The sequence below is a fragment of the Styela clava genome, chromosome 12, assembly GCF_964204865.1.
Source record: "Styela clava chromosome 12, kaStyClav1.hap1.2, whole genome shotgun sequence".
In the NCBI taxonomy this organism is placed as follows: domain Eukaryota; kingdom Metazoa; phylum Chordata; class Ascidiacea; order Stolidobranchia; family Styelidae; genus Styela; species Styela clava.
This window is the reverse complement of record NC_135261.1, coordinates 6,819,649-7,042,918: the sequence shown is the minus strand read 5'-3', so window position 1 is coordinate 7,042,918 and position 223,270 is coordinate 6,819,649. Positions and strand designations below refer to the sequence as shown.

Genomic DNA, 223,270 nt, shown 5'->3' with positions numbered 1-223,270 from the left:
TTTTTAAATTTGGACTGTAAAGTAGAATCACAATTTTAATCAAGCTTTAACTTTTTCATCGGCTTTATCATATTAACCTCTCTGCAGTCGATCGACGCCTCAAACGAAATGAATTTACATTACAATGACAAACTCTCCGGTAATTTGGCACCAGGCTCAAAATCCTGCTGTGTCTGCTCAAAATACTGGACAAGATCGCAGCGGCCCATGTCCATGCGTGTTTCCTGACCGCCTGCAGGATCGCAACAAGTTCATATCATATATACTTGAATATTGAACGGTTCTTGACTGTTTTCTGGTTTAAACAAATAAATATGCATATCGTTTTATATGGATGGTTATACATGTATTAATCAGGAGAAGCATGCAAAACAGAAAAAGCACGCACGCCGACTTTTAGGTTTTGAATCTTGCGAGATTTGATGGAGCGCATTCGCGATGAGTCGGAGCCGAAAGAGCGAAAAGTTTGATTACTTGGCTCTAAGATGTCGCGATATGACGGCGAAACAGAAATCGCGTAAATAAATTCCAATGCCAAAATGGAATTTTTGTATCGAGAATTTAGAAGAAATCGCGTAATAAACCAACGCAACTTCGTCTTCGGTAAAGCAATTGAGACAGATAAAAAAAAAAAACGAAATTTCTCGCGGACCCGCTAAAAAGCTTCGCGGACCGACACCGGTCAAAAAGACTATCAAGTAGCAAAATTTAACAGAATTTGAAATTTTTTGGTATAAAAATGTAAATCCTGTTTAAGGTGATTATGTGGGAAAAGACTTTTGGGTTTTTACTTGGTTATGGTTAGTGGCGTAGCATCCACCCCCGCACCCCCCGTGGTCGCGGGAGGGCCCACAGCGCAAATTTAGAAATTTAAACCGCAAACCAAAAGCTGCAGTGCAAAACAAGTAATGCACACTTTATGAAGTTGATGTTAGTTCTGCTCGAATCGTCTTGTTACGTAACAATGCCATGGAGTCGTCGATTTTCGGCTTCTTGTGGTCTGATCGCACCGGCAAAATTACGAAGGCTATCAGAATGATGTCGAAAGCTAAACCTCTCAGTGGCGCACAGAAACGCAGAAAAAGGGCAGAAGAGGAAGAATGTATGAAAAAATAAAGTAACCAAGATAAACGGCAAATTTTAGGTTACCATTGCCTTTTTATAACGACGTTGTTTTAGCTTATGTCCGAGAGTTTTTAGGGTAATTTCCACGAAATATTTTTGCGGGGGGGGGGGGGGGGGGCACGAGAGTCTTGCTACGCCACTGGTTATGGCTGCATTGCCTTCATTCTTCTCGGGGTTCGCACTCCACGTGTACAAATCACTGATACGTCCATGCATATAATATTTATCTTATATTCAAGCAGGTGATCCTGTGGCCCCACTAAACCTGATAGACTGAATACCAAATATGATTGGTTTCCAATTGGCGTCCGAACTGCAAACTTTTTTCGTTGACGGAATGTTGCGTCACTGTGCTTATGTAACTAACAGTGTATACTGTAATATAATGGATTGTATTTTTACTCGGATTTATAGGCCAGATTTAATGCCCAACTTTATTTCCAAAAACTCCAGGTATGTGAAATTCTCTATCTCATACCTTATAACTATTTGTATAGACCTGAACTACTAGAGTGTCGCGTCAATCAATATTAACTACTGTAACGTGCGATTCCGCGCTTTAATTCGTTATCGTCTCAGTATAGCTCTCGGCACTTCCGTGGTCATCCTTCGCACAGATCTCAGTTCTTCTTTATTTCGGAGTGAGTGCTCATGAGACTAGACTAGGATTCTTCTTTCACTTTTTTTCTATTATGACTTTATCACTAGCCCAATATCTCTTTTTGATTCGTTGGGCACCAATTGCGTTGGTTACATTGGAGGATATATTTATTGTTCATGCTTATTTCCCTCACTCACTTGGTCTGGTTGGTTACATTGGAGTTATTGTTTATGCCTATTTCCCTCACTCACTTGGTCTGGTTGGTTACATTGGAGGAAACATTTATTGTCCATGCTTATTTTCCTCGTTCACTTAGTCTGGTTGGTTACATTGGAGAAAACATTTATTGTTCATGCTTATTTCCCTCACTCACTTGGTCTGGTTGGTTACATTTATTGTTCATGCTTATTTCCCCACTCACTTGGTCTGGTTGGTTGCATTGGAGGAAACATTTATTGTTCGTGCTTATTTCGCTCACTCACTGGGCCTGTGCGAATTTTCGAATTCATTTTTTCCCTCCTCGTTTACTAACTAACTTTTGTTTGGTAAATTAGGCTACTTCTCTCCTCGCGCTTTGGGACTGGCATTTTTGTCTGTTTTGTGGCTCACCAGTCTTTTCGGCCGTGTCCCTTACTGATTTTTGCACAAGAAGTGGGCCTATAAATTGTTTTAGTATTATGTTGTTGCTATTGAAATTCATTTTCTTGTTGTTCTAAAAAAATCGCTTTTCTGCACAATTACCGGACCAAGTGGTTAGAAAATTGTCGTTGTCGCTAGGAGGATGTTATTACTTTTATCTGTTTCAAAAATTTAGAACCCGCTTTATCCCTCACTCACACTACTAACTTCTTTGATATCTGCTTCTCTTCTCGTGTTTGAGGCTGGTACTTTTTTCGTGCCACTCTCTTCGCCTGAGGCCCACCCGGTGCTTCATGCCTATGGCTTACTGGTTTCAAGGTTTCTTCACTAAACCTTTACTCCCTAACTTCTTTTTTTGTGACCTGCTTCTACACCTGGGCCTGACTTTTCCAACCGTATACGGTCTCCTCGTAGTGGGACTGGTATTTTTTCTGTTTTGCGACCCACTCAGTCTCTTCGCCCAAGCCTGCTGTCGTATCTCCTTGTGTATGGGACTGGCACACTTTAATATGTCTTGCGGGCCAAATGTCCAGCCTGTCTGCCTCTTGGCCTGAGACACTGACTCAATGGTATTCGTGCCTTAGCTTTTTTCAGCTCACTCTAGTTCTTTCATACAGGCCTGAAACATGAGTGGCTGCTTCCGCGTGGGCATGTCTTTTCTAACTGTGCGCAGACTCCTCGTGTTGTGGACTGGCGTTGTTTTCTCTATTTTGCGGCGCACTCAGTCTTCGCCTAAGCCGGGGGTTTTTGCTTTGAGACTTACTCTCTTCGTTTGGGCTTGTCTGCAGCTCACTCTCTCGCCTAGACCTGGCTTTATGCGTTCTTTTAGTGTTGTAGGGGCAAACGACTGGCACTCTGATTCAAGGCGCACTCCTATTTCGCGCGCCCTTCTCGTTTTCAGCGATCTCCCCACTGGCACTTTTTCTTTGTTTTGTGCCGACTCACTCTCTTCGCCTAAGCCTGGCTTTCTGCGGTTTTCAGGTGAGGGGTAATGTGTTACAGGCAGAAATTTTACTTTAGTGAATTAACCCATTAATTTCAATTATTCCGGTCCGAAAATCATGTAGACTTGCTCTAGTTTATTTATTTGTTTGTTTATATTAAGAGCCCCTGACCGAGAGAAAGTATTACGTTCCTGGCAATAATGGTGCAATAGGCCTACTCATACCAGCTGTTTTATTTTCATGCGCTTGTTATTACCATTGTGCCCAACCTGATGTCCAATTCCTTAGTGTCGGAGACAGTGCAATAGGGCCTTGTCACATGAATTTCTTTGTTAGATGCTGCGGTTGCTTTGCGGCAATGAATTGCAATTGTAGGCTTTTTGATTCTGCTAATTTAGGCTTAAGATATTTAGGGAAGTTTATAGTTCAGGATTATTCAGTAATTTAGGTTCTAATTAATTGTATATTTGAGGCTAATTATGGTATTTTCTTGTTTTTGTGTCTTGTAGCTAAATTTTAAGTACTGTTGTTGGGATGAAGACACAAATATATTGTAACCATACAGACTTCACACATCATACGTTACACATACTACTGTACTATAAAATATTCACTGTGTTACACGCCATTACTTGCTGTGGAATCTTTATCTACAGTGTAACTTTTACCTGATTGTGGAATTTTACTGGACTGTGTCTTGTATATACTGTAAATATACTTTCATTACAAGTTCTTTCATACAAGTTGGATGTGTTTATGTGTGCGTTACTACTGTGTCGAGAGTTACCTACGGAAGTAGATTGACAAGACAGCCCAATAAGCAGAAATATGACCTGTAGAACCTCTCTACTCTGAACTGTGTCGAGAGTTAGCTACGGAAGTAGATTGACAAGACAGCCCAATAAGCAGAAATATGACCTCTTAATTAACTATAGAACCTCTTAACTCTACAGAAGGGCAGTTGTTCTATGTTTTGAGGTCGACACGGGCATATTTTTATCTGATTTGAGTCTCGCTTACTCTATTTTTTTTTATCTGAACCTGACTTTCCTCATTGTTCGTTCACCCCGCGAAAGGGGTATTTGCGTATCCATCGACCTAAATATTTTTCTTAGTCAACGTAGACGAATCCTCAAGAGCTCAGATTAGCGAAGGCCAATTTGGTTTATTTTTTTAATGTTATGTTTGCTTTTGAAGTTTGTTTGCCTTCAAGTCAATGTGTCGAACACTGTATTATATTACCATGAATTTAACCGTAGTAGTATATATTTACGATTTAACTGTTTCACATCAAAACTGTATATTGAAGGTCGTGGGCCTCTTCCGATTTTGTAAATATATATATATACTTGGATGTTTTATCTTTTTTTTACACAAACTATTACTCTGTAATTTATCATTGTTCATCTTAAAAGCCATTGTTAATGATACTTTCATTATTTTATTTGTTGTTGAATCTGTGATAATCCGATTGGCTGATTATTTTATCTGTGTATATTTGTGCTCGGCCTGGTCCATTTAATTACAAACATATTATAAATATTTGTGAAAACTAATCTAAGCTCTTGATAATTGTTCAGATTCTATGGACCTGTCCAGACTCAAAAACTTGACGTGACTTATTAACATCACGACTTGCATTAAATTGCTGACATATATATACATTTTATTTCTATTTTATTCATATTTCATCACTGATGCTATCTCTGATTAATTACCTATAGTATATAAGTTATATAGGCTACTGACCCTCACAAATAAAGATCAACCCGACCAATAGTTGTTTAATCTTCTGTTGCTTCAAATATATCACAGTGTTGACATTGTTTGTGATAATAAAATCTCTCTCTCTCTTATTATATTCCAGCGGTTCCCAGACAGCACGCCCCAAAAATTAACAGAATTCTGTTAAATGTCATTGGTTAAACATAACTAATATATGATTGGATATTTTACATATAGGCTATATTGTTTTTATTATAATTTTTATTGTTTTGTATTTTAAATTCTATGTATATAAATCGTTTTACCTTTCTATGTCGTTTTTGTTACGTAGTATATGCCTCTATTGATATGTAGCTCGTACTATCAGTCAGAGGCGAGGAAGAAGAGTTGACCTTTCGCCTTTATTCTTCGGGTCTGCATGTTTACAAACTTTGAAAGTCATAAAGTACACATCAAAGAACACTAAATTGAGTTTCAATAAAAGGCAGCAATTTTCTTTCGTGTAAGTGCACCGTGAACTTTTTCCTGATGGTTTGGCACCGCGCGAACAAAACAGTTTGAGAACCGCTGTTCTAATATGAAGGGTCGTTTTTACTTCTCTTTGTTCTATTTCATTTGCCTTATCAACACGTTTCAAAACGACAATAGTGTTATGTAATCAAACGTGACTTTTGTATTACATCCATTAGTCAACCATCATTAGATATTAATATGCTACTCCGAACTTTAGGCGTGTAAGAATATCAAAAAGTTATAATTTGAGCAAGACTTCGACAATAACCCACCTTCACTCTTTAATGTAAAGTCCTTCTAAAAATGCAGGTCGAAGTGATGGCCGTCGATTTTAAACCGACGGTCATAATGGATTTGGGCCTAAAAATTTAGCCGTATCAACATATCACAGAACAGTAATAAAGCTAAACTAACTTTTTATTACTTTCATATCGTTACGAAATTATGTATTCATGAGTTGTCCCTTGCAGGTTTGTCGTTGCACTACCTATCTAACATTCGGACAGAAGACCTAGGAGCCAAAGATGCAAGAATCCTAAAAACGACAGCAAAAGATCGCAAACAAAGCAACTGAGTCCACGAAATTTATCCTCCGTTTCATGGGCGTCAATAAAGGCAAGAAACATCAGAATGGTAGCAGTTGAGTCGGAGTCACACGAGCGTGGATGACAACAAAAGGATAGGTAACAAGAGGACAGTCGGCGGACATAATGATAATAGTGAACTTCGGTATGAGTGAAAGTCTAACCCAAAGGAAGAGAAACAGAAGATGTAAAAAACCTGACGAGAAATCGGGCAGGAAGTCAATATTTCAGCGAACACTAGGTGAGGGTAAAATGAGGGAAAAAATCACGGTTGACCAGAACGAATATAAAAAATACCAGTGAAAATGTGGGCGTAAGTCTGACTAACGAGTTAGGAAATACCAGAGGAGAAAGGCCGTGCTGAAGGAGAGGAAAATAAAAACTGGGAAGTCTTCGGCTCGGATGAACAATTCAGTAAGGAGAAATAAAACGTCATGCTAGAAAATGTTACCTTCTCGCCGGGCCCTTCACCCGTTAGTTCCAAATCAATAAATTGACTCTTGATGAACTTTAAAATACTAGTTACTCCATCTTTGAGACCAAGTTCCATTTTAAAACTGTCTATAGGAAAAGAGATGAGTAGGCTTTGTATCAGTAAGGGAGCGATGCACATCATACATTTGAAGTCCATATATCTGAAACAAATAACTGGCTAACTATTCCCATTCCCGACATGGTTTGATAACCGGATTAAGCTGTCTTATCGGCTTTCCACTCAACTTGGATAATGAATTTTCAAGCTGAATCATTTGTATTCTTAAGTTCTCCAAATACTTTTTATTGGTAAGAATCCAAAGTTGTTTCGAAAATATATCCAGGAAAATCAAGTCTATCCAATTTATCATGTCTTGGATATGGTTATCTTCTTGATTCAAACCCGGGATCTTCCTCCTGCCATGTCCAAGACGATGTAATATTTGAAGTTTGTGACTGTCCCAACAAGTTTAACGTTTAAGAGCTCCCAGGTAAGCGAACTCATTCTTTTATGATAAGAACTAGATGCCCGCTCAACTTGTTTGGAATTTTCTTGGCGCGTCTCAAGCGGAGTTGACCTCAATCTGTTTTCATTCCCTTCTGTCATGAGAGTTTTTGTGAGGCTCATCGCGAGTAGGTCTGTAGTGATATATTAACCTTTAGGCATAGATGCTCAAAATCTTGCAAAATTCACTGAATGCAAGCTCGTAGACTTTTGGAAACGTGTTTTCAGTGAGACGAACGATGCATGATGACTTTTCCTGTCCCAGACATAACCTGCCTGCGTGTCTCGTCATTGTTTGTATAATACGTATGTTGTCCGCAAGCGTTAGGCACTCTCTCGAAACTGCAATCGTTTTTCTCTTGCAGCGTGGAACGGGTTATTCCATTAGTCAGCTGGTCTGCATTTGGTAATATGACAGTGGAACGGTCGGAATCTATAGTTACGTAAGGATCAAATGGCTAGTTATGTAACGAGCAAAATCCTGTGGCGAGGAAAAACTCAAGCCAGACGATTGTTACGTCGTTCTATCTTTCAAAACACCTCGCGTCGAAATGCTGCGAGAGCCACCGTTGTTGAGCCGAATAAAGATGAGGTATGTTGAATTTGTACACTGATTTTAATCATTGAAAATTAATGTAGCATTACTACAGTATTATGTCATTAATAGATAAGATGTTTCGATGTTTTTTTTTAATAAATAAAGGTAAATATGGTTACAAATTAGAGCGCGAAATATTGTTGTCTGTGGCCGTCGAGCCCGCGTTGGTGTCTGGCGTGAAACCAATGACCAAATTGGCGATGACTGGCATTTCAAAATTATATGTAAATTTCTGATATATAGGTATATAGTTTATGTGGAAAGTTTCTAGTACAGTCAGACAGTAGTAGTAGTAATATAGCATGTATTATTAGTAGATGAATGTGATGTTACCGTATATTGCTATTTCGTAGATTGTCCCTGACTTGCAAGTCACCCGTTCACCCTTCAGCTTCAACGCCCACGTGAATGAGGGAAACTTTAGAAAACTCCGTTTGATTTTATTCTCAGATTTCCACGATACACAGAATATAAATCTTATAACATTTATCCAGACTAGCTTAGAATGGTTTACATCGTCTTCTCCTCCTATCGAAAGATATCGGAGTCGTATTTATAAGTCCATCATAAATCTTATTAAATACTGTAAACGTGAGCTCGTGATTCACGTTATAAACAGAAACTCCTATTATCTCAATAAGGGTAATTATGTACATCGTACGGATGAGAACTTAGATATAATTATTTCAATCAGTGACAAAGGTCTTGAGAATATAGATTTTAATTTGATAATGACTGGGTGGAACATGTTATGTTCTTAAAACTGGTGTAATTTGATTCCTACGAAAGTCTTTGTTCGAATTTTGGGAAAAATTAACTTTGTCATGATGATTTCAACATGAAATGGGGTACATTTGGGGGTTAGTTGCTATAGTAATATTGGAAGCTAACTGAGAATCTTGTCAGAAATCAATAAAAAGTTTGAGGTCTGTTTCTTAACTCATCAAGTCTGCAAGAGTAGTTGCAAGCACCCATTGAGGAAATTGGATGTAAACCTACATCCCAGAGCGGAATTGTAATTAGGGTAACTATTACCTGTTTTTTTTTATTGGAGTTTGACTTTTGAGTTTATTCTAATACTGAAATCAATAAAGAATAAATGGGCATTGGCAATTCACCCAGCAGCATAAATGATTTTCTGAAATTATGTGTTGAAGTAATCGAATAGTATGGAAATACATTTTTTTTTTATACAATTATTTTCACTCTGAACAAGGCCTTGTATAAGCAGTCATGGATACAAATTTGGAATCCTTTAGCGATAGGTATGGTCTAACAAATTTATTACACCCTACTTTGAGGCAAGAGCAAGGGGTTGAATGCCAGCTATTTAACTTGTGCCAACATAGTTATTTCCAACACTCTACAAATTAAGTACTATCTTCCATACTTTGGGTTACTGGCCTATGAGTAACAAATTCTTCATTACAATTTATTCAGACTTTTCAGAGATGTCTTCAGTGGTGTAATTTTTTAAAAATCTTTTTTTTGCAATTTATATGATCGTATTTGCTGTACATGCGAATTTTTAATTCAGAAATATAATCAAAATTCATGCTACAAAATGCACTTGCTAAATTTCAAAGAAAATGATGCTCTTGTAATAATTAAGTAACCGATTGGATGTTTTTTCTTTGTGATAAATTACTAAAATCTTGAAGAAGCATGAACTAATTTGCATTAATTTAGAGATGCTATATCTGATTGGTTATTCTATAACATTTCAACTTAGTTTATTAGGAATTTAAATTGAGAAAAAATTCAAACATTACTTTATGATATTCAGCAAAATTCCCCATTTTCCTGCAAAATGATAAACCATTTTAAATATTCTAAATTGGAAATTTGTCGAAGTGCTTCGACCATTATTCGTAGATCCAATTACCAAATTAGAAACGTGCAAACAGCTGTCTTGGACAAGTTATTTATGTTAAGTTATTGAGTACGCATAATGGAATTATTTCTTCTGTTCTCAGTATGTAATATCTTTCGAGGCAGAGTTTTGTTGTTTTGTTTGCAGTTTATTTATAATGCTATTGCATACTATATGTTTCTGCTCTCAAACCATTTTTCTTAGATCATATTTCGCTCTTTAACATTATCATAATATCATCGGTGTGGTATGTTCCACAATCGGAACTTCGATATTTTCACATCGTGACAGTAAGGTTGCAACCATATATTTTCGTAGAGCTTTCTAATCTGATAGAAGCTGTGATCACCAAACCAATGTTTTTAAACCAATTATTTAAAATGGTCAACTGTTAACAACAGTTTGGTGGCATACTAAATAAGTTATAATTCAAATATAGACTTTAAAATACCACAGGATTTTACCCAACTTTTTTTTCAGACATTTTTCTACACAATATTTTATTCACCATTTTATTCATGGTCATGATTATCACAGATTTATAATTTCAACGAAAGCCAAACAACAAAAAGGAAATTGCCAGATATTGTTCAACCGTTTTCTCATTTTTTGAGTGATAAATTTGGACGAAATCACACTTATCTCCGGATATCACTGACAGAAAAATGTAATCTCAGATGTAAGATTTAACTTTTATTTATGTTATAAATTATAATCCAATTCTATATTTAGATACGCCAATGGCGTCATTTTTAACCTTAACCACAAGCAAGATTATTGTGTTTTTATAAATTTTAAACAATAAGGTGATTTTAATTCATTTTGTTTAGTTCCTAGACAAATTCACTTTGCGCATGACCAAATTTGGATGGAGAGTCTCTGCACTGTAGCATTTTTAGTCGTTAAAACTCGCCAAAAAATGGAAAACGTTTCACAGACTTTGACTTACCCCACATAGCTATTTGAGAGTGTTTGAAATTTCGTTTTATGTTTATGTTGTAACTCTAAATATAATAAATATAATAACAAAAATATGTGGCCGTTGGTAGGTGCCAATTGCCACACATTATATTTTGAGATCTATCCCAGAAAAAATACACAATGTGAGAGTTGCTATTGTTCCCATGGTCGTTCTGCAGAGTTTTAATTCATTTTAATAAGGAAGGGATTTAGAAATACCGTATTTGCTCGTTTTATAGCCCGGGCCCATATTTTTTTCAACCAACTCACTAACCGGGCCCTTATTCAAACCGGCCCTTATTCAAGCACAGTCGCTTGTTATTTTCGATCGTTACAATAATTAATGTATTGTTATTTCCAGTTCTCAAGTATGATTTAAACAAGAATAACGAAAATTTTGACTTTTGCTACGCACCGCAGGTACAAATCCGCAAAAGAAGAATAGTTTTGCGACGCCCTATCAATATTGAAACGACGCCCAGTTTGAGAACCATGGTGTTACGTAATAAATGCTATCTGTTATGTACTTGGGCGCGTGTGTGTTATCTACCGGCTCTTAAAATTCAACAGCGTTGTGACAAAAGCGCTTCTTATTTCCTATTGTTCTCTACCACTGAAAAATCAGCTTTTACATCGGCCAGGTATTCAAGCACCGACCCTTAAATATTTTTATGTTCTGTTCACACGGGCGGCTATTAAAGCAGGCCCTTAATCAAGATCGGGCGGTAAACGAGCATATACAGTAGTACTCATTTCTGATATACGGTAGACATTTTCAATTGTAAAGTTCGATACTGGGGATAGACTAGTGGGATATTGGTATTCAACTGCAGATCCTTTCTGTTTGTTTTACTACATATCACTCTGTTTGATTGAGACTGTATACTTTCAAATATACTTGCACGTAACATATTATATAATATTATACTTACTATTTCGTAGAAAGAAATCATTGTATGTTTGTTTACTTTATTCATTTCCTCCCAGGTACTTATTGCATGCCGGAAGAAGGAGTTGATCTCACCCCAAAAGAGCATTTATTATCTACAGAGGAAGTTATATATCTTGCAAAATTATTCATCAGAAATGGTGTCGATAAAATTAGATTTACTGGAGGAGAACCGTTGGTCAGACCAGATATATGTGAAATTTTATGTAAGTCATTTCTCTCAATAATTAAATCTTTTTGTTCAGGCTTTCTAGGAAATTTTACAATAGATTTGTTCATAAATATTCCTCGTAAAATGCTCACAAATAAAATAATTACCCTTTGTTTCATGCATATGTAATGATGCTTGAATGAGCTGTGACCAGGCTGTCCAAAATGAATTGAATACGTTCAAAATTCATTATATTCGAGAATGCAAATCTTTGAATTTAGTAATAATTTAGAATTCTTATTAAAAAATTAGGCATTTTGAGTCGTTACACAAGTGGATCTAACATTTTTTTTTCTCATGAACCTCATTTTTGTAGAATTGATAACCATTTGGTTGTTTTCTGAATCATATAGACTCAAAATTACGTCATCTGGTATTTACTGGTGCATAATAAAACTGTCCTAATTCTGTACATTCTAGGTTAGCTCACAGTATTTTAGCAGTTGCTTGTGTACTTATTCCATAAGTACTGCAGAATCAGTGCACACCGCGTGACAATATTCTGACCAAATTATATTAAAAAAATTTCTGTCATATACTATAATTATCATCAAATTTGACTTTTATTTTTCAGCGGAATTGAATCGTTTAAGAACTGGAAATGATCCTGCATATCATCATTTTGATACAATGGGTATCACAACAAACGGGATTGTCCTTGCAAAAAAGCTTCCTGCTTTATTAGAAGCTGGTTTAGACAGCGTTAACATAAGTTTGGATACTCTAGTTGCTGAAAAGTTCAGCTTTATTACAAGAAGAAATGGATGGAATCATGTAGTGAAAAGTATTTATAAAGCAGTTGACAGTAATCTGGACTCAGTTAAGGTGCGATAGATAATTTTATATTGTGTTATATCATTTATTTTAAGTGTTGTTTTCACAGTTTGAAATAACACACCTTTACCATGTGTTGGTAAAAAAGCTCATTGTGTCTAAAATCAACTCTCTTCTATTCTCTCGTTAATGACTCATGCATTTATTTCAAATTTATCTATATACCGTAATTAATATCCTTCTGGATGGATGGATCGATTTGTTTTTGGCATGTAGCATAAATCTATAATATTTCTTATCTTAAAAATCATTATAGTCTGAATAATATGGTGAAATATTAAATATTAATACCAGGGTTGGCAAAATCCGAATAATTTAGTATTATATATTCTAAAATAAGCTTCAAGATATGAAATTCGAATATAATACTGAAATGGGTCTGTTTCTGGAGAGAAATTCTTCAAGACAATTGTAAATTCGTAGAAATTAAATTGGGTTTGCAGAATAATTGGTATGAACATTGTTTTAATTAGTATTTTATATTTTATTCTGTTAGGAGTTAACTAATTTTTGTCCATCATAGAAAAATAAATGCTTAAAAATACATTTTCTAATGAAAATATTCTAAATTATTCCTAAAATCAAGATTTTCACCAAATCGAAAATAACCAATTTTGAATGTCTTCGAATATTTGGTTCTATTTTAACATTCCTGCCTAATTAATATCGTTGTACTATTAATGCAGCATGAATCAATTTGACAAAATTTTCATGAATTTTCAATTAATAATCTCCATTGTTGCTGTTATTTACATAATGTAGTATGGTGAATAAATATTCGTATATTATACAGATCCTAGCAATTAAATTTAATTACCTCCAAAATCAATTCGTTTCCAGCCAGTAAATAGGTTTATAAACCCTTATTATAAGATTACTATTCAGCACATTATGTGATTAATATTTTTAACAATGCACTTAAAGAGCTTTTACGTAGGATGAAATCAATAATATGCATTAATCCCAACAAATATGGTCTTTAGCTTTGTTTTGTCTGACACCAATGGAGCAATGTTTTTCTGAGATTATTCTGGGATTACAATTGTCTGCGAAATTACAATTGTCTTGAAGATATTTTTTTGGGGGGAATAGACCTATTTGAGAATATATTCAAAATTATTAGTTTAGAATTTATATTGTATTCGCAATACTGAAGCCGGCATTATTCGGTTTTAGCCATCCGTGGCATTTACTGTTACATAATATTCACAGTTATAGATTTCCACATTGTGGATATGAGATCAAATTTTTCGGGGCCCTCAGAATCTAAAATAAGAGTAAAGTAAAATTTAATAATACAGAAAATATTGAAAAAACCAAACCTTGACACCCCCATTGAGCCATCGCTACCCACTGGGGGCTGGGACCCCCAGTTTGAAAAGTCCTGAGCTGGGGGACTGTTTAAACAATTTATACATGGAACTTGTGAGCCGAATAGAATTGTCAATTTGTTCACACGTTTGTCCCACACAGCTGTCATTATAGGCAGCGACAAACTTTTTGTAATATTATTAAGTTTTTAAGCTTGTCATGACTTATGACATTACTTCAAGAGTCATTTTTTTTATTTTTTCAGATCAATTGTGTTGTCATGCGTGGACTAAACGACGATGAGATATGTGATTTTGTTGCATTAACGCAAAACCTTCCGGTCGATGTCAGATTCATCGAGTATATGCCTTTTGACGGTAATTAAATATTAATAATATTATGCTGTTGCTATTTCATATATGGCCGCAGTAAAACTTGGTAGCTCAGTCCGATTTTTTAGAAATGGACTTTTTTATACCTTCTGTTATTAGTTATCCAGTTATTTGTTTCAGATGCATGGACTTGAGTGTCGTAGTCTAATTTAAATTTTCCCTCATTTCACGGCTCATCATATATTCACTTCCACTCTTAACAAGGTTCTTTTAGAGCAACCACTGATTGGGGAGCATGGGATTCGAACCCGAGATGTTCATTTCTTATGAACTATTTGTGCCATCAATGTCTGACCAAAATATCATTTTGGAATTGGTCTTTTTTATGTTACATCAATATATATGACTGAGATTTTCATGATTCTTTCATTTCTCAACTGTGAACGCTCAGCTCAACCAAGTTATTAGCTGAGTTTTAAATCTACCCAGTAAATGTTAATTAGTTGGAGACTATACTCTGCCATAGATAAGACGCCTTCAAGGCAAAATCTGCTTGTTTTTTTGTTTGTTTTCTATGAATTAAGCATTGAAACCACAATCTTATAGCTTTCACCTGTGAGTAGCATTGCTTCCGAGAATTAGCTTAAACAGATGTTGTCGTTCTGTATTTTGTCACGTACGCTTGAGAGAAAATTTAGCATCAAAACCACAGATTAATGACATAAGAGCCACGGTAGTGGTTTTGTAAAACTGTAAAAATAGAAAACCATTCAAATTGCTAATGAAATGGTTTCTTTATTCGTGTAAATGGTGTTATTGTACAACAGGACTTTCAAATCACTAGGACTATTCAAATCGCTGTTTATTTGCAAGTTAATTGCATTCCCAAAATAGGCACTGACGCTTCAATAATTGAATTGAGAATTACCAATCAGTAGCAAAAAACTTCATCTTTCATTTGTAATATAATCAAATTTAACTAGTCCAGCAATTTTTAATAGATTTGAGGCTCACCTGAAAATGTTTCTATGGCCCAGTAATGGGCCATGGCCCACTGGTTGAGAACAGGGCTAGTGTTAACAGTTAAATTGCTCACAACAAGGCTCTTGAACAAACAATATGAGGGTGATGTAGGAATATATTTTCTGTTATTACGTATCGATTTTAAATGATAAGTATGTTGATAGGTATTTCTCTGTCTGTATGTCTGCTTGTCTGTTAGATGCACGCGATATCTCACGCAAGTGTGATTAAATCTGCTCCAGATTTTGCAAGTGCATTCATCTTATCTCGGACCAGAAGCCTATTGATTTTGGGCGAATTATGTCGTATAATTAGCGAGTTATTAATTAATTAGTGATGGGACACAAGGTGTCACTATGGAGTAAGAGCACTGTTTTGGGGGATCCCCTAACTTTCGATCGATAAGTCTTCGATCTCTGACCGATATTCTCGTTTAAAAAGTCAATGATATTTCTTCTGACCAAGGTTAAAAATACTATTGTATATCACCTTTGTCCAAACTCTAAGAAATCTTACTCTTGGCCGAAAACAAATTGTGCTAGGGTGCTGCTAGATTCTAGAATAACTTACGGTTATTGAAGTTGTCACTTTCACATGCTTTAGTATCCTTGTTTGATATTGACTGGATAATTCGAGCACATGGAAGAGGTTCAAGAGATACCATGGCAGATGTACCCCAACATATATATATACAGGGTGTCCGAAAAATATCACCCGATTTTATAGTAATACCAATAAAAACTTGTCTTTGTTTATTAATTAATAGTTTATATTGTGCTTGTAGTTCTCAATTATCATGCGATAAAATTTATTCAAACTTACAGTTACGATTGTTAATAATTTAACATCGGGCAAAATTTCTAATTGTTATTAGTCCTTTTACTATGAAATTGGGCAAATTCTTATGGACACACTGTATATATATTTTTATATATTCTATATTTTCACTCTGAACATGGCTCTGCACAAGCAGATATTGTTTTTGCACACTTCCTGCCATTTTTATTTAGCCTATTTCATGTTGTGCCAATATATTTCAGGAGAAAAACATACTTAAATATATTGAATTAGAATATCTTATGCTCCATTGTTTTGTATCATGAAATTTTCATCTGATGAAAATCCATTATTTTGTTTTATCCATAAACAGGTAATCGATGGAATCAGAAAAAAATGCTTCCCTACAGTGAAATGCTTTCGCTTATTCATCAAAAATGGCCCGAGTTGGAAAAAATCCAAGATCATGCAAATGATACCTCTAAGGTCGGTGAATATTATACACAAATAACAGTTTCTGATCATTTGTTATCCACTTTATTATATAAATTTAATATATTCTTTTCTAGTTGATATTTTTTAAAATCATAAATATATCACTTTTTTTTAGTAAATTTACCAAAATCCGTGGGAAATTTTTTAGCTGGAATTTTAGTGTAAATTCCTAAATTGAAACCTCTTTTATAGTAATCATTAGAATTATATATTCCAAGTAAACCCCTTGGCAACTATTGTTTTGGACTAAAAAAAAATGACGATTTATCAGTCTGTTTAAAAATGATGTATATCTTATAATGGAACTTTTCCAAAATTTGGAAGAATGCTTATTTCATCAGACCAAAATTGTACCTCCGTCGAAGATGTATTAGATAAAAATATCGCGCTGAATGCAGTTATGGTATCTGATTTGGGTCTCGTATTCAGGACCAGAGACTTATTATTCAATTATATTTAAATTTACCAGTATTTTTAATTTCATTTCAAATTCTACAGCAATGTAATTTTAACTCTTCCTAATGAGATATATTAGTGAGATATATCATTCAGGAACAACGATCATGATAATATGTGAATTCCATTTAATTTATTCTAAAATTTGAAAATAAGTTGGAACAATGATTTTTCGCCATTTTGAATTTTTACATCATTTTATTTTTGCCAACGAATTCCACTAGAGTTTTATAAAATTTAAAAATAATTTAAAACCATGATTTTTTGCGTTTCTGAATTGAATTTACTCTAGAAAAAAAATTTTTGCCAACATGATTTCATAAAAAATTTTAAAATGGAATTAAAATAAAATTTCAGTTTTGTAAATTCTGCGACTTACCTTCTTGAATTACAAAAAGAAATTTCCTAGCTCGTCTGCGACTCATGTTTTTGATCATTTGTTTCAAATTACAGATCAGGATCTGATTTCAGTTGTTTATTCAATGATACTTTCTAGCTCTTATATCAAGTATTCTAAGAATTGAAAATTTTATTATCTCTTTATTCATTCAGGCTTATAAAGTACCGGGTTTCAAAGGACAAATCGGTTTCATAACGTCAATGTCTGATAATTTTTGCGGTACTTGTAACAGACTTCGTATCACTGCTGATGGAAATTTAAAGGTCAGAAAAAATTTATTATGAAAAAATATGAAAAATCAATTATTTTGCACAGTGATTATGAAAATACACATCGATAAATATTGCAAGCACACTTTATTATATGTCATATAGGATTCATTGGATGTCATAGCAGCCACTGATATGTACTGAGCTTCTATTTTTGAAAGAATCTTTCCGCTTCAATATTATTTACCCAAATTATTACACCTTGGGTAAGGTAGTGAGACGTCATTTAGAACCCCAGAGATGTGTAACCTATGGAGCTGCAATGCTTACACAGCCATGTCTTTGTTTGTGTGGCGTCAAATTATCAGGGAAAAAACACACGGCGCACTTACACAAAAAAAATGCTGCTTTCAAATAAATTTTGTGTTTGTCAATGTGTATTTTATGCCTTTTAATAAAGTTTGTAGACGCCTGAGGAATAAAGACATAGCGCACCCTAGCACCATTTGGGGACTGCTGCTTTAACCACTATGGCATAGCGATAGCACACACTATATTAAAAAGTATATCGTATTTGATTGGTATGAGAGAGGTCCTTGTTTAGTGTTTTAATAGTGTTTTATTAATTTTCCTGTCCCAATACGCAAATATAAATGATCATCTATATTCTGATTAAATTTGAAGATGAATTCCAGTTTTGTGATATTGAACTGTTGTGAGACTAATGAAGTTATAAGCTGCGTTGAATCCAATCAATAAGTTTTTTTTTCCTGTATGCCAAGTTCGTCAAGATCTTGAAGACCAAGGTTGACTTTCTAGTATGGAATGCCAGTGGACATATCAATTAGGTTGAGTGGCTGATAGTTTAATTTTCTTATCAGATTTTAGATAACAGTTGATCTGTTATCTGTGATTTCATTCACCCCAACCCCAGTACAAATTTTAAAGTACTCCCGTAGTGTGTGTATCAGGTTAGGGTTAGGCGATAATTTTATTCCAATCTAGAATTACGTTACGAGTTCGGGCACTGTCTGTGTCATACCCCCAGCCCATAGGCTTCCATTCTTTTACACAACTTGATGTAAAACAGGCCAACAAAATTAGTTACCTCCATATTGGTACACATTATTTCTGGAGCGATGTGTTTTCTATGTTCTTCAAATTATTTTTGCAATGGATTGCATTTCAAATTAATTAATTTTAATAATGCCATTTAACTTTAGGTTTGTCTATTTGGAAGCAGTGAAGTATCATTACGAGATACAATTCGTTCTAGTAAAGATGAATCGGAGATTATGAATGTAATTGAATCGGCCGTCAAAAGGAAGAAGAAACAACATGCTGGTAGGCGTTATTTTTTGCTTCGATAAATAGATTTGTATGATAATAATAATGAACTTTCATTTTCATAGCTGGGTAAAACTTTCTGGAATATGTCCGGAATTTTTTCGAAAAATGCTGAATAATTGACAATACTTGATTAATAAATGCTAATTCATCATAACTTCAGATATTTTCATTGTGCAAAAAACATACATTTGAGCAAAAAATAAATATAAAATAAAATCTTCGAAAAACATACACTGTAATGGACCAAGGGTTGCGAAAGATTACCAAGTCAGCAGAAAAATTCCTTCAGAATTTGAACAGGAGGACAACCTTTGAATAAAATTCTTAGTTGCATTTATAATGAAGTGAATTGTATACTTTATAGTTTGCTTATAACAAACAGTCCCATTTATAATCATGTCATTTATGTAGAATAAAGTGGGTCATATACATTTAAACATCTATGGCCTATAATAGCAATATCAGTTGTGGACATTTGTATCATACATGGTATTTATATGGCTGATTTGTACGTCATTCAAATTAAGAATGACTTTGTTAACTTAGCCGACAAGTATTTGTTTGTTTGCTTTCATTTTTCAGCGACGCCCATGATTTTATCATTAATTAATGTCTCGTAAGTCGTAATGTTAGATACCATGGAGCAAAAAGCACTTTCCGAGAAATTTTTTGGCTCAAGTGTTCACGTTTCTTTCACATGTTTTGATTGCCCTCTGGCTCTATAGCATTCCACTTGAGAATTCTCTATCTTGATTTTTCGTCGAAAAATGTATATATATAATATATAACCTTTTTACCATAATAGAAATTGTAATTGCAATACTGTCCTGTTAACGATAATGACACTCAGGTACACATATTGTCGGAATTTTTCGAATACCTACGGTTTTATACCTGTTGAAATGTCTTGCACAGATACGCTTAAAACGAAATGATTCAAAATTACGGTAGTTATATTCAAGATTGTGAATTCCTGATTTCGGGAGCTATTCAAAACAGTTTTTTTCAATAAATTTGTTGTTTTGAGGATTTGGCCTCTCAGGAAAAATAGATTTTATTTAAAATCTGACACTGTATAAACAGAAAATCAATCGAAACAACCTTTATCTGAACAATTCCTCATTTAACAAATTCAGTAAAAAAATTATAAATTCAAAGAGACTTTTTGGACACTCTGTGGATTAAGTTTAGAATTGAACAAAAAATTACAATAAGGATCTTTTATATAGTTACTGCTTCTTTCTGTGTGTCTATGTGCTTGTTTTCCCCAATGATACTGCAGTAAGAATAAAATTTGATATTCTGAATGGCTCAAATATCTTTTGTTGCTTGTTCAAAAAATTTTATTTTGTAACACCACTGACCAAAGTCAGACTCACCAGACAAACAGTTATAACATGTTAAAAATTGATCATTTTTGTGAGCTAGTAATGGCTTGATGGTGTGGCGCATCGTGCTAAGCATTAGGATTAAACTTGCCACCGCACCTTGCTCACCTTGATTGGATTACCACTCTCAGGTTCGAATCTTGAGGGGGATAATTGCGTGCAAGAGGATTGCTGTACCGTAGTGTGGTTGACATAATCATTTGTCGGTTATGACTTGTTTATGCATCTGAAACGAATAACTGTCTAACTAATCTATTACTCGACATGGACCGGTAACCGGACAAGAGGTCGTTTTTCACCATATGATTGATAAACCATCTTATCTACTTTCCTCTCTCCCGGGATAAATATGTAAATCATCTCCTATCTCAATTTGGCATCATTGTTTCAAACTGCTTGTTTGGGGTAGTATGATTAATTGCAGATTTACATACTACCGGTGAGTAAAACTTAATTCAGGCGATCGAACAACTGAACTGGATTTGAGATCGTAACAAACAACTTACAATTGTACGTATTGTTTGTATAATGTTGAATGTATAGAGTAAACACTGCGGGTATAGCTGCAGGTGAATTCTTTATGTCTGACACATAACGCTTGCAAATGTTATTTGATCGAAACGTCCGTGGCTTCAGTTCATTGTGGTTTTATTACGCTTCTATTGTATTTACACGTTTTTATGGCTTCAGTAATCGAGTATTTATTACAACATTCTATAGCTGATAATATTATATGGCGATTCAGCAATTGTTATTATTTGTGGGTTTTGTCATAGATTTGTCTTTTTTAGTATTTTGAAGAAATATTCAGAATAAAAATGTAAAATCTACCAAGCACGAATCATCTTTTTTTTTTATCCCAGATCAAGTGTGGGCTGATGAGGTATTTCTCTGAAATAATGTATATCATTCTTGATGAAATACATTTGCAAATCTGTAATCATAAAGGAATCTAATTGCTGGTGAAATGTATCAATGTCTAAAAAACCTTGTTTTTATATGGAGTTTCCAGTCTTTATTCATTAATGTTTCAAAATTTGAGGCTGATTGAATGCGGTTCAATGTTCGACTTTGTCTAATAATTTTATAAATTCATTAAAAATAGTTAAGACTGAAATGCCCACTAATAAATAAAAATTCTTTAGGAGTAAAGTAATAAAAAAAAGAATAATAACCCAAAACAAATTTCTATTAATTAACATCAAACAAGAAAATCACAAAAATAAATACCGTAACTATATAAATATACTTTGAATCAATTAATGTATATTTTTTTAAAAACGTAGAAAATAAAATTTCCTTAAAAAAATATTCACTCAATGACCAAAACCAAAAAGTTTCAGACGACTTTTTTTATTTTTATCATTAATATCTTCGAATAAAAAATTTTTTTTTATAAAATTGTTTACCACATAATCTCTGCGTCTATTTCTTTTTTATCTTTCACAGCAATAAACAAGTTTGGCTCATATGTACATGCTTTGGGCTCATGTGTTCGACGTGTTTGCCCTCGAGCATTTTATTATCAACTCTGTAAAGTGCATACCGGAAATACCAAAAATGGGCAAATCATGTCTTTTTACTCAAATTATTTTGTATCATTATTTGTGGCCCTCTCCACATTATTAGGTAACAATTGGTTATAACTAAAAAATAGCATTTTGGTATTGTTTTTGTTTTGTCATAAAAATTACTGGAAAATTCTTCTGACACATTGTCCCATCACAATGTCATTGAATTTACTTGTGACAGAGATATCCATGACAGTCAGTGGACAAAAGTGATTTTGGTAGGGTAATTGAATAGTGTCTTGGCCAGTTTAAACTGGTTTAAAAGTCGGTTCTTTGATTTCGGCACCCTTGAATGACTTGAAACTTCCACAAGTTGCTCTCTTTTTTCGAGAATATTTGTTAACAATATCTCAATAGCCCACATAGAAAACTAAATACCATCCTAGCATTATACTTTGAAATGATTTGTAAGTCGCTTTGTAAACGTGAGTTCGAAAATGAGGCTGACGAATTTAAACAAAATTTCAAATCGATATGGGAGACGAAGTACTTGCTTAAGGAAAACAAAGCCTCAATGCTTGATATGTCTGCAAGTTATGTCGATGCTAAATGAATATACCCTAAAGCGGCATGTTATCTGTGTTCGGGAGCGCTTCATTCATGAAAGCACATTCTTCGTTGCGAAGAGTCTGAAATCTAATACAAGGAACGGGTCGGGAGACGAAATATTGGATGTAAGTTAAGGACTACATAATTGTTAATATAAAAACATTGATTAATGATAAATTGTTATCAAATGTCTTGGGACTAATGTGGCTAGCGAACAACACAAAATTTATAGTATGGCCCACGATGCCGACAACCTTAGACCACCCTGCACTAGGCTGTCACGCTCACAAAACATACAAAAACAAAACAGAAGTTGAACACACATTTCGGAGTCCGGGTTGCCAGACCCCAGCGATCAAAAAAATCCAAATCAAGACACAAAAAAAGCCAGAAAAAGCCAACAATTTTACCAAGTACAAAAGCCCCATGATTTGTCAGATTTTAAGCCCTTGGCAACGTGCTGATGATGATGTAGAACCATCAGTTCATCCAGTGAGGCACACAAATAGAAAGTAAAGTTCCTATAGAACTGTAGAAAGTAAAAAAAATATATTAGCGGGCAGCATCATTTTACCATTCAATATATTCAATACAGGGTGCCGCTTCAGTCTGTCAGTATGTAATATACCTACATGTTTCTACTTAAACTTGTGATATACCTTAAAAAATTCTCTCTATATCTGTATATCATACTTTTAAAATTTATAAACCATCAATTTTATTAAAAAATTATCTAACCCCCTGCCGCTCACAGGTGGACCACTGATATCTAATTCAGTAATTTTAGCGTAGTTATTCACATCGTTACTGCAATTGCAGAATTAAACTAAAGCTCACATAAACCATATCAGGCATGATGAAATATAAGTTATACAACTATTTTTTGGAAACGGAACGTAAAACTGACAAATAGCACGCAAAACTATAAAAACGAGGCAATGTTCACAACCCTGCTTGAACATCTGTCTGAGCAGCTGCAGAAACTGCAATTATTTATTATTGGGTATGGTTAAGAGTTAATGTAACAAACAAGGAAATCGATGCTCCAGGAAATCCTAATGTTAAGTAGCTAATAAGTACAGAATAGGCTATTGTTCAGTTGTTACACACTAAATATTGTATTTCATATGATTTTAATAATAGACACTAGAATAGACTTGAAAAAAGCTAAAAAAACGCCAAAAAGCCAAACGGAAATTCTGACGCCAAACGCGTTTGAAAAAAGCCAAAAATGGCAAATTTGGCATTAAAAAAGCCAATATGGCAACCCTGTTTCGGACCTCCAGATATATGGCGCACAACCTGAACATAGTATGTGTACCAGGTTAGGGTTCAGGTCGTGCGCCTTCTTGATGCACATATTTCGGGAGCGCCATCTCCGAATAACACCATTTTTTTTTATAAAATTGTTTACCAGATTCATATTTCTGCGTTTAATTTTTATTTCTTTTTTATCTTTCACAGTGATAAACAAGTACATGCATTTGGCTCATATGTACATGCTTTTGGTTCATGTGTTCGTCGTGTTTGCCCTCGAGCATTTTATTATCAACTCTGTAAAGTGCATACCGGAAGTACCAAAAATGGGAAAATCATTTTTTTCCACTTGAATTATTTCTGTAAGGAAGAGTTCATGGCCGTAGTCAATTTTGTTTTTTCCAACCAGAACAAAATAGTATTTTTTGTAAGTCGCTTATTCACTTCTTTTGCCCTGTGTAATCAGCCACCAGTATCTAACTATATGTTAGAAGCTAGTACTTTTGGAATGACCAAAATATTTCTATTTCTGCATGTTTTACCCAATTAATTTCACCCTCGTTGAGGTGGTGGGTATGGGATTTGAACCCGAGATGTCTAACCTGCGATTCCAACACGGTTATGTCTGAAGTTTTAACCGCTAGGCCGTCACGCTCACAAAAGATAAAAAATTAGAAAACCAAAAATTGAACACACATTTTAGAAATATGCAGCCGCGGGGAACCGAAGCGGTTATCGAGCAACGATACCAAATGTTCTTATTTCTAATTGAAATTTATAAAATGGAGAATTCTGGTATGTAATATTTGAAAGAACTTCGTTGGTAACAGGCTGCGGGTCAAAATTTTTGTTCACCCAAAGTTCGCTTTCAAATCCCTTGGACCTGAATGGACTCCTAACACTACATCTCTGCTTTAGTTAGTTAAGTATATTAAATTATTTTGGTTTTTCTAATTTTTACTCATTTGGAAACAGAGGGACCATCATATTAGGTTAGGTAAATTAATATTTTGATTTGGATAGGATAAGATTTTTCATATTTATCCCAAAAGGAGAGGAAAGTCGATAAGATGGCATTTATTTGTTTCAAGATGCATGGGCTTGATAACGTAGGAAGCTATGTCTGTGAACCAACCTACAATGAGAAATCAAGCAACTCTCTTGCACATACCCTTCCCCCACAGGATTTGAACCTGTGACCCAAGGTAGGATAGTTAAAGATGTTATGGTATGCTTTTCTTAATTAGCGCTTACCATGATGTGCCAAACGCTGAGGTCATGGCAAGCTGAATGTTGATGATCTGAATGTTTATTTTTAAATGCAAATATCAAGTGAGCAATCATTGTTTAGGCTGAATTTAATCTATTTGACTTATTTAGAGTTCATGCGAGTTTGACCGCAAAACTTAGCTTTTATCTGTTGTTGAGAATCTGGTATTGGTGTGAATTTGAATGCTTAAATAGCCTATAATAAATACCATAGCCTGTGGCTCAATACTTCATCCTAGTGGCCCAAACTGTGTGTATCTCAATTTCATTTATTGTAACCCTAATCTGGTACACTACGAGAGTACCATTAAATGTGGGTTTTCTGCCTAACTGGTTGAAAATCCTCAACATTTGGACTATAATTCACATTTAAAAAAAATTTGCCATTTATTTTTCACCTTTTTGTGACACTTAGAAATGACATTCGTAAAGATATTATCTCAATTGGCGATGCATATTTGATTTATTGGGTACATAAATAATTTTTAAAATGCAACTTTTTTGGCTCAAGTGTTTATGTCTATGACTCATATTTTCAACACGTTTACCCTCTGGCTTTTTGTTGTTAACCACAGAAAACTTATGTATGCAAGTTACAAATAATATATATTAAAATGCTATGGAGAATTCTAATACTGTAGAATAATAAATGAAATACGGAACATCGAAAAAATTTAATTTATCGATATCATGAAATTGTAATGCAAATTTTTTGAAGTGACATTTTTGTTTTTCTGTTAGCATTTTATGACTTGTTTGTAGCTAAATCTACTGTTATTTTTCTTTTAATATACTACATTTTGTCTGTGGAATACTAACAGTGCATTATAACAAACTTTTTGCGTTTCGACCTTCGTGACCTTCGAAACCAAAATAAAAATATATAAATTTAATAATTATGAGAATTAAAAAACAATTGACAATACTGTATCTTTAATGATACTGATGTGCTTCATGTTCTTGCACAAAAGATTGGATCTTGGATCTATTTTGGTGATGATGTAGTAGTACTGGTTCCAAATCTTTCAATTTTGATCAATATTTTGGTTTAACATAAGTTAGTGTCGAAAAAGATTTTACTGCGACCCCCATTTTGAGCCCTTTTGTGACCCACCGAGTGTAAACACTAGGGTCAGTTAAATTATCTCGAAATTTTTTGAACTTGTGTTATCAATTTATAACCACACATACGCTTGTGCATCGTCATCAATAAATTTTGTTATTTTTGGAATTCTTTGCTTAGATCGAATCTCATGATAATATATACTTAAGAGTTCACAAAGCTTTTTGTATCGTTTAATGCATTCTTTATTCGAGCTTGGCCCGCTCATTACCATAGAAGTTCATATGTGCGATGCCGGTCCATTGCACAATAAAGCCTAACTTCAAAATTATTTTAAAATCTAGAGCCATATATCTAAACGTCTCTTGTAAAAAGCCTTATTCAGGGCTGACCCGTCTTTAAATGTTTTTGAAGTTTCCGTTTGTTTCTATATGCTTTGATTAGAACATTGATTGTTACGGTTTAACAGGAACATGTGTCTTATTTAGCATACCATCATTTCATGGAGATTATCAAAATTGAACTTGGCGTAAGTGAAAAGGTTTATGACAAACGGCACGTCAATTGTAACTGATATGACTGGATTCTATTCTAATACACTAGTAACTGGTTACTTTAGAATAAGGATATCAAAAAAGTTGCTTTGTTCAATTGAGTAAAATTACTATTAAAAATTTAAATTGAATTTAAAAAAGCGATTTTTACAATTCATATTTTTTTTCTGGGAATTGTACAGTTTTTATAGGAATAGATATTTAAGCATACTAGGATTTTATAGCACAATATATATAAACCAGAATGTCTGAATTGTAAAGTGTAATTGTAAAATAGCAAAATATGCTTACTATATTATTGTCACACATAAAAATGACAATATATCAGTTCATGTTACATAAAAATGCTTTTCAAAAACTTACAAATAAGTTATCCATGACAACTGAAAAATTTGTGTGCTTCTTCTTCTTACTTTCGCTTCCAACCATTTCTAATAAAAAGAATTTGTGTGAGAAGAAGATTAAAATGTGAAATGAGTTTTTTTTATCAGTGAACCATTTTTGGGAAAAAAGTTGAAATATTATGGCTTAAAAGTTACTTTTCTTTCTACATACTCTTAATCAAAAAAAAAAAAGGTGTGTTGAAAAAAAAATTTGTAATATAGTATTGCAATGTGTTCAGGCTTGGTTTGTCATAGGCCCATTTTGGAGATGAAAGTTTGTAAAAATGCAATTTTGATATCCAAGTGGACCTAGTATTTAATCCCAGGTAGCTGATTTGTACATTTTGAGGGAAAAATAGGAAAAATCTGATTATATTTTCAATGGATAATCCCGATTTCTATGTAATGGTTCATGCCAGGTTGCTTTTTGGAATTTATTTATAAAAAGAGACCATATTTGCCTCCATTATGTATTTAGAAAATCTGTCGATTTGATCTACCCTTGATTATACCTCCATTGATTTTATCTCTCTTTACATAAATATCTTTATTGAAGTGGTTCCATGAAAAAACTTTCCTATAATAGAGTTCTGAGAACTTTCCAAGCATTATATCAATTTGAGGCTTGCTAGCAATTATTTTCTCTTTGAATAGATAAGAAATAACGTATTTGGTTGAGTTTTTAAGTTCATGGTTTTCTACATTTACCTGTAGGTGTTTTCGATATCTGAGATTTGAAGTCATGTGGTTCACGGAACTACAGGTTGCGCACTGTTATCTGTACCATCAAGCCTATTGATGACATCTCTGGCTAACTTTTACCATCCCTACATGTACTTGTAACTAGGTAGGAGATGTGGTATGCCATAGGATCTTCCTAGATTAATGTGAATACGTTGTATGGTATAAATAGCTTCGATGTAATAAGATAATTTAAAGTTACAAACTTCACTTTATTTATTGAATCAAAAAAAATTAAAAAAATTGCAACAGTTGGGATTTGTTTAAAATGTCTATATTTAATTAATTAGGTATTTAGAGTCTTTTTGACAGTTATTTGTTTCGTTTCAAAACAGGCAGCATTTAGTCCTCAGCGAATTAAAAAAGTTAAATTTACCCGCACTCAATTTTTCTTTTCGTGAAAATACGCAAATAGTGGTCTATGATCCCTCCACTGCGAAACACAAGATTTTGAAATCTCAACATTAGCTACATAAGGTCACGTACTGAAATGAAACAAGTTTGCTTATTTCTAAGTATTGTGTGGAAGTGAGAATTGCGGAGTTTACCCCAATGAAAGTTAAATTCGCCAAAATGAGGGACGACCAAAACTGAATATTTCACTATTCCGACTACATTCTGGAACAATATTTCCGATTATGAAATTTTGAATACAATATACCAGTGTATTGAGAAATTACGTTCACATAGAAATTACATACCGTAAATCACTATATCTCCATGTTGATCACATGTAAAACGATATAAACTTAAAGGTCATTGGTTTCTCTGTGTTGTTTATTAACAGTTGAGTTATTGTATGTTTTGATCTGCTTGTCTGAGGGCTTATAATTCTCAATTTTTAAATAAAAAAGTTCTATATTCTTCCTAAATTCAAAAATTGACTATATTGAATATAATGAATTTGAAATATATTCAAATATTCGATTTGTTTTGAACAAAACTGACGAAAACTTTGAAACATAAGCTCAATCGTTGGGTTGAGATTTTAGTCAGTTCAACTTTAGTAAATTGTTATAATAAATATTAAACTTTATGGACCGTATTTTACAGACCGGTCAAAATACGTTTTTTTCTCAAAATTTGATCATGTGCCTAATAAGCCAGCTTGCCCATTTATTCTTTATTGCCTACACTTAAAACCAGTATTGCTTCCAAACCCATTGTGTCTTTTAGCTCGATGTGTATGGTCTGTAAAATACTGTAATTCCTTGTAATTTTGCTCAGAGGTGACAATCGTTGAATAACATTCATTTTACTTTCTTCAATATAGGTATGATCAACATCGCTCAATCAAAGAATCGTCCTATGATTTTGATCGGTGGGTGACAGAATACTACGGTAGGGCAAACATGCATTTACTATTTGGATGAATGCAGTTGTATTAATAGTTACTGTATATCCTCGCATATAAGCCAACCGCCCTATAATGGTCAATTTATAAAAATTCGCACATAAGCCCACTCCACAAATCGTAACACGTCATACAACTTTGTTAAATTAGCATAATTTCATTTGAGAGCGATCAGGGTTATGCGAGTATAATCCGACCCTTTAGTTAGGCAACTTTTTTTTGAGTTTGAGTTGAACTCGGCTTATATGCTTGGATATATGATAAACTCAATATAGCGTTTGCTACTATCAGCTTTAACATTGAAATGACTACTGCTTGGGGCGGGTCTGTAGTGTCAGAGTCTCGTTGGTCAGTTAGGGATTCCTTCACCATCAAGTTCATGCTTCCGAAAACAAATAACTAGCTAATCCCATACCCGACATGGAATGGTAACCAGACGAGAGGCTGTTTTTCGCCATATGGTTAAGTCGTCCTATATGTATATCTTATCCTATATTCGATTTAGTAGATTCTCGATTTTAGGAAGAATTTAGAATATTTTAATTTGGAAATGTCTTTTTATTATGCATTCATTATCTCATGATTGACATACTAATTAAAATAAGGTTTATCTCCATTACTCTGCATGGCGAAATTTGATTTCTACGAATTTACAATTGTCTTGAAGAATTTCTCTTGTCGAACAAGCCCAATCCAAAATATATTCAATATTTCAAAAAGAGATTATTTTAGAATGTATTCGGTATACTGAATTATTAGGTTTTGGCCATTAGGTAATGTCGAATATATGGTCATGTTTGAAGAGGAACATAATCGTCTATGTATATTCAATGAGTTGTTCTTTTCAGATTCTTCAAGAAAATTCATCCATATATGTAATAATCAATCTTTCAATCAAATTATATCCACAACAATTGATCAAAAAAACACTGGAGTAAAACACTATCAGAAAAAAATGATTTCTGCGAAGCGGGGATTTTTTATGGCGATGAAACTCCCGAATAATGAGAGACGTGCTAATGTCGCAGGATCGTTGCGCTATATGTCTGGATTATCACATGTTGATAACAAAGGAAAAGCTGAAATGGTGGATGTCAGCAGCAAAGACAAAACGCTTAGAGTCGCTAAAGCCGAGGGACTTGTGATTCTACCTAAAAATGCATTCTCTTTGCTTGAACAAAATCAAATCCAAAAAGGGGACGTTTTAACAACAGCTAAAATCGCTGGAATTATGGCAGCAAAAGATTGTTGCCGTATTATTCCTCTATGTCACAATATCATGCTTACAAAAGTAAACGTCGAACTATCATTGCACAGAGACGATTATTCAGTGAGCATAACTTCAATGGCTAAAGCAATTGGTACAACAGGTGTAGAAATGGAAGCTCTTACAGCAGTGTCAGTTGCCGCTCTCACTGTTTACGATATGTGCAAAAGTGTGTCTCATGATATCACCATAACTGACATAAAATTAGTGGAAAAATACGGTGGAAAATCTGGACATTATCACAGAAAAGAGAAAGAACTAGATGAATGAAATATTACCAGCGAATTATGTTGAATTTTTTACTTTAAGTATTTTGTTTTTGGGGTAACATTTAACACAAGAGGGTGGTTGGATGGTTCCAAAATTTGGGTGTGAAATTATGTGAAGGGTTAATCGGAAAATTCACATGCATTGCTGACAGTAAACCGTGATTTATTTTTCAGAATCATTTCGAAAATTAACTGAGGATAATTTGTACCAGTACCGAAATATTGTGTATTGAAACCCCTATTTATTTATTTCTGCATATCCGTATTTGGCCGTTGTCACAAGGATTCTTGAACGTGATAGTATGACGGTGATAAATATGAATAACAAACAAAACTTTTTTTCACAAATTAATTATTTGCTGATTAATTAAGTTATATCTTATTTTGCCTAAAGAAGGCTAAATTGATCTATGGAAAGGTCACGGATATACTCTCTCTATTTTACACTCCTCATTTATAATTAGTGAGTTTTATTTCTTAATTAACGAACAATTTCTATCTCTTTTCATGGTACATTGTTATTTTACGGTATCTTGATTTTTATATTGTTTATATATATGCTTTCAATGTCCTTGTACCTGTTTAGAAAAAGTGCAATCAGCATGTAACAAATTACTATTGTGTGTGTATATGTTATACAGTTGGATACTTATCGTGAAGTTTAAAAATAGTACATAGGATCTAATAAGCGTTCTGTACGGTATTATGTACTGATTAACCTAAAAATTCAGCCTTCATGCATGACAAAAATTCAACTATATCTGATGCAGCGTTTCCTAAACTTTCTGGTTTTCTCTGTTTTGGTGATTTTTGGAAAAACCCGATGATGGTTGATTAACCACTAATAGAGAAGAATAAAAACATGACAAAAATCTCAGCGCTACAACTTTACACACTTAATTGGATGTCCCATTTCGAAAATTGTTATTAAAACCTATGTCTTTTCTTTTTTGTTCGGAACAAAGATTTATTCAGAGAACCACTTCAGCATATAAATCAGGGGTGTGCAACAGGCAGCCCGTGGGCCACAAACCGGCCCACCAAGGCATTTAGTGTGGCCCTTGTCAACACTCAGATTTTTCCCCTTTGAGCATAAAATCCCAAGGGGACAATTTATGTTTAAAAAAGCACCCACCTGAGTGAAAATACATGTTTGTTTGTTTTCAACTCTTGTTGCTTAGTTAAATTTTTCGCCCTTTTGCATTGTGAGCTTAGCTACATGTCCGAGGTTGGTCATATGGCCCACCAACAAATATGTTGCACATCCCTTATACAAGTCTTTCAATGAAAAAATTGCCTTTAAGAATCAGGATAACTGTATTACAGCTTGATCATGACACTAATCAGAAGTCTCTTATCGAAAATATCTAATTGCATCTGATTTTGTTATGCAGTGGAATAATTTATTGAAAATGGGCTGATTTTGAGTTTTTTAATATTTTATTTGTTGAAAGATAATGATTCTTTGCAATTCTAATTTTGTTGATTTACAAAAAAATATTTGAATGTTTTTAGTTTTGATTTGTTCATTAATAAAAGTATATTTGAAATTTTTTATACATTTCAATCACTCATCTCACTATGTCAATTTGTGCCAAATAATTTATCAACTACACCGACGTATTTGTCCGTATCTAATCAACAGATGGAACTTTTCTTTCAGATTTTTTGAAATTGACAAATTTGATTTTTCGTTAAATACCTAATAGATGCAAGAAATGAGGAAACTAATTATTCTTTTTTGTATCGAGAATATATATTTAAAAACACTTGATTTGGACTTACTAATTTAGTTGCAGTAAAACTTAGGACATTTTTGGTGAATGATATGACATTTTTATGAAGATTTTGGGGTTGGTGCGTATAGATTAACAGGTGTGGATCGTCGTTTTGGCCAATCGTGCTGAGCGTTAGGAATACACTCGCCACCGCACCTCTGGTTACCTTGAGTTTCGCAGGTTCGAATAACGTGGGGGATGATTATGTGCGAGAGAATTTATTGGACTCCTCGCCTCCGTAGTTCACATGACGCTGGTCGATTACGCCTTCTTTAACCTATATTGTAAGTCCTTGCATCCAAAAAACAAAAATAACTGGCCAACGAAATACATGTGTGACGTTACCTGGGAGCCAGACGAGAGGTCGAATATCGCCATATGATGAAGCTGTTCTATTACCTTTTTCTTCCGGGATAAATATGTATCCATTGGTGGTAAGCCAGACTGTCCAACCGCTGTACACCTGAAGTATTCTGACAGGTCTTTAAAATTGCTGATTTAACATCGACATGTTTCTACCGCAGAAACGTTTTAACCATCAGTCGTATATAGTTGACTTATTTTCCACACCCGACATGAACTGGTAACCGGACGAGAGACTGTGGTTCCACATATGATTAAGCTGTCTTATCGGCTCTCCTCTCCCCGGAATAAGTATAAAAATTTCTAACCTAAAAGGGTTAAAAGAACCATTGTTTGAACGGACCTATCTCCGGTAAGGGGCAACCGCATTTAGTTTGAGTCGTCCCCGACTGCAACGACTCGCACGATCTCGTGGGTGCTTTCCATGAGTATATATATATTATATATATACCAATGGAGAACTTACTTGCTGTATTTACGCCAAATTTTGATTTCATCATTATGTATTTGGTGTTGTGTTGTCTCTATTTATATATATATTGTCTTGTCTTATAAACTCCCCTGTATAAAGAGTTTTGTATACTCCACCCTTACCACTTTCACCACACCAACCAACCCATCGCCCCACCCTGCACAACTGTCTATATAAGAGACCATATTATACATATTTAATCTGATGTTTTTTTGTTTTATATTTGTCAGAAGGAGTGCATGCCGCACATTTGTGTTTTAGTCCGGTAGGTCTTGTGCATACATCTCGTCTTAAATAATAATAATTGCCAATTTTATTATTTATCACTGTTACGAGACGAATAAACATACAAACTTTTTAGGTGGTGTGCCAATCAAAAAGATTTATTCGTAATGTGCACCACTTTCGCTAAACAGCACGACGACTGAAAACACAGAAGATTCGCTTACAGATTTAGGTCACCGATCGATCATACGTCACAAAATTAAAAATTGCAAACCTTGTTGGGGTTCTATCGCAGACTACAGGTATTGTAAGGATTTGATACTACTTCATTATCGTCTCACAAACTCTAATAAAAAAGACATGTACGGTGGCAAACGCTGGTGTATTGATATGGCGGTATTGAATTATTGTATTATATAAACAAATGAAGCTTTCAAACACAGAAAAAGAGCGACCGTTTTGGTCACAGAACGGTAACTTCTGAAATCTGTGGCAACGGCTTGTTTTCTCCTTGTGAAGCTGAAATACATATTGAGTTTAATCAGTAAGATATGCCTAAGAAGACATGTAGTAAAGAATAACTCACAGGAGCAAGAATTTGAAAGTAACTAAATGAAATAATTTGCTCATTACGACACTGAACCGCCCAATAGCATCAGAAAATGTGTTCAGTTGTTTAAATGAAATTTTCTTATTTTGAGTTTAAGCTCTGTCTATAGAATTGAATTTTTCAATTGTGTTTTTACCATCACTCGACCACGTCTTACCAGATAAGAGGTGTACTTATAGTCAACTTCAATATTCGTTTTTAAGTTTGAGAGTTACCCTTTCTTACAAGTAACCGAGAAGGTGACTCTATCGGAAAAATTACCTGCTCCGTCTTTTCCTATCATTTCTGTTTCCTTTGGGTTTTTGGTATCAGTGAATGTTGCGGAAGACGAATGAGTTGCAATGGTTTTTGTGATTGCAGTTGTAGCCTTGATCATTTTACGCTTCCCACGAACGAATGTCCTTGAATATAACAGTAAAGAAGTTGAACTTATTAACAGCAATTTTTAGGATAGGATTTACAGGTTTATCCAGGGGGATAGGAAAGCCGATAAGACGGCCTAACCACATGGCGACCACGGCCTCTCGTCCGGTTACCATTCCATGTCGGGTGTGTGTCTGTTCGGAAGCATGGACTTGGTGGTGGAGGAAGCCGTCACCAACCAGCGGTTACGCGAACCACCCTTCGCCACCCAGCAATCCTCTCGCACATAACCATCCCCGCATGGGATTCGAGCCTGCGAACCCACGCAGAGTAATCAGAGGTGCGGTGGCGAGCGTATTCCTAACGCTTATCACGATGAGCCACACACATTATATAATATCTCGAAGCATTGCATTGATAAGTCAATCACATTTTGTAACGGACTACTTACTAATTTCTGCATTAGATATTATATAATAAACAATTTTAAGCTTTTCAAACTCTCCTTAAAAATTCACATACCTTATAAGCTTTTTGGTTCCTCTGGCAAAAATATACAAATAAGGGTTGATGGCAGCGTGCATGTATGCAAATAATGACGTCATAATTCCAAGGTTCTGGCAGATATTACTCTAAATAAGAAATATTTCATCAGAGTACATTGACTACACAGAGTACACAGCTTTTGATAAATTTAGGTAACTGTGATATACCATAACTTAATTAAGGTGACCAAGAATCGTCTTGGCAAGGATTGACAGTTCCATTGAAGAATGTATGGCTTCTTCCTTCCTCTAATTTCAATTATTCAAGTTACCAATTCAGATTTCAGTGTTCTACAATTATATAGTTGAAAAGAAGTATAAAGTTGAGCACGTTACTAATATCATATAATAGAAATTGGTATCAGTGCCGTAGACCGAACATATATCGCACTGAAAAATTATCTTTATAATAATCGTAACAAGTGAATATATTTTATAGATATAATCTGGAGCATGAGTTCTCAAAGTGTTCCATACGAAACCACCGGGATCTATGAGAAAAAACCTAGTGGCCCCGTGAGTTATTCGTTCACTTATTGAAATACTAACTAGGCTACTTTTGTAAATATCGAAAGAAGCAATAACAGCAATAATGAAATTCGACAACGGAAGAGTCGATATGTGGCAACTAGGCGGTTTTGAAATACGACATTATCTATAAGTTCCAATGTCATATTTAAATCACCGCCCTGTTACCACATTTTATCATTTCATCATTATTATTATGTCTGTCACCAAGTGTCAAATTTACAGCGTTAATACAATTTATCTGTGAAATTTAAATTTATTTATAGCTTGTATTAACCCTATTAAGAGAGGTTTAGTATTTTAGTATGTTTTTTGTTTTCATAGATTCATTGTGGGTATCCGTATAATAATATAATAATAATCAACCTATTCACAGGCTTCACATATATCACTAAAAGTTTGAGAACCCCCGATGATGATGATGATGAATAAAATACAACAAGTAAAAACCTTCGAATCGGCGTGAATTCCAACAATTTTCGCGAGATGTGTTGCATGAAATGGCAACCAGCAAATGACAAATGTTATCAATATCAGTCCACACATCACAGTGACGCGTCGTTGCCGATTCGTTCGCCTTTGAACCTCCTGTTTTTCTTGACCCCTGGCATCTTCCGGAAATGAGACGGAGGCTAACGCAAATTCTCTTGGTGGTTGTAAATTTGTATCTACATTTCGGACACGCCGGATAATTGTGACATATACAGCACAAATAACCTGGAAATATTACATAGGATTACCTAAATAAAACTTTTTCATTCCAAAAGATAATATTATATAAACTGTTAATTTTACTCTTATAACTTACCATAAACGGAAGTAGGAACATGACGAAAAAATTGACGTAAAGAAAAATCTTGAGCGGTTCTCCATGGGTGTGGTAATGACATCCAATAGTCAAAACGTCACTTAAATCTGTTGCTTCGTCGTTGTAGGTAAGTTCGTCGAAACTGCTTTCGTTTCCGAGAAGGATTGGTTCATGTCTAATGTAATTTGGTTTGATTCTTTAGTACTATGGTGTAGTTTTGCCAGGGATGTTTATGAACAAAAAGATTTTTAAAAATTCTCATGTTGAAATTCATGACTTCGAAAATATTAACTTGATCCACCGTGCAACAAAATATTAATAATAATATAGAAATACTCTTTATTGATTCAACTGCAAATAGAAAGAAATTTTTCTAGCATAGCATAATTTATGTAAACGAAATATCTGAGAATGCTATTTTCATATGCCATTACGTTTGATCTGGTTGGAAAATAACTTTTTAAACTGGCCTACAGCCTATTACAAACTTACTAGTTTTTTACTATAATAACTACCCAGAATAATCGTATTCCATATTGTAGTCTCCATATTCGGTTATATTATCTTCTTTTATTCCCCATTTTTCGGGGCATTTATTGTCACTTTGACCCTCTTTCGGGGCCCATCGAAGACAATCTTCCAATTTCCCAGGGGTTGTGAAGTTATTCGCTAAGCAAAAATCCTCACCAGTTAATTTATTCGGATCAGGAAAATCGTATCTAAAATGGAAATTGAATTGGCAAAACAGTATGGAAACGCAATAGAAAATCAGCAAATAATTTTCATATAAAGTGCACTTTTGAGCTTTTTTAGCACCACCGTAGGGTGGGTGGTTCACGTAACCGCTGGTCGGTTACGGCTTCCTCTACCATCAAGTCCATGCTCCCGAAAACAAATACCTAACTAATCCCATACCCGACATGAAATGGTAACCGGACGGGAGGCCGTGGATTGCTATATGGCTAAGCCGTCTTGTCGGCTTTCCTCTCTCCCGGGATAAATATGTAAATCTTATCCTTAATTTCATTAAATTATAAACTTTATTTCGATAAAGAAGCAGAGAGAGGTAAGTTTTTAGATTTTTTTAAAAGCCTTTTTTATAGCACGTCAAAAACTCTACAATACATATATTTCTTTCCAACTTAGCCATCGCCCTCCCCCTTCATTGTGACGACAACAAGAGAGATTCATTCTTTCTATATCAATAGAATGAAAATATAGGCTATAACTTACGCGCAAACGCAACTTCCATAACTTCCTGATTTAAATTTTCCACTGTAAAGCATTATCGGAATACAAATAATAATAGAACAGATCCACGTTATGATTGTTATGACATAGGTAGGTATCCAATATCGCCTTTTTGTAACATTTTTAAATCCTTTGCAAACCGAGAAATATCGATCAACACTCAAAATCTAAAAACAAGATCACATTAAAATTACAATTTAGATTTCTAAATGATTGACACTTTCTTAAATATGGCGGATTACTATCAAGCCTCAATGAATCAATAAAACATTTAAGCCACTATTTATGGCACATATTATGGTTTCTTCTTGGTATAGTATTCATTGCAAGCCGCCGTACCCCGCTTCAAAGTCAGTAGGCCTAATTCTTTCCCAAACATACTTCTGATTCGAAATTAAAATAAATTTCGACTGCGGCTCAATATTTAAAATTGAAAAAGGTTTCAGATTTCGCCTTCTGCAACATTTTTTCTTACAATTTCGACTCAACCGTCCTCCGATCTGTTTTTAAAACGATATTAAACCTCAATTTCAAGACATCCAAATTGATAAGTTGAACAAGACGAAATAGGAATACCTTGCATTCAAAATGACCATTTAAGTGATTACCGTTATAAATATGATGGATGCATAATAATTGAGAAAGAGAATTGTTTCTTTTCCTTTGCACAATCCAGTTGAATACAACCATGCTTGGTTAATTTTCTCCGATGCACTCAACGGTATAGTGAGAAGAAATAAAGAATTGGCAATTGCAAGTTGCAGTATGTACCTGGAAATTTACAAATTTTACAAAACAATTGTAAATTTACTTCTAACTCATGCATAATATGCTCTTAAACCTGTTTGAATCTGTTAACAATCACGCACGTACCAGGTTCACAAACATACGTCCGCTTTATTATAACCGGTAAAGGTATTGGTACTATAGGATAAGATTTACATATTTATCCCGTGGGGAGGGAAGCCGATAATAGGAAAGTCCGTGCCGGGTATGGAATTAGTTAGTTATTAGTTTTTGGAAGCAAGAACTTGATGATAGAGGAAGCTGCAACCGATCAGGTGTTACGTGAACCATCCTACAGCGGCGAGGAGTCCAGCAAGGACTTGATGATAGAGGAACCCGCAACCGATCAGGGGTTACGTGAACCATCCCGCAGCGGCGAGGAGCTCAACAATCCTCTTGTCCATAATCATTCCCCACGGGATTCGAACCTGCGACTGTAATCAGAGGTGGTGTCGCAAGCGTGTTTTCTAACGCTTTGCGCAATGCGCCACACCGACGAGCCTATCTTGTTATTCAAATCGATCAATCCATTCGTTTATTACTCCAGACCGCTGCGGTCCATGTAAAGCCTTGCAATTTTTGAGTCCCCCCCCCCCCCCAAAAAAAAATGGTGTTTGAACGCATGTCAATAGGGGGAATTCCACCGACTACGGTAATTTGAAAGAAAGATTCTACCACTATATTTGCGTCATATTTGTCGCGGATTCTGTCATTCCTTGCCCACATAATTCTTTGTTTAATTAAGATCACGTTTCGGAATTTGTTTATGAAAAAAAAAACATTGGCATGCGTATCTATTTGATGTCACATGGCGAAATTACCAATTATCGCGTGATTGTATTCTGTATACGTGAACCAGGTTCTCTAGATCCGCCGTTGGCAAGGTTACGCTTTTATTTTTGCGCTGAGTCATAATGATGGAATTCAACAGCGGTAATATACAACCAGCATGCATTTTATTACGTACACTATTGGACGTTTTGAATAAATAACAAATAAAACAAAGTCAGGTCCAAACTTTATGCCAAAAATAGGATTTTCAATATGGATAAATGAAAACCAAAAGCACTAATAATTGAAGAACAAATATTGTGATAACGATCATTGAGGAGATGCTTATTTTTTAATCTATCTGATGTAAATTAGGACTAAGTACCGATGGTGAAATACATCGTACTTCATCTAAAAATTTCAGGGAAATGGAAAAAACAAACCAGTGTACAATTCTGTCGACGAAATTATATATGCGACAAATTTCCTTAGTAAGCTATCGCGTTGCGGACTTACCAGGACGATCTCGTTTTATGGAAATCTTTCGTCAACAGTAGTATCAAAAAGCTCAAGATGTTTCCAATTAAACCTATTGCACAGATTACTAAGCCAATGATTGCACTGATTAAGTTGGCAGAATTAACTTTTACAGTAGAATCCACATCGTCCTGCTCTACCATTGTGCTTCCATGCAGTTCAGGAATCTCATGGAAAAAGTAAGATATATTTGACATATTTTTGTTTAAATGAGTTGTCATAAAATTCTAAAACTGAAATAGAGAGCAATAGAAATGATAAAAATTAAAAATAAAACAGTACAATCTTTTTTGGTTCAAAACGCGGAATACTTATCCAATTGTCAAAAATACACTTTGTAGCACCTCCAATGTGTAGCTGCTAGGTTGTGGACTGTCCGTTATCTTTCAAGTTCAGTACAACTGTTATTATTTCACTCAGCTTACTCTTTTTAAAATGCTGTACATGCTATAAAGTGTCACCAGGACTCGAAAACGGGATCTCTAACATGCTGTGATCTTACTGTAGCGTCTGAATTGGCGCACTGACTTCTATCAATTATTCTTCATAATCTATTATAGCTATTGGTGGACATTCCATGGATCATTTTTATATATTAATACTTTGACCACGTTTTCATACTGTTCCTCAAGTACCATAGCATGGATGAAGTGTAGCTTTATGTATCGAAATATAAAGTCAAATTGAGGTTAAGATAATAAGCAAAATTGCGTCCTATGATCTCAATTCTCATAGTACTTATTTCAACAATTTGACATAATGTTTAAAAGCAACTTGTGATTATCCTCAATTTTGTCATTATAATCTCCTATGCTGAAGAATTCGACACAAAATTTACCTATCAATGTATCTGTCTTAATAAGCTGCCGGCGGCTGTTTAAAATTTACACAAAACATTCCGTCTTGTGAGCCTACTACTGACTATAAATAATAAAAAAAGCTGTTTGGAACTATGGATTCAATGCTCGTCTTTATTTATAAGAATTATTAATATTACTATTAAACTACAAGCGTAAATTTCACATATATTTTACTGTTTATGTATTGAAAAAATCTAAAATCGTGATGTTGATCACAACTTGCTACTCGTTTATAAGTCAAGTATCTTAACTATAATAGTTTATTTGATGGCCGACAGCGCAGTTTATTCGCGTATCTTCAAGTATGAAACTAGTCAATTTACTGTTTTTTAATAGTAAATATGTGATTGAAGTTGGACGCGTTACAGTAGAAAGTGCGTTAGACGTACAACTTCCTATTTGATTTATGTTTTCTTCCAAAAAATTGATTAAAATTCAAAACTTCTTCTTGCGAATCAGGAATCATAATTTGTCTTAAATTCATGTGAGTATATTCTATAAGTAGATCGATAGCTGGAATAATACAGAGAATAATTGATTTATGAATGGTATGTACGTCAAATTTAGATTACAAACGACTTGAAGGTATAAATAAATGTACTATTTAAATTAGCGCTTGACGTCTGACGTAAGTATATGCGTAAGATAAAAATTTGCGACGTCGCATATAAAAGCTACGCACGCTATTTCAATGTTTGTTATAATCGCATGCGCGCATGTCATAAATAAATTCAGTTTGCGTTTTATTTTGTAATTTTTGTTTCATTTTCTGTTATGCTGAAACATAGATTTTCAATTCAAACTTGCGTTGTCTTTTCGATAATGTTTTTTTGGGCAAGTTTACAAAAACCGACACTGATAAGTATGGAAATAACACTGAAATTTCTACGCTGTTGTTGAAAAGAACACGTTGTTTTCCCGGCGGTTCTGACTTTAGATTAGCAAATTCTTGTACTGGACCTACTCACTTCTGATAAATTCAAAACAAAGCTTCAATCGAATTGGTAGTTAATTGTAACTCTTCTTCTTTACAGCAACTTGTAGACATTAGAAAAGTTGTTGGACTTGAGACAAGCTATATATGGTTATATTGTTAAATTCGTGTCAGACTTTTATTTTATTAAAAATGTAAAAAAAAAGCTGTACTAATTATTCGACAATTTTTTTTTTCAAATGAAAATTATGTTTTGAGGTCATTTCATACAAACAATAGAAATTCATAACAATACAAACAAAACGTAGAAATTCGAAAGAAATTTGAAATGGCCGCTGCTCCTTGTTATTTTTCCATAAATATGTTCATTTATTCAAGTTTGAGAATTCCCATGTGAATATTATATAAATTCTTGATCGAAAATTGGGATCACACTATTCAAAGTTGATTTCTACCAAACACGAATTGAAGATAGATCACAGCTAACATTCCTTGCTAAGATTCATATTTCATATACGGAGAAAAATCGTTGGTAATACCTTTCATACAATACTAGTACATACGGATGTATGAAGCATTTCTGTGGGCAGTGCTTTGGTAATTAAGATTTGCAACAAAAAATCAATGAGTTGGTGCAAGACCTACATAGTAGGTAGTGATAGTAAAATTTAAAAAAAACGAATGTAAAAACAGTAAACCAGCTGTTTTTAATATTAGATCACGTAATAATATTGATAAGAATAATTCTTATCATTGTCATAAAATGTTAGAAAAGTTTATACCAAGTTTAAAAAGAAACAGTGAAAAATTACGACAAAATCGTATTTCTATCCAAAACAAAATTGCATCGTCTGGACATCGTTTTGAAATTTTGGGAACACATATATTAGCAATTCTAATTGCTTTTCAGTCTGCAACTGTCTGTGTTTCAATCGCCCAAGCCTGTTGCCTCAGTCCTGCATTGTTTATTGAACCGTTTCCGTTTGGAGATGCCGTATTGGGTGCGTTGCTATGTAAGGTTTTTGACAGAGACGATGGTGGCCTGTCTTCAACGTTATTGTCAGCATTTTCTTGTCCATGCTTAACACAAAATGTATTTGATTACCGCAATTTACGGACCATTAAAGCATTGTTGATAAATTGCCTAGGTTGTGATTTTGGCCATACATGAGGCGCGTCGGGTTATAAGACGCAACAGGTATTGGGTGTAGGACTGTATGCAATAAAGCACATATTATGATCTACACATTAGGCGCACCGGATTATAAGGCGCACAATCGATTTTCGAAAATAAAGCGTTGAACGTGCGTCTCATGGTCCTTCCAATACGATATATATATAGTTTCTAATTATTCTTCAAATGGCGATGTTTTAATTAGGTTTTTGATTAGCACTACAGAATAATTTATCATTTAATATTACATATTTTTCCCAAGTAATTAAAATGATTGAAATAAAATTTGCGTTTACAAGTGATGATTTCTAAGTCTATAATATGGTGAAACGCTAAGAAACTCTGATCGTAGATTTTGGCACTTCGGGAAAAATGAGAAATTTTGATTTAGCAATATTTTATGTTGAAAATACCGGACTATTTCAGTAGATTATTCAAATCTTAGCACCGAATTAAGCACCATTGTGGGAGCTACGTTGGGACGGGACGTTATTTTTGTCAATTGCAGTCTACTCAGTTTACAACTCCATAAGTGAGATCATGGATATGAGGTTCGTAATTAAATTCACCTATTCAACATTTCCAAGTTTTCGTATTCTTACCTCATTTCCAACACCGACTCGACGGTTTGAGCGTCTTTTCTTGGATGCGATAAAATACCATAATGCCATTCCCATAACAAAAAGTATGACGACTGCAGGCACAACAGTGCATATAACAATTATTTCTGTTGTAGTGAGAGAGCGAATTCCGTCGTCAACCGTAGCTAAGAGAAAATAATAAATGGCGAACGTAAGCAAAAATTTTCATCCAACCTTCGAAACCCTGCATAATACTTTCGGGTATAAATCTTTCCCCATCGATCGATGTTGGGAGATATTGTAAAATTCATAAAACGCGTAAATAATTTCCTATACCAACTCAACAACAAAGAATCAGGGGGGGGGGGGGGGGGGATATATATAAGAGTAGGTATGACTACTTTTTGTTCATAATTTTCACACAAAATTTGTCGCATAATAGAGTGGAATATATATAGTGGAATATAGTGATGAAAAAAATAAAATTAGCAATTATTCTGATAGGGTTAGGACTAATTTTTATTTCAAAACGTGGCGAGGTGCTTTCTCATATTTCAGTTTTTCGCATTAGTCGCGGGGACTTTCTAAAAAAGATCCGTGAGCTTAAAAATATAGAATTGATGATAATTCATCTACTTGTACCGTGATGATGTTTGATGCTGCGCCACCATTCACTTTATCGAAAGAACATTTCATATTTGTTTTCAGCCTTTACCATCCGCCTATTAAATGATGTCGTAATCCCAAAATAGTATTTTGAGTTAAGATAACAATGTGGAAATAAAATAAGCTTTTCAATTACCTTGCGTTGAAACATTTTGCATTGTGCTCTCAGTAGTGATATTTCTATAACTTTCAATGTCAGATTCATATTTCGGTGTTACGTTGAAGTCTGGAAAGTAATCGTATTGGTTATTACAATAGATTAAAAACAAAGATAATGGCAATGAAATTATTGGTGCAGCAAGGGTGTGCAACAGGCGGCACGCGGGCCATAACCCGGCCCGCCAAGCGATTAAGTATGTCCCTTATCAACACTCTAATTTCCCCCCATCAAGCATAAAATCCTAATCCGACAGGTTACAATCTGATACTAACAAACTATGGGAGAACTCAACATTTCAATTGTCCCACTAAAATGTTTAAGAACCCAAATTTTGCATTTTTGGATTTTTTAAATTCGTTGTGTGTAGGAAGAAAAATTTTTTTTTTGTGGCCTAACTGAAGTTGATTATATGGTCCACCGACAAGAAACGTTGCACACCCCTGAGATGGGGTAACATGCCTCCTTCACGAAAGTCTATTGCGGTTGTGCTGGTTTTAGCGCAGCTGCTCAGAGTGTCCAATACTAACTGCAATATATTATACGACTTACCTGAATCGGCGGTTACATTACTGGTCACATTAAAAGTCAATTGTCTCGCAGACGTTGGTGCAATCGTTGACGTAGTAATCTGAGGTTGAAAAAGAACTCGACCACCGGTATCTTCTTCCAATAAGGGTGGACCCTCAAATAACGGGGGCCCGAGTAGGAAAGGAGGAACTCCAGCGGCGTTTTCGTCAGGCGGGATATTGCCATCGAATGGATTTAAAAACTCTACGGCAGGTGACGGTAATTCGTCTACATTTTCACTCCATAAATTGTTTCCAGGCTGTGCTTCTTTGTCCATTGCTCAGTTAGGTGAAGGTAACGTGATATCATACGCTTGTTTAGCAAGAATAATTATTGAAACAGCCTCTTTTATCTGATATATAATATAAGATGCCTGTCTGTATGATCCTAGTACGTCAGTGACAACAAATAGTGACACTCTCTTGAAGCAATGTTTTGATTACAAGGGTGAAAACTTCCTAAATTACTCTAAACATTTCTACCCTGTACGAATATTTCAGTATAACTACCGGTAGTAGGATCCGCCAGGCCTAACACGATAGAGTTGTTTAGCCTACATAGCAATAAATATATTAGCCATTCTATATAAAACTGAACAAAATTATTTCGAGTCACTGAAAATGGCCTTGGTATCTCGTTTCAGACAGCGCGTTTGAAACATGACTTCAAGACGATGAAAACCTAATATATATACACCTTATACTTATAACAACACATGAGTCATTACTTTTGAACTTATCGAAAAGTTTGTTATAACTTGGACTGACTTACCTAAATCTTTCAATAAAAAGCTCTATCCGTTATACAGGTTACGTAAATTTAGGCTAAACTACTGGAATGAAATTATTTTCAGTTTATGCGCCCGCGGCAATATAGTAAGGTTAACAGCGATCGTCTTAAAAATTTGTACCAAAATTGACTTGCAATTATATTGTTGATCCAAGGCCTGCATATCGCGCGATTACTGTCAAATAGGGCTGGGAATGGTTAACCGGTTAATCGAGTTTAGATGGTTAAAGGTTACGATTTATTTTAACCGTTAACTGACATCTCAGGTACAAATCATCTTTATGATGTACAATTCCTTCAAAAATGATTACGTCATCGTAAATTTATCTCCTGTGGCGTTTAATTTAAAAGAATATTACAACTATATTGGTAAGGACCCAATAATTGTGAAAAATAATTGAAGTACCAAGATTGCTCATTATAAAAATTTGACAATGATAAATTCAGAATCAGTTGTTGGTCGAAATATATTGTTCACGATATTATTGTAACATCGTATATTAAATGTCACCCAACAAGTGCGCAGTTGATGCTGTTTTTGGACACGTTTAGTGGCCATAACGATCGTTTCAAAATTTTGTTGTTATTATTATTTTCTGTCGTCATTATCATTAAAAAATCGCTTTTCTCTTCGAATACTGGACCAATTGCTTTGAAATTTTCAGTGGTTAAAGATAAAATTTTTCTTCAGAAGGCTATCATTTTTTTTTGCTATGACGTCATCAAAATTATTGCCATTGCGTGGCGCTACGTGTCCATATATTTGAGCATAGCTCTCTTGTTCTTTATGATATCCTAAAGTTCACATCCGAATTGTTACTTCAAACACTAAAAAGTTGTCACATAAATGACATTTAATATCGGGATCGGGTTTTACGAAAATACTTCCGTATGTCCGAAGCACGCTGCATATCTCTTGCAGCAGAGCATCGTGAAACTATCTCGATTCGTGAATAATTTTAAGCAATTCCGGGATAAGGTCACGCAAAATTGCTTTGTGATCATTAAGACGTAACAAGCTAAAACAAATTATAAATTATCACGTGGACGTCACGCTGCGGTTAACCGATTAACCGGTTACTTTGACCCGGTTAACGACTAAAGTGTTTTCCCTGAAATTCCCAGCCCTACTGGCAAAGTAGCCTACGTATTATCTCGTATTTGACCATCAATATATTCCATATTTAGGATTTTTGATTCTTTTCATGTTCTAGCTAGGATACATAAAAAGATGGGTTTCACGCCTAACTTGTCCCCATCTGATTCAATAACATCATAGTACCGTAAATTGAACTAATTTTACGAAGTTAAGGAATATACTCAAAAACACACTATTCAAAATTGTGCGATTGTGTTGCCTACTAAATACTGTATGTAATATGCATCACAGACTGACATTCTGCTATTAATCGTTTTTTCCGAGGTTACCAACGCAACGTATGAAGTCAAATCTGATTATATGATTTCCCAATGATAAGGTGGTCAATTCAAGTTTATTTTTCCAAACAGTTAAAAACAAGAGAGCTATGCTCAAATATATGGGCACGTAGCACCACCCAATGGCAACAATTTTGATGACGTCATAGCAAAAAAAAAAGTAATAGCCTTCTGGAGAAAAATTTTATCTTTAACCACTGAAAATTTCAAAGCAATTGGTCCAGTATTCGAAGAGAAAAGCGATTTTTTTAAAATGACGGAGACAAATAACAATAACAACATAATATTGAAACGATCGCTATGTCCACTACGTGTGGACGATCATATACAATATTCAAAAAATAAAAATCACACAGTTTTACTGGGAAAGGTAAGCCGCGGGGGACCAAAACTGGGTATCGAGAAGCGACACTTAACGCTTTAATATGGGCTATAGTTAAAAAGAGCAGGAATTTTATCATTCTCGGAGTTCCGTGGCCAGTTGCGTTACATAAGTTGAGAGTTACTTGTTGGACGCGAAATGGACATATGGATCGTTTCGTTAAATTGTTGTTCTTAGTGTTTTTGTTGTTGGAAAAAACATTTTCTCTTCAACTACTGGACCAATTGCTTTGAAATTTTTATTGGTAAAGCTTACTGTTGTCGCGAGAAAGCTATAACTTTGCTTCAAAAATTTCTGTGGGTTCTATGGAATTCGTTTATTACTTTAACCGCGGTGACGTCATCAAAATTATTAATAAACAAATTGCGCACCACGCGGCGGTTCCGCGATCGGATTTCAGCCATCTGGTGGTCAGCAAAGTCAGAAGTTTTCTGAAAAAAAAAACTACCGGCACCGTAAAAAATTAGATGCCATTTAGTTTTAGCTTTCGTGTCCATGTATTTGAGCACTGCTCTCCTGTTTTCAAATTCACGTGAGATGCACGAGAAACAAAACAACATGATCATATTTTGTTTAACATTTGTTAAATTGAAAATGAAGGCACAAAATCCTTCATTTGTTCTCTCGCGACTCCGGTCACGCAAAAAAACATAATTAGTACTGTAAATTATTCATTGTGTCATTTTTTGTTTGAAGTTGTTTTTTGTGATGACAAAATAAACGATTGATTGATTGATTAGTGTTTGGATAGAGTCTTTGGACACAAAATTTAGTTAAATGCGAAAATCATTCATAAAAGGGTCCGGTAAATTGATAACAATCATGAAGTGCAGCAGAAATAGATGTCGTGGCCTTTATGACTATAACTGTAAATTCTGACGAGATATTCGGCCTACATAATGTAGAGTAGCCTACATAATGGGATGATGCAATTTTATCCCGAAAATTAGCAAAATTTTTGGATAAGCAAAGATATTCCAAATTCACTGCGCACCTAGTGTACGATACAAATATGAGAATAAGTAATATTTTAAACATAATGATCAAAAATTACAAACAAAATTATTCAATCTGATATTCGTTTCTAGCTCTTTTAGTGAACAGCTCGGCCGGTGTTGAACTGCAAATACAGGCGACGACTTGTTGTCAGTCTCACGCTCGACTGCCCGTGAACCGTGACGTGGCTACGATTAGTGGTTGTAGACGAATTTTTCAGATAAAAAATAAACCAAAATTTTCCATCTGGTTGGCTCGTCATATCAATGTGCTGGAGTTTTCGTTCTCGAAGTTTTGACGATTTGTGTTTTTAGTTGGCGTTCCTATATTTTTGGATTTGTTTCACTTTTAAATACTTGCTGTGTAAGGGCATGGGTTATATCGAATGTCCAATTGTCAGATTGAATTAAATTGTATGGTAACTATGAAGACGGAATAGAAAGAAATTGAGAATAGTGGCATGTGGACATGACTGTAAACAGATAGGGCCATGTTATTCTAGTTCTAAATAAGTCTATTAACTCCATCAACTCTAGATGCTGAGATGCCTAAACTGCCTACCGCTCAAGCAATTTATTATATTCATTATAAGCTACGTAGTCTAGTCGAATGAACTTTCGAATTTAGGAATAATTTGAGACACTTTTATTTGAAAATTAGTGATTCTGAGTTGTCAGAGAGTCTTTTTAGTAGAGTATAGCACAGTTCTCTTATTCCAAGAATAGCCCCCACATTGTAAGACGTCAATTATAACAGTGAGTGCAAACCCATTTTTACGAGACAATCTGAGTCTTCATATTAGCACAAATTGGCAAACCGGCACTGCTCAATAAACTAAAAGAAAGCGCAATCTAAAACGATACCATTGAATTTTTTGAAAAAATATTTCAATTTACGTAAAAAAAAAATTTTACTCTATTAATCAAAAATTACTTTAGCTCTAGTAAAAAAATGCGATTTCGGTCATGTGACGGTCGTGATTAATTTAGATTATTATTGAGACAAGTATGGCCCGATCAGACTCATCTGCTGTCGTGCCAGACACTCGTTTCAGAGACAAATTGAGTGTTTGTTTTATTTAACAAATGTCGGGACATCTTGGTATTGCAGAACTGTGCCTTGCTGATATTGGGAATCAATTATTAGTAATAAAAATAAGTTTTTTTCTAATTCTATTAATTTTTTAATGTTTGAATGCAGTCTTTTAAATTAACTTCTATTTATTTCGTCACTTGCTGAAACAAATTTATAAAAAGAACAAAAATTGGTGTCTTCTCAGACTCTAAGAACCTTCTGCTGTTGCGATATTCCTGTATTTCGATTTCATAATTTTGAAATTTTTCAATTATGAATGGATACGATGGAAAGATGTATAATGGATCACAACAATACGGATCAGCCAGGTATGTAAATCTTTATTCAACTTAATTTAATTAATTAATCCAAATCTTATTTTAGATAATTATTCAGTTTATTTATTCTATGTTTTTTACTGTTCAGGATGATGCCGCCTGTCTCAGCTGGTGTTCCACCTTACTCTGGTGTGCATGGGCAACCCATGATGAACCCGCCAGGTATTTATTTACGTTCATACTCAACACATCACTTATGTTAGTTTTTTCTGTTCTCAATAAAGTATGAAAAGATATGTATGATTGTTACTTCATTCCCAATAATATTTACGGTAACTTAAGCATGACATTTTATGAAAAGAAATTTGTTATCAATTTAAAGGAATTTTTCATTGAAGTTTTCAAAAAAGAATTGATTTTTCTATAAAGAAAGCCATCTACGCCGATACTTTGTTTCATTTGTTATTAACTTTGTTCGGTAGGTCGCCCAGGACCTGATGGTAATATGATGATGAATTCACAAAATGTATACAATGCAAAAAGTCAGTTTCCCCAGCAACCTCCGATTGAAAATCAAATGCGAAATGTTCAACTAAACGACCATAATGCTCCTATGCCAGTAAGTGTTTCTTGTAACTTGACTATTCATTACTATTTACATATAATGAAGTATTTCTAAGACATGTACCTGACTCGCAGTGCTGTTTTATTGAACACGAAGTGGACCTAAGGATCGTTTTGTCAGTTTGTATTTTTGTTCTTGTTGTTGTGAAAAAATCGCTCCTCCTGTTAATTTCAGTGGTTAAAGATTGTAAAGTTTTTTTTTTTTTGGATCTATAAAATTCGTTTTCTATTATAAAGGCTTCACCCACACTTCTCTGGGGTGTGTGTACTTCTGGTTAAAAAGTTCTGTAATAATTTTCAATTGAATGGACTAATGAAGAAATCCTAATAATATGAAAATCTGTTTAAAATGACCATATATACTGAAATTATCATCTTCATATTTAGACCTCCACTCAGAACAGTCATCATCCACCAAGCTCCTATGGTAATGCTCCACCTATGTCTGGCCCATCTGGAACAACATACAATCATACATCACAGTACCAACCGCAACCTCAATACGGGGCTCCACCTATACAACCAAACAGAAATCCACCGACTTCATACGTTCAAGGCCCTCCATCGGGACCTCATGCACCTAACTACTCTCAGCCCCCAACAATGAATAGAGGACCAGGTCCCGGTATGATCCCACCACCTTCTTCTGGTATGGGTGGTATTGCCCCAAGGATGGGACAACCACCCGTATCAAGTATGGGGCCACCTGGACCTGGAATGGTTCCACCTGGACCTGGAATGGGTCAACCTGGACCTGGAATGGGTCAACCACCAGTATCGAGCATGGGGCCGCCAGGGCCCGGTATGGGTCAACCACCAGTCTCTCGAATGGGGCCCCCTGGCCCAAATATGGGTCAACCTCCAGCACCTGGTATGGGGCACCTGGGACCAGGTATGTTACCTCCAACATCAAATCAAAAAATGGGTCAACCGCTTGGTCCTGGCATGGCTCAGCCACCTGGCATTATGGGTCAACCTCCTGGACCACAAATGGTTCAGCCACCAGGAATGATGGGTGGATCAGGTCCTCAAATGGATGGAAGAATGCAGCCTCCAGGTTCAGGTATATCCTTTGTCAGTTTTCTTTTCAGATTGCCATTTGATCTTTTACCTAATTGTGATTTTATGATTTTATGTGTCTTAGAAATGATTCAAAAGCTGCATTATGATAACTAAAAAATAGGGTTGTTTTTGAAGATTTTAAAGGTTAAGTCTTAAAATTAGAACAGTCATTTTTTTCAAATCAATTCTATTCAAAAGATGTTGATTTTAAGTATACAACTGTTTTTTTGTGTGAAAAATACGTACAAAATGAATCTATTAAGACTATCCAAAATCACCTTTTCATGTTCTAAACTCCGCTGACGTCAATCTTTGCTGAAAATGTTTTATTTTTATTTTGTTCAGGTCAATATGGATCTCAGGCACCTCAGCCCAGAAGGTTGGATCCAGATGCAATGCCAAGTCCTATTCAGGTATGTAACATGTATTGTACATTCTGTCTTGGTAAAACTTGGCTTGAATGATTGATGTTATATCCACAATCAACTGTCATATTTGGTCTTTTATGACTATTGTAAATCTGCAAGACTGAATTCAAAAATAATATCAAATATAGTTGGCTTATATTGGTGTACAAACTGTAAACCCATCGACGAAATATTGCCTCGCAGTGTTCGTTATTTCATCAAGAAAGGCATGATTCGTTCTCTAATAATATTAGTTTACCAGTGCGTCGAATATAACATTACTTTTATATATTCCCACCACAGGTCTTAAGTGCAGATCAAGCAAAATCTACAGAACCTTTCCGCACTGATAACCCAGGATTGGTTCCGCCTCTCGTTACTAGTAAATTCGTCGCTGAAGATTGTGGAAGTGCCAGTCCACGATATATAAGATGTGCTACCTACAATCTTCCTGCTACATCCGACATTGCAAAAACATGCCAGGTAGATATGTCACCAGACTTTCTCTGCTTTCATTTTTTATACTTTTGTAAACATTCTTATACATTGGTGGTTTTCAACCTTTTTGATGGAGCGGAACCTCAGCGAAACATTCCAGAGTGTCAAGGAAGTCCTGTGCAATAGCTTAATTGTCTTGTATTGTCTGAAATATATAAACTATAAATATATATAAAAGCAAACCTAATACTGGATAGCAAAATCTTTTAATGTGTAGCAAGTTTATTAATAGTGGCAAACCATAGTATTTGAATATATTTAAATAATAAACACATCATAATATAGACTCTTGGATTTGATTGTAAATTTGGGGAATCCCTGGGCTGTACTGGCAGAACTCTAGGGTGCAGCAGAACCTCATTTGGAAACCACTATTTTACATACCTAGGGCACTACCACTTCATAACAAGCTTCGGTTATTTGTGCCTCGCTTATTGGAGAGAAACCTTTTTTTGTGATATTGTATGTTATTTTCTACTAGAACTTGACTATGAAATAATAAGTTTCATTTAAATCAAAATTTTCAAAGACTGCGATTTTGAATAAATTAACTTCTGATAACAGGTACCTATGGCACTATCAATTAAAGCAATGGCCAAACTACCACAAGGAGAAGCACCTGCTCTCATTGTTAACCCTGGACCTGAAGGACCAATTCGTTGCAAGAGATGTAAAGCATACATGTGTCCACAATTTAAATTTCATGATGGAGGCAGAAGATTTCAATGTGTCATGTGCAGCGCTGTAACTGATGTATGTGTTACTAATCAGATTTAATGATGTTGATGATAGTTTCCTTAGTGTGATTTATGCAGTTTCAATCGCTAAGCATTACTATTTCCATATAAAAAAAATAATACTGGCATTTTTGACAATGCTGATATATACACACATATAAATTAATTAAATCTTTAGTTTATCATTGTGATACCATCAATTTGATTACTGTATTTTACGGAACATTGAGACTCATTGAAATGATTTTCTTTTCTTAAAAACCGATTGTACGACAAGTCAATGTATTTATTTATACTTTCTCAATAATTATCGATTCATTTTTTCTTTCTCAGACTCCACATCATTTTTTCGATCACGTTGATCATATGAATCAAAGAGTAGATAAATATCAAAGACCTGAACTTTGTCGAGGATCATATGAATTTATCACGACAAAAGATTACTGCAGGGTAAGGTGTACGTATTTATATTGGTTATGAATATGCTTGCCAAGGCACCCGATTACCGTACGTAGGTTCAAATCCTGTGGGCATAATTATGTGGATAAAATTGCTGGGACTCCTCACCGCTGTAGAGTAGTTCACATAATCACTGTTCGGTTTGAGCTTCCTCCACCATCAAACATCTGAAACAAAAGCTAATCCCATCTGGACGCCATATTCGCCTTATGATTAAGCTGTATTATCGCATTTTCTCTAACCCGGGTCAAATATGCAAATCCTAGCCTATATTCTTCGCTCGAACATTTTAACAACTTTTGCAATTTGCTTATTTAAATTAACAATGTATCACTGTTTCAGAATGATGAATTTCCAAATCCTCCTGCCTATATATTTGCTATTGATGTTTCATATAATGCAATTAAATGTGGATTGGTGGAACTTCTATGCAACAGAATAAAAGATCTGCTGGATAATTTACCATGTGATGTAGGAGCAGAAGAGACGAGCATTCGTGTCGCTTTCTTCACTTATAATAACAGTCTTCATTTTTATAATTTGAAGGTAACTTATTAAAAATATTTGGTCTTTCTGTAGCAAAAATTATACTGTTTCTCAGTCGGTGTGAGGTATTTCTTTTTATTAAATTATATATAAATTAAGATTGCTGAATTTATTTACTATCGTTAAAAATATGATATTTTCAGCTTTTTTAGGAACATACATAAAGCAGTAATAATCTGGGTGAATTCGAAAAAAGTTTTGACGAAAAAGTAGATTTACTTATTCCTTTGAAATTGTCTATAACAAAATAATTGTTTTTTCAATAGCTAAAATATACTTTATATGGGAAATCGAGTCTTGAACACAGAAGGGCAATTTAGGGAAATGTGGAAAGAATAAATTTTGGGGTTTTGAACATTTCTCAATTTTCGTTCAAATAGTATACTTCAGTGAATATGGCTTCAAATTTTGAGTAGAAAACCAGCTAAAAATCGACGTTTTCTTTATAATTTTTCAAATCCATTGTTTCAAAATTTCAACATTTGCCCTTTTGTCTTCAAACACTCAAAATGTAATCAACGTATCAACTATTTTAGTTACCTGATATATCTATATATTTTGGTCATTTTTTTTCAGAGCACTCTTGCACAGCCACAAATGCTTGTTGTCTCTGATGTGTCTGATGTATTTGTTCCTCTTCAAGATGGATTCCTTGTCAGTGTGAAAGAATCAAGGTCAGAGTTGATTATTGCTTCAAAAATTAGTTACCGGAAAACGCCTAACCAGGGGTGTGCAACCTATAACACAGGAGGGCCAGATACAAATAACTCGGTGAAACCGTTGGCTGCATCTTTATTTAACATGGCTCTCTAGTTCGATTCAAAAATTAGGGCATTGTAATTGTAACATCATATGCATAGATCAAATATTAGTCTCAGATAATAGGCTTGAAATTACTTGCATGTACCAGATTAATCTAAATTGAAAACTCATTTCGGGGCCGTGCAATGTCTTCTTGTGAGCCGCATTTTGCCCGCGGGCCACATGTTGCACCCCCCTGCCTTAGGAGTTGGGGGTATGATAGCTTTGGCTTTGGTAGCAAATCCTTTTTTTTTAGTTTCATTTTTGAAAATTCTATCTGTCTATTTTCTAATAATTACTTTTTAAACCTGTGCTCAGGAAATGAAATAAAATGATCACTACATATTCAGATATTATGGATGTTTAATTTAAATTATTCTTTGAAAATAAAATTTTTAGAAACTTAAGAAAATTAAAATACTTTTCCCTTAAAATGAACTTTACTAGATTTTGTTTAAATTTTCCCATTTTTTTCACACAGACATGTTATAAACAGTCTACTTGATCAAATACCTGAAATGTTTGCTGACACCAGAGATACAGAAGTTGTCTTAGCACCTGTTATACAAGCTGCTGTGCAGGCCTTGAAGGTGTGAATTTTCCCATTGTTTATTCATTACAATCGTTGTTTGTTGTGTGGGTGTCCAGAAAATTCTACCTAGAGAATTTGGAAACGAGTCTAGAATAAGACATTATACAAAGAATCCACTAAAAATTTCTCTAAATGGAGTTTTTCTGGCTGGGTGGGGCATTAATTGGCATATTTTTCGAGTGCGAAGTACTGTTGTGTATTTTGGCATACTTTTAAATATTGGAAAATTAGGCATATTTTATGCTATATGTTTTTATTAATTGGGGTACGTGGGTACGAATAAATCCACTGATAGATACCAGCCCATGATCTAGGTATTAATTAGGGCTGTTGTATCAAAAGTTTGACATATTTTCGTTGACGTTTGGATTCGAGCAAAATTTCAAATCTCTTTGGATTCACGAGTCAGAACCGTAGTCAAAATTTTGATATCTCTATCTCGTAAATTCAGAATACAAATTGTCTGTCAATCAAAATAAAAATAGTCGCATTAAGTTGATGATCCATTCTCAATAAAAGCTTGCTATCAAAATTCTGTCTTCTCAGCATTTGAAATTGAAATCAGAATTTTCCTCAATCTGGGATACTTCGTAGTGTTTGTATCAGGTTAGGGTTAGGCCATAATTTTATTCTGATTTTCCTTGTTTTAGTTCTATTACGAGTTCGAGACTGTCTGTGATAGCCATGTGAATATACCCCCTGCCCATAGGCTTCAATCCCTTCACACAACTTGATGTATAACGGGCGAACAAAATTAGTTTCCCCCATATTGATACACACACTTCTGGAGCGCCCGACTTGGAGTTGAGCCGTTGAATTGAGTGCCAGTTTTCCCTGATTTCACTGCCCTGGATTATGCACTAATTCCGTATACACATGGTCACAGTGTATTCTCTTTTTCCAGTCTGCTAAATGTCCTGGAAAATTATTTTTGTTTTTGACGTCGCTGCCTACTGCTGAAGCTCCAGGAAAATTGAAAACTCGAGATGACAGGAAGTTGATTGGAACTGACAAAGCAAAGGTAAAGGCTAATAATGTTGAAACCTTTCAAAACAGGAGTACTGTTGATAGGACTGGATTAATCAATAAGCAATATAAGCACATGCTAACGGCACCAAAGGGGAGAGAGCGAATCCAGAAAATTGTCTTCAAAATTAGTTCTGCTACTTTAACAACAAAAAAAACAGTTAAATTAGCATTAAATGGCACAGTTAGCACAGTTAAAACAGCATTAAATATAAACAATTTATTTTATTTTGTAACTACTTTCTTTTTTCAGGTTCTATTTTCTCCAGCTGGTAATGTGTACAGCAATTTAGCGAAAGAATGTGTGGCCCAAGCATGTTGCGTCGATCTATTTTTGTTCCCAAACCAATACATCGACATTGCTACCATTGGACAGGTTGCCCAGGCAACCGGCGGTGATATATTCAAGTATGGTGAAGCTTTTGATTCTGGATTTGTAGGAGTTGCTGTATACAAGGCTCTTCACAAGCAGATTATTTTAATCATTGACCAAATTCTTTTTTACATTCTTAGCTGAGAACTTTTGGACAGTGGACAGCTTTTTATTTGACTATGCATGTTGATGCCTAATTCAGACTAAAATATTGTGCACCATAAGGGATATTTTAGATTTATGTTAAAAAATGAATGTTTTTATTCCATGTAATATACCATAACATTATTTAAATTACTGAAGTTCAGTTCATCTATGGTTCATGCTTAATTAAAATTTATTTACTGAAACTAATTAAATTATTCTTTTTTCTTCAGGTATAATTTCTTCCGACCAGAAGTTGACGGTGAACGATTTATAAAGAATCTTGCTTACGATATTGAACGTGATATTGTTTTCGACGCTATATTGAGAGTAAGAACCAGTGCTGGTAAGTATTATCTATTTTCTAGAACTATGAAGTTAGAAATTCTCAATTAACAATATCGTTCAAAGAATGTAATTTGAAAGAAGGAACTTCAATAATAACAATTGAGTCTGTGTCCAAGTTGACTGAATATGCTTGCGAATGTTCATTTGGCAATATTAGTGGATTTCAAATTTTTATGGTCCAAAGTCCCCTTCCAGTGACTTTCAACATTCCGTGTCTCCTTGCCTACCTACCGTATATCCATGCATATCAGCCATTTAATACCCAAAAAACTAAGGGGCCGGCTTACATGTGCAAAACTCTATTGCACTAAGACGAAATGACATTATGCTAACTTAATTCCAACAGCTACAATTCAAACCATGCCTCAAGATAAAAGCGCACACACGAAAAGGCCCGCTCAGTACGCTATGACAGTGATAACAGTCTGTGATTGGTTGTCATACACGATGTCCTTACGGATGCAGAGTCTTATCAGGGTGAAAGTGTTAAAGAAAAATTAAAAATCTCTTGAAAGTTTTATGAAGAGAATTTTTTTTACATTTTGAAATTAACATTTTTCTGAAAGTATGACCATAGTATTGACCATTCGGCGATGATGTACAAACTTTTCTTAGTTAGAATTTGTTATTAAAAAAATCAAGATTTTCCTGTCAATGCGATGTAAGGTTGAAAAGCTTGGGAACTTCTGGCTTCTTGTTCTAAAAAAGCTTTTCATTTCAGGTTTTCAGTAAAAAGGATTCTTTTTTTCTTGTAATCAGGTATACGTGCTGTAAACTTTGTTGGAGCTTTGAGTATGTCTAATACTACCGATGTTGAATTAGCTGGATTGGATTGTGACAAAGCTATCTGCGTTGAAATAAAACATGACGACAAAATAAGTGAAGATTTGGGAGCTTTTGTTCAAGTATTTATTATTTGCTATTATTTTAATTACTGTAATTTACAGATCATAAGACCTAAATATTTTTTCTAAAAAATACATTGTGCGCCTTTTAAGCCGGTGCACGGAATATATGGATCAGGTAGTGCTTCATGCCTAATTAACTACACTCAAAGCCAGTCTGGTATCGTTTTATAAACCGATGTACCCTGTGAATGAATAAGAACCTGATCTAATCAATTTATTGACAGTGCGCCTTATGGTCTGTAAAATATGTTTGATTTTGTTCTTAGATAACGAGATCACTTGATCACACTAAAATCTTGACTCTAACTCGAAGTTAAAAGAAAGTTCTTACGTCGGCTCAGACTCGATATTTGTTCAATTTGAAAAAACTACTCTGGCTCTTTATTCCAATATCAATAAGAATGTGCTTAACTCTTACTACACAACCCAAGTCAGCAATGCCTCATAGTCTGAGTCAGCCATTTGCATTTTCCACTGGAGTCTGAGCTGGAATTGTATTTTTTTTCTCTCTGTACCCTGAGTCAAACTTTCAAATCTCAGGAGTCTCAGCTCTCAGTTGTAATTTCTGAATTTAATGGTGACAATCGAAGCCTAAATTTTCTACAGAAAGTTCGAAACGAATTACTGAATTCTAATGCGGAAACATTGAATTAGAAATTGATAGAAAACAGTCAATTTTCACGACTAGCAATTAGCAAGCTGTAACATTTCTTATTTTTATACGCTTCAATATTTTCTAGGTTGCTGTTTTGTTCACTTCTGTCGGAGGACAACGTCGTCTACGAGTTCACAATCTTCATCTTGCTGTCTGTAACCAAATAGGTGATTTATACAGAAGTTGTGAAGCCGATGTTCTCATCAACTACATTGCCAAAACAGCCATCAAGTAAGTTTTAGTCTTATTCTTATTTTGTCCTTTCTTCCTAACAATCCAGTATGCCCTTTAGTTGGATTACGTATGTAATGACTTTTCAATTTATTGTAGTTATTTTTTGGAATTAAATTTATGAATTTTAAATTTTTTGTCATATCTTTTCATACTTTTACTCCCAATTTGTCTCTGTGAGCCACTGACTGTTAAGAGTCTTTTATTCTCAATAAAACTAGAGATATTTCCACCCAATTATTATATGGGTCCATGGGTAAGGTGGGGAAACCGGATTTTAACCTAAGATCGAACTAACTCCAACCAACGCTGCCACAAGCACCCCGTCCCTTTAATGGTCGGGGCAGAGGAAAAAATTTCAAATTTTTGTTGGAATACCTTGCAGCAATGTTTTCAATAGTATTTTACTTTTTGCAATTCAGGGCTGGTCTGACTGATCAAGAAAGTAAAATCCGAGAAGAATTGGTGACAAGAGTAGCAAACATACTTGCAGCTTATCGTAAACACTGTGCTACTCCGTCATCTGCTGGACAACTCATTTTACCAGAATGTATGAAACTTCTGCCTGTGTATCTAAACAGTGTACTGAAGGTAAATGTACCTCTTTTTAAATGCTTTGTTTTTGCAGTACCATGTATTCGTAGAAAAATACTATGTACGTTTAAATTTTCACTCGGTGAATTCATTATTTAATGAGACCTATGGTCCACCCCGTATGGCCTTGATGGCGATGCATCTTGCTAAGCAATAGGAACACTCTTGGCATCGCAAATGATAGTTTGAATCCTGTGCGCTACTGTAAAACAGCAAGGTAGAACACACTTACGAAGAGCATTTTAAACATTGGGGGTTACGACCTCCGAAAGCCTCTGCTGGCTTCGCCTCTGCTTGACTTGGACTGGTAACCGTTTGAAATCCTGTTTTCAGCATAATATGATTACTTTCCAATTTCGGAAAGTTTAAAAAAACATGACCAACACACACTTTGGTATCAGTAAAAACATGTCGAATTCTGGATCCAGACTTGCCGTAACACTTATTAGCTGATATTGTTTATTGTTTTTATTCTACTAAATGGGTAATATAGTAAGATTTACGAACCATATATATTTTTCTAGAACGATGCGATTCATTCATCGCATGAAATATCTACAGATGATAAAGCATACCTACGTCAGCTTATTACTGGAATGGATGTCGCAGAATCACAAGTGTATTTCTACCCGAGGCTTTTCCCAGTGGTAAGATATTGGACAAGAACTTTATTTTTGTTTTATTTGTATAATTACAAGTTGAAACTACGTCTATAAACATTTTCCTGATTTGGATTAATTTTTTTAAGTTCAGGATGTAGTAGTATCTTGAATTGTTCATGTCTCTGTATCATAGACATATTGCAGATGCAGACGTTCTTATCGGACACAAAGTATATATATGGATCGTTTTATTATTACATTGTTGTTCATCTTGTTGATAATTTTTTTCTTTCTATCATAATGAAAACACCAATTGCTTTGAAATTTTGTGGTTAAAGATTGTTGTTTTGTAGAAGGCTATTACTTTTATTTGTTTCCAAATTTCCTATGAGATCTGATTTCTAAAATTCCACGGTTTTATTTTTTTTATTGTGAACACACTTGTTTTAAAATTGTTGTTTTGAAAATCCGTCAGACCAGTTGATTCCAAATTTTCTGTTCTTAAAGTTGGACGTAAGAAGTCACCAGAAATCCAATGCTTTTATATTCTGTTTCAACTTTTATTTGAGTTTTATGGGGCTCAATATTTTCAACATTTTTTTCTTTTATCGTGCATAGTGTGCTTCCACATTTCATTCTGCTGGGCGAGTCCACCATCTGTCCATGCTGAGCTATGTCCTTATCAGTACCGCTTCACCGTGGTTAGTCATTTAATCGTTGTGACTAAATATTTGACCATTGCTCACTTATCTGTAATGGTTAACTGTATCAATATTCTTCTTCTAGCGTCAATTTACGCCTCCTAATCTACCGACACCAGTACGATGTTCAGAAGAACGCCTGGATGACAGTGAAGCATATCTGCTAGATAACGGACTCAGTTTCTTCCTGTGGATTGGAAACGCTATTGACCCTGAATGGGTTAGGAGTGTGTTCGGAGTGCAAAGCACTGCACAGATAGACATTGATTTGGTAAGTATTCATAGTACGAGGAAATAACAGCCGTGAAAAATTCCTCAAGACAATTTTTGCCTTGGAAATGTCAGACGTGGAAACTATCTTCCATGGCAAAATTTTTTTGCGACTCTCTGGAACTAAAATCCAAAAAAGTTAAATTTAATAATACAGAAAATAGTAATGAAATAATCAAATTGACAATACCTTTATTACAAAGTTCTAGGAAAGAAGCATTTCTTTGTCTGCCTCTCAATTTTTTTTATTACGGCTATTTTTTTCCAATACAATTCTGACAGTATTTTCTTATCAGTGAGTTATTGATGAAACATGATTTTTTTAGTTTTTGTGACAACTCAGCGTACTGTCTGAGTGAAGAATTCTATGTTTTCAGTAATTTATGCGACTATCATTATTTAGGATGCATCACAATGAAAAAGTCACATACAATTGAATATCTCTTCCAAGCATTCGAGGTTCGATTTGAAAAAATCGGGTATTCGAAAATGTTCATTCCTAGGTTATATATGCATTTTATTTTTTACTCGCAGGGAAATCTTCACCCATTCGACAATCCATCATCTCAACAATTACGTGATTTGATGGATCTTATACAAAGCGGAAGAACTCGTCGCATGAAGGTATTTGTCCATTTATTTTTTATATAAATTTTATTATTGGTTTTTCCGCAGGTATGTGAAATATACAAATAGAGTGTTAGTTAAAGTTTTGTTTTTAAAGTCATAATACGCTGTAAATGTGTGTGTAATTGATTTTCAAAGTAATTGGAACTTCGTCATTTTGATAACTGTAATGAAAAGTTATTTTAAAAAGTTTGCAATCTTATGAATGTTATCCTAAGCATCGAATTCCTTGTTTATATTCGTAACAATGATCAATCAAAAATGAGTCAACAGTGATGTTACAATTGTAATTTGTTCAACCGCTCAAACCAATATACGAGTACGCTGTGATTAACTAGCCTAAAATTATCTATTGGTACTTGTTACTGACACATGGTTAAATATTTTTGATAAAAATGATGGTTTTGAGCATGTGAGCATTTTGAGCCAGTTTGTAATGGACAACTCTCCAAAAAAAAAATCTGAATAAGCATAAAAAATTTCGCTATAGTAAAATAGAGGGAGGAGTTTTATGGGGTCAAGGGTCAGGGAGCCATCCATTTCCAAGCGGCCATGTTCTGTTAGCACATTTTCCATAGCGTTTTCAAAGGAGCCTGTTGAAAATTATAACCGCCATCTTGAGTAGTACAATGTACTCAAAAGTCGTGTTGAAATAAATTTTGGCCGTCTTTGTACATTGTACTACTCAAGATGGCAGTTACCGGCCAAAATTTAGAGAAACAGTCAAATATCTCAGATTTCACAGTTCTAAGGAACAGGCATTCCAAGTCCATTTTATCAATATAATAATATTACTTTTCTTTCTTTCTCATAGCTTGCCATTATTCGCCAGAGAGACAAATTGGAACCATGGTTTAAACATTTCCTTGTTGAAGATCGTGGCATGGGAGGAGGTGCTTCTTATGTTGACTTTTTGTGCCATATACATAAAGAAATCCGTTCAATTTTGGCTTAAGAAGATTTGCAACCTTAGAAAACGAAGACTCGAAAAAATTGAGAGCAAACTTGTACATTTGCGTATAGATGCCAAGTTATAGATATAAATTATATTCGTATGTTTATGAGAGAGTAATAGAGAGAGGAATGAATTAATTCTGTATTTGAAGTTTTTTCAAGGAATATGCTTCAAATAGATACCTTTAAAAATGTTTGAAAATCGTTTTTAGATAATAAAAAGATGTACATTTTTGGTTTATTTGTAATTCCAAATTCTATCAGACCATTTCGATTCTGGATTTGAATTTTTGGGCCTATCCTGCTCTAATTTTATGGTCCAATATGATGGTTTGAAAAGCTGAATAACTCATACTCGATATCTTAATAGACGTTTGGATGTATCAACAATTGAAAGAGTATCTGTGTTGCACTCCATAAAAGTATCCGATTATACTCAGAGTGAGTATGAGCGTTATACTCTCTAAAAAAATGATAAGGAATATGGATCAAAACTCTTTTTGCAATATTTGGCTCTATTACCAATTGAGAGAGTATTTGAGTTATACTCTGAGTCAGTATGAGAGTTATATTCTTTAAAAAATGATAAAGAACACGGGTCAATGCTTTTTTCTGCATTGTCAGTTTCGAAATACTGTAGCATTGTTTGACTCTATCAACAATTTAGAGTGTTTCTGAGTTATACTATCGTATATTGCCTACTACATCAAATCACATGTGTGCCATTAATTATAAGTGGTATTGAAGCTTGGTCCGTGTATGGTAACATTACCCCTTACCAGCACTGAAAATTATTGCTTATGATTGAAAAATGCCAAAACTATTTCAAGGAATTCTCTAATAAAGTGGGATTTCAGTGAACTGTGCCTAAAATGTGACACCGAGGCATGTTTTATCATTAGTTCATGCTTTACACTAGGAAATGTGGACTTGAGAAAAGAACATTTTATCTATGTTAATTTCAGCTTTCGCTATTCTGGCATAAAAAAAACTATTCTTGTAAATACATTGATAATTTATTTTTGTGTTTTTGAAACATTAATCATAAAAGGGAGAGAATGGATGATAGAAGTGTTTGTTAAAGATATAATATTTTTTTCGCATTAGTTTCACTTCAAACTTTTTCAACTGGTAGTACTTTATTAAATGCACCCGAAGAAAACTGGAATTTAAGTAAACTAGTTGTAGCAAAGAATTTGATTTTGTTATGAATATTTTTGATTTGTGTTTGTTATTTGCAAAATTTGACTAAAAACTGGGCCACTTGAACTAAATTTAAATATTTTTCGACAAAAAAACACTTAAAATGGCAGTGCCGGATTTTTCCCACAAATAATTTTTTTTTTGTTATTTTCTTGATACTATCGCATTTATTCTGATTATACTTCAACAAGGAATAAGTTTAGGCTTTCAGAATGATACCATGCTTGTTCAAGTATAATCAGACATAAATAAATTCAGATTAAGTTAGTTTGGGTGTTTTAGATTGTTGTCGGGGAATGGCTGCTATTTGTAGAGAATCTTTACTGCTTTGTGCAATGTTTTGCGACTTGTAATTAAGGATTCGCAAACTTAATGCATATTGTTATTTTGCGCCATTTTGTTGTCAGCTCAAAACAGTTAGTTGTTGATAGAATTGTTTGTTGTTTATAATATGAAAAGTGTCACTAAAATATCTTATCTATCTATTGCTATGAAAATAATATGATATGTGTATAAACAAAGTCGCTGAAGATATAATTGTGAACTTTTTTGTGTCTGTGTGAAGAGTATAGAGATCTGTATTCGTTATCCGAATACGAGGTTTAGCTTGAATTCAACATTTTGGAATTGTGAAACCTGAGTTAACCAGTCAAAAAAAGTACTTGGTAATCGAATAGGGATCGTAAAGTTGGTGGCCACTAATTTTTAAGACAATGCTTACTCATCCTTTTGCTCTGAACAAAGCAAGATACAATCAGGCATCGATATCTTAGGGAAGCTCTCCACAGACTTGCTCTGCTGTCGATGATATGCAATGCACAATTTCATCTATCTCGTTTGGCTCAATTAAATGAAGGTTAGAGTAAGCCACAAACCGTCTGCTTATCGTAAAACGTGTCCTTAAAATTGCAAAGGAAATTTATCGATACCATATATTGTTTCGGTCCTAACAGATGTATTAAATTAAGTAAAAATACATCTGTGAGGACCGAAACAATATATGGTATCGATAAATTTCCTTCGCAATTTTAAGGACACATTGTAAAAGTGGCTTAATCCATTCTTCATCTAATTATTAAACAATTACTGATTAAAAAACAACAAACCTGGTTAAGCTATATATTGAGAACTAACTGACTTATTAAAAATTTGTAAAGGTGCATCTCGCACAGTACTGTCATACCATAGCCCCGCGAGCCTCCCATTTTCTCAGTAACTGTCTCTTATCACATTACCGCCCACATTTCATTTAAAAAAATCAGACTACAATGTAGGCTGTATATAAATGTGAAGAGTAGAGCATTACAAAGAAAACAGTGTACAAAAATTACAAAAAAAGACAGAGCGTAAAAGGATGATAATACATTGTGGATGAAAAACACCTTCTGATATGAAAATCAGCCTCAAAAGGCGAATGGTACAATTTTGACCAAATCTATATTTGCAAGTCCATTATATAATTTAAAAAATGCCACATTTCTTATTGAAAACTATTAAAATATACTGGAAAAAGACTTAATAATGTAAAATATATGAAATCAAAACAAAAAAATTGAAGATTTTAGTACATACAGAAAATGTTAAAAATTACCAAGGCGGGCTGGAGTAAAAATTAAAAAAAAAATACTTCGTACATGCATGTGTGTTGTATTTTTATATCTAGTACCGTGAGTAAAATGAATGAAGACATTCCTGAGTTATGAGCTAGTTAAAAATTACGAAAAACGTCGCGAGACAAAATGTTTATTTAAAGCAGGGGTCGGCTAACTTTTGTCGTTCGTGGGCTAAAATTGAAGGTCGCAAGTCATTGGCGGGCCGCACATATTTTTAGAAAGTTAAAAACCGAGGAAATGGCTTATGAATCACATTTTTTTCACAGATTTCAGTTAAATTTCAAGCAGTGCGCGAACCCTGATCATTTGAATATTTTCTGCTTCATTAAACCATTTGCACTCAGCATCAACTTTTTTACATACTGTTGCCATTTGTCTAATTATAATCAATTATAGGCTCATTAAACGAGTGATTGTGAATTATATACTTGTTAGGTTATAATATAATTTAGTGTCTCAAACCAAATTCTGTCACATAAAGAATATAATCGTCAATATAACTGTTTTGTTAATATAATTCAGTGAAGCGTCGCAGGCCAGATTATATTGCTCCGTAGTTTGCCGACCCTTGATTTGAAGGTAAGAAGATATTTAAGCCTCACATTACTGCAAGAGTTAGGTTTATGAGCTAGTGGAGAAAAAACTGAACGGCAAATGTGTTACAAACAGCTGAGGTATTGCTGAATCCAACTGCGATTGAAAGTTTGTAATATAACAGGACGGAGTGAAATTCAAGGTAGCGCTCATTACTTGTTAGAATTTAAGTTGAAAGCATTTTTGCAACACTTTAGATATAATAATATCAAATATCTTTTGCCGGTGCTTCGGAAGTATCCGTATCCGATGACACACAACCTGAAGATAGTATGTGTACCAGGTTACGGTTGTTCAGGTTGTGTGTCATCTTGGTACAAATACTTCTGAGCGCCCTTTTGCCACTGTTTTGATGCATAGTTGATTATATTTAATCAATCACATGTCACAGATAATTCTTGATTTATCGATGTATTATGTTTGGCAAACATACTCTTGTTGTATATAGAATCTGAACATTGGCATGTGGTGGTTCATTGTTGAGAATCTTGGGAGACATTGCGCATAGAGCCCAGTCATGTGATAAACTATCGGGCGAGATCACTTCTGTCAGATTTTTTCCTTGTAGTGCTGTTCTGTGTTTTTTTCTTGCTGTTGGAAAATAAATAATGTGATTTAAACAGGGTTGGAGAGCAGAGCTGGGGCCGTGACGTTTCATTGTAGCCAAGCCATAAAGTTTGGGAAGTCCATGCATCTGAAACAAATATCTGACTAACTATTTCCATACCTGTTCGCTTGACCACCAACAGCGCCACAAGATGCGTAATTTTCAATTTTTATGATGACAAAAAATGAATCCTACAGAGCCCACAAATTTTGAAATAGCAAAAAATACAATCTTCAACCACTGAGAATTTCAAAGCCATTGAGAACTAATGATAAAAGCGTATTTTTTACAAGAAGGAAACAATGACTAACAATACCAGCAATAACATAATAACAAAACGATCCGATCCGTATGTACACTCCGAGATCGATAAACACATATCATGTGATCTGGCTTATAACCTCTTGATCATAAATTTGGGGGCTCTCGAAGTATGCAAACCAAGATGGCGGACATCGGAATGTAATATGTGTACTAGGTTAGGGTTAGGCCATAACTTTAGGTATAAATACTACGGGAGGCTCTTGGCTAGTCTTCGAACTGATAATAGGACTAAAATAAGGAAAATTGGAAAAAAATTATCGCCTAACCCTAACCTGTTACCCATGTTATGTTCCGATGTTCGCATACTTCGGGAGCACCTAAATTTGAATACAAATTGACCTAAAACTATGAAACACGCTTACGTGTCAGATTTCCCAGTTCCAGTAGTTTGTCTAGAACTCCTGGAATTTGATTTTGAAAGTGAACTTCCCGAAGTTACCACATTGTTTGTACCTTTTCTCGTCTTTGTTTCGTTGGCTAAGATTAAGAAAAAAAGTAAAATACTTTAAAATTTAGTTTACAGCAAGCTCACACATTCGCAACAAAACAAAATAATACGGTACTCCTGTAGTATGTGTGCCAGGTTAGGGTTAGGCCATAATTTTATTCCAATTTTTCCATTTTTAGTTCTATTACGAGTTCGGGGACTAGCCAAGTGACTCCCGTAGTATTTGTACCTCAAATTATGGCCTAAACCTAACCTGGTACACACACTACGTTCCGTTGTCCGCCATCTTGGTTCATATACTACGGGAGTACCAATAATTTTATGGATGATAAAAGACTATTTTCAGTATGCAATTAATATCAATTCGGAAATATTTTAGACAAGTCTGTGAAATTATCACTTTTTTCTTACTTATTTATTAACGCTTTTAGATCCATATCTGACTCGGGTCGCACATGAATGAGAAAAGAATTGGAAGTATCATATTCTCACTTCACATAAATTTTTAGGTGATCTTCATTGCCTAATTTCAAGACATAACAAGATGTGACTCAAAGTAAGATGATATTATTAGCGATGATGTTCAAAACGAATCGAATATTTGAATACATTCCAAATTGGGGGATAGTTCACTAAACGCCGTGAAGTACTCTTATTTGGCAGGGCGTCATTTCTAACTAAAGTTATCGCCGGCGGAGATGCCATTTTGGGCAATCATGGGTGTATACCTTGGCAATCTCTATGACGTGATTGTGATGTCGTAGTGACGGAATTTTTGGATGGCGTAGTCAGGTGGGGGTTGGGAATGACCTATGCAAAAATGTTTGTGCCACGCCAACTAGAAGTACTTACAGCGTTTAGGGAACATGCGCCCCAAAATGGATATGTTTGATTTATTAAATTCTTGATTTTAGGAAGAATTTAAAATGTTTTCATCTAAAAATGGCATTTAAAAAAAATAGAGGATTCAATAAAACATTCAATGTTTATCTCAATTGTTCTGCATAAATGAAGTTATTCACACGAAGTTACAATTGTCTCAAAGAAAATCACTTGTGGAATAGACTCATTTCAGAATATATACGATATTTCATATCCAAAAAGATTATTTTAGTATGTATTTGGAATACAAAATTTATCGGTTTTGGCCATCCATGATTATTATTATGACAGTTTAGGTTTGTAACATTACTCACCATGAGTACTTGATGTCCTATGAGAGAGTAACACACTTGAGTGAGGAGATCGAATTCTGTCTGGTTTGTGTGAGAACGTTGTGTCCGACCTAAAATATAATGTTCATTAAGTTTCACCTTTTTCACCTAAAAATTTACTAAGGTCAACAAACAAAAAATTGAGTTGCTAGTGTTTTATTTGATAAAGAAATGAGTGCTCTTGGATTTTTTTTTTAATCGTGGCTTCACAAGTCCGCTTAATAACGGTCATCGTAGTATAACACAGTTTCGCAAGAGATTAGATCGAGAACATACCAGAGAGGCAGTTGGAAAGCCAGAACGGAGGTTTCACGTATTGTGACTCCCCTGTAATATGTGTTGTAACCCCTGCTATTCAAATTTATTATTGATGCGCCCTTGCATAAAGGCAACTCAAAAAAACTCAAAATTTTATTATTAAAAGATTCAAAAAATTGCAAACAGGAGTGTTATAAAATCCCATCTTACCTTGAATGGTTACTTGATCCTCCTGACACGGCGTTCAATTTCGAATCAGACAATGATTGTGAGGAGTTGACAAATGCTGCATATGGTGATGAGGTGGAATTTGACACACTTGTCAGAGTACTGGACGGAGGAGGAAATTTACTTGGGCGTTTTGCTGGTATCGGTGAATGTGATGTCCCAGATGGTAAGCCACTATACTGGACCGCTGAAAAAGAAAATTATTTTTTAAGAATACAACTGGCAAAGTTGAATAATCCGGTTCCAACCAAAATACTCAATCCCAGCACCTCACTCAGGGTGTAGTTTATCACAATTATATTTTTTTGTATAATTTAAATAGGATAGGATTAACATATTTATCCCGGGGAGAGGAAAGCCGATAGGACGGCTTAATCACATTGAGAACCACAGCCTCTCGTTCTGTTACCATCAGGTATGGGATTAGTTAGCCATTTTTTTGTTTCAAATGCTTGAACTTGGACAATAAAATATCTTTTAATAATTAGTCGTTGCTCATACAGAGTGAAAGGGTAAAAGTACTGTACGTAAAAATATTAATAAAAAAATTATGTTCATTTGACTGATATCTATTCATCGATTCATTTCATGATATCTACTATGATAAAAAAACTCATTTCTTACAAACCTGTACTGCTTGGAAGTCCATCTTTCTGGTGTAAGAACACGGGAGTCTGCTGAGTGCCTACTAGATGATGAGTGCTTTTATGTCGAGTGCCATTTACTGTATAAAGGAAAGAAATGAGTTGAATACGGTTTCAATAATCCAAAAATTATTAAATTCGAAATAGTAAATTCTTAACATTAGGGATTATCTAGAACAGGTTCTCAAATTTTTGGTGCCGCTTCCTCTTTTTCGAATTTGTCAAGTCTTGCACCTCATCTCAAAAATAACCACCGGTAGTAGATAATAATAAGCTACGAATAACAGATAGCAAGGAGAAAGTATATTTTATTTAAAAAACATGTTGGAAATACGTGGGTGGAACGTAAATAATGAAAAAAATGACAATTTTGCAATGTAAATATTCAACATAATGCGGGCAAGAATATTTTTAATTTGCTTCACGCTCCCTCAAAAAATCGTCTAGTGCACGAGAAACTAAATACACAAATCTTTTTCCACTAACCTTTATGGTTTGAAGTTGGAGTGTTAGCTGAAGATGAACCAGCTGCTAAAGAATTTTTCGAAGCTCGACGTTGTTTACGATGTCGATTCGATTTATCTGGCCATGAATTGGTTGATCCTTCCTTGCCAACTGAGGAATTGAAGCTACTGTCCATATTTTTGAGAGATCTGGAAAAGGATTTTAAGTTCTTAAAATGTGGTTTACAGAGAGTGACATAAACTAAAATTCTAACAGAATGAATTGAGGTCTGAAACGCATATTTGAAGAAAATAACATAAAAGTTAACAGTAGACTACTGGTATGGCAGTCTTCATAACTAACGCGAAAGCGAGGCTGCCACAACGCGGGCAATTTTTGATGATGTCACCGCACGCAAAAAACGAATCACAAAGAAATTTGTCCAGCAATTGGTTCAGTAGTCCAGAAAAGTGATGTTTTCATAACAACATAAAGAAAAATACCAACAAGAACAACAACATAATGATCCATACATACATTTTGTTGTGTAATAAATATGAATTATAATATGCCCTTAAATATAGTTGGGTGATTGTATTCCAAAAATCAGTAATAGTGTATCCATAAAAATGAAACTGCCGTGTTTTGACTTCAACTTGAGCGACATAGGTGATGCGTTGCAGATCTCAAATTCAAAAATTATATTTCTAATATATCAGAACAGCCCTATAGATGATCATTCTATATAATTATGTAAACAATCCCATAAAGACGAGGGCCCCGGCTTCTCCCTCCACCGGGTTCGAACCTGCGAAGGTGCAAACCTTTACAGAGTATCAACAAACCTGTCATCATCTTTAGATCTTTCTTCTCTTTCAATCAACAATCTTTCCTCTTCTTCCTTCTTTTGATCATGAAGATCATCGGCCATAAATGTTCCTTGTGTAAGCTGAAACATGTTTGAGAATCAAATTTTAATTTTAAAACTGGGAAAAAAGGGTTTTAATTTTCTGAAGCGCAGGTCAGATTGAATAAGCTATTTTGCCTCTGATAGAATGATTCATAAAACTTTAGAAAACAAAATTTAGATTTTGTTTTGAATATAGCGTGAAACAGCATTCAGAAGTAAGAAATAAAACTATGATGTTAACGTCAAACGTACCGACTCCATGGCGACTTCAGTCCGATCGAGTTCTAGTATTGCAAATCTCACTGAACTACTGACGTCTCTATCTTTTTCTGACGACAACAGATGTCGAACGCTTGATTCAAGTTGCTGATGTAATGCTCGATCTCTTGGCAATTTCAGAAGAGATTTCAAACTGCAAAAGTAAAATTTAAAATTAATTCAACTAAAAAATCATGAACATGAATATTTTCTCATTATAAAATTATTATATAGCATTACTACAAATGTTTTATGGGGTCACAAGATAAGAGCAGCTCTTCAACGAGTGCAATACAGCGGTATTAAAGCAGTGGTTCCCAAAGTTTTTGTTCATGCCGCGCCAAATTATCAGAAAAAAAACTCACGACTAGGGCTGGGAATGGTTATCCGGCTAACCGATTTCATCTGGTTAACGGTTATGATTTATTTTAACCGTTAACTGACATCTTAGGTACAAATCATCTTTATACCGTACAATTTTGTCAAATATGATTACGACATCGCAATTTATCTCTTGCGGCGTAACTGAGTGGGTAAGAATCAAAAAATGTGAAAAATAATGGAAGCACCAGAGTCGCTGATAATGAAAATTTACAATGATGAATTCAGAATCAGTTTTCGGTCGATTTCGAAATATATTGTTCACGATTTCATTGCAAAATCGGACATCCAATGTCATACAACAAATGTGCAGTTGATGCCGTTTTTCTTTATGATATATATCTCAAAGTAGAATTTGCACATAGTAGTAGAATTGTCACATATATGACGTTTAATAACGGAATCAGGTTTTCTAAAATATTTCCACATGCCTGAACCACTCTGCTTATCTTTTGCAGCAGAGGAATCATGAAACTATCTCGATTCGTGAATAATTTTGAGCGATACCAGGATACCGATATGCGAAATTGCTTTATAACCATTGTACCGTAACAAGCTGAAATTATAATTATTACGCCAAACATCACGCGGCAGTTAACCGGTTAATTCTACCCGGTTAACGGTCAAAGTGTTTTCCCTAAAATTCCCAGCCCTTCTCACGACACATCTATACGAAAAAATTGTTGCTTTCAAATAAAACTCAATTTCTTCGTCATCTCTACCTGCTTTTCACTTGAAATGAATACAGATGTTTAACAGATCTAGTAATAACCTAATTCTGTAAACCATATTTTTAGCATTATGTTCACTTCATAATTTTCACCACGGGAACATAACAACATCATACCTTGGTAATATACTGCAAAGACTCAATCTGACGTTGGCAACAGGATCATGAAATAGGTTGAGAACATGCTCAAATAAATTTTCTTTGAAATACGATTTGGAAAACAGCGCCATCATGTGACGACAAGCAGAGAAAAATAATATTCTGCTTTTGTAGTTGCGACCGTAACAAAGATCTAAACAGAATATAGAAATGAAATTTCACAAGTAAACAAGGAAGCTTCAGTAATCAATAGGATTCACATATTTATCAACAAGACGATCTAATCATATGGCAAACCATGGCCGCGTGTCCGGTTACCAGTTCATGTCTGGTGTGGGATTAGTCAGCAAGCGGAAAAACCGTGAACCACCCTACGGCGACGAGGAGTTCAGTAAAGCTCTCGCACATAATTTCCCCACACTTGATTTGAACACATGCAAGGTAATCAGATGTGTGGTGGAAAATGTATTTCTAACAGTTAGCAAGATGCGTCACATAGTGGTTGCCACATAATCTGGTAAATATGTGACACAAGATCGCCACATAGTGGTTGGTCAGTTAAACCACTCTCAGCTATCTAATACCATGCATCTGGCACATACAACTACCGGTAGTTAATTCGTCGATGATGCGCATCATGCTTTAGAAGCGTTTGTAATACCCTTACCACAGCACCTGTGATTACCCTGCGTGGGTTCACAGGCTAAAATTCTGTGGGGAAAATTATGTTCGAGAGGATTGCTGGACTCTCATGTAACCGATCTTCGGTTAAGGCTTCCTCCACCATCAAGTCCACGCTCCCGAAAACAAATTCCTGGTTAACTAATCCCATACCCGTCATGGACTGGTAAGCAGAGGTCACCATATTATGATTGGGTCGTCTCATCAGCTTCCCTCTCCTCCTGAGTTAGTATGTAAATCCTATCCTAACTAGGCCCATGCCTGATCAAAACTGGTGATCAAATGGTCATGGTTGGACATATATGCAAGTTACCTCTATCAGCTATAGAAATAAACATATGTAACCTTTCCTAAGACTATGTTACTTAAAAAACTGATAATAAACTGAGAAATAAAAATCCATTCCAACTGAATAATAAATTTACAGCAACCAATAGCTCGTTTATACTTCACCTTGAATAAGACGAGCACACAATTCTTTCTTCTGTTCTTGTTTCCGATTATGTCGAATAAAAACGCAAATTGTTTTTACAGAAGCTTCTTTCACAGGAAGATATCTCTGTAGAAATAAATTAAATAATCCTTATTAATGAATACCTTACCTTTATATTGCATTAATCCACAATAACTAAAAGTACAAACAAGAGACATAGATCTCACGGTGAAATACCAATGCCAGAAAATAACAAAATGCTTCTACATAGAAAGTTTTCGTAAAGACAATTGTAATGTCAAGCTAAGAGCAGTCACATACATGTCTTGGTAAAAAAAAAATTGGTTATATATTATTTGGCTACTTTTGGAAAACAATCTAAAATTCTTGAACTTTCTGGTTTTAGATAAATCAGGGCTCTTCAGACTGCGGGCCCCAACCCCCGTCGGTCTGAAAGGGATCAATTTGGGTGACGGTAAAATCTTTTTTGACACCAACTTTGTTAAAACAAAGTATCGACCAAATGCAAAAAAATATTTGGAACCAGTACTGAGACCTATCATCACCAAAATAAAGATTTGATCTCTTGTGCGAGAATATGGAAGCAGACAAGCACGTTAGTCTCATTAAAGCTATTGTCAATTTTATTAATTTTTTTTCATATTTTCTTTATTATCGAACTTTATCTCATTTTTATTTTAGTTCCTGAAAAGCGCAAAAAAATTTGATTGTGCCAAGTAGGTTGTGATAAGAAAAGTGTGAAGAACACTGGTTTATAGGAGACATTTATGCGCCTTTGCTCTGAACATGGCTCTACACAAACAGGGAAAGGAAAATTTGGGTAAAAAAACATTATAGTTTGGAAGAACCTATTTTTTTTCAGTTTGGCATCGCCCACCATACACCCTGGGTGAAGTGATGAACACAGGATTTGAACCTGAGATGTTTCAACCAAAATACTAAATAAAAAACTTACGTTTGAATTTATCAGTTTAAAAACCACTGGAACAAACTTATAATAAATATGATCTGATGATATAATGTCTGGTAGATGTTGTAAATGTACAACAAGGTTTTCTAACGTCCTCCATGAACTGACCCACTGTTGTTCAAGTCTTGATATTGCAGACAATAACGCTGCAATTAATTCTGATGTTGCTGTAGGCTGAAGAACAAATAATATCCATTATCCGCATGTTTCGGTTATCGTAAGCTGTTGGACACAAAATGTACATATGAATCAAATTTGCTAATTTTTTGATGTTGTCATGTAATCATATTGCAACAGCCTTCAATCTTTTTTCTGGAAATAGTCAACTGGTTATTCGTTTCAGAATCTTGGACTGGAATCTCTCCTGGTTTGCCATATACGGTCCAGAAATGTCCAAAACTAATCGAATATTCGAACACATTCAAAATTGGTTACATTCAATTTATTGAATTCTTGATTTAGAAAGAATTTCATTTGAAAATGTCTCTCTAAACAATTTTATTTTATGTAAGAAAGACAAAAAATTAGTTACATTCTGACAGAATACACTAACTAAAACAATGTTTATCTCAATTATCTAGCAAAACCAAATTTGATTTCTACAAATTTACAATTTTTTTAGAGAATCCCTCTACTGAAACAGACCCTTTTCAGAACAGAATCAAGATTTCGTATTCGAAAAGGTTATTTTAGAATGTATTCGAAATACAAAATAATTAGGTTTTGGCCATTCCCGCTACCAAATGTAATACACATACATTCTCAGGATGCTTCATGTACTGCTCATATCATGATTGCAAAACAAATAACCTACCTTTATATCTGAGAGGCCGTAAGAACCTCTTGACATCACACAGAACATGGTTCTGGATAGGTTGCTAATAACGGAATCCATAACTGCTGAGCTGTGTCTTTCACGAAGTAATGAAACAAGATGTCCATGTAATAAAAATGCATGTTCATCCAATATTCGAGCAATCTGAAAAGTATGCGTGAAAAGTGAGTAAAAAGTGATTTTTAACCAACAAATGATATTTTAGGATTTTTATCATAGGAAAAAAGGTCGATGAGACAGCTTAATGATATGACGAACCACGGTGTCTCGTCCAGTCCATGCTGGGTATGGGATTAGTTAGCCAGTTATTTGTTTCAGATGCATGAACTTGAATTGCTTTAAAAATATGAATAATGTAATGCTGCATTTGTTGTTTGTACATAACCATTACTCGGTATATTGATATTCTGAGAGAGATTCTTAATATAAATGAGATACAAAATTAATGTAGAATAGAAAGAGTATTAGTAAGTGGTGGCTACCAGGAGTGTTTATAGTAATACATGCATAACTGTTGAGGAAAAACGATATAGTTAAGCCCAGACGTTTTGAATTCTATGTAGATAAACTTCATCAGAGTAATGAACAGAAAACGAGAGAGTAGTGCTCAACTATATGGACGCGAAGGCCAAAGGTATGCAATATTCCACAGTAGACTAATAGAGCCGAAGTCTTCATGGCTTTGCCTGATGTGGAACCACCAAATAGTGTGTAACATTTAAATTTTAAAATCATTTAAATTTTAGTGACGCCATCGCACACAAATCTCTTACAACATACAGGAATTTTTTGAATAAATAAAAGTACGATAATAGCTCCCAACGAAAAATACAATCTTCAATAATCACTGAGAATTCAAAGCAATTGGTCATAATACAAAACAATCTATACGTACATTTTGTGTCCAATAAAAGCCACTATATATACCAACGAAATCCATCAAAAAGCCACGTTCTCTTTGGTATACACACCTCATGTATTCCAGAAGCAAAACTTTTTCTGACAGAATTATCAGGATCTGTACACATTATTGTTGTGCTGTCGAGTAATTCCTTTTTAAAATCATCAGGACCAGCAAATTGAACCATTGCCTGTAAAAAGAAAAATTATGATTCATTATCTAATTTCCTCAGACGGTATTAATGCGCTGCTCATGATACAATGTTTCAACTAAATGAATGGGTAGGCTAGATGCAGGATCGAAAAATTGCTTCCAAAAATATTAGCCCTTCACATAATGGATCAGTCGCTGTTTGTAGAGAGCCATATTTGGAGAAAATATTAGAAATTTGATAAAAACTGTTAAATTCTGCCCACATTATTAAAGATATATGGTTTCACTATTAATTAATAATGTAATTTGCTAAAGGGTATAGCGCTAGTCACGAAAAGTACATTTATTGCACATTTATTCCCAACCAATACATTATGACAATGTTGAATCAAGCTAGCTTTACAAATACAAATAATCTCAAGTCACTTTATACTTTGTATTACAATGATGACGAACTAAAACAGAATATCTCGTTACAACATCAATTAAAAACAATACAGTAGTAAAAATATGGCAGATTTAACTATCAAAGCTAATGGGGGATGTGTCATGTTAGATCCGAGAATGAATTACTATAATACTAGCAATTCTAAATATTTTGGATTTTAAAATGTGTTTTGGATAACTAAATTCATTTAGAACGTTGGAGATGATCAATGTACATGCATTGCAGTAATAAATTGCAATAAGCATCATCAATAGAATTTACATATTTATCCCGGGGAGAGTAAAGCCGATAAGACAGTCTAATCATATGGCGAACCACGGCCTTTCATCCGGTTCCCAGTCCATGTCGGGTATGGGATTAGTTAGCCAGTTATTTGTTTCAGATGCATGGACTTGATCACTCGATGCAATAACTCCTTTTGACCAAAAGAATAACTAATGCAGGTTAGTTATAAGTTCTTTCACTATCCAAATGCATCTGTAACAATTTGAAAATTATCTATTCTCATGGTAACCGGTCGAGAGACAGTAGCTCATCATATCAATAACTCACTAATCGGTTTCCACCTTCTTAGAATAAAACCGCCAACTCTTCTAAACTAAATTAGAACAGTTATTAGAAGCACTTACTGGCAGATTGAAAGCACACCCTCTTCTGCATTCCACATACATTGCTTGTTTCGTAGGCGAAATAGTCAGTGCAGATGATGATGTTTTGAGAAATCCATGGAAAGTTTCAAATCTTGCTTTCTGTACAGGAATAATGGGAGTGCTGGTATCTGGTACAATTTCATTATCTTCATTCGAATCTATACCTTAAAAGTAAAATTTTTTACTATCAAAATTTGTTTCCTTGAACTCTTGAAGTTTGAGCATCCTTGGAACATACCATAGCTCACATACAGTGACGTATATACATGAAAAAAATTGTGCCATGGCAAAATTTAAAAATGAGCTCCTTTTGATAATTGGTTGACAATTCATAATGGCTGTTATTGAAATGAGATACTTGTGTCAGTTGTGTGTTATTACCGAATTTAAAATTATATTATTAAAACATTTTACAATTAAATTTTTTCACAATTTTTGTGCCCCTGTCGAAACAAGCTGTCACACCCCAGCCTGGTTACATGAGCATCCAGCAGTACAAAAAACATGGAACGAATGACGGGCACATCATCACATGACTCAATACCACATATTAAAAGTCAGAGTCCATGCATCTGAAACAAATAACTGGTTAACTGTTCCCATATCTGACATGGACTGGTTAGCAGACGAGAGGGCGTGTTTAGCCATATGATTATCAGATTTTAATTTTTTTTGAGAAAAATGTTTGAAATATAGAAGTGCTATATTAGGTTTGCAGAAAAGTGAATCCACAAAATCCCTCCAAAACAAAGCAGCAATATACCAAGAAATTTTATGACCATAAATAAAGTGCTATGCACACATTGGGACTACTAAATTTATTCAAATCCTATCTTAGTCAACAAATAATAGCAATAAAAAATTGTTTATTTTGCTCCCAAGCAGCTTCCAGAAATTGGCGTTATCAAAACACAATTAAATTTTACAATAGGTTCTTCAATTCATTTTAATTCAATAGACAAACAACAGAAGGCCAGACCAGAAAAACAAATGTTAGATAACCGGTTGAAGATAATTAACAACGATTCGGCAGAAATTCAATGAAACTGATTCGTGTACCTTCGCATAGAAAATTGTGCAGTAATGTCAGATCATTGGACTCATTGACAACACTAGAAGTTAAGGTTAGAGATTCCAAGTTCAAATCCCATGCCAACAACCAACAGAACAGAATTACAAAATGGCATTATTATTCGGCAAAATAAAAGTATGATTTTAGGAAGAAAATAAATTATTTTCAAAAAGAATTATAGCCATTCGACATGGTGAAAAATAAAAAAATTGATTGAAATAAACTATTCTGCCTCGCCAATTTGAATTTGTGACAATTTACAATGGTTTCTGCAAATTTTTCTCTTTAAAAATGACCCAAATATTTGAACTATCGATATTCCATATTCCGGAATAGGCGTTATTTTCCATCTCTGGAACAACCTATGGTACAATAAATTATGTAGCCAATGCCAAACACAAAAATTTTTAAATTTTTTTTAAAAAACCATGTTAATGCCTCGGAACTCGGAATTAAATTGGATTACAGAATCTCTCTCAAATGTGTGTGAACACTCAGTGAACTGTTTGAGTGATAGATTACGTGTTTTGACTAATTTATGTTCTGAAGGGCCCATCACAATAAAACAGTCAATTCAACTAGCCTACATATCTTCCAAGTATTCGAGATTCGATTCGAAAAAAAAAATTCGATTCTGAAATCATCAGACATTCGAAAATGTCCATCCCTACTAACAACTCCATATCGAAAATCTTTACTATAATTAAAAAAGAAGCCTCAGTTGACCACATATCTCAGGTGTATTATCCAGTCGTACTCAAACATTTCAATGATGTTTAAATACTATTTTCAATGGCGTTTGAACACTACTAAGTTCTGAATGCAGTGAGTAGCACCTCCTTTAGAGGGAGATTAAAACTCATCATATCTGTCTCAAGTGTATAAGATCAAAGATTATCTACTCAAATTCAAATACTGGTAGATGAGAAGGGTACTCAAGAAAATGGAGAGTACTTTTGAAAAACAACTCCGTCTATATTTCTGAAAATTTTCCCTAAATAACCATGCACGGTATGTGCTAAAATAGCAAATGTATTTGAGATGGATCAACAAAGAGCAAAAATTTCATTTATCAAAACTCAATTCATTTAAGATTAATTAGAAACCAAATTCGATAATTAATTCTTGGTCATAAATGGACCCCATATTAAAAATACATTCATTCCATGGCCCATCTTTGGTCGACTATCAAATATTAACGTAACACTTAAATCCTATTAAAATAAACAACAAACCTGAGAAATTATTTTCATTGGCATTATCTGAAGTATATCCAAGTTTACATAAGTATCTATAGCATGATAACATCCACGTTCTTTGTTCTTGATTGAAAGCATCTGTGCAGGAAAAAATAAAATGAGGTGATATGGGGTAGGGAATTGAATTTTTATTTACTTACCGGTAACCACTTAATTAATTACAGCTTCCTTCATTATCAAGTGCCTCCTTCATAAAGAGATACCTGATAGAGTGTTCTCATACCCGACGGGAAATGGTAACCGGACGAATGGAAGTGGTTTATCTTATCTTTATTTCTCTCTGATTAAATATAAAGATACTATTGTACATGAAATACTTACGTGAAATCTTGTGACATAATCTTCCAAAATGTTTACTGACCGATAACAAAGTAGAATCTTCGTTTTCAACAGCTTGCTCACAATATTTGCACATAAGTGGAACCACATTATCTGCCAGAGATTCTGTGCAAAAATATCATAATTTGTGTTAATAAACAGATTTTTTTTTAAATTAATTATAAGTTCCTATTTTATGAATAATTTGAAATAGTTTTAATTGAATATTAACATCTTGGGAAATCGAGGTCTAACAGTATAACCAAAAACACTTTCGTTTGATTCCAGGAAGGTGCAAAAATAGAAAACAAATCAAGACATTATTTATCTCAAATTTTTCTGAATTCAAACTCAATGAATAAACATTTAACTCAAATTTTGTTGTTACTATGGCTACAGAGCTGGAGCCTGGGTAGTACAAGCTTATATTTTCAAGTTCATGTGAAAAAAAAACATGAAAATTGTATTGTATTGTAATTGTTAATTTACCATCATCTATGTACTGTGTCATATCAAGAACTGATTCAAAAGCTGCTTCTCTGACTGATGTTTCCTCATCTCTTGCGAGTTCTATAACTTCGTCCAAAATACATTTCTTTGTTTCTTCTCGTCTATCCAATAAAAAAATAGTGGTCAAAGGGTAAATCCGACAAGATAAACCAAGCAAATCAACTAAGAAGTCATATTGTTTCATCCATAACCTAACAACCAACACAAACGAGAGATCCAAAGTTCAAGACTCACTTAGACTGTTTGATATATTCACTCAAGTAGGGTTTCTCATACTGTGCCCTCAGCTCTTCTAGAGAGCAGTTCTTTAGGGAGCACGAGAAAAGCCCTTCAATGGGTACACTTTGCGATGACTACATAAATTTTTCATGTCTTTCAGACTTAAAATAAAAACCTAGAAATCTAAAATAACAATGGGGCAGTGTAAAAGTGCCTTAATGTGCTTGAAAGCTGATTGAAAAAAATATCACACTATCAGAGTGGAATTCCCTCCAAACTATTTGGAACGGTAAAATAATTTGCTGCATCATCCTAAACGTTTTTGGCAATTTACATGCGTGTTTTCGTACTCTAATTTCATAAAATTGAGTGCCATAAAAAGTCCCTGATAGAAGTGCTGCATAAGTAAAGCACAAAACTACATCAACACCAACAGAAGCTTATAAGATTTGTCTCAGAAGTTTCTTATAGATGCAAACATTGACTAAATGTCTGTGAACTACTCCCTTCTGTTCCGCGATAAAAATATAATTTTTGACCCACTCATTGAAAAAGGTTCGCCATCGCTGACATAGAAAATAAAATACCTGATAAATAACTGATAAAAAAAATAGGTACTTTTATTGAAAAAAGTTGAGACTTAGAAGGTGATACAGTTTCTGGAAGTTTGAAAACCACTTGACTAGAAACACACATAAATCTTACCCTAAGCCTTGAGCGATTCTGCATAGATGTTTACACATACTTGCTCGAACTTCATAATCCACATCTTGACATAATTGCTTAACGCTGTGTATGATATCTTTTTTCACACTATAAATAACATAAAAATTTTTTAAAATTTTTGCAAATATTTCCATTTTTATGAACCAAATTTTACGAACAATAAGGCACACTTCAAATCCTTTTTCTCAAAAATGGATGGTGTGCCTTAAGGGCCAGTGCGCCTAATGTATGGATCAGATAGTGCTTTATGCTTTATTGCCTGCACTGGTACCAGTTGCAATTATGGCCCCTTACTCCTCATTTATGGAAAATACCCTAATCTGAGCAATTTATTGATGGTGCCTCTTATGGTCCGTAAAATGGTTTCTAAATTTTGAAAAACAATAATGGTATCAGATACAATTACCAAAGAATAAAATTGAAAGCATAAATGGTTGTGACATTCTTGACTCAGAAATTATGGGGAAAGTCTTGAATTAAAATTTGTGAAAATGAAATGAGAGAATTTTATACTACTCAATATAGCTGTTTTGATTTATGGGGCAATGACCTTAGATCAATGCATGCAGATATACCAATGTAAAATCAGAGAGAAAAGGTAGTCCAATCCACCAAGCATTGCATTTTCAAACTCTATCATCACTTACGCCAGGGCTATTTAAACTGAATAGGCAAGCGAGTTGCGCTATATTTCAAGAACATTAATAAAATAGCTTTCCCCATGGGCCCACCAACTTATATTAAAACAAAATATCGATCAAATTTAAAAGATTTGGAACCAGTATTGAAACCCTCCATCACAGAAATAGAGTCAAGATTCGATCTTTTGTGCAAAAATATGCAAGCAAATCGGTCTCAGTAAAAGTATTGTCAGTTTTATTATTTTTTTAATATTTTCTGTTTTAATGAATTTTATTTTATTTTTATTTTAGTTTCTGCGAGTCACAAAAAACATTTGGCTGTGCCAAGTTGGTCATAATGAAAAAGGTTTGAAAAACAATTCAATATTTTTGAAACGTATTTTATATTCAGGAAAGCTTTCAATATTGTGTTTGGAATAGTGAATCATCCAGCATTAGTCATTCCTAATTGTCAAACAAATACTCAAAGTAACCAGAATTTTTTGTTTATTTATGGCTTAGACTAATTCAATCATAAACCGAATAACTTGCATGTATGAATCAAACTTAGTTGCGATTGCTCCTAAAATGGAGCAACATGTTATTCTTGATGACGTAGGCTGAGAAAGTTGTCCTTTCGCTATAGCAAGTCCAAGAATTTCGCGCTTGATTGTTTCTCTTGGCAGGCAAAGAATAACCGATAGAAGAGTTTCAAGCCATGCTTGAGCGATCACTGAAAGAAATACAAAAACACAAAGGTTGAATGACTAGTATAGCCAACAAAATTTCAGTTGAATGTTAAAATAATTGCACCGATTATCATATGAAGACGTGCTTGAAAAAAATAAAAATTAAGCAGATTAAGACAGATTAAGAAGCTGAATTACTTTATTTTGCCAGCACCATAATAAAAAATATGAACATTTTTGAGATTTAAACTTCATTTTCCGCCTATGAGACAAAAATTTGGAAACATGTACCTGGATCTCGTCCTTCTATATTAGAAATGATCGTTCGTAAAAAATGTTGAGTATACAAGGAAGAATTTACAAGATCATTTTTCGCAATTGTGAGATAGGATTCTGTTGCTGCCATCTGAACTTCACTACCTATAATGCAATAAAATAAATGAATAAAACTGAGTATTAGAAATTATACCGAAGTTCAGAAAACAAGATACCGTATTTATTCGATTATAACGCGCAAAATTTTGAACTGAATTTTAGGCAAAAATCAATGCTGCGCGTTATACACGAGGTCTGAGAAATGCGGTATTGAAAATGTGGTTTTAAACATCTGAAACGTGCGTGCGCTCGCGCATGCACATTCCAATGCAGGACGATTTCGTGCAAGCACACGCACATGCGACAGCTCAGCGTGCGTTTGACATTCGTGCAAGCGTTCGATTTCGTGCAAGCACACGCACATGCGACAGCTCAGCATGCATTTGACATTCCCGCTGCGTTGAGAATATTTATTTGCCATTATCGTACTGTACTGTAGATACCCATTATATATTACCCATTATCTATTATGGCAAGACAAAAACGTTCTGCATATAGGGCTGCATTCAAACTGGAGGTTGTTGATTATGCGGAAACTCATGGAAATAGAAAAGCTTCTAGAGAATTCAATGTACCAGAGACAAATGTCAGAGATTGGAGAAAGCAGAAAGTTGTTCTAAAAGATATTAACAAAACAAAGAAAGCGCGGCGAGGGAGACAAGCCCGGTACCCAGAGTTGGAGAAGGAGCTTTATGATTGGATAGTTGATCAAAGATCTAGTGGGTACATCGTCACTTCGCTCCATATTAGACTCCGTGCACAAAAGATTTGCAAAGATTCAACCTTTAAAGCATCTAATGGTTGGGCACAATAGTTTATGAGAAGGCATGGACTTGCACTACGCCAGAAAAAAAAAATTGCACAAAAGTTGCCTCAAGAGTTAGAAGAAAAGATCCATTTATTTCATACATTTATAATCAGTATGCGTAAGCAGCACAACTTTGAACTCTCACAGATAGGCAACATGGATGAAACTCCCATGACTTTCGACTTACCAGCCAGCAGAACAATTGACACCAAAGGAAAACGCACAATTCAAATCAGGACCACAGGTCATGAAAAGACTCACTTCACAGTAGTGTTGTCTTGCATGGCGGACGGCACAAAACTAAAACCTATGGTAATATTCAAAAGAAAGCGCATTCCAAAAGGAGAAAAATTTCCGCCAGGTGTTGTGATTCACTGTCATCCTAACGGATGGATGGATGAGGAGGGGATCATTTTATGGCTCAACAAAGTTTGGGATGCTAGGCCAGGTGCCCTATTGAAGAAAAAGTCCATGCTCGTATGGGACCAGTTCCGATCACATTTGACAGACACTGTTAAGGCGAAGGTTAAAACTCTAAACACCTTTCAATCTGTGATTCCAGGTGGACTAACCTCTATTCTTCAGCCATTGGATGTCGTGTTAAATAAACCTTTCAAAGACAGAATTCGGGAGAAATGGATTGCCTGGATAAAAACCGACAACAAAGAGTTGACTGCTGGAGGAAATCTTAAGAAGCCTGGTTTATGTCTTGTTACATCCTGGGTTAAGGCGTCATGGGAGGACATCCCAAAAGAAATGGTCATCAAAAGTTTTTTAAAGACGGGCATTAGCAATAGTATGGATGGTACAGAAGACGACTTGTTGTGGGATTCAAAATCAGGGTCAGAAGAAGAGGTTGAAAGTGATGTTCCCGCCGATTGGGACCCTGATTTAAACATAACCCAAACATAAATCGAACAGTTGTTTGGTGAATCAGAGACTGAATCCGATTTTGAAGAGTTTTGAATTACTGTGTGCTTTTAATACATTTTTGTTTATGCTGTGAGTTGTTACCTTATGTGCTTACCAGTAGTTGGTAGAGAAAAAATAAAAAAAAGAATTTTATACCAGTTTTCATTCAAAATTTAAAGGTGCGCGTTATACACGAGTGCGCGTTATAATTGAATAAATACGGTATATATACAATCTAGAGACTTTTTCAGCCTCTATCTTTTCTATTATATCATTTCAAAAATTTGAATCGAAATCACCCTTAATACGATGATAAATGATGATAATGAATTGATGATGGTATTCTGTAAAGTACCAATATTGCACTATCGTTTGGTGGATTTAGTCAAAATATTTTCAAATAGGTTGCCCATAAAGTGGTTCATGTGACCTCAGGCCTCCACCATCCAGTCCATGTATCTGAAACAACTAACTGTCTAGCTAATCCTGACATGGAATGGGAATAGAATAAGCTGTCCTATCGGATTTCCATACCGCCAGGATAATATGTAAATCCATATCCATAATAAAATTTAATATGTGAATAATTTTTATATGTTTATCAGAAAAATTAAGGAATTAGAACAAAAAAGATTTTATTTACTTAATTTTGATAAACAAAATTTGAAGCTAATTTTCATCTGCTTCTTTTAACATGAGCAACAAGATCACACACACTCACTCGAAAGCAAGTAAGACTCATTTGCCATTTCTGAGCAAAATTACCTGATACCGCTGAAATACCTGGTGCCAGATTTATATTAGTGGTTAACTTGAAGTAGTTTTAGGAAAAGCATTAAAATATAAAATAAATAATGTTACCAGCTGTGAGCAGAAGTTCTTTGACTTTTGGTAAAACTCTCCGTAAACATTCTGCTTGATAATGACGTAACAAATGAGGTATATTTTTGATAACACTGACCAATTGTACTTCTTGTCCGGTGCTAAGAATAAAATATAAGATATATGAAATAGAATTTTTTTTGATTAGTTGAGTTATTACTTATCGATTTTAATCGGTAAGTATGTTGATAGGTATCTGTCTGTCTGTATGTCTGTTTGTCTGTTAGATGCACGCGATATCTCACGAAAGCGAGATTGAATCTGCTCCAAATTTTGTATGTGCATTCATCTCATCTCGGACCAGAAGCCTATTGATTTTGGCCGAATTTTGTCATATAATTAGCGAGTTATTAATTTATTAGCAATGGGACACAAGGTGTCACTATGGAGTAAAAGCGCTGTTTTGGGGGATCCCCTAACTTTCAATCGATAAGTCTTCGGTCTCTGACTGATATTCTCGTCTATTTGATTCATTATTTACCATGTCAGACATTGAATGAAATCTAATATTGACTAACCATCAGAGGTAAAATGCACAAAATGAAAAATTTACAAACAAATATATTCAAAATATTTTCACGTGGGATTTATATATATATTCTGGGAGAGAGGAAGCCAATAAGATGACTTTATCCTATAGCAAACCACGGTCTCTCACCCATTTACCAATCCCCGTCGGATATGGGATTAATTATTCTGATTAGTTATTAGTTAGCCAGATGCATGGACTTGATGTTAGAGCCGTAAATGATCAGCAGTAGCATAAACCACCCTACGGCGACGAGAAGTCCAGCAATCCCTTTCACATAACTATACCCAAATGATTCGAACCTGCAAACCCACGGAAGATAATAAGAGGTGGCGAGTATATTCTTAACGCTTAGCACGATGAGCCACACAACCAAACCTTAAAATTAACAATAACAAATATAAAACAGATTGTATTAGAATCCTAGAATATATTTCAAATATTTCATTCATTCTCAAAATCCCAGACTATAATGTTACAACAGATATATAGAAAATATACACCTGTTACTAGTAAAGAAACTGGGCTATATATTTCCTTATCATAAAGTTGTAAACTCAATAATAAATTAAAGATAAACTTACCTGAGAAGATAAGCTGCTCTGTCAATGTCATTCAACGATTCATCAACCGTCAATTTGTCTAATTCTTCTGGCGTCTGTGACAAAAAGAATTGAGATTATATCAAGATTTTGTGAATGATGAGAGAGAAATTATAATCATTTATTCAACTTGAAGAAAAAAGAAATACTCAAGTACTATGATAGTTATTTAATATAAATCCTTATTGACAACCAACCTTTATAATATGAAACAGAGTGAATTTGCCAATTTGGGACCAACTTCTGAACCTCAATGTTTTTGCTCAAATGTTATTAAAATTTAATGGAAGAATATGACTGTGGCAAGTGTTAGATTTCATATTCAAATTTTGGAATTCCTCAATCATTTAATGATTTTGTTGTTACTAATTCCAGGATTAGTAGATTACTGACAATTGTGATTGAAGTTGACGACAATATATTGGATAAATCAACCTATGAATATTCAAAGTAGGTATACCTCCAAGAAATTAGCTTCACAACTAGGAAATTCACACAATTTACTGCTGTACTAATTTTATCATATTTATATATAAATGACAGAATAAAGTTGTAGCTCACTCACTTTCAAACCTTGTTTAACTGTTTTCTCCAAGTTAAACTCTTGCATGTCTTCTTCAAGAGCAGCTATTTCATGGCCAAGATCCAGCATTTTTTAGTTTTATGGATTTATCTTGACTAGATGATGTTGTTAAATGTGTAGCCGTGTGACAGTAAGCAGAACTGTCAACAGGCAGACAGGGCAATTTACAGATTTATCCAGCCCAGAGCGACTTGATTCTACTAATAAATTGACAGCTTCTTCCAAACCCTGAAAAGCCAGTGAGTACCGTACAGCAATACGTACCGGTAAGTCGGTTCTTCCTCCCCCGCCGCTGCGCGGATTGAATATGCAAACTTTTTTATATGTCTCAATAACTCAATTATTTGACATGTCCCGATGTTGAAAATCTCTCAAATCTAACACTTTTATGGTCAAAGTATAAATCAATGCATGATACGAATACGTTCCAAGAAGAATAGTCAACAGCAAATGGGTCAACAACCATGGAACGGCAAACACAAAAGGCGAACAACAAAAACAGATCTTGCGAGAGAGCTTAGCGACAAGACGCCGTCACGGTGGAATGAACGGAAGCTCTCTGCTCCACCGAGTGATAATTAAATCTCAAGGACTACTTGGGCACGAAATTGTACATGTGGTCGTTTGCTTATGATGTTGTTGTTGTTTTTGTGTTAGAATGGAACCACGGGGGATGCTTAGTTTCTGTAGTAGTTGATTAGAGGCTTCAATCATATCGCGATCCGCGGATAAAGGTGCCGTGATAGGCGCATTCCTAACGCTATTATTTAAATATGTGTTATTTTGATTTGCAAATGAAATAAGCTCTATCTCTTTCCTAAAAATTTGATTTGAAATATTATGTGCCACTTTTGCATCGTTGTACCTTCTATTAACCCCTAGTTTAATTTTTATTTGTCTAAAATACAGATAAAAATCAGTTTTCCAAGTTAAAGAAATGTTTGAAGCTGGACACAACCTCACACAGCAGGTTTCGCACTGTATGGCTACGTAAATTATACATAACGTCAAGTATTAGCATGTCGTGATGATTAATCGATTGTGCAACTATATCTGTTAGTTTTGAATTCATGTCCATGCTGCTGTGTGTTTAGTTTTGGCGTAAATATGTACTAAAAGTGTATAATATTTTGATTTGCTTTTGATACCAAAATCTGGATTCTAGAATGCCCACGCTGATATATGTACGTATTATCATACACTTAAAGTCCAATTAGATGGCGGCTAACCGTGTTTTTACTTGTGTACATATGTGAACTGCCTATTATTGTTTTTTGTGTGTCGACGAGAAACCAGTGCCTGGCACGCTTTGATCTGTAAAGTTTCATCTTTTCCGGATTTTTCCTCTTCTCCTTAGCTTAGATTCCATTTTGATCACGCTACATTTCCACTAAAGCGAAAGTTGGAATGCAAATATGGATTTAATGTCATTTAATCCCATTTAGGTGATTTTTCCTAATTCCCTGATAATGATTCATCACCACAAGAGCCTTAAGTAATGTTTCTTTGTATCGACCGATCTGTGACTTGTTTCAGCCTTCGTACTTGTCGAAAGTTTGGTGTAGCGACATCATCAAAATTAAAAATGGCGCACTTTGTGGCGGTTCCGCGATCGCATTTCAGCAATCTAGAGGTCAGCGAAGTTGGGGAGTTTTCTGGTAAGGTAGACTAGACTAATAAGTACTGGTAAAATTTTAAACTGCAGTTTGTACTCGGTTCATCTGGTATTTCGATTCACGTTGAGACTTGACGCATGAGTCTTAATCGTGACAATTCCCAGAAAATATGGAAATCATATTCTGCTAAGCCAGTTGATGCAAACCTAGGCAGCTAGACTACTTATATTGCAGATAAAATGCAAGAGCTGGAATTCGTTTTATGTTATTGTTTTGGAATGAACTTTTACAGAATTTTCACAGAGTAAGTCAAGTTCTGCAAAGTGAGAATGTAGACTTACAAACATGCGCGCATCTGTATGCATCATTACGAGGCCAGCTGTGCATTCCACGAGATGAATTTGAACGCTATGAAGCGCTCACGCTACCACTGCAACCAAATGTCTCTTCATCTGCTGAGAAGGAAAGGTATTCGCAGGGTTGTCAAAAGCTTATTGATGCTTATACAGAAGATTTCAACAGTAATTTCTCAGCTGAGCTTCAGCAGTTTCATTTATATGTGCTCCATAAATTCAATGACACAGGAAAAAAAATCAAGATTCAGTCATGCTGAACTTTACAAAATTCTTGTAGAATATAACATTGAGTGCGCCTTTCCAAATGTAGACACTAGCTTTCGAATATTTTTAACATTAATGATCACAAATTGTTCAGCAGAACGTTCATTTTCTTAGCTGAAGTATATTAAAAACCCCTACAGAACAACTATGAAACAAGACAGACTAGAATACTAGATGCTTTATCTCTGTTGAGTATGGAGGCAGATGTGTTACATAAGCTTAGTTTTGAGTATCTAATCAAAGACTTTGCAGCTGAAAAAATTAGGAAAAAGCTTTTTGAAAATAAGTGAAAGACTTCTGTCTTTTCAAATGTTAGTGGTGCCTTTGTAATGTCAGTGGCGTAGTATCTAGTATGGAGAGAGACTTGTTTTGATAATATGAGAAAATTTATCAGAATCAAATTCAAGTAAATGTACCGAAAAACATCGTTTGCTTCCTGACTGTTGGTATTGTTTTATTTCAACTTCATCTTTTCAAAATTTTGTGGTGTTCATTATTTAATGTAAAAGATGTATAATGTAAGAATAAGATTGGTTTTGGGAATATGAGCAAAATTTCACAGTCAAAAAATCGTAAGAAAACCTAGAAATGTTCGTAGAAGTTGTATTTTTTTACTGTTGGTTGTGAGTATTTTTGATGGATAATACACTTAATTATATGTATTTTAAAAGACACATATGGGGGCACCAAAGCCTCCAGTGCTTAGGGCACCAAAGGGGCTTAGTCCGCCCCTGCGTGCAGTGAGGTATTTATGGAATAGAAGTGGCACACAGTTAACAGGTTTAAATTTTACGTCCTACTTCGGCGTCGTTGCTCAATTACTAAATCGCTTTGAACGCGAAGTGTGTATATATATGCAATGGAACAAGTTAAAATAGATAGGCTACCGATAGTGTTGTAGGCTACATGCGCGCTGGATGTATATACAATTAGAATGAGGGGTTATTAAATTATTCAAGTTCACACAAGACTCATTATAAACTATTAAACATCTCATGAATCCTTATACTTTTTAGTAAAAGGCATCAAGACTTGCTCTTGTCACGCTGAATCGTTTCGTTGTTCTTGTTGGTATTTTGTCAGCAGGCTTCAAGTAATGACTAATAGGATTCACATGACGAACAATGTGTCTAAAATTTGACAAGAAGACATCACTTAACTGTACTATTTGGTAGTTTCTAAGTTAACCCTGGAGGCATAGAAATACAGGCCATATTTAATTTGTATATGACTAAAAAATTAGTCTATTTTTTTTTTATTCAAGTTTACAACACTCAATAAGACAAGTCAATAATAATTTGAATAATACCTCATAAGAAAACCTAATCGAAACGTGAACAATGTAACCCAATATGACTAAAATCTATTCCATTTTGTGTCAATTAATTTACAAGCGCTCAATAATAACGTAATACATAATACGTTACCCAATTGAAACGTCGTCAGAATCAAAATAGTTGATATTTAGTCGTCCTGATATTGTTCGGGCAAGTTTTTCTAATTCATTCTTATTAGTGGACATTGATGTTATATCTTGTTCTTCAATATTAAAACCGTTGAGAATTATCCTGGAATTTTATGAATACTTTTCATGCACAAATAACAGTGACCGTGAACAATTATATTATGACAGAAGTTGAGAATTGAGTTAAAATAAGTGATTGGACAAAGATGAACTATGAGTTTTTCAAGCGAGGTCTTCAAATCTGAACGCAATGTATTTTGATAGTGTATCAACTTATTACGCTTTCAAGATAATCACTAAGCGCAACCAATTCAATTGGAAGATGTTGTTCAGTTATTTCTTCATAAATAACCGTATTTTAATGCGCCTCACTGGGCTATAAGACGCAACCGGTACTGGTACTGGTTTTGAGTGTAGGTAATCAAGCATAAAGCACCACCTGATCCATACGTTTTGCTCACTGGCTTATAAGACGTAGAGGGAGGGATTTCGAACCAACACTCGGTTGCGGACACGCAATAACATACCTATAGTAAGTGGAACCGTTACTACTCCTTTGTCCCCTCAGTCTGATATAAATGTTATAAATTTTCCCAGTATAGACGAGCTTCCTTCCAATATAAAAATAATATTGTTCTCCATCTTTTTCAATTTCAATTCGTCTTGTTTGCCAGTTGTATTGAATTAATCTTTAGATGAAATAAAACTTTAGCTTATATTCTGGGAATTAGATTAAATTGTACTTGAATAGTTGACCACAATAGTATTTTCAGAGAAACGACTTCAGCTGCAGGACTTCAGGAATGAAAGAAAGAAGGGGGAAGTTATCTATTTTACGGTCCATAAGGCGCATCGGATTATAAGGCTAACTGTCGATAAATTGCTTTGATTGGGCTTTTATTCATACAAAAGGCGCACCGGACTATAAGACGCAACCGGTACTGGTTTTGAGTGTAGGTAATAAAGCACTACCCTTAGGCATGGCGGCTTATTAGGCGCACGATCGATTTTTGAGGTAAAACATATTTAAAGCGCGTCGTATGGTTTGTAAAATACAGTAGGCCTACTTTGAAATGAGCTCTGGGTAGAATGCACTTAACTTTTAGAAGAACAGAAACCTCCTAAAATGAGTATTTTTAAGAGAATGAGGAATCATCTAGTTATGAAGAGAACTGAAGAAATCTTGTTATAATTTATATATACATATTGAACTTACCGGAGAGACAACACCATTGAGAAGATAAAGAAAGTGTCAAATAATTCATTGGAGAATCGTTTTCTCTGGTACCAATAACCGAATCCAACCACAAAGCTCACAAAAAAAGTAAAAATTCCGACGTAGAAACTGACATTCTTTATTTCCATACAATACACTGTGAAATATATCAAATATTTTTGTGAGATGCAAATTTTTAAAATGGTTTATTAGTCTCCACTGGTTATGTATGTTGCATAGAATCAGAAAAATTTCGTGTTGTCGTTGAAGGCTGATTCACAATAATGTTTGGATTTACTATTCAGACATTCCCTTGGGTGTGCTTGTATGAGGTTGGGGCATTTATTAATTATCATATTACAGACAAGGGAGCGATGCCCCAAAGACAGTATGTGGACACGAAGATCAAAACGAAGTAGTACGGTAGTCTCAGCGGCTTCACCTGACCACTAACAAAAACGCGCAACCACCAAAAGTTGCACAATTTGTAATTTTGATGACATCATAAGAAACACATTTCTTCGGCAATAGTTCGTTAGTTAATGAGAAAGGCGCAGAATGGCGAAGCAATTGGTCCGGTAGTTGATGAGAAAGGCGATTTTTATGTATATTTCGTGTCCAATAATCTACTTCGTTGCTTGTTTGGTTGTGCGCGTTTGCGCGTGTCGAACCTATTAAAAATGAGTTAAGTTAAAATATGTTTACTTACCATCATCCGTTTCCTTAAAAGGGAACAGTGGATTTTCTCTCAACTTTCTTTTCAGTTTGATTTCAGGCCTATCCCAAAATCGACTAAAATTTTTCCAACTCATTTTTCTGTCTATAATTCTCTTTAGCAAATGTCATGAATCTACATATTTTTTTAATTAATGAGCGATTTAAAGATAGAGACCTATTATGACGCAATAGAAACGCTTTCAAGTAGATAAAATTTCAGAGGATTTTAAATCTAAGACAAAGTGAACATAAACCTGAGAGGCAATGACCCCCAATTTTTCCAATATTTTTTCAAAATGCAATTTCGAGGCATGCTATCAATAATTCTTTCACCAAATGAACCAAAAGAGATAGAAAAAATGCGCGCTTATATGCTTTGAATAACTTCGACAGCGAATTAAGTCTGTAGAGCGATTCTTTAGGATATTCTTAGACATCAGTGGCTACTTACATCTGGCATTGTTCGGAGAGAACGGCACGAGTGATCGTCGTATTACGTCATTATAAAAAAATAAAAATTTCCCCCTCACATTCTGGGCTGGCTACGCTCTTAAACGAACTCGTAATTATATAGGATTTCATGCCGAACAACAATCTTACATAAAACAATTTTTCCAGGGTGAGCATTCAAGAACTTAAGATGGTGAATCACTTACCCAAATGAAATCACGTTTGATGTGTTTTATCTATTATGAGATGCAAGTGGCTACCAAACTATTCAAAGCAACACTAGAAAACCAAAAAAAGCTGCAAACGTGACTGATCCAGTAATAATTTATGTATTATTTTTTAAAGTGAGGACGTGATAATATAAATATAAAGTCGACTTTTTTTTATCTATAATCTTGCCAAATGTGAACAGTTCAAAATTAAATATTATTTTTAATAAAAAGTTTAGAATAATTCAAATCACGAGTACTTAGCCCTCGATCAGTTTGGACGTCCCTGGTGCAATGGGCAAAAGTATGGCTATTTTATATGCTTATACAGCTGTGGGTCTGACGAAGTTTCGAGTAGAGAATGTATGCCAGTCCTAAAACATTTCTCCGAACCATTACATTATTCTTGTGGTTTCTGCTTCTAGATTCTGTTTTGTTCAAATTCAATTAAACAATGTTCTTATTAACAACACGGCCAATCTTCCATATCAGCAAAATTCTTTAGAATTTCACAAAATACTCCAGGCAAAATTTTTTTTTGATGGTAATCATTGTATATAACTCTTCAACTTTATTACTGGGATAAATGTATATTATGTATATACTATAAGTCGCTGCTCAACCGCATTGTTTATGATAAAATAATGTCAAGCTAGATTTGCGTGTAGACAAAGACATAAACTCGAACTATAATTTTTCTAATTACATAAACTCAACCCGAAATAAACGTATTTATCAGAAAACTTTAGTACTTAATGCAACATCGCGTCTAGCTTGATAGATTCAGAGCGTGTTCCTACGTTTCAGCTTAGACATATGTGATGTACCGATAAGTAGTGTTAAAAAATTCTTATGATAAAGACGGAACAGTTTTATTTAACAGAAATATAATGATTTTAACATAAAATCCTGAATACAAGAAATATATCTAAAAAATTGTTATTCGCTATGTTGAAAAATAGCATCAAAAATAACTTGTTCTTATGAAACACCGGAGATAATATCACGAACAAATATGTCACCGTATGTCAGAATTTAATTTTGTACTCAATTTGGAAATGAACTGATTTGTTTACCTGATTTATTGAGTGGATAAAGTTGTTGTTTATGGGAAAATATCAATATCCATTTATGACTCGGATTAAAAAAATGAAATCACATAAAAGGACTTTCGGGTTAAAATTGTATATTAGTTACTGTTTGCTTATCGAGCAGAAAACTGCGTTTATACTTTCAGATTTCAAAAACGTATATTAAGAGCTTTAGGAAACAGGTCAAAGATTTAATATAATCATTCAAAGTGCTGTTTTATTTGCTAGTGGAAGCTTTGATATTTTCATCTTTGCTTGCAATACATACAGTCAGAGTCAAGAGTTAATTATCATTAAAGTTCGAAATAATAAATTATCCTTAATAAGTATTGAAACGACAGTTACGTGTAAGACGAGTTGCCTCGTCATCGGGTTTCAACACCCTAAACTCATATGCCACATATTACAAATAATATAACTTGGATATGTTAAATGACGAATGTATGGTAAAGGTGATAAAATACGTTATAACTTTAAGTGAATGGAATAATTCAATAAATATCGATTAACTTATAGTTCGGGGGTTCCCAAACTGGGGCACATTAGATAAAGTATAAGAGTATTCTTTTCATAACTTCTGATCTGTTTTAAAATATTTTATCACATGATGTTAAAAAATTTGAAGAACTCAGTTCAGCAACTCTTTAGAAAGTCACATTTTCACTCAGTAGAAGTTTGTACTACAACTACAGTGGCTACCGAATCTACATTCGCAGTTGACATGACGTATTTCGTCCAATCCAAAGCACGCAAGGCAGTCTACGGCAATCTAGGAATTGTCTAAAGGGTACCGATCAACATTGAGTTTGGGAAACCCTATTCTATTTACACTTAATAGCATTTTAGCAATAATGTAGCAACTAACACTCATATATATTCATTTATTTTCTGTGGTAGAAATACTCGAAAACTATGTTGCTCATGTATAAAGCATTGATAGTTCTCATTATTTTGAAGTTCGCTTACGCAGGTTGGGATCGAAGCACTGAAGAATTTATTCCTTCAAAATTCTTCAAAAAGTTTGATGCCGAGGTTCGTTTCGAAAACTTTTTCGTTTTATAAAGCAAGCCAATTTTGATGTAATTATTATTGATATATTATTTTATTTCATAGGTATCTCCGTACGAAGCACTAAAATTCAATTTCCCCAAAGATGAGGGCTTCGTTGCCGGCAGATACCCTAAATGCGCACGACACAGGTATTAGATATTTTCAAAAACTGTTTGCTAGTTTTACATACGACAGGTGAATAAAAAATAGAAATATCGGGCTTTATCATAAGATAATTGTGAGTGGACATTGAAAATATGCACTTTTCCTAGCTTATCCTGCTCTTAAAAGATTCAAAAACTTGAAAAATATCGTTTGCCTAAGCGCGGAAATGCAAGTAACTTCAATGCATGCTAAATGAGTGAAAAATTTTAAATTGCATAAATAATTTTGCTAGTTGTTGGTGATCCCTTTCACTGTAACCACATTTGTTGTGTCACAATACACTATGTACTGTTACAGATTTGTTTCTGGAGCGGATCAGTCGTGTCAAGAAACAAAAGGAACTCAAAACATTGGAAAGACTTGTAAAACTAGACGCTGCACTCAGTATTCATATTACGGATCTACCAAATGTAATAAAATTGTCAAACTATACAAGCCGTTCAAACACTCAGCAATGGAATGCAAGTAAGTTATATGGACGATACCTTATTCGTTAGAGCTTCTGTCGGTTAAAATTACCAAATTTCCGAATTTTAATTGCTATATGCGTTATTGCTATATACCAATATTCAAGTAAACCCGAGCATTTTGGGCCTAAATATATCGATCGGGTTGCGGTCACAAGTGGCTTAGATTGGAGTTTTGTTCATACATAGGGCGCAACGGAAAATAAGACGCCACCGGTCATGGTTTTGATGTGTAGGTAATAAAGCATGAAGCACTACATGATACATAGATTAGGCGCACCTTCTGGTTATAATGCACACCGACGAAAAATTGTCCGAAGAATACAAAATATGCGCATTGTTGACGTCACCTGTTAATTAATGCTTATGTAGGTTGACAAAGATGATTTGTTAAAATTCATTTTTTCATTTTATCCAGAGTGTAAGGATCGGTAGGATATGCTAAGACCTAACTAAACCTTTCAATAACGTTTCAAATTTTCGATTATTGCAAGTCACTTGCCCGAGGCCTATTGAAAGCGAGTATGAGCAGCACGCTGCAAAAATGTATTAGGAAGTACGTAGCAGTATATCCGGTATCTTATTTTTAATGCTTATATTTTGTCTTATTTAGTAAGCACTTCAGGCGGTTTATTGTACCTAGTAATCTTTATTCTTATAAAGTCTGATGAATAATAATTTTACAATTGAGGATAGTTGGCTAATTCGCAAAATTCATATAGTACTTACCATCAATAACAGAGATTTTAAAACTCTAAAACTCCCATTCTGTTAAATTATATATTGCAACATTGTGTGTCCCTACTCGATAATCAGTTTTGGTGCCCCGCGACTTCCCTTCCCCAATAAAACTGTAAATATTATTTTCTCGTAATTTGTGCGCGATTTTAACTTTTCTGGTTGGGAAAAATAATTTTGACTTGGCTCCTGCTTTTCATAAATATTTCAGTTTGATTGAGTTTAATGCTGGCTTACTGTGGTCCCGTCTATTTTATAGTGGCAAATCGGTGTTTTTTTACGAAATAAGAAAATGGCGTCTCATAATTCAGGAATTCAATGGCATTCAGCGATGAGAATCTTTCGCACTAAACGCATCAATTTTAACCTACTTTCTAGCAACGTTAATAACTATCTTGTTTTGAGAATAAACTGAACCATGGAATTACCTTTACCCGGTTGAAATAGCATACCCAACTTAGCACCATCTGTTACGTCGAATAGCGTTTCAAAATTTTCTGTGGTCTTTGTGGGATTCGTTTTCCCATATAACGTTTTGTGTAGTGACGTCTACAAAACTAAAAATAGTGGTCTATACCCGACCGTATGTCAGCGGAGCTGGTGCTTGCGGCAGTGGGAACGTTTTTTACGGTAGCTACGTCACCGGTACTGTAAATATTTGTAGTACAGTTGTGACTCAGATCATTTGGTATTTCAATTCATGTTGGGTACCGTTACCCTGATACAGGTACTGGTAAGTTACAGTACGTGTTCCACAATACCCGATTCATTTAGGACAGAATTTGGGGAAAATTGTAGGTAAAAAAATTATTTTGGTCTTCGTGTCCTTATATTTGAGCATTGCTCTTTCGTGTTTTTAATAGATTTCCAAATATTCCTTGTGGCGAAAGTGAAAATGAATATCAACGACATGTTGACACGTTTTCCAGTTTTCACCCACACGATACCGATGATAAAGAATGTGAATGCCAGACTATCTGGTGCCTTGGAAACATCTGGACAATCTACGAAGAAGGTGGAAAACTGTACAAAGGAAATATTACTGTTAAGGTGAGATAATTAAATAATTCTCTATGTGACTGTTTATTCGGACCTTCGGCACTAGATTCCGATCCCTTAAACACGGACAGCGACTTTCATATTCGTACTGAGAAAAACGTGGACTACAATTAATTTTACTGCGATTTCAACTTCTAAATTCCAAAATTGTGAATGGATTTTTTTTTTTTCCAGTGGCACTGCAATTATTAGATATTAGAATCCAACTTTGGTCTTATATGTTTTGGGACGATCTCGCTACATCTCCCTGCACATGTGACCTTTGTATCGTGTATTGTTTTCCGACTTCACGATCCTCACTGGTAAATTTTTTACTCCAAATTTAAATAAACGTTTGCTGTTTTGTTAGTCTTTGTATTTTAGCTACTATGAAATTATCTAAATATTTGAATTATCATAATATTAGGATGCATATTAGAAATATCTTTATTGATGATTGGGGACTAAAATTTTCTGAAATTATTTTCTTTTGATTGCGAAATATTTTCGTCTGCTCTTTTTCTGTCACAGCTATTCATAGGAACATTTGAATTAGTATTAAATATAATACAAGAGAGCTACGCACAAATATATGGACACGTTAGACCAGAGCGAATCAGTCCTTACCGGTACATTTGACGCTACCGGTACCCTCGAAAAAGTTCTGAATTTCCAGTAGCAAGAATTTTGCAGAATCAAGACGTACAGCCAGCCATGACACTGACTAAAATCCGTGTTCCCATGGATAAAAAATAATACAGCAAAATTTTAGACAAAATATCAAATTTCATAGAATTCACGCAAAATTTTGAAATAAATAAAAGTAATAGCCTTCTAGCGAAAAAATTAATCTTTAACCACTGAAAATTCCAAAGCAATTGGTCCAGTATTCGAAGAGAAAAGCGACTTTTTAAAAACGTGTCAAAGAACAAGAACAACAACAACAACATAATATTGAAACGATCGTTATGTCCACTTCGTGTCCAATAATCTCTTAACGAAATATCAAATTTCATAGAATTCACGCAAAATTTTGAAATAAATAAAAGTAATAGCCTTCTAGCGAAAAAATTAATCTTTAACCACTGAAAATTTCAAAGCAATTGGTCCAGTATTCGAAGAGAAAAGCGACTTTTTAAAAACGTGTCAAAGAACAAGAACAACAACAACAACAACATAATATTGAAACGATCGTTATGTCCACTTCGTGTCCAATAATCTCTTATGTTTTCTACATTACAGACACCTTGCAAGTGTGAATGCAGAATGCCGTTTCGAAAGATGGAAAATTGGTCTACTGTTGGCTAAATGTTATCAACCGACATTACTATATGCAGATCAAATATACAGATAAACTTGAAAATTGTTATAAAACAAAAACACCATGAATTCAATATGACTCTTCGAGGCTATTCGCATAGGACTTAGCTTAAATATTAATTTGGTGCAATGTTGTTCTGACTGCTTAAGCTTGGACATTCAAATAAATTGAAATATTATCAACAAGTTTTTTTAATTTCAGAATTATGTTTTTCAACTATAGAGTAAGTGGTTTTTACAGTAGCGTTATAAATAGGTAAGTAACATACATCTTAATGAAACAATGGATCCATAAACAAGTTTGAAATAGATGGGCAATGTGTATTATGAACATAAAGATGTTATTGCGTAACTGGATTTTGAAATTTTTTATCTATTTTTCAATCTCAGAAGTCAAATTGTGCCAAAATTTTATTCTAATGTATTGAAGAGTACTTTGGCCCCTAGAAATCTCAAAAAAAACAACGAAACTTTTTGGATGATGATCGAATGTGGTGATTGTTTACAAAAGATTTCACCTGGAAAAGAGAGCGATGCTCAAATATATGGGCACGAAGTAGTACGGGTATGCAATCCGTTACAGTAGGCTACCGTGGACCCAGGTGGAGAGAGATAAGCGGGTTAACCACTGAGAACGTCAAAGCAATTGTTCCAGTAAATGGGAAGGAAGATTTTTTAAAACGATAAAGAGAAGAGAATGACTAACAACAACAACAACAACATAATAACAAGAGGGTCCATATATACACTTCATGTCTAACAAGGTTCCAATATATGAACACGACGATTCAGTGACTAACCGAAGTAGCCTACCGGTAACACAGGCGACCTACACTAAAGTCGGAAACCCCCTCATGAAAAGATCGGAATGCAAATGGCAAATCAGGTGCCACCACCGCAGCAATTCATTAGGCAGCGGTAGGACTAAGATGGTCTTGTATCGGTAACGTTACAAAGAGGCTTTAGAACACTGAGTTTGATTTGCTGCAATATTGGCGGACGAGCATTGGAATAAAAAGTGTCATTTAGCGGCTTTAGCCGTTATTAGGTAGGCTACTGTAAATTTATATTCGATTGGTGCAACGATTTCGTTTTAGTAACAACAACAAGGACGAATGTTAATGCAGCAAGACGTTTGCAAATCTAAAAATACATATTTAGAGTATATATATAGTATTATATGTCAGGGATTGACCTTTCTATCTTGCGTTATCGCCATGAATCAAAGCATTATAATCAAAAAATCATGATCATTGTGATCTTCAATAAATGTGCATTTTCCTAATATATAATTAATGACAAGAGAGCAATGCTCAAATATATGGACACGCACAACAATTCCCCAAAAATCATATGCGGTGACTTACCAGTACCTGTATCGGAGTACTGTGACGGTACAGGGACTGTCATAGATATTTTACGTCCTGTGACAATGTTCCATTATTCTCAAATATATTGAAACATCAATTGAAATATCTCGTGATATGAGTCAATTATTTACCGTATTACCGGATCAGGTACCGAACCACAGTCGAACATTTCACATAAAAACGTTACAAAATAACATGCGTCAACTTAACACCACCTGAATCAGGGTACAAGTTTCGGTACAGTGACTGTCATAAACGTTTAGGGCTGATGGACAATTCGACTACACAGACAACTCACCAGGCCTGTCTGTAGTCGAGTTGTCCGTCTGTAGTCGAGTTGTCTGCCTCCCACTTCACATGTCCCGTGTAAATGAATCTATTTTCTATATTCAATTGCAACATGAATTGAAATACTAAGTAATCCGTTTCATTTCCTTCTTCATTATTGGAACAAAATTTAAAATACAAGCCCCGCTTTTACCAGACAGATACGAGTTAGTCCAGTGTCACTGTGCTGTGTTACGGTACTGGAACTGCCCTGTCTTTAGCAGTTACTGTCTTGTGACAGCGTGAATTGAAATTGCAAGATGGTCCGACTCACAACTGTAGTAATACCAACGATCCGAGACACTGCTGTAATATACGTAACACCAAGTACGGCGCTATTCGCTATTCACCATTCCTCAAATCTTAGCAAAGCAAGGATTCCGTTACGAACCACCGACGTTCGATGGCACGTGATCGAAAGAACATGAAGAGGAGTGCCAGCATATGCGTCCGCAGAACGTTCGGTGACGTCATAGCAAACAAAAGCAAATCTCACAGAGCTAACAGAAATATTTGAAATAAATAAAAGTAATAGCCTTCTGGAGAAAAATTCCATCTTTGACCACTAAAAATTTCAAAGAAATTAGTCCAGTAATCAGAGACAAAGCGAATTTTTAAATTTTCCACTAGGTGTCCAAATAATGTCAAAGAACAACAAGAGTGCAATGCTCAAATATATGGACACGTAGAGTCACATAATTTTGATGACGTCATAGCGAAAAAAAAAGTAATAGCCTTCTGGAGAAAATTTTTATCTTTAACCACTGAGAATTTCAAAGCAATTGGTCCAGTATTCGAAGAGAAAAGCGACTTTTTAAAAACGTGTCAAAGAACAAGAACAACAACAACAACAACATAATATGGAAACGATCGTTATGTCCACTACGTGTCCAACAACATAATATTGAAACGATCCATAGGTCCACTAACGTGTCCAATAACATCCGTGGATTTACGACGTTACAACTACAGCACTTCTTATGTAAAGTTTCTTGCGTGCGCGAACGTACATGAAGTACATTTCCGTTACAGAAGGCAGAGGGTGATTGAATTCGCTCGCTATCACACCTATTTCTTTCTCACTTAATTACATCAAGATATATTTAAATTTTACTATAGAGTATAATCTTTCTAATCCCCATACTAATTAACAAATGACAACCAAGAAAACCACGATCGTTTAAAGAAACCAAAACAATTTATATTGTAACCGTCGGATAAACAACAAAATAAATTAGGATCTCTGAATGAAATTGTCGCAGACAATTTGACGTTTGTGGAATAATCGTTTCGGTGATAGTTTTGCGATAGAAATATCGTTTGGATGATTCTGGAAATGATCGTGTGACATCTGCAAAGAGTTTAAAGAAGAGCCTCGATGTCTTGGAGCGGTCATTTACGTAAAAAAGCGCTCCCGTAGTATGTGTACCAAGATGGCGCACAACTTGAACATAGTATGCGTAGCAAATTAGGGTTCAGATTGTGCGCCATACTACGGGAGTGCCAAAAATTGTAAATTGTCGTTTGGAGATGAAATTGTGCGATTTTAACCGTTGCTCTGGGGTATCGAGATAAAATTCGCGACTAATGTCAAATATTAAGTGCGAATCACATTTTATCAACCAGTTTGGGATAAAACAATTTCTTCCATGGAGTGCAGATGACTGACTCTATGTGGACATTAAAGTGTGAAGTACAAGAGAAATCACGATTCAGAAACATTGTGTGCTAGTGTTAAAAATTAGGGATTACTATAAATCGAAGTTTGTTGCTACAATTGCACATGATAAAAAGATGCCTCAAACTAAATCTTGATTTACCCAAGGTTTCTAGCCATGACGTAGACATTTATCCCATAGAGTAGAGGTAGACATGCCGTGTTTTTCACCTTCAGTATTTCAAATCCATTCTTTTTATACATAGAAACGGCCGTTGGCTGCTCCTCGATAACACGAAGAATAATAGCTTTATAATTCATCAAAGTTGCTTGACTGAGTGCGTACTTCAGCAGCATCGTTCCCATCTTCTTGGATCTCCAGTCGCGCGATACTGATACACACTGTAAAATCATAAATTTGGTATTGTACAAATTGGTACTCCCATAGTAGGTGTACCAGGTTGTGTTGTACAATAAATTTATTCCGATTTTCCCTATTTTAGTTCAAATACGGGTTCGGATACTGTGTTAGCCAAGTGAATATACTGAAATAGGTTTCAGTCCCTTTACACAACTTGATGTAAAGTAGCCAAACCAAATTTGTCACCTCCATATTGGTACACATACTTTTGATGCGCCTACAAATTTTTTTTTAATATATATTATATATACCATATTATAGCTCTCCACTCCATCAATTTTAAAGACTGCACACACGTTAGACTTAACACAGAATTATCGGTAAGCGAACTTCCGGTTTCAAGTGATATTGTTCATGATATTTGTGATGAAATACATCAGCGATATTATTTACAGTGTATGTCATACATGTTTAGAAATGTACTGTAGAAATGCCGACCCATTACTCAAGAATTTAATCAAAGCTTGACTGATCGTTACATAAACCAAATATTTTAATTTGGAAGATTTGCATTTCGATTATAGTGAAAGGATGTAGGAAGAATCATCTCGAATATTCTTTAAATCTGGAATGTTATTTCGTTTTGTTATTAAACACTTATTTAAAAGTGTTTGGCATTTTCTATATACATACATTGCACTTACTTTTAAAGAAGTTATTTCTCCAGTTTGAAATTCGCACTTATCTAGTTGATATGGTTCATGCAGAGCCGCTGTTCCTACTTTCTTCCATTCACCATCTTCGAAAACCTCAGAAATCCAAAATTTCAGGTAAGTCTTGTCTGCGTTGACAATTTCTTTTTTAAATGTTGTTATTTCCGGTGCAAAGAAACAGTAAAACGAGACTGCATCTAATCATAATTATACCGTAAGCACAATGGAATATTTTTTTTTACGTCCTAAAGTTGTTGACGTTGAATTGGTCATACGTTCTTGAATGTATTAACTAATCGTATCAATCAACCAATCGATCTTTTATTTGTCATCATAAGAAACAAGCATAAAGAAAAACTGTTACAACAAATAAAATATACTGATCGTGTTAATTGTGTGACCGGAGGCGCGAGGGACTCATAGAGGTCTTCGAGCGGCGACACCTAGCTGATGCAGGTTAGTATGAAAAAAAGTAACTAAATGAGGCTCAACTTCTGAGTACCTTGAGACTACTGTGCGGATTATTTTAAAAAAATACAACTATCACGAGAGAATGCATTAAAGAACAATACAGTTTGTAACGTCGGTAAATATTATATTGGACTAAAAACAAACAGGTAAATATCAGTCATTAGTTTTTGTTTATTTCATAAAATCAACTACCGTATGGTTTAGGTGGAGAATTGAAATACTAGAAAGATACAGGCAAAAACTAAATGACGACGGGTTTAGTAAACAACCCTGTAAAATTTTATTATAACCAGCGATACACTTGCCTCCTAAATTTGGGAAAAAACTCACCTGTAAAACCCAACAGACATGTTTGAAAAAGGACAAAAATTGTGATATACTGCGCGTCGTATCCGATGTTAATGAGAAGCAACGCGGTCAACCCTGACAGAACAATCTGAATATAGTTCAGTCATGTTAGGATTTTAGTAAAACTGTTTGCCTAATTGCAGTTTTTCTATGCTGTAAATTTTATCAACCAAGCATTCGGCACAATAATAACGTTATGGTTGCAGATGATATTATGCAACCACCTCTAAAACGAAACAGCATAAATTTTTAGGAATTGAACAAGTATTGCGGGGACTTTTTGGCCTCCCAAAGTAAAACAGCATTATTGAAAAATGTGGTATAAAACTTTCCCTTTTTAAATAGTTGGATATTAAACAATTCGGCACTCGCGAAGTATGTGCACCAAGATGACGCACAGCCTGAACCCTAATCTGGTACACATAGTATGATCAGGTTGTGCGACATCTTGGTGCACATACTACGAAATCACCAACAATTCATCAGGATAATAATAGAATTAATTAATTTTTCTCAATAAAGTTACCTGTGTTCGCCAATTTTTCACGAATAATCCTTTAAATGCCATAAACAGTATCTTATACAAACAGCCGACGACCATTCCACGTACTTCTGAAATGTCATCAGAATCCAACTCACGAATTCGAAAGTCAAAGCCATCTACTGTCCATTCAAGACCAGAGCACATTTTTCGTAGTTTGATTCTGCAATTTTCAACTCGTCCAAACTAATCTAGAACTAATAAACCGCATAATACATACAAATCATTACTTGAAATTTCAACGTAGGTATAAAAAATTATGGATATGGGAAATCCCGGAACATTCGAATGAGTGAAATCTTAGCTTACGACAAACTCAGATTAAGTAGATTTGTTTTCCGTAGCATCTGAAACCTATATCCAGTTCTAGTCTGTGGCTGAATCTCTGTTATCAATTTACAATACTCAACTTAAAAACTTTATCGATTTATTAACATTAAAAAGGTAATTTACATTTGTTATGATAAGCACCTTGCATCTAATTCAATCAATATAAAATTTATTGATTACAATTATCACGAAATATTTGCATCATTAATTACCCCTCACGCCAGCAATTAATTTCCAAGCTCTTTGTGATCGATTTAGCCTATTTTACAGCCTACTATGTCAGTCACGTAAATAGATTCAACTGCTGAAATTCCGAAGAATGAAATATGTTAAGAGCTGTTAATCATTTTATAAGCGTTCATTTTGGATGAAATATGTCGTATAATTCGCGAGTTCTTAATTAATTAGTGATGGAACGCGCAATGTCGCTATTGAGTCAGAGCGAAGGAATCGAAAACGCGATTTCTGTTTGGGTGGATCCCTTAACTTTCGTCTCTGCGAACGATCAATATGTCGGCGGTCGCCGATCGCTATCTATTTATGGATCTATTGCGATTCGCGATTCAAGCGATCAGTAGAATTTCTTCCGAGATAAGGGAGGGTTATTCATTAAACGTTGGAAGTTGGAGTCAAATTCCTTTATAATATCGTTTCCGCTAACAAAATAGTTCTCTAAAGTCTAAGGTATTTCGAATATGTTGACGAAAAACAACGCCTCTCTCCATTTTAAATCTAAAAACATCGACTGCAAACCACCGCACAAAATTTGGTTAATCTTTTGATAATTTTCATTCTTATTCATACATGATACACATCGAAAAATGGTTTATTTGCAACCTTTGGTCTGGTGAGTGCGCAGATTGAATGAACTCTAATTAACCCATAGCCTTTATAATAGTATTATTGAACGTTGTGTAAGGGCAGATGGGAGCGGTCCAATTTTTAGCTTGATCACTATTGTATCCTCTTTCTGGGATTGCCTGATCTCCACTCCCAACGACGAATGCAAAGATATCAGAATTCCCCAACTTGATCGTCACAATTCTCCAGTATCTTACGGGTAAATACTGTTCCTTTCTGACTTGACACTCCCCTCTTATCTTTTTTTATATAAACCGTGACGTGCTTATATATAATAAATTGGTTCACTGAGTTAATGTATTATCAAGCACGGCAGAAGAAATAACCTTGATTGTCCGATCAAAACGACATGTTTTGTCCTAGGGATATGGCCTGCGACGCGAATGACGCACAATAACTAAGAATTGGTATCACCAACTCGTTTTGTCCTAGTTCAAAGAATCCGAGTTAAATTCGATTTCCAACTCATAATACTAGTTTTGCCCAAATTACCGTAACTCAATCAACTCAATATGATTGTCCTTACAATCCTTCATGAATACGAATGTATTCATGAATACGCCATTGTCTAGTTGGATTTTGTATTCGATGATAATGGGTCGATTTCCATCATTTGCGTCGAAATTGCAAGGATGAACTTTGATATCGACAAAATGTTGTGCAATCAAAGGCCTCAACGATATGTTGCACGTTGCAGGATCGTTTTCGTAGTGGTTGATAAGCCTCGCACTTCGCAGATTAATCAAATACGCAGCACAGCATCCACCAGGTTTTAAAACTCTCTGACATTCTTTTTCAAATTTCTTCGTATCAAGAAAATGAATGGATGTCGCACACGTGATCAGATCAATGCTATTGTCTTCTACTGGAAATTTGTGGCTGTGGATAACTCAAAAGTGATGTTTTCGGACATATTCAATATCTTCGCTTGACTAATTTTGGCTTCGCTGATATCGACACCCAAAATTGATTGAAAATACGGAGAAAATATTTGTGTTGATAATGTTCCACATCCACATTCGCTCATATCTCCCATTTCCAGTATCGGGGAGTCTTTTTTCTCGGATAAACTGCATAGTTTCTTTTGGTACCGTTGAACAATATGGAAATCCATATTTTGCATAAATCTTGGCCAAGTCCTCTTCTTCATATGCTCGAATGAGCTCAGCATTAGACGAAGTCAATGTATCGTTCCCGCGGTTCATCGCCATTGGTTTCGAATATTTTAAAATGAAACTCAAGAGTTCCCTTTTTAATAAAATTGCTGTCGTCGAGAGACACTAGATATAGTAAAGCTTCAGAAAACGAGTAAACCACAACTCCTAAGAATTTCATGTTCAGTTCTAGTCAGTGTATCAATCTCTGCTCATACAGAATACTCAACCTAAAAACTTTATCGATTTATCAAATCGATATACGATGCAATTCAAACTGTGTTTACTAAACGGGGCATAATTCATTTTAATCACCACTTATTTTATCATAAACGTTATTAAATTGTTTTGCTTCAATCAACGATTATCAAAAGGTAATTTTATGTGTTCAATCCTTATGGGACCTAAAAACAATGCGTATGACTACGTCGAGAAGCAGGGTCACACAAGTCAAGTTTTAAGCAACTGACATAGGCTGGAATTGATTATGGGCACGAAATGTACATTCAGATCTTTTTTTTTATTCACTTGTTGTTGTTGTTCATTTCCTAGTATTTTTCTTGTTATGACGAAATCGGTTTTCACATTAACCACGAACAAATTGATTTAAAATTTTCAGTTGTTACAGATTTATTTTTCTCTAGAAAAATATTACTTTTATTTATTTAAAAAAAATTCTGTGGATTCCATGAGATTTGTTTTTCTGTGTGCGATGCCGCCATCAAACTAAAAAATTTGCGCACCTTGTGGCGGTAGTCTACTGTGACAGATTACTTCGTTGTGTCTATATATTTGAGCATCGAACTAGAGAGAAATAAACCATTGTTCAACAGGTCCAATTATTCCTATTTAATCCCATGATGGTATTCTTTTTCATGACAACTGAGATGTGCAATCAGACACATATATATGCTTCATTTTGTTCAAGTTTTTACGGGGGTTTATAGTAGCGATTGGCGGTCAGTGATTGAGCAGAATTGGTTTTAAAGTCACAAATATGAATACGAAATACATACCCCTCCGTTAGCTGCGGACTTAGATTAAACATGGACCAACATCAAATGAACATCAACTGGATTAAATAACCTGGTATTGGTTGATCACGCTTGTCCTAGTACAGGGGTGGGCAACTTTTTTCGACTCGCGTGCCAAAATCGGCTAAATTTAACGACAAAATTCTTCCGCGTGCCGACTGAAATTAAAAACAATTTTTTGCTACTTTCACTGCAAAAATACATGATATTCAACCTCATAAACATGTACTGACATTCACTATTCGAGTAAATATCAGTCCGACAAATTGATTTGATTAGGGTAGGGCTGGGAATTTCAGGCAAAACACTTTAACCGTTAACCGGGTAAGAAGTAACCGCAGCGTGACGTTACAGTAATAATTTTAGCTTGTTACGTCACAATGGCTACAAAGCAATTACGCGTGATTTTATCCCGGTATTTCTCAAAATTATTCACGAATCGAGATAGTTTCCTGATCGCTCTCCTGCAAGAGACATGCAGCGTGGTTTGGGCATATGGAAGTATTTTAGTGAAACCCTATTTTTTTTAAATAAAATCGTGAACAATATATTTAGACCAAAAACTAATTCATAATTATCATCAAATTTCCATAATCAGCAATCTTGGTACTTCAATTATTTTTCACATTTATTAGATCTCACCAATACAGTTGGTGATATTTTTTTGAATTAAAAGACATAGGAGATAAATTTGCGATTTGTGAAGAAAAAGTACATTATAAAGATGATTTGTACCTGAGATGTCAATTTAGGGGTCAAAATAAATCGTAACCGTAAACATCTGAAATCGAACGAACTGGTTTCATCTTTCAGGCTACTCTTATTACTAGACTTAATAAAGTTAATTACTGAGAATAGATATGATTCACAAACATATGTAGATGCAAATTCAAAATTTTTTGTGAATGGCATTCCAATCACGCAATGATTTGTTTTCTGCAATTCTTTCTTGTATTCCCTTCCCTAATCGCCTATATTTAGTTCGAAATCAATCTATAACAGTAAGGTAGCAGGTAACTCTAACCAACGTGAGTTATATAACTTCATAAATCAAGCAGAAATGAACAAAAAGATTGTCACAGACGAACTATATTACGTAGGAATGTAGCCAAATGAATGCTCCGCTCTTCTTGACAAACATTTCGCGAGAGCTCACTCATTTGTATATTACGTCATAATATATTTCTTTGTAGACATATGTCATGAAAGGACAAAAATAGTTCAAATAAATAACGGATTGTTAACAAACGATAATGAATAAACGAACATCGAGTTTCATCTGAGTCTTGAAACTTTTTATCTGGAGTCAAATGATTTCGTTTCCGAGGACTCGTTCGCGTGCCGAATAAATGGGCTCGCGTGCCAAACTTGGGACGCGTGCCAGGGGTTGCCCACCCCTGGTATAGACCAAGTCTAGTCACATAGTTTTCAAATGTCAAATCAATGTGTGTGAATTAATTTTTTCGAGTATGGTCACAACTCTATTAATGGTACATCCAAAACATATTTGATACTTCAGAAAAATTTACGATTTTCATTAATATCTCTGTACTTTTAGTGTAACGACCAACATTTAATATCAACTCATCGGCACGGCAAAAGAAAACAGAAATTATAGAGCAGCGGTGGGCAACCTTTTTCGGCTCGCTTGCTGAAATCGGCTAAATTCAACGACAAAATTCTTCCGCGCGCCGACCAAAATTAAAAACAATGCTTTGCTACTTTCAAAGCAAAAATACACAATAATAAACCTTTCAAACATGTACAGACAGATTCACTATTCGGGAAAATATCAGCACGACAAAAAGACTTCATTACTTCTCTCATTCTATTTCAGTGAGACTTCTGCTGCTGCATTACCGTTGAGGTTTTACATTAGGTTCATATTTTATAACTTTCAATGAAATATACGAACTACTGGTTTCATCTTTCAGGCTACTCCTGTTACGAGACTTAATAAAGATTATACCCGAGAACAGAGATTCACAAGCATATGTAAATGAAAACATGGAAAGTAATGCAGTTGCGAAGATTTTAAGACATGTAAAATTGTTGGGAATGGCATCCTAATCACGCAATAATTCGTTTCTCTCTTGTATTCCCTTCCCAATCGCTTATATTTTTTGGAAATCAATTTATAACAGTAAGTTAGCAAGTAACTATAACCAACATGAGCTGTACTGTACAACTTCATAAAACAAGCACAAATGGCGAAAAAGGGTGGCACAGACGAACTACATTATGCAAAAATATAGCGAAATGGATGCTGCGCTCTCTTCGACAAAATTGCGCGAGAGCTCACTGATTAGTTACATCATAATATATTTTTTTGTAGTCGTATGTCATGGAAGGACAAAAAGAGTTTCATAAATAACGGATTGTTAACAAACAATAATAAGTAAACGAACATCCTAGTTTCATCAGATAATTCAAAGTCTTGAAACTTTTTATCTGAAGAAGAATGATCGTGTTTTAAAGACATCGCTCGCGTGCCGAATAAATGGGCTCGCGTGCAAAGTTTGGCACGCATGCCAGGGGTTGCCCACCACTGTCCTAGTATAATACATTATTCCGAGTGTGTTTGTTGGTTCAAAATATTGGATCTCGCTCTAGGAAACCCTTATTATCCGTCGTTCTCTCTGTGTATCGGTCTGTCTGTCTGTCTGTCTGTCTGTCTGTCTGTCTGTCTGTCTGTCTGTCTGTCTGTCTGTCTGTCTGTCTGTCTGTCTGTCTGTCTGTCTGTCTGTCTGTCTGTCTGTCTGTCTGTCTGTCTGTCTGTCTGTCTGTCTGTCTGTCTGTCTGTCTGTCTGTCTGTCTGTCTGTCTGTCTGTCTGTCTGTCTGTCTGTCTGTCTGTCTGTCTGTCTGTCTGTCTGTCTGTCTGTTCAACGACTGGACTGATCTGTATGAATTTTCACAGGTAGGTTATCCTGTCATCCTAGTTCTGTGCGTTTCACCGGAAATCCGGATTGATGTTCCGTTTCCATGGCAGCAGCAAAAACGCGCCGATCGTTAAAAATATTCTCATTTTCCTATAAATTTTATCATTTTCTCGTCAACCATGTCGAATATTAAAATTCTGAGAATGCTACCCTCCGCGAAGGAAAATACTCGTTCGAACAAGTCGTCTTTCATCTGGATAGTCCATAAACCAAGGAATTTTAGTGAACATGTTTTCATCATTTTTTTGTATTTGCTTATGTTTATTCGTTTGTGTTATTTTATATGGACCGTAGCGGTCTGGGGTACTGAACGAATTGAAATTATTAGCCACAACAGAACCATGCCCACGGATACCGACGAGCCGCACAGCGCTCAAATGAACTGGCAGTTCTGGTACAATTTTCTCGGTACAATAGCCAGCTATTACCCGTCGGTAAACTGAAATTACGCGGGCATCAAGCAATGACGGAGATCGATATTGGGCGCCTACCGGCTTGTTTATGATTACTTATCGATTTTAAGATCGGTAAGTATGTTGATAGGTATTTGTCTGTTTGTTTGTTTGTTTGTTTGTCTGTTGGATACACGCGATATCTCAGCGAGGTTGAATCTGCTCCAAATTTTGCATGTGCATTCATCATAGTTCGGAACAGGAGCCTATCGATTTTGGATGAATTATGTCGTATAATTAGCGAGTTATTAATTAATTAGTGATGGGACACACGGTGTCACAATGGAGTAAGACCACTGTTTTGGGGGATCCCCCTAACCTCCGATCGATGAGTCTTCGGTTTCCAACCGAATTCTAGTTAAAAAGGTTGTTGAGTCATCATGATTGCGAAGTGGTGCGCCCATAGTTGCTATTAGGTTACCACCCTCTATCAATCAAGCAAATACAAATATATGTCCTAAACTGAGTGAACAGCGCTGTCTTCATAGTCTACCTGGTGGCGGAATAGCAAGACTAGGTGACATCGTTTTTGTTTCATCATTGGCTTTTGGTTTGGAAAAACCTTAATTTCTTTTATATTTTTCTGTTAGTTGAGGCCCATGCAGGTTTATTCGTTTGACATTTATCGTGATTGCAAATTTGACTGTGAATAAAATAAAAATGTATATAAAAAGAGGATATGATCACGTTTTTCCTAATACCAAATCGCTCAACTGTTAAAATTCAAACGATATTGTTTGCCAACAGTTTGAATGTATCTTCAAACATGCAGTTTATCAAATATTCAAACAAAAATTGAAAAATTTATATACAAGACATGTATATTTTCTATATTATCAGATGTATACTTACTAAAATTTTTACAAAATAAACAGTAATTAAGTCTAGATAGTAATTCGATAACTCACTTTTTTGCAATATATGTTATCGTTATTGTCAATCCACAAGTATTTTTCAATTAATAGCCCAAGGCTACATTCATGTTTGTTTTGTACAAATTTAAGCCTTCGCATAAATTTGCGCTTTGCAATGGCAGCATCATTAGCCTCAGACAATAGTTCAATGTTCCAGAAGTATGTGTACCAATATTGAGGTAACTAATTTTGTTCGCCTACTTTATCTCAAGTTGTGTAAAGGTACTAAAACCTATGAGCAGGGCGTATATTCACTTGCTTACACAGACAGTCCCCGAACTCGTAATAGAACTAAAACAAGAAAAATGGAATGGAATTATGGCATAGCCCTAACCTGGTACACATACTACGGTAGTACCTCAGATTGTATACATAGACGACCTACACTATGGCAAAAATATAAATAGTCAAATTCTGATGGTTTTTACTACTAGCGGAAATCATTGAGTAGGTATAGGCTAAGTTAAAATACAAACGTTTCCCATATGGGCGACAGCGTTAGGTTTACTTTTTTTTGAAAGTTTACGTAGTGTAGTAATACATGCTTATACAACATAAGCTTTCTAGTAGTTACAACCACAAAATTTTGGTTTTGAATCTTATGACATGCGTTGTACGCATCGCACAATCTAGCTGTCAGGCCCTTTATAACGTCCTTAGCCTAGATAATAAATTGGACTGAGGTATAGGCTTTGCAACGCAAAGGGATTGGAATTACTCGCACCTACAAGATTAAACTAATTCAAAAATTTGTTTCTTGGGCCGCACACCATTTAAAATTGACCCTTCTCCGCGGGCCGCACAATTTTCTCTTGCGGGCCGCATTTGGTCGTGTGCCCCGTGATCTAACCAATTAGCCTACTTTAGAATCAATAGGCAAATCAAAAAGGTATTTTTTAAAGTTCTCTATACTTTTAATCGAGCATTCTTGTGTGTTTTCAGAATTAGCTTTAGAAAACTCTAGAAAGAAAAAAAAGCATTCAATTGCAAAAAATGAGTAAGTAAATTTTTAAGATGTTTTATATTTTAAGTTCAAAGTCAAATTTGAATTAAATGCTGCGGATAGGGTTAAACAGAAATACAACACAGTCCAAGGTAGGGCAAGGTTTTTGGACTAAAAATAAATAAATTTGCCTATCTAGACTGGTGGGCTGTGTTAGTGTGACGTAAATGTACATTTCATGAAGTATATTTGCAGTGTTACAAAAGCAAAAGTGAAAAAAAGAAGTTTCGTACCCACCTTGGCCCACCGGGCGTAGTATGACCATGTCAGAAATACACGGTCGCAATATTATGAGGTCAACCACACAATACCGCTTAAACAAAATATACCAAGCGAGGAATACGAATTAAATGGGAATGCGTATGTCTGAACCTGAAGTATTCAAGTTATGTAGAACTCATGTTAATGGATACGATATGGAGCTGTCATTATTCAGTATGTTCTTTTGGTTGAAACAAAAAGCGCTTTCCTGGTCGCCTCAAGAGCCAACCGCTTTCCAATTTTCAGTATGAATATAGTTGAAAATGAATGAATTTCTAGGAAGTCATATATTTATATTTATATAAAATTTCTCTGAAATCTTTTGTGTTCACCCTTTTCTCACAAACTTTTCTGGTAAACAGCGCCACTATTTCTAGAGTTTTCGCCAATGCATTTAGGCAAGCATTGAGAATTCGATTGTTGAGAGATCTTAAAAAGTCCCCAATATATAATATCTTATTCAAGAATTCAAAAAATGTAAACTTATAATATCTGTCATACTTTTCATGTTTCAGCTTGTAAATGTTCAAAAGAAACTCAAATGGCGTGGGCTTGTTTTGGTTTGTTCGCAATACAAGCGGCTATGGCGATTGGATACATAGTTGGAATTGGGAGTACCCGAGCCATTGTCTACAGTGCCTTTGGATGTATAGGTGCTTTGGCATGTCTGTTCCTTTTTTTTGCGTTCCTAATACCTCCTGACTGCTGTCGGCGCACAAGAATTAGAACGGTACGATCGCGTGCAATCGTTTCGACTGTGAGTCAACCTGTCACAAGTTCTAATCTTTCTGTTGGTCAAACTGAGTGTGTAGTTGAACTTCCAGTAAAAGTCGATACTTCAGAGAGTAAACTTCATGAAAAAAAAAAAAACGGAACAAAAAACGGAGCCTACAGAATCCAGCCTTCACCAGCCTAAGTTTATAATATATTTGTCTACGGCTTTTAGAAAATGGATAAACAAAATTAGACGCAACTAGAAGAATTATTGATGAAAAGTGGACAAAATCGGCAATTTTAGCCATCATGCACTTGGGTATATTCATCAATTGTGTCATGATTGTCTATAATCGAGTCTAAAATAAATAAATATTTAACACTGCAAAAAGTAAAGTTCAAATACACTGACTACATATCGAGATTGCAATCCTCTTCGAACCTAAAGACCTAAGACAAGGTCCGCAGTATAATCTAATAAAATAGCATTTGCACAGAAATGCACCAACATGTATAATATTTGGTTGTAGATTTCGACAGCTTATTGTCAACGACGCCGTTAAAGGCAACTTAATATAGGAATGAACCACGGTCCCTCGTGCCGTTACTAGTCCAGCTTGCACATCAGAAACCTCGGTTAAATAATTGATGCATGAGCATGAGGGAAATAAAAAGACATAACCATAAGCAATGAGACGTTGTATCAGTGGATTAATTCTCCACCATGTTTGAGCAAAAGATTGGTAAATACCAGGGCGATGGTGAGCGTTTGTACCAGCATAATAATATATTACCAGCGATAATCCACAGCAATATCACCGTTTTTAGAGCTTGACAACCCTAACCCTATATCTTTCCGTGTTACAAGATTTGCTGGACATGTAGCATCTAATCAAAGAAAAAATTGATCAACATTTACAGGAAGAATGCACAAAATTTTCTTTAGCTTTTTTCATGTCGTGGATATCTCATGCGGTTAGACGTTTGACACAAAGCCCCATTCGAACATGATGTTTTTCTTTCGGCATTCACATCCGCAAGGAGTCTGAAATTTGAAAGATAAGATATACTTGTAAGAACGTATGGGTGTCGCTGCTCGATCACCAGTCTTGGTGTCTCGCGCCTCCCTTCACCCTAAAGTACCATATTTCCTATTTCTTGTATTGTGTATTCACATTGTGTGCTTTAGAATGGTGAAAAAATAAATTACTGATTACTGACTGACTGAACTTTCATTTACGATATAAATATCACGATCTTTCTTACCATCAGATTACTTTTTGTTCTTGATGAATTTATTGTAAAGTCTTCGGTAATTCTTAATCACCATTTCAGGGCGCTCCCGAAGTATGTGCACCAAGATGGCGCACAACATGAACCCTAACCTGGTACACATACTATGTTCAGGTTGTGCGCCATCTTGGTGCACATATATCTGCAGGTCCCAATTACGTAAAACGTTGATTTGTGATTCTGATTTGAAATTTTTCGCACGAAAAGATAATGGGTTTTAGTGTAAGTAAAATGCCGGCACTGCAGTTCTGTTTTGTGTCTTCATTTGGATAGGATATGTTTGGATTTTTATATTTATTCGGATGTAGGGCGAAATGACAACGCAGTGTAATTATATGGCGCCAGTTATTTGTTTTAGATTCATAGACTTGATGGCGGAGGAATCCACAACCGACCAGCGATTACGTACACCCCCTCACGACGACGAAGAGTCCTGCAATCTTCACACACATAAGAATTTGTGCAGTTCTCTCTCGTTTACACAATTTAATTTAATATTAAAATGTACGTTCAAACATTATGTTAAATTGTTGTAAAAGATATTTTTTTTTTATCTCATTTGAAGTCATCACACAATATATGTGAAGTACACTACACAGCTTACTAACCTTGATAGTAACATTGCCCTTGTAACAATCACCGTCCTTCTCGTAAATCGTGTATATGTCATTCATGCACCAAATGGTTTGACAGAGGCAGGGTCTCGGACCAATGCTTTTTGCATCGCCAGGCTCCGGGGCTGGATACATGTGTCGCTCCTTAGTTTCTTCTTCCGGCTCCGGATACATTTCACGATTATCATGCTGGTTTTCACAAGCTTTCTGGTGAAACCTGAACGTAAAAATCACATCAGTGTGTGATGAATTTAACAATGAATTATTGCTCTTTGAACATTAATTTTATAGTTTTCGGCAGATTAGCCTACACTAAATATAATAAACGGTATAGAGTAAACAATGTTACAAAATATTCCCAATAGAAGAGGGATGGACTTGCTTTTTCTATACTGTTATTACGATAGCTTTCGTTTTTTTTTTATATGCTGCCAAGATTCATTCATGGAATTTTTTTAGCTGTAGGTTCTCATGCATTTTGTTGAATTGGGTAATTTTCACTGGTAAATCGTAATTAATTGTCATTCATGTCTGAGTATACTTGTGGATTGGCGGTTGGTGCATCGAGCATAGATAACATTGAAACACACTTGTCACTGCACTTCTGGTCACCCTACAGGATCAGCAGGTTCGATTCCCGTTGAAAATTCTGTACAAAACGATTGCTGGACTCCTCGCCCTCATAGAGTGATTCAATCGGCGGTCGGAAATCAGGTCTATGCATCCAAAACAAATAACTAGTGACCTAATCCCATGCCCGACATGGACTGTAACATGGTCTTATCGGCATTCCACTCCTCAAGGAAAGAAATGAAAATCCTACTACTAGAATGTAATTTTAAAACTTGGGTATTTGATGCATCCATTGAATGTATTGTTTCTCTCAACCTTGTATGTTTTCCATTGAATTAATATCATTTAATGATAATTTAGCTTGTAGGCATTCCAAATTTGAATAAAATTAATAACAATATGGAATTGCACTAAATAGAATCAGATTCGGAATTATTCGAATCAAAACATTCTGATTCGGAAACAAAATATCCTAAACTTACATCGCTACTTAATACTATTGCTTACTTCTAAAAATATTAATTTTTTATTTTCATAACGATATCATGTACTTACGTGCACTCTAAACCAGTGTGTCTGTAAGGCTGGCGTAGCCTGACGTGGGATCTGCATTTGGTTGAGCCGTAAACAGATTTCTGTGTGCATTTTTGGTCATCACAAGCGTTTGGAGATCCTGATGTATCGCCTTTACTTGCGAAGCATCTGTCCTCAGGGCCCGAGAAAAGCCTAAAAAAGAACGTGGTGTATAAACGCCATAATAGTAGTTATCAATACACAAAACAAAATGGCGGTGCAATAATCAATTTGTTCGTTGATTTGTGGAAACAACGCACACAATACAGGAACGAATTTTTCCGTTTATTAATGTTGATTTGATTTTGTCTTGTCAAGATACGTTCAGCTACCTTTCATATACAATCCCAATACAATTATTCAGATGAAATTGATTAAATATACTCTTCATAAGTTAATGAACTTTGTAGTCAGTAGAATATAAAATTCTAATAAGAGTGCGCCAGTTTAAAGCAATACGCTCCATATAAGTGATTCAAATTAAAGGTTGTTTAAAAATAAATGATTAAATTTTCATTACTTGAGTCTGCCACAAGAATTGTGTTTTCCGGCAACATATCCATCCTCTTCCGGAAAAGTAAACTTATTGATTTCTTCTTCGTTCACCTGAAAAAATATGATTGAAATTTTAACAAAGCAATTTAAAATTTTATAGTAAATATGTTAAGGTATTTATTTATAAATGGAAAGTTGAAGCTGAATAATTTTGGAAACCAATAAGTGTAAAATTGGAGCTAGTCAAAAATGGAAACAAGACAAAATGGACCAATTGGAGAACGGGGCACGACATTTTTGAGACACATGAAAATGTCTATAGATTTTCAAACAGAAAATTAGTAGAAAACTAGAATTTTTTGGTATCGATTCGTGCACGATGAAACTCTGTAATTATTTCAAACTTTGTTATTTCAACTTATACCTTTTTGTCAAACATTGCCTTGAATTCCATCGAATTGAACTCTTTTCGAGCGAATCCATATACGAACTGACAAAACAAAAGAGATAGCAACAATATCTTCATCTCGATTGTGATTCGAAGTTTCTTTCCTTTCTTGAACAAAAATCGCAAATGTATGGACAATTCACTTCTCCGTGTTGCAGCTTCATAAGGATGTAGATCATTGGCTTCTCATTTATATAGTATAAGTATACAGACGTGCCATTTTATCGTTAGCCAATCAGAGGAGCAAACAAGTATTGCGGTTCGAAATTCTAGTTCTTGTTTTTGCACATTCGAGTATTTCGTGGAATGTCTTATACTGACTACCAAACCACTATAATCGTTGATACGATTAAATATATGCAGAAATGTAGATTTTAATTCACTAAATACACAGGATAACCAGAAAAATGATAAAAAGATAAAATGTTTACAGCTATAGACGTGCAACTATACAATTACCGAAAACCTTTCTGGGCATTGTCAGAAATCATGACTCACTTTCCAAAGATTGCGTGCAACATCAACGAAGTAACCCGAAGTACTCGAAGAGTGACAATAGGTCGAGGTAATTCTCGATAACTGTTTATACTTTATTCCATTAATTCCGATGCCCGAGCAACTGCTGTGGCACGGTTAACCAAAACAACATCTCGGAATCTATTTTGCGTGATGAAAACTTCAAGACCTTTCAAAAAATTTCATGCCAAGGTCTCGGTTCAGGCTTCGCCACTCTCATCAGGTTTCGATTCTCATATATGCACCCCTGCACAGATCCACACTTCAAATGCTTTATAACATTTTCTTAACCTTCCGTTCATCGATACGCTTTACAAAATATAAATCTCTCATTTACCCCCAAAATTGCGTGCTGTGATTGGACAAAATAAGTTGCGTAAAATTCGAAAGTAAATTTGGTAGTTAGTGTAGTTGTAGTTGAAGCTTGGGGTGAAAATGTGACTTCTTGAAAAGTTTTTCAAAGTATTATCACCAGGCGATAAATTTTTCTAGGGCGGTTATGGCGAGAATATCCGTATACCTAATGTACCTTTCGAAAAGTCGAAATGTACCACTGGAGGTACATGTACCCTAGTTTGAGAACCCTTGCTTCAAAAAGTCAATCTAGTAACGATTTAAACCATTTAGTATTCGTGGAATAAGAATTTACGATTATGCGTTTTGATCGTCTCGACGATAATTCTGACTCATATCCGTCGAACCATCTATATCAGATTTGCATGAAATCTGACAAAAATAATTTGGTCAATCATTTTTATTGCCGACATGGACTAGTAGAAGGAGAAGAAGACTGCAATCAAGCCATCTTATCGGCTTTGCTGTCACAAAGAATAAGTATAAGAATGTGATGTAAGCTAGTTAAAATATTCTATATTTTCCATTCTTCATTGACTTATTGCGCTTTCATGCGCCATTGAAAGTCATTCTTCAGTGAAAAGTCGCATTGTCTAATTCAAATTTTGATAAATGTGATTTATTGCTACTAATGACTTTTCTGTGAGACTTCGTGCCTCACAAGTTCAAAACCAGATGTCGACTCTTTTAGGTTTTATTTAAAGTATTTAGTAAAAATAACTTTTTTTAGGCATTATTGTGTCAGAATGCACGAGATATACTTTGATCTTGATTGTATTTTGACAGATGTGATAAACAATCGTTATCCATTTATACGGTCAATACGCGGTAAAACTTCAAATCATCTAAAAGTGAGAAATGTTGGAAAATTCTTGTTATAGCCCAAGGGAAAATCACCGCAAAAAACATTTGTATTCAGTTCTGGATACTTGTTTTTAAGTAGAAATTCGCATTTTACTCTGAACTCTGTCTGACCCAGAATTTGTGAAATATTCGTCTGTTTATACATTTTAAATCAGTTCCTTCGCACGAGAAAGAAAAAAATCTCAAAATGGTATAATTATATCTTAACTTTACAAATACAAAATAGAGAATTCATAATTTAGAAAATCAAACAGCCTATGAAGAGATATAAAAAATTATAAGAAATCAAACCTTGTTAGAATTGTTATATATTAAACAATAAATATATATTAATTAAATGTTAAGAAAAGATTATTCAAAATGATTTTTGAAGCTTCATTGAATACTCGATGCAGAGTTGGATCAATTACAGTAATTCAGTTCAATTACAATTACCATTACAATTACTCTCTTAAATTTTTCAATTACATCACAATTACTCCGGGCAAAAATTATCAAATTACAATTACATTTACAACAAAGCAATGCTCAAATATATGAACACATTACACAGAGCGAAGCAGTCTTTGACGCTACCGCTACCCTCAGAAAAATTCCGAGTTTTGCGTAGCAAGAATCAAACCAGACAGCCAGTGTTCCCATGGATAAAATATTACAGCGAAATCTTGGACGAAATATCAGATTTCATACGAAATTTAGATGGTTCATGCAGATGGTTCGAGGGATATGAGTCAGAATTATCGTCGAGAGAATCAAAACACATAATCGTAAATTCTTATTCCACGAATACTAAATGGTTCAAATCGTTACTAGATTGACTTTTTAAAGCAAGGGTTCCCAAACTAGGGTACATGTACCTCCAGTGGTACACTTCCACTTTTCAAGAGGTACATTAGGTATACGGATATTCACTCCATAACCGCCCTAAAAAAATTATCGCCTGGTGATAATAGTTTGAAGAACTTCTCAGGAAGTCACATTTTCATCCCAAGCTTTAACTACAACTACACTAACTACCAAGTTCACTTTCGAATTTTACACAACTTATTTTGTCCAATCACAACACGCAATTTTGGGGGTAAACGAGCGATCTATATTTTGTAAAGCGTACCGATGAACGGAAGGTTTAAAAAATGTTATAATGCATTTAAAGTGTGAATCTGTGCAGGGATGCATATATGAGAATCGAAACCTGATGAGAGTGGCGAAGCCTGAACCGAAGCCTGAAACATATAACTGGCGCCGTATGATTACACTGTGTTGCCATTTCCCTTTCCCTCGAATAAATATATAAATCCAAACCTATCCTATTCAAATATGTACACAAAGCGGTATGGTAGGGTATTTACACGAAAATCCATTATCTTATCGTGCAAAAACTTTAAAATAAAAATCACAAATCAAGTCCCATTGCAATTCAAACATGTACACCTCTAAAGCCGTAACAGAGCATAGGCTTTGTCGTCAATATTACGGGTTGGCCTGATGTAATATCTAATTCTAGATTCTCGTTGCTCAATTAGCAGTATTAGTTTCAAGTTTCAGCATTTTGAAAAAATAAAAGCACAATATTTTGGACAATAGCAAAATCCTGGGTGAAACTATAGGGTCCCACGTGACTCAATATAACACAATACTAGAGGTGACAAAACGGTTTACTTGATTGAAATGTTGATTAAGAAATATCAAAGACTTTACAATGAATTCATCAAGAATAAAAAGTAATCTGATGGTAAGAAATATCGTGATATTTATATCGTAAATGAAAGTTCTTAAAGGTATCTTATCTTTCAAATTTCAGACTCCTTGCGGATGTGAATGCCGAAAGAAAAACATAATGTTCGAATGGGGCTTCGTGTCAAACGTCTAACCGCTTGAGATATCCACGACATGAGAAAAGCTGAAGAAAATTTTTTGCATTCTGCATGTAAATGTTGATCAATTTTTTCTTTGAAAAAATACTACATGTACAGCAAATCCTGTAACATGGGAAGAAATAGGGTTGGGGGTATCAAGCTCCAGAAACGGAAATTTTGCTTTGAATTATAGCCGGGGCTGCTCTGCTCTGAACAAGGAAAGGGCTCTGTTGCGGACCATATCGTCCTCGATTATATTTTTTGTATATTCATATTTTTATGTTCATAAACTGTTATGTTGAACCTTATTCAATGCTGTTTCGTCGGATCTGGACTCTGACCACTAACTACACGTGAGAGAAAAAAACTGTCTTTCGATCTCTTTTCTCCAGTCGCTGCGCTGGCGGCCGGTCGTGTTTTCAGTTCTTTAGTAATGTTATCTGTTAAATATACAAACAATATAAACGCGAACGCTATAGTCCGCGACACTTTCTATTGTCTTCATGCATCAATTAATTAACCGGGGTTCATACTATTTCAACTGGAAATGGTTCTTTTCCAAATCCCGATGTCGGAATTGATGTTTGTTAAAATAACGGAATTTCAATGTTGTATCTATAAACGTCAAGACGGTGCCAATATGTGAATGACGTCCTGTGATCGGTACAAGGAGAATGAATTGTTTTGTGCAGACAAGACCAAGCCGATGAGATGAGCTTGCGTCAAGTAACTCCTCATTTGAAGAGACGTTTTGTGCCTTTATTTTAGCCAAAATACTTCTCTATTTTCAAGCGTTGGCCATGCGACCGCAGTCACGAACCGCACTGTTGATTTAGCGCCGCGCGATCCATTTTTTTTTTATAACTGGGTCCGAACTTAAACAGACTTGGTTGTTCTTTGACGGCAGCACTAGGCCTGCTCACGCTACACGTAATACATTTTTTCAAATATGACAATTCTTCATACAGTGAGTGTAGAAAAAAAGTGATCGAGGTAAACTGAGAGGAAAGGTATTTCCTTACCCACAACAACGTTAAACCACACTGTCTGGTGTGTTTTCAAGTAATATCTGTCACGAAATAACATAACTTTAAGCGACATTACAAAACCAAACACGAGAAAAGATACCGGAAATACCACGATATTACTCGGGAAGCAATTTCAAAATAACTGAAGGCTTTATATAACTTCCTTAAAAAACTAATCAGAGTGGTAAACTCTGATTCCTAAATATATTTAAAGTGAGTAAACACGCGATGTTTTGATGACTTCTGGGTTTTCTCCGACTGCGGCCTGCGAGACATCCTCAAAAGTTATTGCGCCCGCCAACCTAGCAACTTTGGACCATTCTCGTTTAGATATTTTAATGCTAGTCAGTAGGCTGATCAGAGGTTAGCTGGAATGTACCGGATTTCAAGGGCTGTCCTCAGATTTCAGGATTTTTCTTGTATATATTATTTTTCTTGCTTCGTGATGCTTGTCGTTCGTTATTTTCATTGTGTCCTTTCTGTTCTGTTGATTTGATTTAAGTATTTGGTTGTATTTTCAGATTGATAATAAAGAGCTGTAGACATGCAAATATCATATGTTATATCGAACAATTCGAAATAGAGTTAAAAAAAAACGCTATGGACGAAACTACCTAATTGCTAACCAAAATCACAAGTGAAAACGCTACAATATGAAATGCCATCCTAAACATCTCCCAAAGCTTAGAGGGGCGCCAGAAAACTCGAAAGATAGAATGACGACACGTAAGAAATAAAACAGCGACACGTCGGATGCGAGAATAACAACACAGTAATAATGACGACGGCAGGGTTGAAATATTCCCCAGGATGACGATATACGTTTACTGATTCCTGGGACTGCTGAACGAAACTTTTTGTTGTGAGGTCGCGAATATCTATAATTTTAGATTTTACAAAAATAGGGATTGAGGAAAAAAGTTTGGGAATACGGTTACTGTCCACCGTTTCCCGAATCTCGAGCGGTCGCTTGCCCAGGTCGACCTTTTAAAAGGCCGTGTGGTGGCGTCGTAATTCGAAATCGGTATAAATATGATTGTTTAATAATTAATTTTTTTGTCAATCAAGAAGAATAGATGTATTATGAAGGCATTTGTAAACACTAGTTAACACATGTTATACAAGTTTTTGTGAACTTATTTAATCTTTCAGTTTACTACAGTATGGTCATGGTGATTTTCTATAGTCAAAAAGTCAATAAAATGGCCATTGAAATGGTGGTATCAATAAAGCTGGCATTAATATGCACGTGTTCATCGCAGCATTAATTTACAGACGACACAATTGTTACGGCGTTTTGGTAACATTTTGAGTAAAAATGCCTACATTTTTTGAAAGTTTATAACATATATTTCGTACACATAGACTGAAAGAAACGAATTAGACAATTTTTAGAGTTTCACGATGTAGACTAATTGGCTCTCTAACGGTATTTGTTATGAATTCTCTAGAGTCTAGACATTATTATGTCCTTGTTCAAAATTAAGGAGTCCAAAATATGCAAAGTAGCTGATTAGAAACAACGAAATCGCAACAATGTGGCAGAAACCAAAGAATATAAATGATCATCCATACATAATTGTTATAGCAAGATAGCAATGTTCGAATATATGGACACGGCGGCCAAAATGAATTAGTACGGGTACGGTACGACAGTCTTTACCACTTCGATTGGCTACCAAATAGCAACGATCGCGATCGCGTAATCGTGAAAAACGTGTTCAACTTTTGATTTTGACGACACCACCACACACAAAGAAGATTCTCATAGAGTCCACAGAAATTTGAAATAAATAAAAGTTATATCCTTCAAGCGACAACAACAAACTTTAACCACTGAAAATTGTAAAGCACTCGGTCTAGTAGTAAAAAAGGAAGGTTCTTTGACAACAACTGTAAGAAGAAACATAATAATAACAAAATGATCCGTATGTCCATTTCGTGTCAATTAAACATACCACCATTGCAAGGGACTTGCAAACGAAACACATATGTACTCTGAGTAGTTTACTTTCAAGTAAAAGTAATGGCGATGAGCCGCTTTATCTTGATCTAACGTCCACAAGCTTATTAATAAAGCTGATGGGCTTCTCAATTGAAAAAAGATTTACTGTTGTCTCAAATAACCGTTATTTCTCTTCAGTCAAATACTAGACTAAACATTTAGATGTATTTTGGATGAAATGACGTCCAATCGCCTCACATACGTGTCAGAACAAGAGCTTGTCAGAATATTTTTGTCCATTTTTTTTTCAAAGTGCAAATGGAATTTATCGATATTATATATTGTTTTGGCCCTCACAGTTGTGAAGGTAAAAATACTAAAACAATTACTGATTAAAAAACAACAAACCTGGTTGAGATATATTGAGAACTGACTTCATAACAAAATTGAAATTGTAGAGAGACCTAATGCACACCCTGTATATTTGTGTATAAAATTTATTAAACAGTCCGAGTCACATATTTAACGATTTTAACAATCCTGTGGACGATAGGAATCGATTTACTTAAGAATATTGCCTTGCTCGGACAGAATTTGGCTCACACAAACGTGGAGTGATAATGTATCGAAATGTTGTTATAAGGTTTCGAAATGTTGTTATAAAATTCCGAAAATTTGTGATTGTCATATTATTTAACGGTCTCACTAAGTCTCCTATTCTTTAGTTTTGTCAAGCGTTATTGAAAGCGTCATCAAGCGTAACGGACATATAGGAGCGAACTCACGGCTAAATAAATATGAATCATTTTCGTGATGGATTCCATTGAAAAGACGAGACTTAATTTATAAGCGTGTATAGAACAGTTTCTGTTATTGGTACGAAAGTATTTTAATTAACATAAATAGATAAATGAGGTTTTATCCAGATGAATGTGTATTGTATATCTATGTTATAGTTGTCTTAAGGTATAGGACTGACCAGTGTCAAGTTGCAAGCGGTTAAAAGAAAAGTAGATTAAAAAAAGGCGAATGTTTCCACAACAAGGCAAATAAACTATTTTTAGAATACTTTATACTTGATATAATATAGTTGTTTTGAAAATGATTTTGGAATAATCATAGGCATTAGTCTAATTAACGGGTATTCTCGAAGTATGTGTACCAGGTTAGGGTTAGGCCATAGTTTTATTCCGATTTTCCTTATAAGTCTTATTACGAGTCGGGGATTTCCTGTGTTAACCAAGTGAATATATTCTCTGCCCATAGGTGTCAGTCCCTTAACACAATTTGATGTAAAATAGGTGATCAAAATTAGTTACCGCCATATTGGTACACATACTTCTGTAGCGCTAAATAGCGGGTAGCCGAAGTAGATATGGCGGTCCATAAATTTCAGTAATGACAAGAATCACAAACAAGCAAAGCTTTTGCTATCGATTGGATTTTTACCGGACGAACTACTTATCCTTCTTCTACGCTTTTGTGCCGGCGAGTACGTATGCACACAATGCATGTAGGCTGTAGCAAGAGTGAAGATAACTATCCTAAGTGATTCAAGAGGCTTGCTACACACTAACACAAATATATTTCTATCACGCATATATACTTTTGTTAGTGTGCAGCGAGTCTCCTGAATCACATAAGATAAGCAAAGATTTGGATTGGAGTTTATTCCATTCTTATTTCAACTTTGCTCGCACATTCTCGAGTGCTAAAAACGTGCCGAATATAAACCTGGTTTTCCTTTTTTGATTCAATACCACTAATAAATTACTCGGAAGAAAAGAGTCATATGTCAGAATTACGTTTTAAAAATTCGATATATATAAAAAATGATGAATTAAACTCTACCTGTGGCCGGACAAAAAGCTGGCGGCGTTTCTAAATTCCCGTCTGAACCGATTCGAATAATTTACTATTCGATTCGAATATTCGATTTGGAATGCCCAGCCCTTGTCAAGATAGTGTAAATAGTGTTTTCATCTATTCACTGCACAGCTTCCCGGATGTAGGGGTATTTAAGAAAAAAAATTCTTGACTTTCTTGTACCAGAAATCAGTATTACAATTTTTTTCCTCGGTAATATAATTTTGTTATACAAACAGCATTGTATCTCAGCCTTATAAACATAACCTCATTCAGATTGCAAATAATTTAGTAAGTCATGAGTATTCTCGCCTGTAGAAGACTTGTAAGACTTGTAACAGATCAGTGAATATTAGTCGAACAATTCGAACAACTGATAATACAAGTATTTTCTAACTTTTTAAATGTACGACTGATATTATTTATTTATTTAATTATTATTCTTATATTTATGTTTCATTTTAATTCATAATAAGTTAAGTAGAAATATCCAGAATATATACGTACCGATCATCACTTGAAAATAATTTTAATTTCGAAGGCTACAAATGGCGGTAAGTAGTTCACGTCTGTAAAATTGTATCATTGAATCGGGAAATCAAATTTGAATTTTTAACATACCGTTTTTGAGCATATGGCGTTATAAAGATTTTGACATATTGGCCTATATGTAAATTTATCATAAGCAGGGTTACCCATCACTATTAATCGGAGAAAAATTCGTATTGTGACAAAATCATGCTAATATTATTTTATAGTGTCCGATTTCTTGGAAATTTTCTTTACCAGCCTTTAAGAAAACATGACAAGCGCATAAAATATGTTTATATTTTATAAAAATAGACTATAAATGAATGTGTTATGAAACCTTCGAAAAACCCGCCAGGCGGAGTTTAAGTTTATGCCGAGACTTGTAATCAAACATTTTCCATAGTCAAAGTTACTATTATGACTACTTGAATGACAATGAAAATTTGGTTATTTTTTCGTAAGCGTGAACACACCTAGAAACTGCTTGGCAAAATCAATATTTATAAGAAGCGGGACAATGGGGCGAACTGACTGACATATTTTCACATCTCTTTATCCATCTGCGTCGCGTTCAAACGTTGAAAACATAAAAGAATGTATGGATATAATACATTATAATATAACAATGACTAAACCCATTTGGTCATTTCGAGGTGATTTGTTTGAAATTTACGTCTACTGATTTTCTAATGATTGCATAATGGAGGTAATTTTAACTACTGTAATAATCTCTTCCTGGTGCAAAAGACCTAATAGTCGAAAGCGCTATTATTGGGTATACGAAGTGGGTCCATGGGTCGTTTCCTGCATTGGTGTTGTTGGTCTTGATGTTTTGTTGCTGTTGAAGTAATTTTGTTGCTGGAAAAATTTCTCCGCAACTAACGGACTGATCGGTCACAAATGTTCAGAATTCAAATGGAATGAATCACAAGAAGACTATTGTATTTATTTATTATTCCCTGAGTTCTATGGGACATCTATATTTGATCCAAAAGTATGCTGATTTATTTCAATTAAATGGAACATTTTTCCATTCTGTTTCCCTTTCTACTATGATTCTTAAATTCGGTGAACTAACGCCGTACCGGAAACGGCGTCATCTTCTTGCCCATATATTTGGGTATTGTTTTTTGTTTCACGCATACGTGCATACAATAAAGTTATTCTAACAAATGATTGTTGTATAAGGTTTATTTGGAAATTTTCATCTACCACCATATTCTACAATATCAATAACCCAAACGGTAATATAAAAAACTTATAAATCGATGAAGCAATACAAATTTAGTAATTAGTATATTTTTAATTTGACACTCCATTACATACAGACCTACGAAAACAAGCCTGCCGTTGGTTACGGCCCACCAGCTTACAATCAGCCACAAGGTATCGTGACAAGCCAACCAGCATCGGTAATGCAGACAACAGTCATTATAAATCAGCCTACGGGAGCGTGGTCTACTGAATTGTGCGCTTGCGGTGAAGATATCAAGAGTTGTAAGTACACTTTCAACGCTGTTTTGGACACGAAGTGTACCTCTGATTACTCTGTGTGGGTTCGCGGGTTCGAATCCAATGCGGGATAGTTGTGTGCAACAGGATTGCTGAACTCCCCGCCACCGTAGGGTGGTTCATGTAACCACTGGTCCGTTATAGATTCCTCCATCATCAAGTCCATGCTTCCGAAAACAAATAACCAACTAATCCCATACCCGACATGGAATGGTAACCACACGTTAGGCCGTTGTTCGATATATGGTTAAACCTTATTATCGACTTTCCTCTCCCCCGAGATAAATATATAAATCATTACCTACTGTATCACAAGTGTGGGTGTATTGTTACTCGGCGCGCGTATTTCTCCGAAAATGCTTGGATGTAAACGCAGGTACTGTAGTGATAAACTACTCTATTTTGAATAAGCATTGCCAGAATATTAAATGTCAACAGCGCCCTATAGCGTGACCTGTTTTCTTTTGTACCATATTCATTTAGTAACACGATTCTCAATTATAATACTAGTATATCCGTGTGACTTGGTTTTAGCATACAAAAATCGGAAGTTTGTTGAGGAGCACAATAAACGTAGAATTGATTTGAATAAAAAAACCATAATAATATTGAAACAAATTTGTTCAGGTTGCTGTGCGTTCTGGTTTGGAAACTTCTACTACGCTTGCATTGCCCAACGTATGGGAGAGAATTGCTGTGTAGGTTGCAGTGGATATCCGGCAGGTTGCGTTCCTGGAGGACATCTTGCGATGAGATCTGCTTTCAGAAACAGGCATGGAATTCAGGTATATATGATTTATTTTTTATAAATCATAAAATCTTGATCAAGATTGTCAATAGATCTGTATTTTCATATTCTCGGGGATTGTAGTCAAAATTTTGCATAATCCGGAGACGGAATTTCAGACAGTCAGCGGTGATAAAAAGGTCAAATATTTTATGAACAACTCAAGAAGCATTACATTTCCGATCAGTTTTTACACAAAAGGCTTACATACTTGATTTCCTTGCAAAACGGACCTGTCGCTGTCAAATTTTTTTACAGCGCAGAGTCAAAATTAAAATATTACCTAACTCGGAGTCGGAGACCATAAACTCGATGACGGGAGTCGGATCCGATTGTTATCTCCCCCTACTTTGCAGTCTTCGGCTAGAGTAGTTTTTTCGCGATGGGGGGTCAAATTTGGTTTCAAATTTGATCGATATTTTGTTTTAACATAAGTTAAGGTCAAAAAAGGTTTTAACGCGACCCCCATTGGGCCTTTTAGCGACCCATCGAAGGGTCGGCACTCCCAGTTTAATGAGTCCTGGGATAGAAGATTTTTGTTCCTTATCATAATCAGATCAGGAAAAGTTTAGGAAAATTTTCAGGTTATGATCCTGCGGTATTCAAAAGTTCACATTTCACACATTTTTGTTTTGACACGTTTTTTCTTTCAAGTCTTCTTAGAATTTGGAGAAATATATCATGGAAATGCTCTACATTTGTCTACAACACTACAAAAAAACATTAAATTAAAATCCTTATTCCCCACGTTTTTCACAGGGTGACATTTGTAGCGATTGTTGCATCCACTGGTGCTGTTTACCTTGCTCGATGTGTCAGCTATCAAGACAAATGGATCATCTCGGTTATCCTAATGGAGCCTGTTAGATGATGCCTTCATCAAGTTCATGACATTTCTTTAAAGCTCAGCTATCATTTTATGTTAAAAATATTAGTTTCGTAGTTTCTATGATGGATTGCTTATGCTAAACGTGTTTTTCTAAAATGATATGCTCCAGATAAATATTATAAAATTGGGTACACCTGTAGTATGCAAACCAAGATGGCGGTCATCGGAACGTAGTATGTGTACCAGGTTAGGGTTGCGCCATAATTTTATTCCAATTGTCCTTATTTTAGTTCTATCCAAGTGACTCCCGTAGTATTTGTAACTGAAATTACGGCCTAACCCTAACCTGGTACACGCACTACGTTCCGGTGTCCGCCATCTTGGTTCGCATACTACAGTAGTACCTGCTGTTCACGTTTTCCATGTAAATTTTGTATTTAATTCGTACTTTACATTCTTTTAATTATTTCTTAATTTTGGTGAAGTATGTAATAGACTAACGATTGATAAAATGCTTATGATGTAGAAGTAAAAACATTTCACGCATGAATAAGCTTTATGTAAAAAATTGATGCTAATACAAAATATGGTTAAAAAATAATTTTGAATTTATTATGACAAGGCGATAATTCACTTTACAATCGATAGCTTAAAATAAATATATATTGCTTATATGCTGGGTTGTTCTTGAAACTTTATCTTTTTTTCAGATTGTTACAAATAGAAGCAGAAAAGTCATTTACTTTTTACATCCTTGCGATGGCATTTTTAACATATTATCAAAGGACTTTTATCGAATTTGGGGTAACAAATTTAACGTTGTGGGTGACTGTAAATGTGCGTGTATTCCGCTACCTAGCATGCTGTTTCGAATGACGTATCCAGCTGTTGTTTGTTGCGCAAACTATCAGTTGGCGAAAAGTTCATCAATCTCATAAAATATTTATTAAGGAATCTGTGCGATGAGGATGTTTCTTAAGGCTTTTATAAATGCCGTAGGGCCTTCAATGGTCCGAAACTGACTACTTTCTGTTGTTTAGGTATTGCGTGCAAGAGTAAGATCCATTGTTTCGCCTGATATAGTTTCCAATGAGCCCGGTTTTGCTATTCTTGGACTCCGTGCACTGCTGTCCACGTGATTTGATTTCAGAATGCAGTTCGCTCTTCTTGGTCTGTCTGCCGCAAAGGTAGGGCGCGTTTCGTTGTTCTGTTTCCTATCTGTTTCAATTCGTGCATTTCTGCTGAGAAATAAAGTTGCTCGCGTGCGTCATCATATTATCGAACCTAATGTGTGGCTTTGTAACACTCAGCAGCTTCTTCGGGTTACTAGATATGACGAGCATACCTATTCATAAAACCGCACCACTGAAGATGCATTCAATGAAGTTACAAATTACCGTGTTTCCAGCCGTAAACTTTTATTGCAGGGCTGTATGCCTAGCTTATCAGAACCTTGTCGAGGAAGTCATTGGTTTGAATTCGAGAGCTCTAGCATGCGGTGCCAGAATATTTAGGCCAAGCGAGCTAGCATACGACTATGCCTTCGTTCCAAGGCTGAGTCTATGGTCTATGCCAGGGTGGTCCAAGGTTGTCGGCTTCGCGGGCCACAAAATTATTTTTGCATTGTTCGCGGGCCACAATAGTGCCAGGAATGGATGAACAGTGCAATACAAAACAAACACTTTTATTGTGCAAACACATAGTTATCAGACATAGCCAGTGGCGTAGCAAGACTCTCGTGGGCCCCCCCGAAAAAATATTTCGTGGAAATGACCCTAAAAACTCTCGGACATGAGCTAAAACAACGTTTTTTTATTTCGTCAAAAAGCACAACATGTCGCTATATAAAGGCTATGGTAACCTAAAATTTTTCTTCGTTTCTGTGCGCCATTGAGAGGTTTTGCTTTCTACATCATTCTGACAGCTTTCGTGATTGTGCCGGTACGATCAGACCTCACGACGCCAAAAATCGACGACTCCGGCATTGTTACGTAACAATACAATTTGAGCAGAACTAAAATCAACATTATAATTAGATGTGCATTCCTGGTTTTGCAATGCAGCTTTTGGTTTTGCGGCTTAAATTTCTAAATTCTAACCTCTTGGGGCCCTTTGCGTGTTGGGCCCCCCGCGACCGCGATGGTTGCGGGGGTGGTTGCTACGCCACTGGACATAGCCATCCCAAGCTAATAGAATCCGCATTCAATTTTTAGTTTTCTATGATGCCTATATTGTTAGCATATTTTCCCGAACAAAAAGATAGAAATCCAGATAATGATTTAGACTGCCAAGCACATCATTCAACTTCGCTAGTTGCCTCAGCTAGCCATAGCACTAGTCAATTCAGTGACATTATCGATGTAACAATATGTAAAATGATTTTTCTGATTAATTTTATCACAAAACAACACGAAATGCGATTTTTTGATTACTCTCCGAATGTGACGTGGGCCACAGATAATAAAGCGGGCCTGGGTTTGGACCACTCTGGTCTATGCTTACTGATCATGAACTGCTGACCCGCGCAAAGCAATCAACGGACGAAAGTGAAATGAATTCTCACTATCCCCAAGGTAAAATGGACAATTCCTAATTACGACTCACTAGTCACTATTAAACATTGTCCGCTAGTATTAAGAGTTTAATGCTTCAATAATATAAGATAAAACATGCTGATCATTCTCCAGTACAAGATTAAGCCATTTTACATGCAATAATTTATTTACATTTAAAAATAAATCGAACTACAAACTTGTCCATCTATTGTTGAAATCAATAGAAGCGAAATTTACAGTATAAAAATGAGACAAAATTTAAAGTAAAGTCTACACAAATCTAACAAAACAAAAGCCAACCCGTGACATGAAAGTGTGAACGTGCAAAAAGGAGGTTTTGTGGCGTCATAATATTTTGATGTCATAGTGAATATGGAACATCGTATACCTTATAACATAATTATTTCTTTTTTACCCCCATCTCATGAATCAATCGAAAATACCATTACGTTATGACCACAAATATCTTTCGGCGTATAGCGTGTAACTAAAACGCTTTTACTATGTGTTCATTTGGTACATCTTCGTTAACATACTTCGGGAGTACCGTTCATTTTATTTGTACTTGCAAACGACCATAGACTTATTTAGGCAAAATATTCGGCTATATATATATTATCTGGAATTTTCATTCATATGATATAAACATTTTCGAAATTGGAGAATCAATGAGTTCAACCTTTATAATGAGAAAAAATAGAATAATATAACGTATACACACCGTCGTCTGCGATCAGATAGTTCATAAAACGGTGAAGAAGTGATATCATGCATCTATACCAGTGGTTCCCAAATTTTTGAGCCGCGCCCCCTTTTTAGAATTTCTCAAGTTTCGAGTCCCACCTCAAAAATAACCAGCTAACAATAGACTGCAAATAACAGATAGTAAGGCGAAGGTTCAATTAGCTTCACGTCCCCTCAAAAAATTGTGTACGCCCCCTTTGTGGGACGCGCCCCGCCGTTTGAGAGCCACTGATCTATACTATGCTACTGGTTATTTGTATGAAGTAAAATAAGGATACAAAACCGACCAGCGGTTTAAAATGAGTTTTCGTCATGGGTCATGCTAGTAATTATTATTCAAATACAATATTTCCGTTTCAATATCTTCAATACAATATCTTTGTCATCAAGTAAGACCAATAACAAATAAACGAAACTTTGAAAAAACAAACCAATATATAAAGGCTTAGTGAATAATAGTTAACTCTATCTCACATGATTGTCGATAGAATGTTGTTTATGGTAGATAATATTCAAAAAATTGCAAAGAAAAAAAGTTCTGACATGAGGCAGTCATTTCAAACAAATTAAATTTGAAGCGATATGAATGAAATATTATTCAGAATAAAAAAAGCCCAGGACAGAAAATCCTAATTCGCTTTAAAGTTTGAAGTGAATTTTCTATATCAGCTTACCCTCGCATATTATAGCAAAAATCACACAAAAAGATCTGGCCAGTGAAGTCGGTCATCATATGAATCACCTCATTTGTGATCATTGAATATTTTGTATGTTGAGTTTCACTTAAATATTCTACCAGTGACAATTTATGTACAAATCATTTAAAATGCATGTCCTTACCAGCGAACACTAATGCAATTTTGCGAAATTATACTTCCATGCACTGGTCAGTCATGCAAATCAAAGGAAAAGGTGTGGTTGCGTGTAGATGTAAAAAGTACATATGATGAAGTTAATAATATACATTGCTGATTTCAGTTAAACTAATTTTCCACTCAACTATCCGACTAAGATATTGACAAAGCAGTCAGGATTGTCAGAATACAGCTTAGTATGGATACGTAGGTGACTGAGGCTTCGTTTTCCCCGCATTCGTCTTCCTGCGTAGGTCCTTGTCCGCTTCCAACATTTGACACTTCCATCACAACATCTGATGTTATACGAGGCCAGAAAAGTTCACGAGTTTGTGCCACGGTTGCGCTGTATAAAAAAAATATTATATAATCAGGCAATAAAATTGGAAAAACAGCACGTGCATATGTTACTATTTTAATAGTTGTATTGAAAACATTTATCAGGCAGTCAAAATAAGCACAGTTGTTTTGATGTAAAAATATGCAAACGGGTTAGAAAAGTAGACATAAAATGGTAGTCTGTTTGGATCAAGTTGTTACATCATGGTATCAGGCCTTAGTTATTACGGGTCATGCCACAGAATTGTGCGGCGCTTATTTGGGAATGATAACAAACAATGATTAAAATTTGGAAAACAAAAGTTACTCAATTAAGATACATTAAAAATATTTTAATATTGGCATTTGCATACTAGAGCAAGAGAGCTCATCTATATCAGTTTAAACGGCGCTCCGGAAGTATGTGTACCAATATGGAGGTAACTAATTTTGTTCGCCTACTTTACATCAAGTTATGTACGGCGACTGATACACATACCACGGAAGTACCTTTAAACTTGTGTACAATTAACTTTTGAATTTAGAGGTATGGTTATTTTCTAACCTAGGCTATGTAAAATCAAACATAACAATGACAACAGGGTATAGTACCAAGTTTCTAACTAGTTGATCCTTGACCCCTAATATGGCATTCATTCTATACATTACCGATTGATACAAACCATCGTTAAATAGCGATACTATGGGTTGGTTTATTAGTAAAATATAGCAAAATGCTCTTAAAAATAGCAATTTAATTTCTTTAATCCTTGTTTTGAGCACGAACAGAAATTTAGAACTGATTAACTTACATGAAAACTATATTTCCAATGTCTCTGTCACACGGTGCTCTCCATTCAAACACGGTCGTTTCATTTTTTACGTTTATGACCTCACTATGAGTAACTGCGTCGTTACGATTGTTGCATCGGATAAGTTTTGTAAACGGAGGCGCATTCATCCACGATCCTTGAGATCCATTACTGAATGAATCATTGAGTCGAGCTTGTAGAAGTATTCCGCGATATCCACTTGGGGTCGTTCGATTGTCAGAAATGTGAACTGCAAATTTAATAAACATGATTTACGGGGTCATTTCAATTGAAGCAATGGTGAAAGGCAATTTTGCATTTAAAAAGCGATACTGAAAATAAACAGCTCTATGGATGGTCTACTTACCGGTTTTTTAATCCGCTTTTTTCCAAACCGAAAAAAATTTGGGTAACATCCCCAACATTGGGAGGTGTATACATCTTACTATCAACGAGTTGGCTTCGTCAATATTTTCGAACTATTTTTGGAATACTTGATTATATGAGGCTGATACCACCAATGTAACTATTTTTCAGCATCGATTTAAAACACGAATATTGCATAAAATTCTTTCATTGTAATGTTATTCTCAACGGCGATATTTTTAGATTCAAAATGCTATGGTGTTCGAAGCATAAACATTTTAGTTTTTCAGCGTGACGCTTTTTTGTGATTTAAAAACCGCGCAATTAGCGTTCATTTCCAGAAATTAAATCACACATTGACGCAATTAAAATTGCCTGCAGTTTCTGCGATGACAAGCCAAAATTTTGTCGTAAAATATGCGCGTCGTGTCTTGCACATCGAGCTGTGAAATAACGCTTTGCATCTACTCTCACAAATTAGAGTTTTAAGACTTCTAAATATCAGTTTGACTTACCTCTGATTACTGTATTTCTGGTGAAATTGGTCCTCGATACAACAATAGAATACGGAGAGGCAACCAGACTTTGTGAACTGAGAAATCCGCCACTTTGTCTATTGACATGACGTGGCATGAAAGTTGAACACGCGCTGGTTGGAGCTCCATTGGGTAAGGCTTTGGCGTGGTGTACAACCAACGTGACGTAAACGAAAATTAGGTATTTAGCATACATTGTTTGAAGAGTTTTGAATATGGATAATAATATCTAATAAAAAATTTATAGCTAGTAATTGTTAGTCAAAATCCTGACTCGGAATTAGCTGCCTTTGTTGTCCTTAGAATTAGAAGCACCCTCGCCCTTTACGCAAATTTAGATGCAGACAATGAGAAAAACAAGACTCCTCGACGTCGCAAGTGGAAAACAAGGGCGGTCTCAGGACACTGTAACCTATGCAGTCGCAGTGAGTCCCGCATTAACTCTAATTGATACACTGCTGTCCCAATCTGTTTTATTGCACTCGTGATATTTTTTCAGCAGTGTCTGTATATCTGGCATTTGGTAAAAGTAGATTTTCTCACCTCAAACTATTCAAGAATTACTAGAGATCAACAATTCACGCAGATTGATTGAACAACTTGAAAACAGGTCGCTAAACTCTAATCAGTAAATCCTCCCTCGGCGAGAGAGTTGTATCGAACTAACCGCAATGTTTCTCATCCTACTAAACCACAGAAGACGAAATGACCTAATACATGGGAATTCAACACATTATCAAGTTATAAATCACAAATCATAACAAATACTTGCTTTGTCTGTATATAAAGACAACACGACACCGAATGTCGTGTTTTATTGTCTTAAGAACCTGTGACATATAAAATCACTAAGATTCGGTATCTTCATGGGGTAAAATAACATCCTTCCTACTTTTGTTGACTCACGTTTGGGCATGATGAATTTGAAATATTCCTGAATTTACTTTCCTCTCTAACAAGTTTTCACTAGTTGTTTCGATAAGAGAGTGGTTCTGAAAACCTCGGAAAATTTATGACGTAAATGACCACTTTTTCGCCCTCACTAAGTACACTTTTGCGGAGATGTTGCTTCGCACACTGTCACGAAAAAGGACAAGTTTCGCGTCATCATTATAACTTGCATCGAAGTTATTTGCGAATATTACGAAATCTGATTTCTCAAATTCATCAGGGAGAAGAGAAATTCTAAATAAGGTGTCGAAACATGGCCACACTTAGGTTACAAAATCAGACACATGATTAGCTAAGGTAGCTAGCTATTCAATGGTAGAGCCGATGATTTCAGAACCTAATTATAATTTAAAACTGTTCCCGTTACATTTTCGTCTTGAATCATCTCGAACAATTTAATGCGGTTTAAAGTGCCAAGTCCTAACCACACCGACGGTAAAAAAGCACGAGCGTTCATATTCGAATACCTCAACGTTATAGGATTCCAAGTAATTTTGAATATACCGAGTAGACTCGTTTTGCTGAAAATCATTCGGTAAACGCCAAAGGAACGATCGGAACCACTTTGGTATGCGATCTCATAAATGTAGGCTGTGGAACGTTATCTCAACTGTGGTGCCACGTTGGTACGCGTTTAACCCCAAAAAGACATTTTCATCGAATTTGGTGTCTAACCCTAATATGGTTGTGTTATGTAAACACTAAAATCACTGTGATCGCACATGGCATCCTCTATTTTAGAGACATTTCTGAGAACAATATTTGTGTGTGTGCTTGGCAGAAACGCTCGAGTTTATTCATCATCTATGAACAACTACAACCTCAGCGATCATGTAGATTTTCCACATTCAATACGCGATTATGGTTTTATAGATGAAGAACACCATTAGAAAAATTGCATCTTATAATTTCTGTCTAAATAAATAAAACAGTAACAACTACAAACAATATTTAACAACCAACTAAAAATACTTTGCAAATGTGTAACTCAAATCCGGCCAGATCACTGGCAGTAGGATTTGAAACACCAATATTGGATCGGGTTAATATCTTCTGAAATTAGTGTAACAAATATTACATGGGTTTTTTGAAAAAAGCGGAGTCACTTGTGTTTTGTTGTTCAAGTTGCCGAAAAGGGAACTGGATCTCTTATGCCCAGTTCAGTGGGTCATTAAATCCTTCCAAATGTTACTCCATTTTGTTGTAATAACAATAGGTGTTAGCTTGTGAAAATGTCTGTGTAAGCGAAATGTATTAAAACAACATCATTAAAATTTCTACTTTGTAACAAATCACTGCATAGTATTGGGACCAATGAATAGAAAACTTGGCCATTCTGAAGATTCCTGCATAACAGCTTCAAATTGAGGACAGCTTATCAACACATTGTCAGTGACCTATACTCAACAACATGCATACAACACTATTACCGCAAAGCTTCGATATATGAGAGCTACAAAGTATAATGAGAAATTCATAATAAATGGAATAGGAGAGTAGAACAGCTAATACTAAACCATCTATTGCTACGACAAGGTCAATAATATAAAATGACGAAATTCCAAAAGATATCACTGTATCTCATATTTATCAAACAAAATATACAGCAAACTTTTCTGGTTACCAGTCCCGGATTCTGATCCCTACGAAATGGGGTGTTCCCGTAGTATTCGTACCAATATGGCGCACAACCTGAACCTAGTGTGTGTACCAGGTTAGGGTTAGCAGGTTGTGCGCCATCTTGGTATGAATAGCCCAAAATGGCAGCTCCCTACATATTTTTAGATTTCTGCGCCTTCTTGTCCAGTGCTTTGTTTGGCATATGAGGGTGAATAAGTCGCGCTGTATAAAAAATATGGTATAAATTCGCCATTTCAATGCATTGTAACCATATAGATAAATGGTATTGAACAAATTGGTATATTGTGTGTGAAATTGAGACAATCGATCAAGTTATCCATTTAGCAGCTATGGAAGCAGCCAGCAACATCGCACCATAAATGACAGTAGAAGCAGTTTCAAATAGTAACTTAGGAGCAAACACACTCCACACAAATTGATGATATCTCATGGCTGTTATAAGAATGAGATAAAACGCAGTTGGTGTGATACGAAGAAATGCGAACGTAGAGAATACAGCTAACAACGCAGGTCTGGAATATTGCTTCGAAGTGGAATCTGTAGATGAAAAAAACAAAGATACAGATTAAAATATATACTTGTAATGAGTGAAAATATCATATACCGTATTTTACAGACAATAATGCGCACTTTAAATAATTTTTTCTAAAAATCGATCATGTGCCTTATGAGTCGGTGCGCCTAATGTATGGGTCAGGTAGTGCTTTATGCATTATTGCCTACAAAATAATACCAGTACTATTATTATAGAAACAAACCGCCGTTTTACGTTCCCTTTTGAATAAAATACAATAACTCTAAAAAATTTTTTGTTTAATAAGCTTCGTACAGTAACTAGATACTCCTATAAACCATTGTGTCATACACCCTGGTGCACCTTAGGTATCGACAAAACTCCAACTCACGCAATTTATTGACATTGTGCCTCCTGGTCCGTGAAATAAGCACATAAGAACTGTCATGTTAAGGCAGGGGTGTGCAACATTTTTGTCAATGGACCATATAGCTAGGGTTACCATATTTTTGTGACAAATCGGGACACCTCAAAAGACAACGATTTTGTAACTTCACATTTTCCAATTTTACTACACAGGCCTACATTCCTACATTTAAAGCTGTCCCGGCTGTCTTTATTGACCATATTGTTATCGAAATTTCATGCGCATATTCTCTGTCCAAATATCGGGTTCAGTTGGAAGGAATTGACGGTAACGATACGGGTACAAATAATTCAAATTTAGACTAATTAGTATTGGTTTTACATGCGATGTGTCTGCCATGAATGGGAATCAGCAGGAAACGAACGCATTCACCTTCAGTAAGTAGGCTAGCGCTGCACTACACAGAAACAACAGTAACGAGAACATGTTTGTGTATCATGGTAGAAAAGCGGGACTTTTGACTGACTTATCGGGACGGTGGGACAAAACGCTGAAAAGCGGGACGTATGGTAAGCCTACATATAGCCAACTTTAGACATCTAGCTGGGCCACTCAAAAACTTTAGTATTTTCCATGCACACAACGAATAAAAAATTCTCACAATGCTAAATTTTATTTATTTAACATTTTGGTGAGACATTAAAATTTTGAGTTCTTGCACAGTTTGCTAACACAGCTTTGACAGGTTGTAGCAACCCTGAACTCACTGGTCAAATGTTCATCACCAGCTGACAAGAGAAGAGAATGCGGCTATCGCTTAGCCTTACAGTAATAGAGGCATCAGGCAAAACAGAGAAAGATTTTAACGGGGCGAGATGATTATAAAAACATTGTGCTCTTTTACCCACGAGAGCGCCTTTTTAAACATTAACTGTCTGATGCATTAAAAATCATATTATCAACAGTCTATTTATTATATTCAGCAATTAATACATACTTTGTAGAGTGACGTCCACGCTGTCCGCTAGACAAAGCATTGTCCAAGTCATTGGTCCAATATAAGTAGTAAATATGATCAAGCATCTAACAATTGAGTCTTCCAGTGTTCCAGTATGATGTGACATTCCAACAAAACCAGAAGAGACATCTATAGAAGCTAGACTGTTGGAATTACCCTGGTTTAAAATAAATAAAATTGAAAATAAAAAAAAAGAGGAAAGAAAGTGAGAGGGTTATTCTCAGTGTTGGGGTTTATGGGGTTCGGAGGGACTTAGGATTTACATATTTATTCTGGGGAAGAGGAAATTTGATAAGACGGCTTAATCATATGGCAAACCACGGCCTCTTGTCCGGTTACCAGTCCAGGTCGGGTATGGGATTAGTTAGCCAGTTATTTGTTTTCAGAGACATGGACATTATGGTGGAGGAAGCCGTAACCGACCAGAGGTTACGTGAACCACCCTATGGCGGCGAGGAGTCCAGCAATCCTCTCGCACATGACCATCCCCGCATGGGATTCGAACCTGCATTCCCACGATGGGTAATCAGAGATGCGGTGGCGAGCGTATTCCTAACGCTTAGCACGATGCGCCACACCATTCTTGTTCTTGGAATATTGTGATAATCAACAAACCCGTTCTAGTTTTAGATATTAGACGACTGCAACAAATGGGTAACGTTTACCCCAGATAACACGAAGCGTTGTTATTGGCATTTGAGTCAAAGTTGAAATTACAAATTCCTCAGAGTCAGAATTAATATCATAATATTGGGAATTGTACTCAAATTAAACCAAAAGTACCTTCTAACATCAAAATGAGGTTCAATATTCGGCACTCCAGAAGTATGTGTATCAATATGGATATAACTAATTTGTTCGCCTACTTTACATCAAGTTGTGTGAAGGGACGAAAGCCTATGGGCAGCCTGGTAACACATACTGCGAGAGTACCCAATATTCTATGTTTACTATACAGATAAACCTCAATTTATCGCTTCGACTGTGTTTAGGACACATGAATTGATGGCTTTTTAGAACAGTATTTGATATGCTATTCCACCACTTCGCCTGAGTGTAATCCATTGCAAAACCGGAAATATTCTGGTTCTTTCAAAAATGATGGCTACTTAAATAAAAAAGGCCGCTAGTAGGGAAGACAACAAGTGCAGTTTTAAGTATTCTGTGGCGTCTGCAGCTGCCGCAAAACCATGGCGGTATTTCCATACCATACCAATGGCGACTGAGTTTGTAGCTGCCACAAACCAATGACAGGCTGCCGTTACCGCGGCAGCAAATTGAAAACCAATGGCAGGTAAAATTTTGCTGCCGTAACTACGGCAGGTGGGCTGTAAAGAAAGGGCTGTCCCTTATGGTGACGAATATTGGGTAAGTTGGAACGTTTTTCTTATGGATACAGTTTTGATGAATGTGGGGGTAGGGTTAGGGTTTAAGTAGATATAATTCCGCATGATCAATTAAAATCTGGTCTGTTATTTGTGAATATACCGTTAATACTGATTACTGAATAGCGCTATAAAACCATGGCAAGAGCTGCCGCCGTTCGTTCGTGGCAGGAGCTGCCATGAAGTGGTAAGAACTGCGCCTCGAAGACAATGTGAAAAAAGGCTGTGCAAAAAAGTTACTTACAAAACTGAAATAGGACATTTGTCCAAACCAGTAACACAGTGTAGTCCTGAGGACAATTTTTCCAATTTGTAAATTTGAATAAGTAGAATCCTCCTCCACGATTGGCCAGAGCAGACGAAAAACTGACCAATACAAATAGAGGTTGATGACTAATGCCCAAACGTTGTGGGGACGTAAAAGCAAACAACTCAACAATATGACTGATGAAATGATGTAGTCCATTGTTTTAGTTCCTGGGAAATTAAAAAAGGTTCAACAATCAAATCGAAATAGCAAATGCAGGCAGAACTGGCACAAAGTCAATAATAACTTCATCAGGGCAATAATATAGAACAGAGGCATGCAACCTGTGGCTCGCAAGCAAAATGCGCCCACAAGGAAAAATTGTGAGGCCCGCGAAATGAGTTTTCAATTTAGTTTAATCTGGTACGCGCGAGTAATTCCGAGCCTGTAACTGCAACTGAGTCAATTTTTTTTTTCATCTATGTTCATGACGTTACAATGCCCTAACAGCTAGCTCGGGCGAATCGACCAATCTACGTCATAAGATCAATAATCAAAATTTTTGTGCTCGCAACACCAGAGAGAGCCTATGTCAAATAAAGGTGCGGCCTTCGGTTTTACCCAGTTATTTGTATATGGCTCTTCTGTATTATAGGTTGCACACTCCTGATATAGAACATAAAAGCATATACAGTGATACCTCGGTTTTCAAACGCGATCGTTCAGGATTGGTGTTCGACTGATGATTTGTTGGAAAAAGAAATTACTGTGAAATACGAGAATGCTGTTCGAGTGTATGATTTTGCGTTACAGTATTGCATGGCAAAGTCTATCATTTCCATGTTTTTGAAAAATAAAAAGTCATGAATATTTTGGAAAGCGTAAGATTGTATAAAGATAATTACCATCGTTTTCTCTAGCAAAAAAGTTTCACTACTCAAACACCAATCATGAATGAATTATGTTCGACTAGTAAAGGTATCACTGTATATTATTCCAATTTGACAATCCCAGTCTTTTGCTTATGAGTAAATCAATGAAGATTTGGATTCAATATCAAAGAATTAGTAGTATAAGCCGAGTTCTAAATAGAGCTTCTTCTAATTATTAAACATATCATAAAAATTTCTCCACTCACCAGATATCTTTCTTGATTTCAAAAATATTCCTCTTCCAAGAACTAACACAACTGATAGGTAAGACAGCAAAGCCGGTAACAAGCCACTGAAAACAGGAAATATACCAGGTTTAACAAAATAATTATTCACCGTACTACATCATATAATTCTTAGGTGTAAGTCACACTCAACGGAGTTCTCTCACAATTCCGGCTACGAATACTCCCAAGTCATTATACTGATATAAACTATACGAAGCCAAAGTGTTTTAAGAATCTGTGATGATAAAATCTCAAATCTCAAAAAAAAAAGTCATGATATAGTGAACCACTGTTTTTTGTCTAGTACGAGTCCATGTCGGATATACGAATAAAACACCAGGTAATCATTTCAGACGCATCACGCATGGTATTGGATGGCAATGAAACAGTTACGTGGGCCTTGCAACTGTGACAGAGAAAGTGAGTAACAATCCATCCTATCACACATGATTATCAAGCTCAGGATTCGAACCCATAATACGAAATGCAGCGCAACGAGCTTTAATTATTAGCCATGTCCATTTACATTCTTAATTAGACAGGAAAATAATTCAACAAAATTTATTATATCATGTATGAAACACTGCTTCTCCCAGCAGAGAATCACCACTGAGATAACAAGAAGCATTTCAAATAATCTTTGCCTGCGTTACGCCTGCTATGTTTATATATTGAAACATTCAGGGAAAAACAAGCAATGAAGAAAACCAGGAATATTTTATCATAAACTGAAAAAAAAAACTTGTTGGCATCGCATTACCCCCCAGGGGAGTGTTGAAATCCCATATCCACTACCTCACCCAGGGTGCAGTAAATTGAACAAGCTATGACGACTATGAAAGATTCCGGTTCTTTCTAACTCCCTTACACATCGTTAGATAACAGCGGATGCTTGAATAGAACCTTTTTTAAAGTCGAGAGGTTGGAATTCAAATTACAAAAGTGCGGTTGAAATTTATATTTTCTTGCCTACGGTGTAGTATACTACACTAAAGTATACGTAACCATTCAGTACCATTTTTTGTTATGCGACGCTCATTCATGCTTTTCGCTCTAAACAAAGCCTGTATAAGTACTGATATCTAAAATGCATAAGGAGCTACTATTCATGGGAAAGACTAGAATCTTTTCGATTCGGAATCGCCCTGCGTGAGGTGGTGAACAATAACAATATTATTTCCACTTTTACCAAATACTGGTATCTTTTGAAGACAAAATCTGAACACTAAGTTACCCACATAGCATGGTCTCCATTTGATATTTCTTCACCCCTCAATGCCCGCATCACAGCGCTTCTGTACCAGAACACACAACCGAGTCCAACCCACACCACACCCCTTCTCCAGATATCTTTTCCATTCGTTATCATCTCTAGTAGAATGGCAATACTGATAAGACTGATTAAGTGGGTCAGCCCCAGTATTGGGCTGTTATCAGGCCTGTTGAGCCAATCACCTGGAATACAACAACACGGTAATGAAGTCGAATTTTAATAAGCAAAATGAATGCTGATTCACCATAATTTTTCACATTGCGAAATGGACTATTCTTACTGTAGTGATTCCTGCTTACTGACTAATGGTTACTGTGTGTATATAATATGAACGATATATTTTGACAGCGTTTCAAATATCTATACAGAATAATGTTATCATTAGGGTCTGATATGGTAAAGGCATTATTTACAGGGTGTCCATAAAGTCCCTTTACACTTTCAATTTGTTATGAAGTCAGTTCTCAATATCTTTTAACAGGTTTGTTTTTTAATCAGTAATGGTACTTTTACATCATTTATTACATCTGAGAGGGCCAAAATAATATATGGTATCAATAAATTCCCTTTGCAATTTTGAAAAAGTTTCTTTATGGATACCCTATACATTAGTAAAGAAGTCAACGAGGAATTATATGTAAAACACGAGAGGATGATATATAATAGATCCAAACAATATGGTCTCACTCTTGAAGAGCTTGGGGAATATTTAAACAGTAATTTATGCACAATTATCAATATTCTTCAGAAATCTGGTAGCACACTTACCAATATCTGGTAAATCAACATACTGTATGCCCGTTCTATTCCAAGCTCGAAGTACTCGATGTGCAATAAGACTTGCTATTAAAACTCCAACTATGTGAATGTCTGAATCCTAAAAGGATGAATAAGTAGACCAGTTGAAAAACTGGAGAGCAAGAAGTCCAACCAAAAAAACATGAAAGCCTCAAATGAGTGGAATTAATCACTCAATTGGAAACATACATAATTTTATGTCAATTATTTATAATTCCGTTTTCATATAGGTACGAAAGAATAGATAAAAAGTTAATCATTCATTGCAGATGCCTGGACTTGATATTTCTCAAAAATTATGCTTGTACATTAATCCTAGCTTGATAAAAAATGAAAATATCCTCACATTTTGAGGACCCTTCTTTGTTTTGTCGAAAGTAAACTCCTCCTCGGTGTTTGTTTCTAACTCAACAAAATCCCAAGTTGAGTCGACAGATTCATCTGATTTAGCTCGATGTAGAAGTTCCATCGACTCTTCTTTTCCTCGAACTTTGCGGGTTGGTGAAGATTTTTCTAAAATATAAAATTGTGAATTCAAGGCAAGTTTCCAATGTGGCAAATGTGCACTAAAGGTATTTTAATGTAAGTTAAGTCAAAGTCAGCAAAAGCCGACTTGTTTATAAATAATAGATCCAATGTTATGCTTATAGTTACATATATTTAATTTTGTTGCAAATTGCCATGAATTACTCAAAAGTACAAAATTAGCAAACAAAATGATGTACTTCCAATTTCAAAAACGTCCAAATTTTAATTAAAATTATTTAAAAATAAAAACAGATCACAAATATTGTTTTATCAATTGGGTTTGCAGGCAGACATCTTGGCCACACAGAACGACACAAAAATACGTTTGTGTCAGTATGCAGGAAGACTCGTTGAATCACCCGTAACTGTCACCATTTTGTGAAAACAAAATTTCTACACTTATTCATCTATCCTCTTTAAAGCAAAATATATATAACAATGCAATTCTAACTTACTTCTAGAAAAAAATCCTTTCTGAATAGTCTCAGCCATTCCAAGTTTTTTGCCAACAATTTCCATAATAACACTACAAAACAGGATTGCCAGAAACGTTGTTGTCAAAAAATACCAAGTTTGATGTTCTTCCTCAAGGAAACTGCTTGATAAGAGACTCATTCCATGAACTATAGTACCCAACGTTGCAAGTACACCCCAGGTTACAGGTGAGGAGGGTGCGTCTCGAGGCTCGTCAGTGTTCGTTGGAGCTTTATGAATTAACACAATTTGGCCCCAAGAGACTGCTACAGCAAAATAACCCTGAAAATTCGGAGAAATGCTATATTACTTCAATCAACTGACATTAGAGGCAAAGTGGATGTTTTGCAATGTTTTTTTTTTGTTCTCGTTGAGAAAAAATCTGTTTTCTCCTCAACTAACAGATCAATCAATTTCATATTTTCATTACAGATACATGGCCAAATCTGCTAAAATTTCTTTTTTTTTTACATTTTTTATTGGGGCTATTGGAGTCAATACTTCAATTGATATTTGACTGTTTTATTTTAATTCATGGGAATGCTTTTTATGAAGCATTGGAACATAGTTGTCTGCTGATCTTTTCAGCAATCAGGTGCTTGACAAACGGCCTTCAGATCCATATTTTTTCAAATACCATAAATGACTGCTTCCATTATGCTTTGGTTTATCCCCAAAACCGTTTTCAAATTCAATACCAAATTGAAGAACAGTTACCAATAACCATATTAAATGTTATCAAACTCACCAGCCATGTTAAAACCATTCCAATCCCCATGTACATATAATTATACGATGCAATATTATACATCAATTCATCAGATATGATCTTCTGTGATGAAACATAGGATTTTTTTGCATCTTCAAATTTATTGTCGGCAATATCTTGATGTTGGAGATAAGTAGCATGAGAGAGAAGTCCTTCACTAAAAGTGGTAATTGGGTGAGTAGTAAAACATGATTGACATTGCATCATATTCCAAAGTAAAATATTTATTGTATTTACCATAAATGTTTTGTTTCTATTTTAAATGATGTGTATAGGAAACAAAATAAATTCGTTTTACCATTCTATGTCGTTTACTTTCTGTTACACAGTGTCTGCCTCCATTGTTATGTAACAATAGAGGTAGAAACTAATTGTTGCAATTTCACGAGCTGCAGTTTATTTATCTTCTGGACCGAGTTTAGCGAAAATGAGTGAATTTTTCAGTATTTCAAAGGAATATCAGACATATATGAGAAAGAAGAGTTGACCTTTTGTCATTATTCTTTTAGGCCTCGTGATTCCAAACTTTAAAATTCATAAAAGTACACACTGACAATCACAAAATTGAGTTTTATTCAGAGGCAGCATTTTTTTTCGTGTAGGTGTGCCGTGAGTTTTTTCCATGATAATTTATCGCCGCACGAACGAAAAGTTTGGGAGCCGCTCGCTGTCTTATGCAAAACACAACGTTTCAATATGCAATATCGTTATTGGTGACATTCGGTCACATACTTACCTGTTCGCAAAATTTACCCCTGGAAGTGTGAATATCTTAGTGATCTTGGTGAATATCTAATATTTTACCCATATAGTTGGAGAGGGTTTGCAAATCCAAACTGTTCTTTATCAAGAGTTCCAGTCTTCCCAGCTAATGTCAGTAAATGATGCGAGTTGTATTCTAACACATGAAGCTGATCTGCAGGACTTAGTCTCTGGGAAAATAAAAAATAAAATTGCAGATGGCAGCAAATTAATAGTGTTTGTAAAATCATGAATACATTTTCCAGGGCAGATGAGGCGGGGTTTGACATTTTTCATTGGAGGCGAAATTGCGAATCCACAAAGTCAAGAGTCTTTCAAAAATTAACAGGTGTCCCCTGAAATGATTTGAAAAAAATCTTGTAGGATATAGATTCATAATGGATAAAAATTTTACAGTAGTTGGAGAAAAAGTGATTTCCGCTTTCCAACTTCCATTTCCCAATCCATTGATATTGATCCATCCATTGATATAGCCATTGTAAGTACAGCAAAATTCCTTTATTCTATCAGTTACCTGTATTAAAGGTGTTATGAGTTTTCCCATTGAATTTCTTGGTATTGGTAAACCAAACAACACTGATAATGTTGATGTAAGATCTATCTGTTGCACTTCAGTTGGGATATCACTTCTGAAAAGAAGTATTGGATGATACAAAAGAAAAGACTGTACTCCCGTAGTATGTGTACCAGGTTAGGATTAGGCCATAATTTTCCTCATTTTAGTTTTATTGGGAGTTCGGGGACTGTCTGTGTTAGCCAAGTGAATACACCCTCTGCCCATAGGCTTCAGTCCCTTTACACAACTCGATTTAAAATAGGCGAACAAAATTAGTTTCTTCCATAGTGGTACACACACAAAAGATAAAAGTCTTATAATCACAATAATGCCAGCCTGGGACTGATATAAATGGATTTGATCATTCAGAGTAAAAAATGACTTATACAAATTGGCATATTTTGATGTACGATGCAACAATCATAAAACACGAAACCGTAATTTAAGTTTTTTCATAAATCTATTCGTACTTGTGTGAAGCTGTATGAATAAATATATAAACTATAAATATATATAAAAGCAAACCCAATATTGGCAAAACAAAAAGATCTTTGAATGGTGTTTATTAATAGTGAAAAAAGTTTTAAATTAATATTCAAAGTTTATATTATATTTCAACAATACACATTAAAAAATCATTCTGAAAACATATTTTTGGAATATTAAATGTTTTAAGAAAAAAAGTAATCTAATATTCTAAAATATCTAGAATAATCCCTTTTTGTATTATAAATCAATAATAGCAAAGTTTGATCAAATTGGACTATATTTCCACTTACATATCAGATTCCAAACTAATCTTAGGACTCAAGAACAATAACGGTGTATTTCTCTCATGATGTGTTGTTCCTCCATGACTACCTTTATCTGTCATACCATGATCTCCTGTCACCACAATGAGACTGCGAGAGTTTTTCTCAGCATCCTGAAGAAGTAAAAAAATTGTAAATCAAAATTGTGTCTACACGAAATAAATGGAATAGATATAAATAGAAGAAAAGAAATATTGATTGCAAAAACCCCAAAAAACATGCCCTTTTGAAACTTGAAAAAGCTGCTTTTAGAAAATAAGAAAAACATATATTTTATATTTTTAAACCTCTGCAACTTTCCTAAGGGATTCAAGCGTCTTACTGCACATTAACACAAATACATTTCTGTAACATTCTGTCTGACCAAGGTCAGACTTCCTCAGTTATACATAGTTCAACTAAAAAAAAGTTCTGTAACTTTTATTAGAATACTAAGTAAATATTGCTTTAATCTATGATTAGGTACTAACCTACATCGCACCCATTTATTGTAATACTTTTTTATAAAATCAAACATTTGCCGTTTTGCCTTGAAACCATTTATATATCAAACTTGAAAATTGGAATGTCTAATTTTTGTAAAAACAAAGAACTCAAGAAGCGCAATATATATGGCACTGTTAGTACTCTTATGTTTTATTCAATCTTTGCCTGTGTTACGCCTGATTATCTATATGTTAAAGATAGCCAGGGAAAAACAAGCATTCAATTTTCTATACTGACAATATAAGCTAGACAAGTATAACTTAAAATTTTATAAAGTTAAAATCGATGATTATATGCAATTTTGAAAAATAAATTAGAGTGCATAAAGTGATTATAATAATAAATACTCATATATCAAAACAAGAGAGTAATGCTCAAATATAGCGATAACAATGTTGCGCAACGGTATTGGTTCATTGGTTCAAGCCAAAAAGCAAGGAAAGATGGTAACAGCGGCCACTAAGTAGAGGAACAAAAATTGTTCCCTTTTGAAAAATTTAAAAAGAGCCTTGTAGCGTTATTATCACAGAACATAACGTAAATCTTTCATACAAACATAAGGGGAGCTGACTCGGTTGACCATATGGTCATATTGCTCCACCCAGCCTATACTGAAAAACTTAGATTGTTTTTGTATATTTTTATTATTATTATTGCAATGCTCGTTTTTCCTGGTTGACGGAAATAAATCTCTCCCTGTCTCTCTAAATTCTAAGGAATAACGCATACACTTACATGTTTCTGCAATGTTTCATATATCTGTTGAATTACAAAATCCATTTCTTTGAGTTTAGAGTCAATCAGAGGACTTTTTGCTCCTAAAAATGAAAATATCAGTCGTTAAATATACACAAAATCAATAACCAAGTCAAAGTCAAATGGCTATTGGTTACCCAAAGTCCAAACAGTAGGAATGGTATATTAGACTAGGCCAGTAGTAAGCAGACTGTGGGTTGTCGAGCATTATCTGGTGGGCCTAACTGAATTGTGCTATAAAACCTTTTTCATTTTATTATTTGGGCCTCGACTAAAAAAACTTTGCCGATCACTGAATTAGGCCAAAGCGGATTATGCTGGTTTAGAGGTCAATTCATAGGTCACGAAAACCTAGCTTTGGGCATTTTTCAGGAATAAATAATCCTGGCTTAGAGAAGAGTTGATGAGACAGCATGTCACATGGAAAACCACAGATTTGTACCTGTCCATGTTTGGATAGGAACACTGATAATTATCAGTTCCGAATGTAATAAACGCATTTGGATAAAGAATTCAGAAAAAGTTTGCAAAATTCCTAATCCACTGATATATAAATACCTGCAATATGGCCGATATGTCCAAGTCCAATATAATGTAAAACCATCATATCAAAATGATCAGGATAGTTCAACTCAGTTTTTACATGTTGTGTGATGTTTTTATCAACCTGAATGAATTAAATAATATTCAATATAGGATTGAGATCATTAACAGCATTTAAGGCAGTGGTTCCCAAAGTTGATTGACCGGGAGGTTAAAATTAGAATCGGGGGAACATTTGAGGGCCGGGAGAGAGGAGCGCCCACAAGGACGAGACTCGTATGTAATTCTAATACTGGTATTTATAGATAGGATACTGGTATAATTGAATTGGTATGACAATTGAGTTTAAATATAATAATGATGTAAAAGTCGAGGGATATCTAGAATGCAAAATAGTAAAAACATTACGTGTCAAACTATTTCACTTCGGCATTCCATATTAAATCGTTACGTGGGCCGTAATTGGGCGCAATTTACTGAAATAATTAAAACAAACACAAATTTTTTTCATTAGGTAATTGTACATTTTCGCTCTTAACCATAGGCATCACATATCAAAACTTTCGAAATATTTTATTTGAAAAAGAGTCTACTGAAACAGTGACACTGCTACAGTCATTAACACTCTGTCAATAAAACACCAAGCAAGCAAAATTCATACGTAAAACTCCAAATTAAATTGTCAAACCTCTGTATAATCTGTCACAAAGAAAGAGCTGACACCATTTTGTCTTTTAAATTTCCCAGGATGTAGCCTGGTCCATGTGTCGTCACCATAGAATACAATAGATCTTCCAGCTGAAAATGCATTTCTGATGAAATTATCTTCTTTTAATTCCTTTGCGGCATCGAGACTTAAAATAACGTCAGCATAACCCGGAACACTGCCTGTCATAAGTGCCTGCGATGAAATATACATGAAATAGTGTAAGATTGTGGACAAAAATTCGTACATTTTTTATGAAATAATACACAATTTCTGAACCAGTAACTGGGAAAGCAGACACTGCATGTATACAAAGTTACCAAATTGGCTGAAATTTTTTTTTAGATGAATTTGGGAATAACATATTTCAACTGCATTGCAAATGAAAAATATCACATTTGGTAATGATGGCGTTCTTTGCTTACACGAAAATAAGTTCATATTATTAGTACAATGCTTTTATTGCTGAATTTTCTGATAGAAAAATGGGGAAAAATATCAGATTAGAAATATTTCAATTTTAAAAATAGGCTACAAATTTGGAAACAAATTTTTTTTTATAAAATTTATTTTTGTTGTCACTTTTCTGGCAAACTGAATTTGACATGCACAAGCAAAATTTTATTTCAACAACTATTAAAATAAGAAATATTACTAGATTATGGAACTACTTGAAAAATAACTGATTAAACCCATGAATAGAGTTAAATAAATAGGATTATAGAGTTATATATTAAGGAATACTTTGCTACAGATTCGTGATATTCCGAATTCTGATTTCAGCATTTTATAAGAAAAATCATGAATTTAATACAAAAAATTTGTCACAAATTATGATTTAATTGTCAAATTAAAAAATTGTACAAAAAAAATACTCCAAAACTGAATTTTTCAAATAGAATTCTTTGTTAATAAACCTAAATGCTCTGGTAATTTGCTAGACACCATACCTTAATTCTAGGCATTGTCAATGTAGGTGCCTCAGCTCTTGAAATAAAACCTGCTGCATCACCTCCAAGTAATAATTTGTGTATAAATGGTAAATTGTGCAAATGATGAGAAGCAAAAACAAAATCTTCACGAAGGCCATTGATCACGACCAATACAAGCTTTGTGAAGTTCTTAGGTAGTGGATCTAAAGGTAATTCGTTATTATTGATTAATGGGAATAAAGTGTAGAAAACTTAATTAAAGACCAAAGCTGATTAGACAGTGAAACACACAGAAAAACATAGCATATAATAATTGTAAATAACTAGCTTATATTGAAAATGAGAATTTAATTTGGCATTAGTTGCACAGTAAAAAAATATCATTGAAAGATCACATTTGAGCGTAAATAGAGGAAAAGACATAGATGGACCTACTGTTAATCCCAAACTTCAATAATCTAGTCATTTATTATACTGAAATAATATTTTCAAATAAGGGGAATCTAATATATTCCGAGACCCAATCATAATAAACTGGGAAAAATATCACAAATCAGAAATGTAAAATACTCTTCAGTTACGACTTTTATTAATTTTACATTGTCAGAGTCTGAGGTTCAATAAAGTACATCGAATTATCAGATTTTAGACATTTAGGATAGGATTCAATGAAATGATAATGAAAATATTTTAAATTGCATTTCAATTCAAGAATTTGCTCTTTGAATACACAAATTTTGAATGTATCCAGTTTCATTGGACTTTCCGGTGCAATTTGAACATAATGTAAATAAATGAATAACGACTCCAGCGTGATCTCCTTATTAACCTAAATATGGTAGCGAATTATACCTTTTGATTTGACAGTAGGAGTGTTATCAGGAGAATGGAAATCCACACTACTGAGTTGAAGTAATATATCACTATCAGATGGTGCAGGAGGAATATCATCTTCACTACTGAAACCAACTCTGGAAATCTTGACTGGAAAAAATCCCTTAAAAATAAATTAAAATTCATTTCACTGTTTATTTGACTTTTTTCATGATCTATTATAGATAGTAGAGATTCATAACTGCCTAAAATTTGCTTTAATTATTTCTGTGACAATTGGCTTACCATTAACTATTATCTCAAATGTAAAAACTTTGAATAAGACTTTTGAACTTCAGATAACAGCTACAGAAAACTCTGTATCATTCAAAATATCTTTTCTTAGAGAACGATTGCCTTACATCGCTAGTAGTCAAGTTTATATTTTCCAACTAGAAAAAACCAATCATGTAAAAATGAAGAACAAATAAGTAAACTCAAGAGTTTCACCAGGGGAGCTGTGACAGGCAAAATCTAATTGGAAGTCTGAAAGATTGGAGACTTTAGTTTGGTATTAACGCTATTGTTGGTGAGTTGCTTTGTCAAATTGACCAACTAAAATTGCTCTCACACCACTGGATGATCAGGGAATCATCACTCCAAATAGATTAATTGAAGTTCTCATTCTGTGGAAAATAGTTGGAAAATTTTGAAGGCGACCTAACCAACCACTTTAATAGACTGTTAGCCTAGAGCCCTATTCAGAGTGAAATCTCTTTCCCAAATCAAGAAAAAAATACAAATATTTACCTTGAGATAGACGAATATTCCAAGAACAGTTATAAAATAAAAACACATCAACCTCCATTTAAATTTCATTTTTTATCTAAAATATATTTTAAAAACTACAAGAACAAAGGATAAATTTTGTGAAAAATAAAGATCTATAAATGAGAAATCATCATAAAACACGGAATTCAGATAGAGACAACTCATTAAATATAAAACCACACAACAGAAAAAACTTGAAGAAATTTAAAAAAATTGAAGATAATTGAAAATTATTCGGATAAAATAATATTTTTGAAAATTTCCACAAATAGCTGATATATTATCTAGGTATTTTGTTAGCATTAATTAAAATGAACAAACAGTTTTAGAATGATACAAATCACAACAATTCATTGAATGTTATCAATAAGCCATTGGAGCGCCAGATTGACAAAACTTATGTAAAATACAAACATCTTTGAACCGAAGATGCTTCACACACCAGTAATTTTATATGTATTTATATCCGGTTGAAATATAAATATATATATATATATAAATAAATAACTTTAACGATGGAAAACGTTAACAGAGCAAAATCATTTCAATACCATTTCACTGAGGTAATCAAACTAATCTCTCTCTATAACAACCCTTTTTAGAAATATTCATTCATTCAACTATTTTAATATTTTAAAATAAAGTAGTTTCCTGGCATTCTAAATGGTTTTACTAAGTATAGAAAAGATATCTAGAAAATAAAACTTCAACAACCTAAATGGCACAGTGTAAATAAGAATAAAACACAGTACTACATTATTTTAAACATTTGACATTACTAAGATAAACATTTGTCATTAAATGAAGAAATTCTGATTCGTCCATTAAATTTTTTGCATCCCCTTCATCTTCTTTCGCCTGAAATTAAAGAATTGTGTCAGTCAAGTAACCGCAAATGAATTCACAAGTTTATAGTGTGAACAAGATAAAAGCACAGACTTCAAATCGTCATAACTCTTAAAACTATTCATCAGAATAGAAAGGGTATCAGGGAAATTAAGAGAATGTCGAAATATGTTTAATAGCTTTTCCCTCTTTCTTGCAAATTTACTGATAAATTATAATAATACAATTCATATTGTATTAAAAATTGACATTCCAAGATTTGGTGAGTAAAATTTTCATAATTACCATTATAGGAATTATTAAGACATCTTTGAATAATTTCAAATTAAGAAATGCAAACTTGAATAAATTTCAATTTTCAACTTAATAATTGAATACTCCTAAAAATCTGAAATAAAATGGAGAATCTTTGCTGAAGTTTTTAAAAAGTTTTTGGTAGTTGTATTATTATTCAAGTAATATAATTATTATTAATCATGTGCATAAGCAATGCAATCTTAATGCAAATGCAAAATTTGCAATTTACAAAATTAAAATCAGACGAAAAGATAAATTTTAGTAAATTCACTATTCAGATATAATATTGATGTCGAATGTCGATACCTGCAACATAGCAGAGGCCAGATTATCGGGTCTCAATTTCTTTCCTGCCTCCATTGCGTGAGAAAAATTGTCATCAGATTTCACAAAATTATTGTTGCTTCGAAGCAACGATTCACTGAACGTTTCAACAGTAGTATCACATAAATATCTGGAAATATGGAAACTAAATTAAGGAATCAACTTTAAGCTTGATTGGGATGGAAATTTGGAAATACCGGTAATATAAAACTCCTTTGGTAATTTTGGCAAAATAAACTAAGACAAAATTGTTCAAAAAGTAAAGGAAATCTTGCATTCAGATTAGTGAGCGCATATATCAGACTGTCATCAATAGATCAAGCAACATTCAGAGAAAACCTCTGAAGTTACTTATAATTCAGACAGTGCCAAAAAGTGCATCATCATAGCAAGAAAATATTTTTACAAATGATCTGATTTGAAAATTCAAAAAATTCAAATAATAACAAACCTGTCGGCCATTTCATTTTTTCCACTCAGGGTTTTGAACAAGTCTTCAGAGAGTTCAATAAAATCTGTGAAATATTGTTTGTTGAGAAATAAAAAAAATTGAAAATAAATGAGTCATTTGTTTATTGAGAAAAATAATAATGTAGATCAGGGGTGTGCAATCTTCATCACAGTAAGGCTAGATACAAAGTAAATGAGTGCATCCGTGGGTCGGCACCTTTATTTAAGATAGCTTTTCTAGTAGTTGCAGGCACGAAAAATCGTTTCATTTTGTTATTGATCTTACGGCATTGCTAGGGGTCCTTGCAGAAATGCGAGTTAAAACGAATAAATTTCTAAAGAAAAAACTGCTATTCAAATTGATTGTCACACCGACTGTAAACGAATTCAATGAGAAATACAGTTTTTATAACATTGTGTATTTTGCAACAGGATTTTGCTAGCTGGCACTTCTCCGCGGGCGCACAATTTTCTTTATGTGGGCCATATTTGGCCCGCGGGCCGCAGTTTGCACACCCCAGATGTAGATAATAAGATTTCAAGATATCTTTCAAACATCATAAAAATCCATCAATTTATTGCATATCTCACTATCTATATCTAGATTTATGATGACAAAAACAAATGCTTCAAGTATTACCGGATAAGAAAATTTAAAATAAATTTAAAAAAGTACGGTAATTGCCAATTGGGATCAAACTTGCACAACAACAAACGCCACTTGCTATTCAAGACATAAATATCCAAAAAATCCCACAATTTGCAAAATAAATGAAAAAATGTACACGTACCTAACAAAACATAAGCTACAGTAACACTGTATTTGAAAACTTCATATGGAACCATTTCATTCCACTTGCAACAAACTTTATCAACAAGATTTTCTTTTAATTCATCAGGAACATCGGAACAAATAAACTTGATAAATTCTTCATGTATTGCTCCAGACATTCCTGAACGTTTGTTTGCAAGCTTCTTCGAACTTGGGTCTGAAGGAAAGAAGAATGTATAAACCTTTTTGCTGGAGAAATCAATTTTGGATTGGGAAAACTGATGTATGGAAAATTGATGTATCAACCAGAAAGGCCCAATCAAAATTTATACAAATTGGTCCTCACCAAGTAGAGGCTGCATGTAATCGTTTGAAATCAATCATATTCGATATATTTAATTCCTGATTTAGAAATATTTTTTAGTATATTTCCATTTGGAAATTTGTCACCTTGAGTCTGTGACATGAGAAAGCCAGATAAAAAATGAAATTAGTTTTACTTTTTATACTTTAATAAGAAAATATTGAATAACGTTATTTCGAACATTCTGCATAATCAAATATAATTTTATTCATTTCAAATGGTATATATATGAATTTTCTGTGGAACATGCCCCGTTTTATTCTGTATTCAAAATTATAATTTCAGAATGTATTTGGTATAGTAAATTTGACCATTTCGATTTTGACCATTCCTGTTCTAATCTACACTCTAATTTTTCTAACAAACGACTCGTTATGAAATCAAACATCAATTCATCTTGCATTCAGATTAGTGAGCGCATATGTCAGACTGTCATCAATGAATCAAGCAACATTCAAAGAAAACCTTCAAAGTTACTTATAATTCAGACAGTGCCAAAAAGTGCATCATCATAGCAAGAATTTGTTTGCAAAGAATTGATGTTTAGAAAAAATTTGCTAACAAATCAAATATACTATAAAGGAAAATCATACTTTTAGGTGCACTAAGAATATCGTATGCCAATATAACGTTGTTATTGAAAGCAGGACTCGAATGATGAGACAGTTTTAACGTTCTTGCAGCATGAGAAATCTAGAAAAAAAATTAAAAAAAAGAGCATGTGACCAAGATAGACAGAATTCAGGTAAAATAAATGATCAGAAAAAAAATTTTAAGACTACAAATTTGTTTTTTCCTATTTTCATCATTTTAACATACATAGTTTATCGGCGCTCCAGACGTATGTGCACCAAGATGGCGGACACTGGAACGTCGTATGTGCACCAGGTTAGGGTTAGGCCATAATTTCAGGTACAAATACTATGGGAGTCACTTGGCTAGTCCCTGAACCCGTTATAGAACTAAAATAAGGAAAATTGGAATAAAATTATGGCCTAACCCTAACCTGGTACACATACGACGTTCCGGTGTCCGCCATCTTGGTGCACATACTTCTGGAGTAGCAGTTTATCGTATATGAGCTTGGAGTTAATACATTTATTAAAGCTTCAAATATAAATATCCACAGAATTTGACACATTTGAAATTGAATTTTTCATACAGATGTTATATGATACCATTATTATACCATATTGAATTTTTGAATGAATTTCAATTTAAATGATAATTCTACTCTCATTTCACAGAGGAAGATGATCTTGCATTCAGATTAGTGAGCGCATATATCAGACTGTCATCAATGAATCAAGCAACATTCAGAGAAAACCTCTGAAGTTACTTATAATTCAGACAGTGCCAAAAAGAGCATCATCATAGCAAGAATAAAATAGCTTAATCAGATAAATAATATTAAAAGATACTATTTAACAATTTCATTTTACAACTGTACTTTTACAGTATAACTTTCAGTTTAGGGTGTATATTTCTCTGAACCCTGAATAAATTCTAGATTCATTATAATTATTATACTTTATTCATTATAAAAATTATACTAAATCGTACCCTGTCAGCTCGGTTTTCTGAAGAAACAGTATCAAAGAAATTGGAAAGAAAAAGCAGTGGGTCTTCAGGTCTGTTCTCAACCAGCTTTAATAAAGCATCTTTCATCTGTTGTCGAACGCTGAATTTTTCTGAAAAAGGGTTTGATAAATGAGTTAGCATGTAGAGCGGGGGTCGGCCAACTTTTGTTGCTCGTGGGCCAAAATGAAAGGTTGAAAGTCATTCGCATGAAGAATATAATCGTCAATACAGCTTTTTTGTTAATCTAATTCAGTGAAGTGTCGCTGGCCGGATTATATTGCTCCGCTGGTCAGAGTTTGCCGACCCCTGATGTAGAGGGTCATTGCTCATGGGCATCTAGGACGACAACATACGTCAGATCAAGCCATGCTTGCTGCAATATTAATCTCATTTATTCGCGGCCATCACATGACTAAAATTGCAGTTTTTTGCTAAAAACTCTTGAATGCTACAGTAAAATTATTTCTTTGGTAAATAAGAATATGTTTTCCTGAGAAATCCAATGGTGATGTTTTCATATTGCGATTCCTTTTAGTTTATTACGCAGTGTGGGATTGCCAATATAGAGGTCAAGACCGTCTTGTAATGGAGGAATTTTTACGAACTGTTATAAAAGATGGCTTCCAATGTGGGGGCTATTCTTGGAATCAGAGAACTGTGTTGTACTGCCAGCTGGAGGGATTCACAGAAAACTTCAGAGGTTATACAGCTGTGGCACCCTATGATGTATTGCCGCTATTAACCTGTTTCAGACGCCCAATCGAGCCCAATTTTGAATACATTTTTATTAATGTCATACGACCCCCAAAATTTACCCAATATACAATAATTATATACCATTGGAAAGGTATTTTAGAGTACTATACGCTAGATGTCACTGGAGGACCGTAAACTAAAACACCTCTTTCAAGAGGTCTCTCGTAACGTCAAAAAATAACAAAAATATTTACACTCTCTCTTTCTATCAGCTGTTGGACGTCTATAGCTATTGTAAAGCTGAAATGTGACTATACAGTTGACTGCACATTGGTTTTCTCTTTCATATGATACTAAACGCTTTTCCATAGCGCGCGTTGTTCAAGCGTTTTGGAAATTTTCCGTTTGAGAAGTCACCACATCGAATCAGGCCAGGCTAAGCTTGATAGATCGATCGGTTGTTTGTTTGTGCTTTATCGCGTTGAAAGCTTTTGTGAGTCATAATAAAACATTTATTATGAATCATAAAAGCTTATACTCGTCAGACAAGGAGAATTTGCGAGATAAAACGCCTAACTTTTTTTCGGTGAGGCAGCTGCGATCAAACGACTCGATATTTTTATAACTTCCTGACGTTGTGAGATGTCCACTCTCCTATGTTATGTAGCATATAAAATGACCTTCAAAATAAGACCTTATCATACTAGCTTTTGTTATTGGTTAGCGCGCAACGCCAAGGTTTATGGAATCATTTTCTTGTTGTGCGACGTTTTTATATCGCAGCGGGAAGTACACGCGTGATATGTAAGCGAAATTTTATCACTTCTAAATGTCATATAAGGTTCATTCTCATATCGTTGTGTGGGGAATAAGATTTCCTTTCAAGCAAGACCATAACAAACATTCCAGACCTCATGGTATACACACAGCATTGCAAAACGTCTGAAACGTCGCGCATGCGTCAAACCGGGAGGATTAGGTTAAAAGATGAAAATTAGATGAACAATAAAACTAAATTAGTCATTGTTTTTTCATTTCTAATGTTACAAAGCTTTGTTTAAAATGGACATAACTAGTGTCAAAAATTATTATAACACCAAGTTTATCAAGATAAGAGCAAAATATTTCTTCTATTTAACCGTTTCAGTCTGAAATATTGAGCATAGGTTTTCTAAACGCTTCATTTTCTACAAATCAACTCTTTATAAAGTCAAACATCTATTAATCTTGCATTCAGATTAGTGAGCGCATATGTCAGACTGTCATCAATGAATTAAGCAACATTAAGAGAAAACCTCCAAAGTTACTTATAATTCAGACAGTGCCAAAATAAGCATCATCATAGCAAGAATATTGAAAATACATGGACTATTCAGATTTTCATATTTAAAATGAAAAAATGGGCATGATAGCCAGATAGCGGAGTGGTTGCCAAAAACTATTATTTCACAGGGGCAAGTTAATCAGAATACGAGAAAAATAATTATTGTTTCTACCCCTTCATTATAAATCATAGACATTAACTTCCAGACTTTAGATCAAAAATTGGTTTATTTAGTTTGAGGTGAAGGAAATAAATAAATGTATTTAAATTGTAGACTAGTATGGAGATACCGTGGTCTGGTGGTTAACGAAATTAAATTGCTGAGCATGTTAATTTTTAGCATATGGGGTCACCAAATTCTGAAATTTCTGCAGGTAAAGCAGACTGCCAGTACAGCAGTATGAAATGTTAAATTCCACATGAATCACTGGCAACATACACTTCAAATAAAATAGTTAGGCTACAATTAAAGAATAATACAACAACCGTCTGGTTCAACAATGTTTAAAAAGTTTAGTGTGCAGGACGTCATGCAGTTTCCTGGCGCCAACGTGCAGGTAAGAGTCTATTAACTTACCTAAGAACTCACGGTGTGTCGTGCTTTTTTCTTGGTCCATCTGACCAACAGGTTGATTCCTCCTTTCCGCCATTTGAGACTTCTAGGTTGGAGATTTGAAAGGCTGCTCCAGGATTTCAATAGATCATGCCAGATTTTTTCTGGTTACAAAAATAATATCGAATCCATTGTAAAAATTAATTATTGTTTTCTATAGAATAAATTTATCAATTTACGAATTTTACAATAATCACAATTTTTCTTTTAATAATAAACAAAAATCGTTATTTTGAAGCAAACTTTCTGATTTCAAAGCGTAAATTTTGTGTGAAGAATCTGGTATATCACAGATCGAATCACGTTTTGAACGGTTCACTAGTTTGTCTTTCAGTTAAAAAAACGCCTTCGCTACGCCCATTTTAACATACATTCCAAGCTTTTCCCAGTTCTTTCGCATTGAAAATCATGGATTCAAAGCCGAAGGAGAGTCGGATTATTACCTTTCTGTTGAAGAATGTTAATAAAATATGGTGAGCACATTTATTTTCATGATTTTGTTTGTATTTTCAGCGCCTATATGCAATACAGTATAGCTGTATAGTACCGTAACATCGCTACGTAAATTTTGAGAAATATTAGGTTTACGCCGATACTCAGGATTTCAGTACAGAAGTATTCGTTAATTCAATCGGAAATACGGCAATATGACAGAAGTTAATAACACACCAGAAGATGATAAGGTTGAAAAGCAGAAAAAGCACGATGCAGAAAGTGCAGCTGACTTGGAGAAAGTCACTGGTATGTTTCTGTGTTTCCTGTTTGTTAGACTACATTTCAAAATTTCTGAATTTAGTTATTTCTACATTTTTCTGAATGTGTGTTTATACAATAATACGTAAGTTAACTATTCTTTGATAGGGTCTCTTAACACAATCAGACTAATGCTTAGAAATTTCAATTTTTTTTTATCGTACCTGTATTTAAACATGATTTTTCTATAATTTAACAGTGAGAAATATAATTCCAGGATTCTGCATATGCCTGTATGCATTGTTTATATCTTATAGCTGTATAGTTAACATGGATTCATTATATCTAAATCTTTTCTATCGTCTTTTGAACTAACTTTGTGTTTGAAGAGTAATATGTATGCGAGATTTTTAAAAGCATAAAAACCGCTCTACCGCCGTTAAATTCAACGTAAAGTTATCTAATGACTGAATGAAGTTTTGGCACTGGCATTTGATGATTGAAAAAGGTTATTTTTTTATGCTCTATTTTCAGATTTTGCTGAAGAGAAAGAGATCTCTGGAACAGATTTAACGAGTTTACTTGCTAATCTCGGGACAGAAAGGCAGAAAAAGAAAATTTTACAACTGGAAAAAGAAAAAGAGTTGGCAAAAGTTCCAATAAAGAAAGAAGACGTTGAACTTATCATAAATGAACTTGAAGTCACGAAACAAAAAGCTGAACGAACTTTGAGAGAAAATGGTGGAAATTTGGTTGCCGCACTCACTGCTCTAGTGAAAGCTTGAATATACACATTCGTAAAAATTTTGCAGCCTGTTTGAAAATATTCATCTTGATCAATATTTCCTTGTAGAGTCAATAATACCTAATTTCATATTAAAATAGAAGTGGTATTGAAAGCTCATCACTTAATTTACTGAATAATTGCATCCCCTAAAACACTATGTTCCAGTATAAACCCCAAATTTTCAGGATATGTCTCACAATTAACATAATAACAGCCTTGATATTTATTTTTATTCGGTTCCAAATAATAATTTTTGTTCTAGTTACAATTATTCTTCAAACAAAATTGCTTGGTAATATGAAGTCCTGTAAACCTTTTTCTTCTCTATGAAATAGATCATTATTCGTGTTCACATAAAAACAAATTTTGTCTGTTGCCTAGCTAAATGTCTGTAGTTGGTTATATGACCCACCAACTGACAGAAAATATTGTACGCCCCTGAACTTGGTCATTTATTTCCAATTCGTAACACATTTGAAAACTCGATGAAAACATATTTTTTCAAATACTATCGAAATTGATTTGATATTCTTGATGATTTTTCAATCATATGTTTTTTTTGTAAATTCAAAATGTTGATATAACGTGATGTTGATACAATCGGTTCAAATCTGGGTATACAATAAACTATTTCGAAAAGTTATAGTATGGGATCATTTGTGGATAATGGGTTGTTCCAGGCGTTGTTTTGCTTGTCATTTGTTTTTATCAAAAATGCTGCTTTATGAAGTTTAGAACATTGTTGGGTAGATAGGATAAGATTTACATATTTATCCCGGGTGTGAGAAAAGCCGATAAGACGGCTTATCCATATGGCGAACCACGGCCTCTCGTCCGGTTATCATTCCAAGTTAGGTATGGGATTAGTTATAATGTTTGTTTTCGGAAGCATGGACTTGGTAGTGGAGGAAGCCGCAGCGGTTACGTGAACCACCCAACGACGGCGAGGAGTCCAGCAGTCCGCACATAACCATCCCTGCATGGGATTCGAACCTGCGAACCCATGCAGAGTAATTAGCCCGGTGGCCCGTTGAGCCACATCGCCGAGCCAGTTACTAAACACATAGTAGTGAGCCAAGTCGGTTCTGAAATTGAATAAATTGTTGAGGTAATTCTAACTGATGGTTAGTTGACGAGTACAAGTCATTCTATTCAGATAACGCAGGTCACTTTGTATCTTTGATGAATGGTGATTGGTGAGTGTAGTCAAGGGGGCCTTCAGCATTGCAATGATGACATTGCTAATAAGTGCAAATCTTTTTGCCATCTCTCTAGTTATACATGAAAGTCAAAGCTGTTGGACTCTTTTCAGGAACCCATAACTTAACCTATCGCCTTGTTTGAATGGGCGGTCACTTATCATGCAGAGAGAGAGTTGGGAGTTTTTCGGCATTGCAAGTTATATCTCATGCCCACTATCTTACCCAGAGTATAATACGGGGTGTCCAAAAAGTTTCGCCCGATTATAAATTCTTTATGATCCAATGTTATTTTTTTTTAATTATAAAAAAGATTAATAGTCAGCCTGTATCTAATTGGATGTTATAGTCTCCATTAATCATACAACAAAATTTCAAATTCAAATTTGCGATTGGTATTTCTATGATATCGGGCGAAACTTTTTGGACACCAAACTTTTTTGTGCGTTGGCAATGCGGAAGCGAAAGAATTCCGTTCTTCTAAGATGAACTATCTATTTACTTGTACAGAGCCTTGTTTGGAGCGATATAAATATAAAAAAAAAGTTAATAAAATCCTATTTCAATGCTAAACTTGATATTCTTAATTAATCAGTTTCGAAGCGGTGCTTTACGTAAACTAAACATGCATTGAAAATGCATTCAAGTCACGAAAAGCTAAACACTAGACGTGTTATTCAAGTTGGCTATGACTTTCTTTCTACTTGTATGAGCATATTTTTTACAATTTCCTTATATCATCGCATTGCACATGTTTTCACAGTGTTGCCAGCTACATCATCGGGATTCTTGCATTTCTGGCATTACCATACAGAGACCTCAGTGAATACCATTATCATTCCGAAAATGCTTTGTTGACTGGATTACAGGAATCACATTTCGGAGCTGGAGAAACCAGGGATGCACTGAAGTATAATAAGATTATATCGGCACTTGTAAAGAATGGAGATAGCAGGTACTAATAAATATGCAATTGTTAACTAAGTTAGAAATGGCACATTTAATTTGAATTTTTTTTGCAGAAACAGAAATGCCCTGGGGACGGTAGTACATGAATTTATTAAGGATAGCAAAGTGTTTTCATCATCGCTTTTTTTCGATCATGCATTTTCAAATTATGGCAACTGAAACTTATGTGATGATAATAAGAAAATATGCAACACTATGCGACTCAAATTGTATGCATCAAAACGCAATCCATTAAAGGTCAAACTCAACGTGGATTGAAATTCCATTACACCAAATTTTTGTATCAGTTCATTCTCTTTATTAATAATATATGTGGGCTGTATATATGAACTCATATATAAACTTATTTATTCATTCATTCTTGAAATTATTATATTTCTATCTAATATATTGTTTTCAGTAGAGACTCAGTCAGTCGGTCAGTCACTCCCAATTCTTCTTCAATGCCTTTGCGCTAGTCTTGGTGTAGTGTTAATCTGCAGCAGGACTCTTCAATTGCATAATATATATTGCTCGTCCTTTTTCTTTTATCACTGTTACAATTTATATTTCAACTGTTTCACTGTCAAAAACCAGGATTGTTTTTAGTCTTCCATCACCTTGATGTGGTATTCCTACAAACTAAATACAAAGTACTGACATTTGACCATATATTATTTATTCAGTGTTCTTCATGATAAATTGATTGAGATAATGCAACAATTTGGCATCAACTCGTATAAACAAAAGTTTTCTATCAAATCTCCATTGCCTCAAACAGTTAATGGGGAACTTGTGCAACAGGTAATTAATACATCAGATGCAATTTTATTTTCCTTTGTCCAATGGCCATACAATATTTCTGAATAGAGGATATTTTGTAGAAATAGATAGACCATCATCCATAGAATAGAATATTGAAAAATACTTTGAAAATATAATATACTGATGCAACGAATACCTGTAATAAATATTTTTTTTTTTTTTCGACCATTTCGCCTTGCCAAATAGCGTCTAAAATTTGATAGAGATCTGCTCAATTGCATCACCTTAATATAAATTTATTATCCTAAACAATAACAAAATTGTTTTTTATTTTGCAATAAATGATTCCGACTAAAATATTCTTTTTTGGAAAGATTCGAAATGGAACAAATGTTTATGGATTCATTCGTGCTGGGAGAGCATCAAGTACTGAATCTATTGTGTTGAATATTCCCATTTCTAAAGGGAAATATAATCATGCAATTGGATTTGCGCTTTCGTTTGGAAGTAATATAAGAAGTGAGTAATGGAATGCTAGTTTGAGAATGGGTAGTTCGATTTAGTCGTAAAATGCAATACAGCTTTCAACAAATGATTTCGGAAAATGAATTTTTTTTAAAATGGTTAACGACCACAATTATCCTGTAAACCTATACGAATAGTAGAGATAGAGAAATATTACCCTTTGCATTATGAGTGAGAATCATTGCGTTAATTAAATGGTCTTCCCCACGGGTTTGCACCTTGTTTTCATGCCCCCTGCTTCACCCAGGATGTAATAAATTTAGATAGGCGAATCCCAAAAGATTTACGGTGGTTCTTTCAATTATATCAGCTAATTATATATCCTTGAATATCTCTGGATGCTTGCCTTGTTTGGAGTGAGAGCATGAATAGACGTTGCATTTGTTTTTCTTGAAAATCATAAAATTTTTTTGAAATTTGTTCTTAAGGTCAACCATATTGGGCAAAAGACATCGTACTTTTATTCACTGAGACCGGATACTTGGGAGCACAGGCATGGTTGCAAACATATTATGACACAAAGAATTCTGATTTCATCAATTCTGAACCATTAGAAGAAAGAGCAGGATCTATCCTCGCTGCATTAGTCCTTGATTTACCGGTTTGTTCCTCTTTATGATAATATTTATCATTGTACGATATTTCTGAGTAGAAGTTGAGCTGCAGACCAAGTGGAGTCACAGGTCACCGGGGTTCGAAGTAGGTTCAATCTCGGAGTTGAGTCTTACTGGCGGTTAGTTCATGATGTGTTCGCGTCATTCCATTAAGATAATTCAAGTCTCTAAAGAGTCTTTGATAATAGCAGGTTCAAGTCTAACTTGAGTCTAGTCAAAGCTCTAGTCTCCTTGACACCAGTACTTGTTTTGTTGCATTTTTCTTGTGTTCATCATAAACAAAATGTAATGTTAAAACAAGTACTGGTATTGAGCTGAAGTATTTAATTTCAAATTACTTCATAACTAATCTTCTCATATATGTTAGACTTCTCATTAGCCGACAATGCCAAATCCACCTCAAACAGATATTGGGACGGAACAGACGAAAACTGACCTATACAGGAGTGGGACGTAGTACGATCTCACTAATCAATTGAATGGCCTCCTCTGTAAAGGGCATATTCTGCTGTCATATAAAAAGCTGGTTTCAATGAAATACTGAAATGAAATTCCTTTTCCCTAAAATCAGGGGTGTGCACACCCCCGTCTAAAATAAATAAAAAATTATTTTGCAACCATTTTTATTTCCAGGAATCAACAAGCTACATAAATGCTGAAGTAGTTGGAAATAATGGTCAACTTCCCAATCTTGATCTTTTCAACGTTTTAACTAAACTAAGCAACAAACACAGAGTTCCTGTTTCTGTTGGAGGAGTTTTAACGGTTGGTGTTCCTTTGCCAACTAGTGTTTGATCTTATCACAAAATTTTAGACATTTCAATTCACTACTAAGAGATTTTATTGTGGATTTGGGGCTCCCGAAGTATGCGAACCAAGATGGCGGACATCGGAATGTAATATGTGTACTAGGTTAGGGTTAGGTCATGATTTTAGGTATAAATACTACGGGAGGCTCTTGGCTAGTCTTCGAACTGATAATAGGACTAAAATAAGGAAAATTGGAAAAAAATTATCGCCTAACCCTAACCTGTTACCCATGTTACGTTTCGATGTCCGCCATCTTGGTTCGCATACTTCGGGAGCACCGTGGATTTAAATACAGTTTGTCTTGAGGCAGGGTTTCCCAAATTTTTCAGGCCTCTGACCCCTTCCTGTGAATCTTATTTTTGATGGTCCCTCATGGCCTCTTTCTATGTTGTATTAATTTTTGTGCCTAACCAACGAGGAAGAATAATGTTTCTATTGACAGAATAAAACTTTTGGAAGTCTAAATCAATACATACTGATGTTAAATACTGGCAGGCTAACGCTAATTCAATAAGATTATAATCTATTTGTATCTGTTACAGACTCCTTCCATATCGTTGCGAACCCCCTGTGCAGTCATTCCGCTCCCCCAGGGGTTCGCGGACCACAGTTTGGGAAACCCTGTCGTGAGGCGTTCTGTTTTCCAGTTCTCAGTTTAGGTTGATTTTAATTATGGACCTGGTAGCCCTAGTAAAGAATATATTTATAGCAGTGTTTATCTTAATGTCCTATCTTGCGATGATAGAAAGAATTTAACCTTGACTCATAGATATTTATGATTCAATATATTTTCATAAACATTTTCAGACCAATCGATATCATCCACTTTCAATGAAAGGATATTTACAATCACTGAAAACTACAGTCAAAATGATGTCAAAGCAGGTATTCTTTCAATAATGCTTGCATTTTACATCGCTAATTTGGCAAATCAGGTTTCATATGGTTTCATGTTTCTATACTTCTTGTTAGCCTTCATCTGTGTTTTATCTTTTTATCTCAATTTTTTGGCTGGAAACTCTTTTTAATAAAGGTGAATCAGTCTGTAAACAAAAACAATTGTTTGCCCCTTGCTCTTGTACCTATTATAAAAGCCTGTCGAATAATTCTATGTTTTGTGCTTTTTTTATTAAAGGCAAAAGGGTTTTCAAGTATAAATCATGCCATGTTTCTACAACACAACATACAATCTTTATCAGTTCAAGGTGTTTACTCATCAAGATATGGAGATATTGACTTGGGCTCTATTGGAAGGTACACTTATTATTATAGTACCACAGCCCTTTTGTTTGCTGTTTAATATCTTCTTATTCACTCATTAGGATAGGATAGGATTCACATATTTATCCAGGGGGAGAGGAAAGCGATGAGAGGGCTTAGTCATATGGCGAACCACACCCTCTTGTCCGGTTACCAGTTCATGTCAGATATTAGTTTGCCAGTTATTTATTTTTCGGACTTGATGGTGGAGGAAGCTGCAACCGTCCAGCGGTCAGATGAACCACCCCATTCTCTGTGAATGTGAACCTATATTCATTCGATTGTGAGCTGCTATTTTTCACAATTTTGCATCAAATCACAAACTACTATATTGTAAATATATCTTTCATCTGGTTTGTGGGTTGGAATTATCTATATTGGCCTGTAGATTATAAATCCCATTTGTTTCCTTTCTCCCAGGGTTTAAAAGCTATAATAAAATATTTCCTCCTAAAATGTTCCCATCCAATTTTACTAAAACTGTTGCTAATTTACATATTTCCAACAAAACTGTTTATTTTCAGAGTGACAGAAGGAATATTCAGAAGTCTGAACAACTTACTTGAGAAACTTCATCATTCTTACTTTTTCTATCTGATATCGGCAACTGATAGATTTATCAGTATTGTGTTGTACATGCCTCCATTTGGACTTATACTACTTGCACCTACTTTAAAAATATCCTTTAAAACAACAAAATATTATAATATTACTTGTTATTTTAATATTATTGGATGACTTTTAATGAGCAAGTAACTAATATTAAGCTTCGAGCTATAAAAAGTCATACATAGACCATAAGATATCCGCTAACAAGAGGCCAAGCATATGTTAGGCATTTTCTTATAATGCTGTTATTTTATATTAGGCAAGTTATAATTTAAGCATGTCACGACAGCTATTGTGAATCTGGGATCATGTATAGCTTAGCACAGCTTTGCATCTTCATTGTGTCTGGTTAACATCCAATAATTTTCTGCAAAGCTGATGTGTTATTAAATTCATTCTGTGACCAGTATCACAATTCTCTATGTGTGTACGTCATTTCATAACTTAATTTTTCCTTAACCCTAACTCACGCCCTTTGCCTTTGGCTTGAAATGAGGAAGCAGGACGAAAAAGAGGAAGATGAGGAAGGGGTCAAAGACAATGATGATGAGCAAATTGAATCTATTGAAGAAATAATAAAATCAAGAAAATTGCCTTCTACAGTTGACATTGACAACAAGGTACGAAGTTTGAAAGAGATTTAATGTGGCTCTTTTTTAACATCGCAAATGATCCTTTTAGAAAATAAGCACAGCTTGTTTCTTATTCATGAGTGACTAATGACTCTAAAATATTTCGTATCTTGCTTCATTTTCATGTCAAAAATATGTCCCTCTTTTTGAATAGCCTATGTTAAAAAACCTTATCTGAGAACTTATTGGTTTCAAATAAATTCCAGGAAGCAAGCAGAAATGTTTATTTGTTTGAAAATTTACTTTGAACATGCGTTTTCTTACATACTTCAGTTGATTTTGAAAAAACTTAATGAAAATATTTTGTTGCACTACTACATGTGAGGTCACAGTGAATTCAATTTAAGATTTATTGAAATTGTAAAATTTCTACTCGCTACATAATTGTAAATTTCGGTCTTATGTTTACTATGTTTATGTATATCATTTACACAGGATTCATACTGGATGGAATTGTTCTATATATTAGCAGTTTGTCATTTAGTTGGAGTTGTTTTGTACTTCAGTCCTAAATTTTCATCTGCTTGGTCCGAAATGTTTCACATACCTGTTGATGAAAGTCTTGTTTTGATATTCCTATCTACATTTCTGGTATCATTGGCTTTACCATTCACATCGATATTCAGGTAAGAATTTCAATTTGATTTAAATCCATACATTTATATATTGAATGTACAATATATCTATTGTTATTCTCACCAAGCAAAATGGCCTGAAAACAGTATTTCTTGTATAGTTATTTGCAAAAATACATCTTGGATTCTTTAACCCTTTCCATGCGATTTTTATTTTTTATTAAATAATCGTATTTGCTACGCCGATTTTATGCATTTGTACCCCAACAACTAATCGATCGACTAACGAAAAACTAATGATCCTCTGCTGCCCACTGACGGCTCGTTGGAAAGCTTATTTGAAGAGCTTGCAATTGGAGATTAAAAAAAAGGTTTTTTAAAAGTGGTAGTCTGAGTCACAAACCGGATAGAAAAAAGGCATTTTTTTGGGGGGAGTTGAAACTTCAAACCGTGATAAAAAATAGAAATATACGCTAAATCCTTTACTGTTACAGCTTCGTGGTTGGCAAACAATAGCATAATATTGCTGTAGCGATTTCGTAATCTAACTCAAAATACTTTGGTAGATGGAAGGGATAATATGTCTTCTATTACCACCCAAAAAACACCGAAATTTGCATAAATTTTAAAAACACTCCCTCGTTCCGCCGCAAATAAAATTCCCGTTGTAAACAAAAGCGAGATTTACCGTCACTTATGTTAATCTCGAAGAAGACTTCTTATCAATAAACTAAAACCCGGAAAAACTGGACTAACAGTTTGCGACCGATTGCTAAATAAAACAGCGGAGTACATCAACGTACCCGCCGCAATCTAGCGACTTTTGTCGTGGGTACATATACGTGCCCACCGCACGGAAAGGGTTAGAATAGTGACTGGTGATGTTGTTTAGGAATAATTTTCGCTGAAGAAATTAAATTTATCGCATTTAGTCTCACATTACATCAAAAAATGTTTTCTTCATTTTCTGAAAACTAAAAAAAAACAATTAAATTCTGTTTATTCCAACTTTCCAGTATTTTCCATTACATTGCCTTCTACAGGACATAACCCAAATTGACTGTATTCAGGATATTGGACTATTTTTAAATTTTTTTAGTTTAATATCTGATAATTGCACCATATTTTCAGGTTTTCACCAGACTCTAAAGCACTACATCTTTTGCGAGTTGTTGCATTAGTTTTATATGCAGTTACTCTTGGTTGTGTTGCAGTTATGAACTTTTCCTTGGCAATGGTAACAGCTGTTATCTCTGTCCCATTTGTGACTTCAATCAGTCCTAATTCAAGAAGGTAATTTTGTAATATTTACTTAGATTCTGAGTCAATCACTCGTTCGCATGGATAACTGTTTCAATGAGTTGCTCTTATGACCTTGAACTAGGCAGATTTTTTGAAAATTTTACTCTCAAATATAAGATAAGAGTCTTTGGGGAACAAGCAAAACATCTATTGAAGTTTGAATGTAGGGAATGTGATACTCTCAAAATGCAAAATATTGGAACTGAAAAAGGCAATCCTAATATGGGCATCTGGGCTGTTCTACTTTCTAAGATCTCACAGTTCGAAAAATATCCTATTCATTCTGATATAATGATAATCTGTAAACTAGAACAAGAACTACAACTGGAGATCACAGATTCAAACTTGTAATTATATTGATTTTGTGGAGCTAATATTGTGTAAATGCAGCTTTCTAATCTGATTTGCTTTTAAAATAAGGTACCAACATTGTGATTCAACAAATTGCTTTCATACTTTCCATTGTATTTTATAGATTGAAACCGCTCTATGCTGCTATGGCAATACTTGCATCACCTGTGGTGGTTGCTCTTACTTCGGCTGCATTAAACCAATATTTCTTCAACATTAAGACAGACTTTTGGGCATCTGCGAGTTACATCTTAAAAGGCCCATACGAACAATATTTGCTTGGCAATAGCTGGAATTATCAATTTGCTTGTTTACTTCTGTATCCAAACTGGATGTTGTTCTGGTTTTTATCACTTTCTTTAACCAGAGAATCTTGATTGATTTTTAATTGTTTTTCAAAGGCTTGACCTTTTTCGTACCAATTCTAGGTTTCTTCATAACAGCAAAGACAATTTTGAAACATCTGTGCCCTTCGCCTGTTTCGAGATTATTTGTGCCCCCGAAGTATGCGTACCAAGATGGTGCACAATTTAAATATAGTATGTGTTCCAGGTTAGGGTTCAGGTTGTGCGTCATCTTGATACACATACTTCCAGAGCGCCGCCTCCCCATAATATGCATGGAAACTCTGTTACTGTTTATTCAATATTTAATGGATAATTAGATATAAGTTGTGTAGTGCACAACCTGCACCCTATTCTTCGCACAATTGGATTAGTTTATAATGTGTACAATAAGAAGTGATAAAATAGTTTTGAATGTCCGTACTCGGTGCTTCTGAAGTATGCGCATTAAGATGTCGCATAACCTGAACCCTTACCTGTTACACAACCTGAGTTCAAGTAGTGCGCCACCTTGGTGCGCATACTTCAGCAGGTCCCCGTACTCACTTCTACCCCCAATTACAAAGTAAAATTTTCTTCTGATAAGATGAAGAGCTTGATTTTTTTATTCTGTACTGTAGAATTTAAACGGATGCTGCATCAAATATTTGAATATGCACAAATGATGAAATTACTTGCACAGATTATTTTTCAAATTTATCAGATATGACTTGACAGATATGAACCCAGCACAACTTAACCGTAAATGTTCTGAATGTGTTCAAACTACTTGGTAATTGTCGAGTCATAATCAAATGAGTCGTGAAATTTGTTTCTATCCAGCGGTTTATAAGTTGTCCAATCGAATCCTACTCTTGCATTGTTGGTGATTTGTTACGGGTACTCGTATCTTGGCAGTCGGGCATTTGAGCCCCTTCAAACGTTTGGATCTAGAACTTTTGCACTTGCAATACCCGTCTTCGATCAGTGAAAAATACTCGCCGCCTGGCAGAGTGGCAGTGCCTTATGTGACGCGATCAAAACTGCCCTGTGAATAGATAATTCCGAATTGATATTTGCTTTAAAAAAATCCAAGATCAAGGGTTCGCGAGAAGATGTCCAGGGGTACTTGATGGAAGTCGAGTTTTTGTGTGTTGCTGTTAATAACCTTTATAACTACCAGAGGTAACATCGATTATCACTGATCTTTCGTTGTTGTGATTGTGATGCAACAATGGGAAATTCACGGCTTCGTAGGCAAACTGAAATCTCTAACACTCATGCTTATTGAAACTTGGAAAAGATTTTAAGAATTCATTAGTTAGGCAGACGACAAGGGTAATAATATCAACTCGAATATTTAATTTAGTTACATAAGGTCAATAAATTGTTGTTGCAACAAATTGTTAGTCAATATATCACAACGTTGTTCGATGCCTGATTTTGGGGACTCCCGTTGATTGTTTCGTGACTCGGGGGGGGGGGGGGTATACTTGGCAGAAAAAAGGTTGAGAACCCCTGATCTAGATGAAGTCATATATGGATTTTCCATGTTATTGCAGACTTCATATAAAAATATATACTACAATATTTTGTTCACTAATGCATTTATAGATCGAAATTACGTACGACCAGTCGATAGAAAGATGAATTTATTTTGGCACCCTGCGTGAAAACAGTCGCCGGTGGGAAGCGTCAAGTCAACGTGGATCACATTTACCCATTTCATTGATGTGATATAAAATCTGTTGACTTGATATGCGAGTCGGTAGTGCAGCAACCCGGCTTGGGTTCGAAAGTTGAAATTCGCTGCGACTCTGATAAGCCGTGACTCTCGTTTTACTCACAGTCAGGAACTTCCACTCGAACTCGACAATAATTAATTATTATTAGCGCTACGGGGTTTTGAAAGTAGCCCTTCAAGAGTTTCCGGCCGTGTACGGATATAAACTGTCAAAAAAGTATTCCTGAAATAGTACGTCTCGGCATAATCAGGAAACTAAGCAAAATCTAAATAAAATTCAAGAATAGCTAATGCACGTGCCCACTTACCCATAGACAACACATTGAAGTAATTAAAAAAATAGGTTATCAGATATCCGTTTCAACTGTCGTTTGACTCGGCATGCTCTCATCAGCTTTGATCAGTTTTCCACGATTAATAATATTGTAAATTGTGTTTTATCACATTTTAATGCTACATGTCTTCGCCTAGAGCTCTTCAGCAGCGAATAATGTTGCACTTGAAAAATTCTAAGCACAATCATGGTCTCTACTTTAAACGTTTGGTATATATTATAGGTATGGATTTGCATGAACCTTTACCAGATTTTTTCTGATGTAGTATGAATTTCTAAAAAATACATGTCTTCGCCTAGAGGCCTCCAACAGCGAATAATGTTGCACTTGAAAAACGTCAGGGCTGAACGCCGTTGGCGCCTGGCGGGTCTCGCCGTTTCTCCGTTAGGATAGGATAGGATTTACATATTTATCCCGGGGGAGAGGAAAGCCGATAAGGCGGCTTATCCATATGGCGAACCACGGCCTCTCGTCCGGTTACCATTCCAAGTCGGGTATGGGATTGGTTTTACTGTATCGTTTTGTTTTCAGAAGCATGGACTTGGTGGTGGAGGAAGCCGTAACCGACCAGTGGTTACGTGAACCACCCAACGACAGCAAGGAGTCCAGCAATCCTCTCGCACATAACCATCCCTGCATGGGATTCGAACCTGCGAACCCACGCAGAGTAATTAGAAGTGCGGTGGCGAGCGTATTCCTAACGCTTAGCCCGTTGAGCCACTCCGCCGCGCCACGTTGTCACCGCAAAAGGAAAATTACTGTCGTGGAACTATTTAGATAAATTTGCATTGTGAAAATACGCTTTTTCTAATTATTTGTATCCTTTTTCAATTTTTGCCCCCAAAAAAATGATATACGATCGTGATCGTAACCCCGTATCGAGGTCGTCTGTGTTTTTATTTTGGAGGCGTGATCGCTGGGCGTGGCTTCACTATTTATATCAGCATTTCCGATTTGGGGAGTTTAGAGTTAGTGGATCGACGTCTAGGTTTCGAAGTAGCGGAGTCGGTAAATGCGAAATAGCTTGGGAAATGACTAAACTATCGGACAATGTATTTATTGCCTTACTGCGACCGGTAACTATTGCCAAACCTTCGTCAAAAACTTTCAAATCAAAAGATTATGAAATTTTCATGATTTCAAGCCAAGAAGCTTCTGATAAAGAAAGGTATTTTTTTAACTTGTTGGAATTAGTTTATAGACTAAAAATGAGTTTCGACAGCTTCCGCAGATTTTTTTTAAAAATCTGTTTACAACATGACTGAATAAAGGGTAATTTTTACTGGCTCACTCAGCTTTTTAGGTATATAGGCCTGATTCTAGTTCCTCTCTTGAAGTTCTATTCTATTCAGTCAGCTATCTATCAGTTGGGAAATTTGTGGTGTACTTTTTTTCTATGCATGTTACATTTCTAATCTGGGTCTGGTATAGTTTAGTACCACATCCACTTCTAGTTTGCCTGGCTCAACAATTTTTGCATATGTCAATCCTAACCCCCACCTGACTACATCACCAAAAAATTACGTCATTCCGACGTCACAGTGGCGTAATAAGGCTCACCAAAGTATGCGGATGGTCGTCCAAAACGCGCAAACGATAACCCGAAATCGAGCAAGCTATTTCTCTCGTTTTCTCGTCGCAACGATCACGATAGGAGAGAGATCGCCGGCTTTAGCAAGTTCTTATCGGCGGCGCAGATGCTATTTCGGGCGATCGTAATTATACTTTGGCAATCCCTATGACGTGATGATGACGTCGTAGTGACGTAATTTTTGGATGGCATAGTCAGGTGAGGGTTAGGAATAACATATGCAAAAATCGTTATGCTACGCCCACTGGAAGTACTTGTGGTACTAAACTATACTAGATCCTCTAATCTAATAATATTCCAAACTAATTTTCTTTTTAAGTTGTTAACTAAATTTTACAGTAAAAGATGGACGATGCCTTGTCTCTTCATTCCAGTAACTCACTCAAAGCCTCAACATATTCAGAGAGTTATTGATCATTCATTCAAGGTATCATTAACTTTTTAATTTACTACTTTCTTCAATTCAGCTGCTTTTATCTCACCGCCTGACATTGTGAAACTGTGCTATTATACAGGATTTTCAGTTTGGCGCATCATGCTAAGCGTTAGGAATACTCTTGCCACCGCACTTTGATTACCTTACGTGGGTTCGCAGGTTCGAATTCCATATATGGATAATTATGAGCTAGACTTTTTGCCGCCGCAGGGTGGTTTACGTAATTGCTGGTTGTAACTGGCTAACTAATCCCACATCCCGACATGGACTAGTACCCGGACAAAAGGTCAAGGTACGCTTCATGATTAAGCTGTCTTCTAGGCTTTCCTCTTTCTCTCTGGATAAACATGTATATCCTATTCTCGTCTGGATCGTAAATACTTTTCTGTCCTTTGCTTTGAAATTATTGCATAAAAATTGAAGAGTTTATTGAAATAGATGATAATTTTTAATAACTAGTTCAATGTTAGAATGTCACACCGCAAAAGATATGTTTTAAGTTGTTTGTAATTAAGGACTTGGATCTCGTGATAAATGTAGCTGTTTCATTTTTTGCAGGTTACAAAAGAAGCAAGTTTGACAAACACAGGCGTGAAAGTCAGGAGAGTCATTAAAGCAAAGAAACAAAAAATTCAGGTATTTTTTTTTCCTAGTCTTAATCATAGGTTAATTCACAATTGAGTGCTTATATGTGAAAAAAGCGGGCATTGTAAGAAAATATAATTCTGGTAATGCGAGACTAACTAAGAATCTATTCATTTTGTATGCCTTTGCACTGATGGATCCACGTGCAAATAATGGAAGGAACATGGTAACACAAATGTTCTGGGTAGCGTTTTGTCTGGCCAAGTTCTGACGTCTTTGTACAGCATTTTACAAATATAACAAGAAACTCTTTGTACTGTTATATATGGTTTGTTTTAGAAGAGAATGTGCTACAGCAGAACTTTATTGTTAAAGCATATAAAAGGCCTCAGAGTTAAATTTGTATAATAAATTAATTCATTACAGAAGAGAAAAAAATTTTAAAGTAATGTCACATTTTTCATATTTTGATACTTACTAGGATAGGATTACTACATAATGTTTTATAAATTTGTCGTTGACAATTAACATATCACTTATGTTATTTTTTTCGACAACTTTATGCAGCTAAAAGGTTCAACACAAGAAATAACTTTGTTTGTTGTTCCAACTTCTGCTAAACATGATCCAATACCTGATATGGAGAATCCATCCCTGAGACCAGGTAAATTCTACTTATTTTTTGTATGCCAATTTTCATTTTATTATTTGCCTTAACAAGGTAACAGTGACTTTTATTTACACAATACTCTGAACAAGGTTACTGATATCTAGCAATATTTGAGGTGCTCCTATATTTAGAAGCATTTCCTACCTAATTTTTGAACCCTAGGTAATGTGGTGAGCATGGAAAATGAATCTGAGATGTGTTACCAACACTGTCCATTGTGCCCCTTTGCAATTTGAATTTATTCATTACTTATCGATTTTAATCGGTAAGTATGTTGATAGGTACTTGTCTGTCTGTTAGATGCACGCGATATCTCACGAAAGCGAAATGGAATCTGCTCCAGATTTTGCATGTGCATTCATCATACGTTGTACCAGAAGCCTATTGATTTTGGATGAATTATGTCGTATAATTAGCGAGTTATTAATTAATTAGTGATGGGACACTAGGTGTCACTATGGAGTAAGAGCCCTGTTTTGGGGGTTTCCCTAACTTTCGATCGATAAGTCTACGGTCTCTGACCGATATTCTCGTTTCTTATTCTGTAATAGGTTCCTAATTTTTTAAACTTATTCAAATGACATCTTTTGTCTGCATTCTCAGATGGGTTCCGATGTCTTCATGAAACACAGAGAGAAATACATGATCATCCACAAAGATATCAAGACAGTACCAGACAAATTTTAGAGGCGTTAGACAGGTTTGTTTCACTGAAAGAATCAAAGCTGATTTATCCACGCTCTCATATCATTTTTGTTAGAAAATTGTCTATACGAATACTACTCAATGCAATGAACAATTCAGTTCAGTTTTTCTTTGAAAATAGCAATCCCTTTACATATCGTTAGGTAATTCAAAGCCTGTACATGGCTTTGTCTAGACTAGAGGCAACGATGTGAAAAGTTTATAAACTTCTATGATCTGAAATTTCGTTTGACGCTTTGTTTATGCTTTCGTTTTCTCAATTTTTTCTCTTTTTCAGATGGTTGAAACGACAGCAGTCAAGGCCGATGGCATTACAAGCTTTATTCCGACCTAGTGCTTTGGACAGAATACAAGAGAACATCACAAATCCTGCTTATGTTGCTGATGAATCTAGGTAAACAAATCATCTTAACTTCTTTCTTTGGGGAGATTTTTGTCTGAATTTCCCCCAAATCTGCGAAGTGTATTGTTTCACTTGAAACTTAATTTGGATGATTATTATGAAGGAAGCCGGCTATTATGTTTCCTCCATCGAGATTATGCTTTTCAATTTTAAATTATCTAGACAGTTCTATCAAACTTATCTAAAAATCAGATACAAATATTTTCACAGACTCAATGGTTAGTATACCAGTAGCTACTCCTGCAGTGTATGTACCAGGTTAGGGTTAGGCCAAAATTTTATCCCGATTTTCCCTAATTTAGTTCTATTACGAGGTTCGGGGACTGCTTTGTTAGCCAAGTGAATATACCCCCTGCCCATAGGTTTCAGTCTCTTTATACAACTTGATGTAGCAGAAAAAAATTGTGATCACCAATTGCTCATTTGCAGTTTTAACGTCATTAGAGATGTAGGTATATAAGTGAAATGATAAGATTATAGCATATAGTTATTCCAGAATGACAATCTCCTGGACAGAATGTGAATGATAACATTATGTGTCTAATTGCATTGGACGTATGCTGATATTCTCTAATCTGCTTTATTTCAGAGACTGGAGGCTTCTTGAGAACAAAATATCACCAGATCAAGCAATGGAAAGAATGTTGAAATTCAATAAATGCGATATCGTTGTTTTTAATCCTATGTTTGGATCAGAAATAAATCCTCATAATAAGGTAAATTTGTCAAGCAAACATGACATTTGTTATTTTAATAGTGCGGCGAAAAGTCAAATTATGTTCAAGGAGATTGCTGGGCTGTTTGTTACGTAGGGTGGTTTCGGGGCGGCATTCTCCACCATCAAGTCCATGCATCTAAAACAAATAACTGGCTAACTACCTGTAATTCCATAACCGACATGGACTGGTAACGGGACGAGAGGCCGTGGTTTGTCATAATACGATTAAACCCTCTTGTTGACTTTCCTCTTGACCTCTGTGTAGATTGTATATTCCAGTGTACTACTAAAATGTGGCACTATGCTTGACTAATATAATAGACTTAGGGCAAAAATATTGAGTTCAAGCCACCACACTAACCAGAAAGTAATTTACTGGAAATGCCGAACCAGAAAGGTTCTGCTCCTTCAAAAATCTTCAAAAATAAAGTGACTCTGTTCACACAGCCTTGTCCAAAATGAAGGCTTGAATATACCCTATTCAAAGTCAGTTCACTCCAGACATATATCTACAAAATTCTTACATCTATGTGTAATTATGAGAATCCATTTGCAAGCTCATGTATATTGTATCTGTTCAGGTTGATCTTGTTATAATGAATCCATTCTTTGGACAAGGACCTCCAAGTTATGATCAAATTAAGATACCTGATCGTGAAGATTGGTTTAAAGGAAGAGAACTAAGTGAAGAAAACAGGTGAAATATTGCTCACATATTTTTGTAGTTTGATGGCTTCTTGTTGGAGAATAGAAATATAATGAATTTTACTCGCAATCTGTTCAAGTGTGTTTAGTGTGTGTGAGTAGCATATGTCTGCAATTTTCAAAATAAATGCCCGTGCCCCTTTTAGTTTTCTAGAATAATCTCTTTCAAATTTTCAGGGATTGAATGCAAATGTTCTCCAGAATGCTGTTATTACTTTAATTAGCCAGTTATTTGTTTTAGATACAGACCTCATGGGAGAAGAAGCCGTTACTGAACACTGGTTGACCCTATGGCAATTCTCTCTAACATAATCATACCTCTTGTTTTTTTAAAACATTCAGACCTTCCACAGGTTAATCGGATGTGAGATGACAACTGTGTCGTTAACGCTCAGCGCAGTACTTTACCAGTTGAGCCGTGTCGTTAAATCTGGAACAAATTTCTTGTTTTCAATAACAATTTTTATTTCTAGAGAACTAAGTTGGGTGGATGAGTTTCCATTGCACAGAGCAGCAGCAGATGGTGATTTACAAACTATTGATGAAATTCTTAAAACTGATTCTAGTAGAGCAAGTAACTGGGACCATGATGGTTGGGCTCCTGTCCATTATGCTTGCTGGTGAGTAGTCTAGTGTAAGAAATACTCAAAATGAAATAAATAGTGTTTCAGAAATTCATATCATAAATCCAACTTGTTGTAAGATCGTCATTCGATTGTTTCTCGTAACTGAACAATGACTAAAAATAATATGTATATTTGTTTTTTTACTATTATTTCCTCTAAAATATGTTTTCATTAATTCCCAGCATTGAGGACGTTAGAGTTATTGGCTCGACTTGTGTTGGGCTCGAGTCACAATTTATCAATCATCTAAATCAGTGTTTTTCAAACATTTAAAGGTGGCGTAAGTTTCCCGCCTCACCTCAAAAATAACTCGCTAACAATAACAGATAGTAAAGCGAAAGTATGTTTTATTCAAAAAAAATATGTGGATGGAATGTAAATAATGAAATAAATGAAAAGTTTTAAAAAAAAAAATAAAGCAGGCAAGATCTAATAATATTGTCTACGCCCCTCTTGTGGGGCGCGTCCAACCGTTTGAGAGCCACTGATCTACATGAGATGATCATATCTCATCATCAACTACTGTAATCGCCATTGAGATTAAATTCAGTGATTGATTCAACTTTGGACTTGAACTTGACTCAAGACTCAGGACCAGTTACTTCTAGCAATCACTGCTAATTCCATATTGCCTGCCTATCTTGTTTACTTGATTTCTAACCATTTGAAGTAACTACCGATATGTAAAGTTTTTGGATTCTCGAACGAATTTTGTGTTTCGGTTTTTGAACTTTCCATATACATATTGGTCAAAATGATAGATTGTGTCTATAAATTCATGTTTAATTTTACATTCTTAGTATAATTTTTTATTTATTTCCTATCAAATAATTAATTACCATACTTTTGAGAAAGTGCACATGAATTTTCTTGAAAAAATGTTTTTTGAATGCAGTATAATATATGACACAAACCTATTTTCTTATCTGCCCTTCTCTTATAGGTATGGTAGAACAGATGCCTTCAAACTTCTAGTGCAAAAAGATGATAAATGTGATCCTAACTTGAGAAACAGAAATCAGACAAGTCTTCTGCATCTTGCTGCGGGTTGTGGACATCCAGATATTATCAAGATTCTCTTGGATCATCCTTTCATTGACAGAGTAAGTTTTATTATTAGAAAGTTGGGGGAGATTGTCGGTACTCTCATAGTGTGTGTACCAGGTCAGGGTTAGACCTTAATTTTATTTCGATTTTTCTTATTTTAGTTTTATTACTAGTTCGGGACTGTCTGTCTGTCTGCCATGTGAATACCCATAGGTTTCAGTCCCTTTACACAACTTGATGTAAAGTAGGCGAACAAAATTAGTTACTTTATTGGTACACATATTCCTGGAGTGCCAGATTGTCAATAGCCATATCAAAACTCTATATTGCATAGGTATAGCCTCGGAACAGTTTGATTCAGTAGGTAAAAGGTGTTTTACAAAGATTTTGGAAGTAAAGCAGATTAAAAAATTTTGCTGTGCTGCAAATGGTTCTGCTCTACAAGAACTCTTGGTCATTAGTAAATGGAATTTGAAGGTTTATGCTGTGTTAGGAAGGTTATACAAACCACAAGAGACCATAAGACACTTTAAGTCCTTTTTTTCTCAATTATCGATTACAATCGATTAGGCGCCTTTTGAGATCGCACACCATATGTATGAATCAGGTGGTATTTTTTTCCTTGTTGACTACAATTTAAACCGGAACAAGTACTATTATTTTATTTTAGGCGCCCTTCCCATTGTATGGATAAATACCCAATCTGAGCAATTTATTGACAGTGTGCCTTATAGTCCATAAAATACGGCCATTTTGGGAAGCTGTCTTAAGCAGGGCTTGGGTGCTTTAATCAAAATAGCTCCATCTCCAGAGCCACAGTATGTTCGAACTTGAGCTCCGTTTTTCTCCATGTAATTAGATTCTGATAAAATGAATTGTTTCAGTAAAGGTTCATGTACATCACACCAACTCTAAACGTGGGTATGCCGCATACCCTGGGATTTTTTAATTTTGATTTGGTTTTGTAAATAGTGGTTAAAACAAGTTTTGAAGTTCTAATTTTCTCGTGTTGTATGCCAGACAATTTTATGAATCAATATAACTTACTATGTAAGAGTCATTATTCAATGAATTTTTGATTTTCCATAAAGCACGCCGTAGATAAGGAAGGACGAACTGCTCAAGAATGCTGCGAACAGATAAGATCTAGAGATTGGCACAAATGTTCTCAGTTATTGAAAGATGGGATGAACAGACCCTATCAGAAACTAAAAATTCACAAGTGAGTTGCAACTTCTAAATAAATTTTTCAAAATTTGCACCAAATTGAAAATTTGCACGAAGGTGGATTTTCATATTTTGTAGAGTCAATTAGCAAATTATTTGCCTGCAATAAATATTCCCAAACAATTATTCAACATTGAAATTGCCTTCTATAAATAATATTGGGCTCATAATAAAAATTCTTAGTATTGGTGTTCTGTACAATTTTCCTATACCTAATAAACTTGATAAAAAAAAAATCTTGGAAGGAAATTTTTTGTTTTTTCATCATGAAGAAGTGCTTGGCAAATTCTATTTAATTAGTCCTGAGGTCAATGAAAATTCTGAAATGCATATCTCCAGTGACAATATTTGACTTGTTTCTGTGTAAATTTTTCTTTGTGGTATAATCTGTGGCTTATAAATATAAATAAATTTCTCAAAATTCTCAAACTGCAAAATTAAGGTCGTATTTTTATATGAAATTGTGTGTGATAATGCCTACATGGCGATATCACTGTAAACATTGTCTTCAATAATGACAACAAACACACTGGAAATTGGTATCCATTCTGGAAATAGCAGTCATCTTGTTGTGGGCTCATGCTGAGAACCGAGATTAATGATTTTGCCAGATCTTTTCACTTAGGACTTGGTAAATAAAATAAGAAAGACTCAATTATCCTTAGAATGGATGGTTCTGAAAAGATTCTTGAACTAAAACATGGCAGTAACACAACAATGCAAGATGTTTTGGATTTGATGGGATTACCTGATGATGTCACAAAATGTTTTACACTGTGGATTGCTTCAAAAAGTTTGCGTAAGTCGCTTTCGTTTTTTTCTCAGCAACAAATGTACAATCTTTTATGGCCGAAGATACTTGTATGTTAAAGGAATGGAGTTGAAGCATTTGCATGATCGCCAAACAGTCATAGTCAAAGATATTAACTCTATAGTGGTCGCTCGTAAGGTCTCTCAGAGATCATTCTTCTTCATTTCTGAGTAAGAGCGTGTGGCCTTGCTTTGAGCCAATTTGTCTTTTGAAAAAATAGGAATCAAACCTTCGAAATAAATTTTGTTCGGTATAATTTCTATAATTAAAGAATAATTCAAAATATACAGACCTTATTAATGGTCAATTTGAGCAATTGACATCTGATATGCGGGCATGGTGGACACAATGAATACCTTAAATAAATTTAATAATTGATGTTAAATCACTATTTACCAAGGATAATTTTCATTATGCTGATATTATATAGCAAAATTTTCGATTCGAAGTTTTTTGAAGAATTTTATGTCGTCGAAATGGACAAGCAAGTGACTGCTATCTATGTAAAATTGTTTTGAAATTCATTGTTTTTTCTTCAGATCTTCAGCTAAAACCCGAACACAGACCACTTATAGAAATCAAGAAATGGCCGAACGTTTTGCAAAGATTGAGTGGAGTTCGATCATCTGAACTTGTAAAAGAAGTTCCCAAGATTTATTTGAGAAGAGATGCAAAACTTTTGCCGAGTGTCGAAGAAAATGTGAGAAATTTACCGATACTAGGTTTCACATATAGTAAGGTTTTCTCAAAGGTGTTTTTTGTGAGTTACCTGTTGCTTTACTTTTTGTTTTGGGTCAAAGGTTATCTTGGTGCTTGTTTATTCTTACTACGTTGGTATTACAGGCCGAAATTTTTATTTCAAACCCCATACCCACCGCCTTACCCAGTGTACATCAAAATGATTAGGCTGTTAAAATAAAAACAGGGAACATACTAGGGAATCTTAATAGGCAAGGTAATGAAGCTTTATATAAATGTGGGATATATGACACATATATCTCAGCCTCATGTGTTTAAAGCTTATTTTGATTGATTTTTTCTACCTAGGTAACAGATCACATGGCCATTCTGTTATTGTACGAAGAAGCGAAAGTTCAATTCTTGCAAGGGATGTATCCTTGTTCTGATGAGGTCGCTGTGGCGATGGCTGCCATAACAACCAGAATCACATATGGGCCTTTTGACTCGAAGAAGCATAAAATCTTCACGTATGTTGTTCATAGGAATTCTAGTTTTAGAAATATGTCTATTTTTAATTTTGAAGTCTCTGATACTCACAATTAGGGATGGGCATTTTCGAAACACTGGTGTTTCGAAATCGAAACGAAATTTTGCCTTCGAAACGAAACGAAACACACGTTTGTCAGTGTAAACAGTGAATTAGGAATGAAGTGAATACCATTATTACCCATGGAGTTCAATGTATAATGACATCTATTTTCCACAATTAAATCCACAAAAGGATATCACTGGATGCTAATTCGAGAGGATAAAACGATAATGATAATTCCACGAATGTTTCTGCTCAATGACAAAGCAGCGGCCAGATCAAAACGTGGACGGCGGCGCTTGGACGTTTGCGCGATATTTAATATTCTTATAAACACTGAAAACGATATTTGAGAGTCACGATATTCGAATAAATTCGGATATTAAATTCGAATTGGACACTAATTACAGGTTGCATTTGCTATGACGTCATAATATCCGTTTCGAAGGTCGAAACGCCGCCGTTTCGACATATCAGTGTTTCGAAACATTCTTTCGAAACGCCCAGCCCTACTTACAATATTAAGATTTACTTGGCTTTACAGGTTCTACAAGCTTCCATGGTCATATTGACTTAACACAGGGGTTCCCAAGCTTTTTTTTCTAAATTCCTCTTTTTGCCTATTTGGGGACTTCTTTCCCTTCCTATGCAGAAAAACTACTTTATTTGTTCAATTTTTTGTTTGCTAGTGTTATCTGCAAGTCGTTTTTTAAGTACAAATGTGTTCATGAATAAGTGTTATAGTAATAATAATAACTAAAGAATATTAGTGATATGCCACTACAGCAAATACAAAGCAAAATTCTTCCCTGGAAAAGAATTCCTCAATGACTGTAAAACGTTGATTTAACAGCTTCGTGCCTCGCCTCAATTGTTGCTTAATAACAATTTGGCCAAATTATTTTCAGCTCGTCGTTTATCACTTGCAAATTGCAGCTCCTATTTTGATTCAAGTTTTTTCACTTCTGAATGAATTCTGAAATGTAAAGAAACCTACTAATGCGATATTATTGAATTTCAATTTTTGAAATTTGATGATTGCGCTTTGAAAACATTGCTGTTATATTCAAGACAGATATTATATTGAGTTTGGATGTACTAATGACCAAATAAACAGATTGGTTGTTACATAGAAATTGGCTTTCCTTCACATTTTACATACTTCTTGTTTCAGTGATACCAATATGACAAAACTTCTCTCTCCTATGAGACTAAGAAACAGGAATGTTAATTGGACGCAGAGAATTATCAATGAATACAAAGAACTCACAGAACAAGGACCCACTGAAATTCATGAACTGCAACTACTCTATATGAGGTAAAGTTTAAAGTTTGAATCCAATTCAAGTTAAGTCATTGTGGTATCAAAAATTAAACTAATATTTAACCAGATAACGATACCTTTCAACTCGGCATCAACCTAACATATTGGGAGTTTATGCTGCAGAAGATATTGACTTTTAATTTTTTCCAACATTAATAATTGTTTCTATTAAATCTTTAACATGTTGGTCATTTCATTTTAATGACTTGAGTCTCTAACACTGCTATCGTAACCATATAAATTTGGAGATTTCGGTAGACTCTGGTTCCTAAAGCTTCCTTGCCAAATTAACCATCTAGATCATTGATTCCCAACGGCCGGTCCGCGGATCGGTGCCGGTCCGCAAAGCTTTTTTGCCGGTCCGCGAGAAAATTTCGGTGTTTTGTGGTTTATGCCGTCTAAATCGCTTTACCGAGGGCGAGGTTGCGTTGGTTTATTACGCAATTTCTCTTCCGCCGTCATATTGCGATATCTTGGCGCCGAGTAATCATACTTTTCGCTTTTTCGGCTCCATTTCATGACTAATGCGCTCCCATCTCTTTACCGAAGACGAGGTTGATTTATTACGCAATTTCTCTTCGCCGTCATATTGCGATGTCTTTGGCGACATCTTGGCGCCAAGGAATCACACTTTTTGCTTTTTCGGTTACGATTCATCGTGAATGCGCTCCATCATCATCTCGCAAGATTCAGAAACCTAAAAACTGGCACGCGTGCTTTTACTGTACTGTATGCTTTTCCTGATTAAAATGACCCTCCAAAGAAAACGGCATGCATATTTCTTTGTTCAAACCAAAAAACATTCAAGAAAAGTATAATACTCCAGTAAAATATGGCAGGTGGTCACGAGGAGCGCAAAAAAGCATGGGCCGTTGAGATCTTTTTCAGTATCTTGAGCAGACAAAGTAGGATTTTGAGCCTGGTGCCAAATTACCGACGACTTTGTCATTGTAATGCAAATTCATCCTGTTTGAAGCATGTTTGCCGGTCCGCGAGTACATTTAATTCAATTTTACCGATCCGCCAGGGTAGAAAGGTTGGGAACCACTGATCTAGATTCTAGATTATTTATATTAAAATCCATGATTGCAGTACAGAAATACTTCTAAATGTAACCATTCAATATTAATTCTAATACGGTTTTTTAAAAAATTCGAAAATTAGTAGTAGTAGCATTAATTTCGAAACTAACACTGAAACAATTGTTTCCTTTATTTTATCAAACTATTCTGCCTAATATACTGATAAAGAAGTGAATTTGTTTTATGGCATTTTAAAAACTGGCCAATCAGTAACAAGTAATCTCTACATTTCTACTTTCTTTTTGGTACTTCAGATATTGTTGGACACAAATACCAGCATATGGTTGTGCTTACTTTACTGGTTATGCAACAGCTACAAGACAACAAGGTCCTGATAGACTGCAAAGAATTGTACCTTTGTATATTGGTGTCAATTATCGAGGATTGTTTTTCATAAAAGTTGAAAATCGGGTAGGTACCTTTATTCAAATTTGTGCATATGGTATAGGCCTGGGATACTCAACTTGCAGACACGGTCCGAACACGGACCTTTTGTGTATTCGATTCTGTCTGAAATTTTATTATAGTGGAATTGTGATGCTAAATTTTGATATGATTTTGTCACTTATTCTTGGGAAAGCTAGCCAACACTTTGAGAATTCTTTTGCATTCGATCTTACTGCATCAACGTTGTGATCCCTTTTGCAACATCCGCCCATGTTTCAGTGAATTAGGTGAAACCAACAACATTTATGTCTTGTCTTATCTCTAAGATGGCTTCTTGTGTAGAATAATAATTTGTATTATTATGGAAATGGAACAGATTGGTTTTAAGGAAGAGGTTCCCTCTAGTCTAGTTAACTTTAACTCAGATACCCATCTGAAAACACTTCTGCTTTTTTGTCGTACTGACTTCAAAGATATGATATTTTGTTTACTGCTACAATTGTTTGCACAGGTGTACTTTATAATACTCCTCAAACTATAAATAGTGTAATATATGAATTCTTCTGAGTAGTAAATATTTGCCTAACTATATCTGGACCAACTACAAATTTTTGTTCTTCTCATTACTTGAAAGTCATAAAACAAAACACTTTACTCTCAAAATAATCTAGTCTAGAAAATGGACAATGGTTTAAATGTTAATGACATTTTAGGTTAAAAATATTGGATATAATAAAATAAGTAGGCAATGCAGATTTGGAAAGATTACAGATTATAGATATAGTCGTTCCAAACTGTGGCAGTTCATATCGTGTACAGAGTCTTGTTTCAAGTAGGGGTCCTATGTGTTATAAAAACGGCATATTACACCAAAAATGGTAGTGCTGACATTTCCTAAAATAGATTGCAAAATTTAAAAGATTATATATTTGAAATTCATTCAATCAACCCACCGCAAAATGCGAGTTAATATTGTTCTTTTGTACTATCTCAAATGACAAATGAACCTAGGAAACCCTGTTTTGATGAGCACTTTCATTCAAATGTATCCAATGAAATGGTCCACCAAACCACTTTGGAGATACTGTGGTATGTTTTGTAAATAGATACATATATATTGTATGGCATTTTGGTCCAGTAATTACAAAATGCTTTATGCCTATCCTTTTTAAAATGTTAATTAAAGAGAATATATATATTTGTTTGTCATTGCACAAAATATCAAAGATTTTAGCCAATGCTTTGTAATAAACACGAGGTCTAAACGCAGAAATTGGACTATTACACTGACATGTTGAGGTTAACTTGACTGCATTAAAATTATAATGTTATTTCTGTTGTTGGTAAAAAGCCTACTTATCTGTTTTATATTTTGATTTTATTGTTGGTCGGTTTGGGTGATCGAAGTATCTTGTGTGTACCAACTTCGTCCAAAGATATAGTTCTCTTGCTGACTCAATCTAGTAATGTAGTTGTTAAAAAAGGGTTATTTATTTTGTTGGTAATATAGTATGGATGCCACAGAGTTGTAAATAAAAGCTCCATGCCGGGTCCTCGTTGAAGTTGATGGATCGCTTATGTGCACGTATTGGGGTGCACTTTTTATTAGGATTGAAATTTTTTTAAAATGAATTATATTCTATTTGCAAAATCTGTGACTTACCATCACATGACTCATATTTAAAAGCCTTTTGCCCGACATAAAAACATTTAGTCCACCTGATATAGTCACATCTTTACTATAAGTTGGCATTAAACTTTGGTTTGCACTACCTTTGGCAATATCTTAGCATGTTTTACATATTATGCTTGAATCCACTTTAGGCGTAATGTCTAAAAATAATTGTAAATTATCGCCATTTTATTACCAACGGATTATCGTAGATTTTAAAGCCAACCCAAAGCCTACAAAAAGATGATGAACGAAAAGTGTGTTCTCCATTTTTCAAATTATCATGCCATGCAGTGAAATGAAATTTGATTTCAAGAATTTGCACTACTTTGGAATGATTGTCTTTGTGGTGTTGGCACCTGAAGTAAAAAATCATTCATCTAGATTTGAAAATAAAAGCCTACGGCACCCGGTATTCCCAGCCGGTCACCCATGCAAGTACTAACCGAGCCCGACGTTGCTTAACTTCCGAGATCGAACGAGATCGGGTGTATTCAACGTGGTATGGTCGTAGGCGAGAGAGCGCGAGTTGTCGTTGCTTTTATACCGCAGACAGTAGCTCATTTCTCTCGAAATGCTGCCCGGTCGCAGCGAAGTCTTCTTGTCTAACGGTTCAAATGATTTGAAAAATCCACTAGAGGTCAGATTTGGATAGCGAAGTCCTAAGCTCACCTTGAAGCTCGTGAAAATATTTAAAAAAAAATAATTTGGTAGTGGTGGTTTCTCTCAGCCATCACTACCGAAGGTTGCGAGTGTCTCATCGTTTTTGGACACGAAATGGACCTATGGATCGTTTTGTTATCATGTTGTTGTTATCTTCTGAAAAATCTCCCATCTCATTCACTAATGGGCTTGTTAATTGGTTTGAAATTTTCAGATCTCTACAATTTTTGATTATGGGAACACGTTTTTATGACGTCGTGACGACTGGTAGTGTGGTACCTGTAGTCTACTCTACTGTGACAGATTGCATGCATGACCGTACTACGGCGAATTTTGTGTCCGTATATTTGAGCATCGCTCTCTTGTTTTCATAAGATTGGTGTAATAGCACAAGTCTAAATCCCGATTATCGAGTATCTCATCGTGTTTTCTCGCTTTTACTCTATATCACAGGGTGGAATTACACATGCAGTACATTATGTCTCTTCTTTTAAACATCATTCGAAGTTTTAGCGACTTTTTCACGTAATTTACGTCCTGTGTGTGTTTTATATGTTGTAATTATTTTTTTTATCGGAGTTTAAATAATTTATCGTATCCATCTTATGGGAGCTTTTCTAGTACATTGTTTAACAATCGCTGTTCTTAGAAAGGTCTATCCGCAACCCACTGTCTCGACCTACTATTGCGTTTTCAATACTTAGAGTTAACACCTAAAGTACACCTACTGTAATGTATGTTTGTCATCGTCATATGTAATTCGGTGAATACGTGCATATTATAATGTTTTTCGTATGTCAGGGGTAATGAATGTTATTTTGGGAATTTTCCTCCGCGTTCGCTTTATGATGTTTTGCGCGACTCATAATTTGTTTGGGGATATCTACATTGGCATATGATATCACTTTGGTCTCATTAAATTGTAATGTTATTTTGATTCTGTTATTGCATTTTGGCGAAGGAAAAACAACAGTTAAACTACGTAATACTCTTTTGTCACAGTCCCATTTGAAAATAAATTTTAATACCCTATCGGCTATAGCTATATCAACTAAAATGTCTTTATCATAGTGTTCATTAATTTGCCCTTTTTTGGGTTAATCTGAAGACTTTTCTGCATATAATTTCTATTTCGGGATAGATTACATTGGGTAGTAATTTTAGTGTTCGCCTGATACTTGATTCAATAGGAATATATCCATTTATAGTCAGATTTGCGACAGAATCGGTATCGTCGACAGCCGAGTGCGTGAAAGTCAAGTATCATCTCCTGCTTCCCACGTGCTATTGTTGTGTCATAGTAGTACGATTATTTCATCATAAGAAAAATGAGGTCGAGAGTAATGAGGACACTTGGTGGTTGATGTATTTGATTAACATGATTCACACTTCATGGAGAAATGTCGTCTGTCAATTTGCTAATGAGACCAAAATACTCCTAAAATGTTAAACGCTTCCTCGTTACACCTTCGACACATAGAAATTGAGCAATCAAAGAAACAGTATATTGTACTTCAGACTGAATATTCATTCTCTCACGTCTTCAACCCACCTCGACGGCGTCGTTTACTTACGGGACCCAATTGTGCGCGAAATTGTAGTCTTTAACGATACAGTTACCTCCAATTTATTGAGACCAGCGACAAAAAAGGGTGTGATTACACATAGTAACGGGGCTGTATTCCATTATGAGGGAATATTTTACACCCGGGCAAAACAAAATAATTCCCTCGACGCCCTTCACTTATGAGTATTTCGCTGCTTTGATTCGAGAAAATTTTACGGCTTTATGTGGCTTAAAAGCAACAATAACCCACGATCTCTCGCCTACGACCATACCACGTTGAATACACCCGATCTCGTTCGATCTCGGAAGTTAAGCAACGTCGGGCTCGGTTAGTACTTGCATGGGTGACCGGCTGGGAATACCGGGTGCCGTAGACTTTTGTTTTTTCACATGAAATTAACATACGAATCGTTATTATTTCAAATCGTCTCTCCATTTGACAACTAAACCAATCGTTTTCTTATTTTCGATAGCTAAATAAGAGATTTTAAAAAGCTCTTTTCTCATAACTTTCTTGGAATCCTGGACTCAGTTATTTTATCCAAAAATTTTCTGTTATGTCTCCCAAGTTTGGACTACCACTTGTAGATTGTATGTCCATCGATTTTGGCGAACCTTTGTAACGCTAAACGTAGTTGCGGTACCAACAGCTTGTTTATAAATGTGTTTGTTTCAAGATATGATACAGTATCAAATAAAAAGATTGACACTATGTAAAAGAAATACGGTCTTTGTCGCGACAATGTTATTATAGATTGCTTCGCTATCATTTTTGGCGCTTTCAATGATTTGTTTCCAGCAAAAATATTTCTCTAACTGATAAAGACTCACAATTTTAAAATCAACTGCAAATTAGTATAATTTAATGCTGGTGCAAATATGCAAAGAAATCCACGGATTCAGAATGTTCGTTTCATTTGTGGATTTCAAAATACATGTATACATATTTTGTAAAACGGAACCGCATCTACTGACTGTAGTCTATTATCAAACATCCGTCACTGTGGCGCGAACTTCGAACCCATAGGACCGTGTTTCCCTGAAAATAAGACCTAGCCTGAATTTCAAAAATAATTCTAATATAAGCCCTCCCTCCACTTAAAATAAGATCCAGTCAAATACCGCGAATTTTTTTGTTACCTAGTCGATAGCAAGAAATCTCTCCTACACGTTTCAAATGATTGATAATTATCTTAATCTATGTTTTGCAGTTATTTCGAATAAAAACGTGTTATTTATAAGTAAATGGATATCGATTTATGTATATTTGCACAATCTCGTAATTTTTTACTTTGTAATTTTGTTTTTGATAAATGAAATAAAAGACAGCTAGTGTTCATTTTTGAAAGAAAGTTGAAATAACCACTGTCTATATACATTTTTTGTATAACGAAACCGCATCTCACGACTGTAGTCTGTTATCAAGCATCCGCCGTGCTAACTGTGAACCCATAGTATATGTATGTATGCATCAGTATCACGTTTCCATTGTTATTATTGCTAACTGCTTGTTTTGAATTCGCACTCATTTTGCAGTGCGTTTGGGTTTGGCGTAGAATGTTTTCGCCACTTCCATGATATTTGGTTTTGACGAAAATGTAAGATATAGAATGCCTTGACAAATTTATTATCCTGTTTATCGCACACTTTCTTTCATGTGTTATCACAAGTTTATAGTCCTATTGGAGATCGGGTATAAACGCTATTTTACTTTATTGCGCAGAAACCTTTTTTGCGCTTTGCACGTTCCGAATTTTACTTAAATTTTCGTTTCTTTTCCGAATTTCACGTTCGTTGTAATGGAAAATCGAAATATATTTACATATTTTCTAGTCGAATGATTCACGTATTGTATTTCTCAAACTAAACTACTTTGGTTAAACGTATTTGTTTTTTATTTCATCTAAATCATAATCTTTTCACAGGCACTTCTGGTATACGTCAGTTATCATTCGTTGTCATGGGAACTGGTCGAGGAAGAAGAAATCTTTCGAATCAGCGCTAACAACGATAAAATAGCGATGATAATCCACACACCCCAGGCTGCACTCGTGTGTACTCTCATGTCGAAATTGAGCGTCGGTGTTGGATAACGAGAATTGGATTTAAAAAAATGATGATGATTATAACAATCATCTGCGAATCAATGAAGGCCAGGTTCAAAGTTCACGGATATCTTACACTACGTATTTATATGCCCTCCAACCCGAACAAGGCTTTGTATAAGCAATACCTGTTACTAATAAGCTTCTTATTTTAGAAGGACAGGAATCTTGGCGATTCGGCTTTGTCTACCAACTACAATACGCCATGGGCGAGGAGTCAAGAGTTATTTTATTTGTCATTTGAGCAATCAAAAGGTTTCAACATAACGTTGGTCTAGTCCAGCGTTTCCCAAACTGTATTCCGCGGAACAGTAGTGTTCCGCGAGCGTCTTCGAAGTGTTCCGTTGAAAAGAAATCAAAAATACGTCCAAAATGGTCGCCCAACTGACCGTTCGATGTAGCGTCAGTGGCATTTTCGTTAACCGTCGGGTCTAGCTTTTTGACTGTAAAGTTCATTATCAAGTTTACAGCAATCCTTCTGGTTTTGCTATCGTCAAACAAGGCGGGTCTAAAGAATAGATGTTCAGATGGTAAACTCTTTATCCTTCATCTCTGCCTGGTTTTACTTTGAAATGCTGGAAAATTTACTCATTTTCGCTAAACTCTATTCAGTAGAAAAATAAACTGCAGGGCTGCAGCTCGCGGAATTGCGACAAGTAACCTACTTCTATCTCCATTAGACTTAACATTAGAGGCAAACATTCCGTAATGGAAAGTTAACGACATAGGATGGTAAAATAAATGAATTGTTTCATATACACAACGCTAAAATTGAGAAACATTTATAATAAATGCAATATGTAAAATATTCAATCATATTTTAGGTATGTTTAACACAATTATGTTAGTTTTCGCGCATTTGGAAACTCCCCACGAGAACTCATTGGGAACCGCAAAATGACACCCTTTTTCTTCATCAATTTTACCCATTCCTTTTTTGGTGTTCCGCGAGGCGAGATATAAAGTGTAAGTGTTCCGTGGCCAAAAAAGTTTGGGAAACGCCGGTCTAGTCTATCCAATATGCCATAGGTTCTCAGAGTGCCTCATACGGAGCCCCAGGGCTCCCATGGAAAAAAAATAGTTGCTGCGTCAGATTTTTGTTTACTTATCAAAATACTGACTCCCCTAATTTTGTAACTGTCCAAACAAGCAATAACGGCATTAATAAAATTGGACAACGGTAGCGTCGAAACGGGACAACAAGGCGGTAATTCAAATATGACATGTTTCAATGGATTTTCAATCATTCAATTACCGCTTTTTGTCTCATTTCGACTCTGCTTTATCGATATGTTTGTCAAGTGTCAAACCTAATACTCGGTACGTGAATTATGGTCAATCCCCTCACGTGCTTCATAGAAATAACACGAAAAGTTTGAGAACCCCCCGCCATTAGGCCATCGCACAGACAGGAAGCATAGCTAGATTACAATGGTGAAGCGGAGAATTAACTGGTAAAAATGGTTCAATATTTTAGTTATAGTAATTTAAAATTTGACAACTTTGTTTCAATCCACCTCTGCCCAAGTTTAAGAAATTGGTGAGGCCGCAAAATGAGCTGTGATCTGACTGTTTTCACCGAAGGTTTGAAATAAATCGTGACGAACACCACAATTTTTTCATTTCAAGTACATCTTTTTGTACCCAAATGGATTTTATTTTGTTATTGTATTTTCAGCTGCTATTGGACTATTTTAGCAAACTTCTTTTTTCTTTATAATGATGTATTTTGAGATTTTTAAACTTTCGTTACCTTTATTATGTGACATTGCAATAAACATATTATCAAGACTTGTTTGAAGAACGTATTATTTAAATCTCGTGTGTGTAACATTTTTTTTCGGTGAGCCATATAACCAAACTCGGACATCTAGCTGGGCAAAATGGAAAGAAAAGAATGCAGCTATCGCTCATTCTTCAGTAATAAAGGCATCGGACTAAACAGCGAAAAATTTAACGCAACAAAGTCAGCAGAAGGTTTATATTTTTACCCAAGTGAGCGACTTATCAAACATCAACTGTCAGATCAGGATTTTATGCTTGGTGGGAAAAATGTGTTGACAAGGGCCACACTAAAAGGCTCAGCGGGCCGGGTTGTGACCCCTGATTTAAATCATAAGCTTGAAGTTCACATTATAAAATGTGGAGTAGAATAATCTTAACGTTAACGTACCTACTATAGTAAGAATATGCCGTAACATCACCCAGTCAGCTTCAAATTTTTGGTTCGCAATAGGGAGAAGTTGGTGCCCAGACACATTTTCGCACTACTTGTGTAGGCTACTAGCAATGTGAATAGTAATTGCACTCTCGTATCCATATGTTTTATGTTTGCTTTCTTGTTTAGTTTGGTTTATTCGCTGATGAAATGAGGTTGACTTTAAATCTAATCTGGCCATTTACAAATTAAATATATAGAGGATAGATTAACATCGAAACACATCTATCATGTTAGATAGCTCTTACACCAAATGAGAACGAGAATCGAGTTTTTGTGGATTTGTTCGAGCTTGCCACTAGTGACGCGAGAGAGTCGAAAGTTTGAATGGAAGAAATGCCGTGCATTGCCGAGTCGGTAGTTTCAAAGCTCCTTTGCAAAACCAAAGTTCCGCAACTTCATTCGTGGTATGCGTTATGGACTAAAAATAACTTTTGAATCGCTAGACGTGTTAGTCTAGTTAACCATGCAAATATATAAGGGCTTGAACTGTTTCAGAAATGGAAATCATCCATGAATACGTGTGGTTTAAACTTTACTACATGGGATCAAGGAATATGCATTTAAAGTCATAAAGTAACATATTCCGAATACTATATTGAGTTTGGCAGAGATACAAGTCATCTTGTCATGGGAGGCTTACTACTCAAAAATTGTACTGGCATCTTTTCAAGTCCTAATTAAGACAGCAAAGCTAAACTTTTAAATTTTGTCACAATAGTATATTTAAAAATTTATTCGGACCTCCTGAAGTATGCGCACCATGATGGCGCACAACCTTAACTCAGGTTGTCTACCAGGTTAGAGTTCAGGTTATGCGACATCTCAGTGCGCATACTTCAGGAGTACCAATTATTCAAATGTTGACTTTTTAATCATGAAATTAAATATCGCTTTCAAGCAGCGTGAATAGAAGTAAAATCCATCTCTTCTCACATAATAATATTTCATATCATGCCACGTATATCAAGTGCTTTTGTTAACGGGATACATATTTATATCACACAAAAGTTATTGCAATCTCGTGCAAATTCCCCATCTTTCACGATCCTGATAAATATCTTAAATTATAAACTGTCAAAATATCTTTCGTCACCTGGCTGTTCCATGCCACGAAAGCTTTTCAGTGCCACAACACGAATAAATTACATATGAGCTTTGTAACAACTTCTTTTCGTATTGAGTGATCCGTATCTCCTGACCCTAAGGAGTGGTGTCAAGTAAAGTCACTGATATTCATCAATTCGTGGAATTCTACGAATTCTGAAAAGCTGCTTTGAGGAAATTTCCTAGAAGTATTTTTTTTTCTATTCATAAATTATAAAGGATATCAATTGAGGGATCGACACTTGTTTTTGCAGTTAAATCAGTAAGAAACTCACTGGTGGGTTTAGTGCATTACCAAAATTGAATAATATAAGCTTCCGTCGGGTACAAAACTTCATCTATATCAAATTGATTGCATTTTAACATATTGGAAAGATGGTAAATTTTATCATGTGTTCAAATAGTTTTTTTTGTACATAAGAATAATATTGAGTCCCGAGCATTCGCATTTGTCAATATACTTTTAAACGAGATCACCGATAAATTGCTTAAAATTTTACCATTATTTCAACAGTCAAATTCAACATACCACTCCCTTTGTATATAACTAACACTTTTGGGATGGATAACAAAGTCTATATCTACAGGGTGTACAAAAAAATCGCCCAATTTTATAGTAAGTATAGTAAAATTGTAAGTTTAAATAAATTTTATGATATGATAAATTAGGACTACAAGCACGATATTATTGTTGTTACTATAAAATCGGGAGAACTTTTTTGGACATCCTGATATATATTGTATATGCGAGCTTCATTGGTGGCAATTATTTGGTTGTAAACTTTTTTGTTGTGTTTTGATTCGGTTTGGTCGTTAAAAAAAACGGTAGTATTATTTATTTTATTTTTCGTCTTACCGGTGGAATTTGCGTACAAACAATAGCTCGCATTGACGATCGCTTCGCAGAAATTCACAACCATGTAATCCTGTAGCACAGAAACAGATATCATCATTCCTCACGAGTGACTTAAAACTAAACATCCGCGACGAATCAGATATGGCCATACATAAAGTCTACATTCAGGTCCCATCGTCTCTGAGACAAGCATATCCAAGCATGATGCAATTTCGATTTAAATCACTTGTGAGTAAGCCTTAAAATTTAGCGTAGGCTGCCTTTTTCGTTTTTTAAACAATGGAATAATTCACTAGTCTATTTTTGTCGCCTATATATACTGCGCGAGGTGGTATTCAGAGCTCATTTCGTTTTTCACAGCTGTGTGAATCACTAGTCGTGAAGATACCATCCTTTCATAAATTAACTCTTTCATGTGTAATTCATCCATGGTTTGGGCTTGTATTTGTTTTCCAGGAAACGTGATCTCGTTTCCGAGTGACGCACGGTCACCACGCACGCACGCACGAAGACGCAACATTATCATGGGGAATTCAAATGGCTCATAATTAAAGCGCGCAAACCTGATAATACGCAATGACGGTTCTTGAGTTCGTTTCCAGTTTGACATCTGTAATTTATATATCCGGCCGAAACAAAGTTCAAAAAAAATATGCTGAGGTCAAAAATCAGTAGTAGTAATTAGACTTTTGATAAATTTCTACGAATAAGCCATTTTCATTTCCTATGGATAAATATTAATATCATCCCTTATTTCATATAACCACAGATTTACTATTGCGAAGCATATTATATAAACACAAGGGATCGCTAAGTAATCTTAATAAAACAATTGCAATTCATAAAATATGTACGGGAGAGCACCTTTTATGTTAGAATACCCTTTATGCTTGTTACCGCAATATATTAACTCATTTCGAGTTGGATCTGGTGTAGTCTATTATTTCTGGACCCCATGTTCTAACGACGTTTTAAACGACCTGTGCTATTTCACGAAAACAAACCGAAATATTTTGTTCTTTTACATTGTGATTAGGAATCACGACAAGAAGCCTCACATTTATTATTTAACGCATTTTCGAGTAAGTTGGATAGTGATTCGGACAGTATTGTATAAAGGATCATTAGATAGCCTATACTTCAACACTAATTCCCGAAACGAATATGTAAAACATCATCTGATTGCTGTTTAATGCCTTTAATCGCCAATATTTATAATCTATTTTGCTTCTATAGGTTCTGATTGCCCCCCATAAGCGGAAAGTCCAAATTTCATGTACAGACTTAGTTACCTCGCTTTCGAAACCAATATTCCCAGACAGTGACACGTTTTGGCATTTCATTCCCATTCAGAAATTTGGCTTCTCAGAAGACAGAGTTAAAATTAGTCACAAAATTTGTCGCCGGTATAAAACCATCTAAGCCAGGAATATTGAGAACATTAATAAATCAACCAAGTAAGCGAACACATCATGAACTGAAAATGTCATTGATATTGAAATCAAAACAAATTCATTGTGAATTAGTATAAATTGTAGGATAATTCGAATCAATTTTACTTGTTATTAATAGTATTTCCTTTTCAACTTTTGGAATGGTATAAATATGAAAGACAGTGTTATATAAGATGATTATTATATTCGTGTGTGGTCACGCAAGCACAATGTACATCATATAATCTGGTTCTGGCATTTCACGAGTGATAGATAATTTGACCAGTACGACAGCATATTTCGAAGATGTAAATTCTTCGTCCATGACCTACCATTCGTGACGTAAAAATGCCATTTTTGTGTTTTCATTTGTACTATCTAATTTATCCATTTTCAATGTGATGTTTTCATACTTTGGTTTTGCTGTAAAAAATCACCATTATTTATATATGGAACAGCTTCTCGATGAATTGTTTTCCATCCTTGACAAAGCGGACACTCAGGGACTAAACTGGAGTTCTGAATCACTTTCAAACTTTCCGATCTAATTTGCTAAACCTGGCTAAGGTGGTATGGTGCTACCTACTGATTTCAACGGACTTGAACTAGTAATCTCTAACCTGGGATATGAACAGAAGATAACTCGTGGGACTATCATTTAGTTAACTATGAAAAGTGTGAAAATTTCCGTTTAGCCGTAGTCATCAATTGAATAAGTGTTGTCACAGTATGTAATACGTTTATCACCTTTTTAAGATGAACTTTTAGCCTTCCGATTTACTGCTGCATTGTAAGTAGTAATTGGCTATTCAAAAAGGTTGAATGCATCATGAACAGAGGGAATTAGTGTGGTGGCCCCTTGAACCTTTGCTGATAAGCGATAACCCCATGATTATAAATCAAAGGCGAGTGGTCACATTTAGCTTATTATCAGCTAAAAGAATTCTAACATCAGAGTAAGTGTGGATTGTTCAACACATCCACACGATGCGAATTGTAATAGGGACCGCATTATTATTATCCGTTATTCCATTATATCAAACTTTTTTCGTTCATTTATTCGCTTTGCACATCCCATGGTGCAATGGGTTTTACAAAAATCAAATTTTGGTGTTTTAACTTTTCATATATAGCCAAAAAGTTTTATCTGGCTAATGTTTATTTTATGATAATCAATTTTGACCATGTCGTAATTCATTCTTAATACAAGCCCCTCTTTATGTTGTTTTTGATAGCAAAATAACATGTTCTGACAGACACTCGCGAATACCAAGCTACCGGTACTGTGGTGGGAATGAGTGAGTGTTACCGGCACATCAGAAGCCGCACAATTTATTTCGTACACAATCAGAGCCAGAATAAAGCAATCTCGAATTTTCGCTCGAAAAGGATGTTTTTAGATTACTTTGGATAGATAGCCCATCAACCCTGAGGGCGATACGCTAACTACTATAGACATTTCATTGTGCAGATATTGCTTTTGTTTTCAAATTTAGGCGACATCGGAAATAAGATGGAGTCTAAACTGCACTGTCGTGGCAAGATTAAATTCCGATCGGTTTATGAGAAATTGGGTTTTATTTTAATGGAATGACGAAATTCGGAAATAAAAATCGCATCAATCACATTTTTTGTAATTTTATATCGTCGATTTTTGATCGGTATCAGCGTTTGACAAATTTGCAAAGAAAACTGAATCTTGAAAATCAGGTTATAATAAGACATATTTCAAAAATAATTGCAGTTTTTGACGCGAAAAAAATAAACACAACTGAATTTGAATATAAAACAGGGGCCATGTTTTCCAGCAATAGATTGAATTTATTTGGATCAGAGTAGAAACAAAAATAAACAAATTTCCTTTATTGTAAGTTGGTATTAGATATACAGAGTTTCCATAAAGTGTCTTTACAATTTCAATTTTGTTATGAAGTCAGTTCGCGAAATATCTTAACCATGTTTGTTGTTTTTTAAATATTAATTGTTTAAATATTTTTATTTCATTCAATACATCTGTGAGGGCCAAAACAATATATGGTATCGCTAAATTCCCTTTGCAATTTTAAAAAATGTTGGGACTTTATGGACACCCTATACATTGTATTTGCAGTTGCTATAAAAACAAAAATTGTTTAAATAGAAACCTGATATCCTTCATTATAAAAAGCTAAAATTCAATTTTATTATAATGGCGATTGTGGATCATCTATTCACGATCAACTTTTTTCTGACATATTCTACTTTCCGAATTTATAAGGGCAAGTCAAGTTTATGCTTTACTTTACCAATAATACTGGTTTGTATATTATCACAAAAAACTTGTAGTAAACAGAAATTGAAAAAACATGTTTCGTTATCAAATTGAAACCACAAATAACAGGCAAACTAACAGTGGGATTTGCTATTTTAAGATGCGTTGATGTGATAAAGTACTAGGAAATATGCCTGTTTAAAGAAGTAGACATGTATATTTGTTTATGTATTCTTGTATGTACATGTGTGCTTAATTTATTGCCTTTTTCGAAAGTTGAATTCCATCTTTTTGAAGATATAATTTTTCACTTTCTCCCAAATGATAGAATGATAACTTATTTGTAGACTGATGTATTGAGCCTAGGTTATCAAAGAACCGCGTCTTGGTGGTGAAAACTGATATTCTTTGGCTACGTCTGGAATCATCTTTTACCACAGAGCTACGTGACTCGGGCAAAATGTTATCACGCTTCCAGATACCGCCAGCAAAACAGGCAGAATTGAATTTTAATAGTTCTGAATCGTATGATATATCTATGGGATAATATATCACCCATTGTGTCTTCATATATCAGTCTGCATACGCGGTAATTTTTTAACTCAGACTAATTTTATTCTCAGGAATTTCATCATTCATACTAAGAGAAATAAAAATGAATTTATAATGTGCAGCGTTTCTTTTAGCAGTTAACTGTCCGTGCTATTAATGCAAGGGAAATAATTACATATAACCATACGTTCCCAACAAATATTACTTATCATTATTATTTGCAACAATTCTATTAGTTCTAAAGATACAAATCTGTAATGCACATTCAAAAATAATTCGATTGGGTTTACCTGAATTTAATATAAATCCATTGTATAAATTAAAATGAATGCGTAATCCTCATATCCAGCACTTTCGCTGTCAACCGATCAAGCATATAGATGCCACATAAAAATAGTTTGTGCCCCATATATTGAATAAACTACCCAATTTTAATTCAAGTTCTAATCGTGTTTACTCTTCGGAAATGTTCGGAAAAGGATGCTAAAGAGTCAAACACCTGCGATCATTTGACCTGTTTACAAACAGCACCTTTTACGCTTTCTGACTGAGCATAAACAACGATCTCCCCTCATGGATGGATGCTCATTGTTCTCTCATAGTTATTATCGGCGGAAATTGTCTCTAAAAACTGGAAAGCGTGGTGCCTGTGTATTGCTTTGATTTTCAATCTGAGGGATGTTTTGATTTCCATATTCAAAGGACTTAGACCATCTGTAGGATTTTATATACTTGATCAAAGTTGGGCGATCGTTCGATGGACGACGACTTCAAAGTGCGAGTAATCCGGGCCGGTATTACGGGATGTTCCAATCCAGTGATCAAAACGAGCCTTTTTAGCATCTTGATTCTGAATAAGTTGGGCATAAAACATATAAGTTGATATGAGGGAAACAACATGTTTGTTTCGTTGGTGATTAAAGATGAAATCTTCATCATATTTTAATGGTAATATGGTGTGTATTGGTGCAATACTAAATTATAGGCGGCGCATGACTTGAAAATTAAACTTTCTATTTGTGTTGCATTGCGAAACCTTTATATGAAGATTAGGACGATATATCCAATTTTAATCCTAGCAAAGAAATAATCAAGTCTTAAAGTTGTATTTCGTGATCACATGCAAGACCAAAGAAAATTCGACTTAAATTCATTGTAAACTTTTTGCTAAAAATACTCGACGTCGTTATGCCGGGCGGTTCATACTTTGAAAATACGATTTACTACGATTGCTCTAGTCATTTCTCGTTACTATGGTAACTAGCAATTTAAATTCTTTTCCGCATTCCTGCACTTAGCTCAGCATGAAGAATTTAACTTTAACCCGTAGGTTGCAAAGGATTTACAAAGGTCATAGAATGACGACATCATATTGACTGCTGGCGTCTGAACAGTGTCTGTTTACGGTAGTAGTAGTCTCGTTCAATTTGCTTTAATATTTTTGTAGTGCCTCAACTAATCCCTTTTATTTCGGAAGTTTGGAAAATAAATACGGCCACAAACCTTGGTTACCCATTGGCTTATGCCCATCACTTAACATCAAACACTCCGTTCAATACACTGGGGAAAAGATATCAGTAAACGATCAGACCCAGTCTTCATTTTAATTAAACTTTGATCCCGGATACGGAAAGTATATTTTAAGACTAAGACCTGCAAAAAGATCAAAATAAAATATTGCAATAATTATTTTGCCATGATGAACCAAAACATTGACACTCATCACATTTCTGCTCCATTTTAACGTCGTCGAGTTTTCAACTTGACAACTACGAGTTAAAATGCAATTTTCAGTGATTCATTGTATTGGAAGTTGCCTATACATCACTTAATAATAAGTAATCCTTCATGCAGTAAGGCGTGGGTGGACACTTTGAATTTTTGAACATAAATTGTACAATACAGCCTCTGCAATATCCCTTGCTCGATGATAAAACGTGAAAATTAGAAAAATTTTGAATTAAATGAATTTTGATTATATTGCTTGTGATATTGCAATACCCTGCTAAAAAATAGAAAAATATATCAGAAAAACATATTATTATACTGAACACATATAGGTTTAGTTCATATTTATAAGTAAATAAAAATAGAGAAGAATTATGAGTGACTGAGTGACTTTATCTTGACACAAATGTAAAAATCATCCATATAATATATATTTTTATTGTAGTAAAATGAAAAGAAGTAAAAATTAGCTCCAGTGTTAACTTGAAAATCCTTTAAAAATTCGTAGTAAATACAATATAATTATCTACTTGTTCGAAAAATTTCTCCTCATTTCTCAAAACCGGTACCAGAATGAGATAAAAGTATAATATAGACATAATATATATAGTCAAAACTATCAGAATTTTGCATTGTTTAAAAAATCATGATCATACTGCCGAAATATGGTATGAGTTTTAAAAATATTTAACGTCAGTATTGGGTAAATACTAGGGATGGGACGAGTCCGGCATTACAGAGATTCGACGAATCCGAGTAATAGGTCACGGACTCGAATCGAATCCTCCGAGTCCGTGACGTCACAATGTTGAAGTAGAAAAACACGTTTTTGTCCATACTACAGCATCGCGCGCTCACAAACATACATCGTAGCTCATATTTTTTCCCCAATGGTTCCGCAGATGGCTGTTGAATCAATTTGAAAATATACTTTTCTTCTTTTTCGGCGGTCATAATACAAACGTAACTGTGGGTCAATGTGCGCCTTGGCTGTGAACTGGATTTCCAGCCCACCACTTTGCGTCAATTCTGGGCGGCTATTCAGAAATTCTTACATGTCAATATGAAAAATAAAAAGCCCTTGACTACAATGATTTCCCATAATTCCAGATATTTCTAGCCCTAAATTTACTATGTCGTGTGCGCAAATGGTAGAGAGATGCCACTCGTCGTCAATACAATGCTTGCAATTTAGTAGTTCATGTAAACGTTCTAAAAAGCTCCATGCTTTCCATTGCTCCCTTTTTAGAGAAAGGATTGCACGTAATTACCTCGATTTAAGAGAGGTATTGATGAAATTCCCTCTTGGGTTGATCCTGCGCATGTTTCATATTTATTTACGCGGATCGAAAACTCAAAAATATTGCGCTAACACATATTTTATTGTGTACTACATGTATATCAAAAAGGATAGATAGTTTGAAGGCGACTGTCACATCATTGTTATAAGCGATCAATAGTTTTTAACTTGCGTTATATTATCTGGATATCTGTCGTCCTTTTTATTAGGAGTGTTTATAATACACATTAGTGATATTGTTAAATATCTAACCTTGAATTTCAACTAGTTAAGGTATGTAGTGAAAAAGGATAAAAGTACAAACATAGGCGTAAATTAGTAAAAACAGAATTGATTATAGACTCGGTAAAAACGACGTGAACTTGAAATCGAATCCGAGTCCAAAAAATGCCTGGATTCGACTCGAGTCCGGATCCGAATCCCGGCCCATCCCTAGTAAATACTGCTTGCTATGTTGTTATGAATCTAATCTCATCTAATTTTGCAAGCTAATTTGATTTGACCTTTTGAGCCGCTGATCTCTTCAAGTGATCTTTGATCCCGAAAAGTAAAAAAACATGTAATCCCATTATTAACGTTAGTAAATCCCAATACTTGCATGAACAATGTTTGCAACCTGACAAAGAGGAATTTGTTAGTAAAGCTTCCAAATTAATAAATGAGATAAAGTATAACAACACCTTTGTGTCTTTAATGACGAGAACGTATTTGTGGCTATAAGTGTTTTGAAAAAAACGTGGTTAGGCCTGTGTTAACTGTCGCACTTAAAAACAACAGTACGTGGTCAGCTGAGCACAAATGAATAAATACTGATTATATTCTAAAACGTCACACAACCTGTTACTCGTTTTGTTACGCATCATGCGAGAATGAGAAGAACCTAACAAACAAGTAAGTCTTTCATAAGAACATTTTAAATGGATATTATGTAATTAGTTCTTCATAAATATTTTGAAACTGTTGTTCCTTTCTGTAGCAAGACCTAGATTACAATCCATTAAGCATTTCAAACCCCGATAGTTGCTTTTATTTGAATTATAGGGATGGCGTTAGCTGTTAATTCCTTGGCAATTTCTATATGAAGCATTTTTTGCATTCAAATCTTTACCTCCGAACTGTTGTTTGAATTTGTTTTTATCACAGCATGCCCTAACATGATATTTTTATTTCAACATTCCTCCGATGCAATCGTGTATATCATTTATTTATCCAAGTGTTGTGAAATGAAGTGCCCTCTGCTTATTTTCGTCTCACGTTGGATTTACTACGGACCATTGTCAACTTACACAAAGAGGTAGTTATTCCTAAAATTGTTAGGTTTTACATTATAAACGTGTCATGCCAGGTAGGAAGGAAACTTTTTTACACAAAGAGATGACGATAATCGAATAATCTCCCCAAATCGATTTGCTTTCCAACAAAATACAACCTAAAACGATGATGTCATTATACTTAGGTAATCGTTTATATATAGGGTGTCCATGGAGTTTTAAAAAATTTTAAAATTGAAAAAGGAATTTATCGATATCATATAATTGTTTTGGCCCGCACAGATGTATTAAATGAGGTAAAAGTACTTGCACAATTACTGAATAAAAAACAACAAACTTGTTAAGATATATTAAGAACTTACTTCATAACAAAATTGAAATTGGACTCTATGGACACCCTGTATATCGTAATGGTGTTAAAAAATTGCAATATAAAAAGATTTCCTCCGGTTAATAGCAGGGAGAGAGAGATCGAGTCACTGACCAGACCCCAGTCAGCATTTATTAAAAACTCAAATTGACATGAGCCATCTAAACAAAATGACTCGGACTAATCGTTAATGAGATTTGACCTGGTGACTCGACTCGAGAATGGGATGACTCGTGACTCGATTACCTCTGGATTTATTAACTTCTACTTAGCGTTGTTCATAGGCTACATATGTAATTTTGGGCGCTCAAGAAGTATGTGTACCAATATGACGGTAACTAATTTTGTTCGCCTATTTTACATCAAGTTGTGTAAAGGGACTGATACCTATGGGTAGGGGGTTATATTCACTTGGCTAACGAAGACAGTCCCGAACACGTAATAGAAATAAAATAAGGAAAATCAGAATAAAATATGGCCTAACTTTAACCTGGCACACACGCTATACGGGAGTACCCAATTTTGCATGCTACAATGAAATATGCCTGTTTGATGATATAAAAACTTGATTTTTTTTTCAATGTATGTTTCTCAAGGTCAGAATGTAACTATTATTGATTCACAAAGTCAAATATTACCAATTGTTGTGACGGTATTCTTCCCGAGAACTTTCCCGGGCTTTTTCTAGTCTTGAGTTCGATATCAAATGTTTGGAATATTAGTTCCATATCAGATATTTTGTTAAATAGATCTCGCATACCGATAAAATGATAAGGACTAATCAATGGAGTTTGGGCTCCATTATCTTTTTTGGCCCAAAAAAAAATTTGAGCTTGAACTTCTCGGTTTATGACGGGATGAGTACATCGAGTAAATACATTTACCTCTGCATAGCCTCAAAGACATGGATACCTAATTTTCATATTAGCCCAAACCCAATTATGAACCCAATTAGTTACAGCCCTGCTTATAATTACCAGGATGAAACAAATTCCATCAATATTTCTGCATTATGGATTTACTATAATCCGATTGCATTTAGTGCTTCGCATAACATGGAAGATAAGATGAGAAAATCCTCTTAAGCCAACCTCAAATTTATATCCAATTATGTTACACTATGATTACACTCACCTAATATTCCTACCATGTATGAAACAGTGACACGATATTTTAAAAATGTCTTATTTCGTACGTTCTCGTGATTTACTTTCAAATTCAGATGATTTTTTCGGATTTTTTTATTACAATTTGATATTGCTTTTTCATTACGTAATGCCGATTACTAATCTCATTGTTTTGCAGTTTTATATTCTGCTATATCTGGCCATAGTTGAGGACACAATAAATCATATCCAATATGATCTTTTCATGTTTGGCCCTTGAAATCTAATGTTTTCATTTTATTGTTTTATAAAGCCCTTTAGAGATTATATCATCGGTTTAAATTTTTGTGGTAATTGTTACGTTGATAAAAAAGTGAGTCACAAAATTCCAAAGATTTTCGAGAGATTGTTAAACGTTGAAATCTTTTATTATCTTAAAGTTCTTACGAAATCTTAAAATGATCTTGATTCAAATCGAAGAAAAAATAATTTTATATCGAATTGTATTAATTATCACTCACAGGCCTATGATTGTACGCTCTTATGAATATTCATTTAAAATGCTCATTATTGGGAACGGATCGATTTGCTTAATGTTGTTGTTGCTCATTTTGTTGTTGTTGTTGTTGAGCTGATTATTGTTGTCATGAAATAATGGCTAAACTTTACTGCTATTGGATTTCGAATGTAAGTAACCTCGGCGTTCCATCTTCCAACCGTACCGGTACCGATGTACGACATTCACGGCCATATATTTGAGCATTGCTCTTTTGTGTTTTGTTTCGTTTAATCATTTCTCAGTAGTTCGATATTTAATAGCAAGCGGTCGCTACCAGGCTTATTGGACACGAAATGGACATATGGATCGTTTGTTGTTAGAATTCTTTTTTTTTTCTAGTTGTGAAAAAATCGCTTTCTCATTAACTACTGGACCAATTGCTTTGAAATTTTCAGTGGTTAAAAAATTGTATTTTTTGCTAGAAGGATATTGCTTTTATTTGTTTAAAAAGTATCCGTGGGTTTTATTGAATTCACATTCTTGTGTGCGGTGACGTCATCAAAATTAAAAATTGCGCACCTTGTGGCGATTCCGCGTTCGCATTAACGATCTGGTGGACAGGCGAAGTACCAGTGATCCACTGTGTATTTTTAAAATGCTTAATTTCGCTCAGTTTTATGGTTTATTTATGATTTATAATTATGCTACAGATAGCCAGCCGTTCATATATCAACACCAGTCAATTATTCATTTTTTCAAGTCGGGACACAGTAAGTATCAGAAACAAAAGTCACGTGATGGAATCGATTTTCAAAATTCCCCGTTCATGGACTGTTCAAAGTTCATTAAAACTAAAAATAGGGATTCTAGTATAAATTTGAATAATGATAATCACGCATACACGCTTTATAATCTCTCAATTTTGTTATTTTAAATCTTATTCATAATTTTGGTCAAAGAATTGCCGTGTCGTTTATTTTTTCAATTTTGAGAGTTGATAAATATTTGCCAAGATTGGTCTAAAATTGTGGGGTTCTTGAGAATGAAAATACTAATTTTCTGAAGTGGAAATAACCAATTTAAAATACATCCTTTGGTCCAATAATAAACAAAAATATTGCACATTCAAGTAATTTGATATCGACGTCTCATTTCGCCGTTTTAACCCCAAGGAAGTTGTGTTACTGGCAATTTTGACACAATGATATTTCCAAGGTGATGTCCTTATTATTGTGGCATCGCAGCTTTTAAAGCTCAGGTTCAAAGCCCCTAGCCACTCTGTTCCTGGTAATTAGGAAATGCCACGAAAAAACGAAAAACCTTGGGAATAAGGTAACCCGATAGATAGAAGTAGACGTGTGAACAACTGATGTAAAATGTACTGGAAAATGTTCTATTTAGGTAAAATATGAAAACGCCATGATTACAAACTTTGGACAAGTATTAGACTAACACTCAGCAAAGTATTCATTGAGGCACGACGCGACGCCACGCCACGCGACCAGAATAGGATCAAAATACTAAAATTGAATTGCTGTGTACTTTGCTCATAATCTTTTATGTAAACTTCGTGAATTGTATACGTGCAATACGTGGACACCATTTAAATTACGCATTTGAAATGTTAAGTTATGCAATTGCCACACTTGGTAGACCATGAAACATTTATGGCGCTTGTTCAAACCTAATTGAAATGAAAGTGCCATTCAAGCCTCTTCACTATTCAAACGAAAATAAATTAAACTTCAGATGCTCAGAAGAGTAAAAAGGAGCGCAACCACGAGTGATCAAGAAATCGATAAAGTTGGGTTGTGTGATATGTCACATTTCAGACATGGTAAGCTACTTGATAATTTATGCTATTTATAAATACTTATATTTTGTGAGTATTCCCAACTAGTAAAAAAAGGGTTATGATGAAAAGGGAAAACGAAAACCTAAATAACCTACCGACTGTGCGATTTGTCGCATGACGTTCAGAAAACTTTCAATCCTTCCACCTAGAACGCTAAACTAATGAATATATCTACCCATACCCGATTTGGACTGAATCAGGATGATGGATTCCGATTTGTCATGCGATTAAGTCGTCCCATCGGCTTTTCTCTTCCTGAAATAAACATGAGATTCTATCACGCTCGAAATATCATTTAAACAAGAAAAATATAAATCACACACCACTTACCAACCTCCCAAAAAAACATGCGTTCGCGCTAACATACTGTTTAAAGTTTGAAGCTTTTATCCAAACATTATAAAGTTTACCTTGAACGAACGTGCGCTCAATCGTTCGCGTCCTTCCATGCCAACCGTCACTGAGAGGAGAAAATGTGTAAAACAGTAACTGTACAGTTTTTTGACGATTCATTTGTTTCAACGCCAAATCATCAATATGGGAAAATTTTCCTTTTGTTTTTCACAGTCAGTAAAACACTCCATCTTTGCCAGAATCGCGGTTCTAAGATGTCATCAATGTTGACTTAACGGTCTCGGTGTTGCTCTCGTACAATTCGGGTTATGTACACACCACGACAGAGTGATAACAACTTGAGATTGTAATCGTGCGGATTTCTGCTCTTTTTACTTCTCAAAATGACAGCCATGTCGGCATATCAAAGAACTTAAAAACATTAGCCAAATTTATACAATGAATCTTCATATATTATACTATAGCCAGTTGTGGGATTCAGTTGGCAACTCGAGCGAACCTGTTCTGGAAATGCCGTAATATCAGCGAACCCGTTCTTGTTTCCATAGATATAGGTTCGGCATGTTTTTTTGGAATGACGGAATCCGTTGTTAATGCGTTCGAAGTACTCCCGTAGTATGTGAACCAAGATGGCGGACACCGGGACGTAGTATGTGTACCAGGTTAGGGTTAGGCCATAATTTTATTCCAATTTTCCTTATTTTAGTTCTATCACTAGTTCGGAGACTAGCCAAGTGACTCCTGTAGTATTTGTACCTGAAATTATGGCCTAACCCTATTCTGGTACACATACTACGTTCCAGTGTCCGCCATCTTGGTTCACATATTACGGGAGTACCGAGTTCGATACAAAATGGAACTTGGTCTTAAATTTGTAACCCCACGACTGACTGCAGTGTACCGTTTTCGGTTTCTGACGATTTTTATAGTTCTCTCTGAACATAACTCTGTGGAAGTATCAGTTTAGATGAGAAAGAATAGTGAGTGAGCTTACAAATACCCAAATGCAAGAGGTTCAAAAATTCTACAATCCAATCTATATGAGTAAAATAGACATTTTAAAATGTACGCTAAGCAACAGGTTATTGTACCCACAATTGAGCTCACAAACAGACCGACGCTAACTTTGATGGACAAACAAACAAGTCAACAACTCACGGACAAATATTATGATTTCGCCCATGTCACCCCGCCTATTTATACTTCAATCAACCCATCACCAATTCATAACCAATCAATCAATCATCACCTTCTTTACTGATCATCGCCCTGTAAAATAAAGATTTATGTTGTAACAAAAATGTAATTTAATGACTTTTTGCATGGAGGTAATTCGATGTAACGTTTGATATGAAATAAAAGATGGCAAACATACAGTTTCATTGAGGACTCTTCTTTTATACTTCAAATCGACATAGCGTCTCTCCATAGCAGTGGTTCTCAAGCTTTTTAGGCCCCCTATAGGCGCCCCCTTTTTAGAATTTGTCTAGTCTCGCGCCCCACTTCGAGAATAACTATAGCTAACAATAAGCTACACATAACAGATAATAAAGCGAAAGTATGTTTTATTCAAAAAACACGTTGAAAATATGTGGATGGAACTAAATATCTCAAATAAAGAAATGTAAATGTTCAAAATGAGGCGCCAGATCAAATCTTACAAATATTTCAATTTGAATTTACATTCAAGGCCCCGCAAAAAATTGTGTACGCCCCGCTGTTCGAAAACCACTGCTCTATAGTCTACAGAATACTGTGGTAGTCAAGTTTATTGGACACAAAATGAGCAAATGAATTGTTTTGCTAATTTATTGTTATTGTGAAAAAATCGCCTAACCTCAAAAAATGTTCCAATCAATTTTTAATTTCCTTGCCCGGGGATGTGAGAAGTTTCTAGAAAGCTATTGCATTTTTTTTTAAATTTTGTTCTGGCCTACGAAGTACGGTATATCAAACATACTTTTGCTGATTTATTTCAATTCTCAGAAACACTGTTTCGAAATTTGTCTTTATGGTCACATATTTGACTATTGCTGTGTTGTTTGAGCATTTTATAGCAGAATGTTAGAACTATTTCATAGGAAATCACTGAATTAGCGGACTGATGTTTATGTTCACTCTTTGTATTATGTGTTGAAGTTCCCAGCAAAAAGTACGTATTGATGAATGCCTATATCTTAAAAGCAGCTTTCAGTGTAGATGTTTTATTCGGTGTAGTTTATCAAGATTAATAAAAATAGACAATTTGATTCTCTGATGGATTCCAATAATTAATGGAATATAAACTAATTAAATCTAAATTACATTAACTTTCCTATATTGAAATACTTATTACGAAGTGATATATTCTTATATTGATAAGAATTACACTGAAATGGAATAAATTTTACTGCACTTTTACAACAGTGTCAGGCTATCTTTTAAAGCAAGTCACAGAATACACAAACTGTTTCCGATATTTTTATACAAAATCAACAAATTAAATTTCATTATTTTATATTTACACCCACAACTCAAATATTGATTCTATATAGGATGGGCGGAAGATGTGTATCTTGAAGATATATAGCTTTTTTAATAAGTAATATAGAATTTTTTAATGTGGACATTTTACATTAAAATACCATACATTGAGATCTAAAATAGCAAGCAAATATTTCTCAATCAAATATTATTGTTTACTACGCCTTCGAGAAATTTTGTTTTTGATTCGAGTTTCATTTCCCAGCGGCTTCGTGAGAAAGCGTAAAGTAATAGTCAGCTTTGCCCAAAACATGATTCACGTTTTGATTGAAATTTCCTCTATGAGGTCGATTCCTCGAAGAGAGAATTAAGTACAGTATCATCATACCAGAAACTAGCAACACAACGCGAATAAATCAGTTCACAATTATTTCCAATTCCATATGAAACAAATATTGAAGAGATCCGAACACCATTAAAAAAATAGTTCCATGATGTCATAATGACGACTATTCGGATCTTTAGTGCAGAGCCTTCACCATAAAGCACTCCCGTTAACGCCTAAAACAATAAAATTAGTAATTAAACAGTTGGGGTCAGGAATGCCGATTGTGATGGGAATTCGAATTTTTAAATCATTTCAAAACCCAAATGGATAATTACTAATTAGTTATTTAAAACGGATCAGGGGTGTTATTTTCAAATTTCACATTATGCATTAGTGGCAGGATAGGCAGACTTGATCAACTTCCAAATGTGAAGTTTTCTATTTGCACTTTTAACACCACCTTCTGCCAAACTGTCGGACTGTACATCGCGATAGCAGACGCCAAGGCAGTAGTACCATTGTCAGTATATTCCTTTACAAATCAATTTTTCCCACATTTCATTAATTTATCAAGTGCAGCGCAATCAAACGCTTCATGGATATTAAATAAGAGGGCATAACGGAAATTGATGTTTCAATTCTCGCGACACAAGCAAGAATGCATATGATAACACACGATTTTGCTCTGAATTATTACAATGCTATATTAGCTATATTTGCTGTTGTTCATAAATTTAAGAGATATTGAGAAATTGCTTTTACAGAAATAAATTGAATTTTTTATCAATTCTAATTTATTAAACCATGTTTGAGATATAAAAGCCATGCAGACTACATCAATCAAGCTTACGGCCGATTGAGTCTCATATCTCAAAACAAAATCCTTGCCTACCTTAAATTTTCACGAATCATGTTTAAAATGCGCAGTAAATGTATATTACATCTCAGGATTAAGTGTGATAAGAGTATAAGTTATTACCAATTTTAGAAGTACTGTACAGTAATAGAGATTTTATTACCCGGCGGAATGTCACGCACGAAGCCTAAATTGTTCAAGTAATAAATCATCAAAATGAGGCCGAACGTTTTATAGAGTTGTAAAACACAGGCATTCCATTAGGTTCAGGCATATAACTCATGTTATCATATGTGCAACGATACATGATATTGCGTGGGATAGTGGGTGGATGGTTGAAATGTCAATGCGCCATAAACGAATATGAACCCAATTTGAGAGCATTCACGTTAACATGTACTATTTTTTGTAACCGCTCCAAGTATTAAACCTGTATTTTGGTTTGTCAGACCAGCCTATCCAATCTCAAGAATTTACAAATGACTAAAATTTGCTTACTCTGACAGTTTTTGAATTAATTTTGTTAAAGTGGCCTCATTAAGCAACATCATGGCATAGAGACTTCGGTTATGTGTACCATTTCAGTTCCTATAAAATTAAAAACTAATTTTGTGGTATTGAGAAGTCACCGATTTTGCTTTTATCTGATTTTTGTCGTTTTATATTAAGTTTTTATTGCAACATTGTTTCGTTCACTAACGTCATAATATGCGTGGTAACTACTTATCATATATCATATAAGAAATAATATACTACTTTACCACCATAACCACAGCCATAGCTTACCACGATGCTGAACCAACTTCTTCATGTGAAAGCGGCGTGGTTTGGATTATCTAAGAATTGTCGTCGAATAATTGACTATAACTTGTACATATTCCCAATAACAATAACGCAAATTTTTGTCATGAATCATTCGCGGTGAAGTGTAAATGTTGAACGATTTATCATTTGACCTTTAAGTAATACGAGAACAAAAGCATCTGTAATGATTGATAGGCTTTAACGCCTGTATTGTTGACTAGGTTTTGAAACAAAATATTTTTCTGATAAACTTTATTCAATATTAATCCAATGAACCTGAATCAACCAGCGCTTGGGGAATGAAATGTCTGTATGTATGTGTTGACTTGATTGGCAGAAAGTGAATGTAAAACGGGGGTTTTAGTTTAGCATTGGATTAGGGTTAATGATTCAAATCTTTACGAGATGTCATATTTGTAGATCTTCTGCATCAATCATTGGTTTTTCGCCAATAAAAGAAACACCACCGCCAATGGTCAAAATGTGAAAATTAGTAAATATTCAGTTAGGGTTGAAGTTGGGAATGCAGATTGCGCGGGAAATTCATATTTTCAAATCATTCGTAACCTTAACTAGGTAATCACTAATTTTCTTATTTTGAAACGTGGCGGGGTGGTGTTTCTTATTTTAATTCTTGACTTTCTTTTTTAAAAAGTGGCGGGGTGGTTTTTCTCAAATCTTACATTTTTGCATTAGTGGCGAAGGTTTTGTACAAAAAATCTTTATCTTCATATGATTTTATTCTGTCATTTTTGCACGGTAGTCAAATCGCTGCTTCCTCAGCGACAATCCTTGGAATCGCGAAACTAATTACCTTTTCTTGCTTCATGCCTTTGCGCACGTGGAACCGATCTATATGCGTATAGTACAAGGATGCTGTAGCAGAAATAAAGATGAATATTTTATTTATTTCAATAGCCTTGCTGCACGCTATCACAAATTTATTTCTGTAACGCTTCGCCTGACTCATGGCAGACTTCTTCAGACACGAATTTTGCAACTTTCGTTTGCATTGTGCAGCCAGACTCTTGAATTAAATAGAATACACTGGTAATGTCCAGTAAACCACCACTAAAACTGAGATTACCATATGCATATTACCAATCCTGGTATTCAAATATTGCAAATGCATTTACGAGCAAGTAAATGGAAATAATATTAACATAACAAATCCCGAAATATTTTAAATAGGAACGTTTTAATGTGCACAAAACAATTTACTCGGGAAATCGCTATGATGCAACAGATGAAGAAGATAATGATGTAATATTATTTAAATTATTTATGTAATGTTGTTGTGAAGAATAAATTTATTTTTTTTCAAATTTATACTCAACTTCAGGAATAAGTACTTTTTTAAATATTTGCCCACGTTGGTACGAACACTTGGTAATATAATACTAAAACAACATAAATTGGATTTTTTGTCCTTTGAAAGATTTCGGAAATATAAATAAGGGCTGTGTTAAATATTTCCTTACAAAAATGTTATTTATTTTAATCAAAATGCCAGCAAAACAAAGATTAAAGACAAAAATGAGTAACTTGTTTTACTGCCCCAACATTTCAAATTGAATACATGCAAAAGTACTTTTTTATTGTTGCGTGACACGGTGACAACATTGTCATAGCATTTGAAGGTTTGTGAGAGTTTTTTACAATTTTATATCAGCGTGTTCAGGTATGATGTCTGCCTTACAAATAAAATCGCTAATCTATATAATACTTTCATCCCATGTTTATAATTCATTTGTGAACTATAATTCAACTTCCCACAGTTTTTTTAGAATAATCCTTGACGAAAATCTTTCTTAAATAAATATAAATAGGATTTTCTTATGCAGTAATTTATTTTGTAATGTCATTACCTAATAGGATTAAAGTTAATTCGCTTTACAAAAACTTTCGATTATCGTAAGAACGTAAATACTTCGTCGCTATTGACTAATCCCGCGTGAAATATCACTATGAAGTAACTATGATGTCATAGTCGAGGTGCATTTCCCGCCTAAATTATTCAAAAGTCATCGTCTGGTTTGTAAATACCACCGGGCCATACAAGTGGCGTGTTTCAAAAAGCAATACATATGTAATATAGGAAATGATCTAATCTTTACGAGTCGGAAATGGGGCATCAATATGCACGGAGACCTTTAAATGAATCAGAAAATGTAACATTTTTGCATAAATAAAACTACATCATTATGCGTTAATGCTGTTAGGCAAGCTATGTAATTGAAGCAGTATATATACCAATAATGATGATGAACTCGCTTTGATTGTTAAATTCTAAAACTTTATCGCAAGATCAAATAGTAATAGTATCTATAAAGTAAATCATTTCAGATATACGTGGCATTGCAACTCTATCCAGCTTAAAAACAATGAAATGATACTAATACAATTTATGGCAATGTTGCTTTTTGTGAGTACACATTTGGTAGGCAATAACAACGGATTCGGACAGCATAACTGTGGATAAAACGGTGCAAGTATCCCGTTGATTTACATCGATAATATTTACAAATATAACATTTGAATGAAAACTCTTGAAATATATTTTCTACTATAGCAACATTCATTAATCAGTCGGTCGATCAGACTTCAGTTTACCAATATTAATGATGATTGTTTCCGGGCAACTGGGCGTCTGAATGAAAAAATGCTCAAAATAGAAAAACTTGGGAGTTTGCTCGATTTCTCGACTGCCTAAAACAGCCCAACCTCGTATAGCATTTGGTGAAAGGTTGTTTTTAATGAAATTAGATGGGTTGGTAGACAATCAACTCAATAATCTGATTCCAAAATAACACAAAATTGTAGTGTTGATGTTCACTTTTCGTCATGGGAATTTCTTTCACTATGCTATTTTTTTCATTGTTATGACGCCATACTTTAGGTAGGGTTTGGGGTCGTCATTTCAATGTTATCATTCTCATAATGCAAAATGGTATCTTGAATTTATCAAAATGTTCTGAAACCTCTAAAATATAATGCATTTTAAAGAAAATTGCAATATTTTGGAGCGTGGCAGAGATTTTACAATTATACATGAAAATGTGAGCAGATCATCCCCAAATGGTTCTTTACATAGATTAAGCCATTGAGCAGAAAACTTGAAACGTATCCGAGTTCAGACATTTTCTCAACAAGCGATGTCACAATAATTGCACGTTTCCAGTTTTTTCCATCGTTGTGACCTTCGACAAATACTATACAAGGATTTAAATGTAGCGTGGGAACCCAAACAAAAATAGACAACCTATCATATAGTATATAGCGCACCGCTGTTTATTTAGAAACCATGAATTTATCACAAATCCTAGCAACAATTTTAGCAAAAGAGGACACATAAGGACGCAAAGTTGACCGCATGGGAAATATATGATATATTAAGTGAAGTAGTCGCCGGGTTATTGAACCTATATCAAGTCAATGCATCTGAAAACAAATAACTGGCTAACTAATCTCGTACCCGACATGGACTGGTAACCGGACGAGAGGCCGTGGTTCACATATGATTATGCCATCTTATCGGCTTTTTTCTGACGGTATCAATATGCAAATCCTATCCTATTTATATAAGAGGTGATAGTTAAGATATATTATATTGAAAGTGGTAATTTGACATGGGTAATAAAATCTTACCAACATTCCAACGGCGTTCAAATTCCAAATTCATTTAAATGGCGATGGGGCCCATATGGCCCATCCCCTGAAACCTAATTGTTTCAGAATGCGAACAATGAACATGACACATATTGTAATTTAAAAGTATCCCCTATGCCAGGGACATGCATACTCCTCATATATTTGTTTTAATGGTGGCAAAAGCATTTGGAACTATTTATTCTCCTCCAAAATACGGTCAAATGAGTGAGCGCTTGGTGCATATATATTGTTACCAATGAGGTAATATGAAAGCGGGACAGTGTTATATAGCGTTTATTTTTAGGATTAACTCATCATCCGGTATTATATTACGTCATACATTTTCTGAGGTCGAATACCTGAAATTTAGCATAAATTAAAATACCGTCATGTCCTGCCATTGTTTAATACTTCACGATTTGGCCCGGTGTTACCGGCATATGACGTAATCCGCGTTCGATATCGATTGAAAGTTCGTGGAAGTTTATAATGCGCTGGTACTTTTCCGTAGTTTAAATGAATTTGCTGGAATATTCACGAAACAAAAAGTAGCAGAAATTGTTGAGCAATTTTACACAACTGTTCTGTATTTTTTTTTTATACACGACGTACCATCCAAGCTTTTTCGCTCCGAATAAGACCCTGTATAAGCAATCATGAATTTCTAACAATACCCGAGGAGCCATTTCAATTTGCAAGGACCAGAATATCTCCGATACGGCATTGCCTACCCTATTATGTGAAAAATGGTCTGAAGAATGATCTTTACCATGCCCACTTTGCTAGAACAGAAAAGTAATAAGTACATTCCGGACGTGTTTATTCATTTGCTTTCCTTTAGAGTTTATTTTCTCAACTTTAGAATTCATCTTAGACATCCAAACAGTTTGATACCATTGTTACATAACAAAACATTTTACTTGAGATAGGGGATTAAAAAATGGAATAAATTGTCGCACAACCTCTCAGTACATCTATTTTATTTGGTGAAATTCGACTTCAGTTTACCTGAGACCTGAAATCCTGCAATTTTATTGCGTCATTTTTGCTTTTCTATTTCATTTGCGAAAACAAAACTGGAGTATCTAACGTTTTAAACATTTGCTCAAAACATTGAGATCATGACGCATATAAAATATTTACTACGATTACTAAGCATTTAGAAATCTTGTTTAAATCTAGTTTACCCCAGATGAAGAATCTAAGAAATGTCATTCACAACAAACAATCAACGCGGAGGTATAGTTTTCTTTACATTTGAAGTTACATACATGTTTCAGCTGTGACGTTTTTAGAGGTTAGGCGGGTTTGCAAAACATGCAGCTTATCGCGTAATATATTTACATAAATTATGTTTTCCTACAGGAAGGAGTAACGTGTGTGTAATATATGCATAATTTACGGACAGGAATTTCCAACATTTTAATATTTTGACGTGAAGATTTGTTTTTGTTTTTCTGAAATGTGTTTGAAACGCTGAGAGAGAAACCGAATTCATAACCTTACATGCGTATTTGTTATGAAGACTTGGACAGACGGAACTTTGTCAGCCAGTCTCCACATTTTTCTAAAATTTCATTCAACTGTATTGTGTGTTCGTTGGGCTTAACAAATTCGTCACATTGAGGAATGTACGTTCATCACCTACCACTGTATTGTATATAGACTTGTAGTTCACATACGTTATTGAACATACCCATATAGAATATGTTCGTACTTTTTACACATTTTACTATAAAAAAAATTAAGTAGAAATGTAAAACTTTATGTGATCGTACCTAGCATCAAGCAGAACATCAATATGCAACTAATCTCAAGTTACCAAATTAAACTCAATTATTGTAAAACGTGAAAGTATTTTATTGTTATCTTTTGTGTTTTGCTCCAAAAAGAGTATATAGACAAGAAGCTATCGTTATCTGAACCTCCTCCGA

The 223,270-nt window shown here is 34.9% G+C and overlaps 16 protein-coding genes, 1 long non-coding RNA gene and 2 other non-coding genes across 23 annotated transcripts; 9 read left to right on the top strand and 10 right to left on the bottom strand.

Annotated features, from left to right (window-relative positions):
• The first annotated feature begins 6,854 nt into the window (after nt 1-6,854).
• LOC120329467 (uncharacterized) lies at nt 6,855-32,327 on the top strand. Its single transcript, XM_039396109.2, has 11 exons — nt 6,855-7,096; nt 7,476-7,702; nt 10,119-10,260; nt 11,529-11,696; nt 12,276-12,526; nt 14,112-14,223; nt 16,352-16,464; nt 17,482-17,592; nt 18,762-18,882; nt 28,937-28,984; nt 29,866-32,327. The coding sequence occupies exons 2-11, from the start codon at nt 7,565-7,567 to the stop codon at nt 30,552-30,554; spliced, it is 1,893 nt and encodes a 630-aa protein (XP_039252043.2). The 5' UTR covers nt 6,855-7,096; nt 7,476-7,564; the 3' UTR covers nt 30,555-32,327.
• A 106-nt stretch (nt 32,328-32,433) lies between these two features.
• Nucleotides 32,434-39,791, bottom strand: LOC120329865 (somatostatin receptor type 1-like). Its single transcript, XM_078118357.1, has 9 exons — nt 39,570-39,791; nt 38,105-38,267; nt 37,479-37,663; nt 36,761-36,964; nt 36,246-36,420; nt 35,888-36,154; nt 34,887-34,996; nt 34,263-34,402; nt 32,434-33,910 (listed from the first exon to the last, which is right to left on the bottom strand). The coding sequence occupies exons 1-9, from the start codon at nt 39,785-39,787 to the stop codon at nt 33,855-33,857; spliced, it is 1,518 nt and encodes a 505-aa protein (XP_077974483.1). The 5' UTR covers nt 39,788-39,791; the 3' UTR covers nt 32,434-33,854.
• A 1,660-nt stretch (nt 39,792-41,451) lies between these two features.
• On the bottom strand, nt 41,452-45,346 carry LOC120329496 (uncharacterized). The gene is made up of 4 exons (XM_039396143.2): nt 44,515-45,346; nt 43,942-44,031; nt 43,161-43,324; nt 41,452-42,464 (listed from the first exon to the last, which is right to left on the bottom strand). The coding sequence occupies exons 1-4, from the start codon at nt 44,807-44,809 to the stop codon at nt 42,291-42,293; spliced, it is 723 nt and encodes a 240-aa protein (XP_039252077.2). The 5' UTR covers nt 44,810-45,346; the 3' UTR covers nt 41,452-42,290.
• Nucleotides 45,347-49,321: 3,975 nt separating this feature from the next.
• LOC120329456 (protein transport protein Sec24C-like) lies at nt 49,322-64,387 on the top strand. The gene is made up of 21 exons (XM_039396094.2): nt 49,322-49,539; nt 49,637-49,710; nt 49,971-50,107; nt 50,500-51,175; nt 51,520-51,587; nt 51,885-52,064; nt 52,644-52,832; nt 53,150-53,266; nt 53,618-53,821; nt 54,398-54,495; nt 55,104-55,212; nt 56,119-56,235; nt 56,494-56,648; nt 56,991-57,103; nt 57,865-58,010; nt 58,754-58,899; nt 59,322-59,490; nt 60,018-60,140; nt 60,882-61,067; nt 61,601-61,690; nt 62,508-64,387. Exons 1-21 carry the CDS (start codon nt 49,484-49,486, stop codon nt 62,646-62,648), a joined length of 3,294 nt encoding a protein of 1,097 aa, XP_039252028.2. The 5' UTR covers nt 49,322-49,483; the 3' UTR covers nt 62,649-64,387.
• A 727-nt stretch (nt 64,388-65,114) lies between these two features.
• LOC120329460 (serine/threonine-protein phosphatase 4 regulatory subunit 4-like) lies at nt 65,115-88,663 on the bottom strand. The gene is made up of 23 exons (XM_078118562.1): nt 87,781-88,663; nt 87,198-87,271; nt 86,064-86,185; nt 83,399-83,527; nt 82,971-83,151; nt 81,778-81,885; nt 80,833-80,954; nt 80,347-80,469; nt 80,002-80,103; nt 77,674-77,858; nt 76,514-76,633; nt 75,522-75,686; nt 74,693-74,881; nt 73,737-73,842; nt 72,621-72,795; nt 71,387-71,546; nt 71,070-71,173; nt 70,267-70,433; nt 69,765-69,860; nt 69,119-69,323; nt 68,633-68,721; nt 67,351-67,465; nt 65,115-66,648 (listed from the first exon to the last, which is right to left on the bottom strand). The coding sequence occupies exons 1-23, from the start codon at nt 87,865-87,867 to the stop codon at nt 66,585-66,587; spliced, it is 2,988 nt and encodes a 995-aa protein (XP_077974688.1). The 5' UTR covers nt 87,868-88,663; the 3' UTR covers nt 65,115-66,584.
• A 981-nt stretch (nt 88,664-89,644) lies between these two features.
• On the bottom strand, nt 89,645-93,561 carry LOC120329501 (cation channel sperm-associated auxiliary subunit TMEM249-like). Its single transcript, XM_039396150.2, has 5 exons — nt 93,425-93,561; nt 92,716-92,872; nt 92,027-92,188; nt 91,462-91,602; nt 89,645-91,164 (listed from the first exon to the last, which is right to left on the bottom strand). The coding sequence occupies exons 1-5, from the start codon at nt 93,525-93,527 to the stop codon at nt 91,047-91,049; spliced, it is 681 nt and encodes a 226-aa protein (XP_039252084.2). The 5' UTR covers nt 93,528-93,561; the 3' UTR covers nt 89,645-91,046.
• A 2,477-nt stretch (nt 93,562-96,038) lies between these two features.
• On the top strand, nt 96,039-100,096 carry LOC120329504 (uncharacterized). 2 transcript variants are annotated; one of them, XM_078118563.1, is made up of 5 exons: nt 96,039-96,214; nt 96,296-96,381; nt 96,695-96,862; nt 98,532-98,652; nt 99,883-100,096. In XM_078118563.1, exons 1-5 carry the CDS (start codon nt 96,095-96,097, stop codon nt 99,946-99,948), a joined length of 561 nt encoding a protein of 186 aa, XP_077974689.1. In that variant the 5' UTR covers nt 96,039-96,094; the 3' UTR covers nt 99,949-100,096. The 2 variants fall into 2 exon arrangements, with proteins under 2 accessions (XP_077974689.1, XP_039252088.2); XM_039396154.2 differs by having other exon boundaries at nt 98,466-98,652.
• Nucleotides 100,097-102,656: 2,560 nt separating this feature from the next.
• Nucleotides 102,657-107,016, bottom strand: LOC120329498 (putative N-acetyltransferase camello). Of its 3 annotated transcripts, none has more exons than XM_039396147.2 (4): nt 105,734-107,016; nt 105,190-105,295; nt 104,380-104,531; nt 102,657-103,716 (listed from the first exon to the last, which is right to left on the bottom strand). In XM_039396147.2, the coding sequence occupies exons 1-4, from the start codon at nt 105,893-105,895 to the stop codon at nt 103,474-103,476; spliced, it is 663 nt and encodes a 220-aa protein (XP_039252081.2). In that variant the 5' UTR covers nt 105,896-107,016; the 3' UTR covers nt 102,657-103,473. The 3 variants fall into 3 exon arrangements, with proteins under 3 accessions (XP_039252081.2, XP_039252082.2, XP_039252080.2); XM_039396148.2 differs by having other exon boundaries at nt 104,380-104,516; XM_039396146.2 differs by having other exon boundaries at nt 102,663-103,716; nt 104,380-104,585; nt 105,734-107,011.
• A 7,294-nt stretch (nt 107,017-114,310) lies between these two features.
• LOC144430767 (uncharacterized) lies at nt 114,311-116,684 on the top strand. The gene is made up of 2 exons (XR_013479711.1): nt 114,311-114,430; nt 115,213-116,684. It is a non-coding gene; the product is annotated as an uncharacterized LOC144430767 (long non-coding RNA).
• Nucleotides 116,319-119,511, bottom strand: LOC120329502 (uncharacterized). The gene is made up of 5 exons (XM_039396152.2): nt 119,384-119,511; nt 118,985-119,070; nt 118,447-118,617; nt 117,313-117,535; nt 116,319-116,456 (listed from the first exon to the last, which is right to left on the bottom strand). The coding sequence occupies exons 1-5, from the start codon at nt 119,483-119,485 to the stop codon at nt 116,388-116,390; spliced, it is 651 nt and encodes a 216-aa protein (XP_039252086.2). The 5' UTR covers nt 119,486-119,511; the 3' UTR covers nt 116,319-116,387.
• An 8,772-nt stretch (nt 119,512-128,283) lies between these two features.
• LOC144430580 (cornifelin homolog) lies at nt 128,284-132,167 on the top strand. The gene is made up of 4 exons (XM_078118599.1): nt 128,284-128,390; nt 129,696-129,864; nt 130,507-130,664; nt 131,426-132,167. Exons 1-4 carry the CDS (start codon nt 128,385-128,387, stop codon nt 131,531-131,533), a joined length of 441 nt encoding a protein of 146 aa, XP_077974725.1. The 5' UTR covers nt 128,284-128,384; the 3' UTR covers nt 131,534-132,167.
• A 2,343-nt stretch (nt 132,168-134,510) lies between these two features.
• LOC120329509 (putative defense protein 3) lies at nt 134,511-137,909 on the bottom strand. The gene is made up of 3 exons (XM_039396160.2): nt 137,660-137,909; nt 136,779-137,028; nt 134,511-135,994 (listed from the first exon to the last, which is right to left on the bottom strand). Exons 1-3 carry the CDS (start codon nt 137,874-137,876, stop codon nt 135,802-135,804), a joined length of 660 nt encoding a protein of 219 aa, XP_039252094.2. The 5' UTR covers nt 137,877-137,909; the 3' UTR covers nt 134,511-135,801.
• A 1,608-nt stretch (nt 137,910-139,517) lies between these two features.
• Nucleotides 139,518-156,200, bottom strand: LOC120329462 (GPI ethanolamine phosphate transferase 2, catalytic subunit-like). 2 transcript variants are annotated; one of them, XM_039396101.2, is made up of 18 exons: nt 155,981-156,200; nt 155,210-155,354; nt 154,376-154,560; nt 153,408-153,620; nt 152,735-152,843; nt 152,156-152,238; nt 150,902-151,047; nt 150,081-150,195; nt 149,609-149,736; nt 148,784-148,961; nt 148,017-148,317; nt 147,380-147,546; nt 147,004-147,112; nt 146,201-146,417; nt 144,942-145,027; nt 143,801-144,033; nt 142,151-142,328; nt 139,518-140,809 (listed from the first exon to the last, which is right to left on the bottom strand). In XM_039396101.2, the coding sequence occupies exons 1-18, from the start codon at nt 156,047-156,049 to the stop codon at nt 140,580-140,582; spliced, it is 2,892 nt and encodes a 963-aa protein (XP_039252035.2). In that variant the 5' UTR covers nt 156,050-156,200; the 3' UTR covers nt 139,518-140,579. The 2 variants fall into 2 exon arrangements, with proteins under 2 accessions (XP_039252035.2, XP_039252036.2); XM_039396102.2 differs by having other exon boundaries at nt 150,081-150,192.
• Nucleotides 156,201-156,477: 277 nt separating this feature from the next.
• LOC120329486 (tubulin polyglutamylase complex subunit 1-like) lies at nt 156,478-163,412 on the bottom strand. The gene is made up of 7 exons (XM_039396134.2): nt 163,233-163,412; nt 160,618-160,745; nt 159,648-159,747; nt 158,710-158,907; nt 157,920-157,983; nt 157,451-157,598; nt 156,478-156,859 (listed from the first exon to the last, which is right to left on the bottom strand). The coding sequence occupies exons 1-7, from the start codon at nt 163,303-163,305 to the stop codon at nt 156,758-156,760; spliced, it is 813 nt and encodes a 270-aa protein (XP_039252068.2). The 5' UTR covers nt 163,306-163,412; the 3' UTR covers nt 156,478-156,757.
• A 170-nt stretch (nt 163,413-163,582) lies between these two features.
• LOC120329466 (GPI-anchor transamidase component GPAA1-like) lies at nt 163,583-175,846 on the top strand. Its single transcript, XM_039396107.2, has 13 exons — nt 163,583-163,741; nt 166,711-166,902; nt 167,582-167,699; nt 168,035-168,179; nt 168,614-168,786; nt 169,433-169,564; nt 170,417-170,494; nt 170,745-170,863; nt 171,394-171,547; nt 171,949-172,098; nt 172,546-172,736; nt 173,817-173,978; nt 174,463-175,846. The coding sequence occupies exons 1-13, from the start codon at nt 163,677-163,679 to the stop codon at nt 174,713-174,715; spliced, it is 1,932 nt and encodes a 643-aa protein (XP_039252041.2). The 5' UTR covers nt 163,583-163,676; the 3' UTR covers nt 174,716-175,846.
• Nucleotides 163,757-165,391, top strand: LOC120329508 (huntingtin-interacting protein K-like). The gene is made up of 2 exons (XM_039396159.2): nt 163,757-164,009; nt 164,496-165,391. The coding sequence occupies exons 1-2, from the start codon at nt 163,916-163,918 to the stop codon at nt 164,744-164,746; spliced, it is 345 nt and encodes a 114-aa protein (XP_039252093.2). The 5' UTR covers nt 163,757-163,915; the 3' UTR covers nt 164,747-165,391.
• Nucleotides 175,847-177,652: 1,806 nt separating the features above from the next.
• Nucleotides 177,653-198,125, top strand: LOC120329463 (krev interaction trapped protein 1-like). The gene is made up of 17 exons (XM_039396103.2): nt 177,653-177,908; nt 178,671-178,758; nt 179,326-179,403; nt 179,920-180,016; nt 180,626-180,722; nt 181,005-181,121; nt 181,720-181,846; nt 182,430-182,545; nt 183,027-183,173; nt 184,123-184,282; nt 185,318-185,448; nt 186,119-186,252; nt 186,804-186,964; nt 187,312-187,472; nt 188,709-188,852; nt 190,195-190,351; nt 196,155-198,125. The coding sequence occupies exons 1-17, from the start codon at nt 177,772-177,774 to the stop codon at nt 196,320-196,322; spliced, it is 2,220 nt and encodes a 739-aa protein (XP_039252037.2). The 5' UTR covers nt 177,653-177,771; the 3' UTR covers nt 196,323-198,125.
• On the bottom strand, nt 192,397-192,515 carry LOC120330508 (5S ribosomal RNA). The gene has a single exon (XR_005567844.2). It is a non-coding gene; the product is annotated as a 5S ribosomal RNA (ribosomal RNA).
• LOC120330516 (5S ribosomal RNA) lies at nt 194,488-194,606 on the top strand. Its single transcript, XR_005567852.2, has one exon. It is a non-coding gene; the product is annotated as a 5S ribosomal RNA (ribosomal RNA).
• Nucleotides 198,126-223,270: the final 25,145 nt, after the last annotated feature.

Excerpts from the sequence above, each read along its gene's own strand:
- LOC120329467 (XM_039396109.2), top strand. The coding sequence starts at position 7,565 with ATGGCTAGTTATGTAACGAGCAAAATCCTGTGGCGAGGAAAAACTCAA. Across the intron at positions 11,697-12,275 it reads AGATATATGTGAAATTTTAT|CGGAATTGAATCGTTTAAGA; the intron begins GTAAGTCATTTC and ends TTTATTTTTCAG. Across the intron at positions 28,985-29,865 it reads TCGTCCTATGATTTTGATCG|ATTCTTCAAGAAAATTCATC; the intron begins GTGGGTGACAGA and ends TGTTCTTTTCAG.
- LOC120329865 (XM_078118357.1), bottom strand. The coding sequence starts at position 39,787 with ATGTCAAATATATCTTACTTTTTCCATGAGATTCCTGAACTGCATGGA. Across the intron at positions 36,965-37,478 it reads TATGGAAGTTGCGTTTGCGC|ATACGATTTTCCTGATCCGA; the intron begins GTAAGTTATAGC and ends TTTCCATTTTAG. Across the intron at positions 34,403-34,886 it reads GGAACCAAAAAGCTTATAAG|GACATTCGTTCGTGGGAAGC; the intron begins GTATGTGAATTT and ends GTTATATTCAAG.
- LOC120329496 (XM_039396143.2), bottom strand. The coding sequence starts at position 44,809 with ATGGACAAAGAAGCACAGCCTGGAAACAATTTATGGAGTGAAAATGTA. Across the intron at positions 44,032-44,514 it reads TAATGTAACCGCCGATTCAG|ACTTCAACGTAACACCGAAA; the intron begins GTAAGTCGTATA and ends ATTACTTTCCAG. Across the intron at positions 42,465-43,160 it reads GAGTCGGTGTTGGAAATGAG|CATGGACAAGAAAATGCTGA; the intron begins GTAAGAATACGA and ends TTTTGTGTTAAG.
- LOC120329456 (XM_039396094.2), top strand. The coding sequence starts at position 49,484 with ATGAATGGATACGATGGAAAGATGTATAATGGATCACAACAATACGGA. Across the intron at positions 51,176-51,519 it reads AATGCAGCCTCCAGGTTCAG|GTCAATATGGATCTCAGGCA; the intron begins GTATATCCTTTG and ends TATTTTGTTCAG. Across the intron at positions 59,491-60,017 it reads ATCTAAACAGTGTACTGAAG|AACGATGCGATTCATTCATC; the intron begins GTAAATGTACCT and ends ATATTTTTCTAG.
- LOC120329460 (XM_078118562.1), bottom strand. The coding sequence starts at position 87,867 with ATGCTGGATCTTGGCCATGAAATAGCTGCTCTTGAAGAAGACATGCAA. Across the intron at positions 83,528-86,063 it reads AGAACTTCTGCTCACAGCTG|GTAGTGAAGTTCAGATGGCA; the intron begins GTAACATTATTT and ends ATTGCATTATAG. Across the intron at positions 76,634-77,673 it reads GGTGTGCTTTCAATCTGCCA|GCAATGGTTCAATTTGCTGG; the intron begins GTAAGTGCTTCT and ends TTCTTTTTACAG.
- LOC120329501 (XM_039396150.2), bottom strand. The coding sequence starts at position 93,527 with ATGAGTTGGAAAAATTTTAGTCGATTTTGGGATAGGCCTGAAATCAAA. Across the intron at positions 92,873-93,424 it reads TTTTAAGGAAACGGATGATG|TGTATTGTATGGAAATAAAG; the intron begins GTAAGTAAACAT and ends TATATTTCACAG. Across the intron at positions 92,189-92,715 it reads TCAATGGTGTTGTCTCTCCG|ATTAATTCAATACAACTGGC; the intron begins GTAAGTTCAATA and ends TTTCATCTAAAG.
- LOC120329504 (XM_039396154.2), top strand. The coding sequence starts at position 96,095 with ATGTTGCTCATGTATAAAGCATTGATAGTTCTCATTATTTTGAAGTTC. Across the intron at positions 96,215-96,295 it reads TCAAAAAGTTTGATGCCGAG|GTATCTCCGTACGAAGCACT; the intron begins GTTCGTTTCGAA and ends TTTATTTCATAG. Across the intron at positions 96,382-96,694 it reads CCTAAATGCGCACGACACAG|ATTTGTTTCTGGAGCGGATC; the intron begins GTATTAGATATT and ends GTACTGTTACAG.
- LOC120329498 (XM_039396146.2), bottom strand. The coding sequence starts at position 105,895 with ATGTGCTCTGGTCTTGAATGGACAGTAGATGGCTTTGACTTTCGAATT. Across the intron at positions 105,296-105,733 it reads TGAAAAATTGGCGAACACAG|ATTGTTCTGTCAGGGTTGAC; the intron begins GTAACTTTATTG and ends AACTATATTCAG. Across the intron at positions 103,717-104,379 it reads GAGAAATAACTTCTTTAAAA|TGTGTATCAGTATCGCGCGA; the intron begins GTAAGTGCAATG and ends ATGATTTTACAG.
- LOC120329502 (XM_039396152.2), bottom strand. The coding sequence starts at position 119,485 with ATGAAGATATTGTTGCTATCTCTTTTGTTTTGTCAGTTCGTATATGGA. Across the intron at positions 119,071-119,383 it reads AGGCAATGTTTGACAAAAAG|GTGAACGAAGAAGAAATCAA; the intron begins GTATAAGTTGAA and ends ATATTTTTTCAG. Across the intron at positions 118,618-118,984 it reads AATTCTTGTGGCAGACTCAA|GCTTTTCTCGGGCCCTGAGG; the intron begins GTAATGAAAATT and ends GTTCTTTTTTAG.
- LOC144430580 (XM_078118599.1), top strand. Across the intron at positions 129,865-130,506 it reads CGGTGAAGATATCAAGAGTT|GTTGCTGTGCGTTCTGGTTT; the intron begins GTAAGTACACTT and ends AAATTTGTTCAG. Across the intron at positions 130,665-131,425 it reads GAAACAGGCATGGAATTCAG|GGTGACATTTGTAGCGATTG; the intron begins GTATATATGATT and ends CGTTTTTCACAG.
- LOC120329509 (XM_039396160.2), bottom strand. The coding sequence starts at position 137,876 with ATGTATGCTAAATACCTAATTTTCGTTTACGTCACGTTGGTTGTACAC. Across the intron at positions 137,029-137,659 it reads CAGAAATACAGTAATCAGAG|TTCACATTTCTGACAATCGA; the intron begins GTAAGTCAAACT and ends TTAAATTTGCAG. Across the intron at positions 135,995-136,778 it reads ATTGGAAATATAGTTTTCAT|CGCAACCGTGGCACAAACTC; the intron begins GTAAGTTAATCA and ends TTTTTTATACAG.
- LOC120329462 (XM_039396101.2), bottom strand. The coding sequence starts at position 156,049 with ATGAAATTTAAATGGAGGTTGATGTGTTTTTATTTTATAACTGTTCTT. Across the intron at positions 148,318-148,783 it reads GAATGGTTTTAACATGGCTG|GGTTATTTTGCTGTAGCAGT; the intron begins GTGAGTTTGATA and ends CCGAATTTTCAG. Across the intron at positions 147,547-148,016 it reads GAAAGGATTTTTTTCTAGAA|AAAAATCTTCACCAACCCGC; the intron begins GTAAGTTAGAAT and ends TTTATATTTTAG.
- LOC120329486 (XM_039396134.2), bottom strand. The coding sequence starts at position 163,305 with ATGGCGGAAAGGAGGAATCAACCTGTTGGTCAGATGGACCAAGAAAAA. Across the intron at positions 160,746-163,232 it reads GACACACCGTGAGTTCTTAG|AAAAATTCAGCGTTCGACAA; the intron begins GTAAGTTAATAG and ends ACCCTTTTTCAG. Across the intron at positions 157,984-158,709 it reads TGTAGCTTATGTTTTGTTAG|ATTTTATTGAACTCTCTGAA; the intron begins GTACGTGTACAT and ends AATATTTCACAG.
- LOC120329466 (XM_039396107.2), top strand. The coding sequence starts at position 163,677 with ATGGATTCAAAGCCGAAGGAGAGTCGGATTATTACCTTTCTGTTGAAG. Across the intron at positions 163,742-166,710 it reads AAGAATGTTAATAAAATATG|TGTTGCCAGCTACATCATCG; the intron begins GTGAGCACATTT and ends ATGTTTTCACAG. Across the intron at positions 167,700-168,034 it reads ATGGGGAACTTGTGCAACAG|ATTCGAAATGGAACAAATGT; the intron begins GTAATTAATACA and ends TTTTTTGGAAAG.
- LOC120329508 (XM_039396159.2), top strand. The coding sequence starts at position 163,916 with ATGACAGAAGTTAATAACACACCAGAAGATGATAAGGTTGAAAAGCAG. Across the intron at positions 164,010-164,495 it reads TGACTTGGAGAAAGTCACTG|ATTTTGCTGAAGAGAAAGAG; the intron begins GTATGTTTCTGT and ends CTCTATTTTCAG.
- LOC120329463 (XM_039396103.2), top strand. The coding sequence starts at position 177,772 with ATGACTAAACTATCGGACAATGTATTTATTGCCTTACTGCGACCGGTA. Across the intron at positions 180,723-181,004 it reads ATTTTAGAGGCGTTAGACAG|ATGGTTGAAACGACAGCAGT; the intron begins GTTTGTTTCACT and ends TCTCTTTTTCAG. Across the intron at positions 188,853-190,194 it reads CTGCAACTACTCTATATGAG|ATATTGTTGGACACAAATAC; the intron begins GTAAAGTTTAAA and ends TTGGTACTTCAG.